The sequence below is a fragment of the Callospermophilus lateralis genome, chromosome 1 (assembly GCF_048772815.1).
Source record: "Callospermophilus lateralis isolate mCalLat2 chromosome 1, mCalLat2.hap1, whole genome shotgun sequence".
Classification (NCBI taxonomy): Eukaryota; Metazoa; Chordata; class Mammalia; order Rodentia; family Sciuridae; genus Callospermophilus; species Callospermophilus lateralis.
The window spans coordinates 144,587,457-144,875,814 of NC_135305.1; the positions used below are offsets into that span (position 1 = coordinate 144,587,457).

Genomic DNA, 288,358 nt, shown 5'->3' on the forward strand with positions numbered 1-288,358 from the left:
CCTCAATACCATCACATCATTCGACCTAAATATAAATCCCAAGACCAAACCACAGACCGCTATATGCCATCAGAATCTGTACAAAGTTTAGGAAACGAATGAATCTGCACTAAAGTGCAACAAAACTCAACATCTCTAGTCATAGTCTCCCATCACAAAAGAGAGACCCCAGAGACACACAAAACCAAATAAATTTATAGGAGTAAACAGTAACTCAGCAGTCAAACAGAACAAAAAGTAACATGAGCAGCATGAAAAAGCAAGGAAGAAAAGGAATACAAACAATGCAGGACAGCCTAAATATTCAGGAGGACCTAGAGGCATCAGAAAAATGGTCAAATAAAGAACTCAAGCAATACCTCGGACAGATGGAATGGAATCTTAAAGAGGATATGAGACAGCAAATTCAAACAATAAAAGAACACATTGAAAATGAATTACATAAGCAAATAAAAGAAGTAAATAAGCATCTTTACCAGGAGATAGAGATTATAAAAAAATCAAACAATAATTCTAGAAATGAAGGAAACAATAAACCAAATTAAAAACTCAAATGAGAGTATCACTAACAGAGTGGAGCAAGTAGAAGCCAGAACATCAGATAATGAAGACAAAATATATCATCTTGAAAAGAGTCTAGCCAACTCAGGAAGGCTGGTAAAAAATCACGAGAAAAACATCCAAGAGATATGGGATAACATAAAAAATAACAAACTTAAGAGGAATCCGGATAGAGGAAGGTATAGAGGTTCAAATCAAGGGAATGAACAACCTGTTGAATGAAATAATTATAAAAAACTTTCCAGATATAAAAAAGGAAATGGATATACAAATTGTAGATGCATACAGGACACCGAGCATACAAAATCACAGTAGGCCAATGCCAAGACACATTGTTATGAAGATATCCAATATACAGAACAAAGAACAAATATTAAAAGCTACAAGAGAAAGGAGGCAGATTACATTCAGGGGTAAACCAATAAGGTTAACAACGGATTTTTCATCACAGACGCTGAAAGCGAGAAGATCCTGGAACAACGTATTTCAAACTCTGAAAGACAATGGATGCCATCCAAGAATTTTGTATCCAGCAAAATTAAGCTTCAGGTATGACAACGATATAAAAATCTTTCATGATAAACAAAAGTTAAAAGAATTTGCAGCCAGAAAGCCAGCATTGCAAAGCATCTTGAGAAAAACACTACACGAGGAAGAAATGAAAAACAATAACCAAAACCAACAATGGGAAGTACCTCAGTAAAGCCAGAGAGCAGTGGTGGGAAAGCTAATCATGGAGAAACAAACCAAATTAAAAATATATATATATAAATAATCAAACATGGCTGGAAGTACAAACCATATTGATGGCTTAAACTCATCAATAAAGCAACATAGGCTGGTAACATGGATTAAAAAAAACAAATCCAACAATATGCTGCCTCTAGGAGACACATTTGATTGGAAAAGACATACACAGGCTGAAGGTGAAAGGTTGGGAAAAAACATACCATGCACACGGACCTCATAAGCAAGCAGGGGTGGCGATCCTCATATCGAATAAAATTGACTTCAAGACTAAGTTAATCAAAAGGGATAAGGTAGGACATTATATACTGTTAAAAGGAACCATTCACCAACAAGACATAACAATTATCAATATTTATGCACAAAACAATGGTGCTGCAATGTTCATAAAACAAACTCTCCTCAAGTCCAAGAATCAAATAGACCATAACACAATAATTATGGGTGACTTCAACACACCTCTTTCACCATTGGACAGATCCTCCAAACAAAAGTTGAATAAAGAAACTATAGAACTCAATATCACAATCAATAACCAAGACTTAACTGACATATATAGAATATATCAACCATCATTAAGTGGATATACTTTTTTCTCAGTAGCACATGGATCCTTCTCAAAAATAGACCATATATTATGCCATAGGGCAACCCTCTGTAAATATAAATGGGTGGAGATAATACCATGCATTTTATCTGATCATAATGGAATGTAACTGGAAATCAATGATAAAAGAAGGAAGAAAAAATCCTACATCACATGGAAAATGAACAATATGTTACTGAATGATCAATGGGTTACAGAAGACATAAAGGAGGAAATCAAAAAATTCTTAGAGATAAATGAAAATACAGACACAACATATTGGAATCTATGGGACACAATGAAAGCAGTTTTAAGAGGGAAATTCATTGCCTGCAGGTCTTTCCTCAAAAAAAGAAAAAAACAACATATAAATGAGCTCACACTTCATCTCAAAGCCCTAGAAAAGGAAGAGCAAAACAACAGCAAATATAACAGAAGGCAAGAAATAATTAAATTCAGAGCGGAAATCAACAAAATTGAAACAAAAGAAACTATTGAAAAAATTGACAAAACTAAAAGTTGGTTCTTCAAAAAAATAAATAAGATAGACAGACCCTTAGCCATGCTAACAAAGAGAAGAAGAGAGAGAACTCAAATTACTAACATATGGTATGAAAAAGGCAATATCACAACAGATGCTACAGAAATACAGAAGACAATTAGAAATTATTTTGAAACCCTATATGCCAATAAAATAGAAGATAGTGAAGACATCGATAAATTTCTTAAGTCATATGATTTTCCCAGACTGAATCAGGAGGATACACACAATTTGAACAGACCAATATCAATGGATGAAATAGAAGAAGAAATCAAAGGACTACCAACCAAGAAAAGCCCAAGACCGGATGGTTATACAGCAGAGTTTTACAAAACCTTTAAAGAAGAATTAAAACCAATACTTTTCAAGTTATTTCAGGAAATAGAAAAAGAGAGAACCCTTCCAAATTCATCCTATGAGGCCAACATCACCCTGATTCCGAAACCAGACAAAGACACCTCAAAGAAAGAAAACTACAGAAAAATATCACTATTGAACCTAGATGCAAAAATTCTCAATAAAATTCTGGCGAATTGGATACAAAAACATCAAAAAAAATGTGCACCATGATCAAGTAGGATCCATCCCTGGGATGCAAGGATGTTTTAATATAAGGAAATCAATAAATGTTATTCACCACATCAATAGAATTAAAGATAAGAACCATATGATCATCTCAATAGATGCAGAAAAAGCATTCGACAAAGTACAGCATCCCTTTATGTCCAAAACACTAGAAAAACTAGGGATAACAGGAACCTACCTCAACATTGTAAAAGCTATCTATGATAAGCCTCAGGCTAGCATCATTCTGAATGGAGAAAAACTGAAGGTATTCCCTCTAAAATCTGGAACAAGACAGGGATGCCCTCTATCACCACTTCTATTCAATGTAGTCCTCGAAACACTGGCCAGAGCAATTAGACAGACGAAAAGAAATTAAAGGCATAAAAATAGGAAAAGAAGAACTTAAATTATCACTATTTGTGGATGACATGACTCTATACCTACAAGACCCAAAAGGGTCTACAAAGAAACAACTAGAACTAATAAATGAATTCAGCAAAGTGGCAGGATATAAAATCAACACGCATAAATCAAAGGCATTCCTGTATATCAGTGTTACAAAACTTCTGAAATGGAAATGAGAAAAAACACCCAGTTCACAATATCCTCAAAAAAAATAAAATACTTGGGAATCAACCTAACAAAAGACGTGAAAGATTTATACAATGAAAACTACAGAACAGTAAAGAGAGAAATAGAAGAAGATCTTAGAAGATGGAAAAATATACCCTGCTCATGGATAGGCAGAACTAACATCATCAAAATGGTGATATTACCAAAAGTTCTCTATAGGTTTAATGCAATGCCAATCAAAATCCCAATGGCATTTCTTGTAGAAATAGAGAAAGCAATCATGAAATTCATATGGAAAAATAAAAGACACAGAATAGCAAAAGCAACTCTAAGCAGGAAGTGTTAATCAGGCGGTATAGCAATACCAAATTTCAAACTATACTACAGAGCAATATTAACAAAAACAGCATGGTACTGGTACCAAAACAGGTGGGTGGACCAATGGTACAGAATAGAGGACACAGAGACTAATCCACAAAGTTACAACTATCTTATATTTGATAAAGGGTCAAAAAGCATGCAATGGAGGAAGGATAGCATCTTCAACAAATGGTGCTGGGAAAACTGGAAATCCATATGCAACAAAATGAAACTGAATCCCCTTCTCTCACCATGCACAAAAGTTAACTCAAAATGGATCAAGGAGCTTGATATCAAATCAGAGACTCTGCGTCTGATAGAAGAAAAAGTTGGCTCCGATCTACATATTGTGGGGTCGGGCTCCAAATTCCTTAATAGGACACCCATAGCACAAGAGTTAAAAACAAGAATCAACAAATGGGACTTACTTAAACTAAAAATTTTTTCTCAGCAAGAGAAACAATAAGAGAGCTAAATAGGGACCCTACATCATGGGAACAAATTTTTACTCCTCACACTTCAGATAGAGCCCTAATATCCAAAGTATACAAAGAACTCAAAAAAATAAACAATAAGAGAACAAATAACCCAATCAACAAATGGGCCAAGGACCTGAACAGACACTTCTCAGAGGAGGACATACAATCAATCAACAAGTACATGAAAAAATGCTCACCATCAGAAAAATGCAAATCAAAACCACCCTAAGATACCATCTCACTCCAGTAAGATTGGCAGCCATTATGAAGTCAAACATCAACAAGTGTGGGCAAGGATGTGGGGAAAAGGGTACACTTGTTCATTGCTGGTGGGGCTGCAAATTGGTGCGGCCAATTTGGAAAGCAGTATGGATATTCCTTGGAAAGCTGGGAATGGAACCACCATTTGACTCAGCTACTCCCCTTCTTGGACTATTCCCTGAAGACCTTAAAAGAGAGTACTATAGGGACACTGCTACATCAATGTTCATAGCAGCACAATTCACAATAGCTAGACTGTGGAACCAACCTAGATGCCCTTCAATAGATGAATGGATAAAAAAAAATGTGGCATTTATACACAATGGAGTATTACTCTGCACTAAAAAATGACAAATTAATGGAATTTGCAGGGAAATGGATGGCACTAGGGCAGATTATGCTAAGTGAAGCTATCCAATTCCTAAAAAATAAATGCCAAATATCATCTTTGATATAAGGAGAGCAACTAAAAACAGAAGAGGGAGGAAGAGCATGAGAAGAAGATCACCACTAAACAGGGATGAGAGGGGGGGAAGGAAATAGAGAGAGAAGGGAAATTGCATGGTAAAGGAAGGAGACCCTCCTTGTTATACAAAATTACATATAAGAGGAAGTGAGGGGAAAGGGGAAAAAACAAGATAGAGAAATGAATTACAGTAGATGGGGTAGGGAGAGAAGATGGGAGGGGAGGGGAGGGGAGGGGAGGGGAGGGGGGATAGTAGAGGATAGGAAAGGCAGCAGAATACAACATACACTAGTATGGCAGTAGGTAAAAAAGTGGATGTGTAACCGATGTGAATCTGTAATATGTATATAGGGTAAAAATGGGAGTTCATAATCTTCTTGAATCAAATGTATGAAATATGATATGTCAAGAGCTTTGTAATGTTTTGAACAACTAATAATAAAAAACTAAAAAATAAAAAAAAATTTAGAGCAATGATACCTGGGAGGAATGGGCACTTTCATGGACTGTTTATAAGGGTTTCAGTGTACAACAAATTCAGCAGTAGGCAGCAAGTCATAAAAGAAACTGGGCTTATCTACAGTGTGTAATTCCATTTCTCAAAATTTATCTTAAGGGATAAAATAAAGCCCTAACCAAAGATTTACAAACAAGGCCGTCTATCTACTTCAATGTTATTAATAATGGGAAAAATTGGAGATAATCCAAATATCCATGAGAAAGGGTGTGACAGAGCAGTGTGGCACATCATCATAAAGCATCTTATACAAACTTTCAATATTATATTTGAAGGATTGAAACTGGCAACAAGTTAATGCTTAATAATGTTATTTTAATAATATCATGAGAAAGGAATCAATTTCATAAAACTTGTTTCTGAAGCATCTTTAGTAATAATAAAACTCATTTTTAAAAAGATAATTTGGTAACTTATGGAATGTTGCCAATGATGTTCTTAATATTATGTGTGCATTTTGAAAAGCCTGTCTTTTAAATTTGAAGAAGTTTTTTTAATTTTTTAAAAATTTTCATAGTATGTCTCAAGCTGGTGTAGTTTCACATTCATTTTTTAGGTTTCTGATTTTATGAAAATGTTCTCCAGGAGAAATATTTCATTTTTGTCTTCTAAGTCAATTCTAATAAAACAGTAACACTTTTTGTAAATATATAAGTATTTTCCTTTAAAAAAAAATAGGGGCTGGGTTTGTGGCTCAGTGGTAGAGCACTGGGTGCAATCCTTTTATGTGCAAACCACATAAAAAAAATAAATGAATAAAATGAAGGTATGTGTACATGTACAACTTAAAAATATATAAAAAGAAAAGAAAGAAGTATATTATATAAAGAAGTATAAACAATAAACAGCATATATTTTCTGTTACCCTCTCTCTTCTACCATCTTTCCCTGAAAACCTATTACACTTTCCATGGCCACTATCTTGTTGGTCTGTATTGTTCAACTCTTTTATTGTATGTGCATTCTTGAAAACTCACATACACACACACACACACACACACACACACACACATGGGAGAGAGTTGGTGTTGAGATTTTATTTTTTGGAAAAAAAAAGTCATACTCTGTATATTACCCTGCAATTAGCTTTTTAAGCTATCTATGATTGATTTTTCTAGATTAGTTCATATAAATCTATGATATTCTCATAAATAGCTATCTAGGGAAAGTTTGGATGTTCCAGAATTTTGTAATCATTTCCCTTTTAAAGATCACGTAGATTCTTTCCACTAGGAAATATGCAAGTGATGATGCATTGAGAATCTGGTGTTTGAAGGTGAGCCTAGTATACTTCTCTATCTCTAAAGATTAAATGCCTAAAAGTGGAAATTCTGGATCTCAGAAGAACTCTTTTGAAATTTTTCAGGTAGTTCCAAACTACTTCCAAAAGGCTGTTCCAATTTACACGCACTAAAGTGAATGAGAGTGCCCTTTGTCCTACCTCCTTGTCAATAATGTGATATTGTTGATCTTTCTTTACTTTACCCTTGTGTTGAGAATAAAGGGAATGTGTTTGATTTATTATTTATTACATTATTGGTGAAATGTTTATCCTTTCTTATTTTTTTACTTAAGTATTCCTCCCGTGAATTAAGAAGTCATAATGTTGCCTGCTTTTTTACTCTGTTGCTTGTATCTGCTTATATTATCTATAGAAACTTAACCCCTTGTTTAGAAAATGTGTTCTAAATATTTTCCTGTGGTCTATTTTAGAACTTTGGTTTATGAAGTCTTCCAATGCTGAGAGCCACGGCCGAGACTGTATGGCCCCTGGCATTTTGCCAACAGTATTGACTGACAGGTGAGGCATTACTATCCGCCTCTGCTGCTACTTTTGAGTTCTCGCACTACTTTGGAGTTCTCATGGGGATCTCCGGGGATTCCCTGGGAGTTCCCATTGGTTGGGGAAGTGCAGGAGGAAGGGTTTCCGGGAGAGATATTTCTGGCTGCAGATTCCTGGACTAGCCGAGTGTGTTCAGAGAATTCCCCGGGGAGCGTGGGTGAAGTGTTTTCTTGCAGTTCAAAAATAAAGTTTGTTCCTGCTTCAGCGGCTCCTGATTTGTGCCCAGACAGACTGTGGCATTTGGCAGCCCATGCAGGGAACATCTGAAGCTTCTGGGTAAGTGAAATTGCTCGCCCCTAAGGGAAGGCAAGAGAATGGGTGACCATTTTAAAAAAACAATGTGTTCTTGTTTTGATTTCTTTTGTTTTTGTTTCAAGCTGCCTATCCCTAAAATTTTCTCAGGCAGATTGGGAAAAATGGTTGGCTCAAGGTTTGAAGTTGTTAGCCCCTGAGGAAGAGATAGAAATAGACCACAAATGCACATGTCAAAAAAATAGGAAAATTGATAACAACGATTTTTTGTTCCGTTTTTATTTCATTCTGTTTCGGTTTTGTTTTGTGTTATCTTATTGAGTTGTGTTATCTTTATAACAGATTAGAAATTATTAAAAAACAAACTGAAAGAGTGTTAAGTAAATTGTTAGAGGTTCAGACCATGGAGAAAGACATCTTAGATCAAGCAATAGAGAAGGTCTCTCGAGTTAGTCAGACAGAGGAAGAAAATTTAAAGGAAGAAAGCTTAGAGGAGAAACAGCTATTAGGGAAAAAGCTACAACAGGAGGCTGCTCCTAATACTGTACTATCACCAGAGGGCATAATTCAACCAACAGTTCCACCTATGGAGATAGCTGAGTGGCCCTCAACCCCAGTAGTTGATAGATGGGATCCTGAGACAGGACCTCAAAGATTAGCATGCCCTGTACTTGAGCAGGCAGGAGGGCAGCGAATTCACTGTGCTTTAGATTTCAAAACAGTGAAGCAGTTAAAGGAGGCTGTAACAACCTATGGTCCTCAAGCACCCTTCACTGTAAGCATGGTCAAATCCATTACCAACTTGGACATGACACCAGCAAATTGGGTTAGTATGTGTAAATCTGTGCTAAATGGAGGACAATATTTGTTATGGAAGGTTGCCAATGAGGAATTTTGCAGGGAGACAGCTAGGTGAAATGCAGCAGCCGGTTACCCTCAAAGAAATCTAGATATGTTGTTAGGAAAAGAACCTTATGAGGGTCAACGGCAACAAATTGAATATGATCCTGGGGTATACGCACCAATTGCTGTAGATGCAGTTAGGGAATGGAAAACTTTACAGGGGCATGGAGATTTACAAGGACAGTTATCTAAGGTAATACAAGGAACTAATGAACTTTACGCTGAATTTGTAGATAGGCTTATTCAAGCAGCTTCCAAAATTTGGGGGGATACAGAACAAGCAATGCCATTTATAAAACAACTGGCTTGTGACCAAGCAAATCGTTGGTGCAGAGAGGTCATTAGACCATGGACATGAAGATTTAAACACATATATTTAATTATGTAGAGACATTAATGAACAAGGGCAAGTATTGGCAGCAGTACAACAGGCTTTAGATGCTAGGCCAAAAACATGCTACAATTGTGAACAAACAGGACATTTTAAAAGGAGTTGCCCCATAGGAGGAGGGTTTAACAAAGCTAGGTATCAAAGGAATAGAATACCTGGTATTTGTCCACGATGCCGTAGAGGGAGACATTGGGCTAATGAATGCCATTCTCAAACCACCATAGAGGGTACTCTGTTATCAAAAAATAGACAAGGACCAGGTGTTTACCCACAATATTGTGGAGAAAGCCATCGGGCTCCACTGCCAAAAAACGGACAGGGGGGCCCAATGCTCCGGGGCCCACGACCACAAATGTACGGAGCACTGGAGGAACCCAGAAACACCATGAAGGAACCCAGCAACAGCATCAGGGTAGTGCCCAGGACACATGATCCATCAGATCTCTCATCAGACGAACCAGAGGGAGCGCAGGGTTGGACATCTGCGCCTCCACCAGAGCAGTACTAACTCCAGAGATGGGAGTTCAAATCATTCCCACAGGAGTAAAAGGACCTCTCCCCCAAGGAACAGTAGGCTTATTGTTAGGATGCAGTTCTTCTACTCTAAAAGGACTTATGATAAGTCCTGGGGTAATTGATCTCGATTATGAAGGTGAAATAAAAATTATAGCTAGTTCTCCAAAGTGTATATCAGTAATTTCACCAGGAGATAGAATAGCACAGTTATTAATAATACCCAGTCTACATGATAAATTTTCCAGTAGTAGTATAGAAAGAGGTTCCAGGGGATTAGGCTCCACAGGTGTAGATTGTGTTATGCTGTCTTTAAATTTAGATTCTCGCCCAATGCTAAAACTAAATATTCAAGGACATGAATTTAATGGGCTACTGGATACAGGTGCAGAACTTATCATCATATCTTGTCAAGAATGGCCAAAACATTGGCCGTTACAACAAGCCACTCAAACGCTTCGAGGCCTAGGAGTAGCAACTAATCCCCATAGAAGTGCGATGGTATTAGATTGGAAGGATCCTGAAGGATGTGAAGGAACTATACAGCCATATGTATTGGATCATCTTCCTATAAATTTATGGGGACGAGATGTCCTAGATCAATTAGGATTGACATTAACAGATAACATCAATCCAAATGTGCCCACTATTAGGTCTAGACAAGGTTTCAGGAAAGAAAAAAGATTAGAAGAACAAGATATAGCAGCACCAATTCAAAAAGATCAAGGAATAAATAGACATGGGACTGGGTTTTCAGAAGGGGTCACTGAGGCAATAAAAATTACTTGGAAATCAGATAGACCAGTATGGGTTCCTCAGTGGCCCCTGACTAAAGAAAAGATACAAGCAGCCCATGACATGGTCAAACAACAATTAGCGGAGGGACATGTACAACCTTCCATATCTCCCTATAATACTCCCATTTTTGTCATTAAAAAGAAATCTGGTAAATGGAGATTATTGTAAGATTTAAGAACCATTAATAATGAGATGGTTATTATGGGACCTGCTCAATCAGGGATTCCTCAATTGTCTGCTTTGCCAAAAACCTGGTACATTTAGCTATAGATATTAAAGATTGTTTTTTTTTTCAATTCCAATTCATCCTGAGGATAGTCCACGTTTTGCATTTACTATCCCTGCACTGAATTATGAAGGTCCTGATCAGAGATATGAATTGAAAGTACTCCCTCAAGGGATGGCTAACAGCCCAACTATGTGTCAAATTTATGTTAACAAAGCAATCCAGCCACTTAGAAATCAAAATCCTGAACTACAAATATTTCACTATATGGATGATGTATTGTTAGCATACAAAGATAAAAACACATTGCTAGAATGTTATGCCACACTTACAAATTTATTAAAAAATTATAATCTAGAGACAGCAATAGATAAAGTGCAATTAAATTTTCCAATTAATTATTTAGGAGTTCTATTATCCTCAACCATGGTCCGTCCACCAAAAATTCAAATACGAGTAGATCAACTCAAATCACTTAAGGTCTTTCAAAAGTTATTAGGAGACATAAATTGGATAAGGCCTTATCTAGGCATACCAACAGGAGAGTTGGGACCTTTATTTGATATCCTAAAAGGTCCATCAGATCCAAATTCACCCCGCAAGTTAACGCCTGAAGCAAGAAAGGCATTAAAAATTATTGAAACATATATGGAAAATATGCATTTGGATAGAATTGATATACCAACAAAAATATTCCTACAGGAGTATTTTGGCAAGAAGGTCCATTACTGTGGATACATTTATCTTATTCTCCTAACACTATTCTTACTAGGTATCCTGAGGCTGTAGGACAATTAATACTCAAAGGAATAAAAGCAGCAAAGGGAGTGTTTGGAATTTCTCCCAATAAAATTATTACTCCACATACTATGGATCAAATTGATGAGTTAGCTAATGAGTTAAATACTTGGGCAATAATCATGTTTAAATCTAATGTGTCATTTGATAATCACTTACCATCTAATCCTTTGTTGCCTTTTTGGTCTTCGCATCCTGTAGTTTTTCCAAAAATGACAAGAAAAACCCCTATCATGAATGCTCCAAATGTATTCACTGATGGGTCAAATGATGGTACAGCAGCAGTAGTTACCCCTGATCAAACTTTTACATTTTTAGTACCCAAACAATCAGCTCAAAAGGTAGAGGTTAATGCAGTTCTACAAGCTTTTGGGATGTTTAAAGATTCTGTATTCAATTTATTTTCTGATAGTCAGTATATAGTTAATGCTATAGTATCCCTTGAAGATGCTGGTAGGATTTCCCCTTCCTCTACTGTTTTCTCTTTGTTTTCCACTATACAAAGTCTAATCTGGGACAGAAAATATCCATTCTTTATAGGACATATCAGAGCACATACAGGATTGCCTGGAGCCCTTAGTTTGGGCAATGATTTAGCAGATAAAACTATACATGACATACATATTTTCTCTACACTAGAAGAAGCTACAAATTTTCATTAAAGGGTCCATGTCAATGCTAATACTTTACAAAAGCATTTTTAAATAACCAAGGAACAAGCTAGACAAATAATAAAACAATGTCAAAATTGTGTGACCTTTTTACCATAAGTTAATCTTGGAGTCAATCCTAGAGGACTGATACCTAACCACATTTGGCAGATGGACGTCACACACTTGCTAGAATTTGGAAAATTAAAATATTTGCATGTTACAGTTGATACTTCTTCCAGATTTTTGATGGGCTCCCTTCATGCTGGAGAAAAAACTAAAGATGTTATAGCTCATTGCTTACAAAATTTTGCCACTGTGGGCCTTCCAAAACAGTTAAAAACAGATAATGGTCCTGGTTATACTTCTACCTCTTTTAAACAATTTTGCTCATCATTTGTCATTACTCATGTAACAGGAATCCCATACAATCCTCAGGGACAAGGCATAGTTGAAAGAGCTCATCAAACTATTAAAATGTACTTATTAAAGCAAAAAGAGGGAATTGGAAAGGGGTATAAATCCCCCAAAGATAAACTTAAAATAACCCTTTTTACTCTAAACTTTTTAAATTGGATTCATCAGGGCTTAGTGCTGCGGAAAGGCATATGTGTCCAAAAAATGTACATAAGCCTAAGGTACTTTGGAAGGATATTCTAACAGGACAATGGAAAGGTCCTGACCCAGTGATTGTCTGGAGTCGGGGTTCTGTTTGTGTGTTCCCACAGGGAGAACAACAGCCGATTTGGATTCCAGAGAAACTAACCAAAGCGAATTGTACAGACCAAAAAAAAAAAAGGTGATTTGACTCAAATCCATAACAACTGATATCCAGAGCTCCAGTTTGGCTATTCTTACATCTGCGACAGTGATTAACCAGGATGCTTTTTTCAATATTTATTTTATTATTGCCTTTTCCCACATCATAAAGTTCTATTTTATTTTTGAGCTCATACAGACCTAGGTTAATGTTTTTCTGATCAGTTTTAATTTTTGACTGTGGAGTTTTTAAACATTGCAATGGAGATTTTACCTAGGTAAAGCTACAAGGCCTTTACTATTGTCTTATGTATTGTATGTTATGTGTGCACACTTCTGTTTTGTGTTGTATGTCTGTATGTGCATATGTCCATATATCATATATGAGGAGCACTCATGAATAAATGGATCCAAATTTTTTTATTCACGTGATTTTAATGGTTTAATTTAGATTGGGTAAGCAGCTGTTGAAAATTGTTTTTATATGTGAACAAATAAGGAGGTTAACATATCTGTTTGTTTACTTTCACCTTTCCTTTTCATTATATTTAATAATTCTTTTCAGGATAATGTAAATTGTTCAAAAATTTGTTTTCCTAGTGCCTGTTGGAATGCTACATAATTTTTTTAGCATCATTGCCAGAATTCCTATCTTCATCCCATTGCTGGTGAAGACAAAGATAAAACCAAACTACAGCTTCTTCGATAGTTATCACAACAAACTGTATAAACTGATGCATCAATGAATAATAACTCAACAAGTTATGCTCAATCAAGGAGTTGATTTACTTTGGGAGGAAATGGACATATTGACAGATTCCTCTGCTTTGAACTGCTTGCAGAACTTGCCTGGACTATGTATCACTTATATGCATTGTGAACTATCTGTTGGTGCAGTGAATTGTGGTAGTGCTGGAGTATTTTTGCTGATGATGTTACCGGTGGAACAATTTTTCAAAGGAGCTCGCATTGGCTTAGTGTCGTGGTATTTTGCATCCTCCTCCCTTCTACTAGTGATGGTCTAAAATTTGGGGGCCAACAGAGGTGAGGCAAAGAACCTCACCCCCCCACACACTGGTGCAAAGGCCTGTCCACAAGTATGGCTGTATGCTGGACCAGTAGTCAGTGACGGGTATGATCCAAGGACCATATGTTGAATTGGACAACCTAACAGGCACAGTCCCTAAGCCACATTGCTTGTTGTTTAATTAAACAGAAGGGGGGAGATGCTGAGAGCCATGGCCGAGTCTGTATGGTCCCTGGCATTTTGCCAACAGTATTGACTGACAGGCGAGGCATTACTATCCGCCTCTGCTGCTACTTTTGAGTTCTCGCACTACTTTGGAGTTCTCCTGGGGATTTCTGGGGATTCCCCGGGAGTTCCCATTGGTTGGGGAAGTGCAGGAGGAGGGGTTTCCGAGAGAGATACTTCTGGCTGCGGGTTCCTCGAGGAGCCGCGTGTGTTCGGAGAATTCCCCGGGGAGCGTGGGTGAAGTGTTTTCCTGCAGTTCAAAAATAAAGTTTGTTCCTGCTTCAGTGGCTCCTGATTTGTGCCCAGCCAGACTGCAGCATTCCACCATAAAGTGGTTGTTAATCTTATTGTGTCACATTGTTTTAGCATTTTCTTGATGGTTCTGTGATCCATGCCAAGTTTAGGAAGGTGATTTTTATTTGGATATGATAAAAATCACACTTGTATTTTGTTCTCGTACTTTTATTGTTTTGGTGCATATGTATCTAACTTTATCTGGAGTTCATACACATAGACATATAACTTTGTTTATTTGCCAAATGGAAAGACATCTGTTGAATATAAATGAGACTTTTATCAAATGCTAAAGATGACTTATCATATTCTCTCTGTGGCTCTCTTGAAGTATTGGTTTATTTCTGAATCCTACTTTCTTTTGATTATTTTAGCTTTATAATATGTTTTTGTATCTGCTAGGGGAAACAACCCATCATTATTATTGTTTTGCAAAATATCCATACATACTCTCCATCTTTCTTCCTGTTGAACTTTGGAGTCAATTCCCTAATTCTCAAAAATCATTCTTTTGGTGTTATATTTGTAATTTCTAGGAATATATGGTTGATTTGAGATGAACTGATACCTTTATAAAGCTCAGCACTTTCACCCATGAACATGATATTCTTTCCATTCACTCACTTTTATATTCACTAGTCAAGTAATCTTGTATTTAATTCATTGAAAATCTAGTGTTATTTATTCATAAATCTTAGCTATTTAATTGAAAGTATTTAAAATATATATCTTTTGAAATTGAAAATTTCCCACAATTTCACACCCTAAAGTATTACTGCTTATGCAGCAAAGAAACCTAATCATTTTTACATATCACTCTTACATTCAGCCACTTTAATTCTTGTATGGGTTCTAACAGCTCAACTAATTCTCTTAAGTAGATTGGTTTGGCTTTTAGTAGACTAGCACATCATTTTCACTCTCTTTTCCTAATACTTATAACTTTCCCCCCCTTCATCTCATTACATTGTGTAGAATCTGTTGAATATTGAAAAGTGTGAGTGAGGGTCTGGCCATGTGGCTCAGTGATAGAGTGCTTGCCTAGCATGCACAAGGCACTGGGTTCGATTCTCAGCACCACATAAATGTAAAATAAAGATATCGTGTCAAGTTAAACCTTAAGAATAAACATTGAATTTTTTTTAAAAAAGTAACATTCCTGGTTTCTGACGCAAATGTTTTTTTCCTGTATATATGAATGTTGTTGTAAGTTTGGAAGACATCTTTTAATAATTTGAGTAAACTTCCTTGAATAACTTTCTGCAAATAACTTATTCAAAAACAATCAAGGTCATATTAATATTACACTAAATTCTGTATTGCCAAAGACAGGAGGGTTATGGGACAGATTAAGAAAAGTCAAAAGAGCCACTTAAATAGAATGGTGAGCTGGGTCCCAGCACCAAAGACATACCACGGTTATTGAGGTATGTCTTCTACACAAATTCTACACTAATTTCAAAAAACCTAGGTGCATGTCTTTAATACAACCATTGTCAAATAGTCCTGATGCTAAGGTTAAAAAAATGGTGATCCCAATGCAATGCATAATCTTCCAATGTAATATACTACCTTTATTTTGAAAGATAAAGTCACATTTGGCAAAGCCACCATCAATTCTTAGAGTATAACTTCTGTAATTTTCTTTTTATTTTTCTTTTGACTCTCTTAATGGTATATTTGTTGTGGTATAAGGTCTAGGGTACACAAGGGGATTCAATCAGTAACTATGCTTAGCCTTTCTGTCAGCACTGAGAAACTCAGAGATAGGGGACACACATGGGGTATCTCCAAGGCCATGGGCAATGCATGCCTGGGACAAGGGATGAGTCTCTGGAGAACCAGACAACAACCTGCAGTGTGCCAAGGACACAACCCCACCCATCACACCCAATAGTTTCCACTCTTGCCCAGCCCCTAGGGGGCAGACCCCAGGTGCTGACCCTGTGGGTTTTAGTCCAAGCCTCAATCACTGTGGTATGTCTTTGGTGGTGGGACCCGGCTCACTGTTCTAGGTAAGTGGCTCTTCTGACTTTTCTCACTCTTCCCCATATCCCTCCTGTCTTAGGAAAGTCTATTTTCTCTCTTTAAGGGCTTCTTACCATCTGCCCTACTCTGTCTTAAGGAAAGACCACTTTCCTTTCTCCCATGGGGCACAGGGGAGGTTGGTGGTCATGTGGTAGCCAGCAGGAAGGATCCCAACAGCAGAAGCAGCCACCTTCAGATTCCAACAGTGTGATATGGCCTTGTCCTGCAAGCTTGGGCTGGAGACAGGAAAACTGGTCCCTTTCCCTCCTCTGGGGCTGAAGACCAAGTGGGGACCAGGGTCCAGGTCTAATTAGGGAGCACTAGGCATTAGTGAGAGTACAGAGGCCCCCAGAATCCAGCTGGATGATCATCCAGGTTGGGAAGGCTTCACAGAACACCCAGGGACAAGAAGGAGTAGGAACCCTGGCCCCTGGGCACTCAAGAGGTTATCCCAAATAGACACCAACAGAGAGAGAGAGAGAGAGAGAGAGAGAGAGAGAGAGATCTGGCTCACTCTAGGCTGCACCAGTCTGGTCCTCTAATGGACCATGAGGACAGAGGAATTCAGAGCCAGATCAGACTAGGCAAGTTGACCAGGGTCCAGCTCTGTGAGGGTGGTCCTCAGAAAGAAGCAAAGACTCCTCTGTCCTTGGAGCCCCTTAACCATGGGGATTGAGACCTTGATTGTTCAGGCATCAGACTCCTGCCTTCCTCAAAGCGCATGTTAAATTCAGGAGATGATAAATGAGAAAGCAAATGGAAGGCTCAGAGATCGACTTGGCTGCTAGGTGTGTTCAAGGGTCATCAGGGACTGTGAGGGTGGATGAGGGCTTCTGTGCCCCATAGTCTGGGGCAAGGAGTGGTCCCAAGAACACATTAGAGGCAAAGGTCTTAGAATGAGGAGATGGCCAACTTGAAGAGCCCCCACTTCTCTGGGTACAGACAGACTTTGAGGAACAAAGACCTTACCCATGGCAGAGACTCAAGAAGAGACACATTGGGGGTAAAAATGGGTACTTTAGTAAAAACACTGGCCCTCAAAGCCAAGGAGTCAGGTCAGAATGGACCCAGAATGGGACACACTGACAGAGACTACAGGTAGACCAGAGAGATGTCAGAACTAGGCAGGGCAGGAAGGCAAGGGTGACATGTTTGTGTGAAAGACCATGGTCTAAGAGGTGCCAGGCAAGGTGATACACAGGTGTCCTGGGTTGCTTAATGCCTATGAACATGGGGAATAGTTTAAGGAATTCCCCAACACACCATCTACATCAAACATGCTCCAACACAGAGTTCCTGAACAAGAAGACCCTCCTCACACACTGAGCATAGGGGCTCCAGAGTGGACACCAGAAGACTGATCCCTTTGGCCTGGTCCATTTTGCAGGTCAGCCAAGGCTGGGCCCTCATTCACCCTATGCCCACCCTTCTCTGAGTAGCTCCAGAGCAACAAGGCCACTCAGCTGTGGCCGATCAGTGACTTCTACCTGGGTGTCGTGACTGTGGACTGGAAGATAGATGGCACCATGGTCACCCAGGGTGTGGAGAACACTCAGCCCTACAAACAGACCGACAATAAGTACATGGCCAGCAGCTACCTGACTGTGACAGCAGACGAGTGGATCTCATGAGACATACACCTGCCAGGTCACTCCTGAAGGGAGCACCATGGAGAAGAGTGTGTCCCCTGAACAGTGTTCTTAGTCCCCAGACCCTCATTCCGACTTGGAGCTAAAAACCCCAGGAAGCTTCTCTCCTCCCAACCCTACCATCCCAGCCCTTCTCCCTCAACCCAGAAACCCCTCAATAAACATCCTCCTTTTCAACCAGAAATCATGGTCTTGTTTATTTTAGTTTACACACTTCCCATCTTAACTTTGACCATCCCCTCAGTGTGGTCAAAGACTTTGAGACAAATAGGCCAGGAAAGGCTGCTGATATTACCCTGGAAGACCCACAGGATGTTGTACAGGAAGGGAAGGGCCCTCAGCAGGAACTCAGGCTGCATATTTACACCTATCCACCTTGTGCTTGCTCCTCTTGTGCAGACTTGTTCAACCCCCCCCCACACACACTCCCAGGATCAGTCTCTTCTTGGATGCCCAAGGCCTCAGGGAGAATGGGTGAGCTCCCTTCCCTGGGACAGTCTGAACGTCACTCCATCCTCGAATGTCCTTTCATCTCCAGCCTAAGCCCCCATCACTGAGGCCATCCTTCTTTTCCCCTTTGTCTCCCTTTTCCCATCTGTAATCCCTGTCCTTGCTGCCTAGAGCTACTTGTTCTCTCTTTTGTGTCAACCCTGCTCCTACCTCCCTGAGGACACTGCCTGGGTCCCATAGCACTGCCCACTCCCAGCCCAATAGCACTTAATGATAGGATCCTCAGTCCATGTAACCTGGCGATTCATTCTACTTGGTACTCCTGGTCTATTTGTGTCCCTCTATTTTCCAGCACCCTGAGAGGCAGGAATCAGTATTTCTTCCCATGGACCCACCATAGGTGCCCTAAGGTTGTCAGTGGGTCTACTGTGTTCAAAGTCAGTAGCCACATTCTGGGATACCTTCCACATACTTGTGTGCAAGCTGATGCACCTTCTTAACAACTTGGTGTAGGCTCCCTGCTGTTGTAGAAACACACACACATAAACATATATGCCCGCAAACAAACACGCACCTTTCCGCACAAAATGCATATAACAAGCATATGCCCTTTGATACACATTTTCATGTTGAGCATCTGTATGAATCTATCAGGAAGACTCCAGGTAGCAGGAGAGGCAGTAAAGCCCTCTGGTGTCATGAAAACGATCATCAAATGTTGTCACCAAAATCCCAGAATAATGATCTCTGTGTAGGCCACTCACATTGGGGAAAGGGAGGAAGTTTCTGTCCATTCCAAGAGTGACAATGAGTTGAGAAGAAAGCTTGGGAAGGGCTGTGCTCAGGGAGCAGTATGTGACTTTGGAGAACTAAGGAGGTACTTGTTGAGCAGGACACTTCATGGATTCCAAGCTACTGGTGTGTGTCCCTGTGTGAGCTCTACAGGCTAATGGGCCACCACAAGGTAGTGCATTGAGGGCCTGGTGCTGCGATCCCATTCTGCTTATGTCCTTCTCATGAGGGTTACAATGTGTGTCTCTAGGCTGTAGGTGCACCCAGTGATGGTGACAATATGAACAGAGGCTGACTGCCTCATGTGTGCACAAAGGACATGTTGAAGCAAGTATGTGCACACATGCACAGGTGGATGTATAAGTCAGAAGGAGGTCAAGGGAAAAGCAGAGGTCCCCACACTTGGAGCGCATGGAATAAACTCTACTAGGAGCAAGGGAAATCTACCAACCACTACCCAGGAACTACCCCTGGAATTTTAAATTAGGATCATCAGTCATGAGATTTATACTGCTGTTAGAATATTGTATTATTAGAACATTATTTTTATTAGAATATTGCATATCAGATGTTTGTCCAGTATATTCCTATGACATAATTTTGAGTATTCTCTGCATATTAAGGAGAGAACAATAAATCTTGCAAAAAAAGTATGTATTTGATTTGTCAAATATCTGTGTGTGTATATACATATACATATATATACTTATATATGTTTATATATGTACATATAATATATACATATAAAATCATCATCCAGTCAGTAATTTTAAGGTCTTCATATTATTTTTGGAAATTACAAAAAAAAATTATAAGGTGAGGAGAAAGTTATTCAGAACCCTATTACCTCATATGATTGTCATTAATTTTTGACAGATTTCTGCATTTTCATCTTTTAATATCATAATTAATATATATATGTGTGTGTGTGTATGTGTGTGTGTGTTTGTGTGTGTGTAATTTAAATATAGAAATGAAAGAAATCCTCTCCAACACTTGGGATGACTCAAGATGATCCTATTCCACAGCCTTTAAAGAGGTCATGTTCCAGCTCAATCAGAAGCAAGAATTCTCACACACCCATGGCTGAGCAGCCCCTGTGAAAGAAGGCTGAACCATGGGCTTCTGGTGCAGCTGCAGGAGGGTCTGGGCTATGGTGCAAAAAGTGGTTCATGTACAGATCTGTGTCACAGTGTGCTGTGTTTGGCAGTGGGACCAAGGTGACCATCCTTGGTGAGTTTCCTCTTCCTCTCCCATTTGGTGTATTCTCTCTCCTTTCTAGCCTTCTGGAACTGAGGTTTCAACCTGTGCAGGAATCTGTCATCTTTGCCCCTCCTTATCTGCTTACTCATTTTCTCCAGTTCATCCCCTAGTCTCAGTTATCTGCTGGGGCAGGATAGAAATGACCCTTTCCTGTGCCCTGCTGGAAACTCCCTCTGGCCCAAGGGACATTCTCAAGGGGTTTTCTTTGACTGATTTTTGGAGTATCAGGAGTATCTTTGGAGTATCTTTTTTTCTCAGGACAGATGGCACCTTCCAAGAACATTTCTCAGGGATTTCACCTTTTCCTCATGAAGATGCCAGGTCTATCAGAGGCTGCCTCCATCACAGCTGCAGCTGGATCTAAGGGGATAGGGGTAAGGCAGGAAAGGGATTTTGCACAAGCTGTGTCACAGTGTTTTTGTGTTTGGTGAAGGAACAGGCAGACAGTCCTGGGTGAGTGACTCATTACCCCAATTTCTTTGTTATCCCCAAGGATAATAAGAGTTTCCTCCTGGTTGTGTCATGCCATGTCTCAAGTGGGGTTAAATATTCTCCATGGATTTGAGCCCTTTGGTACTGAACTCTTGTTTTTCTGTTAAAACCCCATGAAAACTCAGGTAGTATCCATGACCCTTCAACTCTGACATCAGAGGAAAGAAACTGGACAGGATAACCTTTGGGTACTCAGCTGTCTTTCTCTCTATTTGTGCCATATATTTTCCCTCAGATGCGCTGGGTTGTCCTGTCTTCCATTGGCCTATCCCCTGTCTGATGATCTGTGTGAACATGTGCACTGAGGCACTATCTTATGGGGAAGAGGGATTAGGGACTAGGAGGAGCTGAAGTTAGTTGAATTAAAAAGAAATAGAACACCTAAGGCTGGGAAATCAGAGGTCAGAATATCATGTGCCCAAGGCTGTGAGACTCATATTACAGAGCCAGACAAGTAGGAGATAGAAGGGATCCTTAAACCCCCATGGTTTTCTAGGTGAAGGGCCCAGAGCCACATTGGGACTCTTGAAACTTAGTCAAGAGAAATAAAGGAGGAGAAGACTGTATACATGATGCTGGGTACAGACTCACTGAAGGACATGATATGGCAAAGTGAGCTCCTCAGAAGTATGAGATCCTGAACTCATAGAAAATACTTGCCAGTGCAGAAAACCAACATATCTGCCCTATGGCAAGGACCCTTACCTTGAGGCCATGCCAGAAAGACAGACTTTTAGGAACAAAGACCCTTACCCATTGCAGAGACTGAAGAGGAGATGCATTGGGGTGAAAATGGGCTCCTTAATAAAAACACTGGCCCTCAGAGCCAAGGAATCAGGTCAGAACTGACCCATAATGGAACACACTGAAATCCCAGAGAGCTCAGAGGACAGACAGAGACCACACATGGACCAGATAAGATGTAGGGACAGGAAGGCATGTGTGACACATTTGTGTGAAAGGCCATGGTCTAAGAGATGCTAGGTAAGGTGATACACAGGTTTACTGGGTTGTTTAAAGCATAGGAACATGGAGAATAGTTTAAGGAATTCTGCGGCACACCCTCTACATCATGCATGTTACAACACAGAGTCCCTGAACAAGAAGACCCTCCTCATACACTGAGCATGGGGGCTCCCCAAGTGGACACCAGAACACTGATCCCCTAGCCTGGTCCATCTTGCAGGTCAGCCCAAGACTGGGCCCTCGCTCACCCTGTTCTCACCCTCCTCTGAGGAGCACCAGAGCAACAAGGCCACACTAGTTTGTCTGATCAATGAATTCTACCTGGGTTCTGTGACCATGGCCTGGAAGAAAGATGGCATTAAGGTCACACAGGGTGTGGAGAACACTCAGCCCTCCAAACAGACCAACAATAAGTACATGGCCAGCAGCTACCTGACTCTGACAGCAGATGAGTGGAAATCTCATGAGACCTACACCTGCCAGGTCACTCATGAAGGGAGCACCATGGAGAAGAGTGTGTCCCCTGCACAGTGTTCCTAGATTAAAGACCCTCACTCCACCCTGGAGCTGAAAACCCAGGGAAGCTTCTCTCCTCCCAACCCTACCAACCAGCCCTTTGCCCTCAACCCAGAAACACCTCAATGAACATCCTCCTTTTTAACCAGAACATGTTCCTGCTTATTTTAGTTTACACACTTCCCATCTTAACTTTGGCCATCCCATCAGGTGTACACAATTAGACCTTGAGACAAAATGGCCAGGGAAGACTTTTGATATTTCTCTGGTAGATGCTTTCACTCTCACCCAAACTCCACGGAATTGTCTACAGCAAGGGAATGGTCCTCAGCAGGAACCCAGCCTGCATATTTTCACCTATCCAGCCTGTGATTGCTCCTATTGTGCAGACTAGTTCACCTCCCCATTCCAGGTATTGGTCTCTCCTTGGATCCCCAAGGCCTCCAGGAGAATGTGTGAGTTCACTTCCCTGGGACAGTCTGAACGTCACTTCATCCTTGAATGTCCTTCCATCTCCAGTCTAAGCCCACATTCCAGAGGCCATCCCTTTTTTGCCTCCCTTCCCCTACCTGTAATCCCTGTCCTTACAGCCTGGAGCCACTTGCCCTTCCTTCCATGTCCATTATGCTCCTACCTCCCCAAGACATAGCCTTGGTCCCAATAATCCCTCTCTACAGCACTCCACACTTAACCCCAAGATCCTGTTTATGTACTCCACACTCCTCTCTGTGTGCCCTATTTGGCTATTTTTTTCTTTTTCAAAGCCCCTCAGAGACATGGGTCAGCTCTACTCTCTACTGTCCCCTATGGTCAGCTTAATAGTTCCCTGTCTTTATTCTTCAAGTTCAGCAGTTCATGGCTAGTCAATGAGTGCTCCAGATTACAGTCAAGTGTTGGATTTCAGCCTTACATCTTGCATCAGTCTTTGAACTGACTCCTCTCGTTGGCAGCTCTGTGTTAATCCTATTAAACAGGTTATTGTCCTGGCAATCTCACAAAGTGGGGACCTGTGCTAGAGACAAATGAATGCACACGTAAAATCCCATGCATGCACCCACATATGTTACAGACACAAGCACATATACACACATTCTCTATTGTACATCCTTTTGGAGTTTAAAAGGGGAACCCAGGACCCTCCTAGGTGCCTCAGTTCCACACAGTTCTCCAGCTCCACTTTCACTGTGATATAAACAAGTCTCTCTGTTTTGCCCAGTACATTCTCCAAGATGAGCTGAGCTGGGGACACAGCCCCTTTCTGGACCAGACATTAGCAATGAAATCAGTTGTGAGGTACATTTATATATTCTTCCTATCCCACTCCCTTTTAGGTGGATGGATTCTATGTACCAATACTGGGTGATTCCATGGAAGGAGGGGCCACCTCTTGCCATTCTCCCATGTATTTTTACCTGTCCTCTGAGTAGGTGGCTAGCCCCTGGATTCACAGTACAGCTGTAGGTGGGTCCGGGCCTGGTGATAGGAGGGACTGGAGTTCTTGTCTGCACTCCTGTGTTATGTGTGCAGAAGAAGCACCTAGCTAACCATCCTGGCTGAATCTCTCTCTTGCCCTCATCTTTGGGGTTCAGGGTGAAATCTAGGTAGATTTTTCTCTCTTTTCTGTCTTATGAGAACTGAAGTCTAAATTTATCTGGAAGTCTTAAACTTTATCTTTCTTATCTGGTCCCTCACCTCCTCCAATATTTCCCATCTTCTCAGGTTCCTTTTGGAGCAGGATAGGATGATTCAAGTGACCCCTTCTTGCTTCTTTCTCAGGCTTCACTGTGATTCCATCTTTCTCTCCAGTGAACCTTCTTCCCTGAATGGGTGAATGGATGTCTATTGCTTCCCTTTGGGTCTCTTATCCTTGGGGCCCAAGACAATTGGGCAGTTAGGTTGGGCTCACTAGACTATCAGGTATGAGAGGGAGGGAGGGAAATGCTCAAAGGATCAGTCCCCCAAGGTCTTGGCTATGGGACTGCCTTCAATCCATGGAGGGGATGTTTTGGACTGGGACTCAAAGAGATGATGGAGGAAATAAAAGGAGGTAAGGATGTGGAAGGAATTTCCTTTGAGAAGATGGACATACAGCCAGATGCTATGGCAAATGCCTGTTATCCCAAAACTCAGGAGGCTAAGGCAAGAGAAAAACAAATTCAAATCCAGCCTGAGCAAATTAGCTAGGCCCTAAGCAACTTAGCAAGATCCTGTCTCCAAATTTTAAAAAATAATAATAAACTAAAAAGGGCTGTAGAGGTGGCTCTGTGGTTAAGCCCATTTGGGTTTAATCACTGGTGGGGGAGAGGGAGGGAGAGAAAGGTGGGCATAACTGCTGAGTCCCACCTCCTCCCTCAGCACAAGCAGGACACCACAGACATGATGGAGCTCAGGACACACAGGCCCAAATGTATGCACCTTCCCACCTTATAACTGAAGGAGAGACACCAGAAAGAATTTCCTGACTAGTGATTCCTGAAAAACACAGGTGACAGGGACAGGCCTGTGTCAGGCAGGACCTCCTAGATCAGAGAAATCTTCCACCATAAATTCACATGGCAGGGAAGCCTCTTAGAACTAACATAGACCGAGTCTCTAAAGAGAAAAGACTCCAGAAACAGAAGCCCTCCACCCACTGGACTCTCTGGAATTCAGACTCTGAGTCTCGTGCCCTCTTTCCCACCAAGGCAGCCCTAGAAGCTTCTCTACAGGGAGATAGAGCAGGGTCTGCAATGATGGTGCTTTGTTGATCTGAAACCCTTCTCTATCTCTGTTCCTCTTAACTCACATTCATTTGCAACTTCTCTGAGATTTTTACTGTGTAGTGGGGAACACTCTGGCACCCAGGGGGAAAGTAGCCCAGAGAAGAAGTTCACAGTCTCTTGGAGCATCAGATGGAAAACAGTAGTCATAAGGACTTGGGTCTCTCTTCTCTCTCCTTCCTCTTTTTCTTCCTCCCAGTACATGGACCCCAATTGTCTGGGTCCTTACTGTATGGAGCTGACCATGGCTGGACCTCCTGAGACAGTTTCTTTCTCCACCCTGGTCGGGTCACTGTACCTATCCCATGTCCTCACTTCCCTTAGCCTAAAGAATGAATGGATAGATGAATGGATAAAGAAAATGGCCTAGAGAATCTGTCCTGAGTCCCCCACCTTGGTGGCAGCACTGAGCAGCTAGAGGGAGAGCTGGAGGCTTTGGTTGCTGAGCACATTTCCTGACACTCTCCTCCTCCCCTGGGCTTCTGGAGCCCTAGCTGCCCCCAGGGACATCTGGCTCCACCAGCAATGTTCCCCTCTGCTGTTCCCTCCCTCAAATCACTGAATTTTTCTTTTCCTCCTCCCCAGCCCCTGCCCTGTTGGGGAGGGGGCCTTCTCTGTAAGCACCCTACCTAGTTTTTTGGCCACGTGGCCCCTTTCCCTTTGGTTTCTGAGTCCTCCCTAGCCTAGGCCTTGGGAAAGTGTGCACAAGTGTATTTTTGTCTGTGATGTGGGTGCTTTTCTCAAGCATAGGCATGCATGCATGTAGCTCCTGCCTGGTCATATGTGTGTGTGTTGTGCACATATGTGTACAAAGCATGCAGATCCTCAAGGGACTGTTTCTGGGTGTGTTGTAAGAGGAATAGGAATCTGCCTGTAATCCTGGGCAGTGGTAAGAAGGTGTACACAGTACCTGCCTGGCCCCTAGCCTGGCTTTACCAACTCAACTGGCCTTTAGGGCCACTCTACTCCTCTCCATCTCCCAGAAAAGGGAGAATGTTTTTCATCTCTTATCCTCAATCTCCTCTTGTTGGCAACGCAAAGCTGGGTGGAAGGAACTAGGTAAATGCAAAAGCAGCCTCACATAGACCCACAGGTCTGTAATATGCTCTGTCAGTCCAGCTCTCTGGGTAGGTGTTTGGGCTCAGGAGCAAGCTCAGAAGGTGGCAGGGATACCATGTCATACCTGGTACATCCTGCTGGATGACTCCATTCTCCTCAGGGGCCTTGTGTGATGTTGTCCAGTGAGGTGCAGCACCTGGTCCTACCCTGGCCTCTCATCACTCACAGCCTGAGAGGCCATAGTTTTAGAAAAGAGCTCTTTATTCCACATCATCTAATATTTTTATACAAGTAAGTAAAAAATGCATATCTCTACATACCGCGATCCGGGTGGGAGACTGCGTTCTGGAATAAACGCTGCCCCAAACCCTGTAAACATGATGGGGTGGAGATGGGGTTGGGCTGGTGGGGAGGCGTACATCAGGGAGGACTGGTCTGCCCAACATGACCTGTCCCTGGCGCTGGCTGGTGTCATGGTGGGAGATGCCCTTTGCACACACACCTGGCTGCTGAGAGGTTCTGGGGTCTGGTAGCTGGTCAGCAGGGTAAAAACATTGTTTACAGTACCAGCACAAGGCCAAGAGGAAAAAGGCTGCAGGCCAGGGCTGGAAGGGCACCTGAACCCTCTGCATCACTTGCCCCGCTTCCCCCACTTCCCCTGTCCTAAACTACACTGACTGCGGGTGCGGTTCTTGCAGGAACAGCCTGGAACAGCCTGGCCACCGATGAAGACCAGTGGTGGGGACTCCTGGTGACTCAGACCCCTCTGGCTGAAGTGCAGTCAGTGTGGGTTCTGCAGAGCTGTGCAGGGTCCCAAAGGGAGAGTCATTGATGTGATGTGGGCCTAAGCTGTTTGCTGGTGGGCTGTCACTATGTGGCACCTGCCCCTTGAGTGCATTGCCAGCAGAGGCTGGCCTCCAGATTCTAGAACCAAGGCCTTGTCTGCAGCATCTGGCTGGCAGCATTTGGGCAGCCCCAGCAGGTCCTCATCAGTGGCCCCACTGGCCCAGATAGGATGGAAGGGCCTGGCTGCCACAGCACAGCCCTCTAGGTCATTGGCAACCAGATGCTTGAAGTCACAGCCAGCCAGTGCATGGGCAGGTTGCAGGGCACCTCAGATGAGGATCCTTGAAACTTCTGCAGCCAGGCCCAGAGTGGGCATGCCCGGCAGTCACATACCCAGGATTGTCTTTGAGCCGCAAATACTGTAGAGCATGTAGAGGGGCCAGGGCCTCTGCAGGCAGCATTGAGAGGTTGTTGACAAACAGGTAGAGTGTCCTGAGGTGGTCAAGGTCATGCAAGGCATGTGGGTGCACATGGGCCACACGATTCTGGTGCAGGAGGAGTAGGTTGAGACTGTGCAGGCCACAGAAGGCACGCTCAGGCACGCTGGGGATGTAGTTACCATGAAGGAAATGTGTGTGAGGTTGCCCAGGTCATGGAAGCCATTGTCTGGCAGTGCCTGCAGCCCATTGTCTTGAAGGTAGAGATACTGCAAGGCGCACCAGACAAGGAACAGGCCAGGGCCCAGTTCCTGCAAGCCACAACAGTCCAGGTGCAGTGAGTGCAGGTGGCCCAGGCCTTGGAATGGGGCAGGTACAAAGGTATGAAATTGGACATTGTCACTGAGATCCAGTTGCTCCAGGAAGGTCAGGCCAGAGATTGTGGTGGCATCAATCCAGGCCAGTGTATTGGAGTGTAGCCTGGTCTCCATCCCCATATTCCAAGCATTACTCCTGGCTGGCCTGCACCCCAGCCCCCTAACAGTTTGCAGGCCATGCTGGGAGAGGAGGAGATATGCTCCTGGCAAACACTGTAGGACCACCCGGACTGAGCTCAGGGACTACTAAGAAGCGGGGTTCAGGCAGAGGAGCTGCAATCTAAGTCTCATCCCTAATCTGTCAGCTGCTGAGGTTTGGGTAGCTTTTGCAAAAATCCTCCTCTCAGACTGCAGAAGGAGGCACACTGAGGCTCAGAATCCTATGCCCTGCCTAGGCCCTTGTAGTTCTTATAAACTCTAGCAGCTGGAAATCTGGGGAGGCCCCCTCATTTCACAAAGAATGAAAAACCCGCAAATACCAGCCACCTTGTGTTCCAGGGGTATGGGGTGAGTCTACCAACTAGCACCTATGCGATCACAGGAACAGGGGTCTGGGTGCTATGAGGGCATGGGGTGAAGGAGTACAATCCTCACCCCCAGAGTACCCTGCCCCCAGCAGGCTGCTCCCTCCTCCACACATCCTCCCTTTTAAGCACTTCCTGACTTGGCTTGGAACACCTCCTGCAGCCTCCTCCCTGGCCTCATTCTCAGCTTGATCCCCTCCCAGGGGAGGAGTTCTCTCTTCCCAGCCAGTCACTGCATGGTCCCAGCTGCCCTCAACTCTCAAACCCAGGTGCACACTCAACTGGGACAGCCTCCCAGCAGCAATCCCCCCTGCTCATGCTGTTTCACCCTCTCTTCCCTTGAAGTGTCAGACACTCCTGGGCCTTCAATGAGGCTCTATACTAGCAAAAGACTTCTCCTTGGGCTAGGGCAAACTGGCCTCAACAGCAGGGCCTGTTATTCCACCATTAGATTCCCTACCCCTTTTGAATCCTGAAGGTTCTTTCAGCCTGTCTTGCCTTTGGGAGTGAGTATATTAAAATGTGAATCCCCTTGAGAGGGTTATGGCTTATCAGCTAACACTTGAGTTATCCAATAACACAAAACACCTGCATTGACAACTAACACCTTCCTTGGCAGCTAGCTAAGAGCAGGATTCTGCAGACAGAAGGCCAGCTAAGTGCTGGGATTGGAGTTGAGAGGGAGAAGGGAGAGAGCCATGGTCTGTCTTCAACCAGCCAGGACTGTGACCCTTGGGCCTTCCATGCTATGCTGGGCTCCCTGCCACAGGGGTCCTCTCTGCCTGGAGCACAACAATTGCTCTAAATCCAGAGTCCCAGCAAACCAGATAAGTATAATAGTCATTAAATATGTCCCTAGGTCCTGGGAGAATGTCCAGGCATCTCCCTTCTGAACTCTGCCTTGCTGGGTTTGGGGTCATTTGTTGGTTGCCAGGGAGATGGCAGCCCCAGGATGGGGTACAGAATGTCAGAAGCCCAGGAGCTCCCCAAGCCCTGGGTAACCTTCCAAAGCTGCCTATGCATAAGAGGCATTTGACTTGATGTTCTATTTAAACTACTGACACTCCTGCTTCCTTCTTATGCATCTTCCCTGGGAAAGTGGGGCTTGGCCATGCAAGTTCCCCACAGTGTTTCACCTGCTGTCACAGGCAGGCACTGTGCTATGTAAACTGTATTTCCTAGCCCAGGAATTCAGGAAGACCTTGGGTTGGTTGAGGTGGGGGCCCTCAGTGCTCACTGGTCAGGCTCACTGCCATAACTGGGCCACATCACCAGTCAAGCCATGCCACAGACTCTGCATATCACCAACTGTGCCATGCTCTTGACTAGGCCTCCCTGAGACTGGGCCATGCTACAACCTCTCTGTGCCATATGACAAGTTCTCTGTGATACCTATTATACATATTGACCATGTCCCTCACATCAGGACTGAGTTAGGCTACCACTGAACCATGTCCTGTGACCCCCAAGACCTGAGGTGTGGTCTGCAAGTTCACTTTATAGATGCCCATGTTGACTCCAGACAGAGCCACGCAGGGGAGGCAGGCTACTGTAAGAGCAGCCACATGGCACTCAGCCCTGCTAGCACCAGGTATCAGGCACAAAGACAAGGCTCTATTCCTGCCAAGACAACTGCTTTTTGGAAACCAACTTCTGTGAATCATCCCTCTGCACTAGCCTTGATATCAGCACAGCAGCCGGAGTGGGCTCTCTTCTGCTGCAGCCATGGTAATTGTCTCCAGCCCGGCCCCCCTTGGGGCCTGTCCGTTGGTCTCCATAGCAACCCCTCCACTGAGCAAGCATGAGGGGGCATCTGTAGGTGGGTTCAGGCCTGGTGATAGTAAGGGCTGGAGTTCAGGTCTGCTCTCCTGTGTTATGTGTGCAGAAGAAGCACCTAGCTAACCATCCTTGCTGAATCTCTCTCTTGCTCTCATCTTTGGGGTTCAGGGTGAAATCTAGGTAGATTTTTCTCTCTTTTCTGTCTTATGAGCACTGAAGTCTAAATTTATCTGGAAGTCCTAAACTTTCTCTTCCTTATCTGGTCCCTCACCTCCTCCAATATTTCCCATCTTCTCAGGATCCTTTTGGAGCAGGATAGAATGATTCAAGTGACCCCTTCTTGCTTCTTGCTTAGGCTTCACTGTGATTCCATCTTTCTCTCCAGTGAACATTCTTCCCTGAATGGGTGAATGAATGTCTACTTCTTCCCTTTGGGTCTCTTATCCTTGGGGCCCAAGGGAATTGGGAAGTTAGGTTGGGTTCCCAAGACTATCAGGTATGAGAGGGAGGGAGGGAAATGCTCAAAGGATCAGTCCCCTGAGGTCTTGGCTATGAGACTGCCTTCAATCCATGGAGGGGATCTTTTGGACTGGGACTCAAAGAGATGATGGAGGAAATAAAAGGAGGTAAGGATGTGGAAGGAATTTCCTTTGAGAAGATGGACATACAGCCAGATGCAATGGCAAATGCCTGTAATCCCAAAATTCAGGAGGCTAAGGCAGGAGGAAAACAAATTCAAATCCAGCCTGAGCAAATTAGCTAGGCCCTAAGCAACTTAGAAAGACCCTGTCTCCAAATTTAAAAAAAATAATAATAATAAAATAAAAAGGGTTGTAGATGTGGCACTGTGGTTAAGCCCATTTGGGTTTAATCACTGGTGGGGGAGAGGGAGGGAGAGAAAGGTGGGCATAACTGCTGAGTCCCACCTCCTCCCTCAGCACAAGCAGGACACCACAGACATGATGGAGCTCAGGACACACAGGCCCAAATGTATGCACCTTCCCACCTTATAACTGAAGGAGAGACACCAGAAAGAATTTGCTTACCAGAGACTACTGAAAAAGACAGGTGACAGGGACAGGCATGTATCAGGCAGGACCTCCTAGGACACAGAAATCTTCCACCATAAATTCACATGGCAGGGAAGCCTCTTAAAACTAACATAGTCCAAATCTCTAAACAGAAAAGACTCCAGAAACTGAAGCCCTCCATCCACTGGACTCTCTGGAATTCAGACTCTGAGTCTCGTGCCCCCTTTCCCACCAAGGCAGCCCTAGAAGCTTCTCTACAGGGAGATAGAGCAAGGTCTGCAATGATGGTGCTTGTTTGATCAGAAATCCGTCTCTATCTCCATTCCTCTTAACTCACATTCATTTGCAACTTCTCTGAGATTCTTACTGTATAGTGGGGAACACTCTGGCATCAGGAGGAAAGTAGCCCAGAGAAGAAGTTCACAGTCTCTTGGAGCATCAGATAGAAAAGAGTAGTCAGAAAGACTTGGGTCTCACTTCTCTCTCCTTCCTCTTTTTCTTCCTCCCAGTACATAGACCCCAATTGTCTGGGTCCTTACTGTATGGAGCTGACCATGGCTGGACCTCCTGAGATAGTTTCTTTCTCTACCCTGGTCAGGTCACTGTACCTATCCCATGTCCTCACTTGCCTCAGCCTGAAGAATGAATGGATATATGAATGGATAAAGAAAATGGCCTAGAGAATCTGTCCTGACTCCTCCACCTTGGGTGGCAGAATGGAGGAGCTAGAGAAAGAGCAGGGGGTTTGGTTGCTGAGCACATTTCCTGACACTCTCCTCCTCCTCCCCTGGGCTTCTGGAGCCCTAGCTGCCCCCATGGCCATCTGGCTCCACCAGCAATGTTCCCCCTCCACTGTTCCCTCCCCCAAATGCTGAATTTTTCTCCTCCTCCTTCCCAGCCCCTGCCCTGTGGTGGGGGGGGGCTTCTCTGTAAGCACCCTACATAGTTTCTTGGCCCCTTTCCCTTTTGTTTCTGAGCCCTCCCTGGCCTAGGCCTTGGGAAAATGTGCACACATGTATTTTTTGTCTGTGCTGTGGGTACTTTTTTCAAACATAGGCATGCATGCATGTAGCTCCTGCCTGGTCATATGTGTTTATTGTGCACATATGTGTACAAGAGCATGCACATCTTCAAGGGACTGTTTCTGGGCTGTGGGTGTGTTGTAAGAGGAATAGTAATCTTCCTATAAACCTGGGCAGTGGTAAGAAGGTGTACACAGTTCCTGTCTGGCCCAAGCCTGGCTTTACCAACTCAACTGACCTTCAGGGTCACCTTACTTCTGTCCATCTCCCAAAAGAGGGGGAATGTTCTTCATCTCTTATCCTCAATCTCCTCTTGAGGGCAATGCAAACCTGGATGTAAGGAACTAGAGTAGATGTCCCCACAAAAGCAGCCTCATCTCGACCCACAGGCCTGACATATGCTCTGTCAGTCCAGCTCTCAGGGTAGGTGTTTGGGCTCAGGAGCAAGCTCAGAAGGTGGCAGGGATACCATGTCATACCTGGTACATGCAGCTGGGTGACTCCACTTCTTCTCAGGGGCCTTGTGTGATGGTGTCCAGTGAGGTGCTGCACCTGGTCTCACCCCTGCCTCTCACCACTCACATCACCTCATCCTAAGAGGCCATAGTTTAAGAAAAGAGCTCTTTATTCCACATCGTCCAATATTTTTACACAAGTAAATTAAAATGCATATCTCTATATATAGCGATCCAGGTGGGAGACTGGAACAAATGCTACCCCAACCCTGTAAACATGATGGGGTGGAGATGGGGTTGGGCTGGTGGGGAGGCATCCATCAGAGAGGACTGGCCTGCCCGACGTGACCTGTCCCTGGTTCTGGCTGGCTGCAGGGTGGGAGACCCCCTATGTACATACACCTGGCTGCTGAGAGGTTCTGGGGTCGTAGCTGGTCAGCAGGGTGCAAACATTGTCTACATTACCAGCACAAGGCCAAGGGGCACAAGGCTGCTGGCCAGGGCTTGAAAGGCACCTGAAACCTCTTCATCACTTGCCCTGCTGCCTCCACTTCCCGCCTGTCATAGAGGACACTGACTGCGGGTACGGTTCTTGCAGGAACAGTCTGTCCTCTGAGGAACACTGGTGGTGAGGACTCCTGGTGACTCAGACCCCCTGGCTATAGTGCAGTCAGTGGAGGCTCTGCAGAGCTGGTCAGGGTCCCAACGAGAGAGTCATTGATGTGATGTGGCCCTGAGCCGTTGCCTGCTGGGCTGTCACCAGGTGGCACACACCCCTTGAGTCTATTGCCAGCAGATGCTGGCCTACCAGATTCTAGCACCGAGGCCTTGTCTGCAGCATCTGGCTGGCAGCATTTGGGCAGCCCCTGCAGCTCCTCATCAGTGGCCACACTAGTCCAGATGGGATGGAAGGGCCTGGCTGCCACAGCACAGCCCTCTAGGTCATTGGCAACCAGACACTGGATGTCACAGCCAGCCAGGCACATGGGCAGTTTGAAGGGCACCTCAGATGAGGAACCTCGGAACTTCTGCAGTCAGGCCCAGAATGGGTGTGGCGGGGCAGTCGCATACCCAGGGGTTGACATTGAGCTGCAAATACTGTAAAGCACGTAGAGGTGTCAGGGCCTCTGCAGGCAGCATTGAGAGTTTGTTGGCAAACAGGTAAAGGCTTGAGGTAGCCAAGGTCACAGTAGGCATGTGGGTGCACATGGGCCACACCATTCTGGTGCAGGAGAAGATGGTCGAGACTGTGCAGGCCATGGAAGGTGCACTCAGGCACGCTGGGGATGTGGTTACCGTGAAGAAAAAGATGTGTGAGGTTACCTAGTCATGAAAACCATTGTCTAGCAGTGCCTGCAGCCAATTGTCTTGAAGGTAGATGTACTGCAAGGTGGCCAGGCCATGGAACAGGACAGGGCCCAGTTTCTGCAAGCACAGCGTTCCAGATGCAGTGCATGCAGGCGGCCCAGGCCTTGGAATGTGGCAGGTACAAAGGTACGAAGCTGGGCATTGTCGCTGAGATCCAGTTGCTCCAGGAGAGTCAGGCCAGAGAACATGGTGGCATCAAACTGGGCCAGTGCATTGCAGTGTAGCCACAGGATGGTGAAATTGCTGCAGGCATGGAAACCAGCAGCCGGCACAGGGGAGATGTGGATGCCATGCAGAAAGATGTGCAGGCTGGAGGCTGGGATGCCAGTGGGCACAGCCTGTAGGCATTGTTGGAGGAAGCTTTTTGTCACTTTGGGCTCATTGTAGCACACATAGGCACCTGGGCATGGCGCTGCCACCTGCCAGGCCTGTAGCCACAGCACCCATACTTGCAGCCGGCTTCCTGTGGGTAGACGAAAGGGTGGTTAGGGGTAAGAGATCCCTAAGGGACTGGGAATCCATGTTGGGTCTAGTTTATCCCTTGGGATTGGGCCTTATGAGGGGCTGGGGCCAGGTCTGAGATGTGGCCTGGGATTTGGCAGTTTGGGGATCATTGCTGTGCATACTACATAGATGATGCTTGGCTACAACTTGCGCCTGGAATCATACACTCTGGGAAACCATGTCTACAGACTCCCTACTGCACCCTTCTGGATGCTCATAACCACTATCAAGGTTAGCCTACTAGGTCACCCAACAAATACCTATGTGAAGGACTATTGCTCACATCTGCATATACCTTCTTGGGACTCTAGTGAACAGAGTCCCCCTGGGTCTGGTCTCCATCCCCATATTCCAAGCATTATTCCTGGCCTGCCTGCACCCACCCCCCTAACAGCTTGCAGGCCATGCTGGGAGAGAAGGAGATGTGCTCTTGGTAAACATCGTAGGACCACCCAGACTGAGCTCAGGGACTACAAGGAAGTGGGGTTCAGACAGAGAAGCTGTAATCTAAGACATCCTTAGTATGTCAGCTACTGAGGTTTGGGTAGCTTTTGCAGAAATCCTCCTCACAGAGGCACACCGAGGTTCAGAACCCTATGCCCAGCCTAGGCCCTTGTAGCTCTTGATAAATCTAGCAGCTGGGAGTCTGTTGAGTCCCCCTCATTTCACAATGAGGAGATGTGATTTAATGAAAAAACTGCAAATAGCAGCCTCTATGGGTTCCAGGAGGTATGGGGTGGGTCTTCCAACTAGCACCTCTGCTATCACAGGTATAGGGGACTGGGTGCAGGGAGGGCAGAGAGTGAAGGAGTACAGTCCCCACCCCAGAGTACCCTGCCCCCAGCAGGCTGCTCCCTCCTCCACACATCCTCCCTTTTAAGCACTTCCTGACTTGGCTTGGAACACCTCCTGCAGCCTCTTCCCCTGGTCTCATCCTCTGCTTGATCCCCTCCCAGGGGAGGAGTTCTCTCTTCCCAGCCAGTCACTGCATGGTCCCAGCTGCCCTCAACTCTCCAACCCAGGTGCACACTCAACTGGGACAGCCTCCCAGCAGCAATCTCCCCCTGCTCATGGTGTTGCACCCTCTATTCCCTTGAAGGGACAGACACTCCTGGGCCTTCAGTGAGGCTCTATACTAGCAAAAGACTTCTCCTTGGGCTAGGGCGAACTGGCCTCAACAAGAGGGCCTATTATTCCCCCATTAGATTTCCTTAGCCCTTTGAATGCTGAAGGTTTTTTCAGCCTGCCTCGTCTTTAGGAGTGAGTCTAATAAAATGTGAATCCCCTTGGTAGGATTATGTCTTATGAGCTAATACTTGAGTTATCAGCTAACACCTTCGTTGACAGCTAACACCTGCATTAACAGCTAACACCTCCCTTGGCAGCTAGCTAAGAGCAGGATTCTGCAGACAGAGGCTGGCTAAGTGCTGGGGTTGGAATCGAGAGGGAGAAGGGAGAGAGCCATGTCCAGCTTCAACCAGTCAGGACTGTGACCCTTGGGCCTTCCATGCTATGCTGGGCCCCCTGGCACAGAGGTCTTCTTCTGCCAGGAGCACAATTGCTCTAAATTCAGAGTCCCAGCAAACCAGTTAAGTATAATAGTCATAAAACATGTCCCTAGGTCTTGGGAGCCTTTCCAGGCATCTCCTCTTCTAAATTCTGCCTTGCCGGGTTTGGGGCCATTTGTTGGTTGCCAGAAAGATGGCAGTGCCAGGATGGGGGTCCAGAAAGTCAGAAGCCCTATTGCCCCCAAGCCCTGGGTAACCTTCCCAAGGCTGGCTCTGCAGGAGAGGCATTTGGCATGATGTTCTATTTAAACTACTGACACCCCTGCTTCCTTCTTATGCATCTTCCCTGGGAAAGTGGGGCTTGGCCATGCAAGTTCCCCACAGTGTTTCACCTGCTGTCACAGGCAGGCACTGTGCTATGTAAACTGTATTTCCTAGCCCAGGAATTCAGGAAGACTGGGGCTGGTTGAGGTGGGGGCCCTCAGTGCTCACTGGTCAGGCTTACTGCCATGACTGGGCCATATCTCCAGTCAAGCCATGCCACAGACTATGCATATCACCAACTGTGCCATGCTCTTGACTAGGCCTCCGTGAGACTGGGCCATGCCACCAACCTCTCTGTGCCATAATGACAAGTTCTCTGTGCTAGCTGCCAAACATTTTGACCATGTCCCTCACATCCTGACTCAGCTAGACTGCCACACACCATGTGCTGTGGCCCCCACGACCTGAGGTGTGGGGTGCGAGTTCACTGGTATAGATGCCCATGTTGACTCCAGACTGAGCCATGCAGAGGAGGCAGGCAACTGGGAGAGCGGCCACATGGCTCTCAGCCCTGCTAGCAGCAGGTATCAGGCACAAAGACAAGGCTGTATTCCTGCCAAGACAACTGCTTTTTGGAAACCAAATTCTGGGAGTCGGTCCTCTGCACTGGCCCTGATATCAGCACAGCAGCCGGGGTGGGCTCTCTTCTGCTGCAGCCACAGTAATTGGCTCCAGCCTGGCCCCCCTTGGGGCCTGCCCCGTGCTCTTCATAGCAACCTCTCCGCTGAGCAAGCACGAGGGGGCATTTTTATATGAGATAATGAAACCCAACTTTGCCGCATTGGTTTGTGTTCACAGTGGGGGCCCAGGGAATACAAAAAACCCCACCAGGCAGTCGGGAGGGTGTCCCCTAACCTTACACCATGGCTATCCCATCTGACCTCTTCCTGCCCTCCACCTTGGAAAGCAACCCCTCCCTATCCCCCAGAAAGCCTCACTGGCCCAACCCCTTGGCCTCTGCAGCCTTCTGAACTACAGGGCTCCTGACCTCCAGGGCTGGTCCCCTCCTTGCCCACCTCTCCTATTTTTCTCCCCAACCTGACCATTGATTCTCCCAGGAGGTTCTGCCCTCTTTGTGGAGATCAGCCTGGCCACCCCTGCCACTCTCATCATCTCATTCAGGTACCAACTCTCAGGGATCATCCAGTGTGAGTGTGACTCCAGACACATCTGGGGAGAAAACAGCCCTGCAAGGGCTCCAGTTCTCACACATAGGAACCACGTGGATTGCCCCTCAGACCCCTGCAGCCACCCCAAGGACAGGCCAGCCCTGTGGCCACCTGAGCCTGTGCACAAACTGGTGCCCCTGTTGCCATTCCCCAGGAGCCTGGCTGCTGCTGTATAGGAGCTCCCCCCAGACCCAGGTGGGTGGGGTCTCCAGCATGGAGGGGTGAGTTTCCTCTCCCTGGCAGCTGCGGTGTAGGAGGCCCTCCCCCATACCCAGATGAGAGGGGTCTCTCCCCTGAGGGGGCAATTCCCTTTACCCTGGCTGAGGTGGTATACTAGCATTCCTTGACACCCAGGTGGAGAGGTCTCCTGCCTGGAGGGGTGAGTCCCCTATACCCTGGCTAGCATGTGTAGGAGCCCCCCCACCGGACACCTACAAGGGGAAGGGTCTTCTGCCTGGAGGAGCGAGTCCCATCTACCCTGACTGCTGCGGTATAGGAGCTCCCATGACACCCAGGCAGGAGGAATCTCCCTGGAGGGCGAGTCCCCTCTATCCTGGCTGCTGTGGTATAAGAGCTTCCCCTGACACCCTAATGGGAGGGGTCGCCCGCCTGGTGGGGTGAGTTCCCTCTGCTCTGCCGTCCCGGTATATAAGCCCTCCTGAGAACAGGTGGGAGGGGTCTCCCATCTAGTGGGGCGAGTCCCCTCTATATTGGCTAGGCGGGATAAGAGCTCCTCCAGCCTAATGCCTCTGCCTGGAGGCATTAGTCCACTCCACCCTGGCTAAGTCGGTATACAAGCTCCGCTGGACACCCAGGAGAGAGGGGTCTACCGCCTGGAGGGGCGAGTCACCTCTACCCTGGTGGTGGTGGTATAAGAGCAGACCCCCAGGTTTGAGGGGTCTCCCGCCTGCTGGAGCGAGTCCCCTCTCCCCTGACTGCTGTGGTATGGGAGCTCTCTAGGACACACAGGTGGGCGGGGTCTCTCACCTAGAGGGGCAAGTCTCCTCTACCCAGGCTGTGATGGAATACAAGCTTCCCCAGACACCCAATTAGGAGGGGTCTCATACCTGGAGGGGAGTCCCCTGAACCCTGGCTGCTACAGTACAGGAGCTCCCCTGACACCCAAGTAGAAAGGGTCTTTCATCTGGAGGGGCAAGTCCCCTCTATCCTGGCTGCAGCAGCATAAGAGCTCCCCCTGACACCCAGGTGGGATGGGTCTCCCACTGGAGGAGCAAGTCCCCTATATCCTGGCTACATCATTAAGGTAGCTCCCCAACACACACACACAGGTGGGAGGGTCTCCCGCCGAAAGGAGCAAGTTCCCTCTACCCTGGCTGTGGCATATAGGAGCTCCCCTGATACCCAGGTTAGAGGGGTCTCCCGACTGGAGGGCGAGTCCCCTCTTCCCTGGCTGCAGAGGTTTAAGAGCTCCCTGCAAAACCCAGGTGGGAGGGGTCTCTCCCCTGGAAGGGAGAGTTTCCTCTACTCAGCTATGGCTGTATAAAAGCACCCCCAGACACCCAAATGGGGGAAGGGTCTCCCGCCTGGATGGGCAAGTCCCCTCTACTTTGGCTGGTGACCTATAAGAGCTCGCAGGACACCCAGGTGGGAGGGTTCCCCCCACCCTGCAGGGGGAACCTCTCTACCCTGGCTGTGGCATTATACAAGCTCTCCCCAATACCCATTGGGAGTGGTCTCCCGCCTTTAGTAGGGAGTCCCCTCTACCCTGGCTGCAGAGGTATAGAATCTCTCTCCGACACCCAGGTAGGAGGGGTCTCCCAACTGGAGGGGCAAGTGCCCTCTTCCCTGGCTCTGTGGTATACTAGCTTTCCCTGATACCCAGGTGGGAGGAGTCTCCTGCCTGGAGAGGCGAGGCCACTCTACCCTGGCTGTGGCATTATTCAAGCTCCCGCCAACACCCAAGGGGTAGGGATCTCACCACATGGAGGGGCGAGTCCCCTCTACCCTAGGTGCTGCGGTATAGGAGCTCCCCCTGACACCCTGGTGGGAAGGTTGTCCCGCCTGGTCGGGCAAGTACCCTCTACCCCTGGCTTCTGTAATATATGAGCTCCTCCTGACACCCAGGTGGGAGGGGTCTCCCACTTGGAGGGGCGAGTTCTCTCTACCCTGGCTGCTGAGGTATACAAGCTCCCATGGACAGCAAGAACTGAGGGGCAAGTCCGCACTACCCTGGATGCAGGGGTATGTGAGCTCCACCCCGACACCCAGGTGGGAGGAATCTCCTGCCTAGATTGGAGAGTCCCCTCCACCCTAAGGTGGTATACAAGCTCCCCTGGACACCCAGGAGAGAGGAGACTCAGGACTGGAGGGGCACGTCCCCTCTACCCTGGCTGCAGGGGTACAGGAGCTCCCCAGGACACCCAGGAGGGAGGGATCTTCCGACTGGAAAGGCGAGTCCCCTCTACCCTGGCTGCAGTGGTATAACAGTTCACCCTGACACCCAGTTGGGATATGTCTCCCGCCTGGAAGGGAGAGTCCCCTATACCCTGGCTGCCACGATATAGGAGCTCCCCCCTACACCCAAGTGGGAGCTCTCCCGCCTGGAGTGGTGAGTCCCCTCTTCCCTGCCTCTGGCGGTATATGAGCTCCCCTGACAACCAGCGTTTAGGGGTCTCCCGCCTAGTGGGGCCAGTTCCCTCTCTCCTGGCTGCAGTGGTATAGGAGCTCCCCCCTACAGCAAGATGGGAGGGGTCTCCTGCCTGGAGGAGCGAGTACCCTCCACCCTGGCTAATGCAGTATACAAACTCCTGGATATCATGGAAGGAGGGGTCTCCCACCTGGAGCTGCAAGTCACCTCTACCCTGGCTAAGGTAGTATACAAGCTCCCTGTGACACCCAGGTGGCATGGGTCTCCCGCCTGAAGGGGCGAGTCCCCTTTCGCTGGCTGCAGTGGTATACTAGCTTTCCTTCACACCAAGGTGGGAGGGGTCTCCCCCTAGAGGCATGAGTTCCCTCTACACTGGCTGCTGCAGTAAAGGAGCTCCCCCTGACACCCAGGTACATGAGGAGCTCATATACCACAGAAGCCAGGAAGCTCTCTGGCCTGGAGGGGCGAGTTCTCTCTACCCTGGCTGGGGAGGTATAGAAGCACCCACAACCGACACCTGGATGGGAGGGCCTCCCTCCTGGAAAGACCAGTCCCCTCTACTCTGGCTGCAGCGGTATAAGAGCTCCTCCTGACACCCAGGTGGGATGTGTCTTGCGCCTGGACGGGCGAGTCCCTATAGCCTGGCTGTGGCGGTATAGGAGCTCCCCTCTACACGCATGTGGGAGGGTCTCTGGCCTGGAAAGACGAGTCCCCTGTTCCCTGGCTGAGGAGGTATATATGAGCCCCCCAACTGACACCTAGATGGCAGGGGTCTCCCACCTGGAGGAGCGAGTCCCCTCTACCCTGGCTGCTGAGGTATAGGAGCTCCCCCCGACAATCAGGTGTGACCAATCTGTTGCTTGGAAATGCCAGTTCCAGCTACCATGGCTGCAGCGGGATAGGAGCTCCCCTGACACCCAGGTGAAAGTGGTCTTCCACCTTGGGGGAATGAGTCCCTGCTACCCTGCATGCAGCTGTGTAGGAGCCCCTCAGGACACCCAGGTGGGAGGGGGTCTCCCGCCTGAGGGGCGAGTCCCCTCTCCCCTGGCTGGGGCTGTATATGGGCTCCCCCAGACACCCAGGTGGGAGGGTTCTCCCGCTTGGAGGGGCGAGTCCCAGATACCCTGGCTGCTGTAGGATAGGAGCTTTCCCTGACACCCAGGTGGGAGAGATTTCCTGACTGGAGGGGAGAGTCCACTCTACCCTGGCTAAGGTAGTATAGAAGGTCCCCACGACACGCAGATGGGAGGGGTCTCCCGTCTGGAGAGGAGAGTCCACTCTACCCTGGCTTCAGTGGTGTAAGAGCTCCCCCCAGACACCCAGGTGGGAGGGGTCTCCCGCATGGAGGGGTGAGTCCCCTCTACCCTGTCTGCTGTGGTATACTAGCTTCCCCTGACACCCAGATGAGATGGATCTCTCATCTGGAGCGGCGAGTCCTCTCTCTCCTGGCTGGGGTGGTATATGAGCTCCCCCTGACACTCAGGTGGTAGGGTTCTCCAGCTTGGAGGGGCGAGTACCCTCTACTCGGGCTCTGGTGGAACAAGAACTCCCCCCTACATCCAGGTGGAAGAGGTCTCCCGTCTGGAGTGGCAAGTCCCCTCCACCTTGCCTGCAGCAGTATATGAGCTCCCTTGACATCTAGGGTTGAGGGGTCTCCCACCTAGGGGGCGAGCCTCTGTTAGAGTCTGTAAACAAGTCAGGATGGCGCCTGGTATTGTGCCAGGGGGAGTGGTTAATGTTAAGGTCAGTAAACAAGTCTGGATGGCGCCTGGCAAAATGCCAGAGGGAGTGGTTTGTGAAGTAATGCCATGGAGCCATTAAGTGTGGAGATTCCTGATTGGTTGACTGCTGTATCTAGTTTATGTTAATTAGATAAGCCGTGCGGAATGTATAAATATCCCTCCCGTCCTACAATAAACAGCTTCCATTCCTGCTGTATCAATCTACACAAGTTGTTCGTCACCCCCCCACCCCCGGTTATTTTGCTGTAGCTGGACTGCAGCAAGTCTCCTCTATCCTGGCGGCAGCAGTATCCGAGCTTTCCCCTCATAGCCAGGTGGGAGGGGTCTCCCAACTGGAGGAGCAAGTACTCTTCACCCTGACTAAGGCAGTATACAAACTCCCCCCAGACACCCAGGTGGGAGGGGTCTCCCGCCTGAAGGGGCAAGTCCCCTTTTCCCTGGCTGCAGTGGTATCCTAGCTTTCCCTGTCACCCAGGTGGGAGAGGTCTGCCACCTGGAGGGAAGAGTTCCCTCTACACTGGATGCAGGCTTATATGAGCTCCCCACCCCACCCAGGTGGGAGGGGTCCCCTTCCTGGAGGGGCGAGTCCCTTTACCATGGATGTTGAATGATAGGAACTCCCCTGGACACCTAGGTGAAAGTGGTCTTCCGCCTGGAGTTTCAAGTCCCTGATACCCTGCCTGCAGCTGTATATGAGCCCCCCTCCCCAGGACACCCAGGTGGGAGAGGTCTCCCAAATTTAGGGCGAGTCCCCCCTACCCTGTCTGGGCTGGTATATGAGCTCAGACCAATACCCAGGTGGGAGGTCTACCGCCTGGAAGGGCTCCTGTCTGGAGCTGTATAGGAGCTCCCCCTGAAACCCAGCTGGGAGGGGTCTTCTGCCTGGAGGGGCGAGTCTTCTCTACCCTGGTTGTAGAGGTATAGGAACTCCCCCCCCCCCCGCACCCAGGTGGGAGGCATATCCCGCTTTGAGGGGCCAGTCCCCTTTACCCTGGCGGCTGTGTTAAATGAGCTCCCCACCATACCCAGATGAGAGGGGTCTCCCGCCTGAAGGGGCGAGTCCCCTCTACCCTGGGTGCAGTGGTATCCTAGCTTTCCCTGACACCCAGGTGGGAGGGGTCTCGCACCTGGAGGGAAGAGTTCCCTCTACACTGGCCACAGTGGTAAATGAGCTCCCCCGGACATCCAGGTGGGAGGGGTCTCCCGCTTGGAGGGACGATTCCCCTCTACCCTGGCTGCAGCAGTATACACTAAGGTGGTTGGGATCTCCCACCTGGAGTGGTGAGTCCCCTCCTTCCTGTCTGCTGTGGCATATGAGGTCCCATGACAACCAGGTGTGAGGTGTCTCCCACCTAGTGGGGCAAGTCCCCGGTATCCTGGCTGCAGCAGTGTAGGAGCTCTCCCCTCAATACCTCAATTCGCCTGAGGGGCAAGTCCCCTCCACCCTGGCTGAGGTGGTATACAAGCTCCTCCAACACCCAGATTTAAGAGGTCTCCCGCCAGCAGGAGCGAACCCCTCTACCCTGGCTGTGGCGGTATACAAGCTGCCCCCGCTACCCAGATGGGAGGAGTCTCCCGCCTGAAGGGGTGAGTCCCCTCTAACCTGACTGCAGTGTCATATTTGCTTTCCCTGACATCCAGGAGGTGGGTTTCTCCTGCCTGGAGAGGCGAGTCCCCTCTACCCCGGATGCTGCTGGATAGGAGCTCCCCATGAAACCCTGGTGGGAGGGGTCTCCCAACTGGTGGGGAAGTACCCTCTACCCTGGCTGGGGTGGTATATGAGCTCCCCCTGACACTCAGGTAGGAGGTGTCTCTTGCCTGGAGGGGCGAGTCCCCTCTACCTTGGCTGTGGTGGGATACGAGCTCCCCCCACACACACCCAGGTGAAAATGTTCTACCGCCTGGAAGAGCGAGTCCCTGCTACCCTGGCTGCAGTTGTGTAAGAGCCACCTCACACACACACCCAGGTGGGAGGGGTTTCCCACCTGTAGGGGTGAGTCCCCTCTACCCTGGCTAAGGTGGAATATAAGCTTGCCTCAACACCAATGTGGAAGGGGTCTCTCACCTGGAGGAGCGAGTCCTCTCTACCCTGGCTGCAGGGGTATAGGAACTCCCCCTGACACCCAGGCGGGAGGGGTCTCCTGCGAGTCCCCTCTACCCTGGAAGCAGGGTATACCAGCTCCCCCAAACACCCAGGTGGGAGGGTTGTCCAGCATGGAGAGGCAAGTCCACTCTTCCCTGGCAGCAGAGGTACAGAATCTCCCCACCTCCATCCATATGAAAAGTGTCTCTCGCCTAAAGGGGGATGTCCCCTCCACCCAGGCTGCTGTGGCATACTAGCTTTCCCTGACACCCGGGCGGGAGGGTTCTCCTGCCTGGAGAGGCGAGTACCCTCTACCCTGGCTGTGGCCGTAGAGAAGCTCTCCCTGACCCACAGGTGGGAGGGGTCTCCAGTCTGGAGGGGTGAGTCCCCTCTACCCTTGCTGCAGCAGTACACATGCTCTCCCAGATACCAGTATAGGAGGGGGCTCCGGCCTAAAGGGGAGAGTCACCTCTACCATGGCTTAGGCCGTATATCAGCTACCCCCGACACTCAGGTGTGAAGAGTTTCCTGCTTAGTGGGGCAAGTCCCCACCGCCCTGGCTAAGTCAGTACACAAGCTCCCCTAAACATGCAGGAGAGAGGGGTCTCTGGCCTGGAGGGGCAAGTCACCTCTATCCTGGCTGAGGCAGTATAAGAACTCCACCACCATACAAAGGTGAGAGGAGTTTTTTTGCTGGAGGGACTAGTCCTTTCTACCCTGGCTGCCGTGGTTTATGAGCTCTCCTTGACATCCAGATGGGAGGGTCTCCCGACTGAAGGGGCAAGACCACTCTACCCTGGCTGCAGCGGTATATGAACTCCTCCCCATACCCAGGTGGGAGGGGTCGTCTGCCTAAAAGGGCCAGGCCCCTCTACCCTGTCTTTGGCAGTGTAAAAGCTCCCCCAGACATCCAGATGGAGGGCCGAATCCCCTCTACCCTGGCTGCAGCAGTAATGGAGCTCCCCCTACACCCATTTGAGAGGGGTCTGCCGCCTGGAGGGGCGAGTCCCCTCTACCCTGGCTGCGGTGGTGTAGGAGCCCCCCCCCAACACCCAGGTGGGAGGGGGGTCGTCCGCCTGGAGGGGCAAGTCTGCTCTACTTTGGCTGCTGTGGTGTACAAGCTCCCACCTAACATCCAGATGGGACAGGTTTCCCGCCTGGAGGGGCAAGTCCCCTCTATCCTGGCTATGGCGGTATAGGAGCTCCCCAACACACACATGGGAGGAGTCTTCCAGCTGGAGGGGCAAGTCCCCTATCCCCTGGCTGCAGCGGAATACAAGCTCCCTTCGACACACAGGTGAAAGGGGTCTTTCGCCTGGAGGGGCAAGTCCCTCTACTTTGGCTGGTGACCTATAAGAACTCCCTGGACATCCAGGTGCTAGGGGTCTTTCTACTAAAACCCTGGTGGAAGGGGAATCCTGCCTGGAGGGGTGAGTCCCTCTACCCTGCCTGAGACAGTATATGAGCTCCACCTAACCCCCAGGAGGGAGAGGTCTCCCACTGAAAGGGGCAAGTACCCTCAACTCTGGCTGTTGTGGTGTAGCATCTCCCCGTACACCCAGGTAGCAGGGGTCTCCCGCCTGGATTGGCGAGTTCCTTCTACCATACCTGTGGTGGTGTATGAGCTCCCCTGACAACCAGATGTGAGGGGTCTCCCGCCAAGTGGGGCAAGTCCCCTCTATATGGCTAATGCGGTATAGGAGCTCCCCTCCCCATAGCCAGATGGGAAGGGTCCCCTACCAGGAGGAGCGAGTACCCTCCACCCTGGCTAAGGCGATATACAAGCTCCCCCAGAAACCCAGAAGAAAGGGGTCTCCCATCTGCAGGGGTTAGTCCCCTCTATACTGGCTGCAGCAGTATAAGAGCTCCACCCCCATACCCAGTAGGAGAGGTGTCTTGCCTGGAGGGGCGATTCCTTCTACCCTGGCTGCCACAGTTTATGAGCTACCCTGAACACTCAGGTGGGAGGGGTCTCCCACCTGGAGGGGCCGGTCTGCTCTACCCTTGCTGCAGTAGTATATGAGCTCTCCCAAAACCCAGCTGGAAGGGGTCTCCTGCATAGAGGGGCAAGTCCCCTCAACCCTGGCTGCAGCAGTATAAGAACCCACCCACCCCCATAGCCAGATGGGAAGGGTCTCCCACCTGAAGGGGCGAGATCACTCTACCCTGACTGTGGTGGTACAGTAGCTTTCCCTGACACCCAGGTGGGAGGGGTCTCCTGCCTAGAGGGGTCTTTTGCCTGGAGGGGTGAGTCCACTCTACCCTGGCTGCAGTGGTATATGAGCTCCCCCAGACACCCAGGTGGGAGGAGTCTCCCGCCTGCGGGGTGACTCCCCTCTACACTGTCTGTGGTGGTAAATGAGCTCCCACAGACACACAGGTGAGAGGGGTCCCCCACCTGGAAAGATAAGTTTCCTCTACCCTAGCTGAGGCAATAAGAAGTTCCTTCAGACACCCAGGTTGCAGAGGTCTCCTACCTGGAGAGGCGAGTCCCCTCTACCTTGGCTGTGGACATATAAGAGCTCCCCCACACACAGACCCAGGTGGGAGGGGCAAATCCCCTGTACCCTGGCTGAGGTAGTGTATGACCTTCCCCAGACACTCAGGTGGGAGAGGTCCCAAGCCTGAAGGTGCGAGTCTCAGCTACCCTGGCTGCAGCAGTATATGAGCTCCCCTGCCACCCAGGTGGGACGGGTCTTCCGCCTGGAGGAATGACTCCCCTCTACCCTGGCTGCTGCAGTGTACAATCTCCTCCCGACACCCAGGTTGGAGGGGTCCCCCTCCTTGTGGGGTGATTCCCCGACCCTGGCTGCAGCAGTATACGAACCCACCCCCCATAGCCAGATGGGAGGGGTCTACTGCCTGAAAGGGTGAGCTCACTCTACCCTGGCCATGGTGGTATAGTAGCTTTCCCTGGCACCCAGGTTGGAGGAGTCTCCTGCCTAGAGACTGGAGGGGTGAGTCCACTCTACCCTGGATGCAGTGATATAGGAGCTCCCCCAGACACCCAGGTGTCTCTACTTTGGCTGGTGCCCTATAAGAGCTCCCTAGACTCCAAGGTGGGAGGGGTCTCCCGCCTGCAGGGGTGAACCCCTCTACCCTGACTGTGGTAGTATAAGAGCTCCCCCTGACACGCTGGTGAAAGGGGTCTCCTGCCTGTAGGGGCGAGTCCCTTCTACCCTGGCTGGGGCAGTATTCAAGATCCCCCCCGCCCCGACAATCAGGTGGGAGGGGTCTCCCGACTGGGGGTCGAGTCCCCACTACCCTGACCATGGAAGTATGAGAGCTCCCCCAACACTCAGGTGGGAGGGGTCTCTCCCCTTGAGGGGCAAATCCCTGCTACCCTGCCTGTGGCAGTATACAAGCCTCCCCACACACATGCCTGGAGGGGCGAGTCCCCTCTACCTTGGCTGCGGTGGTATACAAGTTCCCCCAGGTGGTAGGGGTCTCCCGCCAGGAGGGGCAAGTCGCCTCTACCATGGTTGCTGGGGTATGGGAGCTCCCATGACATCAGGTAGGAGGGGTCCCCTGCCTGGAGGGGCCAGTCCCCTATACCATGGCTGCAGTGGTATAGAGCTCCACCCAACACCCACGTGAAAAGAGTCTTCTGCCTGGAGGGGCAAGTATGTTCTACCCAGGCTTCAGCAGTATGGGAGCTTCCCCTGACACCCAGGTGGGAGGGGTCTCCTGCTTCAGTGGTGAGTCCCCTCTACCCTGGCTGTGGCTGTGTATGAGCTCCCCCAGACACCCAGGTGGGAGGGGTCTTCCGCATGGAGGGGCAAGTCCTCTCTATTCTGGCTATGGCGGTATAGGAGCTCCCACACACACACTCAGGTTAGAGGGGTCTCTTGACTGGAGGGTGAGTCCCCTCTACACTGTCTGCGGTGGTATATGAGCTCCCCCCGACATGAAGGTGGGAAGGGTCTTGGGCCTGGAGATGCGAGTCCCCTCTAGCCTGGCTGCAGTGGTATAAGAGCTCCCCCCACCCACATGCAGGTGGGAGTGGTCTCCCTCCTGGAGGGGTGAGTCCCCTCTACCCTGGCAGCAGGGGTAGAAGAGCCCCCTCTGACACCCAGGAGGGAGGGATCTTCCTGCAGGTGCACAGGAGACCCCCCACCGGGTGGAAGGGGTCTCTGGCCTGGAGGAGCCAGTCCCCTCTACCCTGGCTGCGGAGGTATAGGAGCTTTCCCTGACACACAGGTGGGAGGGTCTTCAGCTTGGAGGCATGAGTCCACTCTCCTGACTGCAGCTGTATAAGAGCTCCCCCAGAAAACCATTCATTCCTGTTTCATTCGCCCAGGCTCAGGTAGTAGCCTTGGCTCTCCATTACTGGACCCAGCTCCATGCTTGAGCCCCTGGATGCCCTTCTTATAGACCCTGACCCTGTCCCTAGGTTTCAGGCCTCTTTTACTGGCCCCCTCCTGTGACTCAGTTCCCCTTATGCTGTGGTATCCTGGCACTGCCCAGACACTCTGCTCCCCTGCTTCTTTCTAGCCTGGGCTCCTCGAATGGATCCTGGCTGCCCACCAACCCCACCTCCATCCTCTGCACACCAGGGATCCCCTCCCAATGCCCTGTTTTGCCCCTCCTGTGGTCCAGGTCCCTCTCTGAGGATCTACTCACCTGGGGCAGAGGAGGACAATTGGCTGGCCTCTGCACCCTGAATGCTCCCAGTGGGAAACAAGCCCTGCCTCTTGCCTGTGTTCCCTTGGCTGCCTGAAACTTGATACCTGGCAGTTAACATGGGACTTGCTCCAACACAGCCCTGAGAGATACCCTCTCTTCCCTCCACTTCCCTCTTGCCTTGCATGCTGCCCCTATCCCAACCCAGCCTTCCCTAACCCTGATCTTTGCATTCTAGTTCCCAGGCCTGGGTGCTTGCCTCAGCCCCTTATTGTAGTCCTCATGTCCCTTGGTGTAGCATGGATTCTCTTCATGTTGAGTCTGACCTGGGGGCCTCTTGCTTGGGCCCACACCTTTCCTCTGGGCTCCCCTAGATGCCCCTTTTCTACCCTCTGTCTCCTGGACCTCCCACAGCATTTCCTACCCTTCACCTTGTGCTTTCCCCTGGTGCTCAAGGGTCTCTCACCCTGGGTTGGTCCAGTGGGTCCCTTTCCTGGGATACTGGCAATAGTCCTGGCTCTTGCCCCTCTGCGCGCCCACCTCAACCTCACACCGTGCCCTCCCTTCGCCCTCCTCCTGGGCACATTTCCTTGCAAGTCCTCCTTTTGCCAGTTTTCTAGCCCTGAATTCCCATCTAGGTCAGAGCACCTTATGGGAAACAGAGCCCTGCCCCTCAGCTAGGCCCCTTGCTCTCCATGGGTGCTTGGTCCTTCTCCTGGAACCCTGACACCTGGCAGTGGCCCTGGGCCTGGACCCTGCCTGCGCCCTGTAGGATCCCCTGCCTTCCCTGCCTTGTCCACTGTCCTGAACACCCTGCCCAAGCCCTGGTCCTTGTCTCTCCATTCCCTGGCCTGGATCCTTACTTGAGCCTCTGGTGACCCTTCTTGCTCCATGCTTTTCTGGGCTTTGTCTGAGGGTCCCTCACTGGGGCCAATCCCTGCTCCCCTTGGCTTCCCTGTATTGCAGTACCCTAGTGCAGCCCTGCCTTACTGGCCCTGCCCTTCCATGCTTTCCCCTGGCCTGGGCCCTCCTCTATGTCTGTAACCTGGGCTCCTTTCTTGTATTCTGGCCCACATTCCACCCACACCTGTCCTCTGGCCCTTCAGGCTGTGCCCTCCTTAAGCCTTCCTGTCATCCCTGTCCCTGCCAGGTCCCTTTTCCTGATCTCTTTCCCAGGGTACTCACCCAGGCCAGGAGTCTGGACCTGGCCTCTTGGCCCTGTGGGCTCCATTTTGAAAAACATAGCCCTTCCCCTTGCATAGGCCATTTGGCCTCCCTCAGCCTGGGACCTGGTCCCTGACACTGACACCCTGCAGTGGGCCTGGGCCTTGAGCCTCTCTCCTTTGTGTCACCAGCTCCCTCCCTTGTCTCCCTCTCCTCACCAGCCCTGTCCGTTTTCATGTGCATCTGGCCCCAGCCCTAGCACTGGGTTTTCTGGGCCTGGCTCTTTGCTTGAGCCCCTGGTCACCCTTCTCCAAGGACCCTGCTCATGTAACTTGATTTCAGGCTCCTTACTTGGGGCCCTGATATGCCTCCCCTCTGTTTTCCTTGGGCTGTGGTATCCTGGTACTGCCTGGACCCTCCCTTCCACAGCTCTGCCTAGACTGGGCTCCTTGATGGGGTCCTTACTCCCCATCCTTACTCCCCACTGACCCCTCCCTCCACGTCCAGACCTAGCCATGGTAATGTGCTTTGTGCCATCCATGCCCTGCACCATTCCCTCCCTTCCCTCCCCTGCCTTCTGGCCTTCCACTCTGCTGCAACTCCAACCCAGCCCTCCTTGACCCTGAACCTTCACCTGAGCCCCTGACTGCATTCCTGAAATGCATGGCATTTTGTGGCTTTGCCTGGTGTCATTCCATTTTGGGCCCCCTAGCGTCCTCTGCTTGGTTTGCCCTGTGCTTCCAGCTGACTCCTCTTTCTCCCATTGCCCCTTTCTCCTCATCCCCTTGTTTTTACCTGGGCACACCCAGGAGCCTCCTGCTCATTGGGTCCCTCATTTTTGGTCTGCTGAGTGGGACCCTTCCCTGAGCTCTGAGCTTGGGTCCTGGCTCTCGCCCCTCTCCACACCCACTGTGACCCCATGCCGAGCCCTCCTGTTGCCCTCTTCCTGGGACCCATCCCTGGCCAGGCCCCCTTTGCCCATTCAATGACCCAGGATTCTCATCTGGGCCAGGGCACCTTATGGGAACAGAGCCCTGCTCCTCCCTGGGCCCCTTGCTCTCCTTTGGCCCTTGGTCCTGAACACTGAACTTGGACACCTGGCAGTTGATGTCCTAAGCCCCGTGCCCCACCCTTGGCCCTCAGCTCTCCAATCTCTGGCCTGGCTCCTCCCTGGAGGCTCCTGTGCCCCTTCTTGCTCCCTGCATCCCTGGACTTTGACATTGTGCCCCTCCCTTGGGCCGATTTTCTGCTTCCCTTGGCTTCCCTTCCCTGTAGAACCCTAGTGCTGCCCGCCTGCCCGGTCCTGCCCTTCCCTGCTCTGCCCTGACATGGGACCACATCTAGTTTCCTACCTGGCCACCTTGCTGGGATCCTGGCCCCCAACCCAACAACACCCACCCTCTGGCCTATTCCACTGTGCCCTTCTTTGGACATCCCGTTGTCCCTGTCCCTGCCGTGCCCCTTTTCCTGATCCCTTTACTAGGATGCACACCATGGCGGGGACTTGACCTGGCCTTTTGGCCCTTTGAGCTCCCTTTGGGACAATGTAGCCCTGAGTCTTGCCTGGGCCTTTTGGCCTCCCTCAGCCTGGGCCCTGCTCCCCAAACCTGACACCCAGCAGTGGACCTGATCTTTGAGCCCTCCTCTCACCGCACCACCCGCTCCATTTCTATTCTCCCTCCCCTCCCCAGCTGTGTCTGTTTTCATGAGACACTGGTCTAGATCCTGCCACATGGCTTTCCATTCCTTGGCCTCATCCCTTGCTTGAACCCCTGGCTGTCTTTCTCAAGGATCCTGTCCCTGTTCCGTGATTTCAGACCCATTATTCCGGCCCCCTCCTGTGTCTCCCTACTGTTCCCCATGTTCTGTGGTATCCTGGCACTGCCTGGACCCTCCCCTCCCCCTGATTCTCCCTAGCCTGGGCTCCTCTAAGGGGTCCTGGCTCTCCAGCGATCCCATCCCCAGTTCTGGGCGTAAGGTATCCCCTCACAGTGCCCTCCTTTGGCCCGGCCTTTGGTCCTGGTCTCTCTGTGAGGTTGTACTGGGGGCATAGGAGTGGAATTGGCTGGCCTCTGGGCCCTGAAGGCTCCCTATGGGAAACCCAGCCCTGACCCTTGCCTGGGCCCCCTTTGCCTTCCATATTTTGACACCTGGCAGTGGACTTGGGCCTTACACTGACCTTGCCCTGCGCAATCATCTCCCTTCTCTCCCCTACCATCTAGCCTTGCATTCTGCCCCTACCCCAACCTAGCCCTCCCCAACCCTGATGTTTCACACTCCAGTTTCTGGGCCTGGATGCTTGCCTGAGGCGCAGACGATGTTCCACCTTATGCTAGGCATTGCTAGGTGTCACTTCGCATTGTGTATGACCTGGGGTCCCTTGCTTGGTCCCCTTAGTGCACTCCACTGGGTGCCCTTTGCGCTGCCCTCTGTCTCCACATCCTAGCGCCAAACCTTCCTCTCCTTCCACTTGCGCTTTCCCCTAGAGTGTTGGCCTCCTGCTTCTTTGGTTTCTAATGCTCTGTTGGTGGGATTGGTCCCTTGCCTGGGATCCTGGCTTGTGTTCTAGCTCTTGCCTCTCTCAGCACCCACCGTGACACCCCCGCCCTGCTGTGCCCTCCTGTCATCCTTCTCCTGGCCCCCATCCCTTGCCAGGCCCCCTTGGCCTGGTCCCTGGCCCTTGATTCTCATATGGGCAGGGCACCATATGGGAAAGAGAGCCCTGTCCCTAGCCTGGGCCTCTTGCTCTCCCTGGGCCCTTGGTCCTGCTCCTGGAAACCTGAGACCTGGCAATGGCCCTGGGCCTGGAGCCTGCCTCCACACTGCCATATCCTTTGCCTTGCCTCCTCTGCCATGTCCACTCTCCTGATCCCTCTGCCCCAGACCTAGCCCTTGTCTCTCCATTCCCTGGCCTGTCTCCTCACTTGAGCCTCTGGTGGCCCTTCTTGCTCTGTGCTTCCCTGGGCTTGGACTGGGGACCCCTTATTTGGGCTGCTTCCCTGCTCCCCTTGGTTTCCTTGCATGGCAGAACCCTAGTGCTACCTGCCTGCCTAGCCCCGCCCTTCCCTGCTCTTTCAGGATGGGGCCCTCCTCTAGGTACCTAGACTGGTATCCTTGCTGGGGTCCTGGCCCCCACCCCACCACCAGGAGTCCTCTGGAATTTCCTGCTGTGCCCTCCTTGGGATCTCCTGTTGTCAGTTTCCCTGCCACACCCCTTTTCCTGTTCCCTTTACCAGGATGCTCACTAGGGCCAGGGGACTGGACCTGGCCTTTGGCCCCGTGGGTTCTCTTTAGGAAAATGTAGCCCTTCCCTTTTACTGGACCCTTTGGCCTCCCTCAGCTTGAACCCTGCTCCACAACCGTGACACCCATCAGTGGACCTGGGCCTTGAGCCCACCTCTTCCTGCGCCACCCGCTGCCCTTTCTCCCCTCCCTCCCCTCCCTAGCCCTGTCTCTTTTCATGGCACCTCTGTATTGGACAACAAATTTGGCTCTCTATTCCTGGGCCTGGCTCCTTGCTTGAGACCACCCTTCTCCAGAACTCTGTTACTTTCCCTTGACTTCAAGCCCCTTTATCCTGTGCCTTCCATCTGTTCTCCTTGTATTAAAGTGTCACCCCTTTTCTCCACAGAAAAGTCTTACCTGGGATTCTCCAGAAATATTCACCATGGCTGATTTTAGGACTGTCAGCAAAAGAGTCTCTGCAAAAGAATTCAATGTAGATAAACTTCCTATTTTATTGTCCCCATTTTACTTGGCCACTGGCCAAGAAGATATCAATATTCCAGCTGCTGGTCACCCTCTTACTAGTTTTTCACAAACATATCCAGTTAGTAGTTTGTATAAATGTGCAACAAAGCCTCTAGCCTTGAGATGGGTTTTACAGAGATGTCTACATTTTTAAGATATGTTACCAACTGGGCTCCATGGTAACAACTGGCAGGGAGAGAAAAATGGGGAAAAGAATTCTCCCCTTGTCAGGTGTTGTCCTTGAAGAGTTAATTTGCACAAAACAGTGAAAGTTAATTTGCCCAAAACAGTGAAAGAAAAAGCTGCTTTTATGTGAACTTCTGCAGACTGTGAACTTCTGAGCCCCTCCCCTTACATGCTGGGTATAAAATTCTGAAACTGCCTGGGGAGTGATTGATTACAACAAAAGCTGTGCCCTCTGAGCCTGGTTGCAGCCAAATAAAACTGTTTCCTGCTGTGTTCGGTGCCTTGCTTCATTTGACCCTACAACAGTACTGTGGTATCCAGGCATTGCCCGGACTCTCCCTTCCCACTGCTTCTCCCTAGTCTGGGCTCCAAGAATGGGTCCTGGCTCCCCACCAACCCACCCAATTCCAGACACAAGGTATCCCCTCACAGTGCCCTCCTTTGGAACTCCTTGGGTCCAGGTCCCTCTCGGAGGATCTACATGTCTAGGACAGTGGAGTGGAATTGGCTAGCCTCTGCCCACTGAAGGCCTAGTGCCGACTTTGCCCAGCCTTATCCCTTCCCGTCAATCATCTGCCCTCTAGCCTTGCATGCTGCCCCTACCCCAACCCAGCCCTCCTAACCCTGATGGTTTGCACTCAAATCCCTGGGCCTGGCCACTCACCTGAGCCCCTGATCACATTCCTGTGCCACATGGCTTCCGTGGGGTCTCTTGTTGTTGGGTCAGACCTGGGGACCCCTATCTTGAGCCACCTAGTGAGCTCCCCTCCTTGCCCTTTGTGCTGCCCTCTGTCTCCTCATCCTAGCACCATCCCTTCCTCTCCTTCCCCTAGCACTTTCCCCTGGAAAGCCGGCCTCCTGCTCCTTGGGTTCCTAATCCTCTTTGGAGCAGGTTGGTCCCTTGTCTGGAATCCTTGCTTGGTTCCTGGCTCTTGCTCCTCTCTGAACCCACCACAACCCTGTGCCATGCCTTCCTGTCATCATCCTTCTGGAACTTGTCCCTTGCCAGGCCCCCCAGGCACTTCATTCTTATCTGTGCCAGGACATTTAGGATTAGGGTTAGGGCTAAGGCTATTGTTAGGGCTATGGCATTTTGTAGGAAACACAGCCTTGCCCCTCGTGTGGGCCCCTTGCTCTACCTGGGCCCTTGGTCCTCTACCTGGAACCATGACACCTGGCAGTGGCGCGGGCACTCGAGCCAGGCTCCCCCCTACTGAAACCCCAGCCTTTCCTGCCCAGCCCTGTCCACTGTCCTTATCCCTCTGCCCCAGCTTTCGCCATTCCCTGGCCTGGTTCCTTGCTTGACCATCTGGTGGCCCTTCTTGCTCCATGTGTCCCTGGGCTTGGACTGCAGGCCCCTTGCTTTGGCTGCTTTCTTGTTCCCCTTGACGTCCCTGCACTGCCGAACCCTAGTGCCAACCTCCTACAGGCCCTGCCCTTCCCCGCTCTCCCCTGGCCTGGGTCATGCTCTAGGTCCCTAGCCTGGGCTTCTTTCTGGGGTCCTGGCCCCCTCCCCCATGAACACCGTCCCTCTGGCCCTTCATGCTGTGCCTTCCAGCGGTCCTCCTGTTATCCATGTCCCTTCCAGGCCCATTTTCCTTAACCTTTTTCCAGGATTCTCACCAGGGCCAGAGACCTGGACTTGGTTTTTTGTCCCTGTAGGCTCCTTTTGGGAAAATGTAGCTCTGCTACTAGTCTGGGCCCTTTGGACTCCCTCAGCCCAGGCCCTGCTCCCCAACTTTGACATCCAGCAGTGTACTGGCCCTCCAATCCCTGTGCCACCCGATCACATTTCTCCACTCACTCCCCTTCCCAGCCCTGTCTATTTTCATGCAACCCTGGCCAGGGCCAAGTCACTTGGCTCTCCTTTCCTGGACCTGGTTCCTTGCTGGAGCATCCAGCCTTGTTTCTTGAGGATCCTAATCCTTGGCTTCCCTGTACTTCAGTGCCCTAGTGCAGCCCCGCCTTATGGGACCTGCCCTTCCCTGCTCTCCCCTGGCCTGGGCCCTCCTCTAGGTCCCTTGACTGAGCTCCTTGCTGGGGTCCTGGCCCCCACCCCACCACACCCATCCTGCAGCCCTTCAGGTTGTACCCTCCTTTGGCCCTCCTGTCATTTCTGTCTCTGCCATTCCCACTTTCCTGATACCCTTCCCAGGATGCTCACCCAGTCAGAGGACTCCACCTGGCCTCCTGGTCCTGCAGGCTCCCTTTGGGAAAATGTAGCCCTGCCCCTCAGCCCAGGCCCAGCTTCTGAACCCTGACACCCTGCAGTGGACCTGGGCCTTCAGCCTTTCTCCCCATGCACCACCCACTCCCCTTTCTCCCCATCCATGTCCCTTTTCATTCACCCAGCCCCAGGTGCTAGCACTGGCTCTCCATTACTAGGCCTGGCTCCTTTCTTGAGCCCCTGGCTGCCCTTCCTGAGGATCCTGTCCCTGTCTCCTGGTTTCACTCTGTTCCACTGATGCTGTGGTATCCTGGCACTGCACCGACCCTCCGTTCCTCCTGCTTCTCCCTAACCTGAGCTTCTCGAATGGTCCTGGCTGCCCAACAACACCCCACCCCCAATCCTGGCCCAAGGTATCCCTCACATTGGCCCCCTTCCCTTGCCAGGCCTCCATTGCCAGGTCCCTGTCCCTGGATTCTCATCTGGGCCAGGGCACCTTATGAGAAATACAGCCCTGCCCCAAGCCTGGGTCCCTTGTTCTCCCTGGGTGCTTGTTCCTGCACCCGGAACCCTGACATCTGGCAGTGGCCCTTGGCCAGGAGCCTGCCTGCCCGCTGCTGGAACCCCTGCCTTCCCTTACAAGTCTTGTCCACTGTCCTGAGCCCCCTGACAAAGGCCTGGCCCTTGGCTGTCCATTCCTCAGCCTTGCTCCTCGCTTGAGCTGCTGGTGGCCCTTTTTGCTCTGTGCTTTTTGGGGCTTTGTCTGAGGGCCCCTAGCTGGGGCTGCTTCCCTGCTCCCCCTGGCTTCCCTGAACTGCAGGGCCCTAGTGCAGCCTGGGTGCTCACCTGAGCCCCTGACATTTCTCCTCATGCAACTTGGCATAGCATAGAATCTCTTCCTGTTGGTTCTGACCTGTGGGCCCCTTGCTTTGGACTGCCAGCCTGCTCCCCAAGTGCCCGTTGGGCTTTGCTCTGTCTCCTGGTCCTCGCGAAATCCTTCTGCCCTTCCCCTTGCGCTTTCCCCTGGCACTTGCAGGTCTCCTGCTCCTTGGGTCCCTCATCCACAGTTGGACAGGTGGGTCCTTTGCCTGGGCACCTGGCTTGGGTCCTGGATCTTGTCACCCCACATACCCACCGAGTCCACCCACCATGCCCTCCCATTACCCTCCTCCTGGTCTCGTTCACTTGCCAGGCCTATTTTGCCAGGTCCCTGTCCCTGGACTCTCATCTGGGCCAGGGCGCCTTATGGGGAACTGAGCCCTGCCCCCTCACCTGTGCCCCTTGAACTCTCTGGGCCTTTAGTCCTGCACCAGGAACCCTGACACCTGGCAGTGGCCCTGTTCCTGGATCTTGCCCCCTGCCACGCACCCAAGGGTTCCTGGCTCCTCCAATGGTTGCTGGCTCCCCACAGACACCCCCACAATCCTGGACCAAAGTTATCCCTCACATTGCCCTCCTTTGGTCCTGGTCTATCTCTGAGGATCTACTCACATGGGGCAGTACAGTGGAACTGGCTGGCCTCTGAGCCCTGAATGCTACCTATGGGAAACACAGCCCTGCCCCTCTCCTGGGCCCCCTTTGATGCCCAAACTTAACAAATGGCAGTGGACTTGGGCCCAGGAATGACTTTGCCCTGGGCGATCCCCTCCCTTCCCTCTCCTGCCCTCTAGCCTTGCAAGCTGCCCTTAAGCCAACCCAGCCCTCCCTCACCCTGACCTTTTACCCTACAGTCCCCTGGCCTGGCTGCCGGTCTGAGCTCCTTACTGCATTACTTGTTTTAGGTTGCTTTCTGTGGTGTCTCTTCATGTTGCGTCTGACCTGGGGGTCCATTGCACACCCCCCTCTGTGCCCTTAGTGCGGCCCTCTGTCTCCTCGTGGTAGCGCGGATCCTACCTCTCCTTCCCCTAGCACTTTTTCCTGGAATGCAGACCTCCTGCTCATTGGGTCCCTAATAACTTTTGGTGGGGCCAGTCCCTTACCTGGGCTCCTTGATTGGGTCTTGGCTCTTGTCCCTCTCTGCATCCACCATGACCCCCCCACACTGTGGCCTCTCATTGCACTCCTCCTGGCCCCTGTCCCTTGCCAGGCCCCCTTGGCCTGGTGCCTGGAACTTGATTCTCATCTGAGCCAGGGCGCCTTATGGGAAACAGAACCCTGACCATCACCTGGACTACTTGCTCTCCCTAGGCCCTTGGGGCAGCAACAGAAACCTGATACCTGGCCATGGTGCTGGGCCACAAGCCTTCCCCCCCTGCTGGATCCCCTGCCTTCCCTCCCCAGCCCTGTCCACTGTCCTGAGCCCCCTGCCCCAGCACGGGCCCTTGGCTCTCCATTCCATGGCCTGGCTCCCAGCTTGAGCTTCTGGGGGCCTTTCTTGCTCCGTGCTTCCCTGGGCTTGGACAGCAGCCCTCGCTGAGGCCACTTCCCCACTACGCTTGGCTTCCCTCCACCTCAGACCCCTAATGCCAACCCTGCCTTCTCGGCCCTGCCCTTTCTGTGCTCTCCCCTAGCCTGGGCACTCCTCTAGGTCCCTAGCCTGGGCTGCTTTCTGAGGTCATGGCCCATACCACACAAACATCCTTCCTCCAGCACTTTATGCTGTGCCCTCCTTCCGTCCCCCTGTTGTCCTTGTCCCTTCTGGGCCCCTTCTCCAGATCCCTTTCCCAGGATGCATACCAGGGCCAGGGGCTGGAACTGGGATGTTTGGCCTTGTGGGCTTCCTTTGGGAAAAGGTAGCAGTGCCCCTTGCCTGGGGGCTTGGCCTCCCTCAGCTTGGGTCCTGCTCCACAATCCTGACACCCATCAGTGAATCTGGGCCTTAGGCCTCCTCGCCATGTAACACTGGCTCCCCTTACTACCCTTTCTCCCCATATACCATCGCAGCCAGGAGAGTGGGGACTTGCCCTTCCAAATAGGAGACCCCTCCCACCTGGATGTCAGAGGAGGTCTATACCCCAGCAGCCATGGTAGAAGGAACTACCCCCTCCATGCCAGAGACCCCTCCCACTTGGGTGTCAGGGGAGCTCCTATATCACTGCAGCCAGGGTAGAGGGGACTCACCCCTATAGGCGGGAGACCTCTTACATCTGGGAGTCGGTGGGGGGGAGCTCAAAACAGCCACAGCCAGGGTAGAGGTGACTCACCCCTCTAGGCGGGAGACCCCTCCCACCTGTGTTTCTTGGGGAGCTCATATACCACCACAGCCAGGGGTAGAGGGGACTAGAACCTCCAGTCCACTCTACCCTGGCTAGGTGGTATACAAGCTTCCTGCAACATCAAGAAGGGAGGGGGTCTCCTTCCTGGAGGGGCAAGTCCCCTCTCCCCTAGCTGGGGCTGTATATGAGCTTCCTCCAACACCCAAGTGGTAGGGGTCTCCTGCCTGGAGAGGCAAGTCCCTGATATACTGGCTGCTGCGGTATAGGAGCTTTTCCTGACACCCAGGTGGGAGAGATCTCCAGACTGGAGGAATGAGTCCCCTCTACCCTGCTAATGTGGTATACAAGCTCCCCGTAACACCCAGGTGGGACAGGTCTCCCGCCTGGAGGGGCGAATCAACTCTACACTGGCTTCAGTGGTGTAGGAGCTCCCCCCAGAGACTCAGGTGGGAGGGGTCTCCCACATGGAGGAGCGAGTCTCCTCTACCCTGGCTTCTGTGGTATACTAGCTTTCCCTGACACCCAGATGGGAGGGGTCTCCCATGAGGAGGGGCAAGTCCCCTCTCTCCTTGCTGTGGCAGTATATGAGCTCCCCCTTATACCCAGGTGCATGGGGTCTCCCGCCTGGAGAAGCTAGTCCCCTCTGCCCTGGCTGTGGCACTATATGAGCTCCCCCAACACCCAGATGAGAGGGATCTCCTGGCTTGAAGGGGCGAGTTCCCTCTGCCCTGGCTGCAGTGGTATACCAGCCTTCTCTGAAACCCAGGTGGTAGGGATCTCCTCCCTAGTCGGACGAGTCCCCTCTAACCTGGCTAAGATGGTATACAAGCTCCCCTTGACACCCAGGTGGGAGGGCGCTCCCACCTGGAGTGGCAAGTCCCTTCTATCCTAGCTGCGGGGGTGTAGGAGCCCCCTTAGACACCCAGGTGGGAGGGGTCTCCTGCCTGGAGAGGCGAGTCCCTTCTACCTTGGCTGTGGAGTTATATGAGCTCCCACCCACACCCTGGTAGGAGGAGTATCCCAATTGGTGCAGCAGATGCCCTCTACCCTGGTTTTGGTGGTATTAGAGCCCCTCTGACACACATTAGAGTTCCCTCTGACACCTGGAGGGGCGATTCCCCTCTACCTGGATAAGTTTTTATACAAGCTCCCAGCGACACCCAGGTGGGAAGGTCTCCTGCCTGGATATGCGATTCCCCTCTACCCTGCCTCTGGCGGTATATGAGCTCTTCTGACAGCCATGTGTGAGGGGTCTCCAGCCTAGTGGGGCTAGTCCCCTCTATCCTGGCTGCAGTAGTATAGGAGCTCCCCCCAATAGCCACATTGTAGGGTCCACTGCCTGGAGGGGCGAGTTCTCTCCACCTTGGCTAAGGGGGTAATTTTCAGGACGCCCAGGAGGGGGAGGTCTACCTCCTGGAGGGGCGAGTCCTCTCTACCCTGGCTGTGGAGGTATAGGAGCTCCCTCTGAAACCCTGGTGGGAGGCGAATCCCACCTGGAGGAGTGAGTCCCCTCTACCCTGCCAGGGGCAGCATATGACTTCCACCTGACACCCAGGACAGAGGGGTCTCCCACTTAAACAGGGGAGTATGCTCAACCTTGGCTGTTGTGGTTTAGCACCTCCCTTCTACACCCAGGTGGGAGGGTCTCCCACCTGGAGTGGTGAGACACTTCTACCCTGGCTGTGGGGGTATAAGAGCACCCTCTGACACATATGTGTATATCTCCACAGCCTGTATATCTCCTGGCTGTGGAGATATACAGGCTCCCCCAGACACCCAGGTGGGAGGTGTCTCCTGCCTGGAGGGGCAAGCGCCCTCTTTGCTGGCTAAGGCAGTATACAAGCTCTCCCCAAAACACAGGTAGGAGGGGTGTCCCACCTGGAGTGACAAGTCCCCTCTACCCTGCCTGCAGCAGTATATGACCTCCCCTGACAACCAGGTTGAGAGGTCTCCAGCCTAGTAGGGCAAGTCTCAGCTATCATGGCTGCTGCGGTTTAGGAGCTCACCCACTCCATAGCCAGATGAGAGGGGTCTCCCGCCAGGAAGCACAAGTACCCTCCACCCTGGCTAAGGCGGAATACAAGTTCCCCCGGAAACCCAGAAGAAGGGGGTCTCCCACATGCAGGAGCGAGCCCCCTCTACACTGGCTGTGGTGGTATAAGAGCTCCACCCCCATACACAGGTGGGAGGGGTGTCTTGCCTGGAGGGGCGAGTCCCTTCTACCCTGGCTGCAGTAATATACAAGTTCCCTCCAATTCCCAGGTGGGAGAGGTCTTCCACCAGGAGTGTGAGTCGCCTCTACTATGGTTTCTGGGGTATAGGAGCTCCCATAACACCAAGGTGGGAGGGGTCCCCGGCCTGGAGGGGCGAGTCCCCTCTACCTTGACTGTAGCAGTGTATGAGCTCCACCCGACACACACTGCTGGAGGGGCAAGTATGCTCTACCCTGGCTGCAGCAGTATAGGAGCTTCCCCTTATACCTGAAAGGATAAGGTTTGTCCTGAAAAGTTTTTAAGTTGCATTCGGAACCTGAAATTCATGTGGCAGTAAAACAATTCCCGGAACTGCCCATTAGATGTGTGTCGAAATCCCCTGACCACCTAGTTGCTCAATGAGAACAACCAGCCTCTATCTCAGAGCAAAGCCTGTCCAAGGAAGGGACATGACCTTTGTCCTTGGAAAAACCCACAGAGCACTCCTAAGCAGATTCCCACCCTGCTAAGTTGTTTATCTACAGGAGAGATCTGCTGCGCCAGGTGTCCCTGACTCAGTCAGGCTAGGTGGGGACCCATAGCAGTCCCCTAGCAGCCACCAGTCAGCATGAGACAGGGAAATACCTGGGATGCCAGATGACCCTCCCAGTAGTTTATGGTGTTGGGAAACCATGTAGTTCAGCACGTACACCCCTCTTGGTTTTAGAGTTGTTATTTGATTTTCCCGCGGTGTGTGATGATTTGCTAAAGGATGCTACGATGTATGTAAAGTCCCTGCCCTCTCCAAATAATGTATATAAACTCTGCTTAAATTGTTCTCAGGGCTCTTTGTTCTTTGCTCCTCTGAAGTGAGCTCAGAGCCCCAGCATGCTGGACCCCCAATAAACCCCTTTGCTGTTGCATGAGACAGTCTCTTGGTGGTCTTTTCCTCCGACGTTCGCCCGACCTTTTCATACACAGTTGGGTGGGGACTCCAGCCTTCAGTGTGAGTCCTCTCTACCCTAGCTGTGGCTGTGTATGAGCTCCCCCAGACACCCAGGTGGGAGGGGTCTCTTGCACGGAGGGGTGAGTCCCCTCTATTCTGGCTGAGGTGGTATAGGACCTCCCCCTGACATGCATGTTATAGGGGTTTCTTGACTGGAGGGGCAAGTCCCCTCAACCCTGGCTAAGGCGGTATTCTAGCTTCCTCTGATACCTAGGAAGGAGATGTTTTCCGCCTGGAGGGGGCTAGTCCCTGCTACCCAGCTGCAGCAGTATAGGAGCTTCACCCCCCCACACACACACCCAGGTGGGAGGGGTCCCGCCAGGAGAGTCCAGTTGCCTCTATCATGGCTGCTGGGGTATAGGAGCTCCCATGACACCCAGGTGGGAGGGGTCTTCCACCTGGAGGGGCGAGTATGCTCTACCCTGGCTGCAGCAGTACACAAGCTTCCCCTGAAACGCAGGTGGGAGGGGGTCTCTCGCCTTCAGTGGTGAGTCTCCTCTACCCTGGCTGTGGCAGTGTTTGATCTCCCCGAGACACCCAGGTGGGAAGCGTCTCTCCCCTGGAGGGGAGAGTCCCTGCTACCCTGGCTACAGCTGTATACAAGCCCCTCCACCCCACACTCAGGTGGGAAGGGTCTCCCTCCTAGACTGGAGAGCCCCCTCTACCCTGGCTGGGGCAGTATAGGAGCTCCCCTGGACACCCAGGTTAGAGGAGTCTCCTGACTGGAGGGGAGAATCCCCTCTACCCTGGAGGCATGGGTATTGGAGCTCCCTGCTGAGAGCCAATGCCAAGTAGGAATGACGCATGGCAATTTCTTTGTCAGCCTACCCCATGTTGCTTAGAGGAAGGACTCTCCATGGTGGACCCAGGTCATTTGCAGTGACTTTGCATGAAAGGTGACCTTGCTCAAGGACCAGGGCGGATCCGGGTTTAGGGCAGATCAGGGGTTTAGGGCATTCCGGGTTTAGGGCGGTTCCAGGTTTAAGGTTATTCCTGCTGGGAATAGGGCGTATCCTGCTGCCTCAGGTGCCTTGAGTTCTTGCGGGATTCAGAGAGTATTTGGGATTCAGAGCCCTGTGGAGAGCGTGGATTTCCCCAGAATGTGCTTGTAGAATGTCGGTGTGAGTTCAGGAATAAAGAATTGCTGTTTGAATCTACAAGGCTGTGAGTGGCTCCTGATTTTGTGCCCAGCCAGACTGCAGCAGCTCCCCACATCAACCATGTGGAAGTGGTCTCCCTACTGGAGTGGCAAGTCCCCTCTACCCTGGATGCAGTTGCATATGAGTTCCCTTGACACCCAGGTAGAAGGGGTCTCTCGCCTGGAGAGGTGAGTTCCCTCTACCATGGCTGCAGCTGTATATGAGCTCCCCAGGACACCCAGGTGTGTGGGGGGTCTCCCCTCTACCCTGGCTTTGGCGATATAAGAACTTCCCTGTCACCCACTACCCTGGCTTCAGCGGTATAAGAGCTTCTCCGTAAACCCAGGTGGAAGGAGTCTCCCATCTGGATGGGCGAGTCCCCTCTACCATGGCTTTGGTGGTATAAGAGCTCCCCCTGACACCCAGGTGGGAGAGTTCTCCTGCCTGGAGGCGAAAGTGCGTTCTACTTTGGCTGCAGCGGTGTAAAAGCTCCCACAGGACACCCAGGTGGGAGGGGATTCCCACCTGGAGGGGAGAGTCCCTTTTACCCTGGCTGCAGTTGTATATGAGCTCCCCAGGACACCCAGGTGTGAGGGGGTTCCTGCCTGGAGAAGCAAGTCCCCTTTCCTCTGACTGTGGCAGTATATGAGCTCCCCCCCAACACCCAGGTGTGAGGGGTCTCCCGCCTGGAGTGGCAAGTCCCCTCTATGGTGACTGCAGCCATATAGGAGCTCCACCTGACACCCACATGGGTGGAGTTTCCCACATGGAGGGGAAAGTCCCCTCTACCCTTGCTAAGGAGGTATACAAGCTCCCCCTGACACACAGGTAGGAGTTGTGTTTCACCTGGAGGGGGAAGTCCCCTCTACCCTGGCTTTGACGGTATACAATCTCCCCCTGACACCCAGGTGGGATGGGTCTCCCGCCAGGAGGGGCAAGTCTTCACTACTTTGGTTGGTGCCCTATAAGAGCTCCCTGAACACTCAGATAGGAGGGATCTCCCGCCTGCAGGGGCAAAATCCTGGACCCTGGATGTGGCAGTATAGGAGCTTCCCCCGACACCTGGTGTGAGGGGTCTCCCGCTTGTAGGGGTGAGTCCCCTCTACCCTGGCTGCAGAGATATAGGAGCTCCCCTGACACCCAGGTGGGAAGGGTCTCTCCCCTGGAGGGGAGAGTCCCTGCTACCCTGGCTATGGTGGTATACAAGTCCCCCCAACACCCAGGAGAGAGGGGTCTCCCGCCTACACTGGTGAGTCCCCTCCACCCTGGCTGGGTGGTATAGGAGCTCCCCTGACACCCAGGTTAGACGAGTCTAGCTTTCCCTGACAACCAGGTTGGATGGGTCTCTTGCCTGGAGGGGCAAGTCCCCTCTACCCTGGCTGTGGCTGTATAGGAGCTCCCCCCAACACCCAGGTGGGAGAGTTCTCCCACCTGGAGGAGCAAATCCCATCTACCCTAGCCTTATCGGTGTAGGAGCTCCCCCAGACACCCAGTTGGAAGGGTCTCCAACCTGGATAGGTAAGTCCCCTCTACCCTGGCTGCAGCAGTATAGAGCTCCCCCACCCCCATACCCAGATTTGAGGGATCTCCTGGCTGAAGGGGTGAGTGCCCTCTACCCTGGCTTTGGTGCTACACTAGATTTATCTGACACCCAGGTGGGAGGGGTCTCCCACATGGAGGGCGAGTCCCCTCTACCCTGGCTACTGAGATATAGGAGCTCCCCCATCATACCCAGATGGGAGGGATCTCCAATTGAAGGGCCGAGTCCCCCCTACCTTTGCTGCAGGCCTATACAAGCTCCTCCAGAACCCAGATGAGAGGGGTCTCCCCACTGAAGGGCCTAGTCCCCTCTACCCTGGCTGCAGAGGTGTATGAGCTCCTGTAGACACCTAGGTGGAAGGGGTCTCCCACCTGGAGGGTGAGTCCACTCTACCTTGGCTTCAGGGAAGTACAACCTCCCCTGGAAACCCAGGTGGGAGGAGGTCTCCCACCTGGAGGGAGGACTCCCCTCTAATAGGGCTGCAAGGGTATATAAGCTTCCCCCCAACACCAGGTGGAAGGGGTCTCCCACCTGTCGAGGCAAGTCCCCTCTACCCTGGCTTCAGAGGAATAAGAGCTCCCCCTGACACGCAGGTGAGATGGGTCTCACACCTGGAGGGTAAAATCCCCTATCTCCTGGCTATGGCGGTATAGGAGCTCCCCCTGACACCCAGGTGAGAGGGGTCTCCTGCCTGGAGCAGTCAGTACCCTCTACCCTGGCTGCCAGGGTATACAAGAGGCCCCCACCACACAGGTGTGAGTGGTCTCCTATCTGGAGGGGCGAGTACCCTCTACCCAGGCTGCGGCAGTAATCCAGCTTCCCCTGACACCCAGGTGGGAGGGGTCTCCCGACTGGAGGGGCGAGTACCCTCTACCCAGGCTGTGGCAGTAATCCAGCTTCCCCTGACACCAAGGTGGGAGGGGTCTCCCGACTGGAGGGGTGAGTCCCCTCTACCCTTGCTGCAGAGGTATAAGAGCTCTCCTCTATACCCAGGTGAAAGGGATCTCTTGTCTGGAGGGGCAAGTCCCCACTACCCTGGCTGCTGCAGTATAGGAGCTCCCCCTGACACCCAGGTGGAGGGGTCCCTCCCATCTGGGTATGAGGGGGGAGCTCCTATACCTCAGTAGCCAGGGTAGAGGGGACTCACCCTCCATGCGGGTGACCCCTCCCACCTGGGTGTCAGATAAATCTAGTATAGCACCGCAGCCAGGGTAGAGGGCACTCACCCCTTCAGGCAGGAGATCCCTCAAATCTGGGTCAAGTTCACTCTACCCTGGTTGCAGCAGTATATGACCTCCGCCCAACACCCAGGTAGGAGGGGTCTTTCTCCTAGAGGGGCCAATCTCTTCTACCCTGGCTTCAGTGGTGTACCTGCTCCCACAGACACCCTGGTGGGAGGGGTCTCCTGCCTGGAGGGGCGAGTACTCTCTACCCTGGATGGGGTGATATACAAGCTCACCAGGATACCAAGGTGGGAGGGGTCTCCCACCTGGAGGGGCGAGTCTCCTCTACTTTGACTGGTGCCATGTAAGAGCTCCCATGATACCCAGGTGGGAGGGTTCTCTGGCTTGCAGGGCAATAATGGAGCTCCTTCTGACACCCAGGTGGTAGGGGTCTCCTGCCTGGAGGGGCGAATCTCCTCCAAGCTGCCTGCAGAGGTATACAAGTTCCCCCTAGACACCCAGGTGAAAGGGGTCTCCCACCTGGAATGGTGAGTTCCTGCTGCCACAGTCTGGCTAGGCACAAATCAGGAGCCACTCAAGCAGGTACAAACTTTATTTCTGAACTCCACCAGCACACTCCACACACACTCCCGGGAACTCTCCTGAATGCCACCCATGAGGCTCCTCCAGGAACACCACACACACACCGGAACTCCCTCCCCTGGAACTTCCCCAACCAATCTGAACTCCCCAGGCAATCCTCTGGAGAACTCCAAAGTAGCGGGTGCCCAAGGCAGACAGTAAAGGTCTAATATACAATTGAATCAATCCAGCATCATTTTAATGGCTCCCCTCTCAACCATTACTTCTGGCAAAATGCCAGGGGCCATTCCAACTTGGCTGTGGCTCTCAGCACCCTGGTACCCTGGCTGCAGCTGAATATGAGCCTCACCCCCAAACCGACTTCCAGATTGGAGAAATCTCTTGCCTACAGTGGTGAGTCCTCTCTACCCTGGCTGCGCCTATACCAGCTCCCTGTGACACCCAGTTTAAAGGGGCCTGCCGCCTGTCAGGGCGACTCCCCTCTACCCTGTCTAAGGTGGGATACGAGCTCCCCGAGACACCCAGGTGGAAGTGGTCTCCCGCCTGGAAGGGGAGTCTGCTCTACCCTCGCTGAGGCGGTGTATGAGCTCCCCCAATCACTCAGGTGGGAGGGGTGCCCCGCCTGGACAGGTGAGTCCAGTCTATCCTGTTGTGGCAGTATATGAGCTCCCCCTGACACCCAGGTTGGAGGGGTCTTCTGACTGGAGGGGCGAGTCCCCTATACCCTGGTTTCAGCAGTATACAAGCTCCCCCACGAAACCCAGGTGAAATTGGTCTTGCACCTGGAAGGGAGAGTACCCTCTACCCTGGCTAGGGCTTTATAGAAGCCCACCCACCCAACACCTAGGTGGGAGGGGTCTCCCGCCTGGTGGGGCGAGTCCCCTCTACCCTGGCTGTAGCGGTGTATGAGCTCCCCAAGACACCCAGATGTGAGGGGGTCCCCCTCCTGGAGTGGCGAGACCTGTCTATCCTGGCTGTGGCAGTATATGAGCTCCCCCGACACCCAGGTGAGAGGGGTCTTCCTACTGGAGGGGCGAGTCCACTCTACCCTGGCTTCTGCGGTATACAAGCTCCCCCTGACACCCAGGTGAAATTGGTCTCCCACTTGACAGGAGAGTACTCTCTACCCTGGCTAGGGCATATACATGCCCACCCACCGGACACCTAGGTGGGAGGAATCTCCCGCCTAGAGGAGCTAGTCCCCACTACCCTGGCTGCATTAATATAAGAGGTCCCCTAACTCTGGACACCCAGGTGGGAGGGGTCTCCTGCCTGGAGGGGTAAGTCCTTTTTACTCGCGCTTCAGTCCTTTTTACCCAGGTGACAGAGGTCTCTGCCTGGAGGAGCAAGTCCACTCTACCCTGACTGCTGCAGTAAGGAGCACCCATCAGTCCCCGAAACCCAGGTGGGAGAGGTCTCTTGCCTGGAGTGGCGAGCCCCATCTACTCTGGCTGCAGCGGGATATGAGCTCCCCCTGACACACAGGTGAAAGGTGTCTCCTTCCTGGAGGGGAGAAACCCTGCTACCCTGGCTACCACGGTATAGGAGCTCCCCACACACACACACTCAGGTGGGAGGGGTCTCCCACCTTGAGGGGCCAGTCGGCTCTATCCTGCTTTTCCCATAGTCAGAACATGCTATTTCAACACAGCTCCTAATATAAAGAAACATCCAATGATTTACTGACATCGCTCTAAGTAAGGATGTAATTTTTGATCCTCTTAAACATATCTGCTAGTGGATCAGCCTCAAACTGAAAAAGAATTACAAGACATAAATTACAGTTTTTTCAACATCAACATTATCCAAGGGCATTTCCATGTATATCGCTGCTATTTTGTACTGAAACCTCATAATTCTAATCTTAATAATGAATGGATTGGAACTTGGATTCTATCCTGAGTGCTATGAAGTTTTAGTTGAGATTTCATTAGACTGAGATGATTCCAGGGCTTCAGCTTCCTCCACAGATACATGGAGAATTAATGTAAAAATGTTAAATGAAAACTAGGAACCAGTTTAAGTTTTTAGTAAAATGAAACTAGGAAATTTACCAAGCAGAAACTGCCGACCAACATCTATGTAGGGTCTTTTGACTCTAGTCAAATATATTTTTTCCTTGTACTTCTACATTAGCCTATGGAAGCTCACTGCCCACACTGCTGCCATGAAACTCTGAACCCCTTCTGGTTCTGAGTGCTGCCCAATTCATTAATCCTTCTTTGCTCTAATACTGTTAAAACTTTAGTCTTTTCTTTTAACATAGGTTCCTCTGCATCATTTTGATTCTACATATCTGGTCCTTATGAATAGACTTGGAAGATCAGTCTTCCAACTGCCATGAGCAAATGTCTACAATGTTAGATAAAGAGATGACAGAGCTCACTAGAGCAAAGTGCTCTATATACATTCTGATTCAGTGTTTGCCTGTCATCTCACAGAAAAAAACAGGGATACTGAAAAGAGCAACAGTCATAGCTATAAACATGAATGCATGGGTTCCTTTGTGCATTACTCTTTATTTGACCCCACAATGACATGAATATCTTCAAAATCCATCTTACTGATTCATCATGTTGGAAGAGTCTAACTTCTTTCAAAGTTCTTCCTAAGACAGAAAATCTGGGTCAAGCCTAAAACACCAGTGTTTAAGTTCTCTTTGTGCATTCTGGGTTCTGAAAATTAAAACATTTTGTGATCAAACCAAGGAAAATAAGCAATGACAATTTGATATTTGCAAATCAGGACTATTTTCCTTGAATAAATTACTGCCTGTCCTCAGTGTTGAAATACTGAAATTCAGCAGTGGAGGTGTTTCTGTTCATGATGGGAGTTGCTAGTTGAAAAAGGATGCTCTGTGTTCACTGCTGGGAGTTTACAGTATGTTACTAACTGAGGAAGGAGTTTCTGCCTCATTGCAGGTATTTCAGCTAGGAGTTCAGTAAGAGAGTCTAGGAAGAATTACCTCCCCTCATGGCCCTATCATTGTATAATATGCAACTAGACCATAATAGGAAAAAAATCATGATCTTTATTGTTGAGATCTAGAAATTGGAAACATCATGACTTGAATATCATTATCCAGCCTTCCCTCTGCCGAACACCTGCCCATCTGGAAACACCCATGAATCACTAACATAAGCCCCCTGAGATTAGCTTCCTAAGAGGTAGGGCTTTGGATGCAGAATTCTCACTTTCTTCTCACTGAGCCACTTTTTAAATAAACTCACTTTCTTTGCCTCAACTACTTAGCTGTCAACTTGACTGGATAGTTGTGGGACAAACAGCTGGATCTTAACTCTGTTAACAATATAGAACTCTGAAATAATCTTGCCCTTGAAATCACATTTGTACAGGCAATTCAGAGCATCTCTCTTTCATTATTTCTGCATCTTCTAACATTGCCAAATCAGACCTGGAATTGCTCACACCCCAAAGAAGACAACTTCAAATCTGGCATTTGTGACTATTCTTCTTAAGCTAGCCTCCTAGTTTCAAAAGAATACCATTTTCTCAGCCAGGTGCAGTGGCACATGCCTGTAATCCCAGCAGTTACAGAGGCTGAGGCAGGAGGATCACAAGTTCAAAGGCAGCCTCAGCAATGGCAAAAAGCTTAGCAACTCAGTGGTGCCCTGTCTCTAATAAAATACAAAGTAGAGCTGAGAATGTGGCTCACTGGTTCAATCCCTGGTACAAAAAAAAAAAAAAAGAATACCATTTATCGTTTTCACTACATTATCATAGCCATTCCTTAATAGAAGCATCTAAGATGCCAGGGGATACACACAGAGCTCAACCTCAGTGCACACAACATGCAGGCACAAGCACAGCCATAAAATTAGTATTTACTAGAGACTTGACTTGACACACTCCTTCAGTACTGTCATCCTTCTCATGGGACTCAGTCTCATATCTTTAGACAGGATCTCATCATTATACAGTCTTTATGCATTGCATCTATTAGACCTTTTATAGAAAGTTAAAAATACAGCTACACAAGCAAGAATAAATTTATATTAGAAAAAACAATGTTAGTGGTGGTGGGGGAGCCCCACCCAACCAACTTAGGTGTTACAATTCTGGGTCACAAACTTCTGAAAATACACTATTTCTAAATCATAATTAAATCAGTGACTTTTTCTTTTTGATATTAAATATTCAGAGACTGAACTGGGCAAGGGCTCGACCACTGAGCTACATTCCTGCCCTTTTTATTTTTAGGCAGGCTTCACTAAGTTGCCTCAACTTGCCTCAAATTTGTTATCCTCCTGCCTTAGCCTGTGTAGCTGGGATTATAGGTGCACACCATAACAACAGCTAAATCTGACTTTTAAAGACAGGGTTGTCGTCTACAGAGACTACATCAGTCAGCATTGCTTGTCAGGTAGCACAGCTCAGCAAGATGTACAAGTGAACGGGGCATAAGCCTTTGGCTAATTTTTCCATCTGCTTTGGCTGACTAAAGCACTCTGAGAACTTTTAAGAACACTTGCACTAATGGGGAAGGGCAAACCCTTACCCCTTTTTTAAATTTTCAGTTACAGATCTACACCCAACATTTCTTCTCCGTCTTTCCCCCTAAGCTCATACTTCCTTTTTCCAGGAAGAAAAGACATTTTTAAAACACATTGTCACAAACACCTTCTTACGCTTATGCTGCAATTCCCAAATGGCAAAGTGCCTTTTCTCCCAACAAAAAAATAGTGATCCTGCTAGACCCTTCCAATCACTCATCAACAAGGACCTCACAAATGATAAACTGTCACAAGGATTCTGGCACTAGGTGTTTCTTAAGCAACTGGGAAGTTTAAGAGTTCTCACACCCCAAAGAAGACAACTTCAAATCTGGCATTGTGACTATTCTTCTTAAGCTAGCCTCCTAGTTTTAATTCTTAAGATACTGATGTAGGTATAGATGTCTTTTCCTTTAAGAGATTTGTAGTTATTTAGAAAAGCACCTGGGATTTACTTGTGTGCCTGTCCTAGAACTTTCTCATGGTATGCGATTCACTGATTTTGCGGTTTGCAACTCCATCAGAGCCTCTCATACCTCCAGCCCACCCAAGCCAGCTTCTTCCAGGCTCCCCCATCCCAGAGGATGATGCCATCATCCACCCATTTCCTCTCCTTTTTCTGGCACCCATAAGATCCACACCATCCACAAGTCCTGCCCATTCCTATTCACTTCTCCAAGCCAGGACACCACCATTTACATGAGTTCCATTAACAACCTCCTCATTGGGTGCCTTGCCTCCATTTTTATGTAGACACTGCCCACGCTTTGTACATATTGATAAAATAGTATTTAAAAACAGATCACTTGAACTTGGGATGTGGCTAGTGGTAGAGTGCTTGCTTAGCATGCTCAAGGACCCAGGTTCAATCCCAGGGCCACAACAAAATAAAACAAACCAAATAATAAAACTCCCCCCCAAAAAAGAAAAAAAAAACAGATCACTTGATTCATCTACATAACACCACATGATCTCAGAAAAGTCCAATTTGTCCCAGGGAACAAAGTTCTATACAAGGTGTCCCCTGCCTCGCCCTCCAATAAGGGTGCAGCCCCTGCCTGCACGTACACCTCCTGCCCTGTATTCACCTTACTTCTCTAGAGAACACACCAGCTGTTTGAGATAGGGACACACCAGCCCATCCTGAAAAGTGTGTCTTTGTGCCTCTGTCATCCCCATCATGCTCTTCTTGCTGATCTGCACACAGCTCACTCCTGACATGTATATTTCAGCTTCTCAGAAGTTTTCCTTGACCATGCGATCTAAAGAGCCATGAGAGAGTCCCCATAACACAGAATACTATCAGAATACATTCATCTTGTCTGCCTGCTGTGAGAACCCAAGTTCCTCATTCAGGAGACTCAACTGTCCTAGCATGCACAGCCAAGATGCAAGTGCCGCACTAACTGCTTTTTGGAGAAAGTACACAAGCACTGAAGGTGGCCCACATGCCAGGGTAACATTGTCACTGGGCCATTCCCTTTGTTGCCCATTAGAGTGCAGTGTATTTCCAATGGCTCCACATGGGATATTTTGGGTTCTTAAAAACAAATGAAGTTCTATTCCTTATCATTCATCTGCAACTTGTTTCTAGTTGCTCCAAGAGTCTGGCTTTCTTTAAATGATCATTTTTTTCATTTGCCAAAACTACAAAGTCAACCATGTCAACAGGCGCCCTCTGGTTTACTGAGCTAAGTTTACTTATTTGTTTGTGAACACTCAAATTTGAGATTGGGAAACCATTGAAATGTAAGCCTCAGCACATCTCTGAAATCACCTCAAATGTAATTCATCATTTTTACTCTTTTTGCACCAAGTTCTACAGAGCTAACACTTCTAGACAAGTACATTTTTCTTTTCTTTTTTTTAAAGAGAGAGAGAATTATTTAATATTTATTTATTTATTTTGTAGTTTTTGGTGGACACAACATCTTTATTTTATTTTTATGTGGTACTGAGGATCAAACCCAGTGCCCAGTGCATACCAGGCGAGCATGCTAATGCTTGAGCAACATCCCCATCCCAAGACAAGTAACATTTTTCTATCTAAAGAGTGACCATACTTTATTTTTATCCAATAGTCCATCTACATGTTGAAAACTATTCTAGCCACTAAGGCTGACAGAACGGTCCTGCTAGAGCTGTCTAATGATGTCACTTTGCCCCCTACACAGGCACTTGAACACATGGATAATAGATGAAGCAGCCCTGGTCCCCAAAGGGGACTATGTTAATACTGTATATCTAAGGTTCCTAAATAAGACTTCAGAGAATTTGATTCTACTAAGGTTAAAAATTCTAAGATTCAAATATATTTTATAAATAAAATTTCCTACCTTCTGGTAGAGGTCCACAATGCTGGTTTGGCTGCCATCTGTTTTTTTAAATGTATCTCTGGGAGTCTGATCCCAGTTGACAGCGTCCACCCTGTAGGTTCTGTTGTTGTATCTGTGGTATAATCCCAACATAAGAGGGTATTTCTGACTTAGTCATTGCATACAAAAATATTTTTAATCCTCCAAGTAATTGTAGGATATATTGATACTCAATTCACATACTGTACAACTCACCCATTTAAGTGGATTAGCCAATGGTTTTCATTGCATCTGCAGAGGTGTACAATCCACAATCTTAGTATATTTCTACCTCCCAAGAAAGAGCATCATAACCATAAGCAAGCAGTCATTTCTACCCCAGTCTCCTAACCCTAAGTCAGCTAGACATCAACTTCCTACCTCCTAAGAGTTGCCTTCTCAAGTATCATGTGAATTGAACTATACATGTAATCTTTCCTGACTTTCACTTAGCGTTATGTTTTCAAGGTTAATTTGGGTGGTAGCAAGTGTTGGTAACTGATTCCTTTCTATTACCAAATAATGTCCTACTGTAACCAGAAGCAACGGCCCATGTCTGTAACCTCAGAGACTAGAAAGACTGAGTCAGGAGGATGGCAAGTTCCAGGCCAGCCTGAGCAACATAGCAAGACCCTGTCACAAAAGAAAACAAAGGACTGGGACTTTAGCTCAGTGGTAGAGCACTTGCCTAGCATGGGTGAGGCCCTGCATTTTGTCTCTAATATCAAAATCTTATATACCTACAATGCATTGGTATACACACAAATACACACATATTTTCTGTTGGATGGATATATCACATTTGTTTATCTCTATACCAGTTGATGGACCTTAGGGTTATTTATACTTTTGGTTATTATGAATAATGTTATGGACCATTCAAGTACCAAATTTGGCAGACAAAAATTTCCATTACTTGGGGTGGGGCTGTGGCTCAGTGGTAGAGTACTTGCCTAGCATGTGTGAAGCAAAGGATATAAATAGATAAAATAAAGATCTCTCAACTAATAAAAATATTTTTTAAAAAAATTTTTAAAGTTTTCAATTCTTTTAGGTATATAACTAGGAGTGGAATCTCTGGGTCATATGGTGTGCTAACTTTATTCTGACATTTCCTCAAATAATATTTTTCAAAAAACTATATTATTTTGTGTTTCTACTGCAATGTAGGAAGGTTGCTTCTACATTTCCCAAATCCTTACCAAGTTGTTTCATTTTAGTTATCCTCATGGATGTGAATAGTACCTTATTTTGAGTCTCACTGACTGATGATGTTGAGCATTTTTTTTATGTGCTCACTGGCCAGAATATCTGCTTTGGAGGAAGGTCTCTAGAGAAAGATCTACTCAGATGATGTGTCCATTTTTTGAACATTGGCTGTCTTTGTGTTGGGTACTGTTATTTATATATTCTGGATATATTTTCTTTTAAGACATGTTATTTGCACATATTTTGTCCTTGTCTGTCAGATGTCTTTCCACTTTTTGGACAATACACTTTGAACAAAAGTTTTTAACTTGAAGTTCAATCTACACATATTGTTCTTTATCTCTGTGCTCTTGGTGTCCTATCCAAGAGCCTATCCAATTTTGCCTAATATAGTCAAAATTTACTCCTATACCTTCAAAGAAAATTCCCCTTTTAGCTCTTACATACATATAGGTCTATTTTGAGTTAGTTCTTTACTTAAATTTGGGTAAACTTTGTGCATTGTGTGAGGGGTCAGGTGGTTATCCAGTCACCCCAGCATATAACTGAGAAGACTTTTCCCCCTTGCTAAATTGTCTTGACATTCCTGTCAAACTAAGTAACTGCAAAGATAAGGGCCAACTTCTGGACTCAGCTCTATTACAGTGGCCTGCAGGTCAATCTTTGTGCCGGTATTACCCTGCTCAATTATTGTCACTTTTTAATAAGGTTCACAGTTGGGAAATGTGAGTTCTCCAACTTTGTTCTTTGAAGATTGCTTTGGTAAAGTAATTGGTTATTCAAATCCACAGTCTTATCAAGTTAATACTTCTTATGTAGAAGAAAAATTAAGATAAAATATTCCAATAAAAAGTAGCCAATGCATTATACATAAGTTCTGATTTTAAAAATAGCCTGTCATTCACCCAAAAAATAAAAAGAGAAAAGAAATGCAGAAAAAAACATGCTGTTCTGGGCAAGCAGACCCAATGAATGGACATCAGGGACTGAGGGAGAGTGGAGCCTAGAGCCCCTCTACCAGGCTGCTTACCAGGTGAGAAGAGCAGCAAATGGTTTTTATGATGTATATAGTTCACACTATTTCTAGTCTTAAACAGCAACCTTCAGTGATTCAAGAAATACAGGAACATCTTTTCTTTGGGCAGAAGCAGTAATCAAATTGATGCTTGCATAATTTTTTTTAAAAAAAATTTAGACTTACTTTGTAAAAAATTTTAACCCAACTAATTCTTTGTCTACTTTCTCTTTGATATTTCTTGTATTTTTTTTTCAAATATCTTCATTGAAAAATCATAAGTAGTTTCCATTCAGAGTACTTCATAACTCAAGTTGGCACACAGAGTAAGGCTGTTTTCATACTGAAGACCTTCAAATAAAGATTACTTATAAGGAGCATATCGCTTTGTTAACTGTCATTCCCAGACAGTCTTAATGCATCAGCCCTAATATATATACATATATAGATAGATAGATAGATAGATAGATATAGATATATGTAGATATATACATATGTACAGGTATTATATATTTTATATTATACATATATATACACATATATGCACATATCAACAAGTAATATAGATATATAAAATAAGTATAATTACTATTAAAATTTTTTTCAGAGATAAAATTATTAATCAATTTTTAATTGATTTAGGCTTCCTACATTGTTTATTCAATAACTGAATACTGGGGTTCATCCCTAATATCAAAATCTTATATAAATACAATGTATATGTATATACACAAAACCACATATATTTCCTTTTGGATGGATATATCCCATTTGTTTATCAGTATACCATTTGATAGACAGAAGCTTAATTGCTTTGCAAGCAAAGGAAAAACCCAGGGGACTCTTGTCTAAGAGGCTGTGATTCTGCACATTTTTAAAGATGTGGTTTCAGGTGTGTCCGGTCCTTCTTCACTTGTTAATCTGGGATATAATCATTTTTTAAATCTTCTGGTGCCATCCCCAACTCTGAATTTCTTCACTCCTGTGGTGGGTGTGTGCTCAAGAACAGATAACTGGATGGGGACAAAAAGTAATCCTGTTTCCCCCCAGGTTAGGGACAGGGATAGGGGGATTTTTAAAAAATCAATCTTAAAATAAGCCTCAGTGGCAGAGCATCATGCTGGGGTTTTTCAGGTTAATTTTTTCAATTTAATTTATACTTAACTGAACATTAGTTGTTCATGGTGGGTGGGTGGTATTATTTAAAAGGGCATCGCTTTTATACCAGTTTAAATAGAACAACTTTCTAAAAATAATATATTAAGTCTGTAGAACACTATATTTTCCACTTTATACAAGTTTAAAGTTGTTGAAATCACTTTTTATTCCTGTCCCTGGGACCAATTTGTTTTAAATTCATATGCTTCAGAGTTCTAGAAATTGTGGAATCAACTGAAAGAACTATTTGTCTCAGAGTTGAGGAGTTGACCACCTGGCCGGATAAGGAGGTGTTCAGTGGTGGAAATGTGTGAGAGACACTCCTGAGTGAAGGAGCAGTCTGAGCCAAAGTCCAGAGGGGAATAAGCAGGGTCTGTGGGAACTGGCATGCCCAGGGCTGAAAGGTGTGTGATGGATGGGGAGGGAGATGGAGCTGGAAATAAAAGCAGGATCACATAGCGGGAAGCTCCCATAGGACCTGATGATGCCCAAAAAACACTTGTTGAAGAAACAAAACAGAGATGGTAGGAGCCAAAGGAGGAGGTTTTGACCACATGGTTCTTCTGAGCCATTTTGTTCCCTGACAACTAGGTAAGACACTTCTTGAGGGTAGGGCTGTCCAATGCTCAGTGTCCTCCCTGCCCCACTCCCCACTGGAAAATGGCTCCCTAACAACTGAAAACACAAGTAGAACCTTCTGAGGGTGTGAGGACCCTTTTCTGGGAGCTGCCCTATGAGTTTACCACACAAAGTTGGGTACAGACAATTCTATGGTGGACCAGTCTTTCATGGAAGACAACATGCTCATGAGATGTCACAAGATGGAGTCTCTTATTCTACCAACTGCCAACCACTCTACCAGCACCAGCCCTAGAATTCCTGATTGCTCAGAACCTGGTGACTTCATCTTTAAAGAACAATGGGTCTGGGGCATTCTGGGGACTCCCATTGGTGGGCAGAGTAGTGGTGAGTTCACTCTTTTCAGAGCCATAGGCCTGGTAACCAGAGTGAACCTTATGGATTCGCAAAAGGAGGATCTGGGCCTTCCTGGCTGTAAGTACACCTAGTCCTTTGAGAGTAGGGGGCAAACTTTCAGGGAAGACCCTCTGCATGGATGGGGTGGTGGCTGCCTGAATGGAGTGCTATGTAGTTAAAAGACAGGCTTCTCTAGGAAACTAAGGACTCCTCGAAGGCAGAGACCATGTTCTGCCCAAGCAGAAAAGACACAATTGAGGACCTTGCTCTTAGTGAGGCTTCTCAGTCTGAATGACTGCATGGGCCCTGGACTAGTAGCCAGAAGGCCTGACTTGAGTCTGGGCAGGTCATGGCCCCTGTACACCTAGTGTTCCTTATCTGTAAAAGGCTAATGGGGGGGGCTGGGCATATGACTCAAGCGGTAGCGCGCTTGCCTGGCATGCGTGCGGCCCAGGTTTGATCCTCAGCACCACATGCAAACAAAGATGTTGTGTCCACCAAAAACTGAAAAATAAATATTTAAAAATTCTCTCTCTCTCTCTCTCTCTCTCTCTCTCTCTCTCTCTCTCTCTCCCTCTCTTAAAAAAAAAGAAGGCTAATGGGGACTCTTATGTGCCCTGCAAATATACCTTTGACTGAATCAGGAAATTATTAGGCATGTCTTCGATCAGGGTGGGAAAGAATGAGAGGATGAATGAGCCAAATCCAGGAAAGGAATGAGAAACACTTCAGGCCCCAAGCTACAGCTGTCAGTCAACTTGCCTCTTTTCTTTTTTTTTACTGCCTCAGCGTGGATCCCATGGTACTTTGGATTTTTGGGGCTGTGCACTCTGATAACTGGTGGCTGCGTCCTCTTAATACATTGGAGGAAGAACCTGCGGAGGAGGGAGCGTGCCCAGCAGTGGGTGGAGGTGATGAGAGCTGCAACTTTCAGTTACAGTCCTCTGATGTACTGGGTCAACAAACGACGCAGATATGGCATGACGGCGTCGATCAGAATTGGCCCTACCAAGGCTGTTGCCAATACTGACATTCAACTCCAAATTCCGGATCTTCCATCAGAGCCGCACCCCCATGAAGACAGGCGTCATGCCTTCAGAGGCAGCAGCCCCGAGACAGAAGCCCCTGTTTCCCCCCAACCTGCTCTGGTGGTCCCACCGCAGCCCTCACCTAACGTGATACCGGAGCGCCAGATCCCATCCCCTTTCCCGATTGTCTTTCCAGGGATACCCTCTGCCCCACCCCTCCACACCCTGAACTCTCCTCCCATGGTGTCCCACTCTGCCTCCTACCCCTTTCTCAAGGGTCCTGAAAGGCAGGTCCACTTCGGTTCCCTTCCCACACTGGCCCAAGGGGTGAACTGACCCAATGTGAAGACTTTTACTTCAGGGTCATAGACTCCTCTCACTGAAAGTGAGAGATTCAGGGGCCAGGTATTAGGAGTTAACCTCAAGCATCTGATCCTGACACAGAGGTCAGAGCCCATTTAGTGTTAATTAGTAAAATTTTTGAAAAGTCAGAGTCATTTGCGTCTCATTTGCCAGTAGGAAGGCAATGTCCTTCCCCGGGGTCATGGTGGCACAAGTCTCACCAATACAATGAGAACTGGAGGCTGGCTCTGAGGAGACACATTGAGCCAATACTTGTGGATGAGCTCAATTCCCTCCATCAAGTACTCAATGTGTTCAAGACCCTGGGCTAGGTCCCCAAAGGGACTGCTGTTCTGAAGAATGGGAAGCAAAATTGCCACAAGAGTGACAGTTGCTGGGGACACACAGCTATGCCAGTCCACAGTGACTATCCACTGGCCAAACAAGTCATCATGAGGTCAGTGAATCACACCACACTATGCACTGACTGGGTGACATCTATGATGTAGCCATTCTTAGCTAGTTGTTTCTCTACATTATTTCTAACAGGACAACACTGCAAAATAGCTATTATGATTTTTCTTTTACTTATGAGGAGACAGGTTCCAAGGGCATATGCCGTTTTCTTCTTTTTTGTTATTTTCGCTGAGCCTCTTCTATTTACATATGCCTGAAATTACAGTTCCTGGTCTTTCCACCCCATGGTATCCCTTCCCTAATCATGTCTTCTTAAAATATCCTTGGTGAACGAATGCTTCACTGTGTGTAGAGTTGTCATCAGCTTGGTCTACAGATTTGCTTACTGGAAGGGCTGGTGGCAACTACCTAATATTATATGGAGTAACACCTCCAAAATGTGTATCTTAAGATATCCATGGCTGCACAAAAGTTGAGTCCCCTGTCATTCTACTACATGAGAATATTAATAATTTTTATACTTCCTGGATAAGGTTCAAAAAGGAGACACAAAGATAATTATGAGATATTTGGCCCCAGTTTAAACATAGGAAAGCTTGATTCTGTCACACAAATTTTTCCCATTTACTTTGAAAATGAGCAAACCCACTTAGCATATTTCATCTAAATTTTAAATGTACACAGTCCTGAGAGAAGTGCCTGTTTTTGCCTATTTTGTGGTCTGTGGTGTGTGTTTTTGTGATTCTCAGAAGTTAGTAAACATGTAGCTAATTTTTCTTTTTTCCCCCTGTGTGTGGGCTGAAGGGCTTAGATCCAGCAACTGCATGACCTCTATGACCTCTAGCAATATATTTTGAGCCCTTTTATTTTTTAAAGTTAAGTAGAACTATTTCTTCCTTGTGTAAACATGATTTTATATTGCATCTCAAAATACAAAACAGGACTAAGCAGATCTTCTCTGGGAGAACAGGGGCAGAGGTTCACTTCTCCCTCACCTTGCCCCCTCTTCACCTTGCCCCCTTCAACCCTGCAGATATCTAAAGCCCCTGACCTACAGTCTTCACTTATTCACACCCAAGTCTCTGATTCTGAAGGTAGATTCTACAACACTGATTTGTGCCAATAATCACTTAGCCCCTACTTTCAAAGGAGTATAGAAGCCATAAACATAAATCAAAGAAGATTTTCTTTCTCTTAACAACCAAGGGTGTGGGGGGAGGCTTTGTAAGACACAGTGAGAGAAAAACAAAATGATTTATTCAGATAAATTAAAATGGCTGTCACTGATATGAAATGAAGCTCAAACTGAGTTATAAAAACCTTGAATTCACCCTCTAAACTGAACCAAAATTGCTTATATGTTACCAAAATAGCTCCACTAGAACAAAAGTAGATTTGCATTACTTCATATGAGAATACAAGTTAGAGGTTAGGTTCGTATAACAAAAATTACATGCTCTATGAAATCTCTGGATACCCAAATGTGTTCTGATTTGGGTATGAAAGAAAACAAATCTAGTTGGTGTTGGTAAGCAAGCCAATGAGATGCACAGCAGACAAAAAGCTGTCAATAAAAACTACTAGACAGGCGATTGACTCCATGGGATTCAAAATTCTCCACTGTGACCAGCAGCACCAGCACAGGGGGTTGGAGGGGTTATGTGAAGCAGTGCAAAGAAAGGAAACTGCAGTAGAATGCCAAACAGCCAGCAGCAGAGGAAGGGTGTCCACTCCTCAGCTTTGTTGCTGCAGACCCATTCCTTGGTGTCAGGTACGTTGCAGCATCTTGAAGCCAGGCACTCTATTCCTCTGGGAATTCTACAGGACCTGTTGCCTCTCTGAATAATGGAGAGGCCCTTTAATGGGGCCAGGCATATATATATATATAAAATAAAAGGGTCAGGAAGCAGTGCTTTGGGAAACTAGAAAGAAGCAGTAGGAGCTGCCATGCAGAATAGCTAAAGGATTGCAAATGAAAGTCAAACTCAGATCATTACCCGATCTTTCCCATATCACTATTGAACCTTTCTCAGAGAGCTGAGGATGTGGCAGGTGAGGCTTGAGTATAGCTCAACACAAGGACTAGATTGGGTAAGTGAGGAACCCATACAGATATAAATCCCACATTAATAATAACTAATTGGTTTCTGGGGCTTGTAAGCTCATCTTCTTAACTATAACAAAGTTGAGATAATGACCTGTTTCTGCGAGACATGGTAGTTTCTCAGGCAGGATGACAGGGATCACAGGCCTGAGTGCAGAATGGGTGCATGTGGCAATGACCCAGCAATTTCATTCCTAGACATATATTGGGGGAAGAAAACATATCTACAAAACCCTGCACAATAATATTCACAGCAGTATTATTCCTAATAGTCCCAATGTGGAAACAATAACCAACATGTTAGTGGATAAATAAAATGGGCTGTGTCCATACAATGGAATATTACTCAATGAAGTACTGCTACATGCTACAACATGAACAGACCAGGACGACATTACATTACAAGAAGCCACATATTATAATTTTGTTCATAGGAAACATCCCAAACCCAGCATCACACCTAAAAGACACTGCAGTCCCATTAGTAATCACTCTCACTGTCTTCTACTCTCAGCCCCCAGTAACGACTAATCTACCTTTCATCTCTATGGATTTGCCTATTTTGAACAGTTCTTATAAATTATATAAGATGTGACACTTTTTGCCTCAGTACAGGAACAAAATAGTGGCTCCATAAATATTTGCTGAACCAGTGGAGAAGTAGTATAGAAAGAATTTATGGTCTAGGAAAAGGTCACACAATTTTAGAAGTATGAGAAACTTTAAATGTCATCTAGACCAAATATCTAATTTTCTAGATGAGGAAATCCAGATCCCCCAAAATCTTGGGCTGGCCCCCAGGGATAGACAGACATAGAGTGACAGAAGTGAGAATTAAAACACAAAAGGTTTGATTTACACTGTAGGAGTTTTTGTAGACTGACTCCCCATAATAAAAGTTCCCTTTTTCTTTTACTTCATCTAATATGATGCAGTTATCAGTACCTCCTTAGGTGTAGGGCTTGCTTACTTGCTTGTGTCTAAACATAGTTGGGTCTCTTTCTGGTGTTTTAGGATGAACTTGTTTCAAGAAAAAGACCCAAATCATTTTTCAATATGACCAGGCCCCTTTCAACCTCTAGTCTTCTGTTGCTACCATTGTTTCTTCCTTTGAGCAGCTGTTTTGTGGAGATCGCCTACGAAAATACAAGCCCTGCTTAATTTTTGTTTGTTTGTTTTTAAAAAAACAGGAAGGTAATTTTTTAATCAGAGGGAGAAAAGGCCATATTTTAATACAAAACCAGATGTGACAATGCATACCAAAGAACTATAATAGTCTTTAAGATGAAGAAAGCACAATAACAGAAATCATGATTCAGTACACCTCTAAGAAGCCTACAACAGACTAAGAAATAAACACACACACACCTCCCCAATACCCCCGACACATGTACGTACAGGCTGTATGAGCAATGATTTTTAAAACACATTGGAAGAACAGGATGAACATACCCACGTGTGCAAATGTACATGTTTTCCTTAGAAACATAGCATGGTTTTCTTTCATTTTACTAAGCTTACAGAAATTCAATCTAGAACTATTTCATGCCTAACACATGTAAAGGAAAGGGTATAAAGTAAAATTTTGCATTTTCCTGGGAGTTGTTGATTGCATTTTTTTGGTGGGGGGGGGTTTAAAATCTACATACAAATAGAGGTTGTTATGATGCTTGCCATTTAATAGATTACCAAAACACTTTATACAGCACTATTTACAATACAGTAAATATGTTACACCCACAATGGTGGCCAGGGGATCAGTGCTTCCAAACTTCTCCAGTACTTACATGTGGAGATCTAAAGAGGACAATATATCCAGAAGATAAGGAATGGTTTGCTCCCCACTGACAAAGTGCTCCCTGACCAAAGAAAAGTCCCTATAGGCAGTATCTTCTGGTCAGCCACAGTCATTGTCAAGGAGTCCAAACCCTCGAGGCTCTTCACTGGACCTTGCAGTTCTCACTACTCCTGGGCTCAGGTGCAGCACCTGGGCTTGGGGCAGGATGGCCTCGCCTGGCTCTCAGGCCCTCTCTGGGGTTGGCAGCCGAGCTTCTCTCAGGAAGATGATTGACAGAGATTTCGTGGTGGACTCTTGGAAGGTGGAGCCTGAACCACCTTGGCTCTGTTGAGCAACCTTGACCTTTTGTGATCTGCTGCCAAGCCCTGCTTAATTTTGAAAGCTCACTAGCTGACATCCCCAGGAAGTATGACTCTGGAGTTCACTCATTCTCAGAGAATAGCTCTGACATGTATTGTATTCCCTTGTTCTGATGCATTATCTAAAGACCAGAAAGATATTTCATGACTATGGACTCTAGGAACAGAACTCTAAAATGACTTTTGCTTATATATTTGTTTGGATATTGGATCCACAAACATGTGAAACTCCACAGTGTATCCAAATTATACACTCCTGTTTGATGTTTTCTCCTTGACAAACATTGATGATTTTCTTGAGAATAAAGATTTCTGTGATTCTTTGAGGAAAAAAAAATTGACTCCAGCCTTACCACTTGAACTCCACCTCAAACACTATATTTTATAATCATGGCACAATTACTATTTTACCCCTCCAGTTTGTGAATACAATACAAAGATTAACCTGATGTTGCTTTTTTAATTGAGAAGTAAACCATCTTTCACCCTCCATTCCAAGTGAAGCAAAACCCACAATCTATTAAGTTTGTCTAATGATTTCTTTTTTTAATACTAAGAAATTCCATACATTTTCACCAAATGTCTAAAACCATAGTTTTTACAAGAAAATCTCCTATCAACTGAACAATATCAAACAGATGAATTCTGAATTTCAACTAGATGACCTTTTTTTACATATATATGATGTGAAGGATAGCTTTGCTCAAAGGAAGTGCACATCAGGAAAAGTGGGTTGAAAAGATTCATAAAGCTAGAGGGGAACTGATTTCCTTTACTATAAGTTCAACCCCTTCATTTTAAAGAAGAGGAAAGTGAACTTAGCAAAGGAAGGACAGACAGTCTTCTCAAGAAATAGTTGTAGAACAAGAGGATGTCCCAGGCAGAGAGAAAGGAAGGAAAGGGAGGAAGAAAAGAACCTCACCCTAAAACTCACACCAGGTACAAATATTAATTCAAACTGATCATGGATTAAAATGTAAAACATAAATCCATAAAGAAAAGGAAAGTGAAGCTCAACAAGGGAACTTGGTTTGCCAAAGTTCATCCAGTGACTTAGACTTGTCACAGAGGTTGTTTCAATACATTATTATTCACCAGCTTAGCAAATTCCATTTGGCCCTAATAATTCTCTACTCAGGCTAACTCAGAGTAAATGGTTGCCACTCTGTTGACTGGATATTTGTTCAAGCTCTTTTGGTCTTGAAAAATCTGACTCCTGCTTCTTCAATTACTCATCAGCCTTCACTAGCCAACTGCCCTGTGCCAGCCATCCTGCAGGGTTAGAAGCTTGAAGTCATGTTTCCCACCTCAAGGGACTCAGAGTTCATGGGCGAGAGAGTGGAATCTCACGCTAATGAGATTTAAACCCCTTCAAGGGCAACAACCAGCATTTCCTTCCTTTTCACCAGGTGAGCACAGTCAGTGGAGCGCTGGGCACACCTGGCACATTTTGGTGATTGGCCAGTCTTGAGGTCCAAGACACTCGATGCCCTGGTCTGTTGGAGGACTGAAGTCTACAGAGATTAAGGTGCAAACCCTCCATAAGGTGAGAGAGGAGTGCAGGCTGTCCCACGCGACTGGGGGGCCACCTGGCTCATCTCTTGGTCTGCACCAGGCAGTGGTTACAGGGGAGCTCACCAATGGCAGAGAGAACCTGGCAGGCCTAGGAAGACCCCCAAAGCTCCACAGGTGCCTCCTCTCTGGGCACAGCCCTTGGCTGCCTGGCACCTAATGATGGCTGCTGTGGGGTCTTCACCCAGGCCTTCTCCAAACAGAACCTTAAGCTGCTAGTAGGTGGGTTGCAGGGATCCCACCCCGTTTCTATTTCCTTCTGGGTCTCCTTTCTGGAGTTTGGAATTTTTCCTGGTGGAAAGTCGCGGGGTCACCCACGGCACCTCCTCTGTCGCCCCCTCAGCCCCGTGTTTCTGCTTTTCAGAAAATTTAGCGCCCTTAGGGAAAACTTTAAAATTTCAGGAAGAAGAAAATTTCAACATGAAGAGCTCTGGACTAACAGGGCCCAAGCGCCCTTTCTCTGGAGACAGGGCTTAGGACAGCGCTCACCTCAGGGGTCAAAGCCTCCCTCTCACCCATTGCCCTGGTTCCTGGGCCTTTTCCGAACCCACCTCTCAGCTCATGAATAATCAGCCCCGCCTTCCTGGGCGGGGCCAAGGCTTCCTCATGAATAATCAGCCAGGCCTTCCTGGGCGGGGCAACACTTCCTCATGAATAATGTATTTTTCTCTCTGGGCTTTCAGGAACCAGAGGCGGAGCTCAGTCTCATGAATATGCAAAGCAGAGGAGAGTGGCAGATAACGCTCTCCTGCCAGGCGGGGCCCCTCACAGCCTGCTCCAGCTCTCAGTGCAGAGCCCTCCAGCAGCCATTGCTGCCTCTCTCCCGCCTTTCTGAGGGCTCAGTCGCGCTCCTGGCTGAAGGGCCCCCACCAAGCTCGTGCCTCCTCGGGAAGCTGGAGTCTCAGGCTGCCAAGCCTGGGTGACCGGTAGGTCAATGACAGCCTCCTGGGGCTTCCCCAGGTGGAGCTGCCCTCTGAGGTGAGGCGCCAGCTGGGCCGGTGAGGTCCCGAGGGACCTTGAGCCTCCTAGGAAGGGCCGCTGGGCTGGGGTCCCAGACAGACCTGAGGTCAGCGCAGTGCTGCATGGGCCAGAGCTGACCAGACTCTGGAGGGACCTGGGTTCCAAGAGAAGGACAGGTTAGGGATCCAAAGGGCAGAGCTCCTCTGTCTTCCAGGGCATCTCCCACCTCTTCCCCGCTAGTGACCTTCTATGTGTAATTATGAAAATGGAACAAACTGTACATGGAGTCCCCTTACCCTGCCCCTGAGCTGAGCCCCTTCTGCAGAGGTCGCCCCTGGCTGCAGCAGGACAGGGAAATCAAGAGGAAGGGGATTACTGTATGTTTTCTAAATTTACATGTAAGATCACCTCTGCAATCACATAGGGCAAGATGGTATTTTTAAAAAATGGTGTTGGAATAACACAAGCAGGGAGAATAATAAACTCTTATCCTTCATCCAAGCTATACACAAAAATTTGTGTATTTAGATTTATTCTACATCTATATTCAAAATCGAAAACAAATTTTTTTCTAATATTGGATTGTTGTAGGTAAGAATTGTTTATATTGCATGATGCGATACATTAAACCAAAACAGAAAATTGATAAATCAGGCCTGATTAAAATCATTAACATTTCATTATCAAAAGATATCTTTAAGGCTGTAAATACATCAGCTATCAACTAACACAGAATCTGTACAGAGAATATACAAAGGAACCCTACAAATCAATAAGCAAAAGACATTTCAATGTTAAAATGAGCAAAACACTTGAGCTAGCATTTCACAAAAGACATTCTAACAATCAACATAGATCCTAAGAGGTGCTCAGAATATGACCCAAGAAATGCAGATTAAAACCACAAACAGATGCTCAGCAAAATGGTTAATCAATTTCAATGGTCAATCAGGATTACTGAGGATATGCAGTCACTGGAACTCTCATGCATTCAATTTGTTAGTTCCTTATGAAACCAAACATACACCTATCCTAGGACTCAGGACTACACCACATGCTCAAGAGAGATTAGTTCCCTGCCCATGAATGACTACTATTCCTGGCAGCATTATTCCTGAGAGCCAAAAGTTGGACAAAATACAAACATCCATCAACAGAAAACAAAACATTTTTGATATAATCGTACAATGGACCATGATCAGCAATAATAAAAATATAAACTACTAGTACACAGAACACCACAGCTAAGTCCCCTAAACATTATGCTGAGAGGAAAAGCTATGCATAGGGCTGTGTGTGGTTCACTATTGGAGCACATGCTTTGCATACACAAGGCCCTGGCTCCAATCCCCAGGAAATACACACACACATACACACACACACACACACACACACACACATACCCAGCACACAGGAAGCAGGTAGAGCCAGTGGGGAGGCCCTATGCACTAGGTCCTGCACCAGGACCCCACATGGCCCATCATGGTGGTAACTCCCGCTGAGGGGACCCAGTCCAGGAGAAGGGAAGCTAGAAGCCTGTGGCCCAAGGCCTAGCCACAGCGGCAAAGCACCCACCTGGCCTCCTAAGTAGGCGTGGCCTTGAAGAATCTGCCCCATGATAGCACATGACAAGTGCCACTCAGAAAAGGCTCTGGGGCAAGGAAGGATGCAGAGAATGAGGCTCTGCTACTGCCACGGCAATGCCAAAGGCACAGGCAGAAGTTCCAAGGTCACTACCTGGCTGAGTACATTCATGAAACCTAGGCCTGGACCCTGCCAGCCAGCAGGGAGGGGCCTAGAGGAAGAGTTCAGCCAAGGTGGAACAGGAGAGGAAGGTAGCAAGCAAGCAGGAGGGGGACAATGACTCAGAGGAAGAGAGTGAGGCTGAGGAACAGAGTGAGGGCAAGAACAACCAAGAGAGTGAGGAGGACCCTGAGAAGGAAATGAAGATGCACAAGAAAAGGAGGCAGAAGAAGACAACCAAGGAGAGTCTGAGGAGGGAGGAGATGCCACCAAGGCAGAAAGCCAATTTCACCCTGAAATAGAATAGGAAGCAGAGAGTGGCCCAGAGGAAGAGTCCAGACCAGGAGCTTGATTTGAGCCCTAATTGCTAGAAAGATAGGCAGCTCATCTGTTTCCTGTGTCCAGACATTGAGGCTTACCAGGGCCACCAGTTCTCCACTCTAGGTGAAGCCTTCAAAGAACTAAGAGTAAGTATTGGGCATTGAGAGCACAGGCCTAGGGGTCAGGACAGCTGGGTTTCAATTAAGATGACCTAGCAGTGACTACATGACTTGTCCCTCAGAAGCTGGAATATTCAACTTGTTGGGAGCTGTTCGTATTCACAGCTGTTCTTTTTGGTTGAAAAGCTTTGAGAATCCATGAAGGTATGAACTTTAACCTGAGAAAAACTACAGTACATACAAAATCTAGTATATAATTTCTGAAATATCTCAAGCCTCTGGTCTCTGGATCCCAGGCAAAGCAATCCTTGAAAGTTTGTAACCCCACTTTGGGCAGTGTAAAAATCATCACCATTGTTAAAACTAGTGCCTTGACGGAGAGTTCTTGATAAGGGGATCTCTGCCTACTTAAAACAGGAAACCATGATTTTATCAAGTGAATCCAAGGAGTGATTCCTCCCTAGAGTAATAGTTTTCATAATGACTTGATGTGTGCCTTGGATTGCTGCTTTTAGGTTCTAGGTGTGTGAAACTTGGTAGGAGAGTAAGAAGGCCAAGGCCAAATGAAAGTTCTCAGGTTCTCTGTCTGGCCTTTTACTTATCTTGGACCTTGCTGGTACCATGAGAACAGTGTTTGGCAAGCTTTAGAATTTGGTAAATATTTGTTGACGGAATGAATTTGCAAATGTATTTGTATTATGGATTTTTACAACAAGAGAAACTGCTGTTGTTAATCAAGTTGAGAAGTTTGTGTGATTAGCATTTAGTGATCAGCACGTTAGTAAATGTCCTTTCATGATGGCTTTTGCTCCCTAAGCAACCATAGAGTTGCTGGCATTGGGATCAGAAAAACTGTTCTAGTACTGAGAATTGCACCCAGGGGAACTTTAACACAGACCCACACCCCAATTTCTTTAATTTTTTTATTTTGAGACAGAACCTTGCAAATTTGCTGAGGCAGGCCTCTAACTTGTCATCCTCCTGCCTCAGCCGAGTTTCTAGGATTGCAGGCATGTGCCATTGCACCTAGCTGGATAACAAATATTTTGATAATGAAGATCCCTTGTATTCCTATTATTATTTTAAAGTACACATTCAAAAAGAGTATAAAAACATGAACAGTAACAATTATAAAGCAAATAGTGATATAACCTCCACCCAGGGAAGAAGTAGAATACTAGCAATGTTGGTACCACCCATGTTCTTTTCCAGTTACATTCATCTCATCCATTCTCTTGACTTTGGGGTAGTTTCCTTGCTGATCTTTATACTTCTACCACATATGTATGCCTTACTAAATTTATTTTAACTTGATTTTATTGGTCTTATATTTTTATTATGCATTCTTTTGAGTTTTGCTTCATTTTTTAAACGTTTGTGAGATTCCTCAAATGAGTTGTGGTTCATTTTTATTGCTGTATTGAAGTCCATTTTATGAGTATTCCACAGTTACTTATTCAGTCACAGATGAAGATTTTTGGAGCTTTGGACTGTTAAAGTGTAGGTATAAACATTCTTGTTTATGTGTCCTGGTATATGGTTACTTGTATTTTTAAAATGGTTGATGAATCTAGGAGTGAAATTGCTGAGTCACAGACCATTCCTATCTTCAGTAGTATTAGATGCTACCAACTATTTTCCAAAGTGGTTATACCAATTTGTACCATCATGAAGAGTATGAGTTCCTGTTGCTTTATATCTTCACCACCTCTTCCTATTGTAGAGTTTTTATTTTTTGTCAATCTGAAGGCTATTTATTTAATGAATGGTATCTTATTGTGGTTTTCATTTGCATTTCTCTGGTTACTATGATTTTGAGAATCTTTTGTATTTCCTCTTTTTGTGAAGTACCCAGTCAGGTCTTTTGCATATTTTCTATTAGATCATATATGTTTTTTCTCATTAATTTACAGGTATTTTCCATGCATTTGTTGTTTTACTTCTTTGTTGTTTTACATGGGTTTCAAATATCTTCTAACTTGTGTTTTTTCTTTTTTTAAAAAAAAAAAAAAGATTGTTCCTTGAATGAAGATTTTAACATGCTAAAATTTATCAATACTTTTTGTTTATGGTTTGTGCTTTTTTGATCTTATTCAACTTAGTGTCAATTTTTGATTAGTGGAAGTAGAGGTCTATTTTATGTTTTGCTTCATACAGATAACCAGTTGCTCTAGCAGCATTTACTGAAAAGAACACCTTTGGCCAGGTGTGGTGGTGCAATGATTTTTAAGGCTGGGGCAGGATATTTGTAAGTTCAAGGTGAGCCATTTAGTTGGATCTTGTTCCAGAAAAAAAAAAAGGCCTGGGAATTTAACTCAGTGGTAGAGCGCCCAAGTGTTCAGTCCCCAGTATTTCCCCCCCGACCTAAAAAAAATTGCTTTATATACTGATCTGCTGTGCCATCTGTGATAAATCAAGCATTTGTGAACATGTTTCTTGGCTCTTCTTTTCCGTACTTTGTAGTATATTTCTGTGTGAACAAGATGTTTTCCCAGCTTTTAAATTCTGGTAGAGCAGATCCTTCTACTTTTTTCTTCTACCAGAGTGTCTCAGTCAGCCTTATTCTTTACATTTTATAAAATAGAACTATAAAACATTTTTTAGAATTGTGATTTTTTATTATTTTTTAATTATCTATTTGTTTATTTATTTGTTTTTGCATTACAGCTCTTATAAAACTTTTTTTCAGGACATTTTGGGCGTTTTTTTAATATTGTATAAAATTTATAAACCAATATAGGGTGAATTAATACCATTACAATAAGAAGTCTTTTGATTAATTTCTTTAGATTTCACTGCTTCGCAATAATATATTTTTTTTCCTGAAAGATCCTTTACATTGTGAAGTTTATTTTTAGATATTTCAAAATTTTATACTATTATAAAAACGTTTCTAATTTTTTTTAAATATGTATAGAAATTTGATTAAATTTTATATTGGTTTTTATATTAAACTATCTGCTAAATTCGCTTACACATTCTAATAATTGTAGAATTATTCTACCTTAAAACCCTTTCAATCAAATAAGGAAAACAAACAATTAACATTTTTTGAGCACCTTTAATACTAAACTCTATGCTATGTGCTTTACATATACTTCTTTGCTTCTTAAAGAGATGTTATTAGTACTTGTTTCACAGTTGACTGAGGGAAGTTAAAGAATCACACAGCTAACAAGTAGACAAGCTAAGATCCAGGTCTCTCCCACAAGTTTCTACTGACCTTGAACAAATTACTTAATTTTTCTGTTTTCCATCTGTAAAGTGGGAGTAATTGCTCTTGAGAGGCTCTAGGACAATGAAATAATGGATATTAAAGCTTCTGAAAATCTCAAAGGCTCATTCAATCCTAATATCTGGCATTTTATCTAATCATTCCTGTGGGTGGTATTATGTGCCCAGAGGCAGGATGGCAGAATAGTTAAAGAGCACATTTTCTAGTACTCAAGTTGTTTGAATGCCATTCCTGGCCATGTCATTTATCAACTGAGTGACTTTGGTAAATTTCTTAATCTCTTTGCATTCCGCTGTAAAATGTGAAGTATATATACCTCCTAGAAGAATCATACCTGTAACATTCTTAGAACAGTAATTGGCCTTTGTAAGTGCAATGTGCTGACTTCTGAAGTTTTTATGTTTAGGTCACTCACTTGAATGAAGAACTTGAAAGCTAGAAATATAGTTCATAGCTTAACAATTGAAACCAGAATTTTTTTATAATAGGAGCCATTCAGCAGAAATAATGATTTATCTTTAAGGTTTAATAATTTACACAGACCCAAGATGAAATGAGATAAGACTAATTAGCATTATTTTAGCAGCCATTCACTGAGCAGTTCCTAGGCCCTTAGTCTTGAGTACTTCTAAAACATCCTTGGTAACTAATTCACAACAATGTGACTGTACTTAATACTATAGGACTGTAACTTTAAAATGGTTTAAATGGTAAAATTTATCTTTGTAGCATACAGTCTATTCTAATTCATCCTCTCAAATTGCCTATGAGGTAAGTATTATTTCTATTTTAAGTGAGGAAACAGACTTAGAGGAATTTAATAACTTGCCCAAAGTCACCCAGTTAGTGTGCTGCAGAGATCTGAAGGCACGTCTGAACACTTCTGCAGCTGTGCTCCTAAAAGGGGATACTGTGGTACCCTGACTGCTCTGAGGCCCAGTTAGAATGGATAAGGTGTCTAATGGTCACAGGACTATGTGGTAGATGTAATGAACTGAAATTGAGGGCTTGTTATAAGCTGTAGTGGCCATTTATTTGCATGTAGAACTTCATTCCTTGATTTAGGAACATGACTATATTAATAAAGATATATTTCACAAGCCCTAGACATACACAGTGATTTATCATCCTTTGGCATTTTCTATTTAGAGTTCAGTTAGGAGTATTTGAATTTTGGTAATGAAGTATATACATTTTATACTTGCTACTACTATAAAAGTTAATATTCCAGATGTTACCTTTGACCTCTGAATTTTAGTTCTTCTGATTGCAAATGACAAGTGCTATACATATTTGTTTTTCACTTGGCATTTTAATTAGTATCTCTTTGAATTTTTTATTAATAAAAGAAGTAGTTTCAAAAAAATGCCTTTTTTCCCATTGCACTTTGGTTATCATTTTAATATTTTATTTTCATTGTATTGCTATGCTTGAGGTAATACTCAGGAATAAGCACAGAAATGATTTATCTCCTATTCTGCCAACATTCTGACAAAGGAATTTCCTGAACAGTTAAAATTATCTTCTGTGATAGATACTTTTTTTTTCTTTTGGTACTAGGGATTGAACTCAGGGGCACTAGATCACTGAGCCACATCACCAGCCCTATTTTGTATTTTACTTGGAGACAGAGTCTTGCTGAGTTGCTTAGCACCTCACTTTTGCAGAGGCTGGCTTTGAACTTGGGATCCTCCTGCCTCAGCCTCCAGAGACATTGTGATTATAGGTGTGTGTCTGCAGCAAGCCCTTTGCTAGTTTTAAAGCATTATTTGTATCATTGAGAAACTAGCTGTTTTGGCCCTATTATATTTACTTATTATCACTGTCAGTTAACAGTTTTTTTTTAATCTCAATTTAAGCCAATGTACCAATTTCTGTGGCCTCACACCAACTTTCTATCCCCATTTCAACCTGCATCTTCATCAGTGCCAATGTTTCCCATGGCTCCCCACTACCCTCTATCCTCAGCTGTCATGCCTGCTAGCCTGTGCTGTGTTCCTCAGCTTCCAACCCCATCATTCCACATCGTTATTCATTAGCTGACTGATCTGTACCTGCATAACTCACCTCTCACTCTGCTGAGTCCTTACTCACCACCCAGTGGTCCACTCCCTGCATATCTCCCAAGGCCCCTCATTTCTTATATTCTGTTTTTTTTTTTAGAGAGAGTGAGGGGTGGGAGGGAGGGAGGGAGAGAGAGAGAGAGAGAGAGAGAGAGAGAGAGAGAGAGGGAATTTTTTATTATTTATTTTTTTAGTTCTCGGCGGACACAACATCTTTGATTGTATGTGGTGCTGAGGATCGAACCTGGGTCACACGCATGCCAGGCTAGCGCGCTACCACTTGAGCCACATCTCCAGACCTCATTTCTTACATTCTTGGTCCCTAGGCCCCCTGGCCTGTGCCTGTGTACAGCTCTTGATCCTCCTCATTGCCCCGCCTCTCCAAGCCACCACTGTCACTCCTGTGAACCACTAGGGGAAGGAGAGGAAGTTGTTATTATCATTCTCACATGAGTGCACAGTACAGGTTACCAGAGGCTCAATTGTGATCATGTCATCTCTCCGGCCATGAATGGAATGTGTACTTATATTTTCTTCTATTTTAAAGTTTTCCCCGTTTTCATTGCTAATGTGAAATATAGCAATAAAATGCACATAAACAAAATTTCTTTGAGATCCTCAATAATTTTAGGAATATGTAAAAGATTCATGAGATCAGAAAGTTTGAGGGTCACTGTTCCAGATGTACAAGAAAAAGATAAATAAATAAATAAATAAAAATTTGGGCCACAGACAGGCAAGTCATTTTTTGAAAAAATTTCTACAGATACACAATAAACATAACTAAAAATATATCGTTTTCTAATAAAGACATGCAAATAAAAAGCAAGATACTATTTTGCTTACTTATCAGATTGATCATAAAAATATAATAAATAGCTGATTGAAAGGCATTTTAGCCGAATAGATCAGAAGCTTATGTTTCTTTTGACTCTTTTTGGAAATATGTTCTATAGAATTTATTGAATGTGTCTGAAGATGCAACATATTTATCATGTTTTGTTTTTGCTATAATATTAAAAATCTTCTAAAATCCAGATGTGTTAAGGTCTGTAAACAAGTCAGATTGGCACCTGTTATTTTGCCAGAGAAATGTTAGAGTCTGTAAACAAGTCTGCATGGCGCCTGGCAAAATGCCAGAGGGAGTGGTTTGTAAAGTAACAAAAGTGAGCCATTAAGTGTGGAGATTCCTTATTGGTTGACTGCTGTATCTATTTTATGCTAATTAGATAAGTTGTGTAAAATGTATAAATATCGCTCAGATCCTACAATAAACGGCTTCCATTCCTGCAGTATCAACGTACACAAGTCATTCGTCACCCCCGGTTATTTTGCTGCAGCCGGACTGCAGCACAGATGATATTTAGAAGAAATTTCCAGTGGAAGAAAAGCACTTCTAATGTGTTTCCTTTCTTCCTTAGCTGTTTTGGTGGCCACCTAATGCTTAATTGTGTGGAACTATGATTAATCTGAACCTGACTACCCTTTCCTTATGAAGCATGTATAATGGATGTCAAATGATAACCAGTCAGATACAACACATGGAGTAATTGGTGGGTTTGTTCTTTCACCAAAAACATTTATTTTAGCTTTTAAAAACAGTTTTGTACCACAGCAAGACAAAAGGGGAGATTGGCTTAGATGTTCCAGAGACTAACAGATGCCCAGTGTAGAGTTCATTTGGGGCACTTTGCCCAGGACACTTTCAATAAAACATACAGTTACTCTAGGGATTTTGAGGCTGTGGTTATATCAGGATTACACATATATTCCTTTTCATTCAAAACATCCACTTACTTACTGCAAGTGGTCAAAGTAGGAAAGGTAGTAATGTTTGTTTGTTTTGTGTATGTGTGTGTGTGTGTGTGTGTGTGTTTCTTGTTTTGTTTTGTTTTATTTTCAAATGGATGTGCTCATCTATCTGTAAGCTCCATTTACTTACTGCAAGTGGTCAAAGTAGGAAAGGTAGTAATGTTTTTTTTTGTTTTGTTCTGTTTTGTTGTGTGTGTGTGTGTGTGTATGTGTGTGGTTGTTGTTGTTGTTGTTTGTTTGGGGTTGTTTTTTTTTTTGTCAAATAGATGTGCTCATCTATCTATAAGCTCCATTGCATCGATAGCACAAAGTGGGCTTAATATTTCACTTCAGGTCATTCAGCATTATCATTTTTTAAAGAAACAAATACCTTAGAAATAAATCACAGTCTGCCTTAAAAAATTATAATCACGTTAATGAAAATTTAATCTTTTTTGAGGGCTATGGCCAAAATCCAAACTGCAGGACAATCTTTAGGAAAATTGGAATGTAAAGCATTGAGTTCAATTTAGATAGCATCAAAGTCTTCATCATCAACTCCAATGGCATCAAACTGAATTCATCATCTCCACCACTGAATGTATCAGGTTCATTGATTTTTAGCCTGCTCCAGAAGCTCTCCATAAGCCTCAGACTTCTAGCTTCAACTGTGTTGTATTGTAAAATTACATCAGCTTTGTTATTCTGGTTGTGTTGGAGAACAACCAATATAATGTCTGATGTATTTCTCCAAACCTTTTTTCTCAGTTTCCCTCTGATGTAACAAACCTCTTCACACCATTGAAATTCATTGCTTCTAATGGTCCATTTCCCATCATTCTGATTCCCTGAGCACACTCTTGCCCGTCCTCTTCCTCCTTTACCTTTATTCTTAGGCATGGCAGTGAAGCTGAACTCGCAGAATCTCCAATTTCCCTCCTATAGCATGGGGGGCGGCGGAGGGCAGTCCTCCGAGCAGCGCGATGGGCCACACAAAGAACACCTGGGACCAAGCAGGCTCCTGGAGGCCGAGTTGTAGGACCAGAGAGTCTGCAGAATTCTTCAAAGAGTCTGGGTTCTACCGAGCTCCCCCCGCGCCCAAGGTCGCCAGCAGCAAATGGCTTTTGCCATGTTTATTCTTTAAAAGGAAAATTTGCAAGGTATGTGGCTATGACTTCATATTTTAGAGCAGTTACTGTAACCAAGCCATGGAAATTTTCTGTGTGGGGGCTGAATTCCTTAGTATTCAAACTGACTTACTCAGGTAGGAAAAGTGTTTTGGACTTCCTTGCTCTAAAACATCATGTGTTCACCAGTTCTTTCAAAGTTAAAGTAAAATATTAAAAAATCTAAACTAGGAATTAGAGGATTATTTTTATAAGAAGAAATTTTAATCTTACTATTTTTAAGGCTTTTCTTTGTGTACTCAGGAAACATTCTGGTCTTTAAGAAAAAATAGATTTTAGAAATGCTGTAATCTATTTTGCTACCTTGTAAGTTAGAAATGCTGATTAGCCTTAAAAATTGGAAGGAAAGGGCTGAGGTTGTGGCTCAGGGGTAGAGCACTTGCCTAAGTACTTGCTTCACTTGTGTGAAGCACTAGTTGGATTCTTAGCACCACATAACAAATAAATAAAGGCATTGTGTCCATCTATAACTAATAAAAATATCTTTAAAAAAAATTGGAAGAAAAAATACCAACATGGTAACAGAGCTAACATGAGTGATTTTTTTCCATTTTGCCCCCAAATTTCAATATTATGTTCATTACTTCATTATTTGTAATATTATTTATTAAGCCCCCAAACCAAGTAGCTTTAAGAAGCACTGGGCATTTAAAAAAGATAAGAAGATTCCCAAATAATTATCCCATGTACAGTAATATAGTAGCTTGCTTTTGTTTTGAAGTGATTTAAATACTGTAGCCAGGTTCTTCCTATAGTGTTTTAATTGAGCTGTTAAATCATTCCAAGTTTTCTAATAAAACTAAATTATTATATATTTGTTACACATGTGTTAGTGAGAAGAGAACAGTTTTCTAACACATCAAGGTACCTATAATACTAATAGCTAGGGCTGGGGATGTGGCTCAAGCAGTAGAGCGCTCGCCTGGCATGCGTGCGGCCCGGGTTCGATCCTCAGCACCACATATAAACAAAGATGTTGTGCCTGCCGATAACTAAAAAATAAATATTAAAATTCTCTCTCTCTCTACCTCTCTTTAAAAAAAATACTAATAGCTAGGTATATATAATACTTACCTACTAGTCTACTCATTTAATTACATATTATGTTTTTATTGTTAAAACAATGTCTGTAAACTTCGAAGCAAGTATACAGTTTTCAAAAAGAAGCATCAAATAATAGCTGAATTTAAAGCAGAATGTGGCCTGTTGCAGTGGACAGAAGAACTTCTTAAGCAACATCATGAAAATATTCAACATCTGCGGTCATATGGTATTATCTTGGGCAGCTGTAAATACAAATGCCAGGTGGTTTGTGGGTTACAGTTTTATATTGAGTCATTGTTTTTACTGGGAAAAAAATAAAATTATTAGTTTTCTCTGATTAACTACAGAGATGTCATATAAATGGATTCATTTATTTTTAATGTAGCAGTAAGCACAATAGTACTACGTTAAAAATGTGTTCTCACTTTAGGGTTACTAATAGAAGCTGAAGTCCAAATAGGTTTTATGTTTTGTTAACTAGTTAATATGAGAAGAGAATGATTGTAAAATATTTATTTACCATGGCCTCCTGGGTAGGAATTTCTAAGCATGTACTTCCAAGGAGCTTTGGAAAGAAATATTCAGAAAGGGTGCTCTGTAGAAGTTTACCTGCAGGCTTTTCCCTTATGTGTTTGTGGTGTAGTTATCAGAAAAAAAGTTAAACCCAGGGTAGTAATGAACAAAGCTCTTCTCATTGTGGATGCGAGTGCCTCTGAGTTTTCTTGGTTTGACTTTTTTCTCCCCCCCACTCATGGGTAATCAGTTTCATGAGGATGCTGCTCACATGCTAGCAATAGCTGGTAGAGGTAAATGGAATTTCAACCAGTTGTGGTTCCTTTTAGCTGACAACATGAACTTTTCTGTTTCATGCTAATTAATAATTGTTTTCTTCTAGAAAATTTAAAAGTGAAAATTTACTGTTTATCAAACAGGATCTAACAGCACTAACTTTAAAATTGATAGTAGCAACTGCATTGTGACTTCAAATTATTTTCTAATTTCCATTGTGTGTTTTTGTTGCTGTTGTTGTTGTTGTTTTACCTATAATTATTTCTTCAAATCAAGCATTTGGAGATTTTCAAGTTACCATTCTGTATGGATGTCCAGCTCATTTCTACTGTAACCAGAGGACATACTTTATGATTTCAGTCCTTGGAAATTTGCTTATTCCTGCATTATGGCCCAGCACATGGTCTGCATTGGTAAGTATTCTATGTGCAATTGAAAAGAATGTATATTTTACAGTGGTTGGGAATCATATTCTATATATGTAAATTTAAACAAATGTGTTAACCCTCATACTCAAATTTTCCATACCCCTTTTGATTTTTTGTCTGCTTCTTGCAACAGTATTGAGAGAAATTTCTTAAAATTTTTAACTGTGATTATTGCTTATCTATTTTGACTTTAAGTTCTTGACAGAACTTTTTTGTTTTATATTTTTTTCTTAAGTTGGGTTCCTTGGAAATAGAGCCCAAGAAGGGAATTCCTATACAAGTGATTTTGTGAGGTAGTGCCTCCAGAAGGAAGGACATGGATCAACACAAAACAGCCATTAAGGACCAGGTCTCAGTTGGAGTCAAATTCATTCTGATCCCTGGAGGAAACTGAGCAAGTTGCACCACAGAGTTGATTATACCTTGAGGCAAGGAGGTTGGCCATTCATAGCCCCATGTCAAGTCTTTTTCCCCATCAACTTTGATAGGGGAAAACCTCTTAAGTGAGGAGGTTCCCAGTTGGCTGAGGGCATGCTCTGCAGAAGTGGGCACTTGTGAACCATTAGTAGTCAGCACAGCAGTTTGCAGGTGAGGTATGAGTGGAGAACAACATCCACTAAGTCCACCTCTTCCACTGCGGAAATCGGCTTATTTCTCACATTAAACTCACTGCACACAGTGTACCTTCTATAAGATTCTGATTGGTCAAAATTTCTAGTAGGAATATTAGTACACAAATTGAAATCTTCTTATTACATTTGTTCCTGAGGACATAATAGATAGTCAGCATCTCCTTCCTCTATTCCATGGCTGAATGTCCCCTCCAAAACTCAGGTTGAAATTTAATTGCCAGAGCAACAGTGTTGAGAAGCAGAACCTTCATGAGGTGATTAGAGCATGCATGAGGACTCTGCTCTCATGACTGGATTCATGTTGTTGTTATTGGTTCACTTAGGGAATTATGCTTCCCTTCCAGACAATGTTAAGCTCTGTGGGTTTAGATGTTCTGCTTCCCAGAGTACGTATACTTGTGTTATAAGGCTCTCAAAACTTAATGCTCTAGGGCTTGGGATATAGCTTAGTTGGTAGAGTGTTTGCCTTCTGTGCACAAATCCCCGGGTTCAATCCCCAGCACCACACACACTTACCAAAAAAAAAAAAAAAAAAAAAAAAAAGCCCACAAAACTTAGTTCTCTGACTACCATCTGATTACTTGGGCTCTTCATGCCAACAATCCAGGGGAAAAAAGTTATATTGGCAGGATATTATAAAGTGTATAAAGTGATACAAACCTTGCTATATAATGGAGACAGAAAGAAATCATTTGTCACTTAGGTAATTTGTTGAGACATCTTTCTACTGTCATGCACAATTTTAACTGTAACTGGGCAAGTCTAGCAACCATAGCCTAATAAAGGCACAGTTTTTATAGTCTCCCACCTCCCAAGGATGAAGGACTGGGTCATCCTACCAGTAAGTCATCTAGATCAGAAGCAGTCATCTAGATGAGAGGCAGTTCTAGCTGAAGGGGAAGGAAGCCTTGAACACATGCCTTTATCCATTTTCTACTGCTAGAACAGAATACCACTGACTGGTAAATCAGAAACATAGAAGTTTATTTGGCTCATATTTCTGAAGGCTGGGAAGCCCAAAGGCAGGGGTCTGGCATCTGTTAATGCCTTTGTGCTGTGTCATAACACGACAAAAAGGCAAGAAAAGACAGGAAAATCAGGTTAAACTCATCCTTTTAATCAGTAACCCACTCCCACAGGAGCTCAGGATTGGCCTCTGTTGCTGGTACATCAGACAGTTGACACTGACAGTTGCTACATGAACACTGGTGAGGACAGAGAGCCCAAGCACTGTTTGGCCCTGACATAGTCTCCATCACTGCCAACACAGCAATTCTGTTCAGGAGCCCATTAGCCAAGCTCTGAGTGGTCAGTGACAGAAACTGGTTGACATCCCTGGCCAAGTCATCCTTTCCTTCTGGTTGTTCAGGGTCTTTTCTGCAGTGGGCATTCCCTGGTGGACATGTGATGAAAAGGTGATCACACTAAGTGCCTACTCCCATAGGTTCATTCACATGCCTCTTCCCTACACCTTCCTATCCTCACACTTCCGGTATTACTATCTTGCCTCTTCTAAACTCCTGACCAGCAATCTAGCTATTTGCTGTTGCCCAGAACATACAGGTTGAAATGGGATTGAAGAACCTCAAGTGAGTGTGTGGAGATACCCCATCCTAGACTCTCCACCTGTTCCCTTCTCCATCAAGACCCTGATTTTGGCATAGAATAGTTTCCTAGACTTATATAGCTCATACTTCTCTGAAAATTTGCCCGTCTTATAGTTAAATCCTGTGCCTGGTTTTCAGTTCCGTCTGCCCTTCAACAATAAGAAATGAGGGTTTATTTAAAACCCCGTAAGGAGGTTCTCTGACTTTGGTTTAAATTACTGATTAGTGGTTATGAACCTGTCATTTTATTTCTTCAACCATCACAGAACTTAGCAACATTCCATTGTCCTTAGTGTTACTGTTTCCCCTCAAAAGCCAGTTCACCCATCCTTGTATCAGTTCAAATCTTCTAAGAAGCACACACCAAAATAGGATTAGATGTTTATTGAAGGGAACACTTGTAAAGAATAAAGGAAACGGAAGATAAAGGGACCAGGAGAGCCTTCAGATTGTGATACAGTTTCAATACCTGTGTAGGGAGAGGGAGGAGGGAGAATTGGTAGGAGGAGCCTCATCTGCTATTTGATCCATTTTTTGAATTCTTAATGTCAGTTATGTTTCTCAGTTCTAGGATTTCCATTTGGTTCTATTTATAGATTCCAGTTGTTTGTAATCTCCAACTTTATTTTTTTAAATACATTAATCACAACTATTTTAAAGTACCTATCAGATAAATTATTTCACTTGAGCATCTACTCCTATTATCTTATTTTTTCCTCTTGATTTTCAGTCATTTGACTCTATTACTTTGCTTTCATACAAATTTTTATAAATTTTAAGCGTTAAATGTGATTGAAATTTTAAGGCCCATCTGTATTTGTGTTTGGTTTTTGGTTTTGTAATTTCTTGTGCTGGTGATTGAGCTCAGAGCCTTGCACATGCTAAACAAGTGCTTTATCACTTGAGCTACACCTCATCCTTTTGTCTTCCTTTAAAAAGAATTCAATTTTTTTCTGGAAGATAACTTTGATCTATTTAAGGGTGGTTTTTGTTAGAGTTGACATTTTTTTAGTTGTAGCTTACTCCTAAGATAGAGTCCCCAAATCTATGGCAGAAGTCTAGATAGTGGTTTTGACTTGTGGAGCCTAGCTCTTACTCCTAGGTTATACCCATACTTCTAAGGAAGTAGCTCTTCTGAGACTTCAGCTGATAGCCTAGGGCATTTAGCAAGGCTTCTACACCTTGACAAGGCTTGAATCCCTACCTCCATTTCCCTAGCAGTGTAAAACTGTTGATATACTTGCTCAGCTCTTTAACAATCATCTGCTTGTTTCCACTTGGTTTCTGAGAGTCCTCTTCTGCTTGTGCACAGCTCAGGATTTTGGAAATGCTTAAAGGGAAAATCACACTGGAATTTTGAGCTAATTCTTTGTAATTCCCTCTACCCTTCTATCCCTTGAAATCCTAGGCTAAAATCCCAACTCTTCCTCCTTTATCTTTCTCACCTTTTGGTTCTTCCATTCTCTTGGAACCACCTTCAGAAAGGTTTCCAAACCAATCATTCTACTGCAATTTTTCTTGTCAGATCCCAAATACCTTTCCATTGCTAACTCCAATGATCAGTTCTTAGTTCTTTTCTTACTTGATCTTTTAGCAATATTTCATCTTTGACCTAGTTGATCACTACTTCTTCCTATAAATTTTTTCCCTTGTCTTCTAGGGTGCTGTACTCTCTAGATTTTTCTCCTAAACTATACCTCCTGCTTCTATTCTTTTGCCAGAGACTCACTCCTTCATTTCCTTCTGAACTTAGCTCAGCTATCACTTCAGGAAAACCTTCTCTAATCATCTTATGATTTAAGATTTCAACCCCATTCTTACCTCACACAATCTGTATTTTTTATTTATTTATCTATCTATCTATTTATTTATTTATTATTTGCATGTTGCTTAGTTTTCCCACTAGAAGTAGTAGGCTCAGTGGAGCAAAGGGATTTCCCTCGCCCCCTCCCCTTTCTTTGTGCACTGCTATCTTCTGGTGCCTAGAGCTGTGCTTGGCACAGTTAAATATACAGTAAATATCGGTGAGTGAGCAAATGCAAGAACAACTTACCACCTGAGAATTCATCAAGTATTTATTGAGTATGACCCTGTTTCAGCTTCTGTACTAATATGTAGTGTTATTGTAAAGACAACAATTAGAAATACCTCCTCTGCACCTGAAGATACCGTAGTTGAAATCTAGTGTAGGTTGGTTGTAGAGCATGTCTTGCTGCCCGCTTCCTGGTCTTGGGGCTGCACATGTGGCTGGGAAGGCACCTGGTGATCAGCCAGGAGGCAGAGCTGTGGGTGGTGACGGAAAAAACAGGCCATCACCAGGATAGATCCAGGACTCTTCCGCCCTCGTGGACAGCTTGTGCCTTCTCTTACAGACTATGAGATGGGTGTGCATGTGAACTCACTCCACTCCTCTGACCTTTATCCTGATTGGCTCCTGTGCAGTATATAAGCTGTGTGTGCTTCCTCAATAAACAAGATCCTGCTTCGACTCATCTCCCTGGCACATCTGATTGTCCTACGCGAGGTTTCTTGGCTCCTTCTGGTCAGGGCGTGCTTTCCCTGCTTCTCCTGCTAGTCAGGAGGAGACGGGCAGCTAAAAACTCCAAAAGTTGGTAACATGGAGAGGCATGTAATTGAATGAAGTAATATTAAAAGTCATTAAGATTGTCCTTCAGAATTCTAAACAAACTTATTATTTATAACTTTTTTGTAAAATATGAAGTCTGCATACTTCATATGGCTTCCTGCAAAATATTGACACCCATTTTGTGGTTTTTTGTATCTTACTTACAGCAAACTACTGAGGAGATAAAGGTTATATCTGATATATTTACACACAAGAAGAGCTACAAAGGGTATCAGCACTGAAGAGTGAAGTTGATGAAATGAGAGGACAAACCTCGGATGACACGTCTGAAATGGTGATTACGCTTTCTTTTTCATTTCTTTATTATCTTCTGCTGCTGGAAAACAGATGTTTTTGTGTTTGTTTTATTTTCAGTGAAACAATCATATTTTCTTCTCTGCAGTGTGTTTTATGTTCTTTCATCTGTTCCTATTAGTCTCTCTTTTGGGGGGGGAATGAGGGTACTGAGGGCTGAACCCAGTACCATTGAGTCACATCCTCAGACCTTTATAATTTTTATTTTGAGACAGGGTCTTGCTATACTCTGAGACTGGCCTTGAATTTATTGGCCTCCTGCTTCACCTCCTGAGTCTCTGGGATCACAGGCATGTGCCCCGGTGCTCAGCTTTATTTTTGTCAATCTCTTTTGAATTTTTTTATTTTAATTAGGATGTTCAACCTATAATAGTTTATGTATGTTGTGAATTTTTAGATACATGTATCTAACATTAAAGAATTTTTTTCAAAAAAAAGTAAGTTTTCCCAAATTATACCTCTGTACCTAATGAAATTCTTTCCTTTTCATGTATGTCCTTGGTATTTCTGTATACTCAGGGCTGTTGTTCAGCCAGAAAGCACTGGCACATTTTCATCAGGCATTGTAATATTAAAATTTTTTCTTGTTGGTAAATAGCTGCTGCCTCAAACTCTCAGAGTAACTTTGTCTACATTGGTCATTCCCCTAGAACATTCTGAATTTTACCAAAATCTACCTCAAAAAAACACTAGCAGTTACTACAGAAGCAATCTCCAGGACTCTGTCCCCATAACTAGTATCTATTCATTATTGTGCTATTAAGTATTTTTAATATCACTTCATTCATATTTATGTATTTTTATATAACTTACATAACCATATATATTTAAATAGTACAAAATTATTGTAGTCTATACAGGCAACTTTGGAATTTATTTTATTCATTCAATGTTAAGGCTTCAAATGGTTTTAAAAAAACAAAGTTTTTTTTTCCCATTAAAGTCAGGTACAGATCAAATGGGAGACACTCTTCCTAACTGCTTAGTGTTCTAAGTAGTGTTGGACACCTTATAAACCAGGCAGTTTCCAGGAACTCCCAGCCTTATTTACTCAGCGGTAAAATGGGGATAATAGTACTTATTTAGTGGATCACTGAAAGAATAAACTGGGTCAGGGCTGGTGTTGTGACTCAGGGGTAAAGCGCCCACCTAGCATGTGTGAGGCTCTGGGTTCAATCCTCAGTATCATGTAAAAATAAATAAAATAAAGGTATTTTTTTAAAAAAAGAATGAGCTGCATCAAATAAATTATTTAGCAAGTGCCTTACATATGAAGATCATCCTGCAAATGGTGACTCTCCTCATCCTGGATCCTTCCATCAACACTTTCAACCAATTCTTATTAACTTCACCCTAATTTCCTAGAATTTGAGTCACTGTGACAAAGGAATTTTTAATTTATTTATTTATTCTTAAGAGGTGCTGAGGATTAAAGCCAGGGCCTTGCACATGGGAGGCAAGTGCTCTACCATTGAGCCACAACCCCAGCCCGCAATAAAGGATTTTGCACACTTAAGCATTGGATTCACGCTGGCAAATTGCCAATTCTACAGCCTTTTTCTTCCACTCCTCACAGTTGTGGAATGGAATGTGATTCTATACCCTCTGCTTTCTTAGATTCCAGTAATCACTTAACAGACTCTAGTTTCTCAGTGGTCTACCTTGAGATGGTTTTTTCTTATTGTTACTCTGTCTTAAAGAATTTAGTGTCAGCTTGCTTTCAGGGTGGTTTGTATACTCCCCAATAATGGGAAAAACAGGTATTATAAATTTTTTTTAAAAAACCTATGTTTTCATAGCCCGACTCTAAGCCAGTACATGTGGTACTGATGTTACTGACCATGACCACAAAAGTTGAATGGCAAGATGGGAGGAGCCCTCTGGAAGGTGGAGGCATTACCTTCTCTTTTATTTGTACAAGGTGAAGTTTAAGAGTCTACTTTTTTAAATCTAACCATTAACTTTTGTTAATATTCTGTTCTAAATTTACTACTTTTTTTGAAAAAAGTTGGAAAAGACAATGTTCATTGGTATTGATTGTTTCCTCAATATTTTACATCAGTGAAGGCAAGTGCAGGATTTGTGGAAAGCACCAATGAGGAATTAGACAAGTGAGTAAGCTTTGGCAGACATTCCGTTGGTCACCATCTGTGCACCAAACAGAAGAGGTGGACCTGATTCATATTCATTGGGAGTTTAGACAAGTAGTTCTTAGACATGAGCTGTCCCAATTTTCTGACATAGTTATACTCCCTACTCCCAAAATATTTTGCATGAATGATTAATTCATTTTTTTCTAACAGAGCACAAAAGTAGTAGCTTACAATACCTGCTTTTGTGTAGTTCTTTGGGTGAGACAGTTGGCACCACAGGGCTCTCAGGACATCATGAGATAGAGATTAAGTTGTTGGCCAAGCCACATTCTCATCTGGAGGCTTGTGGTCCTCTTCTAGGCTCTTGTGGGTGTGGCAGAAGTCATTTCCTTCTGGCAGTAGCAATGGGGTCTCAATGCCTTCCTGGCTATCAGCTCCAGGTCAATCTAGGCTCTTAGAGGTTGCCCACATTTCTTTGCACACCCCCTTACCTCCCATCTTCTGACCAGCCAGGGCACACCAAGTCCTTGCTGCTAGAGGCCTGTAAGTATAGAATCTTGACTTCTTCAGGCCTTTCTATGTAATGTACCCACTAATGGAGATGTGCATCTGTATTTCCACACTTCCCCTTTTCTCCTTGAACCATTTCCCCCTCATCCTTAGAGTAGAAAACATACAACACCTTAAAATGAGTGTGTAGCCCTTGTGTATTTGATATGTGGTCCTCACAGATTCCCCACTGTCACCACCACAATTGATGTCTGTGTTCTACTAGAGAATAATTCCAGAGTGTTCTTTAGGGAAAATCCATCTTCATTTGCACAGATTACATCATTTTTCCCAGGCATTCTCCATTTCAGCACAGTATTTTGTATGCGTTTTTCTTTGAAATTAGAAAATAATGTTGCAATAATAGGAAGACAGTGTCACCATGCACTGAGTAGACATTTGGAAGCATTTTCTAGGTCCAAATACTGGCAGTGCAGCAGAGAAAACAGAACCAAATGCCAATGGTAAATCACGGAGGCTAAATCCTGATAAGAGGCAGACACATAAGGATAGCACCCAATGTCAGGTGGTCAGGTGTGCTCACTCTGAAGTGAACAGTAAAGGGATAGCAACTTGGGATATCTTATGATTTTAGTGGACATGTTGAAGTTGTCACAGTAGCTGTCACTCTTGCAAAGCAAGTTGCTCCCGCAGATGATTATCTGGATGAGCCGTTGCTTAAGACACAGAGACCAAAGCAGGAATTTCTAGGAATTTGATCACATTTCCCAGCAGATAAAACTACAGTAGTCATGCAGGCTGACAACATGCATAATTTGTAATAATATTAATAGTTCTTATTTATGTGTACTCAAAAGCCCTTATAAGGTGATGAAGATATCAGAAGAGAGTGATACCTTGATCATTATAGATATATGAAAGGATTGATACTTAATTGGATTCTTTGTCTACTGGTGTGCTATGTATGAATATATAATGGACATATACATACATATAGGTTTTGTCGTATATTAATTCAGAATCGAAATGATTGTGAAATTTTAAGATTCTAGCTCATTTATTTTTTCATCAAACAGGTTGTAATCTCAATGTATCTTCCAGGAACCAACAGAGGAGCTTGCAGATGGATTGATGAGCTGTTCACAAATTCAGCCTGGGGTTCATGTACCAACTCTACATCCCATGGTAACTGAACCATCATCAGCAGAGTTTTGTATCCATTGTTTATGTGAAGCCACATGCTTTCTCTGGAACCACACAGGTTGCTCTTTGCATTTAAGAGGATTCTTTGAATAGACCTAGGAAACAATGAGGAGAACTTGTTTTCTACAAGTGGAGATAGTGCCCCCAGAGACCATTCATTCATAACCGAAAACATTTTTTGTTGCCACAAGTGGGATGGTGGCATGCTGGCATGTAGTCCAGCAGGTAGAGACAAGAAATGCTGCAAAACATCCCACTGTGCATGACACAACCACACCCCCCCCCCACATCACCAAGAGTTGTCTGTCTCAAATTTCAATAGTCCTGTTGTTGAGAACCATAGATTAAATAAATAAATAAATGAAAGAGACCCTGGACTATTCTGAAATTGGAGGCTTTGATTGAAACTGTCTTGAAAGTTACAGCATTCAAAGGTGAACCCTGACATTATCAAAAATAGCAGAGGCCAGTTTGTCTCAAGTGGAGGTTGATTTACATCCTTCTAGGTGCCTTGAGTTGCTGGTTTAGAAACATAACCACATGTGCCACAATCTTTTGTGGTCTACTGAGATGGAGTGGAAGATGGTTGGCTTCAGGCCTTGCTTGACCATGAAATACCCCAGCTCATGAGCTACTTAAAAAATCAGTGCACACATAGGTTAGCACATAAATTGTCCTGTTCAGATGATGTAAGTTGTACTGAGAAAAATGTGTTCTCAGGGAGGGAAAAAAAACAAAGTGACATGTGAAGAGATAGAAAGGGGCTTGATGCACACAGTGGGCTTCAGTGGTTCACACTGAATCAGGGTGCAGAGCACAGTGTTGTGGCAGCATCTTTCCCTTGTTTCTTTTTATGGAGCACTGTGTGGAGCACTCGTCAGCCTTAGAGGTTCATAGATTTCTGTGAACAACAACATTTCTGTGGATTGCAGGTATCACTCCTTTGATCCCAGAGTTTCTAAGTCTCTGTGCTGGGGCTCCCTCTCCCCTGTCTCCTCAACCTTATCTTTTTGTGGGGCCTGATGCTCAGCAGAGTCAGCAGGAGTGGTCCTGAGGTTGAGAGGAAAGGCCCCTTCACCTAGGATAAGGGTGGCTCTGAAGAGACTCCTCCTCCTTTGCTGCTCTGTTTGGTAAGGTGCAATCAAGACTGTAAACTGGGCTTTTGGGAAGGTGGATACTGTCTAGAGGCTTTTAAACAGGTCCTAAGTGTGTGATGTTCTCTGGCCCTGAATTCTTTGGAGATGAGATTGAGTAAACATCTTATCCTAATTTTTCTTCAAGTATCAAGCTAACTTTCATTGTGGTGAAGATATGAATAAACACCAGAATTTTTGTTGAAAATGATAATGGACTTGGAAATCCATTTCTAGGAACTGTGATCAACATGGTGTTAACCACAGAGCAATGGTAAAACAGTTTTGTTTTTAAATCTATGACATTCTCAGTTCACCTTGGCAAAATTACTTAATCCCAGTAACTTCATCTTAGAAGCATTTTCTGATTCTTGACAACTGATTTGATCTATATATTTTTCACACTTAGCCAGAGACACTGCATTTTGATTTAGAAATTGTGACTGGTCTTGTGGTTAACATTCTTAATCAAGCTTTTGTGTCTGTGACAAAATAAAGGTTAACTTTATTGTGGCCCTAAAATGACTTCAGGTATGAATATGAACGTAGCAAACAGGCTGAGGTTGTAGCTCAGTGATAGAGCACTTGCCTAGCACACATGGGGCACTGGTTTGATCCTCAGCACCACATAAAAATGAATAAATAAAATAAAGGTATTGTGTCCACCTATAGGAGACAATATAGAAAAACAGTATCTCTTATGACATGGAGATGGACAATGATGCATTACAAGGTAATATTAATATTGGATATGCTAAAAAATACAGAGTTTTCTCTTGTCATCTCTACTATCCATGAACATGTGCAAAAATTCAGATCAGTCATTTGTTGGCTTGATATTCCAAGTGTTATCCCATGGTAACTGAACCATCATCAGCAGAGTTTTGTATCCATTGTTTATGTGAAGCCACATGCTTTCTCTGGAACCACACAGGTTGGTCTTTGCATTTAAGAGAATTCTTTGAATAGACCTAGGAAACAATGAGGAGAACTATATTTTCTTGTAGTCTTCTAAACAAAGTGGTATTTGGACAGGGGGCAGAGATTAGTTTCAAATATACCAGAGGGTATGCTAAGACATAATTAGTTTTATTATTTATTTATTATTTATTATTTATTTATTATTGATTTAGTTTTGCAATTTGTGCCTGACTTACTAAAAATGACAAAGCATTTAAAATTTTTAAACAGGTAAAATCTATGGCCAACAGTGATGTATATACTAGAGGAGCTAGGCCCATAATTAAACATGAGCCAAGGCAAATGTTCTTTTTTTGAAGTTAGAATTTGGTTTATGTTAATTTTCTAGAAATGTAAAAGATTAATTTGGAAGGAAAGAATGGAACATTGTTATGAAACTTTCTGAATGTTTCCTATAAATAAAATGTGTACAAATGTCATTCTTGATGCTATTAAACTTAAAATGGTATAATTCAATATAGGTATTCATGTTTAAGTCATTGAATTGAGTGCCTTAAAAATATATTTTATGATTAAATAGTTGTTTTTCTAAGATAAATGGAAATATTACTGAAATTAGGGCACTATCTCATTACATTAGCCTATTAATCTTTTATAAATTGGGTGAAAGCAAGTTGAACATGGGTATTATACTATGATAGGACTGGGAGCAGCTGTGCTGCTCATGGAAGTCCCTGAAATGAAGAACATCCTTCCTCAGTTAGTTACATGCTGTAAACTCCCCAGCAGTGAAAACAGAGCCTCCTTCCTCAGCTAGTGACCCCCACCATGACCAGAAACATTTTCACTGTTGAACTTCAGAATTTTCAACACTGAGGATAAGTAGTATTAAATTTTGGATTCAAGGAAAGTAGTCCTGACTTGCAAATATCTAATTAGCAACACTTCTTTTTTTTTCCTTTGATTACACTAGAAATATTTTAATTTTCAGAAAGCAGAATGCACAAAGAGAACTTAAACGCTTATGTTTCAGTCTTGACACTGAATTTTTGTCTGTCTCATGAAGAACTTTGAAAGAAGTAAGAATCTTCCGACATGATGTATTGGTAATGTGAATTTTCAAGATTTTCATGTCAAGTAGGGCTAAGCTAGGAGCACAGGTGAGGGCCCTCTAATCCCCCAAGCTGGTAACAGAAGATCGTTAAACCTGGCTAGAGCTGGGTGGCAGTTGGGGCTTCAAGAGCCGGACTGGGATTCTTCAACCACTCCTTCCTCTGCCTCTCCAGGGCTCCATGTCATATTTAAGCAGCCCATGCTTCCTGCCTGTAACTTAGGGCCACAAAAACTCAGAGCAGACTCCACTCTAAGCCATAAAAAACAATAAGGCACAGTTAATGGTCCAAAATATGTTATTTCTGCATTCTGTCCCCAAGGGGTCCTCCTAAATTATTACCTAGAAAGAAACATAAAATCGCACCTAAAGCTATGTGTTTCATAGAAACAAAGAAATTGAGCTTTTTCCCCCTGTACCTCCCTGTAATTTAAGGCAGTGGGTCTTCCTAGCTAGAAATGAGGTTGCTTCTCACAGATCAGAGAGGCTGCCCCCTCAGTAGCTTGCACCAGTGTGATATGGACATTTGTATACAGGTGGCTGCAGAATTTGTGGGGCCTGGTGCAAAATGAGCATATGAAACCTCTTGTTAAATATGTTAGTAATTTCAAGACTACAACAGATGTGCATTAACCAAAGGTAGGGAACTTCTGAGTAGTTTGCTGGGTGGCTGCAGAGGTGGCATGTCTGTGGGGCCAGATCTGCACAGGCAGGATGCTCTGAAGAGCAGAAGGACAGGCCCCTGAGCAGACTCCTGCCTTTGCTTGGCCTCTTCAGACAATGGAGATTGTGGGAAGATGAGGAGAAATTGTGGGGCGGCTTCTGAGGGAAAAGGTGGAGTGGACAAGGACAGAATCCTCCACAGTGGTGCTCCTGGTCCTGATGTGCCTGGGGTCCTGGAGGGCCCAAGAATCAGAATTATTTAATTTATTTAATTATTGGGAGGAACAAAGACTCAAATGTGCAAGAGAATGCTGGTATTGAAGAAGGGGTGGACACAAGGCAGGGGTTCTAGGCAGGGAATTATTCTCATTTTATTTTTATTGAATCAAGTGTGTGTGTGTGTGTGTGTGTGTGTGTGTGTGTGTGTGTATTTGTTGCATACATATGAATATATATACATATATTTTATTATTTTTAATGAAGTACAATGCATCAAATTTAGATGAATTATTTTTTTCTCCTAACCTGCTCCTCCCTTTTCTCCACCTTGGTATTTTTTAATCACTGTCCTTCTCATTTATCAAGACAGAAACAGGGAGTCATCTTTGACACCTCTCTAATATCCTATCACTTCTACTATCAGTGTCTCTCTTGAGCCTACACAGGCACTTTCCACTGATGTTACCATTTTTCCTGGCCATGACTGACCACAGCCTCTTCAATTCCTGCCTTTTACATTATGCAGCCAGGAGTTTGAGTCCTTCTTTTGCCACATGTTAACTGGATGACTTCTCTGAACCTCAGTTTCCTCTTCTGTAAAATAAGAATAATACTATTTATTTTAAAGGGTTGTTGTTAGAACTTGAAATGAGAGTAGGGTTTTACCATCATCCCTTGATTTTGCATCCTCAGGCTGTAGTTTAAATATTACTTTTAAAGAAAATTCTTAATGAAAGAGAATTTAATGTTACCACTTGAATTTTGTGCCAAAAATATATTTGTAACCTACATGTATATTAGGACTTCATTTTCCATGTTTCCCTTTGTTTTGCCAGATAATTTTTGCCAACATTGGAAATGTTGGCCTTGTGCAAATCATTGTATTGAATAGTTAAACTGATTTTCAGGTATGAGAATGACCTGGCCCAACACCAGACTGTGGAGGCTGACATCAATGGCCTGCTAAAGGTGCTGGACAAGCTGACCCTGGCCAGAGCTGACCTGGAGATGCAGATTGAGAACCTGACTGAAGAGCTGGCCTATCTGAAGATGAACTACAAGGAGGTCAGAAATTGTTTTATTTCTTCCACACCAAAATTAAAGTTTCAGATTCGCAAATCTGGAGTTAAAACATGGTCTGTTAAAGTGGCCATTTGTTTTTGGATGTGCCTGTGTGTGTCCATTGCTGCTGCTGCTGTTAATAATGGTTTCTACGAAGGTGTAAAAATTAGAGGCACTTTCTGATTTTGTCACTTTCATTATTAGGCAATGAATTATGTAATAAGAATTTTAATTATCTTGATTGGGTGATTTTGAAAAAATATATATGGTATTTCAAAAGTTAGCATTTCTATACCACACATGGAACTCTGATGGGCCATGGTGTATAATAGGGGCTGCTGTAGAGAATGGACAGTGGCAGGAAATTCATAAAGGAGGCCACTCGCACCCTGCAGGCCTGGGCACTGCTTTCAGCCCTCAGGTTGGCAGCTGTAGTGAAATCCCCCAGCAACATGCATGCCAGGCCTCTCCTTCCTGAACAGACAGTAGACTCTCTAGAAGGAGGGCCAGCTAATACTTCTGACCCATATAGATTCTGCAGCATATAGATAGGGTCCACAGTCACTTAAAGGGCCAGTGAAAATATCTTAAAATTTTTCAGCATGCTCAAATACATTGCCTTTTTTTGGTTCTAACAAGTTATGTATGAAAGTAGAATGCATTTTGACACTTAATACGTAAGTTCAGAATACCTTCTCATTTTTCTGATTGCACATGATATAAAGTTACACTGGTTGTGTAATCATATATGCACATGGGGTAATAATGTGTGATTTATTCTCCTATGCTACCTACCCCCATACCCCTCTCCTACTTTCATTGCCCTGTGTCTAATCCAAAGTGTCCCTATTCTTCCTTGGACACCTTCCCTTATTGTGAATTAGAATCTACATATCAGAGACAACATTTGACCTTTGGTTCTTTGGGATTGACTTATTTTACTTAGCATAATATTCTCCAGCTCTATCCATTTACCAGCAAATTCCATCATTTCATTCTTTAAGGCCTAGTAATATTCCATTATGTATATATACCACTGTTCTAGTTGTAAGTTCTTGATGCACTTTGAGTTGAGTTTCTCACAGGGTGAGAAATACGAGTTTAATTTCATTTTGCTAAATATGGATTTCCAGTTTTCCCAGCACCATTGTTGAAGAGGCTATCTTTTCTCCAATGTATGTTTTTTGGTGCCTTTGTCTAGTATGAGATAACTGTATTCATGTGGGTTTGTCTCTGTGCCTTTTAGTCTATACCATTGATCTACATGTCTGTATTGGTGCCAATTCCATGCTGGTTTTGTTTTTATTGCTCTGTAGTATAATGTAAGGTTTATTGATTTCCATATAAACATCACTTTTTTATGATTTTGGTACCAGGGATTGAACTCAAGGGCATTCAACCACTGAGTTACATCCCCAGCCCTATTTTGTATTTTATTTAGAGACAGGGTCTCACTGATTTGTTTAGTGCCTCGTCATTGCTGAGGCTGGCTTTGAACTCACCATCCTCTTGTCTCAGCCTCTGTAGCCACAGGGATTACAGGTGTGTGCCATTGTGCCCAGCTAAACATCAGCTCTTTAGGGATCCCTTTCCTGCCTTGCTCACTGCTGGCTCCCACAGGGCCCCAGATTGCTCTGCAGCATTCATCACATGAATCTGTCTTTGCACACCTGTCCTCTCCACAAGAAAAAGTATTCTACCTTGTATGCCTAATGAGGTGCCTGACATGGAGATGGAGTTCCCAATGTTATATGACTGGTATCTTCACACATAGTCAAAGGTTCTTCCCAACTGTAAGTAAGTGAGCAGATGACCACATACATAAATGAATACTAAAGACACCACTCCAGAGAGTCCATTAACCATGTATGCAGGGGTGCTCACTTCATCAGAGCCAATCCCTTTTGTAAGAAACAAATATTGGTCAGATAATGCCACTCCAGGCAGCCTGACAGAGCCAGGAAGCCAGGTCCCCAGGTCAACATCACAGACCACAAGAGGTATGGAGCAAATGTATGGCAGTGCTGGGGGCAGGAGGACACCCCAGGGGAAGGAATGAAAATGGTATTTGATGGTCATTGGCCCAGGGTCACCTGAGTGGCTTGTCCTCTGGCCCTGGCAGCTCCCTACCCAGTCTTCCCCACTAAGACAATCTGGGCAAGACATGAGGGGGCAAGTGCCCTGTGATGACCAACACAGGCCTAGGGTCGGGGTGGCTCCTTTTTGTGTGATCTTTGTGAAATAAAATATATATGCAAAATACATATAGTATATCTGTGGGGGATGATGAATTATACCATTAATGTGGCTGACACCCACTTCCCAATCAGGACCTGCAGCCTCCCCAGCACCATGGAATCACACACATATTCTTCCTGACCTGCTTGCTCCACCCCTAAGAAGGCCTTGGCCCTGGCTTTTGTTCTCACACCCTAAAGAGTAGTTGGTCTCTCCTGGCTTTGAAGGTGTCAAGGATGGGAACATACAGCACATTTTGCTCTTTCCACTTAGTATTTGTGAGTCATCATCTGGTTGTGTGTGGCCTGTTTACTCACTGTGGCTCCATTAAATGTTGTGCATTAATCTTCCTTTCTGGATATGTATCATGATGGGGTCTTTTTTTCCCTGTTTATTCTTTAAGGTTTCCATACCTGTTATTTTTCTATAAGTTATCTGGTTACCCACTTGCCATAAAAGTAACTTTAAAAAAAACCTTAAAAATAACTTTAAAGAAAACCCATTACCTTGCCATGTTATTGGTTTGCATTCCACTGCTCACTACTAACTGTTATCTAATACCCCTGCCAAGGTTGGAAACCCAAAATCATATGAGGGACAAGGGTGATTAAATCAAATCATTACCAGTGAAATGCTCTTGATTATGAGTTAAGGCCTATCCAGGGGGCCACAATATCTGATGTAGGAGAAACAGATTCTAATATCATCTTAGAGGCAAATGCCCTGAGAGAAAAACAAGAAGACACGACTATCACAATAAGATTGATACAACAGGAGACACAGCAATATTGGATACAATGAGTTGTATCCAGACACCATCAATTTCCTCCGCCAGAAAGTTCTAGAAAACCACCAACTAAAAAGTTGTCTCTGTGGCAAGGGTGGTGAGGACAGGGCACCTATTGGGAAACACAAATCTCTTTTTTTGTGGGGGCTGGGTACCAGGAACTGAACCCAGGGGCAATTCACCACTGAGCAACATCCCCAACCATTTTTTATATTTTATTCAGAGACAAGGTCTTGCTGAGTTGCTTAGGGCCTTGATAGTTTGCTGAGGCTGACTTTGTACTTGCAAAGTTGCCTGTCTCAGCCTCCCCAGCCACTGGGAGTACAGGCGTGTGTGCAGTGGCCTCTCCTGCCACATATAGGGCAAGAAGTCTTTGGAAGCCTGCCATCAATTGGGTGGTCTTTCTTCTAGTGCCCTCACTTTCTGTAATGATGACAGATGCCTTCAGAGGCTCAAAGGTCCTGTGGGGAGAAAAGGTGGTGGCCATTAAGAGCTGCAGTCGATAAATGAACTGGTCTCTTGTTCCTCTTTTCTTTTTTCATAGGTCCCTTAAAGTTTCCTCCTGGTTCAATCATAAAAGACCTGGATGGCTACCTTTAAGGGAATTCCCAGGGCCTGCTACCAATTTTTTGATTTATAATATCTGGAGCAAATTGGAGAATAAATTTGTCTTTTGAAATAAGTTGCCCTTCCAGAGATATAGGATCTAAGTTTGTATATTTTACTAATCTTTTCTTCAATCTTTCTACAAAAGCCATGGGATTTCACCTCAACTCCTTATCAATTGATGCCAATGGCATGGAATAGGTTTCATCCTACTGTTTTTAAGTCCTGCCTTGAGACAAATGATCACATGATCCCTGTGCCACCTTCCAGGTGATTTATCATAATTTCAATGAGGATGCTCAATTGGAACGGCAGAAGGACCCACAGGTATACAGTGTTAGTCATATATTTACATAGATCATCTCCCAAACCTTAGCAGCTTCTGTCTTCTGATGACTCTCTCTGTTTTCTAGAGTCTGACTCAAAATTCCTGTTACATCTCTCTAGATTACTTCAAAAGCCTTAGTCAGATGTGGGAATCCCTCTATATATTCATTAGGGTCATCAGTATACCTTCCTAAATCCTGTTGGAATTGTTTTATATCTTGCATAGAAAAAGGTACCTGCATTCCTACCAGTCCAGATTCTCCATTTGTCTCTTGCAATGGGTATAACCTGGCAATGGGCTGAATAGGGACAGAATTATGATGAGGGATACCAGTATGGCAGTGAGTGGGAGCAGTACATAATGGTGAGTTCAGAGGAGAGTGGGAGAATTCTATTTTGACAGATATATAAAGTATACTGTTGAAAGGAAGGAAGGTGTGGTTTGGGGGGTACTCTAAGCCAGTAATGTTTTGACTCATCATTGCTAGAAAGGTGTCATCAGTGCTGTACATAACACATAAATCTTTTTGATCCCTCAGTAAAAAGAAAGCCTGTATGTAGGGGACTTCTGGCCATTTTCCTTCCTCTCTGCAACATGAATCTACTAGGGAAAGACTATTGTAGTTCAGATTTCCTAAGCATAGTCTATCAACACCCCAGGAGTCCCTCAGCAGTACTGACAGGCAAGAGAGATGAATATATGTAGGCATCCTTCCCATATATTCCATTTTAAACCCAGAACCAGGAGGCATCCCTGTGTGGTTCCTTAAAAATTCTGTGTTTAGAATGTATCTAAGTGTGTATATTTACTTGTGCATCATTTGCTGAACCCTCTGTTGCTGAAGCTGGTAATCTTATTGAAGAAAGATGTTTAGTAATACCCTTATGCCAGCCAGTTGACTTAACTTGGAGAAGTGACTCTTAATCCTTTTGCAGAGAATTTTAAGAGTAAGATGGGCATGATTTTGAAAAGTGGGTGGTAGGGGGGGTGCAGGGGTTTTTGTGTCACTCTGTTGAAAACATAATCCAAAAATAACAATAGGATAAGTGACATAGAAAAGGGCAAGGATCATTGCATTCCTTGGCTTTCCCTTGGAATAATAAATGTGAGGGGACATAGGGTTCATGCAAAAGTACCACAGAGAAAGAACAATAACTACCATTTTGGTGAGGAAAAGACATCAGCTGAGAAAAGTTTTCCTAGCTGTGAGATATCTTAAACTAGTGCCCCATGAGGTGATTTGTACGTAGGTAAAGGTGGTGAACTCATTGCCCTGCAGCTTCTGGGCATAGCCTCTAAAAGAAGGTGGTGTGATGCTCATTACTGAAGAGAGTCAGGGGGACACCATAAGGCAACAGCCACAACAGTGAAGCCTCAATGCTTCTCTGATGGCCTTGCTCAAAAGGATGCCACAAAAAAAAAACAAGAGAGAGTGTACATCTGCATGTCAGCAGGAAGAAAAGTTGTCACTACAGTTATTAACAGGAATAAAAGATGAACAGTGACAACAAAAATGACATCAAGCAAACAGAGCATGGGTGTGACATATGGAAGAGGTTTTGGCAGAGAAAAGGAGTACACAGAGAATCCCAAAACAAAATGCAAGATATTAGAGGCTAAGTTAGTTATTATCTCAAACAGAGCTGGGAGAGGAACAGGGTGAAGTTCAAATGCTTGCCCTGTAGATGGCTGTCAGTCTGAGTGGAAGCACCAGGTTAGATGTCACAGGAGAGTGAGGAGTTGAAGCTTCAAATCTCACTTCTTGTGACCCAAAGAAAGAAAATTTGAAGTCAACCCATGCAAGATGACTTTTCTTTTCATAAGTAAAAGTAAAGTAAGACTCAAATAAAGAGCACTCTCAAGAGAGTACGTCAGCTCCCAGCATAGAACGACAAAGGAAACAGTGCTGTCTCCAAATTCATTGGTGTTTTATGGTTGCCCTGAGAACTGGGTCCACCTTCACCATTCTTTCAATTGCCCCACTCCTTCATGTCAAGAGTAGAGTTTTTGACCTTAGGTGGTCAAAACTGTCATGGTGGCCATCCTATTAAGGGGGGTCCTTCATTTACAAATAAATACTATGCTAGTATGAGTATTGGGGTCAATGGCCAGACAGAATTTAACTTTTTTCTCCTGCAATACTGAGACAATTTCTCTTCTGATATAGATTGAGATACCTATGGCCATAAATTCTAGCTTTACAATAACCCCAACAGATCCTGTCAAGAGTTAGTAAGAACTCCATTAATTTTTCTTGGTGTATTTCTTAATTGGCTTCCTCTGTTCTGATTATTTGTATACTATTATCTGTTTACTCACTTGCCTTAAATGTATTTAAAGAAAGTCTTAAAAACCACATAAAGAAAACCCATGACATTGCCCTGTTATTGGTTTGCATTTCAATGCTCACTATTAACTGCGATCTAATCTCTCTCATCTCCTTAGAGAACTGACAAAAATGATATTCTTTGGTTTGGCAGATAGAGGTCAGAGGAAGGACCCTTTGCCTTGGAGCTAGCAGGCTACATCACAGGTGAACAAAATTCCCCTGCCTTCCATAAAGGCCAAACAGGAAAGCAGGTAGAGGCTGGGAGTCAGCCACAGAGACAGCTTTGACAGGATGCCCCTCCTTACACTGTAGACCAGCCAGATTTCTTTAACTTGATGAAGTTCCTCGCTGATCTTCACCAGCCCCAGGGGCACATTGGACACAAGTCCCCACAGATAAGAAATTAAAGCAGAGCACTAAGGGGGCTGGAATGCAGGTCCCACCACCCTGGGTCAGAGCTCCTATCTAGAGCTCCTATCTGCTGAGTGACAAAGAGCCAGGCACACGTGGGTACTTGCTTGGGCAGGCACCAAGCTGTGGCTTCACCAGACTGAAGTTCTGATGGAGTTGGTGTCTGGTACAAAACTTTAATTCAACTATTAGATTTAAAAACAGGAAAACATATGTCCTAATCAATAAATTGTTTGCTTTATTGACAATACTATGGTACAAAATTCTGATTTTTTTGAGATTTAAAAAATTTCTTGATATTAAATATTATTACAGCATAATATTTAAAATAATACAAAATCAAACATGGCATTCAGAGTTCTCACATTTTCCACCAGGCTAAAAATTTTTATTCATATATATTATTTGTATATCTTTATGGGGTATATCATGGCAATTCAATATAGGTGTACAAGTTTTATCATGTAACATTGATGTTACTTCCAGGGAATCACTGTAGTGTAACCTGCCTTTAGTTTTTTTGTGATGAATGACTTTGCATAGAATTCATACTGTGGCACAGTCAGAGAGACTGTCTCTGCATTCCCTTCAAGAAGCGGGACACTGTAGCATTCCAAGCAGGCATTGATGTAGGACAGATGAGGCTGGACACCTGAGGAATTTGCAGGAAGTAGGTTTAAACTACAGCAATCCAAAGGGGCTAATGCCAAACAATCTCTGGACTCCGTGTCTGGAAATTCTCTGAAATTTCTACTCAGTGGGTGGCTACACAACACAATGGTTAACATAACAGTTACTTTTTGTTCCATGTTCTTAGAAAACAGAAACTTACACATCAACAAACTTGATTGGAGACCTGAAAATTTTTTAAGTTATAGATGGGCACAGTACCTTTATATTCTTGCTTTATTTTTATGTGGTGCTGAGAATCAAACCCCATGCCTCATGTGCTAAGCTGGTGCTCTACCATTGAGCCACAACCCCAGCCTTGCAGGCCTTCACAAGAAAGAAACCTGGCCTTCACAACAAAGAGGAGCTCAAAACACAATGAGCACTCTAGAAATCCTGCTGACTTCTTAAAAATATATTCTTGACTAGAAGAGAGGCTTATGTGTTACAGTTAAAGTGGGGGATCTTTGGGGGACCACATCATTACCCCCTTGGATGCTCATTATTTAATCCTTTAAATCAAAGAGCATCATTATCTTCTTGCTTTAAAGCTTTGTCTAATGTCTATTGTAGTTGTTGTTTCTCTCTTTTTTTAACAGCTGCTTCTATAATAGACCCACTAGTTTTAACGTAAAGGGAAAACAAACATGGAAGCAATAAACAAGTTAACAGCATAATCCCTTCTATATCAATTAAGCTTTTGAATCTACTAAGAATAGGAAACCATCCTCCAAATAGTGAGCTTGGACCCCAACTATAATGCCCTTTCAGGTTTGAACTGGTAAATGGGTTAGTTTTCTCATATTGTTACCTATGTGTTTGATTGTTATCTGTCCTAGAATCAATGCAAAAGAAAGGACTATATGACAGAAGTAATGGGTGGCAATTAATCACACTGTAAGAGCCAACTTAGAGGATAAAACAGTCCATTTTCCTATTGGTTAGTTTATCTTCCACCTTGTGTTGATCAGCCAGCCCCCAGGTAGCTGAAGCAGGGCTGATGTTTCCTCAAGATTTGGACGTGTGCAGGCTAGTCAGCTTCCAGTGTGACTGGAGCAGGGCTGGTGTCCTTCTGAAAGCTTGTCTGCTGGTTCTTTATTCCTGATGCTCAGCTGAAGGGGTGCAAATTAAGGAGGGAAAGTTGCAGAAGAATGGATGTGAGAATGAGATTCTATTTTTGGGAGGTTCCAAAACAGGCCAAAAGGAACAAAATATTACATAATGTATACCTGCGTAGGTATATATACATGTATTCTGATAGTTGGTGACACTAAAGAAGAGTAAGGGGTTGTGGACAGTGCTCCATGTGTGTGTGGCAGAGGTGGGGCATATCCCAGGAGGCTTGAAATATATAGATTTATCTCAATGTAACTTTAAACAAATTTGAAAATATAAATATAAACATATAAAATATAATATCATGATTCTGATCCAACATCTTATGCTTTGGCTTATGATCTTCCATATATTAATATTTCATCTAAAAATGTAAATTTCAACTCCCTGCCTCACAGGAATATTGCCTTCTAAAAGTCCATTTAGTCTAAATGAGTTAACTTTAATCTCAGAATATATTTCTGCATGGAAATAATGCTGAATGCCAACCTGGCTCCCAAAGTTTAGATAGTTCTCAACAGCTTTATTTACCTCTGGCTTATCCTTCTCACCATATTTACTTTACCAGATGCAAACCCAAAGTTGTACCTAGTGCTGTACCCTGGTCAAGTTCACCCAGGTAAGAGGGATTTGAATCCAGCTCTACCCACTCTGAAGTCTTTGCCTCTCCTCACAGGACCCTTTAGCAAGACAAACTTCTATTTTTTCTTTTCTTGATAATCTCTTGGAAGAAGCCAATGTCAGGCTAAATTTGGTAGATCTAGGAGGGTATTTTCCAAAGAGGCTGCTTTATCCCAAGTCCAGGTGGGTAGAGTCCGGTCACTCTGGCTGTCCTCAGCCTGCTACAGTGTATCTGCGTCTCACACCACTGCCCCAGAGACCTAGTGTCCAGTGACCCTGTCTCCAAGAGCCAGAGTCTCCTCAGGGAGGAGTGGGGGATGGGAGAAGGAGACAGGGTGGGAAGCTCAGGAGAAAGAACCAGAAGATGCTCCCAGGCCTGGACTCCCAGAGCCACCAGAGAGCTCTCTCTAGCTTGCCCCACAGGGTCAGGTCCAAACCTGACCAACAGCCCCCAGGCTCTGCCCCACCCCTCACCAGTGATCTGGACCTACCTAGCCCCGCCCACTGCCTGCTGTAAGGACTGCAACCTTTATTTAAAGTACTCACTTTTTACCCTTGGATGAGTTCCCTGAGTTAGCACCGCAACTCCTCAAGGGTCCTGAAAGACCAGTGGATGGTCCTGGGGATGAAAGGCAGGAAGCATTCAGTGGACTCTGGTGAGGCGACTGTGATGGAGAATGCCCAGGTTCCCAGCTCTTGTGGTCTTGGGCACAGCAGCAGCCTTGGGGTCAATTCACTGCAATGCTACCATCATGGAATGGCGGCATCTGGTAGCAATAGCAGCTACATGCAGCTGCTTTGGGCATAGGGCATCAGGCATCAGAGGTCAGGAGTTGAGTATTGGTGTGGGGTGGGGGTGTCTGTGGAGGTGTCAACATCCGGCTGTGATTTGGGAGTTCCCTTGCTTCCTACTCATGGTGGCAGTGACAGTGGAAGAATCCAGAAAGAGAGGTGTCAACAACAGAGGCATCCAGCCTTGAGTCTTTTTGTCCTGCCATAGTGAGAAGGGTCCAGCATCACTTGCAATGAAGTTGGCCCCAGTGCTGAGTGTCACTGTCTGGTGTCCATGTTAAAGTCTGGTGGCAGCAGAGTAGAGCTCCAGAGTCTGGCAGGGGCAGCAGCAACACTCAGTTGCATCAGGACTCCAGGCTCGGTATAGGGGTAGGGCGTCAGGCGTTGTGTAAATGGCAGTGACGGTGGGGCCTGGGTGGGCAGTCCAACTCCAGGGCAATGAAGGTGGCATGCGGTGGCCACGTAGGGAGTCCTAAGGCTGGAGCCAAGAGCGTCAGGGCTGGCAGCGGTGGCAAGGGCGTGGGGCAGTGGGTGTCAGAGTGAGATGCTGACCAGTAGCTGGGATGGCCTCTGTGGTGGCAACTCCAGGCCTTTGTCTTGCTCCTGGCAGAGTGGCCTGCTCAGGAAGCAACATATGGGAGGCAGCGGTACCCAGGCAGCTGCCCAGGACCTTATGCTATCCCCATAGCCAGGCCTGTACTGGCCATGAGCCCAATGGGCAGCTGCTTGCCCCACCCCTGATACGGCCTCTGCAGGGGCACTAGGCCGTCTGCCAGGTTGGGCTGAGAGACAGGACCCCACCCTCCCCATATACTGAGAACCACAGCCGAGTAGGAATGACCCTGGCATTTTATAAATAGGATTGGTTGATAGGCGAGGCATTACTATCCGCCTCGGACGCTACTTTGGAGTTCTCACACTACTTTGGAGTTCTCGTGGGGATTCCCGGGGACTCCTGGAGAGTTCCCATTGGTTGGGGAAGTGCAGGAGGAGGGATTTCCAGAGGATATTTCCGGCTACTGGTTCTTGAACGAGCCACGTGGCGATCAGGAAGAGTTCCTGGGAGCGTGCTGGTGGAGTTCAGAAATAAAGTTTGTTCCTGCTTCAGTGGCTCGTGATTTGTGCCCAGCCAGACTGTGGCATTTGGTGGCCCATGCAGGGAATGCCTGAAGCTCAGGGGTAAGTGAATTGCTCACCCCTAAGGGAAGGCGAGAGAATGGGTGACCATTTTAAAAAACAATGTGTTCTTGTTTTGATTTGTTTGTTTTTGTTTCAAGCTGCCTATTCCTAGAACTTTCTCAGGCAAATTGGGAAAAATGGTTGGCTCAAGTTTTGAAGTTGTTAGCCCCTGAGGAAGAGATAGAAATAGACCACAAATGCACATGTCAAGAAAATAGGAAAATTGATACAACGATTTTTTGTTCCGTTTTTGTTTCATTCTGTTTTGGTTTTGTTTTGTGTTATCTTATTGAGTTGGGTTATCTTTATAGTAGATTAGAAATTATTAAAAAACAAACTGAAAGAGTGTTAAGTAAATTGTTAGAGGTTCAGACCATGGAGAAAGACATTTTAGATCAAGCAATAGAGAAGGTCTCTCGAGTTAGTCAGACAGAGGAAAAAAATTTAAAGGAAGAAAGCTTAGAGGAGAAACAGCTATTAGGGAAAAAGCTACAACAGGAGGCTGCTACTAACACCGTTCCATCACCAGAGGGCGTAATTCAACCAACAGCTCCACTTATGGAGACAGCTGAGTGGCCCTCAACCCCCGTAGTTGATAGATGGGATCCTGAGACAGGACCTCAAAGATTAGCATGCCCTGTACTTGAGCAGGCAGGAGGGCAGCAAATTCACTGTGCTTTAGATTTCAAAACAGTGAAGCAGTTAAAGGAGGCTGTAACAACCTATGGTCCTCAAGCACCGCTCACTGTAAGCATGGTCGAATCCATTACCAACTTGGACATGATGCCAGCAGATTAGGCTAGCATGTGTAAATCTGTGCTAAATGGAGGGCAATATTTGTTATGGAAGGTTACCAATGAGGAATTTTGCATGGAGACAGATAGGCAAAATGCAGCAGCCGGTTACCCTCAAAGAAATCTAGATATGTTGTTAGGAAAAGGACCTTATGAGGGTCAACGGCAACAAACTGAATATGATCCTGCTATATATGCACAAATTGCTGCAGATGCAGTTAGGGCATGGAAGATTTTACAAAGACATGGAGATTTACAAGGTCAATTATCTAAGGTAATACAGCGAGCTAATGAACCTTATGCTGAATTTGTAGATAGGCTTATTCAAACAGCTATCAGAGTTTTGGGGGATACAGAACAAGCAATGCCATTAATAAAACAACTGGCTTATGACCAAGCGAATCATTGGTGTAGAGAGGTCATTAGACCATGGAAACATGGAGATTTAAACACATATATTAAATTATGTAGAGACATCAATGAACAAGGGCAAGTCTTGGCAGCTGCAGTACAACAGGCTTTAGATGCCAGCCCAAAAACATGCTACAATTGTGAACAAACAGGACATTTTAAAAGGAGTTGCCCCATAGGAGGAGGGTTTAACAAAGCTAGGTATCAAAGGAGTAGAATACCAGGTATTTGCCCACGATGCCATAGAGGGAGACATTGGGCTAATGAATGCGGTTCTCAAACCACCATAGAGGGTACTCCGTTATCAAAAAATGGACAAGGACCAGGTGTTTACCCATGATATTGTGGAAAAAGGCATCGGGCTCCATTGCCAAAAACGGACAGGGGGACCCAATGCTCCAGGCCCCACAAATATACGGGGCACTGAAGAAACCCAGGAACACCATGGAGGAACCCAACAACACCATCAGGGTATTGCCCAGGACACATTATCCATCAGATCTCTCATCAGACAAATCAGAGGGAGTGCAGGGTTGGACATATGCGCCTCTGCCACAGCAGTACTAACTTCAGAGATGGGAGGTCAGATCATTCCCACAGGAGTAAAAGGACCTCTTCCCCAAGGAACAGTAGGCTTATTGTTAGGACGCAGTTCTTCTACTCTAAAAGGACTTATGATAAGTCCTGGGGTAATTGATCCCGATTATGAAGGTGAAATAAAAATTATAGCTAGCTCTCCAAAGGGTATGTCAGTAATTTCACCAGGAGATAGAATAGCAAAGTTATTAATAATACCCAGCCTACATGATAAATTTTCCAGTCGTTCTGTAGAAAGAGGTTCCAGGGGATTAGGCTCCACAGGTGTAGATTGGGCTATGCTGTCCTTAAATTTAGATTCTCGCCCAATGCTAAAACTAAATATTCAAGGACATGAATTTAATGGGCTACTTGATACAGGTGCAGACCTTAGCATCATATCTCATCAAGAATGGCCAATAATCCCCATAGAAGTGCAATGATATTAGATTGGAAGGATCCTGAAGGATGTGAAGGAACTATACAGCCATATGTATTGGAACATCTTCCTATAAATTTATGGGGATGAGATGTCCTAGATCAATTAGGTTTGACATTAACAAATAACATCAATCCAAATGCACCCACTATTAGGGCTAGACAAGGTTTCAGGAAAGAAAAAAGATTATGAGAACAAGAACAAGGTATAGCAGCACCAATTCAAATAGATCAAGGAATAAATAGACATGGATTGGGTTTTCAGAAGGGGTCACTGAGGCAATAAAAATTACTTGGAAATCATAAAGACCAGTATGGGTTCCTCAGTGGCCCCTGACTAAAGAAAAGATACAAGCAGCCCATGACATGGTCAAACAACAATTAGCAGAGGGACATTTACAACCTTTCATATCTCCCTATAATACTCCCATTTTTGTCATTAAACAGAAATCTGGTAAATGGAGATTATTGCAAGATTTAAGAGCCATTAATAATGAGATGGTTATTATGGGACCTGCTCAATCGGGGATTCCTCAATTGTCTGCTTTGCCAAAAACCTGGTACATTTTAGCTATAGATATTAAAGATTGTTTTTTTTCAATTCCAATTCATCCTGAGGATAGTCCATGTTTTGCATTTACTGTCCCTGCACTGAATCATGAAGGTCCTGATCAGAGATATGAATGGAAAGTACTCCCTCAAGGGATGGCTAACAGCCCAACTATGTGTCAAATTTATGTTAACAAAGCAATCCAGCCACTTAGAAATCAAAATCCTGAACTACAAATATTTCACTATATGGATGATGTATTGTTAGCACACAAAGATAAAAACACATTGCTAGAATGTTATGCCACACTTACAAATTTATTTTAAAAATTATAATCTAGAGATAGCAATAGATAAAGTACAATTAAATTTTCTAATTAATTATTCGGGAGTTCTATTATTCTCAACCATAGTCCATCCACCAAAAATTCAAATACGAGTAGATCAACTCAAATCACTTAACGACTTTCAAAAGTTATTGGGAGACATAAATTGGATAAGGCCTTATCTAGGCATACCAAAAGGAGAGTTGGGACCTTTATTTGATATCCTAAAAGGTCCATCAGATCCAAATTCACCCCGAGTGTTAATGCCTGAAGCAAGAAAGGCATTAAAAATTATTGAAACATATATGGAAAATATGCATTTGGATAGAATTAATATAAGTTTGCCTTTATTATTTATTGTAATACCAACAAAAAATATTCCTATAGGAGTATTTTGGCAAGAAGGTCCATTACTGTGGATACATTTATCTTATTCTTCTTACACTATTCTTACTAGGTATCCTGAGGCTGTAGGACAATTAATACTCAATGGAATAAAAGCAGCAAAGGGAGTGTTTGGAATTTCTCCCAATAAAATTATTACTCCATATACTATGGATCAAATTGATGAGTCAGCTAATGAGTTAAATACTTGGGCAATAATCTTATGTTTCATTTGATAATCACTTACCATCTAATCCTTTGTTGCCTTTTTGGTCTTCGCATCCTGTAGTTTTTCCAAAAATGACAAGAAAAACCCCTATCATGAATGCTCCAAATGTATTCACTGATGGGTCAAATAATGGTACAGCAGCAGTAGTTACCCCTGATCAAACTTTTACATTTTTATTACCCAAACAATCAGTTCAAAAGGTAAAGCTTAGTGCAGTATTACAAGCTTTGGGGATGTTTAAAGATTCTGTATTCAATTTATTTTCTGATAGTCAGTATATAGTTAATGCTATAGTATCCCTTGAAGATGCTGGTAGGATTTCCCCTTCCTCTACTGTTTTCTCTTTGTTTTCCACTATACAAAGTCTAATCTGGGACAGAAAAGATCCATTCTTTATAGGACATATCAGAGCACATACAGGATTGCCTGGAGCCCTTAGTTTGGGCAATGATTTAGCAGATAAAACTACACATGACATACATATTTTCTCTACACTAGAAGAAGCTACAAATTTTCATAAAAGGTTCCATGTCAATGCTAATACTTTACAAAAGCATTTTAAAATAACTAAGGAACAAGCTAGACAAATAATAAAACAATGTCAAAATTGTGTGACCTTTATACCACAAGTTAATCTTGGAGTCAATCCTAGAGGACTGATACCTAACCATATTTGGCAGGTGGATGTCACACACTTGCCAGAATTTGGAAAGTTAAAATATTTGCATGTTACAGTTGATACTTCTTCCAGATTATTGATGGGCTCCCTTAATGCCAGAGAAAAAAAACTAAAGATGTTATAGCTCATTGCTTACAAAATTTTGCCACTGTGGGCATTCCAAAACAGTTAAAAACAGATAATGGTCCTGGCTATACCTCTACCTCTTTTAAACAATTTTGCTCATCATTTGGCATTACTCACATAACAGGAATCCCATATAATCCACAGGTACAAAGCATAGTTGAAAGAGCTCATCAAACTATTAAAATGTAATTATTAAAGCAAAAAGAGGGAATTGGAAAGGGGTATATATCCCCCAAAGATAAACTTAAAATAATGCTTTTTACTGTAAACTTTTTAAATTTGGATTCATCAGGGCTTAGTGCTGTGGAAAGGCATATGTGTCCAAAAAATGTACATAAGCCCAAGGTACTTTGGAAGGATATTCTAACAGGACAATGGAAAGGTCCTGACCCAGTGATTGTCTGGAGTCAGGGTTCTGTTTGTGTGTTTCCACAGGGAGAACAGCAGCCGATTTGGATTTTAGAGAGACTAACCAAAGCGATTTCTAAAGACCAAAAAGAAGATGATTTGACTCAAATCCATAACAACTGATATCCAGAGCTCCAGCTTGGCTATTCTTACATCTGCGACAGTGATTAACCAGGATGCTTTTGTCAATATCTATTTTATTATTGCCTTTTTCAACATCATAAAGTTCTATTTTATTTCTTGAGCTCATACAGACCTAGGTTAATGTTTTTCTGATCAGTTTTTTTTGTTTTTGACTGTGGAGTTTTTAAACATTGCAATGGAGATTTCACCTGTGAAAAACTACAAGGCCTTTACTATTATGTTATGTGTTGTATATATTATGTTATGTGTGCACACTTTCTTTTTTGTGTTGTATGTCTGTCTGTGTGTATGTTTATATATTCATATATGAGGAGTGCTCATGAAAAAACGGATCTGAATTTTTTTATTCACGTGATTTAAATGGTTTAATTTAAATTGGGTAAACAGCTGTTGAGGATTGTTTTACTATGTGAACAAATAAGGAGGTTTACAGATCTGTTTGTTTACTTTCACCTTTCCTTTTCATTATATTTAATAATTCTTTTCAGGATAATGTAAATTTTTCAGAAAATTGTTTTCTTAGTGCCTGTTAGAATGTTACATAATTTTTTTTTTAGCCATCATTGCCAGAATTCCTATCTTCATTCTAGTGCCGGTGAAGACAAAGATAAAACCAAACTACAGCTTCTTTGATAGCTATCACAGTAAACTGTATAAACTGATGCATCAATGAATAATAACTCAACAAGTAATGCTCAATCAAGGAGTTGATTTACTTTGGGAGGAAATGGACATATTGATGGATTCCTCTGCTTTGAACTGCTTGCAGAACTTGCCTGGACTATGTATCACTTGTATATATTGTGAACTATCTGTTGGTGCAGTGAATTGTGGTAATGCTGGAATATCTTTGCTGATGGTGTCACCAGTGGTACAATTTTTCAAAGGAGCCATCAATTGGCTTAGTGTCGTGGCATTTCTGTATCCTCCTCCCTTCTGCTAGTGATGGTCTAAAATTTGGGGGTCAACAGAGGTGAGGCAAAGAACCTCACCCCCCCACTGGTGCAAAGGCCTATCCACAAGTATGGCTGTATGCTGGACCGGTAGTCAGTGACGGGTATGATCCAATTGCAGTGGTACCAACCTAAGACAGGAGGCTGACGCCTAGAGGTCAGATCATCCGATGATGGGTAAGAACCATATGTTGAATTGGACAACCTAACAGGCACGGTCCCTAAGCCTCATTGCTTGTTGTTTAATTAAACAGAAGCGGGGAGATGCTGAGAGCCACAGCCGAGTCGGAATGGCCCCTGGCATTTTGCCCATAGTATTGGTTGACAGGCGAGGCATTACTATCCACCTTGGCCACTACTTTGGAGTTCTCGCGCTACTTTGGAGTTCTCCTGGGGATTCCCGGGGATTCCTGGAGAGTTCCCATTGGTTATGGAAGTGCAGGAGGAGGGATTTCCGGAGGAGAGATTTCCAGCTGCTGGTTCCTGGACGAGCTGCGTGGCATTCGGGAGAATTCCCCGGGAGCATGTGTGAAGTGTTTTGGTGGAGTTCAAAAATAAAGTTTGTTCCTGCTTCAGTGGCTTGTGATTTGTGCCCAGCCAGACTGCGGCACCCAGCCACATTTCACATGGGCTGTGGGGACAGAGTGCGGAGGTCCTAGGACATCTTTATCCTCAAACCACATTTTGGCAGCCAAGAGTGGCAGAAGAACAAGACGGAGGGCTCTGCGCCTTTGGGCTCCCTCTGCCGCCCTCCACCCTTGTCCCGCCCCAGGGATGCGCTTGGAGGGTGAGGATTTGCTAGGCCCCCCACTGCCCACCTCTGCACTCCGCCCCCACAGCCCAGGAGAGATGTGGCTGGGAGGGTGGCGTCCTCTCCAAAGGCCACCCCAGCTGGCAGCCCGCCTACTCCTCCTGCAGAGGTCGCAACCCAGGGAGGGACAGGGTGAACTCAGGGTTGAAATGAATGACCAACAGTGGACTCAAGGCCAATGCCAGGTGCTGCTGGCATGGGCAGCTTAAGGTCCTCAGCAGCTGGCTGGGTATGGCCAGCTCCTGCTTCAGGCTCTGCTAGGAGCAAGACCAGTGGCCCATAGAAGCCACCACAGAGGCCACCCCAGCCTCCAGTTGCCCTCTGACTCTGGGGCCTTCTGTCACACACTGTCGTCACTGCTACCACCAGAGCTCCACACTGAGGCCCTGGAGTCCCCACATGGCCACCAGCAATGCTGCCTCTACCACCACTGCACTGGGATCAGACTCCTGCCATCCCCAAAGGGTGAAGATGTGCCTGTCTGGTCACCTGGCCTGCCACTGCCGACTCCTTGGTTACCTTTGCCACCTCTGCCATAGCTGAACTCCAAGCACCAAGGCCTCCACAGACACCCAACGCCAAGGCTTCATGCCTAGGCCACTCCAAGCCTGAGGCCGAGTCCATGCTGCCACTGATACATCTGGACTCCCCAAACTACCTTAGGACATCTAGGCTCGCTATTTGACATCCTCCCCACAGATGGATGCCCCTGCTACAGGATCCTGACACTGCTCCTGGTCGCTGGGAACCTCCAATGTGGAACCCTGTGGTGGAACACTGAGGCTGGTCTCTATAGGCTTCAGTCCTAGAAACCAGACTTCTTTAACAGCCACTGGATGCCTCTGCAGGTGCCACCTCACCTCCAGGCTTAGGAAGGGTCCAACATATGCCCTTCTATGCCTGCTGCGTGTTCATCCCTGTCAGGGTATTAATTCACTGATTGGGTTAAGGCTCTCAAAACTGAATCATTTCACTCAATCTTGCTTTGGTTCACCCATGAGTTTTGGGGGACACCTTCTAACTAAACCACAACACATCTTCATCAAATAGCTTAGCAAGATCTTCTTTGATAACTTGCAAGAGCTTCTACATCAGTACTTGCTGCTTTGCCTTGAAGTTTTATTTTATGGAGAAGGGCCTCTTGCCATGAATATCATGAACCAAACTTTGGCACTTTCAAACTTCTTCTGGAGCTTTCTCACTTCTCTTGACTTTAGAACAATCTAAAGTTATGGTCTTATCTGGATTTGGCTTCAGCTTAATGGAATGTGGCTTGTTTCATCTTTTCTCCAGACTCTGAAAATGTCTTCCATATCAGCAATAAGGCTGTTTTTGGTAGTGCAAGATGCACAGCTTTTTATTTAAAGTGCAACACATATGACTCTTCCTTTTATTTAAACAGTTTGGGCCATTACTGAGTCATTAACTGGTCTAACTTCAAAATTGTGTCTTAGAGAATAAAAGGACCATAAGACATGATCTGTGAGCAATAAGAATGCACATAATAAGTTTGCTATCTTATATGAACAGGATTTGTAGAGCCACATGACAGTTAAAATAGTTACCATCACAATCATAATACGAGTTATAATGACCTGACATCCTCACCACCCTTTAGGCAGTCACCTTTCTCCATATACAGGGGCCTCTACCTCACCTCCTCCAGGATGGCCTATTGTGTCCTCTCCCACAGCACCCATGTGCTCTTACAGAGGCTCCATCAGCCTCTACACAGTGCTGGCAGGGGCACAGCCTGGTGAAGGGATTGAGCACTTGTAGGTCAACATAAAAGATTGTTACTAAAAATACTTACAATGCCATTCTAAACAGTGAAAGAATTACAAAAAATAAAATGGACAATTTCAGAGGGGAGGGGAAGGGTAGCTGTGGTGGGGGGTCTGGCACTGGGTAATGCTCAGGAGCTCAAGTGGGAGGAGCCATAGAGGACCTTAGAAATAGGGCAGCGGGAAAACCTTCCAGGAGAAGCAGAGGGCTGCTGGCCTAAGTTTCTTGACTTCCTGCCTCTGGTGTTTCGGTGCCTGAAATTTATGTTGCTGACAGGAAAGTTGGCTCTCTTTCAAAGGATGGGAGGGCAGCTTGGATCCCCATATCTACCAAGTGGATGATAATGTGCAATGTCCTCTGCCTTGCTGAAGGTTCCCAGTGATCACTAGTGGCTCCGTCTCTCCTTGTGTGGAAGGTGCCAGTGTTGGGCCATCTTCTGGTTTTGAAGGCTATTCTTCCTCCTTCACAGGGAATTACAATGCCATTCTAAACAACAAAAGAATTACAAAAAATAAAACAGTCAGTTTCAGAGGGGAGGGGAAGGATGATATGCTCCCCCAAATGTAATCAGGGAAACGGGGCCCCTGCTGCTGGAGACAGTTCTATCTCTTGAGGTGGTGCTGGAGCTGCAGGAGAAAATGCCCCCAATGTGACCTCCTTTCCCTGGGCCTTTCCCAATTCACACTAGAACCTGCCTCCGAGAAGAGCCCTGGCCCTCCCAGCTTTATCTGCCTTGGGACCAAATGGCAGATCCCAGGGCACCAGCACAGATTCCTTTTCACACACTTTTAGTCATCCACCCCAGGCCCCTTAATGAGAGGGCTCACACTCACAGAATCTGTGTTATCCAGTTGTGGAAGGAGTCTCTGGGCTTGGAAGGTCCCCTCTGATTCAGGCATGGTGAGCAACAGGGAGGTCCTGAGAAGGTTCAGGTTGTCCAGGTCCCAAGACACCAAAAATATTCTGGATAGAGGCACAGCCACATTTCAGTGATGGAGCAGAGGGCTCTGTGGAGTGTGAAGTGAGACAGGAAGCCATGAGGTGCTGGGCCACACCTTTGTCTGTATCCTCCCAAGGACCCCTACATGGTGGGCTTCCTACAGAGTGGCCAAGCAGGCCCATGCGGCAGAGCAAAGGAGACAACCTGTGAGGCACAGGTGTGGGTAAGGGGCCTCCCCACACTTGCTGTCCAGTCTCAGAAAAGTGTGTGCAATCCTAGCTGGGATTGGCTTTGTTGATGAAGGATCCTCATGGGCCTGGCTCTGAGGCCCCAACCACCACTCTGTTCCTTGGGTGCCCAGAATCCCACCATAGCACACTATGTTCTCTCTAAAGGGTAAGCTCCAGACTTGAGTCCTCTGCTGGAGGGTGGAACTTGGGGGTTTGCCCAAACATCTTTTACAACAGGCCCCCAATTCACCCCTCTTGAAACAGGAGCCCTCCCTCTTGGCCCAAAGACCACTCACTTCTTTCCTTGAAGGTACTCTTCCTGAACATCTGGCTAAAGGTTTCCATTTCTAGAGAAGGCCAGGAGGATATCACCTGTGCCCCTCATCTGCTGATAATCATGGAAGTTCAGGAGGGCAGGGAAGTTTGTCTGTATTGCTTCCTAAATGATAAGCCAAGTGATGGCTGATGGTGGTGCTTCACATACAGCTGAGCCATGACTGAACCCAACACACCTACTGTAGCTGCCTCAGGGCCAGGACCCCATTCTTTTCTTCCCAGGAGTCCCTGTTCTGGCTACATGCAGGTTGGAATGCTCCCAGATGCAATCCACAGACTCCTTCCCAAATGTGGAAATTGCTTTTCCTGAGGCCTCAGAGTAGTGAGGCCTGAGGTAGAAAACTTCCTCACAAGGAGGGGACATGCCTACAGGGGAAGGCCACAGCTGTCAACAGGCCCAGGCCTGAGGCAGGCATTCCTAGGGCTCATCCTACTTGGTTTTCTCAGAGCTGACTGAGGTTCAGAGTGATGCCCAGCATTCCAGCACCAAGCCAGGAGATGGCCATGTGCCAGGGCTTGGAGGTGATACGTACCTTTACACAGAAGCCCCAGCACCTTCTGTGTCCTGGCTATAAATTGCAGTAGGAATACAAAAACTCATGGCCCTAGGAGGTGTCCCCCTCTGCAGGGCAGGCACCAGCCATTTTCAGCTCCTGCAGGACAAGTGCTGTGAGGGTTTCCCCGAGACAGGGCACATCCACTGATGAATCCTGGCCATCCTCCCCCTAGGTTGGGGGATCAAAGAGGGACACTTCAACATGGAAACAGGAGCCATCTGCAAAATGACTCACTGCCATACAGTCATGTGAAAAATGAAAGATATTCTCAGGGAATATGAGACATACACACACACACACACACACACACACACACACACACACCCCTGGTAAGGGTCTGTAGTGATCAAGGGGAATTTCAGTGGTGGGTTAAGACTATGGTCATCTGCAGCGGCCTGTCATGTCTCACCTCTGGTCTTCTTTGGAAAAATTGCCAGAGTTGTTGGGACCCAGCACTGACCCAGCACCTCCACACTCAGGAATGGCCCCTACCCAGGGCTTTCTTGAGGCCTGAGCATTTAGAGATCAGTAGATAAGAGCTTGTTTCTAGGCTTGCTGTCTCAACACCAGGGAGCAGACTGAGAGTGTATCTGATTGTTGGTGCCTAGCTACTAGGGATCCAAGTTTTGTGTATTTTTTGACCAAAGAAGTGAGGTCACTTCCATGGGGACTTCTTGCCTGAATCCATTTCTCACACAAGATTGTTCCAAAGGCCCCCTGGGATGTGGGCTGCTCCCATCTTTTTCTCATGACATATGCACCAGTAGACACAGTTACACCAACACCCTGGATCAGGTTCACAGTAGGCCATGTATAGGCAGCTCCCCTGGTTTGGGACAGAACTTTGTCCAGACCCATCTCCTCATCCTGGTTGTATGTATGACCCTGAAGAAATCATTGTGCTTTTCAGGGCCTCCATGGCTTCCCAGCATGTTCCCCAGGGATCACTCTAGCACCTGCTTTTCAGGTCATCAGGTGAATGTGCCCAGACATATGCGCTCCCTGAGAAACTTTAATGCTAAAGTCATGTGTCTGTAATACACAAATTTACAGATGACACAACACAGGAAGGTGAGAGACAAAGGATGACATGGAACTCTACCACAGTGAGAGAGGAAAAGTCAAGTTCTCTCTTGGCCATGGTTCCCCCTCTGCACCACTGGAAAGCTGTAGTGACTTTAGAGATAGCCCCTCCGCCTTTACCAGAGATCTGCCAATGGCTTTCTATGAGATTTAGAACTGTCCCAATGTCTCTTCCCATTGTACAATGTAGGCACCCTACAGGGGTCTCAAACACCACAGCATCCTGATCAAAAGGCCTGTAGCCCTTCCCCTAAGTGGATCCGCATCAGCATCTTGTTTCTAAGAAACAGAAATCAGCAAGGGTCAGAAATATCATTTCCAAGTTTGAGTCAAGGGATGTCTCATTTCTGTCTGACTCCATAGCCCCACAGCAGGGGGCACTGCTGGGATTCCAGATCTCTGTGGTGCAAGTCAATGTGGGAGCAGGAAGAGACCCAGGGACCCCATGTAATGGCAAGGAGATGGTATTTCTGTGCTTCCATTTCTAAGTGCTTCACATAGCAGAAAATAAATGGGTTATAAAATTTGCTGATGCACAAAATATATCAAGAAGCGAGAACAGTTGAAGTGGCCAAGATTTTGTCCAATAGCAAGGTCATAACCACAGGAGTGAACACCTCTATCTCCATGTCTTTAGGGAGAAGTTGTGTTGCTTTTTTCAGGGAGGCAGCAAGCCACTTCCTCTTTTGTTTTGTGTGCAGTTCAAGACACTTAGTTCTCCTATTTTTCCAACTAAAATTTGGAAACAAGGCCCCAGTAGTATGAACAAATAAGCATCTCAGGAGGCAATTTTGACTCAATAGCTAAGGATACTAGATAAGAGAAAGAAGGACAGACAATATAGTTTTGAGGACGGGAAAGGGAACAGGAGACCACTCCCTGCAGGGTCACTCACTAAACTAACACATGACCACTGAGTGCCCTGTGCTCACTGCTGAATAAAACACAAGTGAGCTGACACCCTTCCCCTCTCCTAAGGAACCTCAAGACCATCTTCCTCGTGCATAGAGAACCAAGTGGCTGCTCATTATCTTCCTACCAAAGAGAAGTCAAATGATGCTAAGTTCTTTTAACTTATAGTGAATAAAAATTTTAATTGTTTATGCTCTCCTGAAAATACCAGTAGAATCATCAGTTTCAAAATACCATAAGAAAAAACTAAAGGGGAGAAGATTAGTTAAGCAAAGTTAAGAAATGATCAGGAATCAACTTCCAAATAACCTAAATGCACTTGTATCTCCTGGTTTCTTTGCTGTGGCTTCCAACGGACAGCAGACTTCATATGACCTAACTGTGGCTTTCCTTCCACAACAGCAGCTTCACCGAAGCATCTGGATAAACACCACTGCAAATGTTGAAAGGTGGCACTAAATGATGTCTCTCAGGATAAATAGGTCCTCTCATCAACAAATATTAAAATTAGATAAAATTCTACTAGAATACAAAAAATGTAAACACTAAGCTGACCTAACACAATATTTATTAAGCATGTTATTTATTGACCAAAAAAATATATACCCTGAAAGCATTTCTGAAACACCCCATCCTTATTCTTCTTTTGAATTGCTTCTATCCATCAGAAAGATGCCACATCCATAATGACTGATTGATTTAGTCCTTTCACATGGGAATGTATTCAGATGTGAATTAAATATCTCATTAAAAAACCCAATCATAAATTTCCACCAAATCATTTATAAGAGGGAAAAATGGCCTCCTACACCTAACTCAACACAATGTGGCTGAAAAACATCCCAACAAAACCAGAAACAGACTGAAAAGTTTTCATAAGAGTTATGGCTGGTCATAAAATCATACAAAGAAACCAGCTTTTTACACAGTCACAATTGCTCCTCAGCCACATCAGAAGCAACTAAGATATGTATCCACCACCTATTGACTCAATTCCCCAAAGAAATAAAATCTTCCTAATGCTAAACACAAGAGATGGAGGAATGCAGTGTCAAGGAGCAGCTGTCTCTTGTCGTCACTTCTGGGTTTTCAGTTCACATTGAGGTGGACTTCCATCCTGCCCACCTGTATCAGGCCATGTAATTTACACAGAGTCCAGGAGCCTGCCCCACAAGGAAACTACTTCCCAAAGATAAGTGCAGGTGATCTTTTGTACTTCATGATATTAACACATTGTGAACATTCATTTCTTCTTAAAGAAAGGATAGGTTGGTGAACACACCCCATCAGCTGTTTCATGTGAATACTGACACCTATCAGGTATTGCGAGCTGTCCCATCCCAGGGTCACCTACTATAAAAAGGCAAGGTCACTCAGGAAGCACTGAGGACTCCCCACCCCAGCTTCCTGCTGGAAACATTCATCACACTTGTGCTCCGATTCTAAACTGCTACTTTCCCAAAGAGGAGGAAATGCTGGAAAGTACTGAGGAGCTGGAATACCTGAAGAGGGTCCACATGGCAAGTGACTAGACCTCCTTCCAGTCTGACCTCTTGGGACTGATTTGGGAGAAAATGATTCTTGGACAAAATAAGTCACTTGATAGCAAAGTTATAGTTTGATATATTTGAAGGCACTTCTGGCAAAAGCTTTAGTCAAGACCTGCAGCCCTGGGATGTGTCATGAGAGAAAGGTTTATCCTGGTCTTAGTAAGCAAGAAAAGGGTTGTGGCTGGACTCAGAAAACCCTCAGTGACCCACAGTGGCATAGGCCCATGGGAGAGTTAGGGAAAATGTGGGTAGATTTAATGCTCAGGTCAGTGTTAGGAAGACAGTTAGATGAATTGAAACTGAACTCCCAGCCCTTTACAATAAGAAACAATCTATTTATGACCCCCTCTACCACCCCCCCCCCCCGGCCATTACTAACAAAAATACTAACCAGCTGATATCTGGCCAAAATGAAAGGCCCAGCAGGTGTGGTGGCACACACCTCTAATGCAAGTACTGGTGAGGCTCAGACAGGAGGATCAGGACTTCAATACTAGCCTCACCAAATTAGTGGGGACTTAAGCAATTTAGCTAGATGCTGTCTCTAAAGAAACATATGAAAAAAAGGCTAGGGACATTGCTGAGTGGTTAAGCACCTTTGGGTTCAATATCTGGTACCAAAATAAATAAATTAAAGGCTCATCAGATTTTCAGTCCTTAAAACCAGGTTCCTGAAGGTGGCAGGGGCTAGGGCCTTACCTCCATGCCTTGGCTCAGTTGAGGCCTCCCACCAGGTCCCATCCTGCATGTTCCAGCTGCTACCTGTAATTCATGTTTTAAGCTCCAGTCAAGTCATTTCCTCCTCCTAGAAGCTCCGTAGACTCTTCATACCACACATGGGGACAATGTGGTGCCCCGCGCGTGTTCCACTAAAACTTCTTCCTGGAACTTGTTACAAAAACACAAACTCTACTTAAACACCCAGTATTTCTCTTGTGTCTCCTGAATGCACAGTGAAATACACATAAACTAAACCATGTGGATGGAGAAACAGTGACAACCCACAGTCAGTTCCCTGCAGCTAAAAACTTGCTTCTATGAGAACAAATAACCAAGAAACCAGACCTGACAAGGTAGCAGGGATGTGAGGGAGGACTTCCTGGAGCGGGTAATGACTCAAGATCTGAAACAGAGGTAGAAATTACTTCTCCGGGCCTCAGTTTCTCCAACTCTAAAGCAGAGAGAGCCTGTGCTGCTCTCATAGAGCCAACTTGGAGTTCAAGCTGAGATGTAAAGACAAGGTGCAGGGAAAGCACTATATGGAAATGACTGGCAGCTTTGGATTTTTTTCACTTGTTATGGGTGGGGCAGGGAGGAGGTGAGAGCTGGGAAGGGGCTGGAATAGGGCCAGTGGTGGCCGTGAGGATGGAAGGATTTGGGGAAGTTCAAGGCACAGACACAGACCTGGAGAATGAAAGGGGTAAGGATGGTGCACCCTGCCAGATCTGGCTGTTTCCATGGTGTGGCCCAATCTTCCTTTCCTTCTGAATCCCGCCCCTCTCCCTCCCTGCACCTTGAGCTGCTCCCGGGTGTCATTCCTTCTGCCTGACCCACAGGATTCCCACTGCCTGGCCTTCCTCGTGAAGTCCCTTCACTTGATCCCCTCCCACTCCTATCTGTCCCCAGCTCTTCATGAATTCCCAAACTACACCTGCCTCCTCATTCTTCTCTGAGACCCCCATCCCAAGCTGATATGGTCCCCCTCTTCCAGGCTCCCAGCATCAGGCCTCCACTGCATGGTTATGCACATTGGGTTCTGGAACCAGACTTCCAGAGTTCCAATCCCAGCTCTGGCACGCATGGCCTTGGGTAACTCATAATTCATGTCCTTTTCCTGGGCCTCGCCTTTGCCACCAGTGATACAGGTAATATTTTTCTGCCCCACAGCCATACAGTTGACACTCTATATCCAAGGGTTGTATATCTGCAATTCAATCAATCTTGATTGAAAATAATTTTTAAAATTGTTTCTTTTTTCTCATCCTCATTTCCTAAACAACAGAGCATAACAATTATTCATATAGCGCTTGCACTGCATTAGGTATTATAAGGTGCTGTAAATTATCTAGGGATGATTTAGGACAGGCCTCTGTTATATGTAAATACTCTGCATTTTATATAAGAGACTTGAGCATCTAAGGACTTTGGCATTGCAGGGGTCCAAAAACCTACATCCCATGATAGGAGAGGTCACAGTAACTTTCAAGAATCAGAGACAATAGCTGCTGCATAGTAAGTGTCTGTACATTTGTTTAATAGCACCACCCAACACATATCTCTAAAGTGTTCACTGTGTTTCTGGCCCATGCTCAGGGACAGGATTTGTTCAACTCTTCATGTTACCATGAGATGGGTATACCCCTCCCCCTTTTATAGATGAGGAAACTGAGTCATGGTGAGATTAAATGACTTGCCACAGAATATTCAGCTTGGAGTGCCAGGGTGGAAATTCAAACCCAGGCTCATCTGTTCAACACCAAGTCTGGAACACAGTAGGTGCACTTATTCACTCATTCAATAGACTTTTATGGGTGGAATTAGCCCAAAGTTTCATAGCCACTATGCAGTATAGGTGTCACTATTCCATTCCCAAGTTCCCAATGAATCTGCTGACCTGGAGAGGCAAGGCCCATGAAGCTTGTGAGGAGACTGCACTTTGCATCAGTAGAGCCCCAGTTTGCTTCAAGTTGCTCTGTCCAGGTGGCCAGCACACCTGCTTCCTCAGCTCACTGCAACTGAACATCGTGGTCATGGTCAAAGGCAGGTACAGGTCATTCTACAACTGTCCAAGCCACAGAATGTGCATCAGCAGGAGTCAAGATTAAGGTAAGCCCCAGACTCTAGGTGACAATGATGTGGGTTCCTGAACTGGAACAAATGTGCCTCTCTGGTGGGCAGTGACAAAAACCCAATGCCAAATGTTTTCTGTGATATAAGGAGGCTGATTCATAGTGGGATTGGGAGGGGAAGCATGGGAGGATTAGATGAACTGTAGTTAGGGCAAAAGTGGGGGAGGGGAAGGAAGAAGGCATGGGGGTAAAAAAGATGGTGGAATGATGGATATCATTACCCTAAGTACATGTATGAGGACACATATGGTGTGAATGTACTTTGTATACTACCAGAGATATGAAAAATTGTGTTCTGTATGTGTAAAATGATTTGTAATGCATTGTGCTGTCATACATAACAAATTAGAATAGAAAATAATAGAATAAAAAAAAGAACCACCCCTTGCATTCAACATAAGCTCTGGGGGCTGCAGCACCCCCACCCACGGCTTACCCAGGTGAGCAAGCTCCTGCTCTGAGAGCATCTGCAAAGTCATCTGTGACCAGAGGGCACTAACTGACCCCCTGCAACGGAGTCCAGCTTGCTCCCACTGGGGTGAGCCAAGCACACCTTCCTGCATACAGATGGCGCCACTGTATGGACAGGTCGGCAGCACCGCTGCATAAGGAATAAAAGACTGTCATCCCAGAGGTTCAAGTGCTTCTAAATGGGCAGGACCACAACTTGAACCCAGGACTATCTGATTCCAAAGTCTGGCCCTTTGCCCTCTCCACACTACCAGCATAGGTCATAACCACGTGTGATGTTGGTTTTAGCTGCGGAGCCATGAAAAGCAGGGTTTGCAGCCAGACCCCTGGGTGAACCACTCACCACCTCGAGGACCTTAGGCAAGATATCTGCCATCTCTGGGCCCCAGTTTCCTAATGCACAAGTGAAGGTGTTTTGTTCACTGCACAGAGAATGGGGGTAGTTAAATGAGATTCTCTAAAGAACAAGCTCTGTGTCATAAGGTGTTTTTTGTTTGTTTTTATGCCTTTATTTGCTTAGGATGTTTTTAAATGATCCCTGGGCTTCCTGGAGGGGAGCCAGACTCCCAAAGTCTTGTCAGCTGCTGTTTTATTACATCTTACGTGCAGGCTTGGCAAATCCAGGGGGGGGCCTAGTCACAGAGGGTGGTGCCAGCCAATCAGATGAGCTGAAGTCATCAGACTCTGGCAGCTTTAGAACCTTCTCTGCTTAGAAAACAGGAGTGGGGCCTGTGAGCAGGGACTTGCTAGGAGTCACATGGTTTATAGGAAGAGAGGCCAGGTTTTTAGGAACTCAGGCCATGTCCTGTTGCATCAGGTTTCTGCAGCCTTAGCAATTGCTGGCCCATGTGGGTGACAAAAGTGCCCTTTCTTACTTGCTAATCCATGACAAAATGCTCCCCCCAGCTCCTATAGCACCCAATGAGGCTGCTACAGGGAGCCCCAACAGAGCGACACAGGAGAAACAAGGAAGCAAGAGAGCCTGGCCCCTCCTGGCCCCCTCGCCTCTGAGAACCAGGGCCATCAAGTCCACCAGACACCTGTCACTATCCATAGCTCTCAGGAGCTGCACTGCCAGATCCCTGAAAAAGCCTCAAAATGCATCATGTGTTCGGGACTGTGTTATTCAGGAGAAGTTGTGCCCCCGTGAGCCCACACACAAAGGCCCATATGAGTCAACCCTGCAGGACTCAGTGGACACAGAAATGTTCCTCTTGGAAGTTCTGCACCCATTCAATGAGCAAGCATTCTCAGCACTTCTGCATGCTGGAGAGTGGAGGCTGGGCCTGAGGTTCCCAACCCAGAATCAAAATTCTGTGAAGAACAGGAAGAAGTTTCCTCTCTTGCATGATGACCTGGTGTCCTTTCCTCCTCCCCACTCATCCCCAATACTCGCATGTTCCTCCTCTGGTCCAAACTCCCCCAGGACTCCCGTCTTACCCAGAGTGAGAGCCAAAGACTTCAGCAGCCACCAGGCTCAGCATGGTGGGCCCTGTTCTTTCTCTGACCTCATCGTCCTTCTCCTTCACTCTGCTCTGGATTCATTGGCCTCCTTGATACTTGTCTTCCCAACTCAAGGTCTTTGCAGGTGTTAATAATTCTGCCAGGAACACCCTTCCTGAAGAAGCCTACATCCTCCCTTCCTTCAGCTCTCTCTCAAATGTCCCCTGAGGAAAGCCATCTCTAACACCTCTGGTCAGCCCTTTCCCTCTCTCTTCAGTCTTTATTTTCCCCATGGCACTTGTCATCTTGAATATATATTATTTATCTTCATATCCCCAGACTGGATTGTACACTCAATGAAAACACGTGAGTAAGCGCTCAATCTGCATCTGCATGGGGAGGGGATCCTCAGTAGTTCTCACTGTGGCCACCACATGATGCCACCCCTAACACACACACACACACACATACACACACAAACAGGCACAAACACACACCCAGGCACACACAAAGACCAGGCTGGTCCACAAGGTCTACAGCTATGCAAGATCTCGAGCTGACTCCTCACAAGATGCAAACATGACTGCAATGGAGTGCCAGGCTGAGCAATGGTGGGGGGTGACAAGAATGGCAACACACACACATACACACACACACACACGCACACACACACACACACACAAAATCATAGCCTATTCATTCACATATACTATGCATCACACAAACACAGACTCACAAAAACCGTTCACACAGATTCACATACTATGCCTGGAAATGCACTTGGACATCTCCAGACAATGCACATTCATTATCATATATGCCTGCTCCAGCCACAAGTCACACACACACACATACACACAGCCATGTGTGCACCCACACACACTCAGTCCAGGCATGCAAATGCCATCCTTTGCCCCCACTGCTATAAATGCTCCCTACCTCACCTCTCCAGGGACATGGGAGGTGGCTGGCTGTGAAACTGGAAGCTGCACTAAGCTCCAGGGTGGCCCAAGGGACATTGAAAGGGAAGCGGGGCAGCAGAAGACTGCCATCCTCCTGTATGGGGTGGTTGGGGGAGGGGACCCTGCCTGCCAAAGGAGCAGTCCACAGACCCTGACCTGGGATCCTCAAGAAGGGCCTCTGGCTCCTGGCGGTGGCTCAGAGGACTGGGAGTGTGTGGGTGCAGGAGGGAGTCTTTATGTCCCCAAACTGAACCTCTCTCCTCTGCTAAAGGCTGAGCCCTCTTTGGCAGGCCCACTCAACATCGACCCACCCCCTACAGTCCTGCCTGTCCCCTTGAGCTTGTCTCTCCTTTAAGGCCCCCTCACTGAGACCCACACACCTGTTCCTGCACAAGATGAAGTCCCACCCAGACACCTCAAAGTATGCCCCCAACCTGGAGGATCCTCCCACTGCATCCACCCAGAGGTACTCCTGTACCTCCAGCCCCAGGACCCCAAATCATGGGCCACACCTCCAGCCCCCCAGAGGTAGATGCTCATCCCAGGTGAGCCTGCCTATAATGGGGCAGCCCCCACAACCCAGGAGCAGCCCTCCAGTAGCTGCTGCCCCCCACCCAAGTTGGCTGTGCCCTCCCAGAGGTGCATCCCGCATCTACCTTTTTCTTCAAGTTCTGCAGCAGCTTCTGCCTTCTGCCAGGTCTTCGCTCCTGGGGACAAGCCTGTGGGCATGGGTGAGCATACGATGGGAGCAGCCAGGGCTGTCCTTCCCCCAGCCCACCTGGATCTTCCTTACCTGTGGGGGCTACAGCCATGACTCCCACAGCATCCTCTGAACAGAAAGGGACGGGGGACCCTTGAGAAGATTCTCCTGGCAAGGGAAGTGTGGTTGGCCTGCTACCCCTCAAGTAAAGAGGGCACTGTCTGTTTAAGATCTGCATTCCCCGACTTGGGACACATGCCTATCCCTGGGCTGGAAGAGGGGATACCCACTGTCTCCAGAGACACTGTGCTGAGTCCACAGGAGACTGGAGAATGGGAGATGCTTGACAGCAAAAAACAAATGACATTATGGTTCTGATCTGCAATGTCCCGAGCTCATGTGTTAAAAGTGTGGTCCCCAGTGAAGCAAAGTTCAGAGGTGGGGCTCTTAGGCAGGGATCTGATCATGAGGGCTCTGATCTCGTCAATAGTTTAATCTAGGGCTGGGGATGTGGCTCAAGTGGTAGTGCGCTCGCCTGGCATGCGTGGGGCGCTGGGTTCGATCCTCAGCACCACATAAAAATAAAAAATAAAGATGTTGTCCACCAAAAACTATAAAATAAATATTTAAAAACTCTCTCTCTCTCTCTCTCTCTCTCTCTCTCTCTCTCTCTCTCTCTCTCTCCCTTCCTCCCTCCCTCCCTCTCTCTTTAAAAAATGGTTTAATCTAGTTGATGGATTAATCTATTGATAACTGGGTGGATTACTGGTAGTTGGGACTGAGTCAAGAAGGTAGGTCATTGGTCACCTGCCCTAGAAGGTGACCCTTCTAGGGTCACCCTTCCACCAGGTCTCTGCTTGCAGTTGGCTGACCATGAACCAAATCCTATGAAACCATCAGATGAAACAAATCTTTTCTCCTCTAAGTTGTTTGTGTCAAGTATTTTGGTCACTGCTATAAAAAGCTTAAAAAATAATGATAATAATAAAAATAATAATAACACCAATACCATACATTGAGGACCTGCTCTATTCTGGGTATTGGTTGCATGACTCTGTTGAACCTATGACCCCATGACCCTATTGCATGACCCCCTTGTCCTTATGTCAGAGATGAAGAAAACCAAGAAAGTGTTTTTCCAAGTGCACACAGCAAGCAAGCAGCAGCTCAGATTCTGACCTCAGGCTCCAGTGATGGGTCTTGCTTAGCTGCACCCCTAAGTCAACTTGGGTACTTTAGAAAAGTAGGGAGCCTAAGCCTTACTCTAGAAGCCACTTTTCAAAACCCATGTTTTTTCCACTCTGTACCAAGCACAGAGTCTGGGAGCTGCCTTGAGCTGATCCTTCCTTAATATCCTGGAAATTTTCCTCCAAGATAAAAGACTAGATGGGTTTCAACTCAACCACCACAGGCAGGTGGGCATGGGTGGGGCCAGGGACTGCCAAATTCTGAGCTCAGAGCCAGGTGCCTCCAACTTCAGTTCACTATGAGCGCACCATCTCCTAAGATCAGCTTGGTAAAAGCTGGGAAATTTTTCTGGGGACCAAAGCCTTCCTCAGGATCTGAGAACCCCATCAGCTGATCCACGCTGTCCTGACGGGGACTCATGGTGGCCTCACAGAGCAGTGGTGCAGTGGCTGAGCCATAAGAGGCCTCCTCTTCCTGCAGTGTCCCTTCAGCGCCCTCTACTGAGGAAGCCACATCATCACCGTGTAAGTGGGAGATGGTTTAAAAGCCAGGCTCTTAGGGAGGAGCAAACACTGGAGGAAGGAAATAACTAAGATCAGAGCCATAATTAATGAAGTTGAGAACACACAATAACAACACAAAGGATCAATGAAACAGTTGTTTCTTTGAAAAGATAAAGAAGATTGATAAACTCCCATGCTAACGTAATCAAGAGAAAAGCCATGTTTATAAAATTGGAGATAAAATAAAGGTAAAATCACATAGATATTAAGAAATCCAGCTGATCATTAGGGAATATTTTGAAAACTGTACTCCAATACATTGGACACCCTAGACAAAATGTATACATTTCAAAGTAAATAGGATCCACCAAAACTGAAGAGCAAGAAGAAAACCCAAACAGACCAATAACTTGTAATAAGATAGGGACAGTAATGAAAAGCCTTCCAACAAAGAAAAACCCAGGCCTGGATGGACTCTCAGGTGAATTCCTAATGCCAAAACTCCTCAGATTACTCCATGAAATACAAAGGGATGGAACACATCCCAAATTTATAAAGCCAGCATTGCACACATACCAAAACCAGATAAGAATGTATCAAGGAAAAAAACCTACCCACCAACATCCCCAAAGAACTTAGATGCACAAATATTGGATGTATGTTTTTTCCTAATATGCAAAAAATAGAAAAGAAAAAGGAAAAGAAAGGTAGGGTGGATCCCATGGAAATCAAAGAAAGATCAGTAGAGAAAAGGGACCAAGCGGTGGGAGGGGCTGAGGAACTGTGCAGTTATATTGGCCAAAGTATATTGTTATATAGCATGGACGACTATGTAACAACAGATCCCACCATTATGAACAACTATACTGCTACAGTAAAAATAAAAAGAATTTCCAGGAAATCTCATTTTGATCCTAAGCACAACTCTGGGAACGGGATAGCTCTCTAACACTGATAGTTGTCAGAATTCATGTGAAAACACTGTTTTTTGCAGGGGAGTCGTCAATCAGCCTACCCTTTCAGATAGAAGTATGGCCACAAGGTAATTGTTTGCTGAAATCTGAGGAAGCACTAAAAGCAACATCAACAGTAGTTTTTACAAGTAGCAACCTTCTGGGGCAGGCAACATGGCTCTCGGTAAACTAAGTGTCCTGGTAGAAATGGGAAGGGATGGAAGTCAAGCTAAAGGAGAGTTGGAAATCCTCAAGGTGGTGATCCAACAGAGAGCTGCTCCTGGGCACTGCATTCCTCCCCCTGCCCCCCCCCACACACACACACCACTTTTGGTAGCAGTTATGATGGTTTTACTTTTCCTCATGAAAGTTATAAGGTAGGTGCAGAATGAACATCTTAGTGTATTCTGCTGTGACTGAGGAGCAAGGACAGGTATTTAGAAAGCCATCTTATGTGTTCCATTGTACAACAGTCACCACTCTTATAAAGCTGGTTGTAGTCTGTGTCTGCTTTGGGCAGGAGGCTTTCCAGCCACGGCTTGCACAGGTGGGTCTAGGAAGCTGTTCTTTCTTCTCATCAGGGGCTTTATGGACTTTGAGATCAGGCTCGTGTTTTTCAGGTATTTTGTCCTTCTGATCACTTACAGCCTTTGAAGGGACTGAGACAACCAGAAGGATGCAGCTTCTTCCAGATGGACACAAGCAGATCATTCAAGAGAAGAGCGCTGTGTTGTGGGAATTCTTTAGCATACGTGTCTGTGTCAGTGATCAGATAGGAGTGTGTAACTAATGTACTAATGTTGCCAATGTAACATGCCTAGGGTTCTAACGCTCATCAAGATCTTCTACTTGGTTTTCCACATTGAAATTGGACAAAGTTTATTCACTTCTCTTTTTATCCTCTGGTAGTTTCAGTGCTGTTTTAATGTTTGCTATTCATCTTATAAAGATGGCATTTCGTGTTACTTTCCCCGATCTCCTACTCTGTTTTCCTTCCTTCTACTTGTTTCTCCTCTCTTGGGGTTTAAGTGAACTGTGTGGAGCTCAGCGATTCTTCCCTCTGGGTGATCAGTTCTGCTCTGAGGCTCTGTATGTTTGGGAGCTCGTTCCCTGTAATTCTCAGGGGCAGGATTCCTGTGTGATTTGGGAACCTTAGTGGAATCGCTTGGCTCACCTTCTCTGGCAGGTTCCTGTATTGCTTCTCTCTGTTTTCTCAGAGTTTGTTGAGTTCACTTCAAATGGCTCTCCTGAATCCCTGGTCTCACAGATTCTCTCCTGGCCACTGCCCAGTCCATGCAGGAGCCCGTGTGGGGAACACCCTCTCCTGTGAGAATGTTTTTAGCATTTAATCTTCATAATTATATTTTTACTAGAGTTTCCACTATCCTCTTTCCATCCCTCATCAGTTCTTGCATGCTTGTAGGAGTTCTGTGTTTGGGATTTGGGTCCCTGATGACTTCATGGCTATGGCATGCTCGGTGCCTGGGAATGTTTCTGTGCAAAGGCACAGGATGTCCATGGCTATGGCACTGCCATAGCAACTGGGCATCCTATGCCTTTGCACAGAAACATTAATTTTAGGCACAGAACTCCTGAAAATAAAGGAACTTGCTTGTTAGATAACTACAATGTTTCACCAAGCTCTGGTGCTCCTGATCTGCCTGTAATAGTAACTTTAGACAATAAACTTAATCTTAAGAGCTGCACAAAGCTCCTGACATTACATATTGTAACTGAGAAATGTAACTGCAGAATATGCAACCTTCCTGGTTTCTAAACAATAATGTATAGTTATGGTACTAATGACCTCTTGGAACCTACTGATATAAAGTTTGGCAGCTTGGCCTCGAGCCACTCGGCCACCTTCCCTGCCTCTGCACCTTGTCTCTGTGTCACCCTTTATTATTATTATTCCTTCCAACATTGGGGCATGAGAACACTTTTCTCCCCACACAGCCACTCACTCCACAGAGAGTTTGGGACAACAAAAACTGCCTTGATAGAGACCCTTCCAGATGTTGACAGGTAACGGGGGCGGAGAATAGTTTACTTATGCCTGGTGTAGGCTTTTGACTCATCGTTCATCGGCTGTACTGAACCCTAATCAGTAACTATGGGTAATTCTCTATCTGACACTCAGCAACATCATCAGCCCAAGTTTTCTCCCCTACTTAGTAAGGCTGGACGTACCGTGGAGTAATGCTGATCTTGCTTCCTTGCTGACAGAGATAAGCTCTAGTTGTCCCTTTTTATCCAAAAAGCGGGACACTAAATTCAAAAGATCGGGAGAAAATAGTTGAAACACTTCATGAGAAACCACAAACTTCTATACCTTGGTTCAAACTTAGTTTGTTTGTTTTTTTTTGTTTGTTTGTTTGTTTGTTTTTTGGTAGAGATGCACTTGATAAAACCTCTGTTTCTCAACCTGCCTGTTCTTCTCCTTCTGTGCCTGGCTATAGGGTTCCTGTAAATCCCCTACCACTCCCCCCATGGTGGTGGCACAGCCCTGGCAACAACACTCTGTTTGAGGGCCACTCAGCTGTCTCTATCGGTGTGGCTGTTGGTTGAATTACGCCCTCTGGTAATAAAACGGAGTTAGTAACAGCCTCCTGTTGTGGCCTTTTTCTTAACAACCCCTTTTCCTTTAAATTTTCTTCCTCTGTCTGACTAGCTTGAGAGACCTTCTCTTTTGCTTGATCTAAAATGTCTTTCTCCATGGTCTGAACCTCTAACAATTTACTTAACATCTTTTCAGTTTGTTTTTTACTAATTTCTAATCTACTATAAAGATAACGCAACCCAATAAGATAACACAAAACAAAACCAAAACTGAATGAAACAAAAACGGAATAAAAAATCGTATCAATTTTCTCTTCCTCAGGGCCGACAAACTTCAAACCTTTAGTCAACCATTTTTTCCAGTTTGCCTGAGAAATTTCTAGGGATAGGCAGCTTGAAACAAAAACAAAATAAATCAAAAGAAGAACACATTGTTTTTTGAAATGGTCACCCATTCTCTCGCCTTCCCTCAGGGGCGAGCAATTTCACTTACCCCCAAGCTTCAGGCATTTCGCGTAGGAGCCACCAAATGCCGCAGTCTGGCTGGGCACAAAATCACGAGCCACTCACAGCTTTGTAGATTCAAACAGCAATTCTTTATTCCCGAACTCACACCAGCCCTCTCCAAACACGTTCTGGGGACAATCCACGTTCTCTGCCCAAATCCACCTCCTCTGCCTCTCAAAATACTCTCTGAATCCTGGGAGAGACTCAAGGGGAACTCAGGCAGCAGGATACACCCTATTCCCAGCAGGAATAATCTTAAACCTGGAACCGCCCTAAACCCGGATCCGCCCTGGTCCTTGAGCAAGGTCACCTTACATGCAATGTTACTGCAAAATGTCCTATTTCCACGAGTCCTTCCACTAAGCAACATGGGGTACTCTGGCAAGGAAATTGTCATACCTACTTGGCTAATGGCTCCCAGCAAGGATGGGTCCTAAAGGCCAGGCTCCTCTCCCTGTGCCCCCATGACAAGCAGAGCTGCCAGGGTGAGCAGCCAGGACAGATGTGGAACTAGAGGCAGACTTGCTCCTGGTGGTGTTGGTGCCCCCAGGTGGATGTGGGGGCTTCTGCAAGGGAAGCAGGCCTTTTGTCACTTAACATAGTGGGCCCGTGTCTCCAGGAACAGAGTTGTCCTTGTCCCGTGCAAGGTGGTCACTATGGGGATGGTCTGGATAGTGGTGCTGAAGGTGTTTAAGCCCAAGTTTGTTCTTAGCGCTTTCTCGTGCTCTTGTTCCTCCACTTTTGAAGACAGACATGGCCCCAAAGGCAGAGATCAGATCTGGGAGACACTCTGGGCTACCGGAACCCATTGATGGAATATGGACAGACTTCAAAGTAGAGGTAGATTTTGGGGGTGTGGTGCTGGTTCCCCCAGGAAAGCTTAAGTGTTTCTGTGTGGGCAGGGTTTGGGGGATGGCAGAAACTGTGGCCACACCAGTGGTTGCTTTCCCTGGTGTGTGCCTTGCCTTCTGTCCCTTGGTCCCCATGGTGGTGCTCTGCCTAGGGGCACTGGAGGTGTTTTGTTCCAACCTTGCCCCATGTTGCTGCATGTTTCTCAAGGTCCCTCCTCTTTGGGAGGAGATACCCAAAGCCCCAAAGGCTGATATGAGTTCAGGGAGCAAGTCTGATCTGAGCTCCCAGATTCCTTTGATGTCACAGGAACCAGAGAGACACTACCCTTTCTGGGGGTAGTGCTTGTCCCCTGAGGTGAGCATAGGTGTTTCTGGGTGGGCAGGCTTTGAGGGATGGCACTCAGACTAGGAACACCAGTGTTTCCTTGCCCATGTTTACCCTTTGTGTGTGTTTCCTGGTGCCGTGGTGGTGCTCTGGCTGGGGGCAGTGTAGCTGTTATTTCCCAAGCTTGCCCTCTGGTGCACTCTGATTTTGGGGGTCTCTCTACTTTTTGAGCAGATGCTCATGACTTCCATGGGAGATGTCAGAGCCAGAAACAAGTCTGTCCTCCCAGCTGCTACTGAGGTCACTGAATGTGTCTGGGTGCTGGCATGAGCAGCCCCAAGGGCTGAGTGGTTTGGGCTGCCCAAGGTTGGGGGGCCTGCCATCAAGGGTGGCATTGGGGCTGCCCCTGGACCTGAGCTCCCGGTGTCCAAGCTGCTGACAGCTGGCCAAGCTCAGGGCTCTGGGCTTCTTCCCATCAGGAACCCCAGGGATTGGTGGGATGGCGGCTCCAGGGGGAGGGGCTGCTTCCCTGTGGGGCGTGTTTTGCACCCCTGGAGCCGGCTGGCTGGATCTGTCTCCAGGTGAGGGCCCGTGAGTCCTGGTGGGCTTTGGGCCCTGGGGAGAGGGCAGGAGGCTCCTACCCGAGGTGGAGGGAGGCCCCAGATGGCAGGGGGGCTGTGAAGGCATAGTGGTGTTCAAGGGGTGACCCCAAAGGGGGCCACTGGCTGTGGGGCCAGGCCTGCCAGTGTGCTGGGAGAGGGCCTGGGAGGAGGGCCAAAGCAGCCATCGGCAGGCTGGGGAAGAGCGGCCCCCTAAGGTTGGAGGTGGGAGGTGTCTCTGGGAGGGGACAGCAGGCCCACCCACACTGGGGTGGAGGCCACCATAGTGGTGCTGCTGGGGGTGGGGAAAGGTCTGGCTGGGGCCCACTGATGCCAGAGGCCTGGCCCCTCCCCATGCAGAGGGGGGCCGCACATGGGCTTGTGGGGCCATGGTACAGCTGTCCCGCGTGGCCTGGGTCTCACCCATCAGAAGGCGGTTGATGGGCTACAGGGCTTTCTCCTTATCCTGGTCTAGGTCCTCAGCGGTGACTGGGAAGGCCAGTTCCGGAGGTGGTGGCAGCATCAGAGGTTATCCTCGGCAGCGTGGCAGGAGAGGAAACTTTCATCTCCGTGGCCTACCAGTGTCCCCCGTGGATGAGCATTTCTTCCTGGGCAATGGCTGCCCCACCCTGCCTTCTGCCACCATCTCACACTGGGCCTTCTTTGGGGGAATCCCTGTGTGATGACTTCCATGTGTAATGTTTGACCCAAGGACATGAAGAACATCCCAGGGGCAGCTCCCCGTTGGATGGGTCTGGAGCCCTCGTCTTCAGGGCTCAGAGACCTCGTGTGGAGCTGTAGGAGCTGCTGATGGGGTTTCTTTTGGGGAAGGAGCTCATATAGGTGGCCTGGGAGCTCTCAGCTGTCTTGGGAGCTCGGGTGCAGAGGGTTCCCTGCAGAGCCCCAGGCCTGGGCACAAAGGCAGGAGGCTGCTGTGGGCCACCAGGGGCCTAAAGGCAGACTGTGCTCCTCCAGGACCTGGGGCCCCCTCTGATGTCCTCTATCTGCAGGGTCCTCCGCTTGCTCAGCCACCACTGGCCACTGTCTCCAGGAGCTGTGATCACAGTCCTCCCTGGGCAGGGTTCCTGTGGTGCTGGGAGCTGGCAGGGAGCGACTCCCTGCTCCTGTGCCACACCAGGCGTCTGTTTGCTGAGTGGGTGGTCTGGGCTGCAGCTGACAGCAGCATCTTCTTCAGGAGACCAGGCATGCGGAGGGTGGGGGTAATGTCCAGGTCTCCCAGAAACGATCGAAGTGTCCTCAGGACCCTGAACAAGCACCTAGGAGGCCCTTTTCTCAATTGCCTATGCGCAGTTGCGGGATGGCGGCAGGATGTCCTGCAGGTGATCCCGCCGGCCTGGGCAGCCCAGAGTGAGCAATAGGGAAATCGGCAGGCGCTGTGACCGGGCTTCATGTGGGACCTTTTTGGCAGGTCCTTGCCCCCTAGGGCGGGGAGCATGGGTGAGGGAAAAATCTTGCCTTGGGAAGTACCCATGGCAGTAGTTAGGGAAGGCAGGATTCAGTAATTGCGGTCCTCCTTCTGCAGCTGAGGCAGCTTCAGGCGAAATGGCAAAGTCAGACCTGTTGCCAGGACGCAGCTTTCGAAGGTCTGTGTAAAGAACCCGCGGGCACGTGCAGAAAAGCGTCAACACAGGGCACGAGGCAGGCTTGCGGCAGGAAAAGATACGCTCGTAATATTCCATGCGCGTGCAAATTCCGCGCGCATGCAAAGTGCGCGTGCAAAGTCCACGGGCTTGCACCAGATGCAAGAGAAATAGGGGCGGGAGCTGCGTGCCTGATGCGTGTGTGAGTCCTGAGGGGACTGTTGAGTGTTGGCAGTGAGGCTTTGGATCCAGATCCTGCTGGCCCACCAACTGACCAGTGAGGTTTCCCGATCATCCGGGAAGGGTCGTAGATGTTGGGTTTGAGGGTCCACAGCTATAGCAATGGCAGGGATCTCTCCCCTCAGACTGGGGCAGCCGCCCCGCCCATCCCCAGAGGCGGCCAGGTTGGCTGCACAGATGGGCTGGAATCCAAGGGAGGTGGCGGGCGTGGGAGGACTGAGCAGCCTTTCTCTGGTGGTAGAGGGCAGCTCTTGGGGCTGGAGCAGGTGGGGACTGGGGTGATACACGCAGGTGTTTGGCTGGCAGTACCTGCGCCACAGGTACAGGGCCTTGCCCGTGCCTCCTCAGGGGCACTCTTCTCTGGAAAGGCAGGCAGTGGGGCGGCCCCCATATAAACGCCCCACATACCACCAAGCTTGGAGCAGGGTGGTAGCCTCCCTGGGCTTCTGAAGGGGAAAGCCAGGGCATTAGATAGGCGGTGCACCAGCAGGTGAGCAAGTAAGGATGGCATCTCTAGGATCTCCTTGCTGGGGCTGGGTAAGGACACCCTGACCTCTCTTAAAGGCCAGCATTTGTATCTAGTCTTGCATCCTCCTGAGCCTGGTTGGTGGTGCTACCTGGTAGGCTGCAGTGAGTACCAGGGCTCTGGAAGGAGCGGGATCACCAGATGGGCCAGTGCAGCCACAGACCAGTGCTCCTCTCCCAGTGGGTGATAAAGTTGGGGTTGGGTTGCCAAGTACATGGTCCTGGGGCTCAGTGTCTAGGTCCTCCCCCATGCCACACGGCTGAATTGGCACTTATCTTGAACCTTCCTCTGGAGTGGCCAGGACCCGAAGCTCCTCCACTTCCTCAGTGTAGTGAAATCATAGTGCTTTGGGGAAAATGGCAGGGAGATGGGTTTATGTCCCCCACCATAGGCCTTCACACAGGTTCTCAGGCTGGGAAATGCTCAGTGTCCTCTTTCAGTTCCCATTTCCTGCTACATGGGAAAGAAAAATGGATACCCCGCTAGATCCTGCCTGCCTCTAGAGTCAGGGTACTGACTGCCTGGATGGAGGGAGTGAGGGAACTTGAGCCACACCTGAGAGGTCCTGGAGCCTGGGATTGGCCAAGCTCTTTATTTTCTGATAATAAAGGTAAACACAGTCTTTACTGCTTATTTTATTTTTTATTAAATAAGCAATTCACAAAAAAATAAGCAATTCACGCTTATGGTAGATAAGTTAGAAAGTACAGATCTGCAAACAAAATTAAAAACAGCCCATAACAAAGGATTCCAGCAACCAAGGGACCCTCACCATTGTCGTTGTGGTGCACCATCTTTATGTTTTACTTCTAGGTGGGCTCCGCCTCCCACCTTCCTATACGAGAGAGAGCTTAGGAATGCTTAGGGGGTGAGGGAGTCTCAAGAACTTAATTTTGACATGCTATGGACAGTTAGGGTGGGGAACATATTAGCTTTAAAAGATTTAAGATTTCTTAAGATTTGGAAGTCTTAAGAGATGACATGGTGAACTCAGGAAATAAATATTAAAAAAGTGAACTTAGATTTGGCCAGGATTCCTTGGAAGGTAGCCTTATATTTGAATGTATGGATAGTGTTGTGCCCAAGTGTTGTGCAGTCATTTAAAAGAAATCTATGTTGTGGTGGTCACAAATATACACCTATAGGATGAACTTGCAAATACCCTAAGCCACATGAAAGCCTCATTTGGTTTGTCAAGATCATGCTAATTCACAAAGACCCATCTTTCCCTCTCCTTAGAGGGAACAGAACCTGAGTCCTGGAAACTGCCTTTGAAGGCTCAAAATTCACTTTGCACGTGAAAAAAAAAAGTTGTTGAATTTGACTGAAGAATTTTAGTTAAAATTGACTTGTAAATGTGGAAGCACAATATAGTAATATGTATTTCTCATATTATGCATAATATAAATATGTAATTTCTTCTAAATTATCAAGTTAAATTTCATAAGTATGTATTTGAACTCGTTAAAAAGTTTATATCATCAGGACAAACTCCCATTTTTATTTTCTAGCTGGGAAATATTTTTTATGCCCACACTGAAAATTACTCTTAGAATTGGGTTCAGCTTTTATTTGGATAGTAATGGTTTTATATACATTTTTTTAAAAATCTAGAGTTACTTATACATATCATCTAATCAACCTGTTTTTAAATTGAAAGTGATGATACACACACACAGACACACACACACACACACACACACACACGGATCAGGTGTTATTTTTGCCCATTTTCAGCATGGGGAAACAGAAGCACAGAGAAGATATAAAACATGTCCAGGACCCACCGTGGCATTCCCTACTGAATGTTTGTGTCTCCTCCAAATTTATATATTGAAGCCCTAATGCCAGTGTGATGGCATGAGAAGTGGGGCCATTGGGAGGTGATCAGGTTTAGATAGGCCAGGGGGGCGTGGCTCCCAAGATGAGATTAGTCTTCTCAGAAGATGAAAAACAGACCTGAACTTACTTGCTCTCTGCCAAGTGAGGACACAGTGAAAAGGCAGCCAGCTATGAGCAAGAAGAGGGCTCTTTCCAAGAACTCAGTCTATCAGTACCTTGACCGTGAATTTCCCACCCTCCCAGATGGGGAGAAATAAATAATTGTTTCTTAACCTTCCCAGTTGAGAGTATTTTGTTGTAGCAGCTGGAACTGACTAGGACAGCCAGTGAAGGGAATTTGTGAATATTAAAATGAAATACTATATGCAAGGTGGTCCATGAATATTAGCTATTGCATTACCTTCATCATCATTACCATTTTCATAACCAAATGGCACAGGAGCTATTTTCACACCTAATTCAATTCCAAAAGAAACCACTGAACTTTGATCCAGCAGATAGAGGCTACTGACTGCTCCAGATGAGATTTGCAGGTAGCTTGTGGCTATTTTAAGATGAAGATGACTTCTAAATTTTAGTTAAAAATTGACACCTACCTAGAGCTTTGGCTGCTCTATAAGTGAGTTTTCTGGGCCATCATGAGATTCATACCCCTTGTCCAGTCAATACCACCCCCCTTTAGGGTGGCCAAGTCAATCTTGACCAGTCATTTACATCTTGAGCCATTCTGAAATCCATGTGGATTTTCTCTTCCTCAGAGGCCTGTAGAAACATGAATGACAGGTGATGTCACGGAACAACTGACACAGGAGTGGAGAGCTCAAAGAGCCTGGAAAGGAGGCAGTCAATCAGAGGAAAGATGATGCCAAGGGTGGAGGAGGCCGACCTGTGTCCAGAAGGCTGTGAGCAGAGCCTACCAGAGTTCCTTCTGGGACTTGCTCAGGATGGAGTCTTGTAAGAGAGTAGATGTGGTCGGCCATGAGCTGTGTGGAAGGAGGATGGATTTGGGATTCTGGTAGAACTAGATTTATATTTCAGCTTTACAAATTTATAGTTAAGAAAACTGAAGAATTAGGTTCAATTCCCCAAGATTCAGTCTTCACCCACAAAGACAGGGTGAAGATGTCATGAGATTACATTTACAAAGTACCTTTTTTTTTTTTTTTTTTTTTTTTGGCAATAGGAGGCTGGAAAGCACAAGAAGAAAGGGTTGTGGAGCCAGGAGGAGCCAGTTGAAATTCTGTCTTTTTGGCCTCCTACCTGATTGACTTGAGGCAAATCACTAACTACTCTGAGCCTCAGTTTCCTTGTATTGGAATAAAAACAGAACATCCAGCCCCAATTGGTTTTAGTCACTACAGAGGTTACACACGCAGAGAGTTGAGCACAGGGCACAGAGCAGAGTATGAGTTCGGCAAAGAGAAGGTGTTGCTTTATAAATCTGGTTCTTATCCACCCCAAACTGAGCCCAGAGGAGAAGTGTTCAGTCCTGTTGACTCAGTTCCAGGATGGAGTGTTGGATTCTTCAGGGTCCTAGCAAGAAACCATTGTCACAGTGGGTAAGATGAGGAATGTGGAATAAGTGATAACACAAATATATTAAAGTAATGCAATCTCAAATAAAAATAACACATGCATGAATTATTTACAGGTGCAGGCAGTACCTGAATGAAGGCAGTTTGACTTAGGATTTTTTTTTCCTTAAGCAGTTTTCATTATACTCAAGATATTAAGACAAGTACAAAATAAGCTTGTAATCTGGATACTGTATCAGTCAATAAAAAAGGAGAAACCACTACAGTGTGACAAGATATATACAAAGGACCAAAATATACAGTTCTGACAGTTAACAGACAATTTGAAATGAGGAGCTTGTTTTCTTTTAGAAACGCTAAATTTTCTTGAAACAGGACAAATAAAATAAAGGGCTCTAAATTTACATAATCATGAAAATAAAGAAGAGCCTCTTAACACTTATATTATTAGCATAACAAACTCCATTGCTTCTATTTAACCATCTCAGCCTACACAGGCCACTCCCTTTCCTAGTTTAAAGGACAATCTCCTCTCAGGAATACTGGTGCAGCAAAACCTTAGTGTAGATGCTTAAAATTTGGCATCTATTAAGTGATTATTAGCACAGTTTCATGTATAAATATTGATTTGCATGTGGGCCACAGCCCTGGATGTGTCAGCCAATCTGCACTATTTTTAGGTCAGCATTACTCCCACAAAGAAGCTATAGAAGCAGCATCTGGCTGAGGTTGGCTCCCCACCAGGTCCTCCACAGATGTGCTGCTGCCCTCTGTCCCCCATGCAGCAGACCCAGGCCCCAAGGTGCTGGAGCATGGCCACTCATGGATCTAGTCCAAGATCCTCTCCAGGTTCTTCAGCGCTGCCTCTACTCGCCCTTTGCCAGGGCCTGTTTGGCCTGCAGATCATCCACAGTCTTCTCCAGTAGTTCAGGCTGCACAGAGTAAGGTTTGGACTTATCAAGGGCCCTCTTGAGTTTCTCCTCCAGCTGTCGCATTCAGCCTATGGCAGCGTCCTACCTAGCTGCAGTCTTCTGATGAGCCAGCTCGCTCCTCCTCTTGGCCTGTTCCACCTCCAAGATTCACCATTTCCTGCCAGGAGGAGTGGAACTGCCCCTTGTCATCCTCCAGCAGCACTGCTTGGCCAGGGAGAGGGTCTCTTTGGCAACAGGGAGCACTTCTGTGGCCCTCTGAAAACCCCGTGTGGCTGCTGAGCTTCCAGCTGAGCCAGCCTCCCAGTCCGGCTGCGAGTTCTCCCTGGCTTGGCCAATTTTCTTCAGCAGTTCATCCAGTTTCACTGTTGCCTCCACCAGAACAGAGCAGAACTGGTGACGGCAGCCTCAAGTTCAGCCTCCCATCTGTTGACGGCATCCGTGGATTCATGTAAGTGCTCAAGTTCTCCCTGGATCCGGGGGTCCACCTCTTCCTCCTCTTCTGGTCCCTGCTCCATTCCCTTCTCCTCCCCCCTTCCACGCTCCCTCCTTCTAGCCCAACAGGTGGCAGGAGCTCCTCCAGCTCCTCCAAGCAGCTCGGCTTCAGTGCCCTGTCCACGTGGGCAGCTAGTTGTGTTTCTTTCTGAACCATGTGACATTGAGGTAGGTGTCTCCCAGAAGAACAGACAGAGAGTCCATCTTCACCTTACTGGTTTAGGACAGGGCCGAAGGACTTGCTCAGATCAGTAGAACTCAGGGAAGGGTGTGATATGAGCAGGGGCCAGACCTGGCCTGGCATGCCACACTCTTCCTTTTATGCTTCTGTCATTTGCCATGAGAAGAACATGCTCTGATGGATCTCTGAAAGAGGAGACCCACGAGGGAAATCTAAACCCCACTGGCCGCCTGAACCAAGTTTAGCCAAGACCAAGAGAAAGGCAAAGCCCACCTGAAAAGTCACAAAATGTCTGTTCTAGAAGCCACTGAGATGTTGAGGTTGTTGGCTACTCCATGAAACTGACAATACAACCCTCGGGATTACAGGGGACAGGCAGAGGTGTGTTCCTGGACTGGACTGTCTGGACAGGAGCTGTGACATCAGCACAGGGGGCTCAGCACTATTACCCCACTCTTCTTGTCTCCCTTGCAGGTGACTCTCTGACTGATCCCAGTTAGAAGTCAAGAGCAAAGGAGGCACTGACAGGGTTAGGAAAGCTCAGCACTCACCTTCAGGGACCCAGAGTAGGATGCAGAGGTGTGGTCAGAGGGTACAGATGGGCAAATGGAATTTACCCAGCTCAATTAAGAAGGTAGAGAGAAACATGGGGCTCTTGGGCCAGTAACACCCCTTTGGATATGTTCTTCCCAAACATTTATTTCCTCAGTGTTCCTGGTGTAACCAAGTTCAGGCCTATGCTTGGGAACATTGGGGGAATGGAGTTCAGTGGGGTTAGCCAGAATGGTCTCTTGAACAGTCCTACAATTATTTTGTAACCAAGTTACAGATTTTTTTTTAATTGCAGTGGAAAATATCATGCTTGTTATGGACTGAGTATCTGTGTCCTCCCATAAAACTAGTATGTGGAAGCCCCAATGCCCTGCTAGTGGGACTAGGAGCTAGGGCCCCTGGGACTAGGAGGTAGCCCTCCCCAGAATCCACATCCTGACATGTTGATGGCAGACTCCAGGTTCCCAAACTGTGAGAAATAAAGTCCTGTTGTCGACAGGCTGCCCATTCTACTGTACTTTGTTGGAGTCTGTACCCAAGTTAGTGCTGATCCATACTGTTCCCCTCTATGTAAATCCACACAATTCTCCAGGCACACAAACTGAAAGGTAATTGATCTGCTTCTTCACATAAAAAGCAAACACTTCCCATGTCAATAAACAGAGAAAGATCATTGATCTCCCTGTCTACAAAAGGATTTCATGAGTACGAATGCTCTGTAACTTATATGATCTATTATTGAATATTTGGGTCGATCACAATTTTGCTATTAAGGATAATTTTGCTTCTTAACATCCTTCATTTTCTTAAGATGCCATCTCAAAGGTTAGTGCCTGGTTTACAATAATAGTAGAATAAATTGTGATGAAAACAAATGCATTAACTTGGATTGGAGTCACACATGCCGGTATGTATACACATACCTCATCTCAAAACCACACACTGCAATCCATGCCCCCATGGGCAGGCCTGGAGGAGAATGGAGAGGTGCAGGTGGTGAGGGTGTGAAAAGACGGTTGGGCAAAGAGGAGCTGATTGGGTGCTGTGCCCTGGCAGAATCTGTGGAATGGGATTGAGTCCTGAAGGACATGAAAGGGAGGGTCAGAAGATGATGGTCACTTAATGACCACTTATCAGTATGGCAGTCTCAAGAAGAGCTGCTCCTGGACCCTGATAGCAAAGTGTGGTGCAGAACTGGAGAGAGAGAGAAAGCCCTTCTCACATCCAGCAGGTAGGAATGCTTTGGCTACAAGTAATGGAAAACAGTCTAAGCAAATAAAGGTTTGTTATGCCATCTAAATCTGGAGGCTGACATTAGGGGACAGCATTATGACTTTCATGGACCTTAGGCACTTTTTTCTTTGTAGGGATCTTCCTCCACAAAATATTAAAATTATATTTTATAAGTATGTTGGTGTACGGAAGAGCATCTTCAGATTATATAGTGAATTATTTTCTGTGATCAAAGAATACAGAGGTGGAATTACTGGATCATATTCTTCTAGTTTTAATTTTTTGGAGGAACCTCCATACTCTTTTCTGTAGTGGCTGCACCAACTCACTTCCCACCCACCATGGGAGGCTAGGCAGTGCCTGGCAAGGTCAGAGTCCCTTCAGGAGAGCCCCTGCCAGGGTGAGTGTGGAGCTGTGAGAGTGAAGGGACCTTGTTAGAGCAGGGGAGAGCTGGCGGACAAAGCATTTTACCCAAACAAAAGGAACTGCCAGATGTCCCGTTATCCTCTCCCCGTTAGTGAGCCTCAAGGAACCCAATTCTAGATAGTAAGGAATTCTTTTTCATTCTTCTGCTCATGGGAACCTAATCCACGCCCTTTCATTCCCATTGCCTACTGATCTTAAGCTTAAGAGTAGGCACAGATGACAGAACCACAGCTGAGGGGTGTGGCCTTTGCACCACTTGTTCCTCAGATACACTGATAAGGTCACATTTTTATATTCAGGCATTTGGGACCAAAGGATAGCTTTGAGCTCTTGTGTGGCTGCAGGATTGGGTGAGCCAAAGCAATAACAAAATGAACACCTCAGTGAAAATTGATGTCCAGTGTGCTGATCCTTGTTGTCCTCTTAAATCGCTCTGCCCAGATTCTTACCCAATCTCCACAATGCCCCTAAGTACGTAGACCAGGTATCAGCACATCTGTTGAAGAAGCTCTTATTTACTGCCTCTGTGTATGCAAACCAGGGCTGCCATCATATGCTTCAGAGAAGGCACCTCTTCTGATTAAATGAAGACGAAGAGGAAACAAGAACACATCCTCCTTCCCAGTGTTTCTATTTATGAAAAGGAAATTTATTTCTAGGAGTCTCTTGACACATTGGCCACCAGGCCACATCTTGAGTAGCCACGAAGCCTCCAACAGTGCCCTGGTGGGTCCTCAGCATCATGTGAACAAAAAAAAAGACACAGGAGGGGTTAGATCCCAGGGGACACACCCAACATGCCCCAGGTGCTCTGGCCATAGTGCTGACATGAGCACCAGTTTTGTGATAGAAAGGGAGATGGATAGGTTCCCATGACCAGAAGAATGGAGAATTCTTTACTATCTAGGATTCCTTGAGGCTCACTAATGGGGAGAGGATAAAGGGACATCTGGCAGTTCCTTTTTTCAGGTAAAATGTTTCACAGAAACATTTCCTGAAGTTGTGATTCAGCATCCTTCTATGAAAGATTTCAAAACCCATAATTTTATTTTAAAAATGAGATCTGGAAGGAACATGAGATATTAGGCTCCTTGGCTTCAGTCCTAACTGTTCTATTTTCACGCACTCACTGTGAAGTGTGGCTAAATCTGTGCTCACTAGAAATTCCACAGCCCCGCAAGCCCATTACTAAAATGAATGAATGAACACAAAAGATTAAGTATGCACCAAAAAAAAAGGAAAATAAAAGAAATGAGATAATAAAATTGAGGCTTTCTTCCTTTGTGCCAGGTGCTAGAAAGGTCAAACAGGATAACTCTGAAGTTCCCAGAGCTGGCTCTGCTCCCATGATGGTGTTGTGATGATGTTAACTCTGCAAATATCATCCATGTCACACATGAGAAAATGACTCCGGTAGAAAGACAGTGACAATATACATATTTTTCTTGTCTGTCTCTGCATCACATCGGGTATTTGAAGTAGGCTAGATTAGAATAAACTAGATCCCTATCTCACCAGTTACAAAGCTCAACCCAAAATGGATTCAAGGCTTAAATGCAAAACCCAAAACTATAAAACTATTAGAAGAAAACATGGAGAAAGACTATGAGATGTTAGAATGGGCAAAGATTTGAAGGGGACCCCAAAAGCAGCACAGGGAACAAAAGCAAAAACAGGTGAATGATAATACATCAAACTACAAAGCTACATACAAGGGGAAACAATCAATGGAGTCTAGACACAACCTATGGAATGAGAAAATATTTGCAAAGTAGACATCTGATAAGGGTTGCATCCAGAATATATAAGGAACTCTAAAAGCTCAATAGCAAAAATACAAATTACCTGATTTTAAAATGGGCCATGGACCTAAACAGACTTTTCTCAAAAGAAAGCATACAAATAATCAATAATTATATGAAAAAAAAATTCTCTACATCACTAATAATTAGGGAAATACAAATCAAAACTGCCATGAGACATCACCTCACCCTAGCAAGAAAGGTTATTGCCAAAATGATCAACAAAAATGCATATTGGTGGAGATGTGGAGGAAGTAGAACACTTGCACAGTGTTGATGGGAATGTAAGTTAGTACAGCCACTATGGGAAACAGGATAGAGGTTCCTCAGAAAACCAGAAATAAAACTACCCCATGATCCAGAAATCCCACTATTGGGTCCAAAATAAATGAAGCCAGTAGTTCAGAGAAGCATCTGAACTCCTATGTTCCTTGCTACTCACAATAGCCAAGAAATTGCAGCAACCCAGGTGTACATACACTGATGAATGGATAAAGAAAACATGGTACATATACACACCGGCATGCAATTCAGTCACAAAAAAGAATGGAATCCTACCATTTGCAACAAGCATGAATGGAATCAGAGGTCATTGTTTTAGTGAAGTGAGCCAGAGAGACAGGCACAGAAAGACAGCATGGTGGGGCTATTGTGGAGCACTTCCTAGATCAGGTTGTAGCAGATATGGTGGTTTTTATCTTGGTTGCTTCGTGGCCCTCTCTGGATGATCTCCATCTCTGAATCAGGAACTAGGAGGAACAGGACCTGGGAATCTGTACTTACCCAAGCCTTCTGGGTAATGGTTATTATTATCACAATTGCTATGTATTCAAGTTGGGGACCTGTTGGAATAGCTAGTCACATTATCCTCACAGCTTTCCTGTGATCAGAAGAGCGGTGCACTGCCTGGAATTTGAGGGCTGTCAACTATGAGACCCAGAGTCAAGGTCAGGGCCAGTGGTAACTCTGACTCACCCGTAACAATGGATTCATTCCAGTTTTTACAGTTAATTCAATTTTTTCCTCCTTGGGCAGGCATCAGAATCATCTGTGGGGGTTCCAGAAATGCAGGTGGCTAGCTTTACCTCATGCCAGTTAAGGCAGGAGCTCTGCAGAACGAGTACTGAGAAGTGGGGGGTGTGGAATAAATCCAAGGCCTAAACTCATGCTAGCTAAGTTAGCTAAGTGTTTTACCACTAAGCTGCACCCTTGGCTCCAGGAATTTGTATTTTTATAAGCTACCAGGTGATGCCAATGTAGAGCCAGGGTGGAAAATCACTGGTGGCCATTATTTCAGAAGTTCTCATCCTTATGTTTAATAATGAGGGTTCTAATCAACATATTGCTGACACATGAGGGTCTCAGATTCCTCTTCTTAAATACAAACACCATAGACAAGAGCCAGCCCTGACCAGTGCTCTTTCCCTGAGTGTCCTCCTCCTGGTCACCACTGCGGTGAGTCCTAGGGATGTGGTGGAGGAATCTCTCTGCCCACAGATCAGGACAGTCACCTCTCACTAATGACTTTCAATACTTCACCTGGTGAGGAGGTGCGACAGGAAGCAGGGTACGGGAGAGAGTTGTGGGTGTACTTTTCTCAGGAAGGTCAGCCAAGGTTTATTCTTTGTAGCCTATTTGGTAGCCTGCCCTTCGTTTCACCCAGGTTTCTCCATTAACTGGCAGACATGTACTAATTATCCTCTGATAATTTTTCCTTGGTGATCATTTCTTCGTTCTCTATTCAACTTTGTGGAATCTCCTTTTTGTCTTAATTAGGCTACCTGGTGGTTTAGTGACTACATTAGTTTCTTAAAGAAACATCACTTCATTTTATTTATTGCTTCCATGCATTTTCACCTTCGATTTTATTATTCTTCTCCATTGGGTGGCTTTTATTAGGGTTATTTGGTATTTAAATATGTTTTCTAATTAGAGGTATAAATAAATTTTTGTGTGCATATAGTTGACCCAGTTCTGATACATACTTGAATTGTATTTAGTCATCTGCCATTTGTTTCCATGTATTCATAAATTTTTCCAGCTTAAGTGACATTTTTGCTCCCACTGTTCTCTCCCCATTCATTTTTTTCCAGACAGAAGACTAGCAGCAATTTTTTTGATGGGGGGATATTAATTCATTCAGAAATAACAATAACCAGAACTGCATGACATATGGGGTTGTATATGAGAATTAAAATGTAGACTGCTTTCCTGTTGGATTCCATATTAAGTTTAATCATCCATCCATTTATTCTCTCTAAACTTATTAATGGAGTGTCTACTGCTTGCCAAAGACTGTGAGATGAGAGACCAGGTCCCCTCCAAGGTGACCCTTGCATTCTTTTGGTGAAAGACTAATAATAAATAGATATAGAAAAGTTGCGGTTCCCAGGGATGACTCGGTACCATGACCTGAAATACCAGTGAGCAGCAAAACGGTACCACTTTTCTCAAAGACATTAAAGAAGGCCTATTGGAGAGTGTCCCAGGTATCATAAGGAGGTAAGTACTTACTGAAAGAGGCAGACCAGTTGTGATTAATGCGGGCTCTGGCAACATGTACTGAGAACGGGCTCCATCTCTGCCCTGGGCTGGATACTGGGATGGATGCTGTACTGGATACTGTGATATCTGGGAGTGTCTCATCCAACCCAATGCACTAGCATTTTATCCTCTTCCCCTCCTCTTCTTTCCATTTTCTCCTTCCTGGCTTACTCTCCACCAGATGAATCAGAATCTTAAATTAGAACATTCAATGAGAAATGTCACTATGCAGCAGACTCCCAAGGCTGGTTTCCATGACTAACTCTCAGCAGCAACTTGACACCATGGACAGCTTTCTTATAATCACTTCTGAGCACAGGGATTTTTCTGGAAAATCAGAGAGAGGACTCTAAATGTAGAGGAACAAAACCAATGTCTAAATTCAATAAAGCCCCAATTTAAGAGGACACCATAAATGATTATACTTTGCAAACCAATGCAATAATTCTGAAGTCAACTTCAAGAAGAGTTAGGCTTTCCTAGTTTTTAGAATATTTTCAAGATATGATAAACAGAACAATGTGTTGTCAGTGTACTAAGGACAGTACAGTGCATAGTTGACATCAGAATTAGACCTATAGAAGTTTTCTATAGGACATTGGTGGAATCTCGAAGTAGTGGGTAATATAAAGATTACTTTAAAAAATAACAAATGCTAAAGAGGACATGAAGAAAAGAAAACTCATACTGCAGGAACATAAATTAGTATAGCCATTATGGAAAACAGTATGTTGATTCTTTAGAAAACTAAAAATAGAACCACCATATGATCCAGCAACCCAACTACTAGGTATAGAGCCAAAGGAGAGGGACTCATTGTACCAAAAAAAATACTTTAACTCCCATGTCTATTGGAGGACAATTGACAATACCTAAAACATGGAACCTACCTGGATTCCCTCTAGTGGATGAATGGATAAAGAATAATATACACACACACACAATGAATCATTATTCAGCCATAAAAATCCTGTCATTTTCATTAACATGGATGGAACTAGAGATGATCATGTTAAGTAAAATAAGCCAGACACTGAAAGAGAAAGTTCTCAGTCATTTGTGGAAACTAATGAGTCAGTCTCAAAAAGAACAAAAAGGGTTAGTGGTACCAGAGACTGGGAAGGAAAGGAGACAGGGGGATGCGGAGAAATTCAAGTAGGGGTAACAAAACATAGAGAGGAAGAATTAGTTCTGCTTCTTCTTTAGCAGAGTAGGTAACTGTAGGTTAAAACCATCTGGTATGTTCCAAGCACAGAAAAATTAATGGTTGAAGAGAGGTAGTACAACTGCTTCAATCTGAGGCAGGTTCAGGCAGCCTAAGATTCAGGCAGCCTAAGAAGATACACGGAGCAGTAGGGCGATCTGACATGCTTTTATTTGATGGGTGGGTGGGAATCCATGAAGTGGAAAGTCCCATTTAGTTTATATACAGGATTAAAATGAAGCTAGCAGCTTGCCAAGTATGATATCAAGGGCTATATAAGAAAACACGTGCACCCTTGTTTCTGACTTTAATAAGACATCTTAACCACTGCTTCCTGGACATCAGGGTGAGGGGCCTGACTCACGCCATTTTCCCTATAGATGGAAATGCTTATTACCTTGATCATTGCACATTCTGTATATTTACTGAATTACCACATGTACCAATACAGATACCAAAAAAAAACTATGTCTCAATATAACATAAATAAAATGGTTGTATAATTAAAATGAGTATCTGATGTGTGTGTGTCAAGGATTTAAATGCACAACAATGCAACTGTTAAAATGTTAGAAGAAAGGATTGGTGATTAAAAAAAATAATAATAAAGCAGCAAAGCCAAAGCATGACAGAAACCCGGAAACAACCAGTACGGCTGATACTACAGATATATTTTTAAGGGACACAAAATACTCAAAAGCTTGCAGACCCATTCATAGGGATCAGTGCCCCGGAGTGGACTTGGGATATCTTCTTTGAATCCAAGGAGGTCGGAGCAGCTGCATTCAGTTGTGCTGGCCACTGCAGGGATTAGGTCAAAGCTCTTCAGTGCTACGGGCTAAGTTTCTGGGGCCCATGTGCATATCATTTTGTAAAGTTACCTGGCAGGTAAATCCGGGGATGCTCAATAGGCGAGACCAGGTGGGGCCGGTAAGCGGGGAGAGCCGCCCCGTCTCCCATCCACTAGACTCAGCACCTCGGAGTCCTGCAGGTGCAGCTCCGGTGCGGGCTTCGTGTGGAGGCGGTTCCGGAAGAGGCCAGCCCCGCAGGGTTGAAATTGAAGCTGAGCGAGCGAGCAAGGGCCGGCGGCTGCCCTGCTGCGTGGGTCATCTCCCCCCGGGAGGCCAAGCAGGTCCTCCCATTCCCACCCTCCCCGCACCCCTCGCCGCCGGCCATTTTTCTGACCGCTGCCTGGAACAGGGCTGACCCTGGACAGGCTGGGAGCCAAGTGTGCGCCTCTCCTGGAGAGGAGCTTTGCGCCCCCCAATCGACCCAGATCAGAGGTGCTCAGACGCTGCAGGTTCAGGCCAGGAAACCTGGGCAGGTGTGCATAGCGCTTAGGTTGGACTTCTTCCGGCCCAGGTGAGTTTCGGGGTGAGGGCCAAAGGGCCAGGGGAGAGGATGCCGGGGTGCAGCAGCTCAAGTGTATGTGTCGGGTACAGAGGATGTTGTGCTATGCCAATGTGTGGTAAGTGGGAAGAACCGGTACTGACTTGTACCAAAAAAGCACAGTGTCAGGTACCATCTTGGGAATCTGTATGAGAAAAAGAATCCTGTCCATTGGGATTGAACCCAGAGGCACTTGACCACTGAACCACATCCCTAGTCCTTTTTTTTTTTTTTTTTTTTTTTTTGGAGACAGAGTCTTGCTCAATTGCTTAGAGCCTCACTAAATTGCTGAGACTGGCTTTGAACTTGAGATTCTCCAGCCTCAGCCTCCCAAGTCATCAGGATTACAAACTGGGCCACCATGCCAGGTTTGATTCTTCAATTTCCAGCAGTGTTTTAGCAGGTTCTCTGTCACTTCTCTGCCAACTCGGGAGCAATCCGTCTCATTGGTGTGATTGGAAAACTTGTGTAGTTAGTCACCCCATGCCTCATTTTTTTTTTTTTTTTTTTTTACCTAGTTAATCGCTTTTGTTTTCTGTTTTAAATTACCAGGAGACTTTCCAATGATATCTGTTACAATCATGTTCTTTCAGGGCTTTTCTCCTTCAAGGTCATCGTCCTCAGGACCACAATGCCTGGCAGGGGCAGGGGCAGGGGCACAATCCCTGGCAGGGCCAGGAACACAATGCCTGGCAGAGCCAGGAGGAGGGCCGATCAGCCTATCCCCCAACGTGAGGCACCTGGAGCTGCTGCAGTGAGTGCTGTAAAGTTAATTGTTTCTTTATGCAAGAGATCCCTGCTGGAGGTGAAAAGAATTTAAAAGCCCAGGTTCTACCACTATAGTCCAGTGTAGAGTTCTTTTCTGTTAAGTGAGAACTGATAGATTTCTAAGAAAAGTCAGATTTCTTGGCTGAGGGGATGCAGAGCTCTCACCTACTTCCTCTCTGCTGTTTCCCTGCCTGTTTTTTACCACATGCAAATGGATTTTTCCTTTCAACCCAGAGTAATCACAAAGGTTTCTAAATTTCTTGACTTGAGCCCAGGACACCTCTTTGGAAATGACTTGGAAATAAGCATCTTCATTAAAGTCCTCAACCACCTGAACCAGATAGAATTTGCAAGTCTTGTTTAACACTTGATATCCCTGCTATGTAGATATGTTCTGTGTTCTTTTAGTGCATATCAACTTTCACTGGTGAAGGAGAACCCTACCCCTACTGATGGAGTCCAGCTTGGTGACCTCTAGTGGGACTGGGTACTGCTTGGCATTGGCAAGACACATCTGAACCTGCCCATTCTGTGTTATTCCTGTCCTCTTCTGCTGCCCTCAAGCCTCACCATCTCCTCTCTCGTCCTAATTTCAAGTCTTTGACATTGACTCCCAGGTCATTGAGCATTGACCTCAATGTCAATGACCTCCTAACTTTGTCTCCTCAACCAGGAGCATCAAAACCCCTGGTCTCAGCCCCTTCCCTGAGGCCCTAGGCACTAGCTCTGCTTTCATCAGGGATCCTTCAGCAGTCCTTGATCCCAGGAATCCCTCTGGCAACTCCCCTGTCAGCTACTCAAGGCAGCTGGGTATTGTTCATCTAAAGTATTTGCATACAAATGAGGTTCCTCCTGTTCTGCAGGTAATCTCCCCAACAGTCCCGCCTTCACCACCCACTTCCCGCTCTGCAGAACTGTCTCCATTCTGACCCCCAGTTCTTCTCTTTTCTCTCTCTCCTCCTGCTGGGCTCTCCTCGGGGCTCTTCTGAGACTGCTGTTAGGCTCCACAGTACCCTCTGCCTCCCCAAATCCGCAGATTGTTTCTGTCCTGCCTGCACGTGCCCTCCTTGATGAACTCCCTCTAGCCACCATGCACACCGTTGTTTTCCTCCTCCAACACTGCCATCCCTGCTAAACAGTTCTTGGCCGGCTTCTCCTCCTTGCTCCCATGACATGCCCTGGGTCCTCTTCTCTCTCCCATTTAGACTCACTCCCTTGCGATATTAGCCAGTGTCATGGCTTGAAATGTCTGGTATGTGGACAGTCCTCATATCTAGATCTCCAGCCAGAACCTCTCCTGCACTGCCCGACAATCCTCACAGATGTTCATGGACACTCCACACTCCCAATTTCCCCTACCAAACATGTCATTCCCACCGCATTCAAAGGCGTTCATCCATTTGTGCAGGCCGACATCTTTGGGTTCATCCTAGACTCTATGGCAAACCTGTCCCATAGACCACCAGGGAATACTCTCTCTCACTCCCACCCAAAGCCACGAATGGAAGCCTATCTAGTATCCACCAACTTCTCAGCACTTGGATCCCTCCCTCTGGTCTCAGTTATCCGCAACCCTCCCTGAACACTGCAGTGGTCTGACTGGTCTTCCTGCCTCTGCCCTTGTCTTCCACTTGATCTATTCCTAACAAGGAACCAGGCAAACCAGGTCCTGTAGCTCTTGTGCCCAACACCCTGGAAAGGCTCCCATTTTCAAGGTGAAAGGCAAGTTCCTTCCAATGGCCTCCCCTTTTTTTTTTTTTTTTTTTAATCCCACTGTCTTCTCATCCTGTGTCTCACCTTTCCAGCCACACTGGATCCTCGTTCTTCTTGAACATTTCTACCTGTGCACCCCAGAAATTTTGCCCTCCCACCTCTATTTATGGCCCGTGGGACTTGGCTCATCCTATGTCAGTGTCCCCTGAGGTTCCTCATTGCTCCCCATGAGTTGGAGCAGACTTTCCCCTCCCACCCAGCTACCCACCCCCCCATTCTGTTTTGCTCTGCATTTTTTCATTTTCATAACAACTGCAAGGTGCAACAGAAATGATTTTTTCAAAATTTACTTTTTATTGGAATGTAAGCTTTTCCAAGCGAGAGGCTTTCTTTGGGTCCCGAGCATATATCATCTGGATGATGATTGAACACACAGGGCAACACTACTTTTTATTTCTATCTCCTGAAATCCTGCAGGCCCCTCAGGCTGCTGCGTGGCAGCGTGGCCCCTACCCACCACGAGAGGAGGTCCAAGCAGCTGCACATGGGCAGCCAAGAGGTGCAGAAGGAGGGGTCCAGGCTCCAGGTGAGATGAGGGAAGGAGAGTGTGTGAGGGTCAGGGGAGGATTGCCAGGGGAAGGTGCACACACCAACAGAAAGCTCCAGTATTCCCATGATGCTTGGCAGGATGGGGAGCATGGGCAGCTTATAATTATCTCCCTTCCTGCAGTGAATTATTTGACTGCCGGTGTTTTATTTGCCTCACATTTGAAAAGCTAATGAAAAAGAAGCAGAGAACATTATTCATGAGCCAATTCAATATTGTTCTCAAGGTTAGATAATATATTTGTACAGATAACCCTAAGTTAGCCAGGAGTTCTGGGAACATGATTCTTTTGTCTGTTTAAATTGCTGTGTTGAAAAGGTTGAGCAGCTCTTTACTGGGTGTTTTCCTGCCTTTCAGCATCCTTGCAGGTGACAGGTTTCGTCATTATACAGGTGAGCCCTCAGGCTCAGCTGTCCTTATTTGCCAAGGGTGTGGCTAAGGCAATCAAACTTCAGACCCCATTCTCTGCCTCGCTTCTTATAGCCAAATAACTTGTGATAGGCTAAAATGTTTTAATATACCAATACAAAATCCAGAACCAAGAAAGTGAAGTTTGAATACATCACATTAAAACACACTTGTATCTCCCATCACAGTTCTGCAGGTGTGACTAAATAAGTATGTGGTGTGTAGCAAATGCCAATAATTGATAACTGCTGCTTTCTTCCACTGAAAATGAATTTGATTGCTGGATGTGTCAGGAGCTAGTTCTAAATTCTATACATAAAATATAGTGAATAGTCATTCTCCTGTAGAAATACAGACTCTTAATACTGTGTAAGAGCACCATAAACTAAGAATTATAGTTTTCAAAAGTAACATTTCAGAAGTAAAACACTTTGGTCATCCAAACTATGGACTCTTGGCCATTCAAGGAAACGGGATTTACAGATATCTTTCACAATGCACTATTCGCACTTTCATTCAAATCTTGCCTATGTGGAATATTTAAATAAATCCTAGAAGGTAATGAAATAGGCTGAGGTCCTTTCCAGTTTTTCTACATAGAAAGGTCAGTTCCTCCATACTAAAAGGGAATTGCCTGGATGGATGGATAGATAGATATAATTTTTTTTTTCTTTTTTTTTTTTTTTTTTTTTACTTCATTCATTCATTCATTGGGCACTTTCTGCTGCCCACTAGAGGGCAGCACATAGTGCCAGGAGCTGAGCTATGAAGCTCTGCCACCAGAAATCAGGGTATTTTCCAAATCTTGTGAGGGTGAACAAATAGTGTAACAGGAATAAATCAAGTGCCAATAAAAGAGATTATTGGGAAACTTTCTTAGTAAACTTCTTGCAACCTGTCCATGAAATGACGTTTGGATCTTCAGTGGCATCATTTTAAACCTTGATTGTTTTGCTTGATAGTTGGGGTTACATTGTTCTTTTCCCGTTTTGCTGTATAAATTTGCAGCCTTTGCATGTATTCATATGTAGGAGAACCTCAACTGGAAGCTGGACTGCAGGCATTATCTGTGAGGCCTATGAGGCGTGCTGGAGTTTTTCAAGATCTTGTGGTGAATACTAGGCAGAACTTGGAGCATGTTAGACACTCAAAAACAGGTGTGTTGGCCTATAACCATTACATTTCATGGAGCTGTTCATTTTAAGCTCTTGATTACCAATAATGTGTGTTTAAGAGATTCTGCACAGCTTCACACCATCACTCTACATAGACATATTTCACTCGGGCTGCCACTCGCCTTTCATTCAATTTTGCAGAAATGACAATTCATTGTAGAGTTTGGGTAGACTACTTGTCTTTCCTTAAAAGCCCATAAAAAAGAATGACTCAGTTCTTTGGCTGTCCTGAGCTTTAAAAAATTACAACGGTTATCCATAGTGGCTTATTTTTCCTTTTGGTAGCTGTAGAGATTTAGTTTGGGGTTTGATTTATATAATATTTTAATCTTAAAGTTAAAACTCTCTAAATTTATATTTACATCAGTTCTCACCAAATTGACAGGCACTCTGGAGATCAGGTGTGTACAAATGTTCGTTTACTCTTTATCTCCGTGATTGACCCAAGTTTGTTTCCAAATATCATAGTGTCCAGACTATTTGGGGTCAAATCAGTCACTTTGTCCCATTTTTGACATGTGCATTATTTTTTTCAGGTTCAGAAGGTAAAGCGGTAAGACTCTTAACAAACCATTTCCAGTTGAGATGCCCCCAGTGTATTGCATATAAGTACAACGTTGACTTCAAACCAGATGTAGACGATACAAATCTGCGTTCACAGTTACTTTTTCAACATGAAAGAGTTTCTGGAATAAACCATATATTTGATGGAAACTCTTTATTGTTATCTCAAAGGCTAACAAATCAGGTTAAGTAATATCTGACGTTTTCTTTTCTTTCTCTTGCATTTACACTTTGCTATTCCAAAACTGTTTCTGTACAAGAGCGTGTAGAGAAGTTCTGAGGATCTCTTGCCCACAGGACTTGTAACTAACCTGCGTGTCACATTTGATCAATTTGAATGATCAATAATGCTTCTGATGTTAGTGCTTAAGGGGAATTTAAATGGAATTGAAGCACAATGTGGCTGGAAAATGCTGATTAAAAAAATTAAAATTTTCATTTACTCTCAAACTTTAGCAAAAAAAGTGTTTGGATAAGGACACATTTTCCTTTTATGCATTTTCATATCTTCTTTGAACTTCATCATCAACAAATTTTGATATTAGTTAACCAAATAAATTATTTATAGGAGCTTAAGTTAAAAAATTCTAAAGCTTGGCTTTTGTGAACCGTGTTTTCTACACACAGGCATCATAGTGGAGTGTTGGATATCTAAGGGTCATGTTGGCTTGTTATTCAATGAAACTTTTCTTTCTTGAAAGAACGTCTGGAACTTTTTTGTTTCCTACTCCTTAGGAGATGGAATTTGTCAGCTATACCCTAAACCGTAGCATTGTGAAGATCACACTCCAGCTTTCCAAGGAACTGCCACCCAACCACCCTGACTGTGTGCGCTATTACAACGTTCTCTTCAGAAGGTGTGTTGGCAAGATTGAGTTCCCATGAGCTGTGCTCATGGTTCACTTAGGCATCAGTGCTGGTGAACAGAGCTGTGTGCTTCTCACACTTTATGAATTGACAGCCTCCATATATTGAAATGGTGAGAAGTCTTGGGGAAGAAGTGACCCTGGGGCAAGCTCTGTGGCTCATCTCCAACACTCATTCTCCCTGCCCACACCCATTTCCGGTGTTTGGTACCTGCCAGAGTTATCAGATGCATAATGGGTGTTTTTCTCTGGAGCACCTGCTTGCCCCTTCTTCTGGAGTGACTATGTTGACCAGATGTTCAGAATCACAAACTATGTGTCCCAAGTTTTAAGATGTTTAAGTTCAGTTCTGGGAATGAAGGACATTCTGCTGAGATTCATATAATTTGTCTTTTAAAAAGAGCCAGAAAAATTGAAGTTACATGAGCCTTTATATCTTCCCTGGGAGCATTGGCACATGCAGCTCTGGAGGCTGAGGCAGGAGGACTGTGAGTTCAAAGTCAGCCTCAGCACTTTAGAGAGGCCCTGTCCCTAAATAAAATATTAAAAAGGGCTGGGGATGTGGTTCGGTGGCTAAGAACCCCTGGGTTCAATCCCTGCTATCAAAAATGTATAATATATATATATATATATGCATAATTTGGTGTGTGTGTATATATATAACCAATATATATTTTTTGTATTTATATACACATATTTTTGAGATATATATGCATGTGTGAGAATATGAATATATAATCTTCATGTAATTTATTATCGGGTGCTTTGTCTTAATTGATAATAGAACCAAAACCATTGGCAGACTGTTTTCCTAATGTATCTTACGTGTGACCAGATGCTTAGTAACATTCACTCTTTTCAATAAATTCTATTGTTTCAACTTCTAGAACTCTGAGGCAGATGAATTTGAAACAAATCGGCCGCCACTATTATGACTACAGGAAGAAATGTGATATGTCGAAACATAGGTTTGTATAAAGTAGAAAATACAATGTTCTATAGACTTAATATATTGTTTTTAGAAAGTTGCTCTATTTGAACTGGTATGATTTTAAAGTGATATACCCTTTAAATTGTACCACCCACCCACCATGATCAACTAAAGTTCAATTTAGTATAAATTAAAAAGAAAAATTAACCTTAAAAAACCCAGCATGATGCTCTGCCACTGAGGCTTATTTTAAAATGAACATTTTTTTTTTTCTCTCCTCCCTCTCTACCTCCCTAACCTGGGGTCGGGGGGACAGATTTACTCTTGGTCCCCATCCAGTTATCTGTCCTTAAGTGTATACCCACCACAGGAGTGAAGAATTTCAGACTTGGTGATGGCACCGGAAGAGCTAAGAAATGATTATCTCCCAAAATAACAAGTGAAGTAGGACCAGGAACACCTGGAATTGCCTCTGTAAAAAACCTCTGTTCCCTATGATGGGCAGAATCGGTCTCTGGGACAGGAGCCCCCTGTGTTTCTCCTTTGCTAGCAAAGCAATTAAACTTTTGGTTTTATTAGAAAAAGGTGGGGTGGGAACCTAATATGAAAAACATAAACCTAAAAGTATTCAGTTATTGTATAAACAACACAGGAAGCCTAAATCAATTAAAAATTGAGTGATAAATGTCTGAAATTTAGTAGCAATTATATATTATATGCATCTCTATTGTTGGGATATGTGTGTATATAAATTTATTTTAAAAGTTAGAGATGATGCATTAAGCCTGTATGTAGTAATAACAATTAACAAAGAGATGTGCTACTTATAAGTCATCTTTATTTGAAGGTCCTTGGAAAGATCAATTATTGCTAAAGTTAAGGGATCAAAACCAGTTGACTTGTACCTATTTTAGACCCAGAGCTCAGGCCTTGAACACTTTGCTTCCTGCGCAGAGGCTGACCCTCATACTCTCATGCGGTTTCTTGTGCCTGCAGGTTGGAAGTCTTGCCTGGTTATATTACTTCCATTCTTCCATATGAAAACAGCCTTACTCTGTGTGCCGACCTGAGCCATAAACTACTCCGAATGGAAACTGCTTATGATTTAATAATGAGACTAAAGGAGAACCGTCAATTTGCCAAAATCAAAGAAGAATTAGTTGGGTCAATTGTTTTTACAAGGTAAGTCTACTTTTTAAACAAATTTATATAATCATCAATTTGATTACTCTCTTCACCCCACACACAAGATGTTCCTGTACTTCTTAAATCAGTGAAGGTGGACATTTAGGACTAGAAATAGCATGAAAATCATAAGAACCATCTGGTTACAGCCTGGGAGAGAGTCTCTAGGCTCTTGTTGTCCCTCAGTCCCTGATGCCCATTCATTGGGTCTGCTTGCCCAGAGCAGCATGTTTTTTTCTGCATTTCTTCCCTTTTATTTTTTTGGGTGAATGATAAACCATTTTAAAAATTAGCTCTTACATATAATCCATTGGCTACATTTTATTGGAAGGAAGTTTTTATCTTAATTTTCCTTCTACACAGAAGTATTAACTTGATAAGACAGTGGAAAGCAATCTTAAAAAGAAAGCTAGAGAACTCGAATTTCCCAACTGCAACCTTATTAAAAAGTGACAAGAATTGAGACAGGGTGATACTGGCACAAATATAGACCTGCAGACCACTGTTTCAGAGCTGACTCCAGAAGCCGGCCCTCACCCTTGCAGTTTCTTATTTTTACAGGGATGTCAAGTTAATTCAACAAGAGGGGAAAGCCTTCTCAGTTATATGCTGGGGTGACTGGATATCCACCTGACCCCTCACACAATGCACAAAGTTCACCCAAATTTAATTCAAGAACTAACTCAAAATAGATCATCTGTACACGTACATAAGAGCTAGTAGGAGTAAATTTTGAGTTTGGATTAGGCAAACCCTTCTTGGATAGGACATCAAGAGCACAGAGATAAAGAACATTATAGGTAGATTGGACTTCATGTTAACAAATTTTATTCTAAGTACATTATCAAAAAAGTGAAAGGACAACTGATAGACAAGGAGAAAATACATGCAAGTCACATGTATTAGAAGTAGTAGTATCTAGAATATATAAAGGACACAACCCAACAAGGAAGCCCACCAATTTTTTAAAAAATGGACACATCATCGGAGTAGACCTTTCTCCAAAGCAGATATTCTGGCCAGTGAGCACATGAGAGAATGCTCAACATCATCAGCCAGTGAGACTCAAAATAAGGTACTACTTCACATCCATGATGGTGGCTAATATGAAAGCAGATATCAACAACTTGGTAAGGATCTGGGAAATGTAGAACCAACTTTCTACATTGAGGTAGAAATGTAAAATAATTGCTTTGTAAAATGTCATTTGAGGAAGTGTCAGACTAAAGATGGCATACCACATGACCCAGAAACCCCACTCCTACTTATAAACCTAAGGGAACTGAAAACTTTTATCTGCCAAAATTCATACTTGCATGTTCATAACATAATTCATAATAACCCAACTATAAACAAACAACCCTAAGGTCCCTCAACTGGTGTATGAATAAACAAAATGTTTATCCATCCAACTGAAAATGTGTGTATTTGTGCATATACATATGTAGTGTGTGTGTGTGTGTGTGTGTATGTATATATATAATAAAGATTTTGGAACCCAGGGCCTCACCCATGCTAGGCAAGTGCTCTAGCACTGAGCTACAGTCCCAGCCCTTTGTTTTCTTTTGTGACAGGGTCTTGCTAAGTTTCCCAGGCTGGCCTGGAACCTGCCATCCTCCTGACTCAGCCTTTCTAGTAACTGGGATTATAGGCACAGGCCACTGCTTCTGATTCCAGTAGAATATTATTTGGAAATTTAAAAAAAAAAATCAATTACCAACACTTTCTACAGCCTAAATGAACCTTGAAAACATTAAGCTAAGTGAAAGCCAGGAAAGATTACATGCTGTATAGAAGCAGGAAGTTGATTTTTGGCTACCTTAGGGCTGGGAGACTAGGGTGGAAATGAATGGTTGCTTATGGTTATGAGGAGGTAGAAATGTACTAAGATTTTTGATTGTACGACTCTGCAGATACAATGAAAACCATTGACTCATTCACTTAAATGGGTGAGTTGTACAGTATGTGAATCAAATCTTGTTAGTATTGATATATCCTACAATTACTTGGAGGATTAAAAATACTTTCGTGTGCAATGACTAAGTCAGGAATACCCTCTTACATTCTGGTTCCGCCACAGATACAACAACAGAACCTACAGGGTGGATGCTATCGATTGGAATCAGACTCCCAGAGATACATTTCCAAAATCGGATGGTGGCCAAATCACCTATGTGCAATACTACAAACAGGTAGGAAATCTTATTTTAAAAATTTGAATCTTAAAATTTTTCAAACTTAGTAGAATCAACTTCTCAGAAGTCTTACTTAGGAACCTTAGATATACAGTATTAACATACTCCCCTTTGGGGACTAGGGCTGCCTTATCTATTATCCATGTGTTCAAGTGCCTGTGTAGGGGGCAAAGTGTCATCATTAGACAGCTCTAGCAGGGCCACTCTGTCAGCCTTAGAAGTGGCTAGAGTAGTTTTCAACATGTAGATAAAAATAAAATATGGTCAGTCTTCAGATAGAAAAATGTACTTGTCTAGAAGTCTCAACTCTGTAGTACTTGGTGCAAAAAGAATAAAAATGATCAATTACACTTGATGTGATGTCTCAGTGATGTGCTAGGCACATCATGGGTTCCTCAATTTCAAATGTGAGTGTTCACAAAGAAATAAGTAAACTTAGTAAACCAGGGCGCACCAGTTGATACAATCGACTTTCTAGTTTTGGCAGATGAAGAATGATCATTTAAAGAATGCCAGATACTTGTAGCAACTAGAAACAAGTTGCAGATGGATGATAAAGAAAAGCTTATATTTGTATATAAGAACCCAAAATATAGCCACGTGGAGCCATTGATAATGACTGCACTCTGGTGGGTGTCCAAGGGAACAACAGTACCCTGGAGTGTATGCCACCCTCAGCCTTGTGCCTTCCATCCAGAAAGCAGTTAGTGCCTCAATCGCCTCTTGGCTGTGCTTGCTAGGACAGTGGAGCCTCCTGACCTTGAGGAACTCGGGTTCTCACAGCAGGCAGACAAGAAAAAACCATTCTGATCCTCTTACATGTATGGGGCCTCTCTCATGGCTACGTAGATTGAGTGGTCATGGAAGCTCCCGAGAAGCTGAAATGTGCATGTCATAAGGGAGTGAGCTGTGTGCAGATCAGGGAGAAGAAAAGGAAGGGGACAGTGAAGGTCCCTTTTTCACAGTGTTTCCCTATCTCAGAGCTGGTGTGTTTTCTGGAGAATTAAGGTGGTTCGCAGAGGGAGCGTGTGAACAGGGCTGGGGCTGCACCCTTATTGGAGGGTGAGGTAGGGGACGCCTTGTATAGAATTTTGAGCCCTGGGAAAACTTGAAGATTACTGTGATCAAATGGTAATATGTAGATGGATCAAGTGATCTGGGGTTTGTTTGTTTGTTTTTTGGTTTGGGGTTTTTTTTTTGGGGGGGGGGGCTTTTGGTGTTTTGTTTTGTTGTGGCCCTGGGATTGAACCTGGGTCCTTGAGCATGCTAAGCAAGCACTCTACCACTGAGCCCCATCCCCAGCTCAAGTGATCTGTTTTTAAATACTATTTTATCTATATATACAGAGAGAGCACAGGCAGTGTCTAGGTAAGAATGGAGGCAAGGAATCCAGCGAGGAGTTTATTAAAGGGACTCACGGAAATGGTGGTGTCCTGGCTTGGAGAGGTGAATAGGAATGGGCAGGACTTGTGGATGGTGTGGATCTTATGGGTGCCAGAAAAAGGAGAGGAAATGGGTGGATGATGGCATCATCCTCTGGGATGGGGGAGCCTGGGAGAAGCTGGCCTGGGTGGGCTGGAGGTATGAGAGGCTCTGATGGAGTTGCAAACTGCAAAATCGGTGAACTCCAAACCACGAGAAAGTTCTAGGACAGGGACACAGGTAAATCCCAGGTGCGTTTTAAATAACTACAGGCCTCTTTAAGGAAAAGACATCTATATCTTCTGTATCAATGTCTTAAGCTAGCCTCCTAGTTTCAATTCTTAAGAAGAATAGTCACAAAAAGCTGAATGAATTTGAGGTTGTCTTTTTCGGAGTGTGGGAACTTTCTTGAAATTCCCAGGTGCTTGAGAAACACCTGATGCCAGAATCCATGTGACAGACTGTCATCAGCCAGGACCTTGCTGATAAGTGATGTGGAAGGCTCTAGCAGGATTGCTATTTTTTTTTTTTTCGGGAGGAAAGGCACCACACTATTTGAGAATTGCAGCATCAGTGTAAGAAGTTGTTTGTGACATCTTGTTTTTAAAATGTCTTTTCCTCCTGGAAACAGGAACTATGAGCTTAGGGAAGAAGACTGAGAAGAAATGTTGGATGTAGAAATTTTTAAAAGGGGTCAGGATTTGCCCTTCCCCATTAGTGTGAGTCTTCTTAAGAGTTCTTGGTGTGCGTTAGGAGTTTTCAAGGCAAGGTCAGTGATCACTGTATACTCCTAAGTCTCTCAGCCATCACTGTGTATAAGGGTAGAGTAGAGAACAGTGACCTCAATGTAATGCTTTGTGGGAGCCCGACTCTCTCTCTGCCATGTCTGCTTATAGGAACCATAGCGCCGTGGTCCCTGGGACATCAACATTAAGAAAACTTAAAAAGTCCTTTTCATCCATTCTTTTTTTTTTTTTTTAAAGAGAGGAGAGGAATTTTTAATATTTATTTTTCAGTTTTTGGCAGACACAACATCTTTGTATGTGGTGCTGAGGATCGAACCCGGGCCGCACACATGCCAGGCGAGCGCACTACCGCTTGAGCCACATCCCCAGCCCTTCATGCATTCTTAACAGCTAATAAAGTAATCACCAGCACACCTCCAGGCATCCATGTGATCAAAAACATGTGCTTTTGTATCTCTTTATGTCAGGTTTTCTATGTTGTTGTTGTTTTTTTTTTCTGATAGTCACACCCATCTTCCTTGCTTCTCTTGAGCAGAAATACAATGAATATATCACTGACTTCAAACAGCCACTCTTGGTCAGCCAAGGAAGATGGAAAAAGGGCCGGAGGCTCATGCCACGTTCACCTATACGTCTGGTCCCTCAGCTGTGCTACCTGACAGGTAATGCTGACTGATGGAGTCTCTGTAGAAGACAACCCAAGTCTTTAAAAGTCAGATTTAGCTGGTGCCGTGGTGTGCACCTATAATCCCAGCAGCACAGGCCAAGGCCAGGAGGATGACAAATCTGAGGCCAGGTGAGGCAACTTAATGAAACCCTCCCTAAAAAATAAAAAGGGTAGGGATGTAGCTCAGTGGTAGAGCACTTGCCCAGTTCAGTCTCTGAATTTTTAATACCAGAGAAAAAGTCACTGATTGAATTATGATGTAGAAAGTCTTTTTGCAGAAGCCTATGACCCAGAATTGCAACCCCTAAGTTGGTCAGGTGTGGTTCCCACTACCTCCACTCCCTAGGTCTTCTCTAATATAAATTTATTCTTGCTTGTATAGCTGTATTTTAATCTTTTTTTTTAAAGGTCTAACAGGTACCTTACAGAAAGGATCTTCAATAATGAAAGACTTGTCTGCAAAAATGAGACCAAGTCCCATGGACAGGTCAAGAGTATTGATGGAGTTCAGGGACTCTCTACAAGTGTAAGTGCTAATTTTCTGACTGTGCTTGTGCTTGAGTGTCGTGTGCACTGAGTTTGAGCTCCGTGTGTATATCCCTTGACATCTCAGATTTTTCTATTAAAAAATGACTATTGCAGAAAAAAATGCTATTCTTTGCGGGAGAGGGGGAGCAATTCCAGTTTTTCTGATTGGGCAATGTTAGAGGACCAAGATACAGGAATAATGAAAGAGGCTCTAAATTGCCTACAGAAATGTGAGTCCAGGGGCAAGATTATTTCAGAGTTCTATCTGCAATATTGTTAAGATCCAGCTGCTTGCCCCTTGCTTGACCAATTAAGTTGACAGCTAAGGAGTTGAGGCAAGGCAAATGACTTTATTCAAAAAGTGGTTCAGTGAGAAGAAAGGGGGAATTCTCTGCCCAAAGCCCTTCCTGTTAGGAAGCTGATCTCGGGGGGCTTCTGTTAGTGATTGACGGGTGTTCCCAGACAGTCAGGCATCCTGCAGCAGGAAGGCTGGATAATGGATATCCAAATCGTGATGTTTTCCAGTTTCTAAAATCTCATCAACTCCCACCATGAATAGAAACACCTCCACTGCTGAATTTCAATATTTCAACCCTGAGAACAGGCAGTAATGGATTCAAGGAAAATAGTCCTGATTTGCATATATCTAATTGCCATTGCTTATTTTTCTTGATCTGATCACAATGGGAATATTTATATTTTTAGAGACCGGAATGCACAAAGAGAACTTAGTCGCTGGAGTTTTGAGCTTGACCTAGACTTTTTGTCTGTCTCAGGAAGAACTTTGAAAGAAGAAAGAATCTTCCAACATGATGATTCGGTAAGATGAATTGTCAGGATTTGCATGTCATGGTGGAGTCAAATAGAGTAATACACAAAGGAACCAATTCAGTCATGTTTATAGCTATGCCTGTTGCTCTTTTCAGTACACCTATTCTTTCTGTGAGATGACAGGCAAACACTGCATAAGGATATGTGTGAAGCACTGGGCTATGGTGAGCTCTCTCATCTCTTTATCTAAATCTATGGACATTTGCTCCTGGCAGTTGGAAGACTGATCTTCCAAGTATATTCTTAAGGACCAGATACATAGAATCGAAATGATGCAGAGGAACCTGTAATAAAGGAAAAGACTGAAGTTTTAACAGTATTAGAGCAAAGAAGGATTAATGAATCCGGCAGCACTCTGAACCAGAAGAGGTTCAGAGTTTCATGGCAGCAGTGTGGGCAGTGAGCTGCCACAGGCTGATGTAGAAGTACAATGAAAACAATATATTGACTAGAGTAGAAAGACCCTACATAGATGTTGGTTGGCAGTTTCTGGTTGGTAAAGTTCCTAGTTTTATTTTACTTTTTACATTAGGTCTCCACATACCTCTGAGGAAACTGAAATCCTGGAATCATCTTAGTCTAATGAACTCTCAACTAAAACTTCATAACACCCAAGATAGAATCCAAGTTTTTCTAATCTATATCTTAAATATGTAATCCACACATTATTTAAGCTAAGAATTGAGAGATTTCAATCGAAATTGCACAGATATACAATGGAAATGTCCTTGGATAATGTTGATGTCAAAAAAAAAGTAATTTATGTCTTATCAATCTTTTCTAGTTTGAGGCTAATTCACCAGCAGACTGGTTAAGAGGATCAAGAAGTACATCCTTACTTAGAGCGGTGTCACTAAAACATTGGGTAATACTTCATACTAGGAACTGTGTTTCTGAGGCCAAGATCTTAGAGGAGAATCTAAACTTAGTCACCCCTGCCATGGGCATTACATTAGAAAAAGCAAAAATGTAAGTAGAGTGGCAATTTCCAATTTAAAAATCGGTTGTTAACAATCTGAAAGTAGAGTCTCTGAAATATCAACTGGGAGGAATCATTTTCTTTATCAAAACTCTGAAACCCTGTAAGTAAATGTTAATTTCTTATAGTCAACAAACACTAGAAAACAGACTTTTGTGACATGCTTTGTGGCTGTTAGGATACATGTTGAGGAAGGCATGGGAATGAGCAACTTGGTATGAATGGATGGGGAATACTTTTTAAATTTGTTTACTTATACATGACAGGAGAATGTATTTTGGCAGAATATACATACATAGAGTTTAACTTATTCTATTTAGGATCCTACTCTTGTGGTTGTACAAAGGTGACGTTACACTGGTCATGTATACAAATACAAGGCTAGCAAAGTGAGGACTGATTAAATTGTACTGTCTTCCCCCACCCACCCCTTTGTTTGCCTTTGTCTAATCCAATGGGTTATTGTCATTCCCCTCCCCAGCCTCCTTTGTTTGGGTTAGCATCCACAAAGCAGAGAGAACATTCAGCTTTTGGTTTGGGGGACTGGCTTATTTCACTTAGCATGATAGTCTCCCGTTCTGGTTGGGGACTGTTAAGAACTAGGTCCCACTGGATGCAGTGACACAGCATGTAATCCTTGTGGTCAGGAAGCTGAGGCAGGAGACTCACAAGTTCAAAGTCAGCCTCAGAAACTTAGCAAGATCCTGTCTCTAAATAAAATATAAAAAGGGCTGGGCCTGTGGCTCAGGGGTTTAGTGCCCCTGGGTTCAATCCCCAGTACAAAAAAAAGAACAACAACAAGGGGCTGGGGTTGTGGCTCATTGTTAGTGCTGGTCTTGCATGTTTGGGGCACTGGGTTTGATCCTCAGCACCACATAAAAATATATAGATGAAATAAAGGTATTGTATCCATCTACAACTTAAAAAAAAATTTTAAAAAGAACCAAGGTCCCAATCATGTTTCTAAAAATTGAACTTATTTTTAAATGGTTTAATCTTTTTGTAGCAATTTTGGGCTCACAGAAAAATGGAGAATGTATGGAGACTTCCCATGTACTCCCTACCTCCTCCATTATCAATATCTCCCACTAAAGCAGTGCATTTAAAATAATTGATGAAACTATATTAATAAACCTATATTAATTCATTACAATTGCTCAATCTATAGTTTACATTGTACAAAATCAAGATTGAAATTCATTCTATGGATTTGGACAAATGTATGTGACATATATCCACCATTACAATACCAAGAGTAGTCTCAACTAGTTTTTTTTCAGTATGTCCACAGTTTTCACTTTTCCAGAATTTCATACAGTTGAAGCATATAGTATGTAGACTTTTCAGATTAGCTTCTTTCAGTTAGTGATAATGTACTTAAAGTTCTTCTTTTTATGGCTTGATAGCTCATGTCCTTTTAGTGCTAAATGTTATCATGTTGTCTAGATGTACCAGTTTTTTTTTATTCCCCTACTGAAGGACATCTTGTTTTCTTCCAAGGTTTGACAATTATGCATAAAGCTGCTCTAAATATTTATGTGCCAGTTTTTGTGTGGACACAAGTGTTTAACAACTTTGGATAGATACCAGGAAACACAATTACTGGATCATATCATAAAGAAGTGTTAGTTTTTAACAAACCACCAACTGTTTTCCAAAGTGTCTGTACCTTTTGCATTCCCCTTGGCAATGATCAGAGTTCCTACTGCTCCAATTTCTCACCAGCATTTGGTGTTACAGGTGTTCTGGGATCAGGTGATTCTAGGGTGACATTGACTCTGTTGTTTATATTTGCATTTTCTCAATAGCATAATATGGAGCATCTTTTCACATGCTTATTTGTTAGATCTTTCCATATTTATCTTCCTTGGTGAGGTCTTATATGTTTGGCTCATTTTAAAATCAGCTTGTTTTCTTATTGGTGAATTGTAAGAGTGCTTTGTTAGATGTCTTTTGCAAATATTTTGTTTTAGTCTGTGGCTTGTCTTCTCATCTCTTGACAGTTTCCTTCACAAGGCACAAGTTTTTAATTTTAATGAAGTCTTACTAATCTATTTCTTTTTTTTCATGAATTTTGCCCTTGATGTTGTATCAAGTTGTTGTCATAACCAAGGTCATGGAAATTTTCTCCTATAAAACTTTAGGAGTTTTTAATTTGAGGTTGTACATTTCGGTCTGTGATCCACTTTTGCATTAGTTTTGGGAAGGTGTAAGGTCTGTGTCTAGACTGATTTTCTTTCTGGCACATGGATGTCTATTTGTTCCAGGATCATCTGTTGAAAAGATTCCTTATTGTGTTGGTTTTGTTCCTCTGTCTGATTATTGACCTAAGTCTATATCTGGCTATATAATTTCCATTGACCAATTTGTCTATGCCGTCCCCAAAACCACACATTGTCTTCATTACTGTAGGTTTCTATTAAGTCTTGATGTTGGAGAGGTCATTCTTCCACCTTTGTTCTTTTTCAATATTGTATTGGTTAGCTGTGATGCTCCAATTTAAAAAAAAAAAAAAAAAAAAGTGGAAAGAGAAAAAAAAATTGTGTTGGTTATAGTGGGTCTTTTGCTTCTCATAAGTTTTAAAAATTAGTTTGCCAATATTCACAAAATTATTCACTGGTTTTTGATTAGACTCAACTTATAGTTGATGCAATGCTATCTGTGAACATGGAATACTGCTCCTATTTATTTATTTATTGGAATTTTAGTTTCCCTTACGTAGGTTTTAGGCATATTTTGTCAGATTTATACCTAAGTATTTCATTTTGAGGTGTGAATATTGTTGTTTTTTCATTTCAAATTCTACTTTTGTTGCTGGTATTTTTTTAAAAAAGCATTTAGCTCTTATATATTAAGCCTTGTATCCTGAAACCTTACTGTAACCTCTTAGTCATTTCAGGATTTTTTTGATTCAGATTTTTGTCACAGATATCATCTACAAAAAGAGGTTTATTGCTTTGACTTTTCTTCTATAATCACATTAGTAAGAAACTGAGTAAAATGTTAAAGGAGTTTTATATGTGGGGACACATCTGATTTTTAAAAGTTTTTTTTTTAATCAATCCTTTTAGTTATGAAAAATTGTGCTCAATTTCTGATCTGAGAGTTGTCTGTTTGCTGTCTCTCTCTTGATTGTGCTTTTGCATTTTGGTGTGCCTTGTAATTTTTCCTTGATGGCTGGATATGATGCTTTGGGTCAGTGTGTGCTGTAAATGGTCATGTGGTAGTGAGTTAAAGGGAAACTAGACTCCTATAATGAGGTGTCATTCTGTGGTGAGGTGGAGCCTGTGGATTGTGAATTTCACAGGTGCTTAAGTTCTTCTCTCCTGGGTCAGGCAGGACCAGACGGCTAGAGTGTGCTAGAGTTGCTCTTTCCCTTATCTCATGCAGATTAGCTGATAATTCCCCAAAAGATCAGGCTCTGGTAACTGGTTTTCCCTGCAGGCCAGCCAGGCTGAGAAGAAGAGTTTTCTAAAATATTTCAGAAGGATTCTTCTTCCCCTCCTCTTTTGGAATCACAAGGGGATTTTTCTGATATTTTAGAGAACCTGTTGATCTCCTAGAAGTGAGTCTTCCAAATTATGGGGTCCTCCCTGGGCCTGGGTATACCTGCAGTTTTTTAATTTTCCCCAGTTGTCCACACTGAGCATCCACCAATTTCAATAAATTGCCAATTACAATTTAGGTCTCTGCTTTGTCTTGGGCCTGTTTGCTCTGAGCCTCTCGGGCAAGCTCTGACTCTTGGGATCACCTGTGTTTTTTCCTTGGGGGCAGCCATTTGCCCTGTGTCCTCACCTCTCTTTTTTTTTTTTTCAGTCTATTTAGCTTTTTACTTCTGATGACCAAATGGTGACATCCCAGCTCATTACAAAGGAAACCAGACCTACAAATTAGTTTGAAAAACAACTAAAATGGAAATCTTGACATTTTTATCATGGCTTATTTTTATTCATTGCATGAAATATTTGTTGTGTTTCACTATTCATTTCCACTTGAGGATTGATGATATGTTTATTTTCTAGGAGAGAAGTACCTGATAACACTATCTCTAATTATATAGACATTTTAAAGACGCTCATCAAAGATGGCCCAGAAATGGTAAGTGTCTAGTTGGTGTGTGTTCTTTAGTTCTAAATCTGCATTTACATGTACTTTAAAATTTAGAAGGCTGCCCATGTTCCCCTAAACTAACCAACAAATGCCAATGTATCTCTAGAGTGTAGCTGAATGTGCACTATCAGGGCTTAGCTATTCCTTTTGCTAATGTTCTCAGGCTATTTTTTAATAGTCTTATACTTGGACATTTACATTTTTTCAGTTTTCAATTATTTTGTTAAAATATTTATTTTTAGTTGTAGTTGGACATAATATCTTCATTTTATTTTTATGGGGTGCTGAGGATTGAACCCAGGGCCTTGCACGTGCTAGGCGAGCACTCTACCGCTAAGCCACAATCCTAGCCCCTTCTCAGGCTTTTGAATTTGGAATTATTTTATAAAGTGATATGACATATAAATTTAATGTAAATGGGTTATAAAAATCATCATGATTTTCATCTCCAGTTATGATCTAGGTAAATGTTTATTTAGTATAGTATTTCTCCTAGCTCGAGTCCTTCCTCTTGTTCAATGATTCTTCCATCCATTGTTTAGACCAAGTTGTCATTACCTGGTGTCTGAGTTACTACAGAAATATCCCATCTTTCTCCCTTCCTTGAATTATTTTCCTTAATTCATCTTGCATCCTCCTCCTTCCCTCAGGATGATCTCTGACCAGGGAGGCTTTCTTGATCATGAGGCCAGTATGTTTTTCTTCCTTTTATATGAAGCCTAGACTTTCTTTTTTTAATTGCTATAGGGAATCTTGGGAGGCAAACACCTTTTCTGAGCCAATATCCATTTTCAAATGAAATGTCTTAGCTATTCAGAAAAAGAGGTAAATCAATAAATAGAGATATATATTTATTGGATACCACACGTTTTAAAGTATGTCTCCATTGTGGAATGGTTAATTCTAGCTAATTAACATGCATTACCTAATAGTTTTGTCTATGGTGAGAACACTTAATATCTACTCTCATGACATTTTTTTCAAGAATATTATATACACCACTAACTATAGTTGACGTGCTGCCTGCTAGATTTCTGGAACTCATTCCTTATACCTAACTATAATTGTGTGTTATTTGACCAACACCCCTGCAGGCTCCCCATTCTTGGTAACCAACCCCACCTGTGGTAAACACTGTCCTACTTTCCACTTCATTTTTAGATTACACACACAAGTGAAGTTTATATGATGCTTTTTGTTTCTGTACCTGGCTTATTTCATTTAATATCCTCCAGATTCATCCATGGTATCACAAATCACCAGATTTCCCTCTCTTTATAGTGAGTAGCATTCACTATGTGTGTGTATATACTACTTTTTTTGACCATTCATCTCTTGGAAATGTTAGTTGATGCCATATCTTGGCTATTGTGAATAGCGCTGAGTAAACGTAGGAGCACAGATACTTCTTTCATGAACTTGTTTCCTACATATATACCCAGCATGGGATCATTGGATCAAAGGGCAGTTCTGCTTTAGTTTTCATGGAACTTCCCCTCTGTCTCCAATGATAGACTGTACTAGTTGACATTCCCACTGGCAGAGTGCAAGGGTGCCCTACTGTTAGTCTGTAAACAAGTCAGGATGGTGCCTGGCAACTTGTATAGAACAACTTGTATAGATCGATACAGCAGGAGTGGGAGCCCTTTATTGTAGGACAGGAGTGGTATTTATACATTCCACACAGCTTATCTTAATACAGCAGTCAACCAATCAGGAATCTCCACACTTAATGGCTCACTGGTGTTACTTTACAAACCACTCCCTCTGGCATTTTGCCAGGCGCCATCCAGACTTGTTTACAGACTCTAACACCCTACTCCACACCTTTGATCACAGTCATCCTCAATGGAGTGAGGTGATGCCTCATATGACTTTGATCTGCATTTCCCTGATGATTAGTCATGTTTAACACATACCACGTACACCTGTGAAACATGCATAAATACATACACAAAATCTTATGCCTGCATTTTAGGATTTTAGTTGTAAGACGGAAAAATATTTGTCTAATCGACTAACTAATCCATTAGTCTAATCTCTCTCAATTTGGATTTGCTCATTTCCTCATAATTAGATTCAAGTCATGCATTCTTGCAAAATACCATAGATGTGGTAGTGGGTTTTTCTCAATCCATTATATCAGGAAGCACAGGATGTTGATTTAAATGAACTGGGACAAGTAGAGTACCTAGCAAGTACCCTATCTATAAAGATCATCTTGCAAATGGTGACTTTCCTGATCCTGGTATCCTTCTGTGGACACTTTCAACCCATCCTTGTTAACTTCACCCTAAATTCTTGGAAATCGAGTCAATGGAACAAAAGATTTTTCAAGCTTAAGCATTGGATGCACACTTCCCAGTTTGCCAATTCTGCAGCCTTTTCCTTGTGATGTGATTCTACACTCTCTACTTCCTTAGACTTAGTCACTTAGTAGACTCTAGTTTATCAGTGTTCTGCCTTGAAATGGCTTTCATTTCTCTTATCATTACTGTCTTAAAGAGTTTTATGTCTGCTTGCTTTTAAGGTGGTTTGCATATTGCCTGATGATAGGAAAAACAGGTATGACGAAATAAAAAAATACTTGTGTGTTAAATCTCCAATTCCAAGCCAGTGTGTGGTGGCACATACCCTGAATAAAACCAGTACTTTAAAAACCATGGTCATAAAGATTGCCCAGCAGATGAATTGCAAGATGGGAGGAGCCCTCTGGAAGGTGGAGACAGGAGTATGTAGGATTTCATTACCTTCTCTTTTATTTGTGAATAGTGAAATTTAAGAGTCTGTTTTTTAATCTAACCATTAAGTTTTGTTCATATTCTGTTCTAAATTTACTTTTTTTATTAAAAAAAAAAAGTTGAAAAAGACAATGTTCGTCGGTGTTGATTGTTTCCACGATATTGTAAGTCGTCAGAAGTCAATTGCAGGATTTGTGGCAAGCACCGATGAGGAATTAACCAAGTGAGTAAGCTTTGGTAGACATTTGATTGGTAGCTGTCTGTGCACCCAACCGAAGAGCTGACCTGACTCATATTTATTGGGAGTTCAGACGAGTAGTTCTTAGCCATGAGCTATCCCAGTTTTCTGGCAAAATTATGCTCCCAAAATATTTTGCATGAATGGTTGAGTTCGTGGGGGGGGGGGTTGTTTGTTTTTCATCTAACAGAGCAAAAAGTAGCAGATGACAATAACTGCTTATATTTAATTCTTTGGGTGAGACTCTGAAATCATGAGACAGAAATTAAGATCTCAGCCGAGCCACATTCTCCTCTTCAGGCTCTCGTGGGTGTGGCAGAAGCCATTTCCTAGTGGTGGTAGCACAGAGGTCCCCATGCTTTGCTGGCTGTCAGTTGCAGGCCAGTCCAGCCTCTTAGAGGTTGTGCACATTCCTTTCCGCATGCCCCCCCATCTTCCAACCAGAGGCCTGGAGGTATAGAATCTTGCCTTCTTCGGGCCTTTCTATGTAATGTACCCACAAAAGGAGATGTATATCTGTATTTCCACAACTCCCCTTTTCTTCTGGAGCCATTTTCCCCCCATCCTTAGAGTAGAAAACACACCACACCTTAAAATGAGTTTGTAGCCCTTGTGTATTACATGATATGTGGCCCTCAGATTACCCGTGCCCCCATGATTGACGTTTGTAGGCCACTAGAGGATGATTTCAGAGTGTTCTTTAGAGAAAATCCATCCTCATTTCCACAGATGACATCATTTCCCCCAGTGATCCTCTATTTCCACACAGTAACATTTTATACCGCTTTTTCTTTGAATTAGAAAATGTTGCAATAATGGGAAGACAGTGTCACTCAGTGGACATTCTGAAGTAATTTCTAGATCTAAATACTGGCAGTACAGCAGGGAAAACAGAGAACCAAATACTGATGGTAACTCATGGAGATTAATAAAGAGGCAGACAAATAAGTAGAGCAGATAATGTCAGGTGGTCAGGTGAGCTCATTCTGAAGTAAACAGTAAAGAGAGAGCAACTTGAGACATTTTATGAATTTTTTTGTGGGTGGGTGGTAACGGGTTGATCACAGCCACTGAGTCACATCCCCAGCCCTATTTTGTATTTTATTTAGAGACAGGGTCTCACTGAGTTACTTAGCACCTCGCTTTTGCTAAGATGGCTTTATACCCATGATCCTCCTACCTCAGCCTCCTGAGCCACTTGGATTACAGGTGTACACCACAGTGCCCAGCCATTCTGATTTTACTGGACATGTTGAAGTTGTCATAATAGCTGTCAGTCTTGCAAATCAAATTGCTTCCTCAGATTATTATTATGGGTGAGCCCTTTGCCTAAGACATTGACCCCAAAGCAGAAATCTCCAGGAGAAGAGTTTTCACTTGGTCACATTCCCCAGCAGGTGAAACTAGAGTAGTCATGTATGTGGAGTAATTTTTTAAACATGAGTAATTTTTTAAAATAATTTTTTAGTTGCAGATGGACATAATACCTTTATTTTTATGTGGTGCTGAGGATCAAACCCAGTGCCTCACAATTGCTGGGCAAGTGCTATACAACTGAGCCACAACCTCAGCCCCAAAATGAGTAATTCATAATAATTTTAACAGTTCTTGTTTGTGTGTATTCAAAAACCCTTGAAAGATGCCTAAGATATCAAAAGAGGCTAATACTTGATCATTGTAGATATGTGAAGGGATTGATCCTTAATTGGATCCTTTGGCTACTGGGGTGTGTGTGAATCCAAATGATGAAATTTTAAGATTCCAGTTAATTCATTTTTTTTTTCTGAAAATAGGTGGTACTCTCAATGTATCTTCCAGGCACCAGGAGAGGAGCTTGTGGATGGATTGAAGAACTGTTTGCAAGGTCAGCCTTGGGGTTGGTGTGCCAACGTTCTACATCAGTAGTTCTTCACAAGTAGAGATAGTGCCCCCAGAGACCATTCATTCATGACCGAAAACACTTTTTTGTTGCCACACTGGGATGGTGGTTTGCTGGCATGTAGTCCAGCAGGTAGAGACCAGAAATGCGGCAAAACACCCCATTGTGTATAACATGTCCACACACACCCATACCACTCAAATTTCAATGGTACTGTTATTGAGAACCCCTGGACTAAAATAAAAGAAACCCCTGGACTATTCTGAAGTTGGAGTCTGTGAGCGAAACTGTCCTGAAAGCTACAGTGTTGAAAGGTGAACCCTGACATTGTCAAAAAAGCAGAGGCCAGTTTGTCCCAAGTTGAGGTGTGCTTACATGTTTCTGGGTTCCTTTCAGGTGCCTTGAATTCCTGGCTTAGAAATGTACCACATGCACCAGAATCTATTGTGGTCTATCGGGATGGAGTGGGAGATGGTCAGCTTCAGGCCTTGCTTGACCATGAAATATCTGAGCTCGTGAGCTACTTAGAAAATGAGTGCCCATATAGGTGAGTACATAAATTGTCCAGTTCAGATAATGTAAGATAAAAAGCTGTTCTCGGGAAGGAAAAAAAAAAAAAATCTAAGTGACATGTGAAGAGAAAAAAAGGGGCTTGATTCACACAGTGGGCTTCAGTGGCTGGGGGGGCAGTTAACAGCCTTTGTGGTTCCCACGGAGTCGGGGTGCAGAGTGTGGTGGCAGCCTGTTTCCCTTCATGGAGCACTGTGTGGAGTGCTCATCTGCCTTACAGATTCACAATGAACATCTGTTCAGATGTTCAGATGTCCATGAACACTTTGTCCATGGCTCTCAGATGTCACTCCTTTGATCCTGGAGTTTTTAAGTCTCTGTGCTGGGGCTCCCTCCTAGCTGTATCCGCAGCCTCTTCTGATTGGGGGGCCTGCTGCCCAGCAGAGACAGCAGGACTGGTTCTGAGGTTCAGAGGAAGGGTCCCTTCACCTAGGATATGGGTGGCTCTAAAGAGACTCCTCCTTTTCTACTGCCCCACTTGGGTACATGCAACCAAGTGTTTAAACTGGGCTGTTTGGAGGGGGGCTGCTGTCCACAGGCTTTTAAATAGGTCCTAAGCGTGTGAGGTTCTAGCACCCTGAATACTTCTGAGATTGAGTAAACATACTAATTTATCCTAATTTTTCAAGTATCAAGTTAACTTTCATTGTGGTGAAGAAACGAATAAACACCAGGTTTTTTCTTCAACACAATCAAGAACTTAGAAATCCAGCTCCAGGAACTGTTGTTGACATGATGGTAACCAGGGAGCAATGGTAAGAGTTTTACTTTTATATCTGCATCTATAATGTTCTCAGTTCACCTTGCAAAATCCCTTCATCCCAGTAACTTCACCTTAGAAGCATTTTCTCATGCTTGACAACTAATTTGATCTATATATTTTTTCACACTTGGCCAGGAACTTTTCATTTGGATTTAGTATTTTTTGTCTGTGGCAAAATAAAAGTAATTTTATTGTGGCCTAAAATGCCTTCATTTAAAGTCGTAAATGGGCTGGGGCTCAGTGGTAGAGCGCTTGCCTAGCATGCATGAGGCACTGGGTTTGAGCCTCAGCAGCATATAAAAATGAATAAATGAAATAAAGGTATTGTGTCCATCTACAACTAAAAAAAATTTTTTTTAAAGAATAGCAAATTGTGTTTGACAGCTGGGAGTTGTCACAAATCAAATATGAAATACGCCCTATGAGAATGTCTATTTAAGTAATAACCTGAAGAGGTTTTCAATTTTTAAAAATGTCTCGATGCTTTTAAAGGGGGCAATATAAAAAAAAGTTTCTCTTATGACACTTATCCTGTAAGAACATGGACAAATAATACATTATAAAGTAATATTGGATAAGCCAAAAAATAGTTTTATATTGTCAGCTCTATTATCCTTTTATATTGTCAGCTCTATTATCCATGAACATCTTCAATAAATCAGAGCAGTCACTGATGAATTTTTTTCATGTAAGGAAGCAACCCACCATGAGTGAGAATCAGCAGAGAAAATGACATCAGGATCAGACATCCAAAACTTTTAGACAATGAAATGATTGCAATCATTCCATAGTAAAGTATGCTTAAAAGGGAAGATGGAATGAAGTCATGGAATAAAAGTCATAAGAAAAGTAACTAAGAAATGTTGAATTAAAAGGTCAATTTGGACTTGGATAGTTAACAATGATAAACTTTACAAAAATAAAGAAATTGGAGGAAGTATGAAAGTGAAGTTTACCTGGAAAGAAAATGGTTAATTAGAAAATACATTAAGTATCCATGATGCAGTAGTGAGCCTTAAAATATGGAAGCTAAGAAACAAATGCTCAGGAAATTATGAGACAAAATAAGACTTGCTGTATATCAAATAGAAGGTTCTATAGGAAAAACATGGGTAGAAGTAATAAGCAAAGACAGATTCTGAATCTTCATGTTTGAAAATAATAAAATCTGAGCAACAATAAAAATGAGTCTCCATTTAGTTGAAATTTAAGAACGGCAAGAATAAGAAATTTTAAAAGCAGTCAGAATAATACTATTTATTATTTATATTTATAAACAATAATTATTCAGTACCAGGAATAGAAACAATACAGTGATATTGTATCTTCAAATTGCCTCCAAAATATCAAACTAGAATTTGATAGCCCCCTAAGCTATCAACAAGCGTACCTAAAATACAAACATGCTTAGGTAAACATATGGTGTCCACATGAGCAGATCTACCCAGCTCTCGCTAAAAGCCTTGACTTCATAAGTAATGAATAACTGCTAGGTATATTAAAACATCGTAGAGTTCCATTCTTATGGATGTCTGTTTTTTTTTAAATAGTAGATCTATATGGACAGCTATAATCATATTTAATTAAAACATTTTAAGGTTCTCAGTTACTGGGGAAAACAAGAGCTTCTGGTTAACTTTAGATGTAGATGTTTCATTTCCATAATTGAGTTATATGAAATTGGAATGGGAAATAAAACATATGAATAGAGGGAAGAAATGAAGTTACATTAAGGAAGGGAGAAACATTGATCAATATAGCCTAATACAGGTAAGAACTAATTCAAAAGGCAAAGGCACAATAAAGCATTACATAGGACTGTACACATAAAAATAAAATTCAGTATTTACAACAAATGGAAATAGATTAACCTTGCCAGTTGTGTCATTTACAGAGTTTGAATGTATTCCAACAATTCTTAAGAAGCCTGTATCCCCGGCCCAAGAAGCCTCATCTTTAAATTTCTGCATCTAATTACCTATTGCCACCCAATGTGCCAATTCTGTGTTTTTTCCTGGGCATCAGTACCTACATTTCAAGTCTCCATCTCAGGAAAGTTATTGTCTACCTGAACTTAATCATTGTTGGAGAGGCCTGTCTATAGAACAGATTTCTATAAATTAGCAAATGAAATATTTTCATCTGATACTAGGGTTATCATATTCTTCTCTAAAATAAGCGGAGACCCCCGTGTTCTGTAATTGCAGGTATGACTTTTACATTGTGAGTCAGTCTTCTACAGTTGGTACTGTGACTCCCACTCATTATAATGTTATCTATGACACCGTCTGCTTGGACCCGGATACAGTCCAGCGTTTAACTTACAAACTGTGCCACATGTACTACAATTTGCCAGTGAGTATTTTATTGTGATTTCCCTTCAAATCTATGATGTGTTGTTCAAAACTGAGCAACTTTTCAACCTCTGAATTGATATCTATGACAATGTAAACTTAGAGATAGTTAATGTCCATTTGAGTGTAAAGTAAAAAAATATTTTTTTTTCTTTCTACTAAAGGGCATCATCCGAGTTCCTGCTCCTTGCCACTATGCCCATAAACTGGCTTACCTTGTGGGCCAGAGTCTTCATGATCAGCCAAGTAGCTTACTAGCTAACTCTCTCTATTACCTTTGAGCTGCAGAAGATGTGATATTGAAAACCACAATTCGTACTTTAAAAAAAAAAAACTTTTGAAGCTGGATATCTGAAATATTCATAGCTAAATTGTAATCATTTTTTATTGCACATGGGAGAATGTTGAACAGCATCAGAGATGGCAAAGAAGAAAACCAAACCAATATCTAGCAGAAAGAAATTTAGAAATATTAACTCTGGTATTTGGGATTGCATATTAAACCACAAATTCCACAGGAGACAATTGAGTGAGAAGTTGAATTTATGTTGACAGATTGATGGGTCCAAATCAGTGGTGCTTTCTACTTAAAATACTACCCCTGACTTGACCCAAGGCTGCCTTTCCAGCCTGCAAAGAACTGACAGAGGATTGTCTTGCAATTTCCCTTTCAAATGTTGCAAAGCTTAAGTAATTAAATGTGCCCAAACACTGTGCATTCCAAGTGGTGTGCTGGTGATTGAAAAGAAGGGGGCATTAGTCATCTATGGATTATATCTTTGAACAGATGTCTATTTGGAGAGGTAATAAAGAGAACCTGGTGATTTAAATTGGCAATTTGGGAACATGGACAGCTTTTGCCACTTCTACCACAAAGGATATTAACATCTCTTAGCCTTTCTTTTGCTTGCTGTCCCAGTGTGATGCCATATTAACTGCAGCATCATCAGAGTTTTCAGTCTGTTGTTTAACCTTACCAATGAGGGCACATGCTTTCTCGGGAACCACACAGGTTACTCTTTCCACTTAACAGGATTTTTGAATAGACTCAGGAAAACAAATGTATGAGAACTTTATTTTCTCATACTCCTTTAAACACAATGGTACTTGGGCAAGGCAGGGCGGGCAGAGATTAGTTTCAATTATAACAGAAGGTATGCTAGGAAATAACTTGCTTTAATTATATGGTAATTGATTTTGTTTTGCGATTTGTGCCTGTCTTATTAAAAATAATGAATCATTTAAGAAAATTTTTTGTGATATAGGTAAAATTCTACTGAGATACACAGCCAACCATGATAAATAGAGGAGATAGGCCCATAATTAAACAAGGGCTAAGGCAAATGTTCTTTTTTTGAAATTAGAATTTGGTTTATGTTGTTTCTAGAAATCTAAAAGATTAATTTGGAAAGAAAGAGTAGAACACTGTTATTAATTTATCGGAAAAAGTTTGCATATATACAAATGTCATTCCTAATGCTATTAAACTTAAAATGATATCAATAAAGCTATTCAGATTAAAGTCATTGAGTACCTTAATATGTTCTGATTAAATTGTTGCTTTTCTAAGATGAATGGAAATATTACTAAAACTGAGGCATATCTCATTTCACTAGCCTATTAGTCTTTTATAAAATTGTGTGAAATGCAAGTTGGGCATGGTGGTATATGCCCAGTTACTCTGGAGCCCAAGCAGGATTGCAAATTTGAGGCCAGCCTAGGAAATTTAATGAGATCTTGTCATAAAAATATAAAAGGGCTGGGGATGTAGCTCAATAGTAGAGCCCCTCTGACTTCAAATCCCTAGTATTGGCAGGGGGGAACATTAGGTGAAGGAAGTTGGGTATTCAGTGTGTGCAAAAAGGAAATCTTACCATTCCAAAATTATAAAAATTTCTGTAAATGTGTCATACACATCAATGTCGGTTTTACATTGTGGAGAAGGGGCTGAGAGTGCAAATTAAAGGCCTATCAGGAATGCATCCTGTGCAGCAATACAATAACAACTTAGGAGAAAATGCACTTCCTAATTCTGGCAATAGTGAATAACATACAGTTGGCACCCCAGATCTGTGAGTTCTGCATCTGTGGTTCAGACTCAGACTGAAAATAAGTGTGTATGGCGGGTGGGGAGGAAGGCATCCTCTGTACAGAACATGAACAGACTTAAGAATTCTTTGTCAGTAGAACCAAAATAATCCAATATAATTGTTTATTTGCACTGTATTTGGTATTTGTAATCTGGAGGTAAAATATACGAGGAAAAGATTATATGCAAATTAACACTTTTATATAAGAGACTGAGCATCTGCAAATTTTTGTGTCCTGGGAGATCTTGGATCCAATCTCCCGTAGATATTGAGGGGAAGCTGTATATCGGCTATTTCCCTGAGTACTGATGAAAAAGCTGGACAAATCATATGTTCAAAGAGATGGCAGAGCAAAGCAAACTGTACCAATATTTAGAAGGAAATCTGGAAAAAATGGTATTTTTTAAACCCAAAGTCCACAGTAGGCAATTGAAAAGTTGGATTTATTTTGATGTGTGGGTATATGTTGCATGGAGGGTTGGTTATTGGTGACTTATACAATCTTTGGTTTAAAATACTGTGGCCTATACCCTAGGGGAATCGTGAAGTAGATAAGACCATCCAGGAACCGAAACCAGACTGCTAATACCCCACAGTTATCCACCAGAGGCAAAGTCTCTGCAGGATAACATCTTTAACACCAGTTTCCTGTATTTTCCATACATAATACTCAATGGAAAATAACTGGATATAAGGGAAATCAGAAACAATGTTAATGGAATTGTAGGGGCTAAAATGACACAAGTTATCAACCCAGAATAATAGGAGAGGTAAAATTAAAAGGAATCTCGAGGAAATTGTGGAAAAGAACTTGCCAATTCTAAGAAAAAACAGTATCTAGAATAACTGAGGATGGCTGTAGCAGCACGTTTGACACAACTTAAGAGAACTCATGAAATGGTAGGCGGATCAGAAGAAACTAAAGCCGTGAAATGAAAAGATAGGAAATGTAGAATATAAAGAGGGAATCTCATTTTTTTCATTTCTAGAAATTTGCTGGACATAGTTGTTTCCACAAGGAGAATAGATGGGACAAAAGTGATGAGAAGTGGTATTAGCCTTATTATATTGTTGGCATTGCATGCAGGGAAGAACATGGAACAACAAATCAGTACGTACAATTGTAACGCTTCAACAAAAAGGGGGAAAATAAAAATGGTAAGAGATTAACAAAATTATATTAATAAAGGTTATACAAATGTAAAAAAATACAGGACAGGCTGGAAATCATATTTTAAAAAACACATCATAGGGCTGGGGATGTGCCTCAAGCGGTAGCACGCTCGCCTGGCATGCGTGCGGCCCGGGTTCGATCCTCAGCACCACGTACAAATAAAGATGTTGTGTCCGCCAAAAACTGGAAAATAAATATTTTTTAAAAATTCTGTCAGTCTCTCTCACCTCTCTTTAAAAAACAAAACACAACATAGAGCTATGATTAAATCCATGCTTTGTATTTTGGGTAGTAATAGCGCAGAAGTGATGCCATATCTTCCTCTCGGGAAGTACATGGTGTTGCTGTATCCCATTAGTCATGACAGCTTGGATCACTTTAAGTTTTCTGAAGTTACTATTTCCATTTGTAGTAAGTGTCCTGTAGGAAGATATTTTAAGCCCAAGTGTTCTGTTCCTTCTTATACTCACTGGTGTGTCACCCACGGAGTATTCTTGCTTAAAACAATGATGGCAGTTACCAAGTCTTGTACACTGTTGAAGAATGAAAAGGAAATACATTTGTTTTTTATAATTAAACGTGTGGTTCACTATATTCTTTGTGCCTTTCACCAGGTTGACAAAGTCCTTTTTAATTCTCAAAAGTTTTTTATCATGAGTAGATGCCGAAATTTTTGCCAAATGCTTTCTCTGCATTTCTATTGAAATGACCATGATTTTACTTAAGTCTGTTTCTATGATGGAGTGCTGTTTGATCAGAGCCCCATACCTGGTGTAACCATGCCTGCAAACCTGTCACCTTCAACTGGTGTCCATGTGGTATCTTAGAAGGTTACAGGTCTGACACGGATCTGGAGGAGCTAAAGTCAAGGTGCTGGTGAGGCTGCATTACTGGGGGCACTACAAGAAAATCCGTGTCCTTGCCCTCTCCGGCTTCTCGGGGGCCTTGCTCGTCCTCAAAGCCAGCAAGGACCCACTGACCAGCCTCACATTGTCACCCTGACAGTGACTCTCCTTCTGCTTCCACTTCCACTCACTGGTGCTCACATTAATGCCATTTGGATAATCCAGGGCAGTGTCCCTATTTTAAGGGCAGGTGACTAGTTCCATCTGCAATCTTCCCAAAGTAAGGCAATTTTCTAACAGATTCCAAGGATTGGGACTCGGACATCTTTTCGTGAGTAGTTTGCTACCACAATTATAAAGTTGGATTCTTTTTTTTTTTAATAAAAGGATAATTTTTTACTCAAGTAACTGCAAATAGGAAACCAGAGGGGGGAGTCCTAGGCTGGGACAAGTCTCCCAGACAAGAACAGTGGGGAATGTGGCCCCTACAGCCTTTATGGACAATACCCTCTCCCTCTCCTCTGCTGGGGCTGGGCAGTAGGTACTCCCGCCTGCTGCACCCCAGCCTGCCTTCCCCAAGGAGAGGGTGGACGGGTAGCAGCAGCCATTGATGAAACACTGAGCCAAACGACAGCTGGTCAGAGGCAGTCTAGTCTGTGAGCAGAGGAAAGGTGAACCCCGAACCTTGCCAGTTGGGGAGGAGTGGGAAAGGCAGGAGCGGGCGGAGCTGGTCCTTGTCAGCGCCCATCTGAGGAAGGGAACAGCCTAGAGTGGAAGTGGGCCCCTGGCCTGCCTTAGAGGGCTGCTCAGGGAACCTGGGCCTTACCTGGGAAGGAGGTGACTTCATCTCCACCACCGAAGGAGCCACTCAGACCCCAGGGTGAAGGCCAGGTGTGCAGGACCTCCGACCAGGGGACAGGGGCTCCATCTCCAGCCTTCCTTCCTGTACCCAACCAAGCGCAGAATCAGATGAAGCGAGGAGGCAAGAGACGTGTGAGGAAGGGGTTTGGTTGGAGCAACCTGGGGGCTGGGCACTTCTCCACTGGCCACTCCACCTACTTCCGGTCCAGCAGAGTGGGGCATATGGCAAAGGGAGACCAGGTTTGTGCCCTTTATAAGGCCAGAGGAGCCCTCCTAGGCCTCTGTATGGGAAGCCATAGGAAACAGGAGAATAGCCCAGACAGCAATGTCCCCCACCAAGGGAATGGGGATGCAGCAGGCACAGGCTGTGAGAGGGAGACAGACAGACAGACAGACATGGCTGGGAACAGAAGCTGGAGGAAAACTGCTCCCCACTGGAGCCACAGAGGCCCTGGAGCAGCTGCTGGGCTGTGTCCCAGGGTGGCGAGGGCACAGGGGGCTGGCCAGGGGCCCTGTCTGTGCATCTGGGGTAAGAGGTGGACAGTACAAGAGGAGCCAAGCAGTCCAGTCCCAGAAGGACACTGCTCCTGGAGAGAGGGGGACACTGCACGGTCCCTGCTCCTCCTGGAAGGACTCCTGCGAGGTGCCCTCTCGGGTCCATGGGTCTGCCCCTGGGCTTCCTTCCTCCCAGAACCGTGGTGGTTTTCTGGGCCTTGGCAGAGCCCCTGTTTTTACTTCCCTTTGGTTGGACCTGAGCTCTCTCTGAGGTGAGCACTGAGCGAGGCTCCCTTGGAGGCTGCCTGCCCGGCCTCGCTTCTCAGTGCTCTTCCAGCTCAACATGCTCATCTCCCTTCTCCACGGGGCAGGTGAAGAGCAATGGCTGGGAGGTGTGAGCTCTCGGGCTTTGGGGGCAACAGTGCTGGACACCGAGGACCTGCCTGGCCCTGCCGCAGCCCCTGCCAGTAATGTGGCTGCCTTCTTGGAGCCCCGCCAGCCCCAGAAATAGTCCCCTTTGAGTCCCAATCAGAGGAACAGCCCCAGATCAAGGGCACTTAACCACTGAGCCACATCCCAAGCCCTTTTTAAATATTTTTTTTTATTTGAAGACAGAGTCTTGCTTAGGCCTCTCTAAGTAGCTGAGGCTGGGTTTGAACTCATGATCCTCCTGCCTCAGGCTCCTGATGGATTCTTTTTGAATGGATGTTGAATGACTCTTGCATTTCTGGGATAAGTCCTAATTGCACTTTTAAATTTTGTTAGATTTGATTTTACTCATTTAGGATTTTTGTGCCTATGTTCATAAGGGTGTGTCCATGTGGTCGGTCTGTTTTCATGTTTTGTTTTGTTTTGTTTTTTTTGACTTTGCACTTGATTTGGGAAGCCTTCTGTTTTATGGAAGAGTTGGGTAGAATTAGTAGTAATCATTCCTTGAATGTTTGGTGTGATTCACAAAGCCAGCCAGATCTTCTTCTTCCTCCCAGTGACAAATTTTTTAAAAAAATATTTAAAAGCAAAAATTCGACCTTTCCCCCAATAATCTCCCAAATAAACCGAAAACAATGTACAGTGCATCCGAGGTAGGGTTTGACTCTGTGAGGTCTGGGGGGCCAAGATGGAGGGAGGGAGAAAGAATTAAGAAAAACAAAATTTAAAGACTACAACAAAGGAAAAAGCTTGGACTTTTGAGAAATAAGAGCCTAGGAGATTGTGGGATCCTCCCAATTCTACCAGACCATAAAATGAGAAAGAAATTTCACGGTGGGAGAAGAGATTAAAGACGAGAGAACAGGATGGGAAGCAGAAGGGGACAAGTCAGGGGGAAATGGGGACCCTGGCAGGAGGGTGGAGAGTTGAGCGCCAGTGTGAGAATCTCTCTCTTCATCCCTCATGCCTTGGGCTCCAGCGTGGCATCTCCAACTTCCAACCTTCACCTTGGTCAGCCACGATCCTCAGGCCTTCTCTACCCTGTCTGAACCTCTGCCTGCTCCTCTTCAAGGGAGGTGGCTGCTCTAGGATCCTCGGGCCTTTGTTCTGTGGGGATCACTTGAACTTTGAAGTTATTCATGGAGTTGCTGAGGTGAAGGGAAACATGTGGGCCTGGGGGGAGGGGGACATGGCCACAATAGTGTCAGACAAGCAGGAACATCTGAGTGACAGCTGTTTCTCAGCAACCCGCACCTCCACCCCAGCATCCTGGGGTCACTGGATCGTGGTACCAGACCTGGGGAGATGAGTGAAGTGTGTCCGTCTCAGTAAGGGAGGTGCCTCATGGAGATCAGTCACCTCCAGCCCCCACCTCAGGGCAACACCTGCCATCCCCAGGCCACTGGAGGCAGAATTGGATGTTTGTCTCTTATTCCGGTTTCCATTTTCCAACTCACTCTGTCCATGGTAAGTCCACTGACCTTGGAGCAGATGGGCTGACCCAAAAGAGAGTAGTGCCCACCATCCTGTGCTGGACCCCGAGGTGAGGAGACTGTGTGAGAACAGGAAGGGACTGAATCTGTGCTGAGGCCACTGAGGCTGGTCAAGGAAAGGGTACTAGAGACTGGCTAGGAGGTATGACAGGGGTGCCACTCATTTGAGTGCTGGCCTGGGGGCTCCCGTCAGGATGATATAGGCCTCCAGGGGTCTGACCCCACTAGTCCATGCCGTAATATTTCCAGTGAGCCCAGTAGACCATGGTCCTGGAGGAGTCTAGAGTCCATTAGAGATGTTTGGCTCCATGACCAGCACGCCTGGTCCAGAGGGTGGTACTCTTGAGTATCTGAGCTCTGACATCTGTAAGGGACCACAGAGAGAGAGGGGAGACTGAGGCGTCCTGGGGCTGCTCAAAGCAGGGAGGTCCCAGAAACCCCACAGAATGGCTCATACCATTCTGCTGGGCTCGAGGACCCTGCTGGGCCACACGGGTACAGCCACGTCCCAGAGGCCTTCTTGCATAGACTCAGAGACCAGCATGGGTTGCTGGAAAGGCAGTTGGACCACATGTTGTGTCATCACCCACTAGGATGGACCTTAGGAAGAAGGTGCTGATGAAGACAAACCACAAGCCTCATCTGCCTGCTCCCATGCTGCCCCTTGGGTTGCTGAGCAGGACTCGCATTGTCATCCCCAGTCACGCCAGGGTTAATCCACTCTAGGCCTCATGGGCCACTAACCAGCTACCAGGATGGCGGAGGCAGCTCTTTCTCACTTTGGGGGCAGTAGACTACTGAGCGAATGTGAGGGAGAGGTTGAAATTGCAGGTTGGGGTTAGGATACTATCCAGGGGGACAGCAAGAAACCCAGACCTGTTCAGGCAGGGGACTTCACGGACTGCAACAGGTGGTGCAAGGCGAGAGAAGAGGCAGAAGTGGGAGGAGCTTTCTTGCAGGAGCCACAATGAAGCTTGTCTGCTGAGGATGCTGGAAGATAGTAGGGGTTGGGACAGAGCCAAGGGTAAGTGGGTGGGCTGCTTCAATCGCACCCTGGTGGCTAAGGCTCATTTATCTAGGGAGGTTGCTGAGGCCATCTGCCTGGGAGATCATGAGATTATTCCAAGATGACTTACTGAGAGGCTTGGATGGAAAAACACGAGGGAGAAGGCCCCAGATAGACTGGGCAGAGGCAACTGGGCTGCATGCTTCGGGGGCACCTGGTGCCACGCTGACCAGGAGGTCATTCCTGCACTACCACCTTGACTGCTTGCCAATGCTGTCAGCCTGGGTGAGGATAGAGATTCCACTGCAGCTTCTGGTGACAATGACAGAACCATCAGAGTCGATGCTGCTCCAAGGTGGTGGCTCCAGGGACCTGAGTTCCCGTGTCTACTGTGCTCCAGTGGCTGCTTGAGGTGCAGCTCAGCCCTTGCCTGACGTCATTTAGACACCTGTTCTGGCTACCTTCATTATCATCTCAGCCCATCCGGGCACCGTCTTTCTTGACAATGAATCTCTCCGCAGGTCTCTGTGTTCTTCTTCTCATCCTTTATATGTTCTGAGACCCTTTGTTCAGGGATTTGTATGTTACTGGCTTTGTGGATGGGAACTGCTGTCCCAGTTTGGTCAACATCGTGGTCCATCCCCAAATAGGCAGTTGAATAGCATTCGGGGTCGTAAGGTCATCTGAGGGACTTCTTGAATTACCCGTGGATGTCATTGATTTCAGAATCCCCTCTTCTAGTTTTAGCAAGAGGATTCTGTCTCTCTTTTTTTGTTGTTGTTCAGTGTTTGCAATAAATACCTGTCAGTCTACTCCAGTGGAGTCCACACAGTCTTGGCTGGAATCTCTGGATGGCATCTTCTTTGGCAACTTTTGTTTTTGTCCTTGTCTTCTTTTTCAGAGACATCTTTTGTAGACTTGCAGCTGTTGCATAATTCAATTATATCCTGAGTATTACGTGGTTCATTGGCAAATGCGGTGGGGACCCTCCACAATGGCAGGCTGCGCCCAACGCTTAGAGTTAGATCCACCCCTTCTCCAGGCAAGATCATGACTGAACATCCACTTCTGTTGTTTCCTGATGCAAACTGGTATCTCCATGCCCCCCCCCCTTCTCAGTTTCTTCCTTACTTGGAGTCTTAGGTATAAACTTGTTTTTCCAGCAGTTTTTTTTTTTTCTTTCTTCTGATTCTTGCACTGTTTCCAGGGTCTCTCTGAATAGTGTGACTGTCCAGATGTTCTTCAAAAGGATTCAGTCACCTCTATGGATTCCTGGATAAAGGCTTGGCCTCCCTGAGTCCAGTCCTGTGATGGTGTCCCCTGTAAGCAACACATCTCACTCATGGTGCTGGGTGCAGCTCGGTCCTGCCAGTCAGTGGGGGGGCTCTTCTTAGCAGGGGATGGGGAGAAAAAAAAGTGGCTTGTCAGAGGGGAAGGAGAGGGCGTACCTGATCCAGAAAGATAAGGGGAGGCCTGGGGGTGTAGCTCAGCTGGTAGAGCACTTGCCTAGAATGTGGGCTCAATTTCTAGTACTGCCTAAAAAGAACCAGAAAGAGAGAAGAGGGAAGAGGGGGGAATCGGAAACAGCTGGGCCTTTATGGTCAAGATTTTAACTCCAAGTGTGAGTTGTATATATATATATTTCACATTTTATATATATGTATTTTAATGTTTTGATTGACATGGTATTTGTACATATTTAAGAGGTGCAATGTGATGTTTTGATTCATGTATGGATTGGACAATTATCAACACAGAGCAATTACCATGTTCATCCCTAATTTTTATTATTTAATAAGCATGTTCAAACTTTTTATATGGATTGAACTTCTTATATGGATTGAGCTTTTTGATGGGTTTGTGTTACAAGGAACTTGACTGTTCATCTAAATCATCAAATTTATGGATATAGTTGTTCCTCACATTTCCTTTTTAATTATTTTTTTTTTAGGGATGGAACCCAGGGCTCCACACATGCTGGACAAGTGCTCTGTCACTGGGCTTCCTCCCCAGCCCTCTTAAATCTCAATCTTTCTCAATCAGCATAACCAGAGGTCTGTCAATTTTTATAATTTTCCTGAAAGTATCAGCAATTGGCTTCATTGATTCTCCTTTTACCATTTTCCTATTTCTTTTTTTTTTATTTTGTTAACTTATACATGACAGTACAATCCTTTTTGATAAAATTATACATGCATATTTATACTTTCTTCTAATTAGGACCCCATTCTTGTAGAGGTACACAACGGTAGGATTCGTTTAGGTATTTTTATACATGGACATAGGAAATTATGTCAGGGTCATTCCACTGTCTTTCCTGTTCCCACCTGACTCCCTTCCCTTCTTTCACTTTTGTCTAAAGTACTGAACTTCTCTTCTTGCCCTGACCCCTTATTGTGGTTTAGCTTCCACATATCAGCAAAAACGCTCAACCTTGGATCTTTTGAGATTGGTTCATTTCACTTAGCGTGATAGTCTCCAGGTCCATCCACTTACTAGCCAACATGCTGCACAGATGAAAATAGGAAACTAATGAGGCTGCAATTTCATTGATTGATGCTTTTCTCTCTCATTTCCTCCATCTGGTTTTCCTGGCTCCAATATGTTCTTGCTCTTCTTAGCACTTTCTTAAGGTTGAAACCTAGATGGTTGATTCAAAGAATTTAATATTAAAACTCCCCATACATACTGCTTTGGTTTCAATCTACAAACTTTGATATGTATTTAATATATATATATATATTTAATCTGCAATATGGTCCACATTTTCATGTGACTTTCTCTTTACTCCACGGGGTCTTAGTCAGCTGTTTCACCACTGTGACTAAAAGATCTGACCACAACAATTTTAGGGGAGGAAAAGTTTATTTGAGGGCTCATGGTTTCAGAGGTCTCAGTCCATATACATCTGGCTCCATTCCTTGGGGCTCAAGATGAGGCAGAATATCATGGCAGAAGAGTCTGACAGAGGGAAGTAGCTCACGTGATGGTATAATATATATATACCCCATAGCCACACCTGCAATGAGCCACTTCTTCCAGCTACACCCTACCTGCCTCCAGTTACCACTCAGTTAATCCCATCAGGATTGATCTGCTGGTTGGATTAAGGCTATAACCCAATCATTTCTCCTCCAAACCTTCTTGTATTGTCTCACACATGAGCTTTTGGAGGACACCATATCTAAACCATAACAACAGATTGTTTCAAAGTGTGTCAGTTCTTTTATTGTTTTCAAATATTTAGGAATTTTTCAGGTGTCTTTTCCTAATATATTTCTATTTTAAAATCATGGTGGTCAGAGAACATACCTTGTTTAATTTCACTTATTTTAAATGTGTTCATGTAAATTGTTCTGTATATGGTATCCTGGTGCCCTGGTAAAGAAAGTGTGATCTCTGTTTCAATAGCAGGGTGCTTTAAGTGTGACTGAGGCCAAGCTGTTCTAGTTTGTTTGCATTCCTATATTCTAACTGATTTTCTACCTACTTTTTTCCTGTGATTACTGAAGGAGAAATATGGAAGTGTTCAGTTATTATCATTGACTTGGCTACTTTGCTTTTGAGTTTTTGCTATCAAAAAAAAATCCTGTCATGCATCTTGAAGCTGTGTTATTTGGTCCACATGCATTTAGAATTATGTCATATTGATGAATCAACCTGTGTATCATAGTGAGATGTCACTCATATGTTGTGATATTTTTCTGAAATCTACTTTGTCTTGCCCTGTAGTTTACATCTTAAAGATCCTTCCAAAGGCTTCTGTGTGGGCAGGTTGATCCCAGCCCATGGCGCCTAATTGGAAGAGATGGAACTTTTAAGAGGTGGGGCCTAGGAGGTCTCAAGGTCATCAGTGGGCATGCCCACAAAGGAGATGGGGAGACTGCAGCCCTTCCTTTTCGCCTCTTTTTGGTTTCCCTATTATGGGGTGAGTGGTTTTGCTCTGCTCTACGCTTTCATCATAACATGCTGCCTCATCAAAGCCCAAAGCAATGTGAGCAACTGATCATGGATTGGAGCCTCCAAAACTGTAAGCCAAAATAAACCTCCTGTCTCTATAAGTTGATTATCTCAGGCATTTGTACAGTACTAGAAAACTGACAAACATCTTTCCACAGCTCTTGCACATGCTGTATCATTTCTTTCATTCTTTAATTTTACATTATCTATTTACCTAAAATGGAATCTTATAGTTCTTGGTTACTGTTGTTTTTTGATTAACTTGGGATCATTGTGCTCCCTAGATTCTAGGCCGTACCAGATGCCATATTTCACAATAGTCGAAGTCTCTGTTAGTGGCCTCCCATGGTGTCTTTCTTGCTCAGGACCCAATCACCACTCTTAGAATCCATTATGAGCTTGCCCAGACATGTGAGGCTTCTACTGGGGAGAATCGAATAGTATCTTACATTGATCTTTAGCCAACCATCCATCTTTGTGCCAAACCTAAAAGCCTTGATCAAGGCTTTCCTATTTTAAACAGGTCACAAGAATCAAAATATTCTTGACTTCCTGGATACGTATTAATGTACAGGCAGGATTGCAGGAGCACTGCTGCCTCATGGGAAGCCTTACCATCTTGTTTGCATGACCTTCAATATCAGGAATAGTCATGTTCAGCCATGGGCAATCATCACAAGAACCAAGTCTACTCACTACCAGCCACAGATGCTCTCATGGTCCACGAAAATTCTGCTGCTCCCTCCCCATCTTTTCATCATACAGGGGACTGCCTCAGGCACATGTAAAGATCCTTTCCTTGTGGTCACCTTCCCTCTCTCTCTTCTCTTCTGCAGGTTCCAAACTCCATCCATGTGTGCCCCCAACCCTCTCATTCTTGAAACACCTTGCCTCTGGAGTCTCTCTTCACAGTGCTTTTGTAAGTGGCACAGATATTACACAAAATCTATGTGGGAGACAATGTGCAGAGGGATGTGTTTTTTTAATTCTATGTGCCTTCACATTGGGTGAAGTTTTATGAGTATTTATTTATGCAGAACAAATTATCTCAAATGCTGCCAAAGCATCATCCATAGAACTGTGAAGTGATATAATCAAAAGAGACTTGGAGACACACAAGTCTCACCAGAGAGAGATTAGTCTCCAGTACTCTCAGAATAGTTATACTGTAAAAGACCTTCTGGGGATTCTCTAGGGGGTTCACCTGCAGACACCTGATTCCTGGATTAGTTCCTCTGGCTGTCCTTAGACGTGACACTTTTTCCTGATCCTGGTGACCCCTAATTCTCATCCAGGTGAATTTTTTTTTTTTTGCTATAACTCATCATGAAAGAAAACATACCTTTCCTAATTCATACCAGAAACAATTTATATGATTCAACACTCATTTCTGATTTTTTAAACTTAAAAAATAAGAACAACAAAGCAGAGTGGTATGCCACATAACATTTCAGTCAACAACAGACTGCATATATAATAGTGGTCCCATAAAAACTATTACCTAGTGACATTGCAACTATCTTAGTTTGTGTAAATAAACTCTGATATTTTCACAATGATGATGTTGCCCAACCATATTCTCAGAACATGTTCCCATACCTAAGTGAGATAACTGTGTGTAGATGTTTCCATACACTATCAATGGATAGTCCAAAATGAAGTTAAGAAAATAATTTAACTTACAGTAGCATCCAAAAGACTAAAACACTTAAGAATGAATTTAACCAAGGAGGTACAAGTCTGATACACTAGGTACATTGAAAATAAAGAAGACCTAAGTAATTGGAAAGATGTTGTATTCTCATGGATTGGAAGACTTCCCAAAATGATCTATAGATTCAGTGACATTCCTCAGCACTGAACCAGGGGTGTAGCTCAGTGGTAGAGTGCCTGCCCAGCATGCATGAGGCCATAGGTTCAATCCCCAGTCCACACACTAAAAATTCTGACACTGTTTCTGTAATTAAAAACGCTAATCCTGAAAATCATATGGAATTATAAGAAATCCCAAATAGCCAAAACAATCTTGAAAAAGAGGAAGAAAGTTGGATCTGGAATGCCCACGAACACCCAGGTGTTGGAGGTTCCACCTCAGCTTGGTGCTATCGGGAGGTGGTGAAAACCTGTATGGGAAGGAGCCTGTGGGAGGTCGTAGGTCACTGGGAGCTGCCCTTGCGTGGGACTGCAGGACCACAGTCTCTTTCTCTTCCTCTCTTTTTATTCTTGACCATAATGAGGCAAATGAGCTTCCTTTGCCAAGCTTTCCCACCATGATGGTCTAAAAACATCAGCCATGGACGGAAACCTCCAAAATTGTGAGCCAGAAGAAACCTTTTTCTTTTTTATTGGCTCTTTTTAATTATATGTAACATTAGGATTCCTTTTGACATAATTATAAAAATATAGAATATAATTTGCTCTAATTCAGTCCCCAGCGCTCCCCTACCCTCCCCTTTCCACTGTTCCACTCCCTTCCCTCCACTCACTGATCTGCTAATTTACTCATAGTGTTTAGTGCCTTGTGGATATACACAATGGTGAGATTCACTGTGGTGTCTCCATTAGGTACATAGGAAAATTAGGTCAGATTCATTTCACTCTTCTTCCCTTATCCTGTCCCCCACTCCCCTTGCCCTAAATTCCCTACACCTCTACTCCACTGATCTTTCTTCTATCTTGATGGAACCTAGTCCCCCCCTAATTTCCCTCCCACACACTCTCTTATTTTGGACTACTTTCTTCATATCAGAGAAAATATTTATCTTGGGCTTTCTGGATCTGGCTTATTTAACAGCAAATGCTGTGAGATTCCATTCTTTATAGGTGAATGATACTCCATTGGATAGACATACCATATTTTCTTTATCCATTCATCTATTGAAGAGTACCTTATGTTGATTCCATGACTTGGGTATTGTTAATTGAGCTGCTATAAATGTTTATGTAGCTATATTCCTGTATTATGCAAATGATAGATTAAAATTAGGAATGGAATCACCATATTTCCAGCTATCCCATTCCTTGGTGTGTGTGTGTGTGTATATATATATCCAAAAGACCTAAAACCTTTTGTTCTTTTTATGCCTATTATCATGGGTATTTGTTAGCAGTAACAGAAAGCTGACTACACAAAGGTCTACATTTTCCAATTTCAATACTTAAATACAAAGGTGTAGTAATCAAAACAGTGTGATGCTATATTAGGAAAGATACATAAATAAGTTTGTATCCTCTTGCCTCATAAATTATTGAGAGTCTAACAATAAATTTTCTATCTATGGTCAACTTACTTTCCAAAGGGTGCCAAGACTATGCATGGAGAAAAGAGTAGTCTTTTCATTTGGGCGTGGTGGTGCATGCCTGTCATCCCAGCAGCTCAGGAGGCTGAGGCAGGAGGATGGCGAGTTCAGATCCAGCCTCAGCAAAAGTGAGGCACTAAGCAACTCAGTGAGACCCTGTCTCTAAATAAAATACAAAATAGGGCTGGGGATGTGGCTCAGTGGCCGAGTGCCTCTGAGTTCAATCCCCAGTGCCAAAATAAAAAGAATAGTCATTTCAGCAAATATTGCTAGGACTATTGGATATTCATGGACAACAAATTAGACCCATACCTCACACTACCTACAAAATTTAACTATGAAAACATTTAAAAAGTTAAATGTAATAGCTTAAACTGGGAAAAATTCTTAGAATATAGGAGTAAATTTTTATAATCTTGAATTTGTCGATGTGTCATTAGAAATGACATCAAAAGCATAAGCAACACTTTTAAGAAAAAACATTTACATTTGATTTAGAAAAAAATTAAAAACTTGGGAGCATCAAATAGCCACTATAAAGAATTAGTAAAACAACATACAAAATGGGAGAAAATATTTACAAGTCATATTATCTAATATGCAATTATAAACTTCTTTATCAAACAAAAACTTTGTCAACTATATCTTTACCACTCTGTTTGCTTGTTTTACCAGCCACCAAATAGGCTATGGGAGAAGAGTAAAGATGAAACAGGAATTAACTGGATGTGGAGATCATTTTATGTGGCTCTTTCTAAGAACTCCCATGTTTATGACAGGGAATGTGGGAATTTGGATGGAAAGTTCCAATATAAGAGTAGAAACCTGGGGCTGGGTTGTGGCTCAGTGGTAGAGCACTTGCCTAGCACGTGTGAGGCACTGGGTTCGATCCTCAGCACCACATAAAAATAAATGTGTCCATCTACAACTAAAATTTTTTTTAAAAAAAGTAAAAACCCTGAAATGTTTTCAACCATGTTTGCCCATAGGTTAGAGCAGGTAAATGTTCATAGTTTTTTCTTTTTTGTATTCACTTTTTTTGTTCAAATATACTTTTTGAACAACTACTAAATGTCATCACTCTCCAGGGGTTTAGTCCCATAATGAAGAAGCAAAAATCAAGATTATGGGCAACTTGGTAGTTTTAGTCTGTCAGACACATTGAACTACTTTCTACGAAATCACTCACATAGATATATGAAGCATTTTCAAAAACACATTATGCAGTTCTGAAAGTAAACAACTTGACAAGAAATACATGTAGAGGTATATAATCTATTTCATTTCATTAATGCCAATGTAACTATAATTATGGATTACGTCATCAGAAGAGAGAATTATATTCATAAAGTGAGCAATGCCTGATGCATAGTGAGTGACACACAGAAGGATCTGTCTCACTGTCATGAAACAGAAGCAACTCCTGCTACTCAGTAGAGAAAACTCAATTTAAAAATGAACAAAGGACAGCTGGGGACGTAGCTCAGTTGGTAGAGTGCTTGCCTCACATGCACAAGGCCATGAGGAGTTCAATCCCAGCACACCAGACACACACACACACACACACACACACACACACAATGAGCAAAGGACTTGAAAACACATTTCTCCAAAAGTACTACCGTTATCTATGAGAAGGTGCTCAACCTCACCGGTTATCAAGGGAATGAAGATCAAAACATCATGAGGTATCTCATACTTGTTCAAACAGCATCTTCTCAAAGATGGAGAAGTGCTGGCAAGGTGTGGAGAAAAGGGAACACTTGTGTGCAAGTTGGCTGGAATATGAATTAGTAGAGCCATTACGGAAAACAGTATGGAGGTTCCTCAAAAAATTAAAAACTCCCTCTTATGTTTTCACAATTCAGCACTCTCTACTCGGTATATATACAAAATAATTAAAACTAGTATGTGAAGAAGAAATCTGCAATTCCACATTAATCTCATTATTCACAATTGCCACGGTGTGGGAACAACCTATATGTCATTAGATGAATGGAATAAAGAAAATGGGATAGATCGCATTATATGTGCATTATATATAGATATATATAATGGAATATTATTTACCCTTAATAGAGAATGAGATCCTGCTACTTGTAAAAACATGGATGAGCCTGGGGAACATTATACTAAGTAAGCCAGCCACAGAGGGACAAATAGTGCATGATGGTGCACACCTGTCATCCCAGCTACTTGGGAGGTTGAGGCAGGAGCATCACAAGTTCAAGGCCAGCCTGGACAACTTAGCAAGACCCTCAGCAACTTAGCAAGACCCTGGCTGGGGGTGTAACTCAGTGGTAGAGTATGCGTGAGGCCCTGGGTTTGATCCCCAGCACAACTAACTAGGCTAACTAGGTAACTAAAACCATCAAAGACATAGAATCAATTAATACAATAGTAATTGCCAGTGGCTGGAAGGAGGAGGAAATGGGGAATTGTTCTTCAATGGGTATAAAGTTTGTTAAGTGACATGAATTAAGCTCTAGAGTTCAACTGTACAACATTGTACCTGTAATGAACAGTACCGCATTGTACACCTTCAAAGGTTTTTTGTTTTTTAAGTTTTGGAAAGACTTTGTTTTGGAAAACTAAAGCACTAAGACATTTTGGGACTTTATGGATATATTTGATATCTCAGTTATGGTGATAGAATTGCAAGCATATACATATGTTCAAACTCACCAATATGTTTACATTAAATGTGTGTAATTTATGTAAAATTGTGAGGTATTAATTATACCTCAGTAAAGTTTAAAATTGTAAGTAAATGTAAAGGAATACATGTTCATAGAATTGAATATTTCTGTTTAGGTGCTATGCTCTACTAATCATTTTACAGATTCAAATTTCTATAAAAATTCCAGCCACCTTTTTTGCAAAAAGTGATACAATCATAAAATTCATATGGAAACGCATGGGACCAGACACATAAAAATAACAAAGATGACATGATCACACTTTCCAATTTAAAACCTTACTATAAAGTTCCCATATTCAAGTTCACAGGGTACTGTTATAAGAATAGACATAAAGATCAATGAAGTAGAATCCAGAGTCCAGAAATAAACCCTCCCGTTTATGGTGAATTGATTTTTGGGAGAGGACACAAAGCACATTCAGTGGGGAAAGAACAGTCTTTTCAACAAATGTTGTGCGACAGCTGGATATCTACATGCAAAGAATGAAGTTGGACCTCTACCTCACACCAAACACAGAAGTTAGAAATAGATCAGAGACTTAAATGTAACCTCTAAACTATCAAAATCTTAGACACAGAAATAAGAAGAGTAAAAGCTTAAGTTATCTTGGGTTTGGCTATGACTTCTTAGATAGGATGTGTCTTTCCTTTTGTGGCACAGTCCAGGAAAGCAAAAACAGATCCAGTAGATTTCATTGAAAACACTTGTTTCTTTGTACATGAATGTTCACATCAGCCAAATAGCCAAAATAACAGTCAAAAATGAAAACAGCCCAACTATCCATCCACCAGTAAATAGGGACGCGGTGTTATATCCATACAATGGAGATTATTCAGCTATGAAAAGGGTGAAGTACAGATACATTACAAAGGCTGGTGAATCTTCAAAACCTTTGGCTTCTTGAAGACACAAAAGGCAGCACGTCATGTAATTCAAATTATATAAAATGTCTAGGGGAGAAAAATCCATAGAACCAAAGTAGAACAGAGGTTTCCAAGACTGAGAGGTAGGTGGAGAGAAAAGACTGACTAAGTATAGGGTTTTCTTTTCAAGGTGATGAAAGTTACTGGAACTGTGTAGTGATACTAATTGCAAAACCTGTATAGATTCTAAAAGAAAAAAAAGTCACTGAATTATACGCTTTTAAAAAATGAATTTTATGGAATGTGAGTTATATCTCATTTACAAAATATGGCATGACATTTTTATAGCTTGTCTCTAAATATGATGCACCAAATAAACTACAATTACTACTCTTGAGTCAGCTTCTTGACTGACTATTCCCACAGTGACTTTAATGGAGTGGGTTACGTGGGATGGATACTTGAGTTTCAACCCTGTTATTTACCAGGTGCTCATTTTGATGCTGCTGAACAATTCCTGGAGACACCACCCAGGATCAATCCCTGTGTGCAACTTTTATCTCAATGTATTATCTTTTTTTTCTTCTTTTTTAATATTTGACAATATTTTTAAAAGGGAGAGCTGTTGACATCTTCCCGATAAAAGTATTATTAATAATTTAATCCCAAGTCAAACTTTAGACCTTCTTAACATTTAGCTGGTATCCAGTTCAAAACAGGACTTGGTTAAGATGGATCTTGCATTCTTGGTGTGCTTTGAAAACAACCAAAGACTCTGCAGGAAGTGACCAAGAGCATGGGTGCTGGTTATCTGAGGCCCTGCAATCAAAGCCACATGGAGCTGGGACTGTTCCTTGGCTCCTGTGGCTGTTTCCTGTTCTGTGATGTCAGAAATGTTAATAGGATGTGCTTCATAGTTTTTAGGAGGCTGAAATAATACAGAAAAAACCTGAAGAAAAATCACTGGTGCTTCATGAGTTTACCTACACAAGTGTTCAATTATTACATGTCTGAGAGAACAAGCAGGATCCACAATCCTGGTGGGCTTCAGAGAGGGTACCTGGAAGGCAACAAGTCAGGGGAGTGCAGAGCCTTCCTCCCTTTCCCACACTGGCATGGGTATGATGCTTTATGGCTCACAGAACAATCTCTTATCTCGTGGGCACAGTAGGAGCTCATGTCTATTTTATGGCTTAAGGCACTACAGTTTTTGAGATGTTAACTCGCCCAGTGTCACGTCTCTGAGGAGCAAATGAATCTAAGGCAGGGAATATAGTTGGTTTCCTGGGGATAGAGATCCTTCAACACCTGAGACCACCAGCTCATGCCCTGGACACTGAATCAAGGGCTCACCTCACTCTCTTTCCCAAATCCTCCTACCCCAATGTAGCTACAGGAAGATACTTGGTGTCCTAGACGAAGTGCTTGGCCCCAGAGAATGACCCAAATTCTGACTCAGCTCTTGGCTCTACCTTTCAATCTCTGACACAAAAGGGCAAATAAATGCCTTTGTCTGTGATAAAGCCCTCTTGTAGGCTCAGGGTGGGGCGGGGGGAGAGGTGTCCAAATTTCCCCCTACCCCCAGGATTGGCTCCTCTCTGGTCATGTGACCACCCGAACCCCCAGTGGTCTGCCTGACTCCTAACTGACTCGGAACTCGGAACACTCCAGCCAACTGCCCAGTGACAGTTGCAGAATAATTAGCTTTGCCCTAACTGACCACACCCAGGTGGTGAGCAGTTAGTTCAGACTGAGGAGCTGCTGGGGAGGTGGCCTGCTGGCGCGGGTGCTTAGTCGGTTCTGTCAAGGTCTCCAGGCTCCAGGGTCTTATTGACAAGATCTGTCTCCCTGGCTGAGAAAGGGCCTGGCTGAGAAAGGGCCCGGCTGCCCCTGCTCTGAGTGTGCACATTCCTGCCCGCGACCTTCCTCGCCCAAACTCAGCCCCTGCTGTGCAGACTGCAGCCACCTCGGGGTCCCCTGTAGGGCCTCAGTGCAGAAGTCAGAGGGACGGTGCCTGCCGCTCCCTCGTTTGGCCAGATGCCCATTCCGATGCTGCAGAACCTCTGCGGGACACGGGCAGTGGGCTCCATGACTTCAGGTCGCTTGTGTGCTATATCATGCATTTGACAACATTTTGAGATCTTCTCGGTCCCTTGAACCCTAAACCTAGAAGATGTGGTCAGAAGGGACGGCTATTGACGCCCTGGTGGCAGAAGGCCATGGGAAAGGGTCAGCTTTTCCCGGGTTCCACCCCTGCTGTCTTGGGGTGGGGGCAGCTGCATCAAAGGCCAGGGGAGGGGGCTCCTGTGGGGCGGTGCAGCCTTAAGGTGCCCCCTGGGCTGATGCGGGGGCACAGCTCTACTGAGAGACGGCGGTACAGTGACCGAGCGCCCGCGCTGGGGCCAGTGGCTGAACTCAGATCCACTTAGAAGCTTGAGAACCCGGGAAAAGGTTCTCCGTCCTGGGAGGTCCCCTGCTCTGCTACAGGGGACTTCCACAGGGCCTGCCTATCAGACGCAAATACAGAAATAAAATAAAACCTGAAGGAAAATGACCGGTGCTTCGTAAGCGTGCAGAGAATTCAGACAGTAACCGGAGGCCCAGGGCAGCCGGGCACCGGCGGCCTCCAGGGAGGAGACTCGGGTGGCTACAAGTCATGGAAGACGGGAAGTTCCTTTCCAGCCCTCACCTGGGCAGGCTGCTGTGGGGTGGGCGACTGTCCCCTACCTTCTCCTGCGACCCCCCATCAGCCCCGTGGACGGCAGGGCAAGGGCTCTGCCCCCCAGCTCTTGGTCAGGGAAGTGACTTGCCCAGAGTCACACACTGAGGGGTGATGGACCCGAGACAGGGAAATGTCGGTTTCCTGGCGGCAGAAATCCTGAACCCAAGTCGGCCGTGGTCTACATGCTCTGGACTCCTGAACCAAGTGCTTCCCTCACTTCATTCCCAATTCTCCTCACCCCAAGGTTGCTGCAGGCTGGCCCAGGGAGGCGCCCAGCCCCGGGGAGGCACCCAGCCCAGGGAGGCGCCCAGCTCATGGGAGGTGCCCAGTCCAGGGAGGCACCTGAGTCCAGGGGAGGCACCCTGTCCAGGGGAGGCCCCTGACCTGAGCCCAGGGGAGGCGCCCAGCCCCCGGGAGGCCCCTGAGCCCAGGAGGCACCCACCTCCAGGTTTCCATTCCTGCCGCACGCTATGTCATTTTCCTGAAAGGAAGCCCCTGTCCCGTCCTCACACATCAGCTGCCCCTGGTGGCTCAGGACCTGCCCATGTGGTACTGCCACCGCGAGCTGGCCTGGGGTCCAGCAGCCCAGTCCTGGGGGAGCAGCCAGCAGGGGCACCGTGGCCCGCTGGGCTGGGGCTTCAGTGGCTTAGTGGAAGAGTCAGGCCTGTGCCCAGGTCTGCTGACCACTGATCTGAGCCACTGACTGAGCAGGAGGACAAAGGACCTGCTGAGAAGGGGACGTGTCTGCGGCACGACTCAGCATCTCCAACCCTGTCCTCCTGAGGGGGCCCTCCATGGCCACAGCCTGTGACCACACCCCACACCCCACACCCTCCCCAAGGAGCATCCAGTCTCAGCGACCCTCTGTCACCAAATGTCCACCCCACTGACCCGATGGCACTGTCCCTCTCCCCCTCCACCCGCAGCACCCGAAGGGCGGGATCCTGTCCTCACCAGCCCAGGGACCCTGCCCTGAAATCCCAGGTCCTTTCCCTTCCTGCCTCTCATGTGGCCGCTGCTCAGTGGCAGCCTGGGCAGCGCCTTCAGGAGCGTTTGGTCTGTAATCCCCTTTCCTGTCTGGCGGCGCCGGGGCTCTCCTAATGGTGCAGAGCTGTGCGGCCACCTGGCCTCCGCAGCGACCCCAGGAGGAGCGGCCAGGGGACGGCCTGATGCCGGCGAATTATTTGGTAGAATTCAGAGGAAGCTCCCTGGGCTTGAATTTGCTTTTCAAAAAGAGAAAAAATAAATAAAAACCTGTATTCCTGGCTTTTAAGTTGATGCTAAGTTTTTAGTAAGGCTCAGTGAGCGCATTAGGAGATGTGGCTCCTCATGAGCATTCCAGTGGCCACCCCAGGCCAGCGTCCCCTGCTTACTCAAGCACCGCAGTCGCCTCCTAGGAGGAGCAGGTAATGCCTGAGTCAGTAGGTTAAAGAGTGACATCAGTCACTAGGGTCCATTCCGAGCACAGTGATTACACATAATTGGCACGTCCAGCGTGGCGGGGCCCTCCCCGGGGGAGGAGCTGAGCGGGGACAGGCAGAGACCCAGGGATCTCTGCTAGGAGGTCTGGGGCAGGCCACGAGGCTGAGGGGACTTCTCACTGGGGCAGGTCACAAGGCTGAGGGGACTTCTCACTGGGGCAGGACACAAGGCTGAGGGGACTTCTCACTGGGGCAGGACACAAGGCTGAGGGGACTTCTCACTGGGGCAGGACACAAGGCTGAGGGGACTTCTCACTGGGGCAGGACACAAGGCTGAGGGGACTTCTCACTGGGGCAGGACACAAGGCTGAGGGGACTTCTCACTGGGGCAGGTCACAAGGCTGAGGGGACTTCTCACTGGGGCAGGACACAAGGCTGAGGGGACTTCTCACTGGGGCAGGACACAAGGCTGAGGGGACTTCTCACTGGGGCAGGACACAAGGCTGAGGGGACTTCTCACTGGGGCAGGACACAAGGCTGAGGGGACTTCTCACTGGGGCAGGACACAAGGCTGAGGGGACTTCTCACTGGGGCAGGACACAAGGCTGAGGGGACTTCTCACTGGGGCAGGTCACAAGGCTGAGGGGACTTCTCACTGGGGCAGGACACAAGGCTGAGGGGACTTCTCACTGGGGCAGGACACAAGGCTGAGGGGACTTCTCACTGGGGCAGGACACAAGGCTGAGGGGACTTCTCACTGGGGCAGGACACAAGGCTGAGGGGACTTCTCACTGGGGCAGGACACAAGGCTGAGGGGACTTCTCACTGGGGCAGGACACAAGGCTGAGGGGACTTCTCACTGGGGCAGGTCACAAGGCTGAGGGGACTTCTCACTGGGGCAGGACACAAGGCTGAGGGGACTTCTCACTGGGGCAGGACACAAGGCTGAGGGGACTTCTCACTGGGGCAGGACACAAGGCTGAGGGGACTTCTCACTGGGGCAGGACACAAGGCTGAGGGGACTTCTCACTGGGGCAGGACACAAGGCTGAGGGGACTTCTCACTGGGGCAGGACACAAGGCTGAGGGGACTTCTCACTGGGGCAGGACACAAGGCTGAGGGGACTTCTCACTGGGGCAGGACACAAGGCTGAGGGGACTTCTCACTGGGGCAGGTCACAAGGCTGAGGGGACTTCTCACTGGGGCAGGACACAAGGCTGAGGGGACTTCTCACTGGGGCAGGACACAAGGCTGAGGGGACTTCTCACTGGGGCAGGACACAAGGCTGAGGGGACTTCTCACTGGGGCAGGACACAAGGCTGAGGGGACTTCTCACTGGGGCAGGACACAAGGCTGAGGGGACTTCTCACTGGGGCAGGACACAAGGCTGAGGGGACTTCTCACTGGGGCAGGACACAAGGCTGAGGGGACTTCTCACTGGGGCAGGACACAAGGCTGAGGGGACTTCTCACTGGGGCAGGACACAAGGTTGAGGGGACTTCTCGGGGCGTGGAGCGTGGGCCCCAGGTCCCTTTGTTTAGGCCGCTTTTCCCCATGAGTTTAGGTAAAGTTCAAATGGGGGGGGGGGGTGCGGGGCTAGCAGAAGGTCTAAGATGCAAACCTCCAGCACAGAGTGCGGAGCACATCTCTGAATCTGATCCGAGATCATACAATCCAAAATCAACTGCCTCTAGTTGTCACGCAGGACAGGCCCCAGGGCAGTTCCTGTCCTTTGACCTCCTGTCTGACTGGAGCAGCTTCCCATTTCAGAACAATGTCTCCATTTCAAATTGAGCGCCCTCTTCTGACACGGGAGAGGACAGCGGGAGGCAGCTTCTGTCCTTGGATGTCCTGTCTGACTCCAGCCTCCCTCCCGTCACTCAGCAAGCTGCAGCTCCTCTGGGTCCCGTGGCCACGGTCCATCCTCCCAGGTGTCCAAATGGGAATCTGTAACACAGACCCTGGTGCAGGGTTGCGGGGGATGGCATGGGTGGGGAGTGGAGGAGGACAGCAGGGAGCAGTGAGAGGTGCTAGCTTGGGAGTATGCAGGACCAGAGGGCTCCTCAGACCCTGCTGGTGACCTCAGACCCTGACCTCCCCAAGGTCTAGGTCAGAGAGCAGCGAGGTCTGTGTGCTGCCCTCTGCTGAGTGTGTCGTCTGTGGGCAGAGAGAGTCTGTGAATGTCTTCTAGGAGTAAATTCCCCTGGGCATCCCCCTAGGCAGCCTTTAGGGGCCGCTCCCCTGGTCAGTGACCTGAGGCAGAGGGAAAGGGGGTGCAAAGGATAACACAGCTGGGCCCCCTAAAAAGCAGGAGGCCTGAGAACCCAGGGTGTAGCCAGGACCCTGCCCTGCAGCCCTACCCTCAGCAGCATCCTCCTGAGACCCCCATTTTAAATATGAACAGCTTCCTGGAGCTTTCTTTTATCTGAAAATGATCATTCTTCTCTCTATCACTACCAAACCTTGCATATGCCTTTCAACCAAAAGAAGACCATTATGCTGTAGCAAATTTAAAAAATAAATTTTAGGGCTTAATGTAGTCCCGTGTTCTGTTTAAGTTGAATTCAACTGTATTTCTTTTATCACTATGGAAAATAAAAGGGACAAGCAACTTGTAATCCTGACTTAACATAGACCCAGTTAGCATGCATCAAATTTCGTGTGTGCGCACGCGCGTGTGCGCACACAGTCTTTCAGTTTTGCATATGAAAAGTGTGTGGAAGGATAAGTCCCACAGAAGCTCAACTTAAGGTACAGTGCTATGAGGCCACCCTAGTTCTCTCTGAGGGCTCCCAGGGCTTGGGCAGATCCCAACCGGTCTTGGACCCTCTCATGTTTTCTATGAAATGCCAGGACCTGCCAAGCTGTGCCTGCAGGAGAAGGAGTCTGTGCTGCCCTTGTCCACCCCACCCTTCTCCCAGGAGGCCAGAAGAGAAGGTGGTCAAGACCAACCTACATTTTTCATCACACACACGCAGAGGCGGAGGACACTAGCACTAACTCTCCTCTTGAATGAAAGAAGTTTGGTGGCTTACAGTTGGGTCCTGCAGAGCGAGTCACTGAGTAAATCTGGGAGCACTCTTCACCCCCTGAAGTCATGCATGTGGTAGCCCTGCAGGCACCCATAAGCTCTGTCCTCCAGATTAAGGAGCCGTGGAAGGTGATGGTAGAAGTTCCCACAAGTGGGTTTCCATTTCCTGGCCAATACTCTCCAGGCTCCCTTCACTTGCGTGAATGGGTTTTCACTACTCCTCTTATCTCCACTTGGGTGCTCACACACGCTGGTAGCCATGCCAGTCCTCTCCTTGCTTTTGCTGGTTTTCCTGATGTGCCAAAAAGACAGTTAGGCCAGCAATGGAGCACACGTGTCCCCCTGGGCCGCACCCCCCGCCTGCCCCTCCACACTCGTTCTCCCTCCTTTTCATATCCGTTGAAATCCTGGCTCCTCTCTGTGGACTCAACATTAATTTCTTAATAGCTGGACGGCAGAAAATGACCATGTATGTCCAAAGCCACCCAGTGCAGAACTGCGTGGGGTACTCAGAGAAAAACAGAAGATATCTGGGGCCCCCAGCATCAGGGCCGGGGCCCAGCTTTTTGGCCATAAGCCCAGCTCCCTGCCTTGGCACCCACAGTTCAATGATGCAGTCTGGGGACAGAAACCAGAGCCTGATTTAAAAAAGAGGAGAGCCAGAGAGAGATTATATAGACAGTGAAAGGACCAGGGATCTCAGCTCCCTGGATGGGCCGACTAGGTCTTTCAGGATGAAGATCAGAAAAGGAAGTGGGAAGAGCTCAAAGCAGGTGCTCAGAAAGAAAAGATAAAGAGGAGATGAGAAGGGGGATAAATGGCAGGTTGTCGCTCTCTCAGGCCTCGTCATTGGCAAAGTAGTCTTCTGAGTGTCTAGGAGCGGTCGTGGTGATGAGGGGTGGGTGGCCACGGGAAGGAAAGTGGGAGCAGAGTGGAGGTGAGGACTTGGGGCCTCCGGATCCATGGGGTCTGACCTCGGGGCCCTCTTGTGTCCTCATCTCTAGGGCCTGGGTGGCCCTGGCTCTGCAGTGAGGGAAGAAGGGGTCTCTGATCTACAGCCCTCCAATTCCATTACGTGACAAGAAGGGAAGCCTCTGACATCCTGATCCTCCAGGAGGCAGCCACTGTCTCCAGAACGTTCTGTGCATGACTTGGTCTTCCCTCCCTGCTGCTCCCTTTAGTGCCTGTTTTCTTTCTCCCGAATAATGCCCATTGCCTATCCTCATGCCAATCTCTTCTGGTCATGTTTTGCTTCAGTGTAAGAACCTGAAGAAATAAGTGGATGGATCCCTTTCTATGGTGGGAACACTTTGCCATGGGCTTGGGGGCAGTGCCGGGTCCTGTGGCAGGTAATGACAAACCAATTTCGTGTAGTAAGTGGCTGTTGGATGCCTGGGATGAGCTTAGGGGCTTGGAATATTGAAAATTGAACCAATATTCAATATTGAATCCTCACAGCAGCCCCGATGCATTTTGGGGGGTCCTTTAGAAACAGTGAACCCAAGTTGAAAGGTAATGTGACTGGTCCAAACCCCTTTAGTCTTCAAGTGAGGCAAGAAATTGGAGCCATGTAAATAAATGGGGACTCTCAGGGTTAGCACCGAGCCACGGATGGACTGGGAAGGAAGGAGCAGGGAACAGGCAGGGGCATGGCTGGAGTACAGGGACATTGTGGCCCTGTCCAGCTGGAACAGTGTCTGAAAGGAGCAGTGACCTCTGGCCCTGCTGCCCAGAGGCTCCGTCCTGGGCCTGCTCAATCCTAGGAGACGAATCCAGTGGGGCTGTGAGGGCGAGTTTGTAGCAAGCCCAGCACCCACTTCCTGCCTGGCCATGGGGGGTGCTCATGGGGCAGCTGGACAGAGTAGAGTCCTCACAAATAGCTGCAAATTGAAGCATTGGCCTTGGGCAAAGTGGAGAGACTGACATGAGCCAAGTTTAAACCTCTCTTCCCTTCTAGGATGCTGGTGCACATGCAGTAATCCAAGAGGAAATAAATGCTCCTTCACCCCCCCCACCCCGGGCAGTGCCCTGTGACCCAAGTCCCCACCTGCAAGTCCTGGGAGCGCAGAGCGGGAGGACTGACTGCTCACCGCCGCGTGGCACGTGCCAGAGGAACTTTATCTCCAGGCTCAGGCCTAGGCCTGAGAGTCCTGTGGCTTCCATTGTTGCCAACATTTCTGGGGACAGTTCCCAGGAGGTGCTACCAAACATAACCCAAGCCTGTGGCCAAGGCGGGAAAGACCCGGCCTTCCAGGAAAGAGCATCTTTAAATACCAGAGCCATCAAAGATGGTGACCAACCCAGCCCGCTCAGAGCCCAGGTACCGAGCCTCTTCCTCTTAGGCCACTGGGATATTTATTGTCCAAACGAGTCGGACACTTGCACACGTTTCCTTTTTCTTTCTGATTTCATACCCCCCTTCCTCGGATCTGCAGAGCAGCAGGTGTAACCTGACGGCCCCAGGCACCTGCGCCCGCTGGCTCTGCTTGGAGTGTTGTAACCTACCCAGAGTCTTCTTCCTCATTGTTGGAGTCATAGATGCTCTGCAGGAGCTCGTCTTTAGAAATAGAAACATAAACTGCAAGTTGTTAAGACAGTGAGAGCTCCCATTCCTGCCTATACCAGTTGAGGTTATGTTGGCTCACACGTCACCCTGCCCCCTTCCTCTGGATTCTCACACCCTCCCTGTGTGTAAGGGCGGGGGGCGGGGGGGTCAAAGGCCTCCGACAGTTGCAAATCTCCAAATGAGAGAGGAGTCGAAGAATTCACCTTTCAATTCCCACTTCCCCAGATCCCATTGGATCATTGCAGCTCTCAGCTCAGATCCCATCAAGCTGAAATTTCAACTGTGATGGATTTACTTTGTGTTAGATGAGTTCAATGAACATACCCTGTGCCAGGCTCAGAAGGGTGGAGGCCCAAGACAGTGTTCTGTGCATGTTCTCTCTGCATTGTGAAATACGGTGTCCAGTGGCATATAACTCCATGGGGCAACTAGAAATGCAGCTCATGTGACCAAAGGATTGGATGTCTCATTTTAATTAATGGGTTACTGAAATAAATTAGTTGCTAACAGCAGCACATCTGGGTAGTGCAACCTACCACACAGGATAGCGTAGACCTAGAGTCCAAAGATGAGGAAAATCTGACACTCCTCCTGAGGGGGCTCCCTTGTAAAGGAATCTGCTGGCTGAAATGGATCACTCATTTATAGGGGCTCCCTGGGCACAAGCACCAGCATCCCACACTCTGAGGCCCTAGGGACATTGAGATCAACCTCCAGGTGTAAATAGAGGTGAAGAGCAAGGCCCTGAAAACCCTGTCTAGACACAAGTCAGAGCAGTGGGAAGTGGCAGGACACAGTGCCATCTTCCGGGTCCCACCCTCTTGCCCCTGACTCTACATCAGAGCCTGGGAAGGTACCCACTCAGTGTGGGGCCCAACAGGCTGGACAAGTGAGGAAGGAAGCTTTCCACATCTGAGCAAGATCTCAGCACAGTGTGCGTGTTTGTGGGGGGAATTCACCTAAGGTTCATTGGGAATAAGATGGACAGCCCAGGGATGAGAACACAGCCCTTTCCCTTGGCAGTGACCAGCTGGGGACAAGAGCCCTACTCTACCCGTGAGTAGGAGAAAGGACTGCGCAAGATGATTCTAAGACCTGTTAGACAAAATGATGCCTTCCAGCCCCACTCTAGAGCCCCCGCAGCTGTGCCGAGCTCACCCTGGCTGGAGCGTGCACTTCGCTACCTTCTCTGCAATTGGAATGTTCTGCGACTTCCCTGGTTGAACGGTGTCAGACTGTTTTCACTTAAAATGTGTTTCTGGGCCAAACAGTCCTTGGTTAATGGTGTCTATATAAGGGCTATTGACAGGTGACTGTCAGGCTTGGGAACCTCTCTGTGTCTGGCCTAAGACTTGTCCTGTCCCTGATGACCTATGTTCTTCTAGTCTGGGTCTGAGGACCAGAGACCCAACTCCTACTCTCTGCCTCTCGCCAACTTCCACAAAGGGAAGTGCCTGACTTGCCACAGTAGTTGGAGAAGCAACAGAACAGGAAAGAATCCCATGTCTGGACACCTCAGAAGACGTTCACACAGTGTGGGGCTCACTCCAGCCACAGCACCTACATCCTGCTCATTCCCGCTTGGAAGGAGTGCAAAGCTTAATGTGTAGATGGCCGTGGCTGGACTCAGCTGATGATCCTCAATGTCCTGATTTCCCTTGCCCCCTCCATATCTTCGCCCTCATAAGGTCCAGCCCCATGGACTTGAGCCCTGCTTTCAAACCCCATGGAACCCACTGGGCAGCTACCTCTAGATTCCCAGAGCCCCTGGTCTTGGTAGCTCTCCTTTTAAGGATCACAGATTTCCCATCACACAGCACTGGAAACTGCGTTCTAGAGATTAGGGATGTCTAGGGCAATCTCATGAGAAACTTGATTCCAAGAGGTAAAGGGACGTTTTTCAATTGAGTAGTCCCATCTTTTGGTTTTGTGGGGGAAAATATTTTTTTTATTTTATTTTTTATTTTTTTTATTGGTTGTTCAAAATATTACAAAGCTCTTGACATCTCATATTACATATATTAGATTCAAGTGGATTATGAACTCCCATTTTTACCCCCAATACAGATTGCAGAATCACATCGGTTACACATCCACATTTTTACATAATGCCCTATCCGTAACTGTTGTATTCTGCTACCTTTCCTATCCTCCACTATCCTCCCTCCCCTCCCCTCCCCTCCCATATTCTCTCTCTACCCCATCTACTGTAATTCATTTCCCTCCTTGTTTATTTTCCCCTTCCCCTCACAACCTCTTATATGTAACTTTGTATAACATTGAGGGTCTCCCTCCATTTCCATGCAATTTCCTTTTCTCTCCCTTTCCCTCCCACCTCATGTCTCTGATTAATGTTAATCTTTTCTTCCTGCTCTTCCTCTGGGGGAAAATATTGACAAATCCAGAAAAATCCAATTCTATTAAAATACAACATAATTCACACAGTATTCATAATGCAAAAGGCTCGTCAAGACAGTGCTTGCCTCATTTTTGTTTACATAAAGAAATGTCTTGACGTGATTTTCCACAAAGGCCTTCAGAAGCAACCTAGAACATATCTCCACTGGTAGGTTTGACCAGGGACAAGAGTTGGGGATTCTCCGGCCCCAGGACTGAGTTTCTCTCCCCCACCTTGAAATTCATGTTTCTAGGAAGGGAGCCTGTGCCCACTCTGATCCTCAGTCTCTGAAGATGATCTCTTGCTTCTCTCTCCAGTTGACATAGTAGTTGCTGTCCATCATACAGGAGAAAAAAATGGCTGGTGTAAATGATGGGACACAGATTTTTCCATGTGAGGGATGAAATTCCCTATTCTTAACATTATCTGAAGATAAATGTTAGACTTCCATGGAGAAAGTCATAGTGAAATCACCCCAGTTCTGCCTTCAAGCTCCTCCTTCTAATTCCTGCCACAGCTGGGTGTGGCCTGAAGCTACACAGGGAGGGGGGGGGCTCGGGAGCTCACTAGAGAAGGAGCCCTGCCCCAGCTCTCCTTGCTTTTAAGATGGGCTGAGGATTCATTTTGAAGCCTCTTGTAATAAAAAGGCTTTGGAAACATGGAGAGGGCCTGGAATGAAGCAGGAATGGAGAAAATATCCCTCGAAATGACAAAAGTACTGGAGGGAACAGGAACTCTGCTTTTGCTGCAGACTGTGTCCCAACAAGCACCCAATGTAGAGAGAATCGATAATAAGGATTAAAACTATGATCGATGCCAAACTCATAGTAGAAGTTTAGAGTCTGTCCCCCAGGAAGTAAAGGCAGGAAGAAACTGCATAGGATTTGGTATCAGAGTTCGTCTGCAGGGTCTGGTTTCTGGTGCCCTGGATGTTCAGCTCTGCATAATGCTTCCACAGTCTGAAGCAACCCTTTTCTCATAGTTCAACAGCCTTGAGTTCTTTATGTGATCAATCAACTTCCCATGTGAGGGATATAAAGGTCTACTAGAAGGGAGGTAATATCATTAAATGAAGTTGTTAATAGGGATCCTGAGATCCTTTGTTCATTTAGAACCTTATGAACACTTTCCTGGGTTGGGGGGTATCTTTTGCCCTTGTTTATGGAGGTCTACTTGACATAAAAGAAACTGCATAGATTTCAAGAAAGAGCTGCAGCATAACAAAGAATGTATCTGGAGCTTCAAAAACTCCTGGAGTATCCTGCCTGATAGGACTGTATTTGTAATATTAATGAGGTGGCTCCTTGCAGGACTCAAGACAGCCTGTGGGTGAGAGTGAAAGACCAACCTCAGGATTAGAAGGCAGTAACTTTGGTCCAAAGTTGACCTTCAGGGAGGAGAGAAGGCTGGAGGCTGACTCCATTCAGTCCTGTAGCCAGTGCCTCAACCAAGCACACCTCATGATGAAATCTCAATAAAAACTCTGCACTTCAAACTTAGTGGAGATTCCTGGCTGGTGAGCAACTGGTGGGATGGGACTGTGATATCCTATGACCCTAGAAGTTCAGGACTCAGATCTCACCTGTGTGCATACTTTGACAAAATTGTAATTGCAAGGGCAGTGCCTTCCTTAGTGCTGTTGAATCATTTTTAGTGAACTATTGAATGAGGGCATGTGGGAACCCTCATGTGGGAACCGAGCCAGTCCACCTAGCATTCCGGGGGCTAAGGATCCCTGAATCGTAACTGGTGTCTGAGGGTAAGCATGGTCTCATGTGGGACTTTATCCTCAACTTGTGGCGTCTAGTGTCAGGATTGCACTGCAGTAACTCCCAGCTGGGGGGAAATGATGTGGAGTTCTCTGACCCAGAGAAAAGAAGAGTTGAAAAGTTCAAGAATCCTTTGGATTCCTGGGTAGCCATGAAGTCACCCGTGGTTTGGAACAACAGCTGTGTGGAAATCAATGACTGAAGTTCACAATTTACCTAGGGGGAAGATTGAACTCTCTGGCAGCTGGTTCCCTGGATGCATTACAAAATGAAAAATAACAAAACATGAAACGTGTTATGCCTTGATTACTGTTATCTTTAGGAACTAAAATTAGTTCCTAAAGAGAATATTGGGTCAGATCTTGATGCTAGACCAAGGTCAAATTTCAGTCCATCTGAGCTATGTCCACTAGCCTCAAGCTGTCCCCAAAAGGAAGGGGAGGGAGTCATGACGGAGGGGGAGGTGAAAACCAAAAAACTTTTGCAACTGGGTGTGTGTAAAATTGGTATCAACTTCCCGAAGAAGCAGCACTAAAATGGATTGTCAGGCTGACCAGTGGCAGTACCTTCTGGGTTTGAATGCGGCGGGGTGGGAGAACACGTTTGTTTGGGTGGATGCAGGACCCACGTTTCTCTATGGAGTAACCACAGATACCTATACATGGTCCAGACACACAGCAGACCATTCTGGGGGGGGACAGGGGCGTGGCGGGCCGGATAAAAGCCACTGTAAAGTTTATCCTGAGAAGGAGGCTGCCCAACTGCTCCTGTACACACCAGGCCTTTGACGTGCGTCGTGGGCCAGCCCTGGCGGCCTGGCTTTATGTTGATCAGTGATATCAATCCCCTGAATTCACCCTTTTATCCAGAGCAGGGCCAATGTTGTAATTAAGGGCCCAGTCTCAGGGGCACGCAACGGAACCCTACTGCTGCAAAACCAAGCCCCAGTCTGAAAAGACTCATTGCTCCCATGATGCGTCTTATAGACGACAAAAATAGGCTGATTAACAACCCGGAGGAGAAAATGTGGAGAAAGGCAAAGGGGGAGAATCAAGGGGCTCACCCCAGCGGGATGGAGATCCTTACCTGATCTTTAAGGATTGAGATGAATAACCCTGACCCCCAAAGCGCTGAAACAAAGATCTTAGTGGGGCCCTGTGAAAGGTTGGGTGGATCAATGGTCCTCCTGGGGGCATTCGTCAAGCAGATTTATCAAAAACTAAAAGAGCCAGTGAATCTTGTGTTTCTCCCCCTGGGAACCCCAAAACTTTATGCACACGAGTGGGTCGAATAATCTGGACTCCTTAACGGAAATCCCACAACTGTTGTACCAAAAGCTATTGTGAAGTCCTAACAGGATTGACAATTAAATTGAGAAAATACAGAAATGCAAAGGTTAATGTGATCGAGATGAAAAATTTAGACAAAAATTGAAATGTTTAAGCAGGATTTATGTGAAGTGGTTGTGTCTCTTTCACCTAGAGGCATTATGGTTTTGGATACTGATACTGTATCTGACTAGGGCATGGAAATGTACCTTTCAAGCAAAGTTAGTTGGACAGGTTAAATGGGAATCAGTAGAAACACTTGAGGCCCCCACAGTACAGAACAGAAGCTTGAATGTTGGTATGTTCATAGCCTTGTATGCAGAATGGACTGGAACCTACAGCAAAATCCCCTGAACCACTCCCAGTACAACTGTGAGATTAACTACAAGAGAATTTCCATTTAAGAAGCAATTATTAACTTTCTCTTAGACATAAATTAAAACTGACCCCAAATCTGAAATATCCATAATACCTTGGATGATATCAGAGAAAGACTCTAATAGGGAGGGAAGTACCCAGAAGAGTACATTTCCAAAATGGAAATGGTTTGTGCAGAACATGCTAGAAGGCAATGCCAACAGCTAAGGGCATTCTCCAGCTAGTGGACTCTTTCCCTAGAACTAACTTTGGGAACCACCTGAGGAGCACCTGGCTTCTAGTTCACTTGAATGGTACCCTACAAATCATTCTTGATTGGCCAACAAAGAGCTGGACAACTTTTGAATGGTACTCGCAGGAACATGTTGTGGCTCTTCAGAAAGTTCATAAGGTGATTGAAACTGGTGAGCCGATATGCCAGTGAGCATGCTCGAGGTGGCCACGTGGGTCCACTCAATGAGGAACCTCCGGGCTGCAGCAAAGCAAAGATGGGCTGAATCTCCAAGTATTGCTTTTGCAACCTCTAAGGCCCAAAGTGCCTAGCAGAAGTGTTCTGTCTGCCAACAAGAGGAGACTTCAGATGGCCGTAGGGGAGACTCCACACAGAGCCAGCAAGTGGGTTGTGTTGAACCAGTGTTGGAGGCCCAGCAGGCTACCTGTGGTTTTAGATAGTACATGTGGGTTCTGGGCTGCACCGTGGATACCAGGAGCCACCTGTGAATGCTGAGAGTGCAGCAAAAAAGCAGAAGGCACTGCACCAATTCAGGCCACCAAACACATTTTGCTAGACCAATGGACACGTGTTCATCCTCCCTGTAGTGGTCAATGGCGCAGGCGTGTTCTGAAGCAGGAGATGCAGATGCCATGGGCTTGCTCACCTGTCTCCACCTCTGTGTGCCCATGTGTCTCAAGAGGGGCACCAAGGGGGTGCCCCCACTAGGCAGATGCCTCTGCTTTTCTAGTGGGGGGGGCGGGGGGTGAAGAGGATGTGGACGTCTGTGGTTCTTCCCCTTGAGGGAAGAGGGGGAACAATATGCTTCTTTCCTTGTTCCCCACGTCACCTGTACTTTGTTTCTTAACTAATGCAGTGGTCCCAGGAGCAGGGCCCCAACTGCAGCCGTCAGAAGCAGGGATTCCACAAGAAACCATGACTATATTTTTAACTTTATGTCAGAGTCCCTGAGGGTGAGTGACTTGTGTTTTCACTCCAACCAGCCAAAATGATGGGATAATGGGGAATGCAGGAAAGCCACCTCAGGGTAAAAATAACCCATTTCTTTGACACAAATGGGACAAAAGAGGGTAAAGGCATGAGTAAGCGGACTCTGAAACAAAGGAAATTCAACATTGTTCAAAAGAGGCTCAGAGCAAGAAACGATCAAGGTGTCATATCTTCACTAAATTGATAAAGACAGAGGCACAGACTTCTATCTCAGACAGAGACAGCTCATCTCAGCTGGGCTTTCAACAGGCCCTTCATTTGCCCTGTCACTAGGAAGCTTGTCCAACAAGGGGAGTGGCCAGCTCACTGGTGGTGGAGCTGTGTGCACTGCCCTAACCCAGTATTCAAGGGAATGGCAACATGTGTTGCACACCAAGAATAAACTGGTCCTTCGCGTTCATATTTGACACTGTTCCTAGGACGCCTAGCTCCCGGGATTTGAGCATTCCTAGGGCTCGTGGTGGCAGTGCTCTCCAATACCACTCAAAACCTCCTCTGTTCTTATTTCTCTTGGATCAGACGCTAAAATAACCCCAGCACTGACAGAGGTGGAGCAAGTTGCCCCTCTTGTTACCTCCAAACTGTCAGGATCTATGAGCTACTGTACCCAGAAGCACCTGCCCTTTTCTCTTGCTTTTGGGGGAAAGCCACCAGCATGGCTGGAATAAAGAAGGTAGAAAATGCCAAGTGTTGGTGAGGCTGTGAAGCAAGGGTCTCTCTTCTACAGCTGGAGTGAGCATCTGACTTGCACCCCATTTGGAAAACGCTGCATCCCCTGAAGGTGAACAAAAGCATCCCTATATCTCAGTGATTCCTGTCGGGGAGAAATATACAGACATCAACGTGTGTGTCCCAGGTGGTCACTGGCAGGAAGGTCCTCGGCAGCATAATCCATCACCTCCCAAAGCAGCTACCAACTCCTCATTGGCAGTAGAAGGTGTGAACAAATTCCAGCATATTTCAACAACTGCATGCTATATTTTCATGGGAAGAGTGATCCTTAAGTATATAAAAGAATGTAGGTGAATTTCTCTAAATGTAGAGGGAGCACAAGCAGACACAAAAAGGAATCCAGGTTTGCAAGGGACAATGGTAAACCCCGGGGGAGGGACCTGTGACCAGAAGGGGGCCTCAGAGAGCTCTGTGGGTGTGAGTTCCAGGCATATGTCCGGGCTTTGTTTCAACCTAGGTGCTGACTACACAGCCTGTGAAAGTTCCTTGAACTTCACAGTTAGGATATGAAAATGATGACATTTAAAATTTCAATTAAAAGTGGTGAGGGGATAGATAGATGCACACAGAGTAGTTGAGTGATCTATCACAAACCAAGTGCTGGGGTTACCTTAGGACGTTTACAGTGACCATTTTTACAGCATCAAAAAGCCCCAGGTGGCTGCAGGAGCCACCTGAAATGTATTCACATCTAACCACAGGATGGGGCCCCTCCCAGGGCAGCCCTGCCCAATACTAAGATGCTCGGGATCCTGAGGAGAGTCTCCTGTGCACACGTGGTATAAATCTGGGGGACACTTCTAAAAATGTACTTTCCACCTTATTTCTTTGTGCTGGAGAGCTCTTCTTACCCATCTACTAGAGTTGTCAGTGATCATATCCACATTTGTGGAGTAGACTGCTGGCATGCATGCTGTACTTTCAAGGAATCCTCACATGGTCATAAATCGAGGACTCCCTAGTAGGGTGGAGATGGGTTCTTACTCCTTCTTTCTTTCCCCCTTCTTCTTTAATAAGAAGGTCCTAATTTTAAATAAACAGAAATTCTGCTAAATATCGAATCAAGAATGTCCCAGAATGGCCTTCTGTGATTTAGGGGGAGCGCTCGGATGGCACGGACATGTGCCCCTTCTCCCTCCCACCCCTCCCTTAGGGCCTCACTCAGTGCGAGGCCCACAGGCAATATGCCGTCATCTAAAATAAAGGCTGGCAGAAGTCTACACTTATTGAGAGCTTTGGTTGGCTTAGTCTGCCTATGATATCAAAAAAATAATTTTTTGTCTTCTGAATAGGTATATTTTGTCTTTTGAATATGTATATTCACATGAGTGACATATGCTTTTACTAAGTGTATATTTGCAATTTCATCTTATTTCATAATGGAAATAAAAGAAAGAGAACAAGTAATGGAGCCAATTATATATAGGTCTGAGGTAACTTGGGAAGATAGAACCCATGGATTTTCAACATTAGAAATTCTTCTATATTCAGGTACTACATTAGCCATCCAAGGGCTTAAGGTAGTATAATTGTCAGAATCATATGATGTTTTAAATATTTTAATAACATTATCACAGATTCTACTAAATATCAAATCAAAAACAGGGTCAAAGAATCAGGGGTAGAGTATGTGCTTAGCATGCAACACACACACACACACACATACACACATAGAAATGAAAAATATGGAAATTAAAACTGATAACTCATTTCATGAGTTAGACCAGAAAATCCATCACTATGTTTCTGTGACCCAAGAAGGTCAAAGGTGGGAAGACCTACTTGATTCAGTTTGGGTGGGTTGGCCCACTGCTTTGAGGGCCTGTGGTAGCTCATGATGGCAGGAAACGTGTGGAGCCAAGCCGCTCCCTATGAGAGGCTCAGGAAGCAAAGAGAGAGGAAGGGGCGGAGCCTGTCCAATGACCTACCTTGCTCCCGCTAGGCCCCACCTCCCAAAGCTCCCAAAGCTTCCCCCCACCCCCAGTGTTACACACAGGTCAGAGTGAAAATAAAGAGGACTCTTCAGAGAAAGCCTGAGGGAGTTGAGGGAATGAAGGAAGGATCATCTCGGAATGAAAGATGACATGGGTAAATAAACAGAAATGACATACTTCTCAAATAACAGTTTTCAAAGAGGGGGGTGAATAAAACATGTTAGAAGTAAATTATAAGATAAAAGTGACATAGGGTAAGAGGGATGGTGACAAGATTTGGTGTCTTCATTTAGTTTGAAGTGAGGTAGGCACATCCTTTTCCACTAAGTTAATTTGGGGTATCCAAATGGTACAAGTAGGAATAATAGCATAGAGTTTGAATTCCATAATCATTCAGTGGTAAGAATGTCTGAAATAATACTGATGCTCAATTCAAAAGAAGAGAAAACACAGGAAGGAGACATGGAACCATTAGGACACCCAGCTAAAAATTTAGTAGAAATAACTGCAAATGTATCGGTGCCCGTGGTGGATTGCAGTGGTTCCAACACAAGAGCTGAGTAATTAAGACATCACTAAAGATCAGTGCATGTTTCTGTTAAAATGCCAGATATATGTGCGGGGCAAACACCAGTGAGACAGAAGGATGACGAAGCTTCCTTAGAAAACAGCAGGGTAAATGTGATGAAGGTCAAGGCCCATCAACCAACGGTTCAAAGAAAAGAATTCTGATTCTCAGCTCCAGCACCAACCAGTTGTGCAAACTCAGAAAAAAACCCTTCCCCTGGCTGGACCTTGTTTTCCAGGTGCCTCATTAAGGGTTAATAAAAGTGCTGACCGCTGGGGTGAGGGTGGGTCAAGAAGCATGTCCCAGAGTGGCCTTCTGTGATTTAGGGCGAGCGCTCAGATGGAACAAACGTGTGTCCTTTCTCCCACCCCTTCCCTAGGGCCTCACTCAGTGCCAGACACACAGTGGGGCCACAGGCAGCTGAAGGAATGGAATCCCCATTTGGGCTGCAGGCGCCCAGACGCCCCCAGGCTGGCCACCCTCACGTGGTTTTGTGTTTTCCGTCTCATTTCCTGGCTAGGTGGGGACAGGGCCGCAGCTGCTGTGGCCTTCTGTGCTGAGTTTGGTGGAGGCTGGTGGCAGCTGCTGCCCCAGGAGAGCCCCGGAGGCTGGGGAGGGAGGAAGGAGGAGAGGAGGGCTGAAGGGAGACCGGAAGCCTCAAAGTGAGCCCAGCGCCCAAGGGGACCAGCCACCCGGGGGAGCAGGACTGGGGCCTCCCAGCTCTGCCTCCAGCTGTGGCCCGTGGATGGGCCAGTCGGCTCTGAGCCGGGCTCCCGGTACAAGGGGTGGGGCTGCGAGGGAGGCCTGAGGCATAGAGTAAGTGCTCCATAAATGTACTCGTCACTTCTGCCCCTCAGAGAGGTTGTAGGGTAGCATCTGCCTCTACACATGGGGACCCTGAGGCCCAGAGAGAGGCAGGGACTGGTCCAGGGTCGCAGGGCCGGTATCTTGCTGGTTCCAGCTGGGCTTTAGCCACCCGCTGCCTGAGCCCCCGCAGAGGAGGCCGGAGAGTGGGGGCTGGGGGGAGGGGGAGGGGAGGAGGCTTCACCCCGACAGGCCAAGCGCTCTGATGGGTCTCTCCCGACACCCCGAAAACGCCTGGACAGCAGCAGCTCTGTCACCTCCACTTACACATGAGGAAACTGAGGGTCAGAGAAGTGAAGCCACTTGCTCCTCAAAGCACATGATGGTGGGAGAAAGGGCGTCCCCCGCCCAGACCTGTTCCCAGCCCGGGGGAGCATGACGCACTCTGTGTTTTGGGGGTTCCGCCTGCCTTCCCAACCCTGCAGAGGCGAGAGCCCCACTCACCCCCACTTCACCTCCGCTCAGATTGGCTGACACCTGCCCTGCCCGCGCTCAGCCCCAGAGGTAGCAGATGGGCATCAGGGAGAGAGCCAGACTCCAGACACCTGCAGGCTCGGGTCAGACCACCATCCTGGCTTTGCAGCCAGGCCCCAGGCCACTCACCAGTCCTCCTCCCTGGGACTCCCTGGGATGGCTCCAGGTAACTGGCCTTGACCCAGAACCTCAGTGGGTCCCATTGTGTGGCTCGTCGGATATGGAGAAGAACTCGCTGCCTGGACCCCCTGGTGTGCCCTCCCCACTCCAAGAGGAGGGTCCCTTCTACAGGACCCATATGCCTGGAAAGTCCAGTTACAATCTCTCCACAGCCTCAGGGGATACGGGGAGGTGTCTCAGCCTCTGATTCCCCCAGGGGGTACCAACCAGTCCCCCTGGAAGGTCTGGCCCGAAGAAAGCAGAATCCCCCACCAAAGAGATGACCGGCTTTGGGGACTCGCTCCCCTCCATTGGACCCACTAGACACCAGAGGAGTGCCGCCCCCAGGCCCTGTGACTACTGGTGATTTTCTGGCCATCTTTGGCCCTCGCTTGCCTCAACTCTGCTCTGAGTGAACTTTAGCCTTCTACCCCTAAAACAAGAGGAGCTTCATTTCTGTGGGAGGAGGTGTCCACCTGTGGGATTATAATGACAAGCTCTGACCATGGAAACCCTGACCCCTTCCCTCAAGCCCCAATTCCAGAGCCCCCTGTGATTTTGCAGTATCCACTTGACATAGACACCCTCCAGAGGGAGATGCAGCTGCTTTTGTTATTAGCATTTTACTGATAATAAAAACTGAGATAATAATAAATGGATGAGAACAGCAGAAACAGAGCTTACCCCCTCCTCAGGTCCATCAAGGATCCTTCCCTTCCTCCATTACTCTTAGGACTCCTTGGGCACATCCCTCGTGGGCAGCTTAAGGCCATGACCCAAGGCTCTCAAACCCCAGGGAGAAAGGCCCTGTCTCAGAAATTCAGCAGTGACCCTGATTTGGGAGTGAGGTGAAGAAGTGAGGGGTTGCATGGGGAGTCAGAGAAGGAATGCTCCAGGTAGAGAGAGGAGATGGTGCAAAGGCCCTGAGGCAGGGGGAACACTGTGCTTCCGTAGACTCTAAGCAGACAGGGTAACCAGTGGACAGCCTGGCCCAGCAGAGGGTGTGGCACAGACGGTGCATATAGAGTGTTCATGAATATTGATGACAGGCTCAGACTGGCAGAAAGCTAAGCGGAGACACCACTTGAAGAAATGTTAGAGTTTTAAAAGCTGTTGAGAACACTTATTGGTGGATGAACCACAGAGTCTGTGAACTGGAAAGGATCTTAGAGATCTTCTATATCGCCACTTAAGAGACAGGAGACATATGACTCATATGTGTAAAAGGGCAATGGTGACACACGAATGACAATATCAATTTACAAGCTGCAGATGCATATTTTGCTGTCTTGATTTCATATAAGCAATATTAATTTACTAGTAACAGTGATTATGGACATAGTTGGATTAATGTTTACCATATTTAAAACTGTTTTCTATTCATTGTCCTTGTCCTTTTCTATTTCTTACACACACACAAACACAAACACACACACACACACGCATATACACACGCTTAACTTTTTTTTCTTTATTTATTTGTGTTCTCGGGTTTTAATTGAGCATTTTATGTGATTCCACTTTCTCTCTTCTTTTAGCATAAGAAAACTTTAAAAATGGCTTCACTTGTATTCACCCAAATATGCCAGTAAGCTAAATATGGCTCCACAGTGAGCGCAGGTACCTTATAAGAATGAGCTCAGTTTCTCCTTCCCAATGCTTAGGAAATTGCCATTCTACATTTTGCTTGTCCCCAAGCTATCATTACCAAATGCATTGTTGTTATGGTGATTTTGATCAAAATTGTATCTGTTGATGAGAAGAGTAAAAATTAAACACCATTTTCCTTCGCCTGCATGCGTAACTTCTCTAACACTCTTCCACTCTTTCTGTAGACCCAAACTTTTATCATTTGGCTCCTCTCTGAAGAACTTCTTTTAACATTTCTTGCAAGGTAGGTCTGCTGGCCACAGATTCTCCTTTTATTATAGAAATTTTTTATTGGTCCTTTACTTTTGAAGGATAAATTCAATGAATATAGAACTCTAGGTCGGGGGGCGGGATTCTTTACGACATTTACATACTGCTTTCCACAGTCTTCTCCCTTGTGTGGTTTCTACAGAAAAAGCCCAATTTTATTTGTATTTTCGTTCCTCTACAAATAAGATGATTTCTCCTCTTCTGGCCTCTTTCAAGGCCTGTGTTTTTGATCCTCTAACGTTTGAATAGGCTGCACCAAGCCTGGTGTTCTCGGAGATCCCTGGGTCTGGGGTTTGGTGGACCTCAATAAAAGGCTGTCCTTTATCATCACCGCAAACACCTCCTCACTCTCTCACCTTCTGCTCAGGCCTTACGAAGATGCTACATCTTTTGTAATTGTCTCCTTTTTTTGTAGTACTTTTTGTTTTCTTCAGTCTGGTTTTCTCTCAAATTTTAGTTCAAGAAGATTCCATGGATATCTCCTGAAACTCATGGGTTCTTCCCTCCACCCTGACCTGTCTACTGAGGAGCCCACAGGAGGCATTCCCCATTTATATTAGTGCTTTTCATTTCTAGCATTTCTTTGATTGTTCCTTAGAGTTCCAATCTCCCTGCTTACGCCTCTTATCGGTTCTGGCATGCTGACTATACATTTCCCATCCGATCTTTATCAGTATCCATCTTGGTAGTTGTAAATTCCTGGTCTCGTGATCCCACTCTCTGTGCCGCATCAGCCTGGTTCTTCAGCTCGCTCTGTCTCTTCACGCTGTGCTTTCTCCTTGTGAGTATTGCATGTTCCCCACTTCTTTCATTAGAGCTCTTAGCCTATGAATCCTAGTTAATTTGATCCCCCATCTGCTAATTCCAAAATCTCTGTCCGCCATCTGAGTCTGGTTTGATGCTTGCCCTAACCCTTCAAACTGTCTTTTTCCCTTTTAGTATTCCTTAGAAATGTTTCTGTTGTCAAAAGCCCTCCGTGATGTCACAGGCAAAGACACCCAAGAGGAACAGTCCTTGAACGTGAGATGCATGTCTATCTGGCTGAGATGTCATGCTGTCTTTACTGTTTGCTGTCGGAGGGCAAAGACTTCCAGTGGCCCTGTGTCCCAGGGCTTTGACCATCACAAGTGTTTCTAAGCTTTTTTTTTTATTATTTTTTTTTCCACCACAAAGATGAGAGAATGGCTGTTTCCCTTCTACCAGGTGGAAGTCTAGAGGTGGCTACATGTTTTCCTTTCCTTGGGCAGGTACACTGTTACTAGACCCTAAGATGGACATGCTCTGGTAAACTAGTTTCCCTCAAGGGTAGGCTGTTGTGAAGGAGAACAGAATGCTCTCGGTGTGCTTCCAAAATGACTAATTTTCCCCTCCTTCCTAGGAAAGCATGAGGAAATGTTCTCTGATCCTCACGCTGAGAAAGTGGTGGGGTTCTTGGAGGTAAAACTTGATAAGACCGCGAAGTCTCCGAGCTCACCCACAGCAGGCCTTGCTCTAATCAGTCACGGTTTGAATGTTCCTACCTACGTGCTGCCTCCTGCTCTGCTCGGTTAAGCTCACTGCAAGGGTTTGCTCTGTGATCTCAATTCTCTGACGGATCTAGGAAGAGTCACTGGTGATCCATTTTTCAGCTTCTTTCTTGTTGTGAGGGGAGCAGTGAATGGACTCCCAGCTCTGGAGGCCACTGGAGGTCTTAGCCTCTGACAGCAAGCTGGAAGTCTTTGAGCCTTTGATCCCCTTCCATTCCGATTTTTAGAAAAGGGGAAGAGGTGTACTTAGAGCTTAAGCTTTTTCAAAGCAAGATGACACCGATCGGCCAAGAATGTTCCACTGTGTCGTGAACGTTTTCTTGGTTACAGAACAGAAGTGAGTTTTCTTTCCTTGTTCTTCCTGGCCCAGGAGCCTTGAGGCCAGGCCCACACTTTTCTGGGTGAGATGTTCATGTCGGTGATTAGCCCAAGACTCATTAAAAGCAAAAAAGTCAAAACAGAAATCACTACGTTAAGAAAGACTAAGTGTAGTGAGTGTGGACACCTGGTGGATGGGGCGGGAGACGAAAATGCCCACTCCAGGTCAGACAGGCGGGGGTCTGCTCAACAGCAAAGGGGGGTATCCATGTCTGTCACTCCCTTGGGGGCACTTGATCCAGGGCCACCATCCCTCAAACTCAAAGTACACTTTTGCTATGCAGGTGTCAGTCCTTGTAGCCACTGAGAGGTGCGACTGACCACCGCCCATTGGTCGGGCCACAGAAACTTTCAGCGACAGGTCTGACCTCAATGTCGCCACACATACAAAGCGGTGCTTTCTCACTCTGGATCCGGGGAGCACAGACACTTGAGAACAAAAGAGTAAGAACCAGGCTTTATTCTAAGATCCACGGAAGATCCACAGGCGTTCTGAGAGGGAGGTGAAGACGGGAGTCGAGTCTTGGTGGAAGGGGCTGTCTGTTTGCTCTAGGACTGGAGGGAAATGGGCCGCAGTTCTCTGTTTTCTGACATGGGGACCAGCCGCTGGAATTAGATGGAACGTTAGCTTCGAATGACCCACGTTTGTGGACAAAGCCACACAGGAGTGGGTAGGAATGAAATGCTGGGTCCCGGAGCCTCCAGTTTGCCTCAGGATCACAGAGCTCTGGTCTGGACCTGGAGGCCACATCTAAGCATGGCTCACACAAGGTCCAGCGTGGGGGGAAGTAGATGTTGCCTCAGGTTGGCATTTGCCTCTTAGATCCCAAAGGAATGGGTCCCCAACCCAGACGAGGAAGACGTGGTCAAGGGCCCAGCAGAGTCCTGGACAACGGACCAAGGGGCCCTAAGGGCCATGATGAGTGTCGCTGCGTTACCCACCCCAGAAAAGCAGGATTGCCAGGTTTTGAGGCCTATGTGGACCTCAAAACCTTGAGGCAGGCTTATTTTCGGAGGCGCTAGGCTCCTGAATAGAATTTACAGGGCTCTGCTTGGGTGGGCTACCAGAGAAGGAACTAAAATTAGAGACAATAGTGCTGCCAAACACGGAACTATTCTGGGCGTTGGTCCCCTGGTGGTGTCATGGGGATTTCTCTGGCTGTGGGGTGGGGGAGCCACGGCATCCGGGGCACCTTTTCATTCTGAAGAGATGCTTAGTGTCCCAAAGCAGATATCAGATCTGCTGCCGACTTTTTCCTTCCAAAGCCCATACGTGCTGCTGAAACTGCCAACCCCGAGGGGACTGGGCTTTGGTCTGCAAACACTGGGCAGCATTGCCAATGGCGGGGCCAAAATGGGTTGAAGTACTGGGCATGTGGGTGGCCAGCTACAGAACCAGAGGCAGTGCACAAAACCAGGAGCTGGGCTGGGAATATAGCTCAGGTGACAGCAAAGGCAGGCTGGGTGCTGGCACAGTGTCCAAGGTGGGATTTGTGGGTGAGAATCACCAGGGGCTGGCTGCGTTGGGCTGCCCAGGGGTGTCCATGCTGCAGTCAAGTTTGGGGCCTGGAACCGAGCTGGAGCAGCCAGGTCTCAAGACAGCCATAAAGGTGAGGGCTCTGGGCTGCGGCCCATCGAGGGCTCCAAATACAGATGGGGCAGAGACTCCAGGGTTCAAGGGGAGATTTGAAGTTTGGATGGGGCAGCAGGACTTCCCGGCAGGCAGGTTGGAGGCATCTGTGGCTGAAGCCATGCTGACCCTGGGGGCAGCGGGGTGGAAGGACCTAGGCAGGCGCCTATCTCAGAAGAAGAGCTGAGGCAGGGAGGTGGGTGGAGGAGGAGGGAGTGGCCCTAGAGCCATACACTGTCTTTAGAGCCCAGCCTGCCCATGTGCTGACTGAGGGGCTGGAACTGATGGAAGATGCCCCAACTGGCAGACTGGGGAAGAGGAGGACGCTAGGAGGCTCCATGGTGGGGGGTGCTGGGGATGGTGGGAAGAGACAACCGCACCTGCTGTCGCTCTGGCTGAAGCCCTGGGACACAAAGGGCCTGGCTCCTCCCCATGCAGAGGGGGATCCCCCTGACAGGGGGCTTTGACCTGAAGTGGGGAAAGGTCTCCCCAGCTGAAGGAGGCAAGCAAGGCAGAATGTGGCCTTGTGATGTCACCCTTGACAGGGGCAGAAGAGGGAGCAAGCATCAGCAAAGTGACTGGGGGCTGACCCCAGGGAGCGGGAAGCGGAGCCTGAAAGGGCCTCTGAGGAAGAGGAGGTGACAGGGGGAGCCCCACTTCCTGCCAGACACAGGATGCACAGAAGCTGCCACTGTAGCCAGTCCCAGGGGCCCCTGCTCTCTCCCACACCTCCTCGGCAGTGCACGCCTTCCGGGTGCTGGAAGGACCCGCAGGAGGAGGAACAGCACCTGGGCAGGCAGAAGGAGAGCTGGAAAGCTGTGGGCGCTGCGGTCTCTGATGGCCTGGGCCTCGCCCCTCAGTGGTGATGCTCTGGAGCATGGCTTCCTTCTCCCGGACAAAATCCCTGCTCTGGAGGTGGCAGCACCATCAGAGGGTCCCCTTGCCTGTGTGGCAGCAGAGGAAACTTGCCTTTTCAAAGCCTAGAACTGTCAGGTGTGGGAGCACAGATCATTGAGGGTTACTGTCCACCCCACTGAGGCTGGACCTCTCCTCTGCAGTGATGGGGGACCTCGGGTGACGCTGTATGAGCTCTTGATGGCATTTCTTTGGAGCAAGAGATCACACGGGAGGTGTGGAGTTCCTTGTTGGTTCTGGCTTCAGAGCTCTTGGCATGGAGGCTTCTCTGCAGAGACCCAGGTTTTAGCACTGAGGAAGAGAGGCCGCCATGGACCTCCAGGGGACTAAACCGTGGGCCTCTAGTGCCATGGGGGCCCTTTCTCTGATGGTCCTGCTTCTCCATAACTGTAGGGTCTTCCCCCCGGCCAGCCAGCTCTTTCCTACTCTCTCCCAGGTCTCTGGGCACAGTCATCCCTGTGCAGGGGTCTTGGGCACACCTGGTGTGCAAGGGGTGACTTTCTGCTCCTGGACCAAAAACAGAGTTGATTTACCCGGCACGCTCACTGATCTGTGGGACGTCTTGGAATTGGCAGCAGACAGCACCGGCCCCTTCTGATGGAGGTTCGGATCCCCTGAGAGGAGCACTGTGTCTGCAGAATCACAGAGTAGCGTCTTGGAGGTGCTTTGGCAAGTTGCCAGTCAAAGTCACTGGATACTTGCAGCACGGCCTTCAAGTTGATGCTGGGTCAGGGGCATCTGTATGACCTTACCAGCCAAGGGAACTGGGTTGGCCCCAGTGAGCAGGCTCCAGGCAGCTGAGTCCTTCTGGAAGGTCCTTGCCCCCCAAGGTCACGGGCAGGGGTGATGAGGGAAGCAGATGGGCAAAGCTGGTTCCTTGGTTCAGAAAGCTGAGCTCTGAGCATTCTTCTTCAGCTGCCAACTCGGCATACGGGAAGTGGGAACTGTTTTGGCCTGTAGCTGGGACACATCTTTGGAACCTGTAAGCAAAGAACAGGCACGTGTACACAGAAAGCACTAATCTGCACACGCATAACAGATATGTGCCTTTATCGTGCTCACAAGGCCCAGGCGCCATATATAAGATGTGGGAGGGAGAGAAACAAGGGAATGTCATGGGCCAAGGCTACAGATCCACCCCCTGGACCCTCCCAGGCATCTGATCTCCTGCTAAGAGTTGTGAGGACCAGGACCTGGCAGGCAGAGAGGGGCACCTCTTGGGGAGTAGGCTTCCTGCATAAGCCTTCCTGTAAAAGGCAGCAGTTTTGTGCTCAGCATCTGTGGGTCCTGCCCTTGACCTGGGAACATGGGAGGGGGCAGCTGCTGAGAACAGAAGTGTGGGCACCTCCTGGAGCCTGCGGGGGGGGGGGGTGGCAGGCAAAGTGGGATCAGGGTGGGCTGGGAGGGACATCTTCTTACCCTATGACCCTGCAATTCCACGCCAAAGCATTTAACCAAGAGAAATAAAATCTCACAAGAATCTGAATGTGAATGTTCTAGCTGCCTTGGTTTTCTAGATATTGGGATTCCGGAAGTCGTCACACTTTTCTCTAGTGAGTTTGCCCTAGGTTTACAGCTTTTGTTCTAGGATAAGTAAATGCTGCTTTTAGCAGATTCTGCTTCTGGGTGGGTAAAGGGGAGATTTATATTTGCATTTAGATCCTTCTGAACTATAAACAATACATCAAAACATCATTTTAAGATAAATGTCTCCCCCTAATAACCCCTGTAGGCTTCCCCTAAATCCCACCTAGACCCCAAGGTGTCATGCATGGTCTGTAAATTTTCCAGTAAATTCAATTTCCATTTCATGTTTCCATTTAGGCTTAGACAGGAAAATCTAATCAAATTCTGGGATTTCTCTGGCCTCTTGGGTTTAAAGTCACATTCTGCAGTTGACCACCTGACACCTTGAGCTCCAGAGCTACAAGGGAGGGGGTTCCGTGGGATCCTGAGTCCTCCCACGGTGGCATGGCATGGGGTCTGCCCCAGAACGACCACTGGTGGTAGATCCGTGCTGCCCCCGGCAGGTGGTACCTTTGCATGAACCCCTCGGCTGAGACAGGGTGTTGCAAGGCAGGGGAATTCTTAGGTGACAGGGTCAGTCTGTTGTCACTGTGAGGTTGAATAAAAGGCACCTCTGTTGGCTCCACTCAGTAGCGCTGTCGGGACTGGCTGTGTGCTATGTCACACACTGCTATGGTTTGAAAGGGTCTCCAGAGTTCATGTGTTGGAAAATTAAGCCCCAAAGTGACAGGGTTGAGAAAGGGGATGTTTCAGAGGTGATTTGCTCATGAGGACTCTGCAGTCAGGAATGGATTAGTGCTGGTTCCTGGGGAGCCGGTTCTTGATGAGGTTGTTATAAAGGTGAACTCAGCCCTCAGCCACCAGAGGACGCAGCGGGGAGGGCTTCGGCAGATGCCAGCAACTGAGAAATGAATGTACTTCCTTTTTTAAGTTACCCAGTCTCTAGTATTCTGTTACAGTCACATAAAGCGGGTTAGGAAAGACAGTCAAGGCAAAGAGAAAACTCAAAGTCCTCATGTAAAAACACGTAAGAACAATGTGGTGACAGATACTCAATTAGGAACATTTATCTTAAAATGTTATTTATACTACATAATACAAGTGATAAGGGTGAATGCGGAGCAATGTAAATGTACACATCACAAATAACATTCTTGGACCGGGCACGGTGGTGTATGCCTGTAATCCCAGCGGCTCAGGAGGCTGAGACAGGAGGATCATGAGTTCAAGGCCAGCCTCAGCAAAAGCGAGGTGCTAAGCAACTTAGCAAGACCCTGTCTGTAGATAAAATAAAAATAGGGCTGGGGATATGGCTTAGTGGTTGAGTGCACCTGGGTTCAATCCCCAGTACCCCCAAAAAAACAACAACAAAAAAATTTTTGGTGGCATACTTTCTATAATACAAAAGTAAGAGTTCCTCAGTACCAAATCTTGATAAATCATAAGACTTTTGCTCATGTACATTTGTTAATTACATTAAGAAAATGTATACATGGAGCAACTTTGTGTAATTGATGTAACCGAAAATAGCATCAGTCCCTTGAAGCAACTGTGAGATCACAGACCTGCTCGGTCATTTACAATGTGGAAGTGGATCTTTCTGTTGCTTCCGCCAGATGTGGAGTGGTTAAAAGGCCTTAACGGCAATGGTTGGATTTCTGATCAGTTATTTCAAAAATGTAAATTTTACTGTACATATGCTGATGATTCTTGTGCCACAACTTTCCTAAAATAGATTCTCCAATCAAAACTTTTTTCCATAAAGGTAAAATTCACAAAGAAAAATCACACACTTAAAGGAGTGCACTGTGGTGTTTTGGTGCACAATACACACTGGTTCTCAGAATTGAGCTAACTGACACAGCCACCAACTCATGCTTACCTTCCAAGTGTGTCCTGAGGAAACTAAGATCTACTCTCTGAACAAGAGCCCAGGACACAGGACAGTGTCCCTGCAGGAAGCTCTCCAAGCTTACGCATCCTGCTGCCAGGAAACATGGAGACCTGCAACCAACAGCTCCCTGTTTTCCCAAACTCCAGGCCCTGGGCAATTCCATTCTGCTCTGTGCACACAGATTTAGGTTCCACAACCAAAGGAGGACTCTGCAGTCTGACTCAGCATAATGTCCTTGTCTGCTTCTGCTTGTCTGACTCAGCATAATGTCCTCTAGTTTCATGTATGTTGTTGTGAACCAGGAGGCTTCTTTGTTCTCGTCATAATATGGCTGTCATGCTTTTGTGCTTTTGCGTGTGTTTATAAATTTTGAAAATGTCAAGAAAATTAAAAAGCTTTTTTTCTACAGAGGTTATTTTGTAACAGTGTCCTTATCTTTATTCTTCAAGATACTGGGACACGAGATAAGGCATCAAGGTGGGCCTATGGGTGAAAACAGAAACAAAAACATTTGCCCAAAGAGGTGTGGGCCAAGGTGGACACGAGCCAGCCTGGGCATGAATGGAAATATAAAGGGTCCAAAATAAATAAAAGCCACACCATGATTAAAAATACATCCTCCGGGCTCCAACCAAATCCCTCTGAATGAAGATGCATCTAGAAATAAAAGGAAAAATTCATGAATCTAAAAATCAAAGGATTCAAAAGGAAATATGCAAGACAAAGGATTTCTGTAACTGAAATAAGCCAGAAGTAAACGAAAGTCAATAATTGTAACCTAAAAATAGTGATCCATAAAGAGAAGTTCAAATAATAATTAGGAAAAGAAATGATTTTTAGATATATGATGGACACAGAAAGCATTCAGAAGATGGATAGCCACCTAAAGGGAATGACCACAGGTTTTGGTAATAGGGTAGCAGTTGTCCCCTTCCAAAGACATCATTACCAACAGTCAGGTGTGGGATCACAGGTCCAAGAGAGATGGTTAGAGAGAGGAATCATTGAAGAAGTCCCGAGGCCGTGACTGGAGGAAAGGAAGTGGTATATTCACAAGCATTGCATAGAAACCTCAGAGAAAACCTCTGTTAGGTCAGAGAAGATTTGCTGAAAGGTGATGCTCATAAAAATGCACAAAAACAAATTTCATAGCACAATGAGCAACAGAAATACTGGCACCAATTCCATATAAAGGTACTGGAGGGGGAATAAAGGAATAAGTACTGAGTCATGTCACTGGAAAACACAAAAGGTCTCAGTCCTGATGAAGGAAAAACAGCAAAGGGCTGTGTCTTACAGAAACAAAGTCAAAAGAGGGAAATATTTGAAAAGAAATTAAGCATGAGATGGTAGGAGATTTGACTAAAGGCCCAAAGTCAAAGAGAGAACCACAGGACACCTGAAGACAGAAATGACTGAGGGGTCAGAAAGAGAAACAACCAAAGCACAAAGCCAACATGAAAAGCCGCAGTTGAATTTTTTCTGGAAATGTAACAATGCTTTGGAGTCATTTCTTCAAGAGAATTCTGAGCACTAACTTGGAATGAGGAAGACCAAGAGAGATTCTAGTGAGACTTCAGAGAAAAAGAGAGATCTCTGGAGCGTCCAGGATGAAAGCACAGATGGAGAGCAGAATATCTTTACTCCTTCAGAGAGAAGCCAGCCTTCCCCGACGGCAGCAGAGCAATGCCTTGAAGATCTCCCAGGAAAGACATGGGGAGCCATGAAAGGGACAGCGGCCAAACTGATTGTTACCCAATTCATCATGGAGACCCTGTGTTTCCCTTCCAGAGGAGCACAAAGAATAAAATCCCCAGAGGGACACGACGCAGGGCTGCCGGGAAGTGCCAAGTCAGAAGTTACTGTGTTCAATAAAGACAAACTGAGGGGGATAGAAAGGAGGGGGGAGGGAGGGAAGGAGGGGACGGGTGGTGGCAGGCGTCCCTGGGGGGACTGCTTTGTAATTCACTACGGTCTACGACTCCGTAGGGCGTTTTCCTGGCATAGGTTTTATTTTACAGGAAAGGTCTTAAAAGCAACTGGTAGCAAGTGACTATTACTTAATACCAAAATATCTAACACTGAATAGAGGCTGATTCTATACGCTGTTTTACACATGGGAGAGGAGAAACAGCTAGGCAGCTCCTGCCCTGTGTCTTGGTGTCTGATTCCAGTTCTAGACACTGCAAGTTTCCGCCTCTGAGCCACAGAGCCACCTGTCTTTCCAGGTGTCAGTATAGGAATCAACAAGGCAGCATCCCTTGGGGAGACAGAGAGGAGAAGGGAGGTTTCTCCTGGGGAGGGTTACAGGACCAGAGGGCCTCTCAGGGTCTGCAAGGTTGCCTTGGGTACTGATCTGCCTGGGGGGTCTCATTAGGGGGCACGGAGGCCTGTCTGCTGCCCTCTGCTGAGTGTGTCGTCTGTGGGCAGAGAGTGTCTATGAATGTCTTCCAGGAGAGAATTTCCCTGGGCATTCGCCTGGACAGCCTTCCGGGGCTGCCCCTGGACAGTGAACCTGAGGCAGAGGAAAAGGGGAGGGGGTCCCTAGGACCCAGAGCAGAAAGGCTGAGTCTCTCACATCTGGGTCCCCTGAGGATCAGCAGGTCTGATGACACAGGGTGACGCCAGGACCTCCTGTGCCTGGAGTCCCACTGTGTGGTAGGATCCATCCTCAAGTGACTTTCCAGTGGGTGTCCATTCCGGAGGCTTTGACAAATAACAAGATCACTCTGCTGTGATCAGAAAACTACATTTGAAGACTTTAATCATTCTGGCCGGATGAGGTTACAGATAATCTGGCTTTTTAAAATGCAACTGAAACATTACCTCCACTTTTATTAATTCATAAAAGTGGAAATTGAAAGAAATGCCAACAACTTGTAATTCTGCCCTCTGAACAGGTTGAGTTAGAATACTCTCTCCTTCGGGTTTGTGTTTTGTTCACATGGTTTTTACATACCAGGAACAAGTGCTGGAGCCTCAGCCTCAGAAACGGTGCAGTGAGATGCACTCCCCTGCAGGGCTCCCCAGAGGCCCAGGGCTCTCAGAAGTTGAACCACCTACTCCCGGCCAAGTTGGCGGGGTGAAGCATCCACGAGCTGATGACAGGGACTCTACGGCACTCCCAGGATGCCCAGCTGGGCCAGCCCAGCTCCAAGGCCCTCATAAGGAGGAGTGCTGCTCTGCCTGCCTCCTCTTCACCCCTCCCTTCCCAGGAGACCTGAAATGGGATAGTCTCTGTCCACATTCATCCAGAGTACTCCCTGTTCCCCTTGGGAAGACTGGGAGTGCAGCCTGGGGTCCTGCAAGACTGGGGTGCCGCCCACTCCAAGGACACTTTGAACAAAAAAACCTAATGTGCGCTACACCCAGTGGGGTGAGCGGATGGTGGCCCTCCAGCCTCTCCTGGTTAAGGGGAGGAGCTGGCCTGGCAAGCGCAGAGAGCGATTCCCCCAGACGTATTTCCAGGGCCTCCTTCACTTGCCTACACTGATTTGAACCATGAACTTCTCAACCTCCCCTTGCACGGTCATGGTCACATGCCCCTTCAGTGCTGTCCTAGGTTCCGCTGGATTTCCTAAAGGGCAACAAAGAAAGTTAAGGAAGCGATGGAGAATATGTGCACTTATTTGACTTCTCTTCTCCCTCCCACACTCACGTTTCCTCTTCTATTCTCCTTCGTCTCCTTTTACTTCCTTGATTCCTTCTTTTCAAATCAGGGCAGGGTTTCTGGAAGCAGATTCCTGTTGGGAGAATTATTTTTAAGATTGTGTCCCCTTGACAGATGGAAGGGAAGACATCACCCGTGCCTGGTCAGGGCCACCCAGGGCAAGAGAACTCAGGGGGTGGGGTGTTCTGAGCAGAGCCTTGCTTCTTGGGTCCCACTCAGCAAGGTGGGGCCCAGCTTTTCTGATCCCTACCGTGACTCCCTGCTTGGCCACCCAGGGTTGCCCGGCCACCTGGGGTCAAAACCAAGGGCAAGGCTAAGAAAGAGGGTGAGGAGGGTTACAGGGGGGACAAGCAGACACTGGAGATCAAAGGACCTCAGGTATCTGGATGAGACCAGCACTTTCAGGCAAAGGCCAAAAAAAAAAAAAAAGGGAAGGGGGAATGGGGAAAAGCTACAAAAAAAGAGTTTGTAGGAAAGGAGACCGGAAGCGGAAATACAACACATGCATATTGCTGGTTCCATTATCCTCATCCTTAGGATCTGTGAAACAGGCTTCTGCATGCACAAGGACAGTGATGGTGATGGTGTGGCCCTGGGGAGAGGAAGGACAGAGTTAAAGTCAAGGTGAGAAATCGGGCCCCTGCTGCTGCTGCTGGTGTGGAGCCCCAAGTCAGAACTCGGTTCTTCCTCATCTCTAGACTCCTGTCTCCTGGCCTCGGTGCCCTCACCTCTGCCTGGAGCAGTGGGTCTAGAATCTCCAGGGTTTTTTTGTAGCCCAAATTTTACCTGCGTAAAGGAAGGGGCGCCCACGCCCTCCTGTTCTTCCAGGAGGCAGCCACTGTGTTCATGACCTTCTGGGCATGACATTGACCTCCCTGTCCTCCTCATACCGCCTCTTTTCTCTCTTCTTGTTCTTTCCAGTTTCCTATTTTCCTCTGTGGAAAGTGCCACCCTCCCCTATTTTTGGATCCTCCTTGGTCCACCACTGAATCAAGCACTCCGTCCGAACCCAGGGGCGTCTGTCTTGGACCCAAGGTCGGGTGGCGTCTGTGGGAGGGAATGACAATCACCACATGTCAAGGGGGCCTGGGAAGCATTTGATCTTCACAACAATTTCATAACTGATTAGGGAGAATCAGCCCAAGTTTAGAGGTAAAGTAACTTGTCCCAGTTCCGCTCATGTACAAGTGACAGCAGGTGAATTTACAGCTTAAAAAAAAAAAAACACCGGCAATGAGCATCACAGACTTCCCCAACCTGTGGAGGAGAGGCCGGGGAGGCGCCTGGGGACAGGGAACCGGCTGGGCCTGACTGAGGAGAGGATCTGGACACTACTGTCTGGCTGGACAAGTGGACAAGAGGGGAGCAGTGACATCCTGGTTCTGCTGCCCAGAAGCTCCGGGGCACATGGACAGCTGGGCTGTGCACAGCCTGTCTCCACATGTCCTCTGGCATTCCTGTCCAGCCTGGGAGGGGCTTGAGGGCCAGCTGGGCACAGATCTCTCAAATGGGAACAAATGCAGGTTTTCCTCCTAGTCTGAGGACAGGGGAAGGAGAAGAGGAGTCGAGTGAGAACAACAGGTGAGATGTCCCTGTCCCCGACGCTCTGTTCCAGAAGGACCCATTAGTGTGTGCAGCAATGCTCTTGAACTCCCCCAAACCTGGGGGTGTCTCTTCAACCAGGAGTGGACAATGAGGACAGAAGAGACGGTGCTGCTATGGGGCCGATGGTGCAGAGCAGAGCGCTGAGTCCTCACCCAGTTCCTGGCACCCGCTTGAACTCTGTCTCTAGGTTCACATCGTCTCTCTGAAGGGGGGTGTTCCGCTAGATCACTTCCATTGCATTTCAACACCAAAGCCCACGGGGAAATCTTTTGTGAACAACTTTCAAGAGATTCCACTGACCAGTCAAAGCCAAGTGCTTTGATGTTTGGGAGACACAGAAGCAGGACAGAGAAGGTCTTATGGGGAAGACTATTCAACTAGCAAAGCAAAAAGAGGTCACAGCCAGCCAGCCGACTTATGAGCTCCTAGCCCTGTCATTAAAATATGAAAAGAACACACATTTCCTACGCCTTTCTATTTCCATGCCTCAGACTCCAAGTAAACAGGTGGACTCAACTCCTCCCCGGACCCTTTCCCAAGACGTGGCCCCCCAAGGGTGGCTCCCCACCTGCAGTCTTCGTCCTCACTGCTCGAATCGTATCTTCTGCTGATAATCCAGTCTTTAGAGAGACAAATGGCAGCAATGATGTTTTTTGAGTCTCTTCCCTTTGTTCTATATCAGTTGAGGTCATGGTAGATGCCATGATTTGGGTGTGGTTTGTCCTCCAAAGGTTGCGTGCGCCTGAGGCGTGGTCCTCCGGGGACCATGTTGAGGTGTGAAACCTGTAAGAGGAAGGCTCTGGTGGAAGGTGTGGGCTCACTGACGGCAGCACCCTCAGAAGCGTTTGAGTGGTTTCTTCACACCCTGGTTAGTTCTGCCTCCAGAGTGACGTGTTATGAAACACACACACACACAGCAGGCCTCTGAATCCCCTTGACTTCCTGTCTCACTGCATGACCTCTCCCTCTTGCATGTGCACCCCTCATGATGTCACCCATCATGTTTTGATGCAGCCAAGAAGGCCTCCTTCACCAAAGTCAAGCAGATGCCAGTGCCATGCTCTTGAATCTCCACAACCGAGAGCTGGACACACCTCTATAAATTCCCCAGCCTCGGGTGTTTTGTTATAGCAATAGAAAACAGACTGATACAGAAGGTCACACGGGATCAGCTTGATCTGTCCTCTGTGTTCTCAGATCCTCCCTGGGTTTTGTGGAATCAGAAAACTTCCACAGACGCCCCCATCAGTTGCAAGCCCCAGAGTAAGAGAGACGAAGGACTCATCTTTCAAATTCTCACTTCCACTGGCCCATTATCACCCCCTTCTTCAAACACACCAACCTGGGACTGCAGCTGTGATGCCCACACTTTGATGATCCCATGCTAGAGTCAGAGCAGGTGCAGAAACGTTCTCTCTGCGCCATGCACACAACGTATATGCACGTGTCTACTGGACGTCCAAAGGAGCCTGGTGGGACGAGGCTCTGAGTGTGTCGTCTATTTAATCTAAATATGGACGACACATCCAGGGTAGTGTCTGTCCCATTGGATGACAAAGCCTTGGTTCTAAAGATGAGGGCTTTAGACATGACCTCTCTTCCCTTGATTTTCCCTTGCGGTGTAGTTTGCTGCCCTGACCCCATCACTCCTAAGTAGTCCCTGAGCACATGCACAAGAGCCAGGCAGGCGCTCTGTGAGCCACTGGGGACCCGAAATGACTGAGGTCAAGGTTGAGGCTCATTGGCTCCCTGAAGGGCCCAGCCTAGAAGTGATGGGAACAGGAGAGGTGACAGAGAGGGGGACACCATGCTGTCTTCCTGAGCCCACTCTCGTTCCCCTGACCCCTGTGGGTATGTGGCTCAGTGTGGGGCACCACAGGGTGGACAAGTGGAGGAGGGAAGCTTTCTGAACCTGGGCTAATTCCTGCCCAGTGGGGTGTCCTCAAAGGCTCACAGGTCCTGACCCAGTCTTCCCAGGATTGGGCTCCGGGACATGGAGGAAAGAGGACCAGCACAGGCCCCACACTCACAGTGACCAGCCAGGGCCAGAATCCCTCTATGAGCAGGAGGACATACATGGCATTTGCAACTGACAGGTGAAGACGAACCAGGGACACTGTCGAAGTGATGTCTTCTGGACCGTAGGAGGGCACAAGGAGGACCAGCTGTGTGGGATCAGCCCGCGTCCCCCCCCGCCCTCCGCTCCGCTGCGCTTGCCCTGCCCTGGAGCCACACTCTCTGCTCCACACCTACACAGCAGCTGTGCTCAACAGGCCATGTGCAGAGTCCCTCTGATTTAAATGTGTTTCTGAAGCAGATGGCCAGCCAGTCTACACAAAGACTGGTTGTCAGGCAGCTTCCAGAATCCAGTGAAACAGGAGTCCAGACCCTGGCACCTCTGCCTCCGGGCCAACCCTCAAGTCTGTCCTCCTGTCTCAGACTCCTAGCAGAATGGGGTGTGGCATGTCGGTGGACCTGGGGATCATTGCAAGGACGGGCCCTGCCCAGCAGTCCCTGTTTAAGATGGGTTGTAAAAGATGAATTCTGAGACCTTTCAGAGAACAGGCATGTGAGTGAGAAAAGAGTCAAGAGTGAAGCATCACAATCAATCCAGTGCCAGGAGCAAATACTGAGACCTGCTGACAGTGAAGTTCATTATGAAGTGAAGTGGTTACGGGTCCACTAGTAGGGATCAGGAAGCACAGCTCTGTCCTTGTCGAGCCCTGTGAACATTGCGCTGGTCCAACCCTTTGAATATGGTCCTGGGTTCTCGTGGGGTATTTTTGCCATGTAAACTGAGGCATGCTTGGCATGCAACAAACTGCACAGTTTGATTATGGATTTCCATACATCCAGAATCATGCGATTATGGTGATCTGTATCTAGAGAAACAAAGAAACGCACCCAAACTCACACATACCCAACCCTCCACCACCCAAAGGAAGGAGAGTTGCTTCCAAGAACTAGAGAATGGCCATTGTTGTTTACCTAGAAATCAGGATCTGCGACCACACACCCAATCCTCATCCACAGCAGGAAGCTTGCATCACTAGGGCTCCGGACACTAGTGAGGCCAGAAGGACTGTCCCACCCTTCTCATCATCTAGATTATCCTGCAGCAAGTGAGTGAGTCCAGGACACATACCATTTTCAGTTTCTCTTGGATCCACCTGTAACTATAGAAAAGGAGTCACTCTGAGGATCAGGCCGTGCCCTGTCCCGGTGCACAGGCTTTTTGTTGGCCTGGAGGCATTAGAAAATCAGATTGGAAACAGGGGTCAATTCAAAACCTTTCCCTGCCACAAGACACTCTGCTCTATTCTGGTTGGTAATTACAAAGTTCTTTTGCCAGGGGTGGGGGGAAGTGCTGCTGAGGCCAGAGCTTGCTACTGTACAGTGTGTAGCCGATGCTGACATTTGTCAGTGCTGCCTCCAGTGAGGTCATGGCTGGCCACCGACCCTCCCTGAAAATGCCCCCCACCAAGGAAACTGCATTTGGCCTCTCTAATACACATATATTCAGATTATCATCTCTTTGTGCAATGGAATGAGAAAGAAAGCAAAAAGCCACACTTCAATATTGGACAAACTCAAGCTGACTTGCCAGGGCATTTGATGGTTCCTCCTGATCCGTCTTGTCATGAATAAGTGACTCCACCAAGGTGTGGGAGGGAACTGGGGGGACACAGAGTGACTCTCGTACCCAGATGTTGCTGGTGAATGACTCGGGAACATTACTTGATGTGGACAAGGGGTGAGAATGTAAGGCAGAGGAGAGGAGCAGGAGAGAAATGAGAAGCAGAGCCTTTGGCTTTCCAGCTAAGAGCAAAGTATAGATGTGAAATAGCCACTCTAAAAAAAAAAAAAAGGCGTGGAGTCAACCCTCATGTACATGCTGTGCCTCAACGACACAGTCCGAGGTCTCCTCCTGCCCATTCAGTAGCTGAACTCATCTGCCACTATCTTCTTGCTATCTTCCAAGACCATATCTTCCCCTGCATCTACAAATGAGGCTATGCACATATTACCTCTTTTTTTATAAGAGTTTGTACTTGATTTAAGTAACAGTCATTGGAAGACTGGATTCAATTCTAGGAAATATTCTAGATTTATTATATAAATATTCTATGTTGTTTATTATATTATCATATAATAAATGTATAATATTTATAAATACATTTATAATATTTATAAATAAGATATTTATTATTTATTGTATATCTAATCTTTCTTACAATAATTTGTACAGAAGGTTTGACTGTACTGGAATCCTAACATTGAAAAATAACCACTAGTAATCACATGACATTTTCCCTTCCTGTCTTCCTTTCTGTGCAACGTGTGTGTGTGTATGTGTGTGTGTGTGTGTGTGTGTGTGTGTGTGTGTGTATTAACACTGACTATCCAGGCTCACACTACCCGTGACGATAGGAGAGTTGATAGGATTCAGTAGGCCTGCAGGCTGACACTGTAACCCAGCTGCAGAAGAGATTTGCAACAAGTAGGGTAGACCTTAGGCGAACAACCCAGTTGTACTTTGAGTTCTTATTTTCATTTGTACCTTGGGTCTGTGTGATGAATTCGAGCATCTCCAAGGCATGTGGTGATCATGTGATTAAATATGATAAAATAACTCCCTGGCTCTTCTCTGGTATGAATGAGGGATTCCAGAGAGACCCCAGCATTAGCAAATTGTTGCTCTTCATGGTCCCACATGGAGCCTCACAACTCTCAGAATATGTCACTTGACCAGTACCAGGTAGCCTATGTGGGGGACTGTAGCCAACAGCAGTGACCACTAAAGCCACCAACGGACAGCGTTTGGAGTATCTATAAGCTAAAATCCCACAGAGGTACATAAATATTCTGGAACAACCTGGTGTGGCGATGCATGGCTGAGTGATAAATACAGAGAGCTCTGCAGCCCAGAGCACTAACATCAGGACCCATTCCTAAATTCTTCTTGCCTCTTCCACTTGGTCAAGAGGCTGGATCATGCAACTCTGAACCGTCTCCATCTAGACAGTGTGGGCGGGGGGGGGGGGGTAGCCCCAACCTTCAGATATGGCTGTGTTGACAGGTGAAGGAATCGATTTATGTAAAGTGTGCAATGAGTGGAAGGGTTTTTTTCCCTTCAGAAAAGTGACACTTGTACTGTGCATCTGAGAACATATTTTCTGAGAAAATGCACATTCTCACACACACACACGCACAATCACTACACGTGGACTCCAAGATGCACCCAGCCTTCATCATGCATAGCCACACCACCAAGACCACAGAGCTGCCCCAGGGACCATGGTAGATGGTCAGAATTCTTCACTGGATTATCAGTTTCCTTCACCACACCTCAGTCCCCTTTTCCGTCAGGCATCTGGAATCAGGAGGGCTTTCTAGACAAAAGCGGCCAGGAAAGCCCAGCCTTTCTCAGCACTACACGTCCACTCGACAGGAGAGCGAGTGGAGGACACATACAGTTTTCACTTGCTGTGGAGTCCACCTGCGCCTACAGACAGGAAGACACTGGGAGGTCCTGTCAGGCCGAGTCCTGTGTGCACAGGTCTACTGTTCACTATGGGGACATTAGAAAATGGATGGGACTCAGTGATGGCCCCCAAATAAAGCCTAGAGGACACTTGGCTTCTCACGGGAGTTTGGGCAGGTCCATTTTGTTGGCACACACAAAATTCTTGTTCAACCAGGAAAAAGTGCTACTGAGGAGAGGGCTCACTACCAAACAGCACTAACTGAGGCTGTCCCCACTGCGACCATCTTGAATTGGGCATCTTTGGGGAATAGACTTGCAGCTGAGGGAAACTGGACATGTCATCTAGAGTGTGCGTGGTCAGATTTTCATGTAGGATATTGAATGAAAAGAAACCAAAAAAATCAACCTTCATAGCTTAAAGAAGGGTTTTCTTACCTTGGCAATAGATGGGGTTTCACCCTCTGCTTGTCAAATGAGACAATCTCCATGAGGACTTGAGAGGAATGTAGGAGAACACAGTGTGGCTGTCAGTACCTTGGTGCTGCTCAAGAATTACTCTGGGAACTTTCTTTGCGTGGATGTGCGGTGAGGGTGGGTGAGGGTGGGTGCTGGTGGTCGATGAACATGCATGACTCAATGGCGGCTGTATCAGGCTTCTTAGCAGATGATGGAGGGAGAAGGAAAGCAGCAGGATAAATAAATGGGATGACAATTAAAAAAAAATAGGCTAATCCACTGTTAAGTGGAAGATTTCAACATCCCTGTCTAAGTCCTTACAGATCCATCAGGAAGGAAAGAAGTAGGGATAGAGCTGAAGTCAAACAGCTCTGTCCTGTGTCAAATTTTGTCCCACCAAATACATGTTAAAGCCCTGACCCCAGTCCCTCAGAACTTCCCCTCATTTGGAAATAGACTCAGTTCAGGAGGTGATTTGGAACAGAGGGGACTCCTTTTCCGTGGGACTGCTGTTCTCATAAGAACAGGGAAAAGATCCAGGAGGGACACACACCCAGGATGATGGAGGCAGAGTGTGAAGTGGGGTGGCTGCAGGCCAGGAAAGGAACAGATGGCCACAGACCTGCAGGAGCTAGGAACAGGTGGGGAAAGAGAGTTCCCTAAGCTGTCAGAGGGAGTACAGCCTGCCTACGCCTTCATGAGGGATTTCCAGCCTCCAGAACCCTAGACAATGCACTTCTAGTATGTCAAGCCCACCAGTGTGGCCCTTGGCCATGGCAGCCCTGGGAAGCTAACAAGCACTGCCAACCAACCAGGCCTCATTGGCATTTGTACTCTACTTCACTCAACAGTGAGAGAATACATTCTTCTCAAGGTTCCTTGAGACATTCCTCAACATAGACCACTGTGAGCTATAAAACATACCTGGACCTGTGTGAAAGAACAAAAATCATACCAAAAATGCTCTCACAACAATACGGAGTTGCATTCCAATTCAATAACACACATCTGGAATACCACCAAATATTTGGAGATTAAACAACACCCTGGGGGTGGGGGGCTGGGGTTGTGGCTCAGCAATAGAGCCCTCGTCTGGCACGTGCGAGGCCCTGGGTTCAATCCTCAGCACCACATAAAAAATAAAATAAAGGTATTGTGTCCAACTACAACTAAAAGAAAATATTTTTAAAAACACCCTCTTTAAAACATATGGGTCCAAGAAGAAGCCTCCAGGGAATTCTTTACATATGAACAAAATGAACAAAATGAAAATACACCTTCTGAAATTTGTGGGATACAGCGAGAATAGTACTCAGTGGGAAATTTGTAGCATTGCATACAACATCATAGGAAATAAAAAGAACTGAATTCAACAATCTAAGCTTCCACCTTAGGAAACTAGAGAAAAAAAAAACAGTGGAATATAAGGCAGAGAGAAGAAGAAGAAAAGGGCAATTGTTGCCGAAATCAAAGTACATCCAGTCCCCTAAAGGGAAAGTTCCCAATTTTAGGCATACACATTAGCCCAAAATGGGAAATTGACAAAACCAAAATCAAGTTCTCTGAAATGCAAAATTGGTCATTCTGTAACCAGGCTGAGCACAAAGAAAAGGAGAAGACACAATCAATAATAGAAATGAAAATAAATACTTTTAACAACTCTCTACCAGCAATTTGAAAGCTTAGAGGAAACTGACCAATTCCTTCAAAGGCAGAAAAAAACAAAACTTATCCAGGAAGAAAGATAATCTGAACAGGTCCATATTTAAAGAAATTAAATCAATAATCAGTTAACTTAAAAAAAAAAAAAAAGCACCAGACCAAAATGCTTCTACCTGTAATTCCTACCAAATTCTTAGAAAGGGAAACACAACTTACCATGCAAAGTAATCCCAAGTGATCCCAATCCTAGGTATGGATCCAGTAAAACTAACAAGCCCTGCAAAGAATGTTTATTATGACAGTTTTATTCACAGCTGCCCAAGTCCGGAAGCAACCAAGATCTTCTACCACAGAGAACTATACGAACTTTAGTATGCATATCCAGTGGGATATTATTTAGTGATAAGTCATTGAACTATCAAGCAACATAAAGTCGTAAAAGAAATCTTAAATTTATACAGCTAAGAGCTGAGGTTGTGGCTCAGTGGTAGAGCGCTTGCCTAGCACATGTGAAGTGTTGTGTTTGATCCTCAGCACCACATAAAAATAAATAAAATAAAGGTATTGTGTCCAACTACAACTAAAAAAAAAAAAAATTTTTTTTTAATTTATACAGCTAAGTCAAGTTGCGAGGTAGGAGACCGAGCTTGGGGAAGGGTGAGGAACCTGTAAGCTCTACCTGAAAAATCTGCCTCAGACTTCCTGTGAGGGGAAATTTGGATGATCTTGAGGTTAAAGGGAAGAAGCCAGACAACTTACAAGGGGAATCCAGTCCCCTCAAGGGAAAGTCCCCAATTTTAGGCATGTACATTAGCCCAAGGGACTGACCTAAAGTCAACTTGTTGCTACTTAACATATTGTGGTTTGCTACTCCTCTGTACATTTTCCAGGGGTGGGGGTGGAGGGGGGGGAGGGAGAAACTTAGGCATGGGCAGTAGAAAAAAAATCATGTGAAGTTCAGCTGTCCATCAACCCCAAATCCACCCCGCAGAGGAGAAGGGGGTAGAACAGCACAATCCAATAGAAGCCAAGCTCAGCTGTGCAGACTGCGGCTCAGCCCACCCTTCCCTCTGGGAGTGTTTCCTTTCGCTTTCAATAAACCTCTACCTTGCCTGCCAACCTCTCATTTCTTCCTCAGTTCTTTGCTTGAGAGGCCAAGAACCTGGACCCAGAACCCTCTGGGGACCCTTGCCCTTGTGCCAGTCCAAAAAAAGCTGCATGCTTCATGGTGTTAGCCACCTGAAATTCTGGGACAGAAAAACCATAGAGGGTAGTAGAAATGCCAGTTGTTTCCAGAGGTCTTGAAAAAACAGAAGGCAGACTTACAGATGAAGCAGAGGGAATATTAACGGACAGTGACCCTACTTGTAATGGTGATAAATGACATTAGGCCTTCATCAAAACCCACGGAACTGTGCAACAGTTGAACAGTTGAGGAGGTGAACCTCAAGGCAAACTCTGAACTGTGCTAATGGTAACATGTCAGCATTGGTTCAGCCTTTGGAACAAATGTACCACACTTAAAGAAGATGGTATTTTATTTCATTTTACTTTATTTTATGGAGAATGTTGTGGGTTTTTCCCACCTGCTTTTATTGGTGCATTATAGTTGTACATATTAATGAGATTTGTTGTTACAGAAGCATAATGCACACAATATAACAATATCATTTGGCCAATATCACTCCCCAGCTCTTTCCCCTCCCTCTCCATCTCCCACCCCTTTCCTCTACTGATCTCCCTTTGATTTCTAAGAGATGCACCCCCATCTTTGTTTCCCTTTTTCCTCTCTAGCTTGTGCATAAGGGAGAAAACATGTGATCCTTGGCTTTTCTGAGTTTGACTTATTTCACTTAACATGGTGATATCTAGTTGCAAAGACAGTATTTTAAAAAGGAGTCTAGGGTAGAGGGTTGGATTTGAGAGCCTTCTATCTGTTCAACTTTAGAGTATTCTAATCTAAAGTTGTCCTAACTCATTTCCATGTATCATGAAATCTGGCATCGCTGTTCCGGAAGGAGGCCTTTCAGTTCACGGTCAACAATCTGCTGGGTGTGTAAGCATTCAGTTGAGAGGTTGCTCACTAGGAACCGTGCACAAAACTCCATTTCTGGAGTTGTAGCAATGTTGACTGACTTAATGAATCTAAATTTGTACATGTCCAATAGAAAAAGAATATGGTGTGGCACATTTAGGGCTTTCTCTAAACTACAGAACTCTGAATGAACCAGAATCATCATTGATGAATTTCATTCCACCTTCATCAGACTACTCTACAGGGTACACACTATTGGGTGGTCAGAGACAGATTCCTCCAATCACAGCTTGTGGCAGGCAGTAGGATATCTTGACCATGGAGAACAATGTCAGGGAAGGAAGATCCTGAGAAACGGAATATAATAGGGACAGCTGCTGGCATCTTGCGGGCAGAAGACCATAGGATTAATCAGTAATAATTGATTCACAGCTCAAACTTTTTAAATGGGCACATGATCATTTTACATATTTGGGGGTCCAATGTGATGTTTCCATACATGTACATATTATGCAATGACAGTATACCCGGCACCTTGAGTATTATTTCTTTGTGGTGAGAATAATTCTGACATTTGTGGATGGACCTGGAGGACATTAAGTAAATTGGGAACAGGAGGACAAATTCTGTATAATCTCTCACAGGTGGAATCTAAAAATTTGCTCTTCTAGAAGTTGAGAGTATTATAGCAGTTACCAGAGGTGACAGATGACGTTACAATTAGATAAGAAAATATTCTGGAATTTTTTTGCACCTCCCATGACTGTAGTTAACAATAAGACAATGTTTGTTTCAATATAATTGGAGGAATTGGAATGTTTGGAGGTCAAACTATTTTTTTTCCCACCACTGGGATAGCAAAGCACCTGAGTCAGAGTTGGTTTTCAAAGAGACTCTGGTGTGAATTTAAAATCAGATCATTTTGTGAGAAAATGTCTTTACTGAGGTGAGATCATACAGAAAGGCAGAAGAGGGCTGGTGCCACACGGGCTGGGTTCAAATCCGGTGTAGAAGTTATGCACACCTGAGAAGGTGAGGCAGACCCCTCTGTGCTCAGTTCCCTGTGTGGAGATGTGGAAATGTCCATCTGGCCTATGTCATAAGATTAGCAGTGATGATTGACAGGCAAAGCCTTCAGAAGACAGATGCTTCAAAGGCGCCCAAAAGCGCTCGCTCATTAAAATGTCTGGGAGAGTAAGCCAGACAGGATGACAGAGCAGGGGAGGATCGAAGTGTAATCTTCATCCTTCTCATGGGGGTGAACTTTGCAGCTCATGGAGAGAGATAAACAGAGCAGGGACTATGACCCCAAATTTACCATTAAGAGAATTGAAATGGGGAGATTTTTGCGAGTGATGGGTAATGGAACTGGGACAGGAATGGAGTTGTTTCCCTGGGGACAGAGATCCCTGAACACCTGAGTCCTCCAGATGAGGTCATAGAAGCTGAACCATGAGGTTTTCTCACTCTTTCTCAAAACTGTCCGGGAAGATTTGAATGAACCAGGAGAAGGGCTGAGATTGTAGCCCAGTCTCCCGCCTCTAGATTTTAATCTCTTTCCAGTGATCATCCCTGAATGATCAATTAGTGTTCCTTACTGGGGCAAAGTGGCCTGCAAGGCTGGTGCTTTTGTGATTCTGCTTATGAAGTTGGCATGACCCCGTCTCTGCAGAATGCTGATCTGAGCCACTGTCGAGCAGCTGGCCCACGGCCCGGCTGAGAACCTGCACGTCCCAGCTCATGTCTTCCTCATTCCTCCCCAGATCCTGCAGGGCTATGGGCAGAGGTCCTGTCTGCCTTAGAGGGACCCAACCATAGTCACAGCCTGTGAATCCTCACTCTAGGACCCTCCCTGAGGACTGCCCAGGCTCTCATGCCCTTCACTTACCCTATGGCACTGTCCCTTGTCACCACTCTTCCAGCAGCCCCCATACAGGAGAGACTCTTTTATTTATTTACCAACCACATACACATTTCACCGGAAATCCCAGGGTGTTTTGTTTTTTTCTTTTTCTAAAGATGTCTGGATTGGGACATGTCTAACATTGGTTTTGGGTTTTGACATCTACATTCAGAAATCTGGCCTCTAATTTTCTTCCATGGGATGTCCATTGCCATATATAGTATCAAGAGTCACCTGACCTGATGAAATCAGTGTGAGTGTGCTCTCCTGAATCTATTCTTCTGAAGAGTGTGCAACAGACTGAAAGGTTAATAACACAGGTACTTGTCACTCCATTTTTCTGTATGCTCAACAAAACACTGTTGAAATCTTAAGAAACTGCTTGCTAATCTTGTTCCCAGAATGTGTTGTCCCCAACTGCCAAACTGCAAAATGTAACTTCTCTCCCTGCCCTCTCCAAGAGAAGTATATAAGCTCTGCATAAGCTGGGCTCAGGGCTCTCTCTCTCTCTCTCTCTCTCTCTCTCTCGGCTCTGTTCAAGTGAGTTCTGAGCCTCAGCATGCTGACCAATAAACCCTTTGCCATTGCATGAGATGGTCTCTTGGTGGTCTCTTCCTCCGACGCTCGCCTGACCTTTACATGACCTTAACAAATATACCTTTTTTTAATTTAGTAAGATATTTAAGGTAACCAGTTGGATGCAAGAATCAAAAATACAGATTCCCAAAACAAAACCATAAAATACATTTAAAAATTAACAGAGAAAATGGGGTGGTGGGGAATGAGGAAAATAAGAAGAAAATATGTTTGGTAAGAATCAACAGGTCCATTTGGAGACACAACCTTCAGAAGCTCGATGGTGAGAGACCACTGTAGCAGCAATTCAGGTTTCCCATCTCGGAAGATTCTAGGCAAGAACGTGGGAGCATCCCAACTGCTCTCAAATTTGAACCACTCAGCTCACAAGACTGGCAGAACAGAGGGCAAGATGTGCATCCTCACATCGTCATGGCAACCGGTCTTCCTGGGATTTTGAGTGAGCACATGTTATACTACAGGCTGTGGGTCTTCTGGTATCTAGACAAATACCACTTACAATGCCAGGGGTGTGGTGTAAGGGTGCACGTTCTGTTTGAAAAACTGAATCCCAGATTCACACATTTTGAAAATAAGTTAAATAAACAAGATTACACACACACAGATATTTTCATGAATCATAAGAGCCTATGATACAGGGGAGTCAAATATAAATAGAGAGCACAAAGCGATTCTATTCCTGATTTGATATATCAACCCTACCCTTTTCCCACTATTCCTGAATCTTCAGAAATTTCTAGATGGAAAAAGTTACTGTGTTACAGATTAGGCTTAAAAATACATAAAGATCATTTAACATGGGATACATTTTAAGGTCGTGGGAGCAGTAAGATTACATCCCTCATATTTGAAATTGATAAACACAATGTTTTCACAAATTCAGTACAAGTTAGTTCAGTTACTTGAATTAGCCTTGCCTCTCCCAGGACCCCTGATGACAAAACAGTCCTTCTGCTCATGACCTGACTCTGTCTGAGTCATCTCAACCCATGAGGAGTCTTGGTTGAAGAGGACCAAAATTAATTCTTCACCAAGCATAGTGGCTCAGCCTGTAATCCCAGTGGCTCGGGAGGCTGAGGCAGGAGGATCACAAGTTCAAGGCCAGCCTTAGCAAAGGCAAGGCACTAAGAAATTTTGTGAAACCGTGTCTCTAAATAAAATACAAACTAGGGCTGGGGATGTGACTCAGTGGTTGAGCATCCCTGAGTTCAATCCCTGGTGCAAAAAAAAAAAAAAATCCAAGAGAGGAAATTCATTTAATAGGTAATCAACTGATGAGTGAGGATAACAGTAAGATTATATTCAAAGTACTTGAAATTGAAAAGCAAAGCTGTGAAGACCCCAGTATACAGAGGGGAGTAAGAGGAAAAGACTCTGGGTTGTTTCCAACAAAGAAATCACAACTGAGCTGACTGGGAACAATTTGTGTCTGATCCCAGGAGCAACCTGGGAAAATCCTTCCTGTCCTCTGGATTGGCTGATACCCAGCATTCTGCAAAGTGCCTGGAATCCATTAGGAAGCTCCTATTTTCCAAATTTCTAAATGAATTTTCAAAAGTTTTCAACAACGGAGATAAACAAATGGAAGTAAGTAAAAATGATCTAAAATGGCATCCAAAATGGCATCCATGGGATGCACCCATCTATGACTTTTGATTCTGATATATATAAACTGATTACATTTGATAAAACTGCAGATGCAATAATATTGAAGAATCTAGTTTACTATTATAAACAAAGGCTTAACTGTATCCTGTATATCAAAAGATCTATCCCTACTTACAAATGATAGAGAAGTCTCCAAGTTGTGAAACTAGTATACTAGTTGAGTCTAATGTTATATAAAGCAAGCATAATTTTATCTCCCTATTAAAGAAAAGTGAGGCTGGCATTGTAGCTCAAGTGGTAGAGCACTTGCCTAGCATGTGTGAGGCACTGGGTTTGATCCTCAGCACCACATAAAAAAAGTTATTTGCATCCATCTACAGCTAAAAACATGTTTTAAATGGACTCTCAGAACTAAGGATTTGACTAAGTTTACTGCCAGTACAATATCACCAATCAAAACCTCTTCTCTGCTATACTTAAGTGAACTCTAAGATGTATGGCAGGGTTGTACTGTGGAGGGAAGAGGGAATCTCACCAATGAAAAGCCCTGGTATGTTCCTGAGTTGGCTGTGGAAACACCTGGGGATTCTATCAGACAAGGTGAACCCATTCTTGTGTCTCTTGGTTCTCGTTCTCAGATATTTAGAATTGCCAATTATAAGAGAAGGTGGGAAAAAGAATTTGGTAACTCATGAATTGAACAAGTGCTATCTGCCTGCTGACCCAGCGACTTATAATCAGCCATGCTGGATCCCCAACTAGTCGCGTTAGGCACCACCTTGGTGTTGAGTGGCAGGGCTGCAGACAGGATGAGTCTCTCCTTTGTTTCAATCAGATCACCACCAGGGTCACTCTAGGAGGTGGTGCAATGTTGGGTCATGTGCCCAGACACCTCCATCGGCACAGCCAGAGGCTGCCTGGAAGGGTGGACACTTCCTCCACTGCGCACAAAGTACAATGACCATCTGTAACCTTCCTTCAAGAACTTCAAGTCTCTGAAAACAGAGAGCATGGGAGCTAGCATTTGTACTCTTCCAATCTTGTTCTAGTGATGACAATGTTGTGACCCAATGGCCCTGAGCATGCAAAGGTTGTCACTTGTCACAGCAGTCTTTCAACTTATGGAAACTCACTCCAGGGTACATTTTCCCCAGACAGTTGACATGGCAGAACTCTTACTAGAAGTAAGAGAATGTCCCATCTGCCCAGCCTGTTTTGCAAACCTAATGTACCTGAACCACGGGTTGCATCTTCTCCCGCAAGTGCATCAACTCACTCCCACAGGGAGGCTTTGCAGGGCTACTTTTACCCTGTGGTCTCTCAGAAGGAGGACGTCAGGCCCCACCAGCAGCTGGCGAAGCTGATTGCCAAGATCAAGGAACTGGAACTGCAGCTGAGGGCTACTCTACAGATGAAACCAAGGATGGGAACATTCCTGCCCATCCCCCTCCTGGAGAAGGCTCTTCTGCAGCACCTGTGTGACTGAGGCCTCCAGGTACATCTTCTCCTATGCCATCCCAGCCTCTGATTTCCCCAAGGAGGACCAACCAGTCCCAAGGTCTGAATGAAAGAGGCAGAATCTCTCCCTTTCGGCCCCTGGCTTTCTGGGATCCTGCCCCTTCTGGTTGATCACTACCCCTCAGATCCCTGAGCCCCCCTTCCTGCATTACCCTTGGGTATTCCCTGGGGAATATCGATGGTAGACAGTTTAAACGCCACAACCCAAAGCCCTAAAGAGTGAGGTGAAGAAGTAGTCATTTCATGGGAGTCAGAGAAGGAATGTTCCAGGCGGAGGGAGGAGCTGGTGCAAAGGCCCTGAGGTGTGGCAAGCACTCCGCTTCCACGGACTTAAGCGGACAGGGCAACAAGTGGAGAGCCTGGCCTGGCAGGAAGCGTGGCATAGACCATGCAGAGCCCTGTAGGCCATTGTCAGGAGGCTGGACTTGATTGACCCTGAGGGGACTGGGTGTCATGGAGAGACTATAAACCCCCTGCCTAGTGGTCAGCATTTCCCTCTAGAGCTGTGCTATCAAAAATCAGCCAAAATTAAATTACAGTTCAGTCCCTTAGTCACACATTTCAGTTTCTCATTACCTCCATGTGGGCTGCCCTAGTGGACACAAAGAAGGGACATTTCCATCGTCACAGATGGTTCTATAGACAGTGCTGACACTCAAGGTGTGGGGTGTGAAACGTTTTGCAGTGAGGGTGGGTTCCAGGGATCCTGTGTCCAGCAAGGTGCCTGGAACACACCAGTGTCCTCAGGAACAGAAGCCTGTCTCTCAGATGACCCCTGCAACCCACACCTGCAAACACACACTTACACAGTTGCCTTCCTCTCTGGACAAAGGCTGGCATGTGTGGTCAGTGGAATATGGTAGAAGGTGAGGCCATAAGAGGCGCTGCAGCTCCCGCCTGGGTCTCTGGAACTTGTTCTCCATACCAGACGTTTAGATTGTTGATTTCAGGTCTTTCTTCTTTTCTCACACGTAATGCTCAATGCTATGAATTTCTCTCTCAGCTCTGCCAACATCACATTCACACATCCTGACATGTTGTGTGTATTCATTTTCATTTAGTGGAAAATATTCTTAATTTCTTTTAAGGTTTCTTTTTGATCCATTTTTTTAATGTGTCCTTTAAGCTTAAAATATTGGGCGTTTTTCAGGTCTTTGTTTCACTTCTCTGAACTCCATTTTGACCTGAGAACATATTGTATATTTCTACTGTCTTAAACTTGTTGAGATGTGGTTGCTTTTTTTCCTTTTACCCAGACAGTGATCTATGTTGGCGGATGGTCCATGTGGGCTTGAGAAGGATTTCAATATTTTTCATTAACTGAATGTAGTACTCTAGAACTGTTAATCGGATCCAGGTGACCGGTGATCCTGTTCTTGTCAACTGTATTCTTATTGCTTTTCTGCCTGCTGCATCTGTCAATCACAAGGGGTTAGTGTTGCGGTCTCTAATGCTCAGAGTGGATTTGTCTATTTCTCTTTGCAATGCCACCAGTTTTTGCCCTCTTCTGTTTCAAAGCTCTATTGTTAGGTGCAAATGTGTTGAAGATTGTTATAACCTCTAAGAGAACTGACTCCTTTAACTTTATGTGATGCTCATCTTAGCCCCGATAATTTTTCTTGTTCTGAAGTCTGCATTGTCTGAAATTAACATAGCTACTTCAGTTTTCTTTCAGTTTGTGTTAACAGGGCAAGTATATCTTCCTCCATCCCTTAACAATCCCTATTTTAAATGTAAAAACAATATAAAAATTGTTTTTACATTTAAAATAGGGATGTTTATACAAAACATATTATTGGGTCTTCTTTTTGTTTTTAAGATATTCTGGTAGTTTCTTTTAGTTGGCATATTAAAATATTCATAATTAAAGTGATTGGGGGGGAGGATTCCTCAGTCCTATATGATCCATGGATCAAGAATAAATAGCCATATCATTAGCCACAATTCTCTGTGTATATAGCATTGACAAGTGATGATGGGCTCAGGCTGACGGAAAGCTAGAAACACTACTTGAGGAAACCGGTTTGCAAGCTGAGTTTTGAAAGCTATCATGAACACTAACTGAAGGATGGACCACAGAGTCAAAGAACTGGAAAAGATCTTAGAGATCTTCTAAGCCCCCACTTTACCTCAAGGGACAGGTGGTCTTTATGACTCACACATGTAAAAAAGCAATAGTGACATGTAACAACAAAGACTTACAAATTGCAAATACATATTTTGCTGTCCTGATTTCATAAGAACAAAAAAAAAGAATAAAAATATGGCATTCGTAGGTAAATGGATGGAATTGGAGAATATCATGCTAAGTGAAGTAAGCCAATCCCAAAAAAACAAAGGCCAGATGTTCTCTCTGATAAGTGAATGCTGATCCATAATGGGGAAAGGGGGAGGCAATGGAAAAATGAAGGAACTTTGATTGGACAAAGGGTAGGGAGGGTAAAGAGGGTGCATGGGGGCAGGAAAGATGGTGGAATGAGATGAATCATTTCCCTAGGTACATTTATAACTGGTGTACCGCTAAATTGTGTACAACCGTAAAAATTTAAAGTTGTGCTGCAATTAATGTACAATGAATAAAAATGCATTCTGCTGTCATATATACCTAGTTAAAAAATAAATTAATTGTAAATAAAAACAGCAAAACTGGCTTATCAGGTAGGGCTTGTGAAGTCAACTTCTTGACTTCAGTTTGTAGTCACACCTCATAGAATTTATATCATGAATTCTTCTGGGGCCAGTTCTTTTCTAGTATGCTTGTTCAGTCTTAATTTATTTCTAGCTTTTCAGAGTCAGCCCACTTTTGGTCCAGGACTCCAACCTGACTCTTCAATAAATCCCTTCTTGACCCGAGATGTTTGAAGCAGGTGCTTAAAAGAGCACAAGCTTGGCATTTTGCCAGATCTGTGACTAAGTCTCAGCCCTGCCACTTCCCAAGTTTCTGTGACATTGGGCACATGTTAACTCCTCCAAGGCTCTCTTCCCTTCTCTGTAAAATGAGATGGCCAGGAGATGAGTGTTTCTAATGGAGTTGAAGCCAGTGTTGGCATCCACCCTCCCTGCTCACCATGAGGGATCTTCTTGAATAAAATTCCTTTCCCATTCCAAAAAGAAAGAAATGAAGTGATAATTGATAGCACTTTTCTACTTATTCCCCTTGATGTTTTCTAGTTCATACACATTTTTTGCCTTTCACTGTTTAATTGAATATTTTATTTGATTCCATTTTCTCTCTTCTTTGAGCATATAAATTATACTTTAAAACATTTTTGAATGTTTTCTCTAAAATTTATACTATAAACATACAAGTATCCTAAGTTGACTTGCAAGTACTAAACTGCTCCATGTAACTGCAGGCGCCTGTGAGAGTGAGCTCGATTCCTCTCTCCCATCATCCTTATCCATAAACCCTGTCACCAGATGTATTTTTGTTATGAATAAGCAAAATTGTATCTGTTAACAAGAAAAGTAAAAAGGCCTTTTTCTATGCCTCCATGAGTCTCTTCTCTCACAATCTTCCATTCTTTATGACTTTTTGTCATTTGGCTTCTCTCTGAAGAAATGTTAAATTTCTGCAAGGCAGGTCTGCTGACCACAAATTCAATATTATTATTATTATTTAATCTTAGAAAGTTTTTATTTGAAAGATAATTTCTATGAATAAAGAACTCTAGGGTAGTGAGGTTCTTTTGCCTTTCCAACTCTACATATTTTCCTCCAATCCCTTCTTGCCTGGTTTCTGAAGAGAAACCCAATTTCATTTGTTGTTTAATTTCTCTGTAGATAAGATGACTTCTCCTCCTCTGGCCCCTTTCAAGGTTTTCTCTTTGTCTTTGGGGATGTCCTGTCTGAAAGAATGACCAGACAAGGCTCGTGGTCGGAGAAGTACCCATTTATTGAGGAACATCTTTGCACATTTTATAGAGCCAGGGGCAATTTAACAGTTGGCATGGGGCACTTTCCGATTGGTGGGTAAGGATCATGAGAGTCAGCAGGGCTCACCATTGGGCGGCTCTTCCCACTGCTGTCTTGGGGGATGGGGAAGTTAGTACCGGAAGAGAAGCACGGTCAGCGTCATCTTTCGAGCCAGGGCAACTCCCAACATTCCCACCCCCCACTCTTTGTTATTAAATGAGAGTGGGCATTGACTCATTCTGGCTGCTTCCTGCTGAGATGGGGCGATGTGGGAGAATCAGAGAGGAGGGAAGTAAGGAGCCCCCACAGGAGGGCAGAGAAGACTGGTATAACTTCAGGAACCAGATCAATGAAGGTTCCTTGCCACCACAGATCCGTGATGATGTCAGTCCACTCGGCATAGGTCTCGACTGGAGGTATAAGCCAGGCGTCGCTAGCCAGAGCTTGTAAGTAGATGTTCCAGGACTTATGAGGTGTTCTCTAAAAGAGCTGGCTGGTTCATAATTCCTGAGGAGAAGCTGGTTAAAAGCTTGATTAGAAATTTTACCCTGAATGGACTTTATGATAAAGGGAAGGAACAGGCACATAAGGCGGACAACACACAACGGACCCACTACTGGCCAGATCCAAGCAAGTAAAGAGGAGAAGGGGGTCTGGCTGGAGGAGGCCCTTAGGGTAGCTGCCAAGTCAGTGAATTTGACAATGTTTTCTTCCACAAGGCCTGATTAGGGAGGCCAGGGATTCAGCAGTGGACGCCTTGCACCTTCAAGAGGGGTCAATCAGTGGTGGCCGCAAGGCAGGTCCACTTGCCTTGAATCTCCAGACATAAGGGGAAGAGAGGACACAAGAGGGCCAGAATGGGGGGGAGCATTAGGACAACCCATTTATGGAACATACTGGGCTAAGAACGGAGACATGGGAGAGGCGGAGCTTGAGGGGATCTTGTGGGGCGCATTGACAAGAGTACTTCACGACAGGTGAGGATCATTGGCTCTTCTGATGAAGGTGCCAGAGTGCCGGGCTTAAGCCTGAATATATGAATCCACAGGGTAAGTTGGTTATTAGACAGCTTGAGTTTGGCCACCAAGGGAGTGCACATGATCACCTGAACAGGACCCTCCCAGTTTGGTTTTAGAGGGGGCTTTTTCCCCAGTGGGCAATAGGAAACAAGTTACCAAGTGTTAAGGATTTGGGGAGAGACTGGGGTCAGGAAGGAGCCAGTCTTGATAGCGCCAGAGTTCAGAGCGTAGATGGAAGAGGAGGGGCAAGGCATAGGTTTTGGAGATGGGTAGGGGTTCTGTAGGCAGTCCGGGAGGAACGAGGGGACGGCCATACATGACTGAAAGGTGAGAGATTAGAAGGCTTCTTTGGTAAGGCCCTAATGCGCAATAAAGCCAAGGGGAGCATCTTTACCCAGTCCAGGCTTAATTCCATGTGAGCTTGTGAGGGTCTCTTTAAGAGCCCCGTTGGTCCTTTCAACCTTTCCAGAAGCCTTGGGGTGGTAAGGGCAATGGAAATGCCAAGAGAGTGATAGCGCATGAGCCAGTCCCTGAGTTACCTGCGAGGTGAATTTTGGGCCATTGTCTGATTGGATAGAAGTGGGCATCCCGAAACGGGGGATTATGTGAGTAAGCAACAGATCAATTACCGTAGAGGCCCGCTTGTTAGAAGTGGGAAAGGCTTGTTTTTTACTGTAAAATCAATCTGCCAGTCTGCAGCTGGGGTATGACCGTGGGCCTGATGAGAAGGGAAAGGTTTAGGGTTTTTTTTTAATATAATATTTTTTAATATTTATTTTTTAGTTTTCGGCAGACACAACATATTTGTTTGTATGTGGTGCTGAGGTTCGAACCCGGGCCACACGCATGCCAGGTGAGCATGCTACCGCTTGAGCCACATCCCCAGCCCCAAGGTTTAGGTTTTAATGGAGTATTGGTTTTCTGGCAGATCTGACAAGCGGAAGTGATCTGTTGTAGGAGGGTCTTATCGCATGGGGAAAGGGTGAAAAAGGAGTGAAGGAAAGTAGTGAGACTCTGTGGACTATAATGGAATAGAGAGTGAAGAAACTGTGAGAGTTGTTGGGGATCTTTGGGCCGATCCCCGGTGGTAACGAGTAGCGGAGAGGAGGTGAAGCTCTGTAGGGCGGCTGATCGAGCCGCTTGATCGGCCTTGGAATTCCCCAGAGTAGTAAGGGGGGAGTCAGTTTGCTGGGCCTTGCAATGAATTATTCCCAGTTGGGAAGGCAGCCTGGAGGCTCACAGTAGGCCAGAAATAAGTGTGGAATTAATTATTGCCATCCTCTGGTGGTCAATAGCCCCCTTTCTTTCCAAATGGCTGCATGGGAGATCTGTATATAGGGAGAGGGTTTTCCCTCTGCTAGCTCGCAGGCCCTGTGGCAGCTATGAGTTCAGCCTGTTGGTTGGTGGTATTGGGTGGGAGAGGTTTTGCCTCTGTGATGGATGAGAGGGAAACGACAGCATACCCCGCCACTTTAACCCCTTCATGTATAAAGGAGCTGAGAACCACACGAGGTCCGAGGGCAGGGGTCCCTCAGAAATGGTGGTAGGGCAGGGTTTTGCCACAGTCCAGTTGGGCAAAGTGACAAGCAACTGTGAAGGTTGAAGCAGGAACTGCTTTATTGCAGAACAGCAGAGGTATATATATCTTACTGATTCACATGAAGCGTGACTCAATCAGCATCATCCAATCATAGCATGGCTCTCCTACAGATACAGCAATCAGCCAATAAGGAGTCCCCACCATCTTGATGGCTCGGTGGCGTTGCCTCACAAACCACTCCTCCTGGCACACTGCCAGGCACCATCTTGACTTAGTCATGGCCTCCAACATCTCCCCCTTTTTGTTTTATTAAACAACAAGTATGTGGTTTAGGGACCGTGCCTGTCTTAGGTAGTCCAATACTACATATGGTCCTTACCTGTCACTGGATGGTCTGACCTCAAATCATCAGCCTCCTGGCTTAGGTTGGTACATTGCAATGGGATCTTAGCCATCTTTGACTACCAGCCCAGCATATTTAGCCATACTTGTGAATCTGTGTAATCTACACAAACACCATAAACAACCTGCCAAAGCAGAAGGAGGAGAATACAAAATGCCACAATTCCAAGCCATTGATGGCTCCAAGTGAGAAGCCCTTGGAAAAATTGTACCACCGATGACATCGTCAGCAAAGATACCCTGGTACTATTAAGAGTTACAATTTTGTTGTCTCATTAGTTAAATTTTGAAACTTTACATTCCATGTGCCATTAAGCATGGCTCCTAGTTGTCTGGAAAGATTTGCTGCTCGAGAAATATTATCATAATGCATAGAAGTGATACACAGTCCAGGTAAGTTCTGCAAGCAGCTTAAAGCAGAGGAATCCATTAATATGTCTATTCCTTCTTGAAGTAAATTGACTCTTTGGTTGAGCATCAGAATTCCATTTCTAAGATGATCATTAACAATGTTTTGTGTTTGTAAAGCTTGTGCTACTTGTTGAGTTACATTATTTATTGATGCAGCCGTTTGTACAGTTTGTGTGATAGCTATCCGCAGAAGCTGCAGCAGCAGCAGCAGAAACAGCAATAGCTGTGATGATGGTAGCTGTAATTCCGAAGTCTCCTTTGGTTTTCAGTAATACTGGAAATTCTTCTATTTTTGTCTTCACTGGCACTGGGATGAAGATAGGAATTCTGGCAATGATGGCTAAAGAAAATTGTGTAACGTTCCAGCAGGCACAATTTTCTGAACAATTTAGTACATTATCCTGAACAATTTAGTACATTATCCTGAACAGAATTATTAAATATAATGAAAAGGAAAGGTGAAAGTAAACAAACAGGAGTAGGTTTGAAATCTATATATTTAGTCTTATTTATCTGTACATTGGTCTCAAACGTAGTACCTAGTATTATAATTGTAAGACCCATTAAACATCGATCCTCCTTTTATAAATCCTACAGGTGAAAATTTGTCATGTAAACTGGGTAGTATTAATAACTGTGCAATCCTATCTCCTGGTGAAATTACTGAGCTACCCCTTGGAGAACTGGCTATAATTTTTATCTCACCTTCATAATCGGGATCAATTACCCCAGGACTTATCATAAGTCCTTTTAGAGTAGAAGAACTGCATCCTAATAATAAGCCTACTGTTCCTTGGGAAAGAGGTCCTTTTACCCCTGTGGGAATGATTTGAACTCCAATCTCTGGAGTTAGTACTGCTCCAGCAGAGGCACAGATGTCCAATCCTGCAATCCCTCTGGTTTGTCTGATAAGGGAGTTAATGGATAATGTGTTCTGGGTGCTACCCTGATGGTGTTGCTGGGTTCCTTCAATGCCCTGTATATTTGTAGTTGTGGGCCCCGGGGCATTGGCCCCCCCCCGTCCGTTTTTTTGGCAATGGAATACCCTCTACAGTAGTCTGAGAATGGCATTCACTTTCCTCTACGACATCGGGGCAAACACCTGGTATTTTTCTTTTTTGATCATCCCCAGTTATTTGTTTTAAACCCTCCTCCTATGGGGCAACTCTTTTTAAAATGTCCTGCTTGACCACAATTATAACATGTTTTTGGCCTGGTACCTAAAGCCTGTTGTACTCCTTGGGTTACTGCAGCTGCCAAGACTTGCCCCTGTACCACTGATTCATTAATATCTCTTCACAATTTAATGTATGCATTTAAACCTTTGTTTCCAAGGTCGAATAGCCTCCCTACACCATCTATTGGCTTGTTCATAAGCTAGTTGTTTTATTAATGGCATTGCTTGTTCTACATCCCCAAAGACTCTGCTTGCTGTTTGCATAAGCCTATCCACAAACTCAGCATAAGGTTCATTGGCTCCTTGTATCACCTTAGATAGCTGACCTTGTAAACCCCCTTGTCCTTTTAGGGCTTTCCATGCCCTAACTGTGGCTGAAGCAATCTGTAAATATACAGCAGGATCATATCCAGCTTGTTGTTGTTGACCCTCATAAGGTACTTCTCCTAGTAACATGTCTAAATTTCTCTGTGGATACCCGGCTGCTGCATTTCGCTTGGCAGTCTCCACCCATAATTCCTGATTAGTAACTTTCCATAACAGATATTGTCCTCCATTTAGCACAGCTTTGCACATGCTAGCCCAATCTGCTGGTGTCAAGTTTAAACTTGCAATGGATTCAACCATGCTTACGGTAAAAGGGGCTTGAGGACCATAGGCTGCTACAGCTTCTTTTAACTGCTTTACAGTTTTAAAATCCAAAGCCTGGTGATATCGCTGCCCTCCCACATCCTCAAGTACAGGGCATGCTAATCTTCGAGGTCCTGTCTCAGGATCCCATCTATCTACTACAGGGGGTGGGGGCCACCCAGCATATGTTGTCCCCATATACATAGGTGGAGCTGTTGGTTGAATACGTATGCCCTCTGGTGATAGAAAGGGGTTAGTAGCAGCCTCCTGTTGTTACTCCTCCCCTGATAGCCCTTCCTCCTCTGAACTTTCTTCCCCTTTCTGACTAGCTCGAGAGACTTCCTCTTTTACTTGATCTGTCTTCTCCTTCCTCTACCTTAGTCTGAACTGAAGGCTTTGGACTAAACAAACAAGATCGTATCAACGTCCATAATGGTAATGTGCCGACTGGCAGAGTTCCTGGGCTTTTCTATCTTTTTTAAATCTTCACCATGATGGTCTCATTGTGGTATATTTAACAACCCCTCCTCTAAGAACCAGGGGCTACATTTTTGTATCGTGTCAACATATGCCCTAACTGTTCTTGGTTTTACTGGGGTGTCTCCTTCCTTTAGCAATTTACATAACACCCTTTCGGTTTGATTTTTACTAACTTCTGATCCCATACTTTTCATAACAAAGACAACACAACACACTAAGAGAACACGAAACAAAAACGAAACAAAAATACATTGTATCAATTTTTCTATTTTCTTGAAATGGCCATCCGTCCTCTTGCCCTATCTGCTCCTCAGGAGCAAGCAGCTTTCCTCCCATCCTATTTATTTCTAGGGACAGGCAGCTTACCTTGTCACTTACCCCCGAGCATCCCAGAGTTCCCCATGCGGGCCACCACTTGCTGCAGTCCAGCTGGGCAAAGTAACCAAGAGATGACAAGCAACTTGAAGGTTGAAGCAGGAACTGCTTTACTGAGGAACAGCAGAGGTATATATATCTAACTGATTTACATAAAGCGTGATCAATCAGCATCATCCAATCATAGCATGGCTCCCCTACAGATACAGCAATCAGCCAATAAGGAGTCCCCACCATCTTGATGGCTTGGTGGCTTTGCCTCACAAACCACTCCTCCTGGCAAACTGCCAGGCGCCATCTTGACTTGGTCGTGGCCTCCAACACAGGGTAAAATAGTCTCTAATACCTCCAGGCACTTGTGGACGGGATCTTGTGAGGCAGAAGATGGGAGGAGGGAGACAGGGTTTAACGGAGAGCAGGGCTGAAAAGAGATGGAGGGATTTTCAAGGAGAGACAAGGAGGGATAGAACCCTGGAAGCAGGAAGTGGCTGTAGCCCCTTGTAAGTGAGGAAATCCTTTAGATGGTGAGGAGATGAGATGGTTAGTGGGGAGCCAAAGGTAAGCTTGTGTTCTTGTTTCTGGAGGTCATGGGCTGCTGCTAGGGCTCTGGGGCATGGGGGCCAGCCCCTGACGGTGGGGGTCAAGCTGTTTGGATAGGTAGGCCACTGGTGCAAATGAGGGGCCATATTCCTGACCCAGAACGCCCAGACTTTGTCCCTGTTTTTCATGTACATAGAGGGCGAAGGGTCGGGAGAGGTCGGGGAGATGCAGGGCGGGTGCCCGGAGGAGGGCCTTTTTAAGGATTGTAAAGGGCTTCCCTACTGTTGAGGGTAGGGGTTCATCTTGGGGACCCTTGGTCAGATTATATAGCATCCTGGCAAGGAGGGAGAAATTAGGAATCCAGGCCCTGAAGTACCGAGCGAAACCTAAGAAGGAGAGTATGTCATCTTTGGTCTTTGGGGTAGGTATGGACACAATAAGTTGTTTTCTGTCTGCTGTAATGGCCTTTTTCCCTTGAGAGATAGAGAACCCTAGATATGTGACCTCTTTGCATGCTATTTGGGCCTTTTGTGGAGAGGCCAAATATCCCTTTAAAGCCAAGAAATTAAGTAGGAGAACTGTGTCATCTGTTGAGCGCCCTTTGGATGGGCTACAGAGGAGAAGATCATCAACATATTACAAGAGGGTGGACTTGGGGCACTGGGGGTGAAAAGATTGGAGGTCGGAGGCCAAGGCTTGTCCAAAGAGGTGTGGCCTATCTCGAAATCCCTGAGGAAGGACAGTCCAGGTTGTCGAGAATGTGTGGTGGTGGGATCTGTCCAGGTAAAGGCAAAAAGATCTTGTAATTCAGGGGCAAGGGGAATGGAGAAAAAAGCATGCTTTAAATCGATGACCGAGAAGTGGGTGGCAGTGTGGGGGACCTGAGACAGCAGGGTGTATGGGTTGGGAACCAAAGGATGTATGGGCCTAACGGAGGTGTTGATGAGTCGTAGGTCCTGAACTAAGCGATAGGACCCTTTGGGAATTTTTACCGCTGGTATGGGAGTATTGTACTGGGAATGAGCAGGACGGAGGTACCCCTTGCTAAGAAGGTCCTGAATAACAGGTTGTAGGCCTAGAAGACCTTTTGTGGACAGGGGGTACTGAGCCTTACTGGGGAAGGTGTTAGGATCTTTGAGATGAACGTTAACTGGTGGGCAGGAAATGGTGGAGGGGGTGTGGTATCCCATACAATCGGATCAACCAGGTTAGTACGGTATTTCACATCAGCCTCACAAGTGGAGCAGAATGGCCAGTCTTCTGCCAAAAGGGCCAGAAAAGATGAACAGGCCGATTCTGGGGCCTGACTGCTGCCAGGAGCCTGGATGTTGATTGTTGTATTGAATTTAGAGAGAATATCTCGGCCGAGCAAAGGAACTGGACATTGGGGCATAACTAGGAACGTCTGAGAGAATGGGAAGTTGTCTATGGAACAGAGTAATAGGGGAGTCTCTCTTGGATAGATGGTCTTTCCTCCTACCCCAACAATAGGAGAGGTGGACGGCACTGTTTGCCCCCAGAATTCTGTCAGGACTGAGAAGGTAGCTCTGGTGTCAAGGAGAAAGTCAACCTTGTGCCCATCCACCTGAATCTGCACCCTGGGTTCCTGTCTATGGGTCATTACGGCCGGGGACAAGGACCCAAGGATCCATCAATCTTCGATTGCATGCCCAGAAGGTCGGAGGGCTCCCTGGCCATAGGCCCCTACGGGATCTAGGACAGTCAGAGCCCCAGTGACCTTGTTGTTTGACATTCAGAGCATGGGGTTCACAGAGTGCTTGGTGCAGGGCATGCCCTAGGCCCAATGTCCCTCCTGGCCACAACTGAAGCAGCGCCGGGGGGAGTGTTGACCCGTGGTGATGGGTGGCGACCCGAGGAAGCACCCTGCAGGGCCTGGGCAAGCATCTGAAATTTGTTGTGTTCGGCCCTGTGCTTGCAGCGCTCGATTTCTTCATCCCGGTTGTGAAAAACCTTAAAGGCTACCACAAAGATCTCAGTCTGGGGGGTGGCAGGGCCTTGTTCTAGCTTTTTTAGTTTGGCCTGGATGTTGGGGTAGCTCTGCGAGAGGAAATATGTCATAAGCGAGAGGAAATATGTCATAAGGACATGACGGCCACCTGGGGTTTCGGGATCTAGATTAGTATACTGCTAAAGGGCTTTCGTAAGCCGATCCAGAAATTCTGATGGGATCTCCTCTCACTTTTGAATAATCTCTTATAATTTTTGGAAATTGACAGCCTTACGTGCTGCTTTTCTGAGCCCAGCAATAATTCATAGGGAGAATGGGTCCCTGCTCTGTATGCCAGCTTGTGTATTATAATCCCAGGTGGGAGCGTGATCTGAGGCAGCAAGTGGCCCTGGAGGGTGATTGGGATTAACTCGGTGAGTTTCATCTGCATGGGCTCTGGCAAGTTCCCAGACTCTGGTACATTCCTCAGGAAGGAGAGTATTAGCCAATAACATACATATATCATGGTGAGTGAGGCTATAAGCCTGGAGGACCCATTGAAACTCTCATGTAAGTGGTGGGATCTGTGGTGAATGAGCCCCACCTTCGCTCCGCTCGAGTTGCGTGAGGTCATTCATAGAGAATGGGACAGGTACCGGGATAATGCCCTCAGGTCCTGCAACCTCTCTTAAGGGGGCCATGGTTTGTGGGACTAGGGAGCGGGACCTAGTTTGTGGGGGACTAAAGGTGTCGGCCGAGTCAGGGGGAGCACCTGAGGGGCTGGATGGAGCCAACGGGGGAGGTCGGTAGGGAAGGTAGTTCATCTGCTGGATCAAAAGAAGAGTCAGTAGGGTCGTTAGGGTAAGAGCATAGGTCGGGGTGAGAGCGAAGAAGAGAAAAAGCCTCAACATAGGGGATTTCCCTCCATTTTTACGAGCACTTGCAGAAGTTAAACAGATCTCTGAGAACTGCGGGATCTAGGGAGCCTCCTGGGGGGCATTGACTTTGATTGTCCAGTTGATAGTAAGGCCGATCTTGTGTGCAGAATTTAATGAGGGTCTTGGGTTTTATATCAGGAGTGAGGGATAGCCAATCCAGATTAGCCAGGAGGCATTTTAAGGGGGAGTCTGCAGGGAGGGAAGAAGAGGCCCCCATAATGGTATAACCTTAAGAAGGAAGTAGGAAGGTGGGAAGGGTCCGGACCAGAACAGAATCGGATGAGCCTCCTCACAGGCGTCCCCGCAAGGAGAGCTCGACCAATATGAGTCGGGAGAGTCGGGGCCTGGAGGATGGTGGAGTCGTCAACCTGAAAGTCCAGCCGGCAGGCCCAGAAAGGCCAGAAGTCACGGACCACCTGGCGCCAGGATTTTCAGGTTTTTAGGTCAGGAGAGGGACAAGGGTGGTTAGAAAAAGAGAGAGAGGGGGGGGGTGCCTGTTCTTCCACCCCTCAGTACCTCCTGATCACAAACTGGGCTCCAGAGAGTCCACCGTGACCGTGAAGGTGGTGGTGGGGTGCATTCTCTCCTCCAGAGTGGGCGTCAGAGGTTTGCCGGATGAACGTGGCCAAAGCCCCTGCGTAGCCCGTCTGAAGTTGGATCCCGACAGAGGAACTCACCTACTGAAGAGCCGGTGCTGTGTGAGTAGCAGCAGCGCTCAAAAGAGTGGACGAGGACAGCAAGCCTTGAGAGAGGGGTCCCCGGGTTTCAGCACCAATGAAAGAACAGCCGCACAAGACTCCACGTCGGAGAAAATGCCCGTTTATTGAGGAACAGCTCTGCACACTTATAGAGCCAGGGGCGGTTCAACAGAGCAGGGTGCTTTCTGATTGGTGGGTAAGGATCATGAGGCTCAGCAGGGCTCACCATTGGGCGGCTCTTCCCGCCACTGTCTGGCGGGGCGGGGATGGGGAAATTAGTCGCCCAGGCGACTCCCAACACTGTCTGCTTTAGGACTAGAGGGAAATGGGCCAAGGGTCTCTGTGTTCTGTCATGAGGACCCAGTTACTGGAATTAGACCAAAACATCCTCAAAGAATTAACCTTTGAGGACAAAGCCGCAATAAGTAGGTGGAATGGAGTGCTGTCTCTGAGCCTCCAGTTTTTCTCAGGATCTTAGAAGTCTAGTCAAGACTTCAGGTTCCTATCACACAAGGTCTAGCATGGGATGAAGTGGATGTTCTCTCAGGTCAGCATTTGCCTCTTAGACCCCAAAGTGATGGATACCCCCCCCACCCCATCTGTGTAGTGATGGATACCCCCCCACCCCATCTGTGTGGCAACAGAAGAATCTTGCTTTTTAGGAGCCTAGAACTTTTGGATGTGGGTGCTCAACTCAAGGTTGCTCTCTTCCCTGTTGTAGAGTCTGACACCTTTGTACACCAGGTCTTCCACTGAGAAACCTCAGAAGCCCAAGAGGGAGACCAAGAGCCCCAGTGACTAGTATTTTCTTGAAGACTTGAGGAGCAACCTGAAGAGGCTTGACCCCTCCTCTGCAGTGGTGGGAAACTTGGGTGTAGCTATATGGGTAGCTGATGGCATTTCATTGGGGAGGGAAGTCACGTATGAGGTGTGGAGTTCCTTGTTGGTTTTGGCTTCAGAGCTCTTGGCATGGAGGTTTCTCTGTAGAGACCCAGGTTTTAGCACTGAGGAAGAGAGGCCGCCATGGACCTCCAGGGCCCCAAACCGTGGGCCTCTAGTGCCATGGGGGCCCTTTCTCTGATGGTCCTGCTTCTCCGTAGTTACACTATGGGGTCTTCCCCCGGCCAGCCAGCTCTTTCCTACTCTCTCCCAGGTCTCTGGGCACAGTCATCCCTGTGCAGGGGTCTTGGGCACACCTGGTGTGCAAGGGGTGACTTTCTGCTCCTGGACCAAAAACAGAGTTGATTTACCCGGCACGCTCACTGATCTGTGGGACGTCTTGGAATTGGCAGCAGACAGCACCGGCCCCTTCTGATGGAGGTACGGATCCCCTGAGAGGAGCACTGTGTCTGCAGAAGTAGCTTCTTGGAGGTGCTTTGGCAAACTGCCAGGGCAAAGTCACTGGGCACTTGCATCACGGCCTTCAAGTTGATGCTGGGTCAGGGGCGTCTGTGCTACCACATGAGCCAAGGGAACTGAGTAGTGGGCCCAGTGAGCAGGCTCCAGGCAGCTGAGTCCTTCTGGCAGATCCTTGCCCCCTAGGGCCATGGGCACAGACGAGGGGCAAACTTTAGCCAGTAACTGCCCATAGAAGCAGTTGGGTAAAATTGGATAGTTGGTTTGGAGAGTGGAGCTCTGACTGTTCCTCTGCTTTAGCTGCCAGTTAGGCATAGGGAAGTGACTGTTTGGCCTGTGGCTGGGACACATCTTTGGAATGCACAAGCAAAGAGTGTGTTAACTGGCATGTGCAGAAAAAAAACCGTCTGGTGTGCAAGGCTGGCACGCCCTGCAGAGAGACACCAGTAAGAGGCACCACAAAGAGCTGACTTGGACCCAGGCTGCAGACCAGCCCCTGACCCACCCATCTCCTGCTGAAAATTGAGGGTGATTAGCTTCAGGGCATTGAACTAGAGCGCAAATCTGGCCCCCCAGAGCTGCCGGGACATGACTCAGGACAGAAATCCTGCCCATCAGAGGGGTGACTCCTGGCAAGTAATTTTCCTGGATAAGCAGCTGCTGCATGAGGCGGCAGCTGTGGGACCCACACCTGTGTGTCCTGCCCTTACCTTGGAACACGTGAGGGGCAGCAGCTGAGAACAGAAATGCGTGCACCCCCTGGGGCCTGTTAAGGGGGCAGGCCAGGAATGGAGCAGGGCAGGCTGGGAGGGCATCCTACCCCACGACCCTGCAATCCCATGCTTGGGCATTTAACCAAGAGAAATAAAATCTCACAAAAACCTGTTTGTGAATATTTTAGTGGCTTTAGTTTTATAGGGACTTCTGAGCAGAGTTTCTCTAGTGAGTTCGCTGGTTAAGTGGTTGTTCTGGGAACAAGTAAATGCCACTCTAGCAGAATCTGGGTGGGAAAAAAAGCTTCAAATTTTGTTACATAAGATAAAATACCCTTGGGAGGGTGAAAAGCAGGAGGATCCTGAGTTCAAAGCCAGCCTTAGCAAAAGCGAGGAGCTAAGCAACTCAGTGGGACCCTGTCTCTAAATAAAATAGGGCTGGGGATTTGGCCGGTGGTCAAGTGTGCTGGGTTCAATCCCTGTACCCCCCACCCCAGGATTTCCCTAACCTCAGGGCGCCTCCTGGCACAAGAGTCGTTGGGGATGTGTTTCCAAAGCAATACCTTCTCATTTTCCAACAAATTCCATTTTGATTTCAAGTTTCCATTTTCACTTAAGACAGGGAAATCTAGGCAAGCCCTGGGATTTCTCTGCCCTCTCAGGTTGAGAGTCACATTCTGCAGTTAACCCCCCACCACCAGGCCTCCGTCCTCCCACAAGTGTCCTCCCCACTGCTGATGGGCCTGCCCAGGCATGACCACTGGTGATATGGCTAAGTTGGATGCTACATGGCAGGGCCCCTTCGGGTGGACTCTCAGCCTACAGTTGGATAAAAAACGACCTGCTAGTTCCCTTCATCCTCTCACCAGGGCTGTCACACCAGTGGTTTGACAACCTCAGGACTGGCTACGTTTTATGGCCTAGGCTGCTATGGTTTGACAGGGTCCTTCATGTGTCGGCAACAAGATCCCCAGTGCCACAACATCCCGGAGAACCGGGATGTTGCAGAGGCCATTCACTGGTAAAGTTTCCACCATGATTAATGCCATCACCATGGGATGAAAAGCTCTCACACACCCTCTTGTCCCCTCACCTTGTGCCACTAGATGAGGCAGAGGCCTCTGGTATTGCATTACAGTAGCTCAAGATTAAGACAAAGAACCAAGGCAAAAAAATTCAGAATCCCTTATGCAAAAAATAAGCAGGAAAAAAAGTGGTTATTTGGTACTCAATTATAAATACCTTTTCCCTTAAAATATTATTTATACAACTACCAGAAGTGACAAAGACACATAAAAGAGCAACATAAATTTACACATTACAAAATAAGTGCACACACTTCTGTTCAGGTGTGGTCTCACTTTTATACTTCCTCAATATTTTATCTTGATAAATTGTAAGATTTTGGCTTAATTTTTTAATAATATTGTTATATATTTTTATACCTTTAACAACTTTAATTCATACACTTGAGTGGCATCAGTCATTCCTGATAACTATATGATCATAAATAATCTCAATAACTTTGGAGGATCTTTCGTTGTTTTTTCAACCATGAGTGCAGCTGTTAAATGCATTTCTTAGGCTATAACAATGCTGAGTGAATATTATACCTATAGCTGATCATACTTATGGAGTCAATTTTCTAAAATTATTAAATTCTCCAAACCCATAATTTCATGAAAGTTTAGCTTTAACTGAAACATTTTTCCATCTTTATTTAGATAAAATTGACAAATAAAAACTGCATATTTTAAAGGGTACAATGTGGTGTTTTGATGAACATATACATTATGAAATGATTGCCATAGTTACACTAATTGTAATTGATTCATGTAATTGATTCATGTGTTTTACCTTCTATGTGTGTGTGCCTGGTGAGAGCGTTTAAGATCTGTACTCTCATCAATCATTACAATACAGTTTTACTGTTGGAAACTTGCTACCTATGAACTCTCCAGAGCTTACTCATCCTGCATCCATGAAATGTTGTCACCTTAGACCAATAGTTTCCCATCTTCCCAAACACCAAGCCCCTGGCCCCCACCATTCCACGCTGATTCCATATCCAGAGAAGATCATACTGTCTATATCAGCTTATCTCACTTAGCATAATGTCTTCTAGTTTCATCAATATTGTTGTAAATGACAGGATTTCTTTATTTCTAAGGTGGAATGACATTCTTAGCATAATATGGCTAACATTTTTGGTACATGCACATAATTTTTAAAAACTGTCAAGAAAATTAAAAATCTTTTTCTACAGAGGTTATTTCAATAGAGTGGTTTTTTAGGATAATATGGGAAAGGCTTTAAGGACAATCCTTGGGCATGCTATGACATAGAAAAGGTATCAAGGTGGGCGTGTTGCCTATGCCTGAAAACAGCAAAAGCCATTGGCCCAGAGAGATGTGGGACCAGCTGAGCACGAGCCAGCACAGGCATGTCGAGAAATCTAAAGGGTGAAAAATAAAAACCACACACTCACTACAAATAAATTCCCAGAGCTCAAACCAAATCACTCTAGAAAGAATGAGAAAATTCATGACTCTAATATCAAATGACTCAAAGGTAAATATCCAAGACAAACAAATACTGTGACTATTTAAACCTGAAGAAACTGAAAAACAATAATTATAAGAATGAAATAATAATTTGGGAAGGAGGTGATCTGTTACATTTATAATGGACAATAACTAAATAAGGATTCAGAAAATGGGTAGCCACTTAAAGGGAATGACTACTGGTTTGGGTAATAGAGTAGCAGTTGTCTTCTTCCAGTGCAGAAACATCAAGCTCAAGATTAGATAAGGACAGTATCAAGGGATGATGAGGGAGAGTACTCACTAAAGGATGGGAAAAGCCAGAGTCAGCAAACATAGAACTGGGGTTGCATATCTGTGAGCCTTGCATATAACCAGGGAGGAGAGAAGAAATAAACACTGGAAAGTAGGTTCCACAAGGAGATGTAAAGAAGCAGCAGCACAGTGAAGGGCTGTGCCTCATGGGAAACAGAAGGTCAGAGAGAGAAAAATATTTCAAAAGAAATGAAGCAAGAGGTGGTTAAAAAAAATGGGGGAGAAAAAAAATCACCTTAGGACATCTGGTTATAGAAATGTTCAAGGTCTCAGAAAGAACACAAAGCAAAGATACAAGGCCAATATTAAAAATGTAATTCCAATTTTTTTCCTGAAATGAAACAATGCTTTGGAGTCATTTCTTCAAGAGAATTCTGATGAAAGCCAATGGATATCCTAGTAAAATCCTGGGCTTTACAGAAAAAGAAATACCTTGGGGCATCTAGGATGAAAGTGCAAAGATAATGAAAAGCAGAATAGCTTTACTCCTTCAGAGAGAAGTCAGCTTTCCCTAAAGGAAACAGAACCACATGTTGAAGATCTTCCATGAAGGACATGGGTGGCCATGGATGAGACAGCCCTGACATCCCAGGTGTCATGGAAGACCTGGGGTGATCCTGTTCCCATTTTCCCTTCCAGAGGAACAAACAGAATTCAATGAACAAAATCCTAGAAGGACCCTGATACAAGGACAGCTAGGAAGTGCTACTTCAGAAGTTACTGTGTTCAATTAAGGAAAAATGAGGGGGACAGGAGGCAGGGAGTGATCATGCTGGTGGTCACTGGTGGGGGGGCACTACCTCTGTGTTTTCCTGTAATGTGTTTTCTTTTACAGAAAAGGTTTTAAAAGCAATGGGTACCAAGCAAATATTTAATACAAAAACATTCAGCATTAAGTAGAGGACCAATATATGTACAAAGTAAACTTAAATGTGCACAATTGTATACACTATTTTACATG

General features: G+C 45.6%; 2 protein-coding genes and 7 pseudogenes across 2 annotated transcripts; 4 read left to right on the forward strand and 5 right to left on the reverse strand.

Annotated features, from left to right (window-relative positions):
• The first annotated feature begins 20,428 nt into the window (after nucleotides 1–20,428).
• On the forward strand, nucleotides 20,429–22,517 carry LOC143642050 (immunoglobulin lambda constant 6 pseudogene; annotated as a pseudogene).
• A 4,331-nt stretch (nucleotides 22,518–26,848) lies between these two features.
• LOC143642051 (reticulon-4 receptor pseudogene) lies at nucleotides 26,849–28,031 on the reverse strand (annotated as a pseudogene).
• Nucleotides 28,032–33,157: 5,126 nt separating this feature from the next.
• LOC143642054 (reticulon-4 receptor-like) lies at nucleotides 33,158–36,870 on the reverse strand (annotated as a pseudogene).
• Nucleotides 36,871–77,982: 41,112 nt separating this feature from the next.
• LOC143642055 (testis-expressed protein 38-like) lies at nucleotides 77,983–79,305 on the forward strand. Its single transcript, XM_077110152.1, has 2 exons — nucleotides 77,983–78,019; nucleotides 78,731–79,305. Exons 1-2 carry the CDS (start codon nucleotides 77,983–77,985, stop codon nucleotides 79,303–79,305), a joined length of 612 nt encoding a protein of 203 aa, XP_076966267.1.
• Nucleotides 79,306–88,003: 8,698 nt separating this feature from the next.
• LOC143642057 (tripartite motif-containing protein 44-like) lies at nucleotides 88,004–146,236 on the forward strand (annotated as a pseudogene).
• Nucleotides 146,237–158,974: 12,738 nt separating this feature from the next.
• LOC143642059 (SH3 domain-binding protein 5 pseudogene) lies at nucleotides 158,975–168,022 on the reverse strand (annotated as a pseudogene).
• Nucleotides 168,023–168,553: 531 nt separating this feature from the next.
• LOC143642060 (piwi-like protein 3) lies at nucleotides 168,554–197,563 on the forward strand. Its single transcript, XM_077110154.1, has 17 exons — nucleotides 168,554–168,574; nucleotides 168,621–169,015; nucleotides 172,001–172,109; nucleotides 172,499–172,559; nucleotides 173,570–173,695; nucleotides 174,250–174,461; nucleotides 175,013–175,134; nucleotides 177,071–177,256; nucleotides 179,340–179,451; nucleotides 182,158–182,284; nucleotides 191,245–191,468; nucleotides 191,598–191,701; nucleotides 193,510–193,580; nucleotides 193,992–194,142; nucleotides 194,795–194,920; nucleotides 197,136–197,283; nucleotides 197,447–197,563. Exons 1-17 carry the CDS (start codon nucleotides 168,554–168,556, stop codon nucleotides 197,561–197,563), a joined length of 2,412 nt encoding a protein of 803 aa, XP_076966269.1.
• Nucleotides 197,564–204,451: 6,888 nt separating this feature from the next.
• Nucleotides 204,452–205,364, reverse strand: LOC143642061 (R3H domain-containing protein 2-like; annotated as a pseudogene).
• Nucleotides 205,365–205,740: 376 nt separating this feature from the next.
• Nucleotides 205,741–206,727, reverse strand: LOC143642062 (R3H domain-containing protein 2 pseudogene; annotated as a pseudogene).
• Between the last annotated feature and the right edge of the window lie 81,631 nt (nucleotides 206,728–288,358).

What these genes read in the sequence shown, in the direction of transcription:
- LOC143642060 (XM_077110154.1), top strand. Translation starts at nt 168,554, where the DNA reads ATGCTCAATAGGCGAGACCAG. An exon ending in CTCAAAGGCTAACAAATCAG is followed by an intron (nt 174,462 to 175,012) that starts GTTAAGTAATAT and finishes CCTACTCCTTAG; the next exon opens with GAGATGGAATTTGTCAGCTA. An exon ending in ACCGATGAGGAATTAACCAA is followed by an intron (nt 191,702 to 193,509) that starts GTGAGTAAGCTT and finishes TTCTGAAAATAG; the next exon opens with GTGGTACTCTCAATGTATCT.
- LOC143642055 (XM_077110152.1), top strand. Translation starts at nt 77,983, where the DNA reads ATGGATTCGCAAAAGGAGGATCTGGGCCTTCCTGGCT. An exon ending in GGATCTGGGCCTTCCTGGCT is followed by an intron (nt 78,020 to 78,730) that starts GTAAGTACACCT and finishes TTACTGCCTCAG; the next exon opens with CGTGGATCCCATGGTACTTT.